The sequence below is a fragment of the Schistocerca gregaria genome, chromosome 8 (genome assembly GCF_023897955.1).
Source record: "Schistocerca gregaria isolate iqSchGreg1 chromosome 8, iqSchGreg1.2, whole genome shotgun sequence".
Classification (NCBI taxonomy): domain Eukaryota; kingdom Metazoa; phylum Arthropoda; class Insecta; order Orthoptera; family Acrididae; genus Schistocerca; species Schistocerca gregaria.
The window spans coordinates 314,059,444-314,347,801 of NC_064927.1; the positions used below are offsets into that span (position 1 = coordinate 314,059,444).

The 288,358-nt window shown below is 42.9% G+C and overlaps 1 non-coding gene across 1 annotated transcript; it reads right to left on the minus strand.

Moving 5' to 3' along the window:
- Window positions 1–19,823: 19,823 nt before the first annotated feature.
- Trnas-cga (transfer RNA serine (anticodon CGA)) lies at window positions 19,824–19,900 on the minus strand. The gene has a single exon. It is a non-coding gene; the product is annotated as a tRNA-Ser (tRNA).
- Window positions 19,901–288,358: the final 268,458 nt, after the last annotated feature.

The window sequence follows — 288,358 nt, forward strand, 5'->3', positions numbered from 1 at the left end:
GGGCACGGGGCGACAGGAGGCAGGTGAGCCGGTGGGAGCCTCGCCAGGCACATCGTCTGCGTCCCTGGCGACGGCGGTCTCACAGGGTGCGCCACGGGGGCCGGCCATGCAAGAGGTCGGTTCGCTCGTGGCTGCTGCCCAGGCGGTCGAGACGACGATGCGCACGAGGGAGCAGCAGCCCTCCACCGGGCCTCCTGCCGTGCAGCACCCTGATAAGGACGGGTTCATCACCCCTCCCAGCGGCACACGGCACGGGCGGCTGTCCTACAGCCTGCGCTGCCGCTGCCGACCGCCAACGCCGTCTGCTGACGTCACGAATGACGCCGGGGTTCCGCCCCGGAAAGCAGCGCAGCGCCCCCTACCGATTGTGGTCCAATGGGACGGCCCTTATAAGCCGTTCGAGCAGAAGATCACTCAGGTGGCGCCCACTGCCAGCGTCAGGACTGCCGGCAATGATCTTTACCGGCTCTCCATGACTAGTGTCGAGGACTACCGTGCAGTCATGGATGTCATCTGCAAAGATGGCCTCCATTGCTACACACACCCGTCGGAGCCGCTCAAGCTTTTGAAGGTGGTGTTCCGCCGCCTCCCACTACAGTTTGGGGCGGATGACCTACATGAAGAACTGGAGAACATGGGCTTCGGCATCCGCCGCACGGGGCTCATGAACTCCCCACGCACCCACCGCCCCATGCCGCTGTACCAGGTCGTTCTTGTCGACAACCTGGAAAATCGCTAGATCTTTCAGGTGCGGCGGGGAGGGGGGGGGGGGCGCCCTCCCCTTCCCCCGCAACGGAACGTCGGGCCACTGATGCCCCACAGCCGCCGCCTCCTGCGGTTCCACTGCCGCCTGCTGTTATTTGCCTTGGAGGCCGCCCCAGGGGCCCCAACGGCTCCTGATGCCGCTGAGCTCCGTACGCTACTGCGTTCGTTGAGCCGGATGCTTGAGCAGCTCCCGGTGCTCGTCACCGCCGTCACGTCCGCCCTCCAGGCCGGCGTTGTTCCTGCTGACCGCCATGGATAATGAGCACGTCCATGGGCTCACGGTGTGCGGTTTCAACCCACGCGGTTTGGTTCCCCAACAAGGGGAATTCCGCCAATTCCTCCGGGATGAGGCGATAGACATTTGTCTCGTCTGCGAGACGTTTTTGAAACCTGGTGTGGCCGTCGGGCTGACGAACTATCGCTGCTACCGTACCGACCGGCCCACCCATGGCGGAGGCACCGCCATCTATGTGAAGACTTCGCTGAAGCACTATGAAGTCCTGGTGCCGCCTCTTGCTGCGGTGGAGGCCAATGGGGTGGCTGTCACCACCACGGCGGGGGTCATTACCTTCGTCGCCGTCTGCAGGCCACCGAGGGACCACCTCCTGGAGGCCCACCTTGATGCCCTGCTGACGCTGCGTGGGAAACTGTTCATTGCAGGTGACTTGAACGCCAAGAGCCCGTAATGGAACTATCGAGTCACCAACGTCAGCGGGCGGCGCCTTCTTTGCATCACTCAACGTCACGGCGCTGTCGTCCTGGGTCCATTTGACCACACCTTCTTCCCCAACAGAGGCCAGTCCGACGTGCTCGACGTCGCAGTCCTGAAGGGCGTCGGGCACTTTACGTCGGCTACCGTCCGCAGTGCCCTGTCCTCCGACCACCTTCCGGTGGTCTACGACATGGACGTCGTCGGCGCCTCCCTTCCGCCTGACCGCCGCACCTTCCGCGGCATTGACGAGGCCCGATTTCGGGCTGAACTGCTCGGTCGCTTCTACGGTGCCCCAGATCCTGCCCTGGAGGGAGCCGATGCTGCGCTGGCCTTTTTTGCGCGGCACACTCTCAGCGCTGCTGCCTCTGCGTCTCCCCGTCAGCCGCGGCGGCCTCACGAGATGTCCCGGCAGCTTCCGCCGCACATCTTGGAGGCTATAACGGCCAAAAACCGTCTCTTCCGTGAGTGGCAGCTCACTCGCCATCCTGCGACCAAGCGCCGCCTCAATCGGACACGGCGCGAAATCCGGGCCGCTATCGACCAACACCGGAACCGTGACTAGGCTGGCCTTTTGGCCACCCTCACCACGACTGATGGGAGTGCCTGGCGGACCGCCAAGCGATTCCTCCGCCGCCATCAGCCAGTTCCTCCGCTCCACGTCGGCGGGGAGGTTGTCTGTGCCCCAGACGCCAAGGCCAACGCCCTCGCCAACGTGTCCGCCAACAACTTCCGCCAGATCGCGGACGTCTTCAATGCCGATCACGTCCGTCTCGAGGAAGACCGCCTCCCGGTTTTCCTCGACGCCTGGGCCTCTGATGATGTGATCGCACCCGTCACCGCCGATGAGGTTGGACTCCAGCTCCGCCGCCTCAACCCCAGGAAGGCGGGTGGCTCCGATGGTGTCACGAACCACCTCCTGCGGTTATTGCCGCCGGCGATCTATCAGTCACTGGCGGACAATTTCAACTGCGTTCTCCACTCCGGGATCTTCCCTTCCGCGTGGAAACACGCGGAAGTGGTGGCTATCCCCAAGGCCGGCAAGGATCTGCGTCGGGCGGAGCACTATCGGCCGATCAGCCTGCTCCCGTCTCTCTCCAAGATCTTTGATAGACTATACGTGGAGCGGCTGTGGCGCCACGTCACTGCCAAAGGGCTCCTTCCGGAGGAGCAGTTCCGGCGGGGCCTCTCGACCACGCAACAGCTACTACGCCTGGTGGAAAAGGCGATGCGGGCCCTGGAGACGCGGGAGTACCTTGGGGCGGTACTCCTCGACGTCTCCAAGGCGTTCGACTGCGTGTGGCACGAGGGCCTCGTGTATACGCTCCTTGTACATGGGGTCCCGACGTCACACGCCCTTCTTCTGCGGTCCTACTTCGCGGGCCGCACCTTCCACGTCCGGGCCGTCGGCGGTACCTCCACCGACCGGCCGATTCGTGCGGGGGTACCGTAGGGGTCGTTTCTCGGCCCCCTGCTGTACACCTTGTACACCGCTGACGCACCGCGGGTGGGGCGCGTGGAGTTGGCTCTTTATGCCGACGACACTGCGCTGTTCCCCCGCAGCATGAACGTGGTCGCGATGTGCCGCCGACTCCAACTGGCGTGCGACGTCCTGGGGGCGTGGTTCACCAAGTGGCGACTCAAGCTTAACGCCACCAAGAGCGTCTCCGGGCGCTCTACCCGCTGCTGAACCCCTCATCCACCCTCCAACCTAGGCACGGGCTGACCGTGTACTTGGCCCTCATCCGGCCGGTACTCGAGTACGCCGCCGTTGTGTGGGGGAATGCCGCTCCGTCGCACGTTGCGATGCTCCAGCGTGTCCAGCATCGGGCGCTGCGACTCGCTCTCCACAAGCCGCCTCGTTACTCCACGAGGCTCCTTCATGAGGAAGCTGGCGCCCCGTTGCTGCGGGATCGCTTCAGGCAGTCCGACAGGGTGTTCTATGCCTCTGCAGAACACTCTGGCAGTCGTCTTATACGCGGACTGGGACACCAAGTCCACCGCAGGCCGACCCCGCGTTGGACTGATCTGCTGCGGAAGTAGTTTCTTCTGCGGCCCTTATGACGCATTTGACGCAGCGTCCGCCCCCACGCGGCCGCTCACATAGGCCAATCCCAACTGTGAGGCCAAACAATAATTCTTGAGGTCCACACAGGAACAGCAGCTTCGCTGCTTAGCCTGTCTCCCTCCTGGTAGATGTAACCAGAGATTTGCAGTGCAGTGCAGTGCAGTGCAGTGCGCTCTCCTTGCAGTTCGCCGAATGTCCTCGGAGGATGCTTTCCGTAGACGAAGGCGAAACGTCAGGGGAGAGTTTTATATATGGATCACGGCATCTCAGCCCGGAAGTGTTGAGTGATGAGAAGAACTTTGTTACCACCTCTAATTGGGCAAACGAGAGCCAGTAACATATGTACGTTGCAATACTTTACCATACTGCTATCAGGCTTTGGAGATACGTTTATTTCTCCTTTCGGTGTCGCGTCACTGCATAGCAATGACCTCTCCAAAATTTCTTGTATGAAGTAAACACCTCAAAAATAGAGAAATTCTCTAGTTCCTTCGACGAATATAAAATCGTAAAACAGGAAGGGTAATGGTACCACTCTTGCTTATGGAGTTCCAACCTGCCGATGGAGAACAAAACTAGCAACTCTGGGTATTAAAATCTTTGTTTTCGGTCAGTATTCGTCAGAGTTGCCACGATAATCATTTCCTTGTGATGACTAGTTTCAGACAATAACGTACATTTTCGAACCATGGCCTACAAGAGATTTCATGATGTTAACAAACGCGAAATTATAATCCATCTCTGTGTTTGCACATACAAGTTTAACGTTACATAAAGCGTTACATTAATTCATCAAATATGCAATACATGTTTTAACATACCAGGTACGTAAGTCTAATCATGCGATTCGCACCAATGTACACTTATGTTCAGAAAAAACAGAACGACTAGAGATAGGACACTAACATTCGCAAGATATGTACATTAGTATGTTCTGCGGAAGTGATAAGCATTTCAGTCACATTACGAGATTTTCACTCTGCAGCGGAGTGAGTGCTGATATGAAACTTCCTAGCATATTAAAACTGTGTGCCGGACCGAGACTCGAACTCGGGACCTTTGCCTTTCGCGGCAAGTGCTCTACCAACTGAGCTACCCAAGCACGACTCACACCCCTTCCTCACAGCTTTACTTCTGCCCGTACCTCGCCTTCTACCTTCCAAACTTTACAGAAGCTCTCCTGAAAGGCAAAGGTCCCGAGTTCGAGTCTCGGTCCGGCACACAGTTTTAATCTGCCAGGAAGTTTCATTTCAATCACATTGATTCAGCGTGTGTCCTGTTGTCCAGCAGGAACAGGGTCCGCCATGGACTTTCATAACTTGTTCCACGCCTGACGGCATTGAAGCATATAAGTCGCGAATGGCTATCTGTGGCTTAGCCACCTATGCTGCAGTTAGCTGGTTCCAAAATTCATCTGTGGTGGTGGGCACTGGGTCACATCGCTGCGCCCGTCGTTTCACCATATCGCACACATTTTCCATTGGCGACAAGTCTGGTGATCTGCCGGGCCAGGGCAAAACGCTAAGATCCTGTGACACACACAAAAAAAGAAAAAATGAACAAAATGCTCCTAGTTTTCTTCATTCGCTTGTCTTGAACATCTCCACAATATCGTTCTTTGTTTTTTGTACTTCATATTTAATTCATATGTCATTGCCAGGAGATCCTGTGGATAGTCTGGCTGCCTGTCATCACTGTTGCTCAGTTATCACCACCCAGGAGGTACATGTAGGGTATTTTAAGGTTAAACCTATGTACTCCAACACACTGTGAGTAAAACATAAGTGTGTTGCTTCCATTTAAATAATCGGTTGGCGAACGTAAAACTGGAAGTAAGTTTCAGAGGCAGAATTCTGCGTTATAATTGGAACCCAAAATATCTTGGTGTTATCCTGGACCGTACACTATTCAGACAATACCGTCTTAACTTAGCTCAAAAGTGGAGGACTCGGAACAACATCCTCCATAAACTATGCGGAACTACCTGGAGATCTTCAGCAACGACTCTGCGATCTTCAGCTCTGGGCTTGGTGTACTCAAGTGCTGAGTATTGTGCACCTGTTTGGATGAACAGTCATCATACAAGTTTGTTGACACCCAGCTGAATACGACAGTATGCATAATATATGGCGCAATCAGATCTACTCCAGTTTACTGGCTCCCACTGTTAACCGGTATAATGCCTCCTGATCTGCGCAGATGTACTGCCCTTATGAGAGAATTCCACAAGATCTCCAGGAATCTTAACCTACCCGTTTATAGCGACCTGGCACTTTTAAATCTGTGAGATGCTGCTGACATGGATGCTAAGGATTTAAAACCTCTTGAAGAATAGAAAGGTCGGAGGGAACAGTGACAGATGTGCACCTGCATGACATCTTCTCAGGTGCTAAACTTCCAAGTGGATTCGACCTGCCATGCAAGACCTGGACCACCCTCAACAAAAGCCGTACCGGCAATGGCCGATGCAGGGATGCTCTCTTTAAGTGGAAGAACCTGCCTAATCCAGCCTGTGGCTGCGGGCCTCTCTACCAGACTGTTCACCACGTTGTCAGCGAATGCAGGATTGGAGCCTACCTCGGTGCCGAAGAGGACTTCCTGCTAGCAACTCCAGATGCAGTGCGCTGGACTGAAGGACTGGATATTGTTAGGGATCCGAGATCCCATGAACATAGATGCTAGTATCCAACGCCCAGGTCGGTAGTAGACAAGAGTCGATTGTCGTGCCCTGCAGGAGGCAGTGAGACGAGTGTCGAGTGCGTAGTGGTACTGGAGAGTGTCGAGTGAAAAGGAGTGCGGGAAAGACGGGCAAGAATGGTGGTCGAGTAAAATTCACCGGAGTATGACGAGTGAGCACGTCCCCCTGATCGTCGTGGGGTTGACCCTCACTAATACCGATTCGCGAGTGATATGAAACAGCAAGTTACAAGTGCCGAATTACGTATTTCGCGTCAACCGCGTCGGCCAGCAACAACCATGAATTGCAGTGAGGATTGTTGTGAATGTTCACCATCAGCATTGCATGTGACGAAGTACTGAAAATCAACAACCAATAAAAAGATATAACTGTGGTTAGACGTGTAAGGCGAAGGTAGCAACTGCCTCGCAACTGCCTCAGCATTTGTGTGTTAGTAGGAAATATATATATCACTCTGTACATCGCAACCTTTGTGGTCCTTAATAATAGACAAACTTTCAATCATGTAACTATTCAGTTGCAAAACAGCCGCACTCGGTTGAAATATCCCCGAAACCACAGCAGAAAAACCGATAGCCTTTCATCCATTAAGCACACGGTCATATAATCATAATAATTAACTGTTTGGCGGCCTTCGATAAATTACACAAAATCTAGTAAAAGAATTTAATCGGGGGCGTGAAAAGGACAGTTGCAATCTTCGGATCCGAACAATGGTTTATTAAGCACTGTTTTTGGTGTCAGTGGAAAGACATTGGCATTTATCGGACGATTTTAGTGCAAAAATAATTTGGTATTGTCGTTACCGTGACTAAAATTACAGTGTAATATAACATGTATGGTGAAATTAGAAATCGCACATTCTTTAGACAATTAAGTGCAAAAGTGACTTAGAAACATTAAACAATTTGTTTTTATGAGTTCAAGTGACAAAAGCAGTGGTAATAAACAATATATTGAGGTATGGACACGAGAACCTGCGTGAATTGCTGTAAAATTCGCATTCTAAGAAAAGGCGCGTTTGTGCATAATCGCGACTGAACCAGCCAAAATTCCATTACAAAAGTATCAGGAAGATGTTTTCAAGTGACTTTGTATCCGAAATTGTTTTTTGAACGGGGTAAATCGGTCAATTTGATGTCGACCCATAAACTGTTACCGCATTCGCGAGCGTTGACTGGCGTAATTGTTGAATGACGTCACCCAGACACTGTGAGCGGCTATCCGAAACATCTGAAGCAGTGAAGAAGTTCCACACGCCGGGGATGTTTCAATCGGGGGTGTTTCAATATTCAGTTGTAAAAACAAACTTACGTTTCTTGTGTGCCAATATGTACATATGTATATGTAATTTAATTTTATAATATGTCTGTATTAGCTATTCGCTAAATAAATAAATGAATGTACTTCATATGGCCTTACTGTTTAGCTGTTTCCACTTATACCATTTCATTCTATTTACTACAGTTTTACTCTAAATTTTAAGTTATAAGTCTCTTTGAAGTTTGCTTTCCTGGTTTTATAACTTTTCAGTAAATAGATAACCACTCGTTTATCATAGTCTTAAGAGAAAATTTCTGTCTGTTGTTGCCAAATGCTTAGTAAGAGCGTGCCGTCGAAAGTTACTCTTCTAGAGGGAAATGAAGCAGAGTGAATTCACGTAGTGCCTGGAGCCACCCCATGTAACCATAATAAATGTATAACAGCAACAATACATCCGAGGGGTGGCCAGCTGCGTTAACTATTACTGGATCCTCCTCCTTGTCACCATATTTATACTCTGAGAAGATCACTTACTGTTACGAGCTGTTAGCAGTCTCCAACGTGACAGTATTGTATGAGGGGCGTTCAATAACAAATGCAACACTTTTTTTATGAAATCAGGTTGGTTTTATTCGGAATTCCAATACACCATACTATTCCCCACTGTTTTCGCTACAAAACCCTATTTTTCAGCATAATCTCCGTTCAATGCGACGGCCTTATGCCACCTTACTGGGAGAGTCCACATGCCCGCATAGTACCACTCCATGGTCGACATCGGAGCCAACATCTCGCTGCATCAATAATATCCCCATCGTTCACGTCCTGCTTCTTCCTCAGAGCAGCCTTCACTGGGCCAAACAGTCGGAAGACGGAAGGAGAGAGATCAGGGCTGTAGGGTGGACGAGGAAGAACAGTACAATGAAGTTTTGTTTGTCACGGGATGTAGATTTGCGTAAGACCTTGCCTTGTCATGAAGAAGGAGTAAGGCCGGCCGCTGTGGCCGAGTGGTTCTAGGCGCTACAGTCGGGAACCACGCAGCTGCTACGCTCGCAGGTTCGAATCCTGCCTCGGGCATGGATGTGTGTGGTGTCCTTAGGTTGGTTAGGTTTAAGTAGTTCTAAGTCTAGGGGACTGATGACCTCAGATGTTACGTTCCATAGTGCTTAGAGCCATTTGAACCATTTGTGAGAAGGAGAAGTTAGTTTTAATTTTTGTGGCAACGAACACGCTGAAGTTGTTTCTTCAATTTTCTGAGGGTAGTACAATACTCTTCAGAGTTTATCGTTACACCATAATGGAGGACATCAAACAGAACAATCGGTTCAGAGTCCCAGAAGACCGTCGTCACGACTTTACCGTCTGAGGCTGCGTCTTTGAATTTTTTCTTCAGAGGAGAGGTTGTGCGGGATCACACCAAGAACTACCGTTTTGTTTCCAGCTCGTAGTGAAGAACCCGAGTTTTTACCCCTGTGCTAATGTTCGACAAAAAAATTGTTACGACTACCCTCGTAACGGGCGAGCAACATCGCACGAAATGTTCTTCGGTGCTCTTTATGGTATTCTGTCAGGCGATGGGGAACCCAATGGGCACACACCTTTCAGTACCGCAACTGGAGTACGAGTGTGTCAGCACTACCAACAGACACCCAGTTGTGCAGCGAGAAGTTTGGTTGCGATCCGCCGATCACCTCCAATGAGTGTGTCCGCACGTTCGAACATTGCAGGAGTCACAGATGTTTGCAGCCGGCCGGCACGCGGGAGATCGGACAGGTTTGCGCGGCTTTGTTGCAATGATGACAGACGCCTCATCCAACGAGTCACCGTGCTTTTGTTCGCTGAAAGGTCTTCAAAGACATTCTGCAAGCGCATATGAATATCTGTGATGCTCTTGTTTCTCGCCAAAAGAAAATCGGTGACAGATCTCTGCTCGGAACACTCCTCCATTATAGGGGCAATTTTGAGGGCTACGTCTAGCGCCTACCATAACTTTATGAAACTATAAGGGATGAATCGGAAATACTGAACGATTTCCCACAGAAAATTCTGCATTCATCAATCGAAACTGGCGGAAAAGGTGTGCTGCCTTACTCACCGAATACCCCTCGTATCTTCACTACTGGAATCTGAATAACGGGAAATATATTCTTTCAGTTTTATGTCGCGTTTGGATCAAATTATATCGTGCCAAAATAAAGTTGTTTGATCCAGCATAGCTTTATGGCACTGAATCACTCAGTCTCTTCTAGTCTAGGCTTGTCTGCAGCTGCGAAGACTCGACAGCACATCAGCACGAACAATGGTATACTACTTCGGTACAACAGCCAAAAGTCTAACTAATTCCTTTCTCTGTCAATAGTATTATAAAATTTTATTAATTCTGCAGCACAAATTGACTTTTCGACAGGTACTGCCTTTTTACGTCCTCAAAAAATTTGTATTGGTCACTGACTTAAAGATGTAACGCTACATGTACGTCGAAGAATTTCTGCTTTTGAAAAGACAATTCTCATTAATTCCAGAGTTGCATTCTGCAATCGAGGCATAACTTCTCCACAACTTACGACGGAATTTTGAGTATACTCGGTAGAAGATTACTCTAATGGTTCCGATACGTGTGTGGAAACTTTAAATCTTATCTTAGTTATTGTTAATCTTTGTAACAATGAGAAATATTTGTTCAACCGTTATTTTGATTACGACTTGGTAAATCTGGTAAGGAAAAATTTACATATTCTCTTCAGAACATTTATCAGTTTTTCACCATTTAGTTACTGTCCTTAGTGTTAGTTAGAGCCGTGTCACTAATAAGATGCTGCGATCTGTTTAAACACATAAGTGATAAGTGATGCCATCGAGAAAGATACGCGTTGGACGAACCTCTGATCTACCTCCACCGTATGTTGGCTCGAATGAGAACTACGGGAGCAGGTTGACTACAAAACACTGTCGGTGTGTCGTGGAGAGGGCGTGTTTAATTCTCACATGTTTATTGTTGCTTGAAAGTACTGAGAGTGTCTTTTCGTAATTCTTTGACTTATTCAAATAAGCTCATCCGATATTTTTACAAAGGAGCTAAACGTATTTAGGAACGACAGATTAAATAAATTTAGCAGAGGCCTGTTTATTGCTGCCACAAGTAGCTTACCTTGTAGGAAAGTGAAGGTGTTAGTTTCTGTGAGTAAATATGGGTAGAGGCTATTCTTGACAGCACGAATAAATTAGCAATTGGTCTCTTTTACTGACCCAGGCTAATATGACACAGATGCTGCACAGCTTAACGAAAACTTCATTATCGTAACAAATAAGTGTCCCACTCAAACATTTATAGTTGGTGGTGACTTCAAACTATCTTCAATATGTTAGCGAAAATACGTGTTCAAGCCAGAAGATGGTATAAAGCATCGTCAGAAATTGTGCTAAATGCTTTCTCCGAAAATTACTCCAAGCAAATAAACTGGTGTCCAGAATAAAGCAACAAACCGCCATTTCACCGTCTTGTGCCTAATTCATGGGATAATCAAACAGTCTGTCAACATATGTTCGTACAATCGTGTTCTTCACGGAAGGTGGCATTTCAGTCAATGGACAACCACGCCAACGATGACGTCTGGGCATCTATCAACCGGGGTAGTGTGTCCTGGGTAGTTCCACATCCAGAGTCGCTGAGTATACAATCACAAAGAATACACTACCAGACTCTCTCGGGAAGAGGACCGTAATAAGAATGGAAGCTGGACAGTCGGAGACTGATGTGGCCCACTGGTTTAACGTGAATCGTTCTGTTGTTTCTCGGATGAGGCGACATTTTAGAGAGACCAAAACAGTATCCCAAAAACTATGTCAGGCCCATCAGAAAGACAGGCGTGTTATTTGGCTGCAAGGGCACGCCAGTACCGCCTTAAAACTCCACGGTAATTGGCATTTGACCTCACAGCATCCACTGGATCTGTTGCATCGAGACAAACGGTGACAGAAGAGAAAGTCTATGTGGAGTCGTCAACATACCATTTGATCTGGAGACTGATTCTCCAAGTATTGGCATCTGTAAAGAACGTGGGAAACGAGGTCGGGACCCAAGCATTGTGGTAAGAGACTGATATCTAGGAGAATCCATAGCGTTGTATGCGGAGATTATGTGGGCCACTGGAACACCTCTTCAAGAAACTGCATGGGTGAATCGGCAGGGTTTTTAACTGCTGTCACGAATAGTAAGGAGATCTTGGGACTCGCTCGCGGTTGTTGCGAGGTGGTGTGGATCCACACTTCGTATTGACGGATAATAATTCTCGACCTCATAGAGAACTGGAGGTTGATGTTTTCTTGTAATCTGAAAATGCTGCAGCCATGGTTTGACCTCCTCACTCTCCCGATTTGAGTCTCATAGAGCATGTCTGGGATGCATTAGAGAGACAGATTGCATCACAGCAGTATCCACCAACCACTCTGCAAGACATGCGAGCATCTCTGCAGGCGGAATGGGCGTAATTGCCTCAACATGAAGTTAATGACATCATTCACAACATGCCCCGTCGTTGGCTGGCCTGTACTGGTGACACAGTTGATCATACCCAATACGGAGCATATTAACCAGTTATCGGAATGTGTGTGCAAATCCGTTCAGTTGGGAGAAACGAGGAACATTATTGTATACCGTTACGCACATAGCAGTTCTTCATGTTCTGTAGTCTTTACATTGTTCTACTTCTTTATCACCTGTTATACTGTTTCGTGGCAAAATAAACGCAACCTCTCAAAATTTCCGTTTGTTACTTTAATTTTGGACACCATTGTAGTTCAGAAACCCACTGAAAGTGTAAATAGTTGCGAAAATATACTTGACCTCTCACGAAAAATAATCCAGAGCGGATAGGGAGCGTCTTAACGGCTACAAGGATTATTGACCAAAAGATCAATGTCGCGAGACTTATTATCGGAACATCCATGTCGACCAAAGATAAACGCATAATATATATATTTAAAAAAGGAGATAAAAATTCGCTGAACGCCTTCGTACGAGACATTTTCCTCTCCGTCCCAACTAACTATGTAAGTGTACACGAGATCTGTAGTATCTGAGGCTATTGAGAGATTTACGTCATACAAATTAATAAACGTTGGTACTGATCCCCCTGGTACTCGAAACAGGTCAGAACGTTCTTCCAGAAGCAACGAAAAAAGGATGGCAAATTTAAAAGGACCCAAAAACCTTAAGACTGGCGATGTCTTACATCGTAAAGAAAGACGCCACTGGAGAGTGGATGGTGGGAAACGACTGATCTGAAGTGATGAATTACGCTATACCCAGCGGCAGTCCGACTGAAGGCTTTAGCTTCGACAAAAGCCTGTCGTCATATGTAGTGTCATAGTGGAATATGTAGGAGGTTGTGTTATGGTACGAGTATATTTCTTGAAGTGTAGTGTCCTCATTACGATTAAAAAAAAAAAACTCTATATGCCGAAGGATATGAAGACATTTTGTAGGACTGTCTATAGTGCACAATAGAGGAACATTTCAGAGAATATGACGGTTTATACCAACATGAAAATGCATGCTATCATAAAGCAGCATCTGTGAGGCGATGGTTTGTCTACAGTAACAATCCCAAAACGGACTGGCCCACCGAGAGTCCCGACCTGAACACAACGGAACATCTTTGAGATGAGTTACACTGAAGCGCCAAAGTATGCGTATTCAAATACAAAGATATGTAATCAGGAAGAATACGGCGCTGCGGTCGGCAGCGCCTTTACAGGCAGTAAGTGTCTGTCGCAGTTGGTAGATCAGTTACTGCTGCTACAATGGCAGGTTATCAAGATTTAAGGGAGTTTGGGACACAGCATCTCCTAGACAGTTTCCCCGCACGACCATTTCACGAGTGTACCATCAGTATCAGGAATCCGGTCAAACATCAAATCTCCGATATCGCTGCGGCCGGAAAAAGACCCTGCAAGAACGGGACCAACGGCGACTGAAGATAATCGTTCAACGTGAAAGAAGTGCAACCCTTCAGCAAATTGCTCCTCTTTTCAGTGCTACACCATCAACAAGTGTCAGCGTGAGAACCATTCAATGAAACAGCGTTGATATGGGCTTTCGGAGCCGAAGGCCCACTCGTGTACCTTTGATGACTCGATGACGCAAAGCTTTACGCCTCGCCTATCCGCGTGAACACCGACACTGGGCTGTTGATGACTGGAAACATGTTGCCTGGTAGGACGAGTCTCGTTTCCAAATGTATCGAGTGGATAGACGTGTAGAGGTACAGAGGCAATCTCATGAATCCACGGACCATGCATGTCAGCAGGCGACTGTTCAAGGTGGTGGAGCCTCTGTAATGGTATGGGGCGCGTGCGGTTGGAGTGATGTGGGACCCCTTTTACGTCTAGATACGACGCTGACAGGTGACGCATACGTAAGCATCCTGTCTGATTACCTGCATCCACTCATGTTCATTGTGCATTCCCATGGACTTGGGCAATTGCAGCATGTCAATGCTACAACCCACATGTTCAGAATTGCCAGAATTGCTACAGAGTGGCTCCAGGAACTCTGAGCTTAAACACTTCCATTGGCCACCAAACTCCTCAGACATGAACATTATTGAGCATATCTGCGATGCCTTACAATGTGCTGTTCAGAAGAGATCTCTACTTCCACGTACTCTTATGGATTTATAGACAGCCCCGCTGGATTCATGGTGTCAATTCCCTCTACTTCTTCAGTCATTAGTCGAGGCATGTGTATCAGTTTCTTTGGCTATTCAATGTACGTTTCAATTATGAAGAATAAATAAATAAAGAATAAATAAACAATGACTACGTTCTTTGTTTTTGGCTTATAAAGGAGAATGATCTGACATTCCTCTACAGACATTTAGACACTTTATTAATATTGTGTTCAAGCCGTCATGAAGTCGAAATGTGGGCACACCCTATATTAACGTCCACTAATAGGTGTCTGGATACTTTTGATCAGGTAATATTTCCTTCCATTTCAGGTGGGCAATGACTGCTTATACGTCTTTGTACGAGTTCTTATTTGCCTGAATTTATCTGCGCTATCTCTATGGCGTCGGTACGCAGCGGGATCAAGAATATCCTATTTCTGTAGCGATGACGGTTCTTGATGTTTGTTAATAATTTTCCCGAGAGATGCATGGCGCCTTTTTCGAGTGTCTACCACTTAATAATACACAACTCTTCTGTACCAGAAGGGTTTAATAATCTGGTCCGCTGTGTACTGTCCTTCGGCTACTCACACCGGTCTTCTTTCTGTAACTGAATCTGAGGCTGGCATTTCTTCTTGTACAACTGTGTGTATGTGATCGTTACTCGTCATATCTCTACACATTGATGCTGCTACATATTCGAATGACGTGAGCGACTCTAATTGTGACTCATGAATCCTGTAGTCAAAAGACACTACGCTATTACTTTTTGTGAATTGAGTAACTTCTCTCTCTTCACAATAATAATTAGTTCCCTGCTTTTGGATCTGGCCGATATCATCAGTCTGCTTGATACCATATGATGAAAATAAATATATGTTCATACCTAACTTTTTAATACTTATTTTAAATCTATTCTCAGTTCCCATCTATCACATATCGTTTTGCTTCATAACGGAAATGAAGTTAATTTTACCTTTAGTAACGGAATAGCATTTATAAAAGCATGTTAAATACACGAAAAAACATGTTGAGTACACGAATATTTTCTGCTTTATATGCGAGTGCAGCAGGCGGGCAAAGGAAAAGCACTGGAGTGTAAACGTTTGGTCATGTTGGAGATATTTTGTGCCGACGTCTAGAAAGATCTGGCATCGACAAATTGCAGACTTCATAAAAATATTGCTTCCGCTACTAGAAATCAAACTGGTATTCTGATGCGGATTGTAAAAGCTAAAAGCTATTCCACAAGAAGGATCCAGCTCTAACTACTTTTGTATGAAATTTCCCTAAACTGTCAATTAATATTGAAAGCTGCAATTCTTATTGGTACTCAGATTCACAAATTCAAAGAGGGTCATAAATTTGAAAATAAAATGAAAGTCGGAGAGGAAAAGGCATGGACTGCCTTCAGTTTAGTTTCTGAAAACTTCATAGCGATTAACAATCATCCACATTACAACACCATTTTCAAAATCAAGTTGAAAGAGGGCAGGGAGTTGGTTTGCAACGTAAGTATAAAAGTCCACGTCCAACACTTATACATTGATTACTTCTCTGAAAATTTGGAACATTAAACTGAAGAGCAAGGAGAAAGCGTCAATGTGGATATTAATGAGGTGGAGCAGAGATACCAGTGAAGATAGAATGATGTACGATGGTGGACTATTGTTGGGTATGGAGATGGAGATGGAGATGGAAGACCTGAGAAGAAAACAAGAAAGGACGTTTGGAAATTAAATGTTGCTTAGAGATATGTAGAATCTTTTGTATGCATCTAAAAATGAAACAACAATTACAAAACTGTAGACCCTGAATTAAATCTTAATATTTTTACCGTTAATATTTGTACTGTGCCTTAAATCTTTAAGATATGATGTCTTGTTTTGTGAAAAACCTGATTTGATAGAACAAACTAACATTAATCTTTAAAATCAGTGTTATGGACTGAATCTTGAACACGTATTATTGAGAAGTAAAGTGATAAAATTTTAAACATTGAGGCTTGTAGATTTTATGATGCCGTTATTGTATGACAAGAACTATTACCAAATAGACTTTCCTCATAGTTAGCTACTTGATACACCAAAACTTGAGATTGCACCCAATAATATTCGATAACTTATTAACGCGTAATATGAACAGCTACGGTGGGCATTACCATCCGCTCGGTCATATCAGCCATTAACTCAGTGTCTGCACACGACGTCCCATTCAACGTGTCGGAAAATGATTGATCTATTTACAAATCTGGTTAGATACCATGTAAGAAACTGTCTTAGGAGGCATACTGAATCAAGTGCACAAACACAGAATTAAATTGTTTGCTCTACTAAGGGTATCTTGTGTGAAGAAGAGGGCCTGTTGAGCATCGCTTGGTAGAAACGTCTAATGTTCCATTTTATCGATTTTATCACGTCAGAAGCAGAAATATGTCCCAGATACTGTCTAGATACGAGATTTGAAATATGTCCCAGATACTCTCTAGATATGCGATTTTTTTTGTCAGTGGAGAGCAAGCGGTGTGATAGGTTTTTAGTTATAAGACTTGTCGAAACGACAGGAAGAAAACAAGGAATGAATACAAACACGAACTGTTGCATTATGATCACATTTGTCGCTGTGCTGTTTCTAGATTCCATCTTAAGCTATAAACAAGTCTTTCCGCTTTACATCGCCAGATAAGTATTCTCCCCAGTTTTATCCCTGCTGGATTAATTTGTCCGATGGGCTCTTGCATAATCCTCTGTTATACTACTGATACTCGATAAATTTTTTGAGTCATCTAACAAGGTACTGCGTCGTGGAATATATCAAGCGAGATAACGTCCTTCACCGTTAATTATAGATGCAGATGAATCCACGAAACATTACATCATTATTAAATTAGATACAGTAGCGAATGTCTTTCTTGATACAGGACTCCTCTAGCAATACAAATGAACTATCACAGAGCACGTGTGGTGAAGTCTTTTCTATCCTGGGGTATTGCCCCCGTCATGGCCGACAGCAATAAAAACACTATTACGGAGATGTCAGTGGTGTGACACTGAGATACAAATATACCGCAGGAATTATGTAGGAATACAATCATGTCGTCGATATTTTGACCGTTTACTTCAATACCTTGATTACACTAATTGAATGCCACTCGTCGAAAGCACATTACTTGAAGTGGGGAAGTAATACACACAAGATAAAGAAGCAACGCACGACGAAGGAATTATCCAAATGGGACGGAAATCTGTAGTGTGATGTACATGTACAGATGAACAAAAAATGATTGCAATTTTAGAAAAAATGGGTTCTTTACTCAAGAGAAAGAGCTTCATAATCTAAGCAAGTCAGCAACGCAATAAATCACCGCTGGCCCCTATGAAAGCATCTATTAGACTTGGCATTCATTGACAGGTTTACTGGATGTCCTCCTGAGTAATATCATGCAAAATTCTGTCCATTTGGTGGTAGGTCAAAGACTCGAGCTATTCGTATGACCCTTCCAGCAGTGCTCCAAATGTTCTCAGTTTGGGAGGGATCCGGTGAACTTGTTAGCCAAAGTAGGTTCTGAAAAGCAGAAAGACAAGCACTAAAAACTCTCGCCGTGTACTGGTGGGCATTATCAAGCTGAAAAGCAAGACCAGGATGGATTGCCATGAACGGCAGCAAAACAGGGAGTAGAATATCGTCGATGTATGGCTGTGCTGTAAGGGTGCCACTGCTGATAACCAAAGGAACCAACTATACGAAAAGAATACGAAAAGAAATGGCACCCCAGATTATCAGTACTCGTTGTGGGGCCATATGGCAGCCGTCACTGGGGCTGGACTTCCATCCCTGGCAAGGGCATCTCCAGACACGTCTTCGTTGGTCATCGGAGCTCAGTCCGATGCGTTACTCATCACTAACCACAATTCTATTCCAGTCAATGAAGCTAAGCGCCGAAGACGTGTCTGGAGATGCCCCAGAAAGCAGTGGGATACCACTAGACGACCCAACAGCCAGGAGTGATGGTTTGTGGTGCCATTTCACTTTATATCAGGACCAATTCGGTTGTCATCCGTGGCACCCTTAGAGCACAGCGGTACTTCGACGGTATTCTACACCTCTTTTATGTCGAACTATCCTGGGCGTGCATTCCAGTAAGATACTGCCAAACCCTACTTTGGACAACAAGGTAGCCAGATCGCTCCCCAGCTGAGAACTTTTGGAGCATTACGGGCGGGACCTTCGAATCAATTCGGGATTATGACGATAAAATGTGACAATTGGACACATTTTGGCAGGACACCCATCAAGAGGAAGTCAAACAGCTGTATCAGTGCCAAGCGAATAACTGCATACATGAGAGCCAGAAGCGGATGAACACGTTTCTGACTTGCTCAATTTATTAAGATCCTCCTCTTGAATAATTAATCATCCAATTTTTCTAAAAATCGTTGGTTTCTCTTTTCATGTTTGTTCATGTACACGACATCCACCGATTTCCGTCCACTTCCGTATAATTCCTTCGTGATGCGTCGCATATAATTTTTTATTCATTTTTTTCTGAGTGTATAAAGCACTCACTGAATCATTCTATCCACATACATCTACGATCCTGCCCATTCGTGACAAGCATCAAATAATATCATAAGACACTACGTCGTTCTTAGGAAATTGTTAATGTATTAATACCATTTAATTCAGTACGTAGTATATTGGGCTATTTGCTTTCAAACTGATGTAACCAAAAATGCCTTGACAGACGGACACAGAGTCCCTCAACGACTTAAAATCGGGGTTAGCTGTCACGCACATTGTCTTCAATGGCCAGACAGCCTGAGCATGCCTCACGAATCGACTTGAAGTTAGAGTCCTCCAGAATATCCTCCCTGATTTTCAAAGAGTCTCTTTGGTATACCTTGAGCACCCTGGCAGAAACAGTACTGCGGAGAATGAGGCAGCCACATCATGAAGGAAGTGTCCAGAATTATTCCCTACGTTGCAGAAAAGTGTTTGCACTATGATGAAGTGAGTATATCCTGTGAGCGAAACAAGAGTGCTGAATTCGAATCCAGGTCTAAAACTCAATATCTCTACTTTAGAAATTTTCATATGTACCCGCCCGAATAGTCTAGTGCTTTAACACATCGCTTCTGAGATTCGGCCGGTGCACCAGCCCCTAATTTCTTATTGGTCTTCAGGTCGTGCGCATACACTAATTTCAATATGGGAATGAAGATACGACAGTTTGTTTCGACACATCGGAATACTTGTTAGCGTGCAGCCTTACCCTGGTACGAAGTTACATAGGCTTAAAACTGCCATGTAACGCAGGTAAGCGATTCTCCTGTCAGTTATGACGATCCGAACATGAGGACAACACAACTCCCAGTCCCTGTACTGAGAAAATTTCCCACTCGGCTGGCAATTGAACCCGGACCCCTCTGGTTAGCAGCCTGCTGGGCAGATCCCCCGGCTACCAGGAGGACTTCTGGCCGCAGATCGAATCCGCCCGGCGGGTGCAATTTTTAGGCGGTTTCCCACATTAGATACATACCAGACTGTTACTCGAGTTCCACATTAGTTAGACAATTTGCCAACCCAGAATGAGATTTTCACTCTGCAGTGGAGTGCGCGCTGATATGAAACTTCCTGGCAGATTAAAACTGCGTGCCCGACCGAGACTCGAACTCGGGACCTTTGCCTTTCGCGGGCAAGTGCTCTACCAACTGAGCTACCGAAGCACGACTCACGTCCGGTACTCACAGCTTTACTTCTACCAGTATCCGTCTCCTACCTTCCAATCTTTACAGAAGCTCTTCGCAGAAGTGCTAGTTCTGTAAGGTTCGCAGAAGAGCTTCTGTAGAGATTGGAAGGTAGGAGACGGATACTGGTAGAAGTAAAGCTGTGAGTACCGGACGTGAGTCGTGCTTCGGTAGCTCAGTTGGTAGAGCACTTGCCCGCGAAAGGCAAAGGTCCCGAATTCGAGTCTCGGTCGGGCACGCAGTTTTAATCTGCCATGAAGTTTCAATTTGCCAACCGTTAGAAAACAAATAATCGTAAACTTTCACATGAATAACACTATACTTACTCAATAGGCGTATACATATTCCTCCGGGTAGAGGTTTGGAGGTGGGGTAATGGGTAGCGACAGGATATCTGGCTAACACTGAAGTTAATCATGCTCATTCCTAAAGCCGACCCCACGTAGGTGTGGGACGAAGGGAAAAGGAAGTGTCATATTTAGGGTTTTAATATCAGCATTATGAATGCCAGATGACTAGTTCGCCTGGTGGTTAATGGTGTGATTCACACAGGCCCCACTTAATCACGGTCTATGGAGGTACACGTACTGGAACTTCACATATCTCGAAAATTTGGTTCGGGCTGGTACTGCCGCAGTATTTGTGGCATGGCTCCAGACCTGTGTTTGCAGCTCCATTTATGAGTGTTCCTTTCTGCGTTGACTACCGATCGTCTGTTAGAAAGAATAAAACTCAGTCAGAAACGCACCAACCTGCTAGTATAGTGACAACGTAGAGGCAGGTGGGGTTCTCGGTTATTACAGCCAAGGTCTCTCCCACGTACAGTAGCTGGTCACAGGTACACACAAACCCTCCGTATGAGACCCTACTGAGGCAATATGTGGTGCTATAACGAACAGAGTGTCAACATAATACCGCAGCGGGTGCAGCTTGGTTGATGCCTGATGAGCTAAGATGTACAAGTAGTGAGTAGTGTGGTGTGGAAGTCTTGCTTGTGAATAGTGAGGGAGGTAGCACAGTGACTTAGACATACTCGTTACTTTAATCATTTTATGCAGCCCCCGCATTGTCAACACACCAGTCTGCAAAGAATACACACATCACAGCCAGCGATGGAGATAGCTTGATACCATAAAGCAACTTGAAATTAGCAGACACTGTAGATGGGCGTGTTAGTAACAATTAACATATATAGGTAGGAGGTAACAGACGCTAGGAACGCATCACTGACATTATATGACATGGTGTTAAAAAAATATTCATCTGTTTCTGAAAAGATAAAATCTTCCACGTGAATTCTATTCTATCTCTTTCACCTTGTCCCACAGTTACGCAGGGTCGGCCATGGTTAATCGGAATTGGCATGGTTAATTTTAAGGGGTGGCTGGATGCCCTTCCTGCTGCCACCCCATACCCCCCAGAACGGAATTAGTGTATCCCAACTATCTGTATCTAGTGGAACCCATGAAATAGTGTGAATGTGTTCAGATGTCTGAGAGCTGTCTAACTAAGGCGGAACGTTGGGACCAGCCCGGTATTCACCTAGCAGGATGTGGAAAATCGCCAAAAAACCACATCCAGGCTGGCCGGCACACCGAATCTCGTCGTTAATCCGTCAGGCGGATTCGATCCGGGGCTGGCGCGCCTACCTGAGTCCAGGAAGCAGTGCGTTAGCGCTCTCAGCTACCCTCACGGGTTAATATCTTCTACGTGAATGAAGGTAGGAAAATAGGGTGCATGCTAACTTATGCATCAAAATGAAAGGTAGATAGGAGTCTTCTTGTGGTATCTGCCTTCCTCCACAGCTGAGAGAGCATTTCAGAAAGGGTCCCAGACGTGAGCGCATGTGTTATGGTCGATCATATTCGTTGGTACATTGGTGTACATTCCTCAAAAACTATTTTTTTTAACGTAAACCAAATTTGAAGGAGCATAAGCTGTCATGTCTTCTTCAAAGTTTTTTACTTATATCCATATTACTGAGAACTTCGTCAGCTGACTGACCCATTGTAAGTCGGCTGTTTAGGTTTTTTTATTGGTAACGCCGCCGCCACGTAGCGCTCTGTATAAAAATCACTGGCTGGGCCGTGCGCAGTCTGTGTTTAGTCTGCATTGTTGTCTGCCATTGTAGTGTTGAGCAGCGGCAGCTGGATGCTAACAGCGCGTAGTGTTGCGCAGTTGGAGGTGAGCCGCCAGCAGTGGTGGACGTGGGGAGAGAGATGGCGGAGTTTCGAAATTTGTAAGAATTGGTGTCATGAACTGATATATATATTATAACTGTTAAGGTAAATACATAGTTTGTTCTCTATCAAAATCTTTCATTTGCTAACTATGCCTGTCAGTAGTTAGTGCCTTCAGTAGTTTGAATATTTTATTTAGCTGGCAGTAGTGGTGCTCACTGTATTGCAGTAGCTCGAGTAACGAAGATTTTTGTGAGGTAAGTGATTTCTGAAAGGTATAGGTTAATGTTAGTCAGGGCCATTCTTTCGTAGGGATTTTTGATAGTCAGATTGCGTTGCGCCAAAAATTATTGTGTGTCAGTTTAAGCACAGTCGTGTAATAATTTTTCTAAGGGGACGTTTCATACCATCATTGAAACCCAACATTGCGTTCATGACACTAGGTTGTACGGTTTCGAGGCTAATGAATACTGTCTTAGGCAAGTATTCCAGCATACAGTTGCTGAAACGTTTGTTAGAATTCTGAGTTCCCTCATGGACGAATTAAGCAAGCAAATTTTTGCTAGCTAAATCTCTACAGAAAGGTTTTACACCATCTCGTGTTGACAGTTGTAAGCGATGATTATGTCTATGTGGCCTCTCAGAAATGTTGCGACAAATTTTGGGGGATTATGGAGGATATCTTGAGGAACAAATCGAGGACGTAAATCCGTGTCTGGGAAAGACATCCGACTACGCTACAGAGCATCGAAGTTACAGGTTCCGACCCTGTCACTAGGGCTCCCATTCGCCAGCAAACGTGTTTTTTTACGCCGACGGACCGCAGGCGGGACGTCTCTCGATGTTGTTTGTTATTCAGTGATCGTGACTGATGGCCATGGTCGTCAGTGGAGAGGATGGAACTAGCTGATGTGAAGACAGGCATTGCCTCCTATGGATGCGATGCTTGTTGCCCTTGTGGTTGTCCGCTTCGTACCTGGGATTTCCATCCACACTTTAATCTTCCTGTATACGGAAAAACATTGGTGATTTTAGAGGATATAACTTTTTAGAAATATTTACTATGTAAATGTTTATATTCACCTCCAATTAGCTTCTTACTGATACCTCCTGAACTTTGACATAAGTAACTTCAAAATCAAGCTGAAATATTAATTAGATTTTATGTAATTTTGTCTGTCACTGGCCAAACAAGCTAATCATAATGGCACCTTGTGCAGGCAGGTGCAAAACGCTGAAGCTAGCTCACTTTCCGCAGGCAGGAGCGAAACGCTGAAGCTAGGTCACTTCCCAGTCCTGGACTAGTTTATGTATGTGATATGAACGGATTTTATTTCTCCGTAAAAGTGAATTAGTGATTAACTGAACGTCGGAAAAAGTTTAATGGCGCTTTAGTGTATGTGCGCACAGCCATTAAAGTCGTGTGAAGATAATTTCGTGAATTGAAATGGGGCTCCATAAGTAAAGATTAGATTCCACGAAGTTAAATTTAAATTTTGCCGTTAGACTGACTTTAAACACAGTTTTTTCCACATTTTTAATAAAACAAGGTGATATCCATTTATTTAAAGACTTTCATTGTAATGGTGTTGAGACTTTCCCACTTGTCATTCCATCAGTCACAGTTGACCGTACGTAGGTGAGAATCTGTGACCGGAAGACGATCGTCAGTGAGGACATCAAGACAGTTTCACAACTCGCGAGGTAATCAGATCTTGTCGTGCTGAGCTATCGAAATTTCAGGAACTCATTACGAGTTGGTCAGTGAAGCCCTCCACATACAAGTATTTGCAGAGAACAACTTGCCGATGTAGTAATGTGTCACTGGAGGAACAGCCCACATCTTATCCAAATCGGGTAATCAGTTAGGGGGGTGTAGAAACCGCTATAGGGTCATTCACTGTAAATCTGCAAAATCGCTTTGCCATTTCAAACGTGTAGTGAAAGAGTTCTTGCTCTTCTCCTTCACTGAAGACATTTCTTAAGTTCCACGTAGTCTTTTTCTCACTTAAACGCTACGTGGCACATTAGTTGCTTTGTTCCTATAGGACAATGCATTGTATCCTTCTTCACCTCCTCAATCGTACTTTGCATTGTAACAGGATCCCATGATTGTTCCTCTGATTTATAGACATGTTATCAAGGCATCTGAATGCTCTACTGCTTAAAACAAAATCAAGCGGCTGCAGCAGACTGTTTCCAATCAGGCTTTTGTACCACGCTAGTTATTATGGAATAGAGATGGTTTTAAATACATTAATTTATTTATAGAAAATTGTCACAAAGGAACAAAACCATAGATGTTAACATTGCTTATAAAAGGATTTAGTAGTCATTCTATAGTATTATGCATGATATAACTGAGGTGACAAAAGTCACTGGATAGCAATATTCACATATACAGATGGCGGTAGAATCACTTACATGAGGTATAAAAGAAGAGTTCATTGGTGGAGCTGTCATTTGTACTCACGTGATTCGTGTGAAAATGTTTCCAAAGCCATTATGGCTGAAGATGGGAATTAATAGGCTTTGAATGTGGAATGTTAGTTGGAGCTAGATGCATGGGGCATTCCATTTCGGAATACGTTAGAAAATGCAATATTCCGAGATCCACAGTGTCAAGACTTGCCAAGAATACCAAATTTCAGGTATTACATCTCACCACAGACAGGCCAACAGCGCTCACTTAACGACCGAGAACAGCGCCGTTTACATCGAATAGTCAGTGCTAAGAGACAAGCAACACTTCGTGAAATAACCTTAGAAATGTATGTGGTATGTACAATGAACGTGTCTGTTTGGACGATGCAGCGGAATTTGGCGTTTATGGGCTATGGCAGCAGGTGACTGACGTCAGTGCCTCTGGTAACAATATGAATCGCCAGCAGTGCCTCTTTGGGCTCATGACCGTATCATTCTGACCATTGACGACTGGAAAATCGTGGCCTGGCCAAATGAGTCTCAATTTCTGTTGGTAAGAGCTGATGGTGGGGTTCTAGTTCGACACAGACTCGTGAAAACCATGGACCCAAGTTGTCAACAAGGCACTGTGCAAGCTGGAGGCGGCTCCACAATGGTGTGGGCTTTGTTCAGAATGGAATGGAATGGTCTCTAGTCCAGAAGAACCGATCATTGACTGGAAATGAATGTGTTTGGCTCTCTGGCGACCATATGGAGTTATTCATGGACTTAACGTTCCCTAACAATATCATTTCATTGGGCAATAGTAGCTCACGACTGTGTTGAAGAATATTCTGAACAGTTTGAGAGAATGATTTAGCAAACTAGATCGGTAAGCATGAATCCCATCGAACATTTATAGGACATAATCGAGAACTCAAGTTTGTGCACTTTTGCCACCTCTGTGTATGTAAGTAACTAACATTCATTAGGGTTAACAGGTTAAAAATTATGTGTTGGGGAAAGCAATGGCCACTTTTCCCGATCGACATTACTTGTTGACAGATGGTGCTATCAAACTCAAAGACGCCACAGGGCACTACATTTGTAAGCCAACTTCAGCTTTTTCTCTGATGAAACGCTTTGAGGATCTTGTTCTGTGATGGAACACCTCATTTACTTCTCAGATTACTAAAATTTTAAAAATGAGAAAAACTTGTATTATTCAGTGATTAATTTAGTTTTAAGTAATAACTAGTAACACAGAAATAATAATAAGATTTAAAAAATAATTAGTATTGTCAGAAAGTCGAAATACAGCGGCATATTATTATTAGTTTTTCACTAAGCACTTCCTATTTCCCAGGAAACAGAGTTTGGGAAGCCCAGCACCACGTACATAAGTGATGTGACGAGAATAATATAATTGACTTACCTTACATCAGATGTCTAAGACTCATAGAAGCTTTTACTAAAAAATTAAGGGAACAAGCTTTCTCTGTGAAACTCACTGACAGCAGTGAAGGTTTGTATTAGCAGTAGTATAACAATCTCTCTGAAAACAGCAGCTTGGTTCAAAACAAAAAATGTGCAATGGCCACTGAAGACCCCCTGCCCCTATAACTTTCTTTGTGTGTGGGGGGGGGGGGGGGGAGGGGGGAGGGGGGAGGGGGGAGTGATACGGGGGAAAGGCTGTGTGAAACACTGCGTCTATGTGACTCTCCATGGATTAATTTACAAACTTTTAGGTGCCTGAATGCACCTTGTCAACGATACCATTAACACCATCCCTTCCCCTTATCCTACAAAAATCACAAGTCTTGATTTTTGAAAACTTGTGATAAAACTTCCAATGAGAAATTATTTCCTACAAAGTATTGTTCTGAAATTCAGGTTTTAAAACACAATTTCGTATAATCAAAGCAATAAAACCACAAGATTTAATTTAAACAAGTGTTACCGTCTGTCCCCGTAACAGTGACACTTTGATTCCTAGTTTTGTTCGATACATACTGGCACATTCGGTACTTTTCTTGACTATGGCATCATGTTTCAGCTTCTGCTAGCCGCAGCATTCAAACAGTCGGTTTGTAGCCGCTCGGTGAAGTAATAAAGCACTGAGTGATAAATGTCCGCAGCTCGTGGTCTCGCGATAGCGTTCTCGCTTACCGAGCACGGGGTCCCGGTTTCGATTCCTGGCGGGGTCAGGGATTTTCACCTGCCTCGAGATGACTGGGTGTTGTGTCGTCTTCATCATCATCATTCATCCCCATTACGGTCGGAGGACAGCAATGGCAAACGACATCCGCTAGGACCTTGCCTAGTACAGCGGTGCGCGTCTCCCGCATCATCCCCTACGCTCTGTCAAGGAGTTTAGGACTTCATCATTAGTGATGAATGACGACAAAGATATTCCTAGCCCGTCAGAGTCATTTACAAAAACAACACACGATGTAACATGAGACGTGGAGTTAGCTGTTTAGTAAATCCTTTAAATGTCATTTGTCCACTGCTTGTTGAGTTGTTTTGCAAGTGGATTGATTTACACTGATCAGGTGGAACATTATGATCACCTTCCTAATAGCCGGTATGTCCACCTTCAGCCGGGGTAACAGTAGCGAAGCATCAGGGCATGGAAGCAATGAGGTCTTAGTAGATCGTTGGAGGGAGTTAGCACCACATATGCACACGCAAGGCACCTAATTTCCGTAAATTCCAGGGAGGGGGGCAATGAGCTCTGACATCTCAGATGCATTCAATCAGATACAGATCTTGCAAATCTGGGGGCCAGCTCATCAACTAAAACTCGCCAATGTGTTCCTTGAACCAATCCATCATACTCCTAGACTTGTGAGATGGTGCATTATCCTGCTGAAAAATTACTTTGCCCTCGGGAAACATGATCGTGATGAAGGTGTGTATGTGGTCTGCAACCAGTGTATGAAATTCCTTGACAGTTATGGTGCCTCACACGAGCTCCACTGGATCTATGGATTCATATGTGACTGTTTCCCAAAGCATAATGGAACCGCCGCTAGCCTGCCTCCGTTCGACAGTACAGGTGTCAAGGAGTCCTTCCCCTGGAATTCGACGGAATCGCACCTTCCTATTCCCATGATGAAAAATGTATCGGAATTAATCAGAGCATGCAATGCTCTGCCATTGTGCCAATGTCTGATGCCGATGGTCACATGCCCATTACAGTCGTAGGTCCCTGTGTTGTGGTGTTAACATTGGAACAAGCACAAAAAGTCGGCTGCAGAGGAACGCTGTTAGTAGTGTTCGGTGCCCTGTGTGTTCGGGTACACTTGTGCTCCTCCCAACATTAAAGTCTTCCACCACAATTCGCCGCTTGTCCAGTTTTATCAGACTGACCAGCCTACGACATCCGACATCTGTAATGATGTGTATCCACCAACTCCACCATGTCTGGACGTGGTTTTACCTTGATTTCGCCACGTGTTGAAGACACTCACCACAACCTTTCGAACATCATCAAGTCACGAAATTTCCGAAATGCTCATGCCGGGCCTCCAGGCCATCCAGACTGCCCTCGGTCGATCTCAGATACATCGCGCGCCTTCCCACAAGCGGACTGCACGCTTACTGATACAACATGAACCGTACGTGTACCTGACTAGCAGACATTCCTCTCAGTGTGACGCTGCTATGGCCTCGGTGTGTTTTTATCGATTGTAGTTCTGTGGTCATAATGTTCTGACTGATCAGTATAAGTTCATGTTCATTGCCATTACATAAGCAGCATATTTAAACGCAAAAATATCTATAATACATCTTCATGAAACGTTAATCTCGTGCGCCATTTGTATCATAGCAGCCGATCGGTGTGTGGCCCCTGAGGTGATAACAATGCAAAATAAAGAGAAAAACGGTTCCCCCTCTCTCCACTCCTCATCCTGCACCAGCCGTGATCTTCCTTCTCTCCAGCTCTCCTCACATGACACTGCTATGAGGACAGTCTCTACGTAACATCTTCCGTCAGATTTTGTCGTTCGTAACTTTCACAATGGTGATTTGTGTTACGATTTAGTAGACGTGTACGATTTTAAATCTCCGGTGTAAGTAGGCTGTTTAGGTTCTTTTATTGGTAACGCCGCCGCCACGTAGCGCTCTGTATGAAAATCACTGGCTGTGCTGTGTGCAGTCTGTGGCTGGTTTGCATTGTTGTCTGCCATTGTAGTGTTGGGCAGCGGCAGCTGGATGCTAACAGCGCGTAGCGTTGCGCAGTTGGAGGTGAGCCGCCAGCAGTGGTGGACGTGGGGAGAGAGATGGCGGAGTTCTGAAATTTGTAAGAATTGGTGTCATGAACTGATATATATATATATATATATATATATATATATATATATATATATATATATATATATATATATATTATTAAGGTAAATACATTGTTTGTTCTCTATTAAAATCTTTCATTTGCTAACTATGCCTATCAGTAGTTAGTGCCTTCCGTAGTTTGAATCTTTTATTTAGCTGGCAGTAGTGGCGCTCGCTATATTGCAGTAGTTCGAGTAACCAAGATTTTTGTGAGGTAAGCGATTTGTGAAACATATAGGTTAATGTTAGTCAGGGCCATTCTCTTGTAGGGATTACTGAAAGTCAGATTGCGTTGCGCTAAAAAATAATGTGTGTCAGTTTAAGCACAGTCGTGTATAATTTTTCTAAGGGGACGTTTCACCGGGATGCCGTTGCGACGCTTTCTGGACGAAATTAAGTCCTATGCTTCCCCTTCCAACGACTGTAGGTGAACTGTGGTACCCCGTGCGAACAGCAGCGAATATAGTAACTCTAGACGTGTTCGAAAAAGTGTGGGACGAATTTGACTATCATCTGGATCTTCGTCGCGCCTTCACTGCACATTTGTGAAAGACAACAGAAAGCTTTCAACCTAAACGTAATTCTGAAAGTTGCACCAAGGTTGCATTTGCATGCATTTAGAAGATATGCAGTTCTAAAACTGATGTTTGTTTTTAAAATAAAGACTTCGTGCTCTTATGCGTAAGTTAAAAATTCACTCGTGCACAAGATGCAGCCTTGTAAAATAGGGTGAATCTTTTGAAACTCCAAGTGCTACCATGCTTAGAACATTCATAAAAATAAGCTCAAATACTTATTGTTGCTAAATTTCCATAAAGAATAGACAGAAACCGTGAGTAATTAATTTAAAAAATCTGTTACCTATTATGTTGATTCAGAGACTGGGCAAGAACTATGGAAACGATAATAGGTAATATAGCGGTTCATGTAGTGAAGTAATTGGTTTAGACAGTAAGTAACTCGCGTGTTATTATTCCACGTTTAGCGCTAATTTAACCGTTCTCCGTTTATTACAATGGTCTTCCCCTTCTGTATGAATAACGACTGCTTAAGAACAGTGACAGTTAGTAAGCTATTAATCACTAATATATTACGCCAACAGCGCCTACACCACGGTCGTCGATAAAACGCATTCCCCTCTGTGTGACTGATTAACGCATTACTGTCAGTGTTTCTAACTGCTGTGTCATAAGTCATAATTTCTTAACTGTAATTTGAATGACTATCACCACTCTCGTTTCAGCCCTATTAGTATACATCATAGATGAGCAGATGCCAACTCGCTAATGGTGTGTGACAACATCCCACACCTTCACTTCTAAATAAAACTAAATATAGGTTCCAGAATGAGATTTTCACTCTGCAGCGGAGTGTGCGCTGATATGAAACTTCCTGGCAGATTAAAACTGTGTGCCCGACCGAGACTCGAACTCGGGACCTGGCAGAAGTAAAGCTGTGAGTACCGGCCGTGAGTCGTGCTTCGGTAGCTCAGTTGGTAGAGCACTTGCCCGCGAAAGGCAAAGGTCCCGAGTTCGAGTCTCGGTCGGGCACACAGTTTTAATCTGCCAGGAAGTTTCATATCAGCGCACACTCTGCTGCAGAGTGAAAATCTCATTCTGGAAACATCCCCCAGGCTGTGGCTAAGCCATGTCTCCGCAATATCCTTTCTTTCAGGAGTGCTAGTTCTGCATGGTTCGCAGTAGAGCTTCTGTAAAGTTTGGAAGGTTGGAGACGGATACTGGCAGAAGTAAAGCTGTGAGTACCGGCCGTGAGTCGTGCTTTGGTAGCTCAGTTGGTAGAGAAAGGCAAAGGTCCCGAGTTCGAGTCTCGGTCGGGCACACAGTTTTAATCTGCCAGGAAGTTTTAAATATAGGTTCTCACACATACCATATAACAGAATATACCGTAAAACCATTCAAATTCTTCACTGAGGTATAACTTTGTAACGAAAGTGCGCTCTAACTTTAATTCTTGTATACTATAACTAGGTCACTAGTCTACATACGGCTCTGCTGCAATGTGTTATTGCATAGTGTTGCCATTAGTGATGAAAACTGTAAATTGACATGGTCTCAATGCCATTTCTTTCGGTGAGAAAAAATGATTGCAGGTTTTCTGCATACTTTCTGATGTTGCCGATGATTTTGAAGAGCTTCTAATATACGCGCCCGGTTTGGTATGACTATCCTTACCACTTACCACGCACGGACAGCTCTTGCAAGTTTAAAGTTTCTGTGAACCCAGGCCCTGACAAGTAAGGGGATCCCAGAGCCAGTGACGTTTAGACCTCAGAATTATAGCTGTTATACTGCCTAAAATATGTCACAGAGAAATTGGTTACCTCTACTTTACATCCAAGAAACGAAATATTGCCTGTACTAACTATTTTTGTTATAATAATCACCGTACAGAGTGTGTTCAGGTAACATATTTGGCGATGAAGGAAAATTATATGTACTAAGGAAGATCCCGTAAAAATTAACACAAGGAAATATTAATGAACCTAACTACAAGCAAGTTAAACACATGAAAATTTACGAAAACAATTCTTACACTAGCCTAATCTGAAGAAAAAAACAAATACTAACGTAACTACAAGCACACTGAACACAAGAAAATTTACTCCAAATATATTACGGCTACAGTGTCACAAAATCACATAAATGACTGTACGCTGACTACTCTATTGTAGCTGGACAATATCGTCTATCTGCCGAATGCCTTCCTAGAATTCAAGCCCCAAGGTCACACGCGCAATATGTGGCTGACATGGACACGGGGGAATGAGAAAAACTACGCAAATCGACACCAATCTAAGCAGATCTGAAGAGAACACACTCTGGTCATTCCCACACTTAGTGCGGTAATTACCTTGTGTAGAGTTCAGCGATGAGGGAGGCTGTGGTTGGCTGTGGCGTGTGTCGGCGATGGATGCCTTGCGAACCTCTTGACGTGACAATTCTATTCCTGCATTGACTGGATGTACAAACGTAAAATGCCCTAAGTTTTCGTGAGGCGAAAAACTATGTTTTTCTCTGACGAAATCAACTGGCTGTATCCACTCGCTAAGGCTGAGCAGTGTGTACACATTTGCCCTCAAATGTTCCGCAGAACTTTACTATCACAACTTGTAGATGGTAATCTCCAATCAGGAGATATTACGAGATATCAAAACCTTGTGAAAAACACAAAATTTCACAACAAAATGTCTCTTCTGGAGCCACAACAGAGTGGGATGCCCTCTGTCCAGCATACGGCCCCGTTAGGAAGTGGGTGCCCTTAGAATAACTCATTGTAATTGCCTATATCATTGCAGCCTTCCCCCACCTTTCTGTGGCTTCACCTCCTGCCACAGCTAGTGTCAACCAGTGTGAGCTATTGCTACAACTGTCTCGTTTCTTTGCCCAGTGCGATTTCAGAAACAAACTGGGTCGAACAATAGTTTCACCCGGTTTAATGAGAATTCACCGTTCTTTCATTCAGTAATAAGCTCCACCCAAACGATTTCTGTCCAAGTGGACTTCATGTGTTGTTCATACCCCTCTCACGTGATATGTGAATGTTTACAAAAACTCCTGGTAACTCAAGCTGTTGTGCTCCTTTCTGCATCCCAAAAGTTACCTTCTGCTGCCTTCCACAGTGCTCTATTAAGTTGAAAGGCTTTTGCAGAACAGATGTGATTCTCACGCCCTACACGTGTGAGTGCCATGTGAATTTTTGTTTATGTCAAGCAGATGAAACACTTTTTGCTACCCTACGTTTCCGCGTAACAGGAAGGGCTGTGTTCTCCTTCGAGACCACCCAAATGAATCTCCTCCTGCGTTAAGATGTTTACTTCAGCGCAGGTGTGCGTCAGAAGACTCGCACAACGGTGACTGATTCTTGTGTAGTTACCTCCGCCGAAAATGCCAGGTGCGGTGCTTGCGTCGAGGCCCTAATTGATCTCCCGCGGCGATGGTTCGCTGGTTTATGGCTTTCCTAAGTTGAATTCTGCGTCATGTGTCCGGGTCGGCTAGGAAGCCTCGATTACACTTCCGTCCACTACTACAGAAATGCTACTTCTCTGTCGACATGCAAAATAGGTGGATTTTGTTAGTAGCCACTTCATCTGAGCCATGCACGAATTAATTATTCTCCATAATAAATGATTCTAAGCAAAGTAAGGCTTGTGGGGTACCAAATCCATCGGTTTGGTGAGTAGAATCGAATTCACGACATGAAAGTTGAATGGCAAAAAATATCCTGCCACTTTAAAAACTGACTACATTCCATGTGCAGACATTCAATGCAAAGGTTATAATTAAAATAGACAAGGTTGTTTCTGTAGACTAGGCACTGAAGAGCCAAAGAAACCGGCACACCAACGTAATATCGTGTAGAGCCCCCGCGGTCACGCGGGAGTGCCGCAACACGACATGGCATGGACTCGACTAATGTCTGAAGTAGTGCCGGAGGAAACTGAACGCCATGAATACTGCAGGGCTGTCCATAAATTCGTAAGAGTACAAGGGGTGGAGACCTTTTCTAAACAATGTGTTGCAAGGCATCCCAGATATGCTCAATAATGTTCACGTCTGGGGAGTTCGGTGACCAGCGGAAGTGTTTAAACCCAGAAGAGTGTTCCTGGAGCCACTTTGTAGCAATTCTGCATGGGTGTGTGTCACATTGTCCTGTTGGAATTCCCCAAGTCCGTCGGAATACATAATGGACGTGAATGGATGGAGGTGATCAGATAGGATGCTTGCGTACGTGTCACCTGTCAGAGTGGTATCGAGACATATCAGGTTTCCCGTATCACTCCAACTGCACACGTCCCACACCGTTACAGAGCCTCCACCATCTTGGACAATTCCTTGCTGACATGCAGGGTCCATGGAGTCATGAGGTTGTCTCCATACCAGTTCACGTCCATCCGCTCAATACAATTTCAAACGAGACTCGTCCGGCCGGGAAACATGTTTCCAATCTTCAACAGTCCAATACCGGTGTCGACGGCCCCGGACGAGGCATACAACTTTCTGTCGTACAGTCATGAGTGGGCCTTCGGCTCCGAAACCCCATATCGATGATGCTTCGTTGAATGGTTTGCAGGCTGTCACTTGTTGATAGCCCAGTATTGAAATCTGCAGCAATTTGCGGAGGTGTTGCTCTTCTGTCACTTTGAGCGATTCTCTCCAGTCGCCTTTGGTGCCGTGCTTGCAGGACCTTTTTCCTGTCATAGCGGTGTCAGAGATTTGATGTTTTACCGGATTCCTGATATTCACGGTAGACTCGTGAATGGCCGACAGGGAAAATCTCCAATTTATCGCTACCTCGAAGATGGTGTGTCCGATCGCTCGTGCGCTGCCGGTAATACCACGTTCAAAGTCACTTAAATATTGATTTCCTGACATTTTAGCAGCAGTTAGCGATCTAACTACTGCGCTAGATGCTTGTTTTCTTATATAGGCGTTGCCGACTGCCCGCCGTATTCTACCTGTTTACATATCTCTGTACTTGAATACGCATGCCTGCCTGTTTACAGATTCTTTATTTGAATACGCAGGCCTATACCAATTTCTTTGGCAATTCAGTGTAGAAGTAATTTTGTAGCAACCCATATGCCTGCAAAAACATGTGTAAAAATTGAAATAGTAGAAAATGAGACTCTTAATTAAATAAGATCATTTGTAAATGATTTAGTAAAGGTGACAAAATTTTATTTCAGTTTATGAGTTTGTTTCTAAATATAAAACACAGTCGCTCAAACTATTGTATTAAATGTCTCATGATTTTGTTTTTTTCTCATATCACTGAACTTGTAAGTAAGTGTCTAACAGTTTGAACAACTAACTTCGAGAATTTTGTGTTAAAGGTACGTAGAGTAGCGGAGAAAGGAAAGGAAAAGAGAAGTAACTAATGATATCAGCTGCTACGGGACTTGATGCGGAATCAACAGCGACGCCTGAAAATGTGTGCTGAATTTGAGCTGGAGTCCGGGTCCTCCAGCTTACTGGGCAGCAGCATTAACCGTTGCACCACTTACAGACAGCATTCATCGCAAATGCTCCAACTATAAACCGCAATGTTCAGTAAGGATGCACATTTACGTCCGACTTCTAGTGGGAATCTAAAATTAGCGAACCTGGAGATACGGACGGTCACTGTGAAAAGGAAGTGCTGGATGGGAATATGGGTCAGCCAGGGAACGTGTTGAGATAATCCGAGTATTTGCGGTAAACAATGTGTCCCGGTGGTGCGGTGATTAAAGCAACTGCCTACTTAGCAGGAGATCCCGGGCTCGAATTCAGTCTGGCACGCATTTTCACTCGTTGTCGCTGATTCTGCATAAAGTCCGGATGCAGTAGATATAATTAGTTCCTTCCCTTTCCTTTACCTCCTTCATCTTCAATTACATAATATGAAGGGTAAAGTGGGGTAAATCAGACCGAGTGGGTAAACCCGACCGCCCTCTATTTGTGAGAAACGGCAAAGCGGAGCGATTTCGCATTAATGTTACCATATAGAGCATTCGAAATAACGAAAATGTCAACTTTACAGCTTTGCCGCATTTGACATTTAGACACTCAAAAGACAAGTGTGTTTTCGATTGTTTCAATATAATTCTGGGACAAATTGCATCACTTGATTGACCATATTAAATAAAACGATCGCAAAACAAACGGTAAGTGATTTTGTAGTGTATTTAGTAACCTATTCAGTGTATGTATAGTTTTTGTTGGAAATTTCGTGTAAATTGTTTCTATATGTGTTAAATGAAAAATGGCATGATGGGGTAAATCCGACCGCTAAATGGTGGGATAAATCCGACCACATATTTTTTATCGTTTATGTGTATAGAATTATTTATTTATGGAAACATAGTGAATTTTTGTTTATTTTTAGGATAATTCTACGAAATACCAAACGAAAAACGACAAAACGCAGTCAAAACGATATTCGCCGAGCAGTTGCTGCACTGCAGCTCGGAATGTCTTTACGAGCCTTCACTCGTGATTTTAACATTCCGAGATCGACATTGCTGTTGCACCGCCGTGGTGCAATGAAATCATCTTTTTTCAGCTAAATCATTCATTTAACTTTCAGTACATTTAGTACTCTAAACATTGTTATTTTTCGAATACATTTTGTGATTTATGTAAGAAACATAATTGCCTATAAGTATTTCCCAAAAAACCGTTCATTTGGAGCTATTTCTGTGCAAAACAAATAGGGGGTCGGATTTACCCCACCATTTTTTCAAATAGCTAAAATGGACGTTTCTTAAAATACGGACATCTCAAAAACTATTGATGGTATAACAAAAATATTTTGCAAATAGTTGCTCCTTTATATTACCTATAACTTAACGTATATAACTTTAAGACCAGACCTCGGATAAGCGTTTTATAGCCCCAAGAGGTTACTAGGCTGAATTTATCCCACCTTCCCCTATCACAGCTGCGGATTCTGTGATGTGTCTCTTGTTTCAGACATGTTAGAAAGAACAGACACTACGCATTCGTATCATTAAAGTCAAATGTCCGTATTTATTTCATACAGTTCTACTGAACAGAGGCATGTACAAGAGTGTAAAATTTTATGTAATTACCTTGCTGAATGTAGCTTAATTTTTTGTTCTTATTTTGTTTCAAAGAGGACAGCCTATAATTATTTGGATTTAAATAAAATTAAAAAATAAATCTCACCAAATTTGCTACTTTGTTATAAATGTTTTTCTGTGTTGGATAAACTAAACTCATAAAACTGGTCAAATGTATAACAAGACTATAACCTAATGTCATAAAGAAACATAGGCCAGCTAATTTTTACGACAGATTAATTTACCCCTGCTTTCATTGTCCTAGAATTTATGTGATAATTTTGTCCTCACCTGGGGTGGGGGGTTACTTTGTGAAAATTAGTATTCCAAGTACTTGATTAAACATAAAAACTTAATTGCGAACAAAATTAAAGGATAAGCTTATAAAATTCTATAATACCGTAACTAAATGACGCATTACATATTTGTAAATGAATATGCTGAAAAAATTGACAAAGTTAATGAGTTTTGTGGCAGGGATACAAATATAAAATTACAATAACGTTTAGTAATCAAATAGTTGAAATGGACTGTGTACCAAGTCACACAGAGCCACTGATTACTAGTGTCGCAAATGTAGATTATCCTAATGTGAAGCTATGGATGTCTGACTTATTATGACTCTCCTAGAACTTTAAGTACTAATTTGCGCATAGTTAATCATACTTAAAACGATATTGTAAGTGTAAAAAATATGAGCGTAGTCTGTTGCTATGTTTACAGTTGCTTGTACGTCAAATGCGAACTTTCATTAGAATATCAATATAAAGGCACTATCGAGCAAATCCCTAAAAAAAATTATTCTATTAAGAATTAAGGAAAGATTTACTCTATTGCTATATTTACAGTCGCTTACTGTATTTCTTTCCAAATTTACAGGGCTTACCTACTCGACATTTCTACAGGAGTGCAGCGTATAAAGCTGCGAGTAATGCCTCGACTTTCTCTGTAATGGACATAACAAAACGTGTTTAGTTTAACTACTGACTGTAGCAGCAGCAGTAACAGAAGATGACTGCTACTCTCTGGTGCAGCAGCTGTTTCGCTGGACCGTAAAGCTGACAATTTTACGATATGTTGCTAGTTTAAGAGTTGAATGTTATAAAAAACTATTCCGTTTCAAATGGGTGCTTCAGTGACAACTTGATGATACAAAAGCATGGAATCACTTCCGTATCACACCAGAGACGAGTTTCAAGAAGATAACAGCTATTTGTTACGACTGAGAGGAAAAGAGAGTCGGCGAAGTAAAACGATAGACGACGGTACAAACAGAAACACGCTGTCAAGCAGTCTTTGCGCTATGAAAATCAGACATCGAATGGCGCTGCAATTGTCAAAGTCATTCATTGTGAGGCCCAGAACTGATTAATTTTGAGAGTGAAGCTATTCGACAAACTGACACCATGTCTACATCTACATCAACAGGGTTACTCTGCAATTTACACTTAAGTGCCTGGCAGAGGATTCATCGAACCATTTTCGTACTACTTCTCCACCATTCCACTCCCGAATGTCGCGTGGAAGAAAGGAACACCTAAACCTTTCCGTTCGGACTCTGATTTCTCTTATTTTGTTATGATGAACATTTCTCTCTACGTAGGTGGGTCTCAACAAAATATTTTCGCATTCGGAAGAGAAAGTTGGTGATTGAAATTTCGTAAACAGATTTCGCCGCAAAGAAAACCAACCGCCTTTGTTTCAGTGACTGCCACCCCAACTCGCGTATCACATCAGTGACACTCTCATCCCTATTGCGCGATAACACAAAACGAGCTGTCCTTCTTTGCAATTTTTTTTATATCCTCCGTCAATCCTACCTGGTAAGGATCCCACATCGCGCAGCAATATTCCAGCAGAGAATGGACAAGTGTAATGTAGGCTGTCTCTTTAGTGGGTTTGTCGCATCTTCTAAGTGTTCTGCCAACAAAGCGCAGTCTTTGTTTCTCCTCCCCCACAATATTATCTATGTGGTCTTTCCAGTTGTTCGTAATTGTAATTCCTAGGTATTCAGTCGAACTGACAGCCCTTTGATTTGTGCGATTTATCGTATACCCAAAATTTATCGGATTTCTTTTAGTATGCATGTGGATGACCTCGCACTTTTATTTGTTTAGTGCCAATTGCTACTTCCCGCACCATACAGAAATTCTCTCTAGATCATTTTGTAATTGGAATTGATCGTCTGATGATTTTACTAGACGGTAAATTACAGCGTCATCTGCAAACAATTTAAGGGGGTTGCTCAGACTATCACCTAGATCATTTATGTAATCAGTAACAGCAGAGGGCCTATGACACTACATTGCGGAACGCCAGATATCACTTCTGTTCAGCTCGATGATCTACCGTCTATCACTATGAACTGTGACTTCTCTGAAAGGAATCACGAATCAAGCCACACAACTGAGACGATATTCCATATGCACGCAATTTGATTAATAGTCGCTTGTAAGAAAGGGCATCAAAAGCCTTCTGGAAATCTAGGAATATGGAATCGATCTGAAATCCCTTGTCGACAGCACTCATTACTTCATGGGAATAAAGAGCTAGCTTTGTTGCACAAGAACGATATTTTCTGAATCCATGTTGGTTATGTATCAATAAGTCATTTTCTTCAAGGTGATTCATAATGCCGTGTAAATAAATGTTCAGAGGGCAACTATTGTTGCACTTACAACCTCGTGTGTACATCTACAAAACAGCGCAGCGTACCCAATATGTATGACGATATTAATACCACAGAAAAGGTTTGGGGCTATTCGGAACAGCAGGTGAAACATAGCAGAGAACGCCCCGCAATTTGGTAGCTCTGTAGGATCCAATTATAAAAGAGAGATTTCAGCTGGTTATGGCATATTTGGAGTATCTTATTGATTATCTTCCTCGGCGAAGTGAGAACATTACCACGGCTAGACGTTGTGTTACATGGTATTAGCGTGACATCTCTTGGGGCGACTAATATTTTGTCCTATGTACTTTCTCATGAGCAACAAGTCAATGGCACATTCAGGGTGTTCGGAAATTCCTTTCATATACTTGTAGAACTTGAAGAGGGGAGTGAGTACATAATATTTTGTATGGAACACACAGGTTATGGCATATTTGGAGTATCTTATTGATTATCTTCCTCGGCGAAGTGAGAACATTACCACGGCTAGACGTTGTGTTACATGGTATTAGCGTGACATCTCTTGGGGCGACTAATATTTTGTCCTATGTACTTTCTCATGAGCAACAAGTCAATGGCACATTCAGGGTGTTCGGAAATTCCTTTCATATACTTGTAGAACTTGAAGAGGGGAGTGAGTACATAATATTTTGTATGGAACACACAGGTCCGGAAACGTCATCCAACGACGCTACAGATCGTCAACGTTTTAAGCGCCGACGCCGGGAATGTATGTACACTGAAGAGACAAACAAACTGGTACACCTGCCTAATATCGTGTAGGGCCCCCGAAGGCACGCAAAATTGCAGCAGCACTACGCGGCATGGACTTGATTAATGTCTGCAGGGAACTGACACCATGAATGCTGCAAGGCTGTCCATAAATCTGTGAGAGTACGAGGGTGTGCATGACTCTTCCGAACAGCACGTTGCAAGGCATCCCAGATAAGTTCAATAATGTTCATGTCTGGGGAGTTTAGTGACAATCAGAAGTGTTTAAACTGAGAAGAGTGTTCCTATAGCCACTATGCAGCAGTTCTGGGCGTATGGGATGTCGCATTGTCCTGCTGGAATTGCCCAAGTACGTCGGAAACCACAATGGACATGAATGGATGCAGCTAACCAGTCAGGATACTTACGCATGTTTCATCTGCCAGAGTCGTATCTAGACGTAACAGCGGTCCCATATCACTCTAAATGCACTTGCCCTTCAGCATTACAGAGTCTCCACCAGCTTGAAAAGTCCCCTGCTAAGATGCATGGTCCATGGATTCATGAGGTTGTCTCCATATGTGTACACGTCTATCCTCTCGAAACAATTTGAAACGAGACTCGTCCGACCAAACAACATGTTTCCAGTGATCAAGAGTCGAATGTCAGTGTTGATGGGCCCAATCGAGACGTAAAGCTTTGTGTCGTGCAGTCAGCAAGGGTACATGAGTACGCTGAAGACCTTATCGATGATGTTTCGTTGAATGGTTTGCAAGCTGACACTTGTTGATGGCCCAGTATTGAAATCTGCAGCAATTCGCCGAAGGGTTGCACATCTGTCAGTTGAACGATTCTCTTCAGATGTGGTTGGTCCCGTTCTTGCAGGCTCTTTCTCTGGCCGCAGTGATGTCAGAGATTTGATATTTTACCGTATTCCTGATATTCACGGTACACTCGTGAAATGGTCGTACGTGAAAATCTCCACTTCATCGCTATCTCGGAGATGCTGTGTTCCATCGCTCGTGCGCCGACTGTCACACACACCACGTTCGAACTCACTTGATAACCTGCCATTGTAGCAGCAGATCTAACAACTGCGCCAGACACTTGTTGTCTTATATAAGCGGACGCGTGCCTATACCAGTTTCTATGGTGCTTCAGTGTATATACAGGGTGATTCCGTGATGATTTTACGAATGTTCTAGGACGATGGAGGAGGATAAATTCGTCAGATTGAGGTAAGAGTATCTCCAACAGAAACTAACTAGTTGAAAGTTATAAGTGGAAACCTTTCTATTACCACTGGCAGTGGAATGCACGTACTGGTACCGTTTTTAGTAAACATGGGCTCTAAAATGCACATCTGGGGAGCTATAAGCACTTTTTTCCTTTCGCTACTGTGAAACGCATCTACTCTATTGAACAAGTGCCTATAACTCTTAAGGTATGCATTTTAGATTCCACGTTCAGTAGATACTTCTTCTTATTTTGATCCATATTTCCACCTCTGAAAGTTGCCTGCCCTACAAATAACAGTATCGCCACATGTATTCCACTATCAAAGAAGAACGGCTTTCGCTTGCAACTTTTATGCTTCTCCATCATCGTAGAAGTTTTGTAACATCATCACGGATCACAATGTAGATACATGCATTTGCAGGCGCCGGCGCCAATAATTTTGCACTGTGGCGTAGTTGAATGGCGTTTCCGGACATGAGTTCCTACACAAAATATTATATAGTCACCTCTACAAGTCTTAGAAGTTTGCAGCGTTAGTTAGGAACACCCTGCAAATATTGCCTTGTGCGAATTCTGAATGACCTTGTCGCTCGCGATCGATTTAGAAAACTTCTCTCCAGTGGTGAGCGAGAAACTGTAAAAATTATACGTTGTGAAATCTTGCTTATGAGTCCGAGACCTTTTGTTAACTTGTAAAGTACCTGCTAGTGAACACGTCATCAGAGGCTATGAGGACAGGTGTCGCGGTATAGATGCTGCGTCTATCGCGGGTTGCTGTTCGTTGTAAACACAGTGAGTCCTGACGATGTTACTAAATTTCAGGAATGATGGATTAGGATACGTGTGTCAATCTGAGATAAGAGCTCCTGCTCCGGAAACGACAGAGTCAAAAGTTACGAGCAAAAATTGCTCTGATACCCCTGACAGTGGAATACACCTACCTTTACTGTTGTTACTTTGTAGGGAATGTAATTCCAGGAAAATGTCCCGTTTGTTATTCACCAACGGATGGGGAACCACCATGATGGAGACCCATCTCACTTTGGACTGAGTGTTCGTGAATTTCCGAACGGACATTTTCCGAAAAGTGGTTATGAATGGATGATCCTCTTTCGTGTCTAGCACCTGCACATTATCTCACCCCCACTTAATTTCTCTCCTAGGAGCCATGTGGTCTTGGGTATGTGACACCTGTCAGTAATGACGATGATCTTCTGGCAAGAAATCTCGCTGCCTACGACACTTTCCAAACGCTAACGGTGATACTAGAACGGATATGGCAGAACTATGTGTGACGATGCCGTGCTTGCATTGAGGCTGCAGGACGCTAGTTTGAACAACTGTCATAAAGTTAGCAGTTTGGGAAACTTGCGCAAGTCAAAAGTACCTCGGAAGTAGGAATTACGGTCTCACTGACATCAAGTTAAGTGTGCCGTTACTAGCCCATCAACAGGGGAAATTATATCAGGCGTATTGGGGAGTATTCAGTGGGAGTGGTATATATCATGATCCGGATTCAGACGTTGGAGCCCTTGGTTGGAGCGCTGCGCGAGGCTAACTAAGATGGATCTAGGCTTATACTTTCGACTCTGTCGTTTCCGGAATAGTGTCCCTTACCTCAAATTGATAAATTGTCCGTTCTCGATCATCCATGAAAGTTTGCAAAGCTGTGGCAGCATAACCCTGTACAACAGTAGTTTGACCCACCCATTGCTTCTGACGTCGATCTTAAGAACTCCATCACCAAAGCTCTATTTATTCTTTTAAACTGAAAACTCTTCTTACCTCACATAAAAAATAAACATTCTGCACCAATTATAGTCTAACACTTGATATTTTCGCTCATGCATTAAGAACATTGACAACTTCTACAAATCTGAAATGATGTTACGTTACGTTGCAATAGACCTTCCTCTCGTAAAAGTTCCTGTAGTTTCCTTTTCAGTATACCTTTACTATTAGAATGTATTTTCTTGGGTTGTCTGGTGTGTTTCACTAAGTTTCTAAATCAGGGATTCACCACCTTTCTGAGACCATTAGCTCTGATGCAATCACATATTAGCTAGTACATATCCCCCAACTTCCAACTCCTGCACCTGCCCCTTCGCCATCAACAACAACTTAGCCCCACGCACTCAGCTAAACTACAGAACGGGAAAGAACTGTCCTTGAACGATTTTAATTTTAAAATGATGATATATTGTTTTGTGGATGTTTTATTAAGCCACGAAAGCAGTTCTCAGTACATCGTGGGTGGTCTTTTGCTCGCTGGACTCGTTACTTGCAAAAAATTGGAAGACTTCAGGCAGTTAATGCTTTGTGTCTGGCGGCTCTAATAATAATAGTAGTAATACCGTTTAGTAGACGTTATGACATTAGTGTTGTTTTGTGCTGAGAATTAGTTCACTTACCTGTTTCCAAGTGAGTAACGAAGCAATTTTTGGTCTGTTGCAGGAAGTATCTGCAACCTGGAGAAGACACTTTCGTGAGATATTCAGCGTTTATTTTGAATGTGTCTCACTTCTACCGTCATCGATATATGATACAAAGCACGAAATATATGAGTAGTGGGTGGACTATGTGAGGAACCTGTGACCTTCACCGCCGGCCGCTGTGGCCGAGCTGTTCTAGGCGCTTCAGTCCGGAACCGCGCTGCTGCTACGGTCGCAGGTTCGTATCCTGCCTCGTGCACGGTTGTGTGTAATATCCTTAGATTAGTTAGGTTTAAGTAGTTGTAAGTCTAGGGGACTGATGACCTCAGACCTTAAGTCCCATAGAGCTTAGAGCCATTTTTTCTGACCTCCTCCGCATAGTGTCTCTGTGACTTTCCAGCATCGGCGCAGGGTCGGTGTGGCTAGAAATGGATTTGCCGTAGTCAGTTAACGATGTGGCCGGGCCCCCTTCATGTCATCACTTCGTTAGCCCCTTCCACCCGGATCGGAATAAGTGCACCCCAACTGTCTACATGTGGTACTAGTCATGTGGACGCGGATCGTGAAACTAAGGTGGGGCTTGGGTAGCAGCCCGGTATTCACGTAGTGGGATGTGAGAATCCACCTAAAAACCACATCCATGCTGACCAGTATACCAACCTTGGTTATTAATATGTATGTGGCATTCGATCCCGTGCCGGTGCACCTACCCGTCCCGAAAGCGACGCCTTAATACGCAGTGCCATTCGGGCGGATCGCACAGTGCCATGCGTTAATTTCAATAATCGAGACAAAAGTAACTGCTGATAGCTTATGTAATTAATATTAGAGTCTTCCAAAAATGTGATGATACACTATTCAAAAGGTTGGGGAATACGTGCTTCACTGTCAGTATATTAAATCTGTTTTGATGCAGCCAGCAGCTGCGGTCTTATTGCATAGCTTGAGGTCTACACTTTCAGTGTATGCAACAATTAAAATCATTCGCCATCTATTGGCACTGTTGCATTAAAGCGAAAGGAGGCCCCTCGAAGCGCTTTTTACTGAGGTCACAGATGATAGTTGCCATTTGCGAACGTCATATTCCACTAAGCATATGCAATGCGACATTTTAATGCAGTGAAAGTTGCGAAGAGAGATCTGTTTGATCCAAGAAGGTTGAACCTTCGGTCGTATTGCTGCAGATGCTAATGTCTCTCTATGTGTCATCCATAGGTTGTGGACACGCTACATGGAAACAGGTCGTGTTGGACAGGTCGTCGACGCATTACAACCCCACGTGAAGATCGATATCTGACCATCTTCCCATTGCGACGCTGTACGGATACCACCAGAGCACTGTAAGACGGTCTCAGAACCGCCACTGGAGCAGCTGTGTCCGATCAGACAGGTTACATGCGAAGGGCTTATTTCAATAGTGATACAAGTCCATTACCTCCACTTTTCTGCCTAGAATGCTTCTGGAATTAATGATCCAAACAAACAGAAAGAAAGGTTCATCTCTAGCAAGAAGCCATATGCTTGAATATTTCTGGTATCTCAACTGCAGATTTTTCAGCTCTCATTTAAATTTAGGACTCTGTATCTCAAAATGAACAAAAATGGACTTGTACGACTACTGAAAAATCCCTTCGTGTAAGGACCTTACGAACCAGACATCCTGTTCATTGTTGACAGCCATATAATCTTGTTGCTGCCCCTCGTCGCCTTACCGCCAGGCCGTACACTGACCAGGTCCTGTTGGACCATATGGTGGCGCCGCGCGGGATTAGCCGAGCGGTCAAGGGCGCTGCAGTCACGGACTGTGCGGCTGGTCCCGGCGGAGGTTCGAGTCCTCCCTCGGGCATGGGTGGGTGTGTGTTTGTCCTTAGGATAACTTAGGTTAAGTAGTGTGTAAGCATAGGGAGTGATCACCTTAGCAGTTAAGTCCCATAAGATTTCACACACATTTTTCACACACACATGTGGTGGCTTCTGCATACGGTGATGGGCCTGCATTCCTCTTAATGCCAGGGCCGATGTGGCGAGCGTCAGCAGGGATGTCTTGCGAAGCTTGGACACCAAAGTAATGGAATGACCGTCGCCAAGTCTGGAGATAAACCTCATCGTGCGTATGTAGGACGTGCTTGACAGAGAGGTTCGTGATCGGCCTGTTCCACCATGGACTCTCGAAGAACTACCACAGACGCTCATTGTAGAATTTGGATGGATGCCACAGTGTGACCTTAGTAGCCTTATATGGAACAGGCGACGTCGGTATCAGGCAGCCATAAACGCTCACAGAGGGCACTGGAGCTCTCGAATGACAATGAAAGCAGCCAGGCTGACGGTACGAATGAGCGTTTACGCTTTGTTTTTCAACACCTGTCGGGCATTTCAGTTGGTTTTATACAAACGATCGAAGACTTAATGATGTTTTATGGTGTACTTGAATTGTGAGGGATAAAGGTACTAGTAAATTGAGCAAGCAGTGAAGTAAACAAAAGGAAAAATTTCAAGTAGGTATTAAAATCCATGGAGAAGAAATAAAAACTTTGAGCTTCGCCGATGACATTGTAATTCTTTCAGAGACAGCAAAGGACGTGGAAGAGCAGTTGAACGGAATGGATAGTGTCTCGAAAGGAGGAAATAAGATGAAGACCAACAAAAGCAAAACGAGAATAATGGAATGTGGTCGAATTAAGTCGGGTGATGCTGAGGGAATTAGAATAGGAAATGAGACACTTAAAGTAGTAAAGGAGTTTTGCTATTTGGGGAGCAAAGTAACTGATGATGGTCGAAGTAGAGAAGAAATAAAATGTAGACTGGCAATGGCAAAGAAACCGTTTCTGAAGAAGAGAAATTTGTTAACATCGAGTATAGATTTAAGTATCAGGAAGTCGTTTCTGAAAGTATCTGTGTGGAGTGTAGCCATGTATGGAAGAGAAACGTGGACGATAAATAGTAGAGAAAATACACTCCTGGAAATGGAAAAAAGAACACATTGACACCGGTGTGTCAGATCCACCATACTTGCTCCGGACACTGCGAGTGGGCTGTACAAGCAATGATCACAAGCACGGCACAGCGGACACACCGGGAACCGCGGTGTTGGCCGTCGAATGGCGCTAGCTGCGCAGCATTTGTGCACCGCCGCCGTCAGTGTCAGCCAGTTTGCCGTGGCATACGGAGCTCCACCGCAGTCTTTAACACTGGGAGCATGCCGCGACAGCGTGCACGTGAACCGTATGTGCAGTTGACGGACTTTGAGCGAGGGCGTATAGTGGGCATGCGGGAGGCCGGGTGGACGTACCGCCGAATTGCTCAACACGTGGGGCTTGAGGTCTCCACAGTACATCGATGTTGTCGCCAGTGGTCGGCGGAAGGTGCACGTGCCCGTCGACCTGGGACCGGACCGCAGCGACGCACGGATGCACGCCAAGACCGTAGGATCGTACCCAGTGCCGTAGAGGACCGCACCGCCACTTCCCAGCAAATTAGGGACACTGTTGCTCCTGGGGTATCGGCGAGGACCATTCGCAACCGTCTCCATGAAGCTGGGCTACGGTCGCGCACACCGTTAGGCCGTCTTCCGCTCACGCCCCAACATCGTGCAGCCCGCCTCCAGTGGTGTCGCGACAGGCGTGAATGGAGGGACGAATGGAGACGTGTCGTCTTCAGCGATGAGAGTCGCTTCTGCCTTGGTGCCAATGATGGTCGTATGCGTGTTTGGCGCCGTGCAGGTGAGCGCCACAATCAGGACTGCATACGACCGAGCCACACAGGGCCAACACCCGGCATCATGGTGTGGGGAGCGATCTCCTACACTGGCCGTACACCTCTGGTGATCGTCGAGGGGACACTGAATAGTGCACGGTACATCCAAACCGTCATCGAACCCATCGTTCTATCATTCCTAGACCGGCAAGAGAACTTGCTGTTCCAACAGGACAATGCACGTCCGCATGTATCCCGTGCCACCCAACGTGCTCTAGAAGGTGTAAGTCAACTACCCTGGCCAGCAAGATCTCCGGATCTGTCCCCCATTGAGCATGTTTGGGACTGGATGAAGCGTCATCTCACGCGGTCTGCACGTCGAGCACGAACGCTGGTCCAACTGAGGCGCCAGGTGGAAATGGCATGGCAAGCCATTCCACGGGACTACGTCCAGCACCTCTACGGTCGTCTCCATGGGAGAATAGCAGCCTGCATTGCTGCGAAAGGTGGATATTCACTGTACTAGTGCCGACATTGTGCATGCTCTGTTGCCTGTGTCTATGTGCCTGTGGTTCTGTCAGTGTGATCATGTGATGTATGTGACCCCAGGAATGTGTCAATAAAGTTTCCCCTTCCTGGGACAATGAATTCACGGTGTTCTTATTTCAATTTCCAGGAGTGTATAAAATGTAGACTGGCAATGGCAAGGAAAGCGTTTCTGAAGAAGAGAAATTTGTTAACATCGAGTGTCAGGAAGTCGTTTCTGGAAGTATATGTATGGAGTGTAGCCATGTACGGAAGTGAAACATGGACGATAAATAGTAGAGAAGATATAAAATGTAGACTGGCAAAGAAAAGGAAAGCGTTTCTGAAGAAGAGGAATTTGTTAATATCGAGTATAGATTTAAGCGTCAGGAAGTCATTTCTGAAAGTATCTGTATGGAGTGTAGCCATGTATGGAAGTGAAACATGGACGATAAATAGTTTGGACAAGAAGAGAATAGAAGCTTTCGAAATGTGGTGCTACAGAAGACTGCTGAAGATTAGATGGGTAGATCACATAACTAATGAGGAAGTATTGAATAGAATTGGGGAGAAGAGAAGTTTGTGGCACAACTGGACTAGAAGAAGGGATCGGTTGGTTGGACATGTTCTGAGGCATCAAGGGATCACCAATTTAGTATTGGAGGTCAGTGCGGTGGGTAAAAATGGCAGAGGGAGACCAAGAGATTAATACACTAAACAGATACAGAAGGATGTAGGTTGTTGTAGGTACTGGGAGATGAAGAAGCTTGCACAGGATAGAGTAACATGGAGAGCTGCATCAAACCAGCCTCAGTACTGAAGACCACAACAACAACAAAGGTACAGTTTGGAAACATACCCACTCCTCAATTACTGCTCAATGGAGTGTGGCACACACATACTGTCATGTTTCTTTGATTCTTTTCAGCAGGGCAGTAGTGATCTTTAAAAAAATAAATAAAAACAAGTTTAATTTCCTGACTGAAACACAATGAAACTCTTTTGTTTTCTACCCCTCGGAAAATTTCATTTTACCCGCCACGGCATAATTACCTCCCAGGTGGGGCACCACTGGCTTAAATCCTCTGACTTTTGAAGCATCGAACACCGAATGTTTCTCATACTGAAAGACGGTGTCAAGCTGTGTAAGACAACGACGTCGCAGCCACTCTCCGGTGTCACTGCCGGCCGTGTGCGTGGCCACTCCGGCACGCATCCGGTAATGACCACACAGCGTCCGGTCAGTCCCAGGCAGCAACGATAATGCGTGGCTGCGAGACTCTAATGGCAGCCGTCGCCTCCGTGTCGCTTCGCGTTGTTTATCACCCTATCTGGCCGGCCAGGTGCGGTGTCGCTTTTTGCTGAGTCGCCTGTGCTGATGATGCCCTGGGCTGCGCAAGTAACTGGCGTGTTCCCCGCGGAGGGGACGTGACGGATGGACGCCGGCGCAAAACCGCGTGCTTTGTTGCAAGGGCGAGGAAGGCTCAGGCGACGGCAAACAGCAATCGCGGAACCCATCACCGCGCTGCAGTAGATTAGCTGCACCCGCCTCGTGTTCAACTGTGATTGCTTCCTTCGCCGGCGACGAAATCGCCACAGCGGACGTAAGAGATTTATTTCTTTATAGCCTGTTGCTCAAAGTGCCAGGAAGACGCCGATTACCTGGTTGCTGCGACGGAAATTTTTTCCGTCTTGGGAGATCGTCTGGAAGACGTGCGGAGAATCTAATTACGACCGACCGGTTTCAGTATCGATCCCTCGACTCTTGATTATAGGTTGTGAAAATTGCAGTCACCAGAACTGACACGTGCCTGCGCACACTCACAATCACTATCGCAGGAAGACACCTGTACCTCAACACTATAAAGCTCTTCAGTACCGCGACGTGAACTTCTAAACGTTTACTTGAATCAAAACAGCAAAAAATTTCCTGTTAACATATCTTCCACAATGCAATACAAGTAATGAACAGCTGTCGCCATCACGCGAGTGGCATTTACACATACATTACACTCACACACGGTGTAACATTTTCACTCTTGCAGTGGCGATTACTGTCATTCAAAGCAAGAACTATGATTGGAATTTTGAAAGAAGTAAATAAGACCTGTGAGGGTTTCTGGATGTGAGTTAATAAGAAAAAGACGAAATGTGTGGTGATAAGTGAAAGAAAAGTAAGAACAACTATGAAGCTAAGACAGAAAGATAAAGAACCAGTTAGTGCTTTCAGATATCTGGGTAGCATAATTACAGAAGACATGAGGTGCTCCTAAGGAGGTGAAAACGAGTACAGCATTTTCCGAGGAAGTAATAACAAGAGGAGGCTTCCATGCGGGTGCCTGGACAGGGACCTGAGGAAGAGACAGGCGAAGTGCTTTATATGGAGTGTGGCGTTATACGGAGCTGAGATATGATCAGTGTGGAAAGAGGAAGAAACAAGAATACGAGCATTTGAGATGTGAATTTGTAGGAGGTTGGGAGGGATAAATGGGTAGTCAAAGTGAGGGATGAGGAGATGCTGAGAGGGGTGGGGGAAGACAGAAATTTTAAAGGTGATCAGGAAGACGAAACATAACTGGCTTGTGGATGTGACAAGATTGTTTACTGATGGATTCTGTGGACGAAACGGTGAATGGAAGAAGAAGATAACGATGCAGAACATACCATATGGTAGACTGCATAAGGATAGAAAACACTTTTAAGAAAACGAAGAGGCTAGTAAATGATAGGACTGCATGGAGAGCAACATGTGGAGACTTGTCCTCTGGCACAATCTGATGATGATGAAAAAAGCATCTTATGTATTGGAGCAGACAGCCGACGCCACAAGAAATGACAACGGCGCCACCTACGCACATCACAAAATTTTCCTGTAAGAGGATTCTATGAATTATGTAATAGTAAACCACCCTCCTGATGGATGAGAACATACTTCAAACTTATAAACTCTGTTGTCAATGGGTCAGTGGAAATGTGACTTTCTGAGGTCCATAGCAGTCGGGAAGGTGGTCTCCAGTTAAGTATAAATGGAATCCTGTTATAGAAAAACTACTTGCTCTCAGTAGCCAGCGTCTTTCTTCGGTTTTACTCTGTGAAGACGCTCGATCTGATATCGATGAGCCTGCGCTGTCTGAGGCATCTCTCCCCCCCCCCCCCCCCCCGCTCCTCCTCCTCCCCCCCCCCTCAGAGGTTCGAGTCATCCCTCGGGTATAGGTGTGTGTGTTGTCCACGTAAGTTAGTTTAAGTTAGATTAAGTAGTGTCTATGTCTAAGCTTAGAGCTTAGGGTTCAATGACCTAAGAACTTTGATCCCGTAAGATCTTGCCACAAATTTACAATATCGATGAGGTTAGTTGTTACTACACAGAGTGCTCACAGCAGCGCACAGACTTGCAGCAAACATGAATGCGCTCTAGCAACCTATTTGTAGTGACAACTGGATATACTACTTACGTACAGACGCGATATTAATCTGGGAGGGCTTAGTGTACATTCGCTGATATACGGCTGAAGATGGCCAGAAAACTGCGTCGAAATATATTCACAAGAAGTTATTGCCACCTGGTATTTTTCCCGAAATTTCATGGAACGATCTATACGCTAGACTGCTTTTAAAATTTCACATTGAAACCTACTGTCCACAGAAGATGGAACTCCATGAAAGGTCTTCGTCTTCTATTTCTATATTACTATGTTTCATTTTCTGCAACACAACTGCTCCCATTTAGTGTCATGGTCATATTAATTCTGGATATGCCGTCTTTCTCTTGCGTATTCTTCTTATAATATTCTTGGAATAGTGTTCCCCATTAGATATGTTCATTAGCATGGATTCCTAAGCGAGTGGTGAATGCTGTTATTTGTCAACCGTAGACATCTGCCCTGTGTATAAGTGGTTCAGTGTTCTCGGATGCCAGATTAGCCACACTTACCTCTTGACTCGCACAATTGTTCAGTCGATGTAAGTCTGCTGGGTAAGGACCATGCCTGGTTAGGAAACGTATCATTCCCCTTCTTGGGTACCATGTTTTACTCCTAATCTTTCACTTATGTTCAGGAAGAAATTACTGACTCTGCGGCACCTATCACTTGTAGCCTATTCCCTTTTCCAAAACCTCCATATTTTAATGGGCGTTTATTGGTGACCATCTGAGTACCCAATGTTGACTGAGTCTATATCAGTTCCAATCTTCCATTAGCTCATCTCCTCCTTCCCCCTCTCGTCATTCATCTCTCACTCCTCCTTCTATCTCCTTCTTCCCCTATTTCCTCCACCACTCTGTTCTCTATATCCATCTCCTTGTCCTTACTCTCTCTGCCACCTCCTCCTCTTTTCTTTCTCTGTCCATTTCCTCCTATCCTTTCTCTGTCGAACTACTCCTCCCCCCTCTCTCTGAGCATCTTTTCCTCCCATCTCCATCTATTCATCTTCCCTTTCTCTGTCCATTTTCTCCTCCCCTCTCTCTGTGTCTCACTCTTCTTCGCCCCTCTCTCTGTCTATATCCTCCTCTTTCCTTTCTCTGACCATTTCCTCATCTCCCCTGGCTTCGTCCATCTCCTCTTCCTCTTATCTATATCTCCTCCTTACTCCTATTTGCTTGTCCATCTCCTCCTCCCCCTTCTCTCTCCACATTATTATCCGTGCTCCAATAGCAATTTCCTAGTTCTTACCCATATAGTATTTTTTTCAGATAGTGAGTAATGTGTGTTCCAAGTTTGGCTGAAATCTAACTACAGGTTTAGGACGAGCATTTGCCCCTTCTTTTTCGACGTACTGACATTTTACATACATGAAAATGACGTATGGCTAGGGCCTGCCGTCGTGTAGACCGTTCGCCTGGTACAAGTCTTTCGAGTTGACGCCACTTCGGTGACTTGCGTGTCGATGGAGATGAAATGATGATGATAAGGACAACACAACACCCAGTCCCTGAGCGGAGAAAATCTCCGACCCAGCCAGGAATCGAACTCGGGCCGTTAGGTATGACATTCCATTGCGCTCACCACTCAACTACCAGGAGCTTACTTTACATACATTTCACATATATTTAGCGTATTTCACACATATTTGTACACATATTTCACCTGTATCTCTGGAAATTTCTTTTTCATGCAGCTCAATGTTTATGATATCATAACTATGACTGACTGAACTATGACTGACCTATGTGCCGAACGATGATATAATGTCGCAAGTACATCATTTGGTGTATGGGGATACTGTCCATGAAATGTGTTGCTAATAGGTCTAGTAGTAAAGAAGAAATAAATTAAAAGATAATGCATGACGCGACAGTCTTGCAAGCATCTCTATGTTTATTACGCCCTGTCTTCTGAGCAGTGGGTCGTATAGATATATTTTTACAAGTACATTCAGTGGTACATGTGAAAACTGTTTGCAGGAGTACTGTAAATCAAGTAGTAGTGAAGGAGTAATAAAGTAAATGGTCATGCCTGATGCCGAAATTTTACACCGTGAACATCGCAAATGTAGTAAGCGCTCAGCTATCTTCCTTTCAACATTTCTTGCGAGGTGAAGTCTCATAAGAATATGAAATTGCGTGTAAAGTTAGTTCCAAGTCTGGCTCTTTGCACATCGTGAGCTGCGCCTCTTATTTAGCCTCAACCCCACTCCATTGGGAGGCAGGTGGTTCTTAACCACGCAGTGGTATTTCGAGACAGTAAGAGATATGAGTTCCAAGTTTGGGTGAAGTGTATTCATTGGATTAGAAGGAAAAATCCAACATACATGCGTATATACAGTGAGGTGACAAAGTCATGTAATACGTCCTAACATCGTATCTGACCTCATTTTGCCCATCATAGTGTAGCATTTCAACGTGATATGGATTCAACAAGCCGTTGGAAGTCCCCTGCAAAAATGTTGAGCTATGCTGGCTCTATAGCCGAGCACAGTCTAGAAAGTATTGCCAGTGCAGGGTTTTACGCACGAACGGATCTCTCCCTTATGCCCCATAAATATTTGATGGGATTCATGTCCCTCGAGGTCGGTGACCAAACTATTTGGTCGAATTGTCCAGAATATTCTTGAAAGCTATCGCGAACGGTTGTGCCTCAGTGACATCGCACATTGTCATCCATAACAATTCCGTCGCTGTTTGGAACATGCCGTCAGTAAACAGCTGCAAATGGTCTCCTAGTAATCGAATGTCTAGAGGACACAGTACACATTCGGAACCATAATGGAACCACCACCAGCTTGCACAGTTCCTCGTCGAAGACTTGGGTCCATGCTTCGTGGGGTCTGCGGCACACTCGTAGCCTACCATCAGCTCTTACCAACTGAAATTGGGACTCATCTGACCAGGCTAGGGTTTTCCAGTCGCCCAGGGTCCAGCCATAGCCCAGATCCTACGAGAGGCGCTGTAGGCGATGTCGTGCTATTACCACATACAATCGATTCGTTCGTCTGCTGCCAAAGCCCATTAACGACATTTTTCGCCGCACTGTCTAAGCTTCTGTAGCAGTTCATTGGTCTTGTATATTGTAGCTTGTATGTGGGTCTTGAAGGAGAATCATTCATCAGTCATAATTCCGAGGTACCTTCAAATGGCGTCTGGCTGGCCATCACTTGTAGGTACACGTTAGCAGGTTAGGTAATACCTTGTTATTGGAAGAATAAGAAAACTATTAGCTCGTCGCTGACTACCTTCATTGGACTATATACAAGCAGAACCAGAGATACCCGCGTTTATATAACTTCGATGTAAGCCAATGTGAAGTTTAGCTGAGGAAAACTGTGATTCTGATGATCCGATTAATATCTAAACTGAACATGAGACAAGTGGATTACATTGAGTAGTAATTCTCTGCGTGGTGAACAAACTAAAGATCTAGAGGTTTCAATGTGAAAAGTTTTTGCGGTACCTTAGTGATACACAGTCCTACACTTTTTGTTAAACTTGGATAGCTCACGATGAAGAGATAAAATGCCGTTCATGATCTTAAATATCACTCCTTTTGTACTGGAACCTTATCTGTACAGGTCATTATGAACTCTTCGCTGTTTTGTGTAAGGAGGTGATGTTACTATGTCATAGAAACAGAATCGTAATTAGCTATATCGAATATATTGGGGTATGCGTATTCAACGAGTGTACAAAGTGGCATGAACAATGTCACATACATTTCCACCGAGCTGTGGTTCGGGATATTTTTCTGCACTGTTTGGAAGTCCTATTATTGGTAACTATAAGTCACTATCATTTTCCCTGGCCGCCTGCTTAGCTGGGTGGTTAGGTGCTCGACTGCCATGTAAGCGGGCCGGGCTCGATTTCTAGGCTGGGTTGAAAATTTTCTATGATCAGGGACTGGGTGTTGTGCTGTCCTCGTCATCATTTCATCCACATCACTGCCACTCAAGTCGCCTGATGTGTCGTCGACTCAAATAAGACTTGCACTTGGCGGTCAAGCGTCTCAGTATGGGGCCTCCTGGCCAACGATGCCATACGCTCATTTTCATTTTACCATCTTCCCTCTATCGGCGGTTTTGTAGCGGCGATGGTATTTTCTTTCAGCCGTAGTGGTTAGGAGTTTACAGGATATGCATACATGATTAGTATTACTATTAATGAACACATTATTATTTTTAGATCTGCACATGCAACTACACGATTTTTTTTGTTTTTTGTTTTTACCGGCTTCCAGTTTTTATGCAGAAATTCCTTAATAGAATAGGAGGAGTTGTCTCGGAGAAATAATTTTAATTTAAACGGAAAATTTGCTTCTCTACCTGCCTGATATTTTATGTTACTGGGGAAATGATTCAAAATTTTTGTTTTTGCACGTTTAATAACTTTATGAGCCTCTGACAGCTTTAATAGTGGATAATAAAGCTCATTTTTTCCCTCTAGTGTTGTAGGCAAGGACATAAGGGTTCTTCTCAAATTGTGATGGGTTGTTTATGACTAATTTAGTTGGCGGATATATGTACTCCGACTACGGAGTTAAAATGCCTAGCTCCTTGAAAAGGTACGTGATGAGCACAATATTTCGATGGTGGGCAATGAATACCTTGTACCTTAACTTTTTTAAATGATACAGCAGTAAAAACAGTTTCTTAAAACATATATAGTCACATATATAATCACATATATAGTCAGCCACAATTATTACAAGATTAGAGAAATGCATCCACTTTCAAATCTAAAAAAAAACTGTTCAAATGTGTGTGAAATCTAATGGGGCTTAACTGATAAGGTCATCAGTCCCTAAGCTTACACACTACTTAACCTAAATTATCCTAAGGACAAACAAACACACCCATGCCCGAGGGATGATTCGAACCTCCGCCGGGACCAGCCGCACAGTCCATGACTGCAGCGCCCTAGACAGCTCGGCCCCTCGCGGCTTTCAAATCTATCTTTGACAATGGAGCTACCGGCTACTAGAGTTACAAGGCATCACAGACACACCACGGATCGAGAATTGCTACAGAGTGGCTCCAGGAACACTCTTCTGAGTTTAAACCATTCCGCTGGCCACCTAATTTCCCAGACCTGAAAATTGTTGAGCATATCTGGGATGCCTTGCAACGTGCTGTTCAGAAGAGATCTCTACCTCCTCGTACTCTTGCGAATTTATGGACAGCCCTGCTTGATCCATGGTGTCAGTTCCCTCCAGCACTACTTCAGATATTAGTCGAGTCCATCCCAAGTCATGTTGAGGCACTTCTGGGTGTTCACCGGAGCTCTACACGTTGTTTGGCACTTATACCAGTTTATTTGGCTCTTCATTGTATAGGGATAAGAGCGGACCCAAAATTGAACTCCATGGGACTCTCTTTGTGATTTTTCTCCCCTAGTCACTAAAACTAACTACCTTTTCTAAAGTGTTTGAATTTATTCCCGGTCGAGAATGACTTTACTGAAGAACTTTGGAACAGCTGCTACGGAGAGTGGTGACTGATATTATTTCACTGCCTAGAAATCACTCGATCGAGACTGGTGCCGGTAGCTCATATCCCACACTGTGTCACTCCGTCAGGATGTATCTCTGCGGAAAAGGGACAGGCAGTAGACGAGCGAAGTGAGTAATTCGGAGGGAGGCGTATGGCGGACGGCTCGGCGCGCCGGCCGGACAGGTGATTAAGGCCGTCCCTGGCGGACACCTCGACGTTAATTAAGCCCTCTGCGCGGCACGCCGCCTCCACACAGACTAATTACGGGTCACACGGCCGCCGGCGCCGCGGTGGGCGCGCCCGTTCCGCTCCGCCACTCCGCAGGCTGTCTCCCTGCTTCGCACTACGAGGCCCGGGTTCACGCCCTGGTCTAGTGGCGGGTTTCAAAACAGTGTGTGGCCAGACGACATGTCAATGTTCTCTACAACCGAACACAGGAGTACAGCGACTGCGGCTATATTACGTTACATCATGTGCAAGGTGGCGCGAAGTAGGTGTTAGAAAGTGTTTGTCTACTGAAACAAGACAGGTACTTGTTTTCATATCTATGTTAAAGCAAACCGCGTGAAATTTAATACAGAAGACTTTCAAAGTGACTTCCTTCTGAAACTTCCTGGCAGATTAAAACTGTGTGCGGGACCGAGACTCGAACTCGGGACCTTTAGCTTGAGAGGCACCCACATGCCTTGCCTCTACCGTGACGTACACAACTCTGACTGTTCACTACGCACTGGCAATACCACATTTTCTTTCTTACCCAACGGCTTTGTTCAACACGTGGCCATCGCACTGAATATGAATAGCGCACACATTATAAATTCTGGGTATCATGAGAACATACTATTCGAAGGAAAAGGCCACCAATCTTTTTCTTTTCACTATCTTATTTATTCCGATAAATTCTATAACCTAAACACACAAATTCTATAACCTACAACAATAATACATGAGAAATTCCGCCCAGTGGGCATGGCTTTACAATGGTGATTCTCTATCTTATGCTGTCGTAATTATTTAACGCTACAGTGCACTTTTTGGATAGGATGGCGGATCTTTTGCTATATCTCACACCTCGACTCTCACACCCATCATTACGAAAATTTCCTCCAGACCCAGCGGTACAAAAAGGAACATGCATAACCCACTGCCTCTGAACCTATCTTGCTACTCTCCCATGCAAACCACACATACTTATATTACATGAAATACATCACACTGGCAACATACAATACAACACCAAGAATAGTCACAACGTTATAATTCCCACTTCAATTAATAATCATCCCAGTTTCACACGACACTGCCCTACTTCGTAACTTTTCTTTCCTACTATGAACCCTGGAGGATATATGCACGTCTTCCTGTGCAATGCAAGCCGAGTGGCGTTGCTGGATAAACGGCTGACTCACCTTGCTTCACTCTCAGAGCATTATAGTTTGGATCAAGCGTCACACGGAAACATAACACGTAAAGTAATATTAAGGACATTTTCATCACACACGCGATTCCTCAACTGATACCATGGACGAGTACTTCTCCTTATGTTTGTCTCATACACAGATTAAGACTCACACAGTACTCACCACGTGGAAGTACTCGTCTCTAATTTCAAGTCCTGCACACGCCATTTCTTAAATATTTCCAACTTATAGTACATACGCCAGTAATTCAGCTTAACTTATGCACTCGGAAGTATTTCAACTTATTGCTAAACGTGGTTTCATTGTGACCGTTGGTCACTTCAGAAGATTACTACGATCCCCTTAATATTACCTGCCTTACATTTAATTCTCCCCACAAAAGTTCCTGAAACAGAGAAATTATTATTCTAAACTACTCTTAAGTATTCCACACACATAACATGTTCTCCAATCTTTTGTCTTTATGAAGCACACCTAAGACAGGTCTTACCAACACAAGATCCTGCGGCAGAGTGCTGAAAACATGGCCGTTCTTCAGGTCAGCTCGCACATCCATCAAGGTGGGGGAAGACCGTGCTACCCATTGGTCAGCCACATTTCAGGCGCTCAAAGCTCAGATAAATTTCAATCTTTGGTTCCAACAAAGGTGACAAACGGACCGTCTCAAAGATGATCATATATTGGACGTTCACTATCTGTGGTTAGCAGACGACCATACATTCATCCATTTCGCAGATCTCACCAAATTGCACATATAATCAATTAAATAAAAAAATTGTCATTCTTTCCTACACTGGTATCCAGCTTCGGTGTATTAAGTGAAATTGAGTTATTATTACAAAAAATATGTTGTTCTCAAAGGAATAACGAAGAATGTTGTACCTATTTTCAATGTCAGGCGGTACTGTACCCTTTCAGCCTTTCGCGGGCAACTGCTCTACCAACTGAGCTACCCGAGCCCGTCCTCACGGCTTTACTTCTGCCAGTAACTCGTCTCCTGCCTTCCAAACTTTACAGAAGCTCTCCTGCGAACCTTACAGAACTAGCACTCCTGAAAGAAAGGATATTGCGGAGACATGGCTTAGCCACAACCTAGGGGATGTTTCCAGAATGAGATTTTCACTCTCCAGCGGAGCGTGTGCTGATATGTAACTTCGTGGCAGATTAAAACTGTGTGCAAAGTTCGCAGGAGACCTTTGTAAAGTTTGGAATGTAGGAGACGAGGCACTGGCAGAAGTAAGGCTGTGAGACCAGGGCATGAGTCATGCTCGGGTAGCTCAGTTGGTAGACCACTTGCCCGCGAAAGCCAAAGGTCCCGAGTTCGAGTCTCGGTCCGGCACACGGTTTTAATCTGTCAGGATGTTTCATATCAGCGCACACTCCACTGCAGAATGAAAATCTCATTCTGGTGACTTCCTTCTGCAGCACTGAGTGTGTAGAGCCTTGAATTGAATTCCTGACTACGTTCTGAAGGACATTGTTTTAGAATGGCTGAATCTCTCTGGAGGGTTGCAGATGCCTCTTTGAAGACTTAATCGTTCAAATAACCCCATTAGAATCAGTTAAACCGGTTCACATCGGAACTAGAATGGGACCATTCCATATCATCTCCAGTGAATGCTAGGATGTCCACAACAACGATCTGATCTCTGAACGTCTCCTGAAAGAAATCGAAGAGATCCGCAGTACGATATGGACGTGCCTCATACAGCATGAACACGTGGTTTCTGAACATTCGGCTACGTCGTCAGTCGTCAGAAATTCGTGTCCCAGGATCTGTCCACTGTGACAGGCCCATCAGTAAAAATGGGTCCAGTAATGAATTGTGCTCATATTGCGAACCAAACAGAGGTGGAGCAGCAGACTGTACACGTGAATTCACAATAGCCCAGTGGCAGCAGTTCTACTTTTTGACATATCCATGGAGAAGAAAGCGCGCTTCATCACTAAACTAGATTTGATCCGTATACACCGTTTTGTTTTAAGAGGCCTCAGTCATCTCATTTCCGCTCCTCATCCCTGTCCTTCAAAGGTTGACACCGTTGAATTTTCTGCGGTAATATGTTAAGTATCTCATTCATTATCCTCTGAAGAGACCGCTCTGGCGTCCTGAGTCGCTCTGCTAAATGTCTGGTCTATGTAATGGGCTCTTCACTGAATAATGTTCGCACTAGTTCCACATTCTCCAGGTTCACAACTGAGGCTGGTAGCCCGCACTGGTTCCTTCTGGAGTCATGTAGGCATATGGTTTTTTGAAACCTGTATTAAAAAGAAGGGAAAACATTACACAAAATCTGTATCAGAGGACGCCTAAATTTTGTCGTCACAATTTGACTTTAGTTCTGAACTGTAATATGACCACGGCGCGGGATTAGCCGTGCGGTCTCAGGCGCTGCAGTCATGGACTGTGCGGCTGGTCCCGGCGGAGGTTCGAGTCCTCCCCCGGGCATGGATGTGTGTCTTTGTCGTTAGGATAGTTTAGGTTAAGTAGTGTGTAAGCTTAGGGACTGATGACCTTAGCAGTTAAGTCCCGTAAGATTTCACACACATTTTTTAGTAATATGACCGAGAAGAGGGCATTGTTGCTCGTACAGTTCTTGGACCAAATGCCCTGCTCAATGCTTGTCTCACCACAATGATACGTCCAGAATTTGAGTAAAATGTCTTTACGATCAACAAACACTGATTCATTGTTAGTGCTTACACATGGGAAAGTGAACTGAAACATGGCTGAGTGAGCCATAGAATTTCCAGCGCTACAGTATAATAATATCACAAGGAGAATCATTTACGGGTTGCAGTTAGACAGCAATAGATAAATACTTTCATACACTTATTTTGCGCCACCCTGTATAACTAGGGGTAAGATAGACTCCTCGTACAGGAAAATTAAATTAGATCTTTGGAGAAAAGATAAGTAGCTATATGAATATCAAGAGTTCAGATTTTAAGCCAGTACTAAGCAAAGGAGGAATTTATACAGGACCTGTGCACAGGAAATGAACTTGAGGGTATCACTGTAGAAAGGGAAGAGAAATTAGTTGAAGCTGAGACTGGAGATATGCTTATGAGAGAAAAATTAGACAGAGCACTGATACAAGTAGACCGAAACAAGGCCGCTGCAGCAGACGACATTCCCTCGTAACCATTAATAACCTTGCGATAGCGAGTCATGAGAAAACTAGTCCACTAGTGTTCAAGATGCAGGAAACAAGTCACATACCCTCAAACTTCATGAAGAATGTAATATCTCCAATTTCAAAGAAAGAAGGTGATGACAGGTGTGAACGTTACAGAACTATTTGTTTAAAATGTCATGGCTCCAAAACACTGACACGAATTATTTACAGAAGAACGGAGTAACCATTGGAAGCTGCTATCGAGGAATATATGTTTGAGTGCCGGAGAAATACAGGAACACGTGAAATAATACTGAACCTACGATTTATCTTAAAACATAGGCTGAAAAATCGAAAACCTACATTTGTAGCGTTTCTGGACATAGATAAAGAGACCTACATTTATATAATTTGTAGGCATAGCGACAGTTCTTGAAAATTTTGGCTGGAGTACCTTTTCAAAATTCTGAAGGTAGCGCCGATGAAATACTGAGAGCGACTGATTTTAGACAACTTATACAGAAACCGGATGTTAATTTAGAATGGATGGACGTGAAAGAGATGCAATTGTTGACAGTGGAGTGAGCGAGGGCTGCAGCCTCTCCCCGATGTCTGTACATTGAGCAGACACTAAAGGAAATCAAAGAAAAATTGGGACACGGAATCAAAGACCAGGAAGAAGAAACAAAATATTTGAGGTCTGCTGATGTCTTTGTAATTCAGCCACAGATAGTAAAGGACTTGTTAGAGCTGTTGAACGAAATGGATAGCGTCTTGAAAGGAGGATGTAAAGCGAATATCAACAAAAACAAAACAACGGCAGTGGAATGTAGTCGTATTAAATCAGACGATACTTAGGCAATTACACTAGGAAATGAAACATTAAAATTAGTAGATGAGTTTTGCTATTTGCGCAGGAAAATAACTGATGATGCTCGAAATAGAGACGGTATAAAATGCAGACTTCTACTGCAAGAAAAGAAAAAATTTCTGAGGAAGTGGAATTCGTTAACGCCTAATATAACTTTAATAGTTAGGAGTCTTTTGTGAAGCTATTTGACTGAAGTATAGTCTTGTACGGAAGTGAAATATGGACGATAACCAGTTAGACAAAAAGATAATAGAAGCTTTTGAAATGTCTCGCTACAGAGGGCTGCTGAAGATTGTATGTGTAGATCGGGTAACTATGGAGGAAGTCATGGATGGAACTAAGACATATTCTGCGACATCAAGGAATCATCAGTTCAGCGTGGCAGGACATGGTAGAGTATAAAAACTGTAGAAGGAGACCAAAACAGTAATACATTAAGGATGCTCAAATGGATTCAGGCGGCAGCAGTTACTTGGAAATGAAGAAGCTTTCGCAGAATACACATGCGAGGAAAATTGCATCAAAGTAGTCATCAACCGTTTTTGCCTCAATTTCTTCCTTTCTTTGTTTTTTTCTTTTAAAAAGAAAAAATCTCCATCTACAGAGATACTCTGCAAAAACCTCACGGCGTGTGGCGAAGAATACTCTGTACCACTATTACTCATTTCATTTCCTATTCAACTGGCAAATAGAGCAAGTAAACAACGACCTTCTATATGCCTCCGCATGAGTCCTAATTTCTCGTATCTTTTCTTCGTGGTCCTTAAGCGATATGTGTGGTGGCGACAGTCAACTGCAAATGTCGGTTCTCTAAATTTCGTCGAAAAGAACGTCACACCAGCGTCGTATATGCAGTCTCCTTTACAGATAACTCATACTTTCTTGAAATTACACGAATAAAACGAAGTCGAACATTCGCCTTCCCTACTACAACTATTACTTACTCGTTCCATCTGACATCACTTTTCAACGTTACGTTCAGATATTTAAACGACGTGAATGTGTAGAGCGACACTACTAATGCTGTATCCGAACATTACGGGTTTATTTTTCTACATTTAGAGCTAGCTGCCATTCATAACACCAAGTAGAAATTTTGTCTAAGTCGTCTTGTATCCTTCTGCAGGCACTCAGTTTGGACATCTTAACGTACACCATGCGTCGTCAGTAAACAGACGCAGACTGGTGCCCCCTCTGTACGCCAAATCATTTATGAATACAGAGAATGACATCATAACCATCACACTTCCCTGGGGTACTCCTGACGATACTCTGTTTCCGAAGAACGCGCGAGTTCTGTAACTTAAAAGGTCTTCGAGCCGCTCACATATCTGTGAACCTATTCCATATGCTCGTACCTTCGTTAGCAGCCTGCAGTGGGGATTTCCGGAAATCTAGAAAAATGGGATCTGCCTGTTGCCCTCTATCCTTAGTTTTTTATACGAGTTTATTATACGAGGAAAGGGCATACTGAATGTAGCGTGTGCGATGCTTTCTGTAACTACGCGATTCGTGGACATAAGCTTTTCGGTCGCAAGAAAATTTATTGTATTCGAACTGACAATATGTTCAAGGGTTCTGCAGGAAACCGAACTTATGGATATATTTGTAATTTTTCAGATACGTTTTCTTGTCCTTCAACTGAGCTTTTTTCCAGCCGCTTGGGACTTTTACGCTGGGATGAAGATTCGTTATAAAAGCAAGGCAATCCACTTAAGTGTTGGGTGAGTCGTTTTGAGAAATGGAGAAATTAGAGCATCGTGTAGCAGTAATATAGTTTTTGGTTTAAAAAGCGTTCTTGGATCTCCTGAGTTTGAGATAGTAGCGTGTGTGTCGTTAGCAACTCCTGCAACATTGCAGCTGTGATGTATTACTGTATCCGAATATGTTAACGCCGTAACACTTTGCCTACGAGAAGTTACTTACGGATGGTTATGCTGTATAAATGGCGGCCATAAATCCTAACAGTTCACACTCGACGATTCGCTAATTACTGCAAGATGGAAGTTAGGTTTGCTTACTTCATATATTCGTAAGATGACTCGTTGTCGCATTCGAATTCCTCTCTGTAGGCTGTAGCCTCTAACATAGCTATTTTCAAAAGTAGAAGCAAGTGTGAAAATGTTGTGAAAATAACTTTCACAGCTTTTGATTGAGGAAAGCGGATGCCAATTTATTCCTTTTTTCATCTGGGCTGAATAACCATAACACTTATATCAGAGAGGCAGCAAATTTCCGGAGTTAATACTACTTTCACGATGTCTAACCACAGTATCGATCACGGCACCTGTCGCAGCTCTTAACACTGTCTCTGTCCTGTTATCAGAAGTTACTTAGCATCGCATCAAACGTTTCGCAAGTTCCTTTTACCACTTTTTTAATCATCTTTAAATACAAATCGAGTGAGGTGGTGCAACGGTTGCAGCTTTCGCGATGACGGTGTTTCAAACATCTATCCGGCTATCAAGATTAGGTTTTCCGTGATTTGCCTCCAGTACTTAACGCAAATGCTGGGGTGGTTCCCCTGAAAGGGCGCGGCCGCTTTCCATCCCCATCCTGCGCCATTCAGAGCTGCTACTCTGCTCTAACGACACTGCTACAGACCCTACTTTAAGTACTAATCTTCCCTTCAGTTAATTTTAAATACAAAATTATAACTCACACATTATATTACTGATTACGTGCTAAATTGACCGAGCGTCGAGCTTGACTGGCTAACTTGCACTTCCAACAGCTTCTCAGTTGTCCAGACAAGGTGCCGATCGTAAAAGGATGGCCCGCTCTTACGATGTTCTTGACGTTGATTTTATTCATTTGTCTTCGGAACGTTTTTTTAACAAATAGTAACATAAATATAAAACGCAAATCTGTTTATAGTTTCCACTATGACCCTTTTGCGTTTTTAATAAGTTATTTTATTGATCACTGACGTTTTAAGTTGCACATACATAGTCTCCCACCAAATGAAGCTTTCCCACGTTCCATATAGACATTTACTGATCCTCTATTATACATGATCAGTGAGTTTGAAGGAAGAGTACTATAGGCATGACAGAATATGATGCATCCATTTGGGAACCTGCTGTTCGGCTGGGATAAAGTGGTTCGGCAGTGCGACAAGTGTGTGCAGAATTGTTCACGGAAGGCCGTAGAACACGACGAGATGGATCAGGTCGCAGCACCCCCGACGAGATCGACACATCATCCGAATGGCACTGCAGGACAGATCTGCATCCCCATCGGCTCTGGTGCAACACTGGAACAGTGTGAAACATCGTACACTATCAGGGGTGTCAGCCCGTCGCCATTTATTACGGTATGGTTACGTGCGCGTCATCCATTTTCCTGCCTACCATTGACGAATGTGCAGACACATTCCAGACAGCAATGGTGTATGGGGCGATTTCACTGGGTACATGAATGACATCAGATACTGTTTCCGTATGAATCCAGGCTCTGTTTGTTTCAAAATGACGGCTGCATTTTTGTTCGCGAAAACAAGGGGAGCGGCATCACAGGAATTGCATTCGCACAAGGCATACAGAGCGAGCTCACGGCATTATGGTGTGAGGCGCTATTGGATACAACCATAAATCACATTTGGCGCATCCAGGGCGCTGTGACCAGTGCGACCTATGTGAATGACTTCCTGTGACCCGCAGCGGTGCCAAATGGTTCAAATGGCTCTGAGCACTATGGGACTTAACATCTGAGGTCATCAGTCCCCTAGACTTAGAACTACTTAAACCTAACTAACCTAAGGACATCACACACATCCACGCCAGAGGCAGGATTCGAACCTGCGACCGTAGCGGTCGCGCGGTTCCAGACTGAAGCGCCTATAACCGCTCGGCCACAGTGGCCGGCGTAGCCGTACCCTTTCTGCACAACACTCCAGACACCATTTTTCATCAAGACAACGCACGACTGCACGTTGCTACATGAACGGGTGCTCCTTTCTGTCACAGGATGTCAGCCTTTTGCCCTGGCCCACCAGATCACCAAACTCGTCGCCAGTCAAAAATGTGTAGGATATGGTCAACGATGGGTGCAGCACTGTGACCCCAAGCCAACCACCACAGATGAACTTTGCAACTAGTTGAATGCAGCATGGATGACTATACAGCAGGACTCCATTCGTGCCTTATATTTGTCGATGCCATCACGCATGGAAAAAGTTATCAGGGCCCATGTGGACCCTGTGCCCACTAGGCAACAGGACAGATGCTGAACCGTGGAGATTGAAATGCTTATCATTTTTGCAGGATATACTAATGCACATACCCAGTGAATATGAACGTCCTGTCTCTGGTCGATCAAGGTTTTCTGATTTTATGAGCATGAGTGTAGATAACTCTCATCTGCATCCACGTCATCTAAAATTATGAAATGATATCACTTTGCTAATGCAGCACTGTGTCGTGAACGAAGCTGATCGCAAGAAGGAAAAGTTAAGAGGTTTGGATCAGGCACTTAGGATTGGGGAAGATTTTAAGGCCACCATTAACTACTAGTCAGTCAGCGACAACTTTTTTTTTTCATTCGCTATGGTACTGACTCGTTTGACGCGACCAGCCACGAATTCCTCTCCTAAGTCAACCTTTTCATCTCAGAGTAGCCCCTGCAACCTACATTCTGAATTACTTTATGGATATATTCCAATTTCCGTCTTTACCTCCAGATTTTACCCTCTGCTATCATGGAAGCTATTCGCCGACGTCTTAGCAAGTGTCGTATCAACCCACCCTTCTTGTTGTCAGTGTTTCCCATATATTTATTTCCTCAACCATTCTGTGGACAACCTCATAATTCCCTCCTGATTTTCTGTATTATTCTGCAGCACCACAGTTCAAATGCTTCTGTTCTGGTTTTCGATCAGCCCAGTTCACTATCATGCAACACTGTGCTCCAAACGTACATTCCCACAAATTTATTCCTTAAATTAAAGCCCATATTTGATACTAGGGATTTCTCTTGGCCAGGAATGCTCTTTTTGCCATTTCTGTTCTGCTTTTTATGTTGTCTTTGCTCTATACATCATGCGTTAGTGTTTGCTGCCTAGATAGCAGAATTTCTTGACTTTCCCATCCCAGAAGTCGAAGTCATCATGACGCACCTTACTGGAGGCAAGATTTTCGCGAAGATTTACCTATTTTATACTCACATTCAGCACCCACTGGGTGAAGCAATGAAACGCATTTTGGTGATCAAACCTCATTTGGGCTCTTCCGTTATAAACTGTGAGTGACCCAACTACTTTTGAAAGCTTCTTAGGAAACTTGACTCGGGAGAGGTCTGGAAAAGCAAACTATACAGACACCATTATTGTTACAGCAAAAAATGCTCATGATGTAGCAACTAATCTAGATGTCAATTTTGCCATGTTCCAACGAACCAATCCCAAATTCCACGAGGACAGGTGCTGTTTTTTTGTGCCCCTAGTAGAATTTTTAGGCCATGTGTTAAGCGCCTCTGGATTATGGCCCACACCACACTACATCCAGATTGTTCAGAAACATCCAGCCCCTAAGAACACTAAACATCTTCAGTCTGTGCTGGTTCAACTAAATTACTATAGAAAAGTCAACTCTCCAGCAGCAGCCATAGTAGAACCGCCTAATCAATTGCTATGAAGATATGGAAAATGAAATTGGACTCCCATATGTGAAAAAAGTTTCAAGGATCTAAAATAAGCCTTTCTTTGGGAACATACCTTATGCCCTAAAACCCGTCCGAGTCATTAATTTTAACTACTGATCCACTGGACTGTGGCTTTGCAATACTCTGTTGCATTTATTTCCAAAACTTTATCACCAGAACAATGCAACTACTGCCAGATAGAAAAGGGGGCTCTAGCTAATGTGTTTGCCCAAAAAATTTCATGACTATGTGTATCGCTGACTGCAGTTCTGACTGATCATACACCTCTCTCAACTTCGTTCAAAACCAACACAAATATTTGATCAGAATGGGGCATCGCCTTCAGTGGTGGGCATTGTTTTTGTCAGGCTACTCCTACAACATCAGGTATCATCCACAGATAACACGTCATTGCTGACATCCTCTCCAGTGTGCCACTGGGACAGGACCCAGAATTTCACAAAGGACCGGATTTTTCTTTCCACATACATACAGAGGCAGGTGAAGCAGTAGACACATTTCCATTAGATGCGAGAGTCATATCCTGACTCTCATCTGAGGACCCAGTCATCCAAAAAGTGCTGTGTCTGTCTGACGAAATGTAGACTCCTGAACCACCTAGAAAATCAGATATTTTAAAGAAAATGCAACGAGTTGTCACCCTTACTACAGAGGGGAATGGTTGTTCCCGCATTGTGGTCTCACACAGCATCTGATGCTGCATATTGTCACTAGTCCACAGAGACACTGGTGAGGGGGAGGGGGTTTTTCTCGACAAAGCAGCTGGTTCGCCAGCATGTATACGATGTGAGGTTGATAACATTGCCAACATCGACGCAGTCTGCTGCATCTGTCAGAGGAAACAGGCAGCACAGCTTAGGAATACTTCTGCTGTCCAGATACGTACACATCTGGATCGTTTGGGCTTTGTGAGCTATTTTTAGGCTGTTCCTGGTTTATTGTTGTTCACACAGGCTCTGGACTCCGATATCTAGTACGTATATCATCGATATTATTAGCTCAGACGATTCAAACATTGGCACGAATTTTCTCTATATGAGGACTCCCACAAACTATAATCATCGATAATCGGGCCCATTTCATGTCTTCCATATTTTCCACATTTTGTGCCACCAGTACACAGAGCGTCATTCCAAATGGCATACAACGGACTGCCATAAAGATTTGGTCATACTTTCAAGTTCCAACTGGCAAAACGGCACACCCATCATGTCTTAGCTCTGATCCTTCATCATGCATCATATCGCTCCACCCTTCAAAATGGAGTCAACCCAGCCGAGAAGAACCATAATCGGCGACAGTGCTTGCAACTTTCCATCTTTCATCAACCCATACCTGCGCTACTACCTCGGCAGTCACGCTGCCACAGTTCCTCAATCACGTATGACGTTTAGGAGGTGGTTTCTTCGAAAGCCTTTGATACTGAACACTGACGGAGGTCAGACATCTGCTGAGTCAGACTATGTCTGATGGTTCCAAGATAGTCCCATATGCTGCAAAAACATGAACCAGGTGCTCCTTTAGAAAACACCAACGCCTGCTTCCAGTGGTCTTTCACAGAGTTTTGTTTGAGAGCCAAACTACCCCTCTCTCAGGTCTATGGATGTCACCAACCAGTTGCTACCACAACAGTTTTTACGGTATACAGCGTTCAGGGAGGTCTACCCTTCCCTGGTCCAGGTATCCACACCTATGAACGTCTAGCCAAGCCGTCGAGGTTCATCAAACCAAGAGCGTCATATGGCGAAAAGAGGAGGAGGGGTTCAGTGTACAGTCCTTTCGCCCTATCGACCAAAAACCCCTCTCATACATCCGGTATGCACGTGGCCTAACCCGGCAGGGGCCACACCAGCAGAACTCACATCAATCATCTTGCAAGCATACGAAGTCAACAGGCAGCAGCCTGAGTGGTACCAGATGACCCTGGACCGATGGAACTGCTTTCTTCCATGGGTCACTTGACTGTAAAAGTTTCTGTTGTATTTTGGCGCCACAATGGTATTTTTGCTGGCGCAGTGCCACTCCAGGCAGACTTTCCCTCGAGTCCTCTGGGACACGCGGCGACTGCACCCTCGGCCAATCCTTCGGAGCTCTTGCAGGAAAGCTTGAGAACTTTCGTGTGTGGGTTGCTAAGGGCCAAACTGATGAGGTCATCGGTCCCTACACTTTCACACTACTTAAATTAATTTATGATGAGAACAACACACACACCCATGCCTGAGGGAGGACTCGAACCTCTGCTGGGAGGGGCTGCGCAATGTATGAGATGGTGCCTCTAACCGTGCAGCCACTCTGCATTGCAGATCCTTCTTCGTTTGTCAGTCACTGCCGACCATGGGGAGAGCCAATGATTACCACAGGTATCGCCAGGGCTCGGCGTCTACATCAGAGACTGAAAGGGGCTTTGGTATCAGTCATCAACCTTATCGTTCATTATGCTTTCAACGTGAGTCTTTGACTTTTGTCTTTGAGATTGCAGACTTGCGAACTTATGTAAATCCAGTGTTCTCCCCAAACTATTGCAGCAGTTCCTGTAACTGACTCTCCATGAAGGACGTTAATTTCATTTACTTTATATCCAACTCAGTCAACAAACCTTAATTTCATTCACATTATAATAAATATGTTCTGCATTGTTTGCTTGGGCTGTGTTCTCATTGCGCCTCAACTGTCACAGGATATGGTTCCAGACAGATTCTCTCAGAGACAGATCTGGGGATCTCACTCTTCCTCAACGTCACACAAACAGTTTAATGAGACAGATGTTATGTGTGGATGAGCAATGTCCTATTGAAAATGGCTCTGTGATACTTTTGGATGAGAAGTAACACATCAGGATGCAGGATGTCAAAGATGTACCATTGTGCTATCATAGTTTTCTCAGTAACTGCCAGCCATGATGTGAAGCCCTCCCCATACTGTCATGCAAGAGCAATTAGATTGTACCTCCGTATAACATTGGAAGAATGGTACCTTTGCTTTGATCTCCACAATATTCGTCAGTGATGGTCATCTAGGATAGTGCAGAACGGCGAGTCATCTCTGAAACAGTGTGAGACAATTAATGAAGAGTCCATCACAGCTCCATCCCAAACGGTGCCGTTTGTGTTGTGTTCACTGTAGCCTACGCGTGGTGTGGCAGTTACCGAGTTTTGCTGTTGCTAGCATACACCGAATGGTATCGTACGACACAGAACGTTGAACGGGATTCTTTGATAGTACTCAGAAGGCAGCCACAGATGGGGTTACTATGTGTTTGCTGCACTATACGGTGACCTCACCAAGTGATATTAGGATAAGGTCGACTGGAACCTCTATGACGAGTACGTCTACGCTCATGCTCCCCTGCAGTCCAGTATCACATCTGTATACTCCGAAAATCTGGATGTTGCACTATTCGACCTGCTGGCCGCATGGGGGCCTGATAACAACACCAAACACGAACAACAGTAATGCACTCTGTCGTTAGTTCTAACTTTCACAGAGAACTTGAAATAGGTCCCTTCCACTGTTTACTTGGCGAATCGAAATTTAATACCACGTTTTATAAGCTCTTCATATGTCATCAGTACAAGCAGGGTGAAAGACCTAAAACTTGCACCGCAAATCTTGTGGAAATTGAAAGGGCTACTGATGAGCAGTTTCCACGGAATGAATTAGTAGCATTAGTAGCTCGTATTGTTAGCAAATCAACCGATTGTAATAAAACTTATAAAGTACATTTTTTGTGCAAACATCCACTTTTTTAAACGGAACAATGGATATTGATATTAACAACCCGAAAGTACGGAAACGATTATGAGAATCGTTGTAACTTCTTTACATGAGCAATAAAACAGGTTACTCCAGGTGTAGGACGTATGGTGAATATTAATAAAGCCACGTTTACCAATAATAGCCAGGTAAACCGCAGAAACATGCACTACCGGTCTGTTGAAAATCCCCATTGGCTTCGTCAGCTGGAATGTCAGCGTCCATGGCGAGTAAATGTGTGGTATGGGATAGTGAACCATCAGCACATAGGCCTATGTTTCACAGAACACTGAACACCAACAAGTATCACAGCCTCCTATCAGACCATCGTCCACGGATGCTAGAAGACGTTCCTTTGCTGACTAGAAGGAACCTGTGGCACATAGATGATGGCTCTCCATGCGATAGTGCTAGAACCACTACGGCATGTCTTCACGAATTCTTTCAAAATAGTTGGATTGGACGCACAGGACCTGTGCCTTGGCCGCTGTCTACAAGGACATACCAACTACACACGATTATATGCAACGACACATTACAGTAGCCTGCTCAGTAGCCTGCTCGGACATCTCCGCTGAAATGCTAGCAAATTTGCAGCTGTCGTTCCATACAAGAACGGAAGCGTGTACTGCCACTGCCGGTGGTCATTTTGAACTCAACTTGTGATGGTCAGTTGTCTCCTTACTGGTCAGAATCCTCAAAACTAGTGTATGCAGTTGTTTTGTTCATTAGTGTGTGCCACCACTGGTACAATATTGCGCAAGTATAGAAGTGGAAACTTTTCAAAACACAGTATTGTACAAAATAGTCACACTATAACCCTGCAACAACAAATACCACTGACTTTCTAATTTATGCTAGGTTTAGTTTCTTAATGTCAATGGGCATCGTTCCATTTAAAAAAGCGCATGTGTGCACAAATAATACGCTTTCTAAGTACAGGGTGTTTCAAAAATGACCGGTATATATGAAACGGCAATAAAAACTACACGAGCAGCGATAGAAATACACCGTTTGTTGCAATATGCTTGGGACAACAGTACATTTTCAGGCTGACAAACTTTCGAAATTACAGTAGTTACAATTTTCAACAACAGATGGCGCTGCAAGTGATGTGAAAGATATAGAAGACAAAGCAGTCTGTGGGTGCGCCATTCTGTACGTCGTCTTTCTGCTGTAAGCGTGTGCTGTTCACAACATGCAAGTGTGCTGTGGACAACATGGTTTATTCTGTAGAACAGAGGATTTTTCTGGTGTTGGAATTCCACCGCCTAGAACACAGTGTTGTTGCAACAAGACGAAGTTTTCAACGGAGGTTTAATGTAACCAAAGGACCGAAAAGCGATACAATAAAGGATCTGTTTGAAAAATTCAACGGACGGGGAACATGATGGATGAACGTGCTGGAAAGGTAGGGCGACCACATACGGCAACCACAGAGGGCAACGCGCAGCTAGTGCAGCAGGTGATCCAACAGCGGTCTCGGGTTTCCGTTCGCCGTGTTGCAGCTGCGGTCCAAATGACGCCAACGTCCACGTATCATCTCATGCGCCAGAGTTTACACCTCTATCCATACAAAATTCAAACGCAGCAACCCCTCAGCGCCGCTACCATTGCTGCACGAGAGACATTCGCTAACGATATAGCGCACAGGATTGATGACGCCGATATGCATGTGGGCAGCATTTGGTTTACTGACGAAGCTCATTTTTACCTGGACGGCTTCGTCAATAGACAGAACTGGCGCATATGGGGAACCGAAAAGCCCCATGTTGCAGTCCCATCGTCCCTGCATCCTCAAAAAGTACTGGTCTGGGCCGCCAATTCTTCCAAAGGAATCATTGGCCCATTTTTCAGATCCGAAACGATTACTGCATCATGCTATCTGGACATTCTTGGTGAATTTGTGGCGGTACAAACTGCCTTAGACGACACTGCGAACACCTCGTGGTTTATGCAAGATGGTGCCCGGCCACATCGCACGGCCGACGTCTTTAATTTCCTGAATGAATATTTCGATGATCGTGTGATTGCTTTGGGCTATCCGAAACATACAGGAGGCGGCGTGGATTGGCCTCCCTATTCGCCAGACATGAACCCCTGTGACTTCTTTCTGTGGGGACACTTGAAAGACCAGTTGTACTGCCAGAATCCAGAAACAATTGAACAGCTGAAGCAGTACATCTCATCTGCATGTGAAGCCATTCCGCCAGACACGTTGTCAAAGGTTTCGGGTAATTTCATTCAGAGACTACGCCATATTATTGCTACGCATAGTGGATACGTGGAAAATATCGTACTATAGAGTTTCCCAGAGCGCAGCGCCATCTGTTGTTGACAATTGTAACTACTGTAATTTCTAAAGTTTGTCTGCCTGAAAATGTACTGTTGTCCCAAGCATATTGCAACAAACGGTGTATTTCTATCGCTGCTCGTTTAGTTTGCATTGCCGTTTCAAATATACCGATCATTTTTGAAACACCCTGTATTATTACAATCTGTTGATTAGCTAACAGCACGAGCCCCTGAGTACCAATCGGTTCTGTAAAAAGCGCACGTCAGTAGCACTTTGCGGTATACGTTTTAGGTGATTCACCCTCTATGCAGTATATTTCAGTATTAAATAATATTTTACTTAATTTTTTCTGCAAATCATAGTCGGTTTCTCGTTGTCTCAGGTTTGATCTGAGGTCCACAGGATATTTATAAAGCGTGAAATAATATAAATTCTGCTTTCAAAATGTGAACAATTTATTCCACTCCAGTCATGTCTAACATATCATACATCATTCCACCATTTCTTCTGTCTTTTTCACATACACCAAACATAACCTTCACAGGGACTCCACTTCTTTGACAAACCCACATCACGTAATTAGCATATATTAGCGCTTACAATGTGTAGACAATACTGAATTGAATCCAACTGGTCTATCGAGAACTATTGGTATTACTATTTATATACCCTCCAGAGATTCTCATACAATTACGTTGTCATCTTGGAGTCGTCAAATAATTAATATTGCAGTTCTGGTCTTTATATATGCTATTACATTTTAGATCAAATAAATTATCGTGAATTAACATAGCTGAGAAGACAGATTTAAGTTACGAAATATATATAGCTTGCAAAAATGACATTCACTGTAAATCACCATTTTGATTTATTATTTTTGTTTACATTTTGTATAGCAGCTAATCTGGAGAGTATTGCATCAACTGGAGTGCGCTCTTTAGTGTTGTGCTGAATAAACGAAAAAAGTGAAACAGTAATTAATAAATCGTTGCCGAAATCGTTGCAAGAACAGAACCGGATATTTCGTGAGTAACAGAATATTTCTACTCATTTATGTTCTAGAACCGATACAAAGTACGCGTTTTGAGAAGGATTTGAATGTCATAAACAAATTAATTAATCATATAATTAGTGTAAATATCATTTGGAATCATTTTATGGTTCGTTCTGTGCTTGTGCTAAACATTACGAAACATTTGTAAACATACCCATTTGTTGTTTATAGCTGGATATTGGTTATGAAATTATGTTTTGAATCAGGTATCGTAGTTTGCAGTAAATTATTCCCTTTGATAGGATCTGTCAGGAACTGTAACTCGCAAAATTTATTTAACCGCCAATGGCGTGTATATGTACGAAGGTACATTGACGTTAGACCAAGTTTTATGGGTACAGCGCTTTCTTTGTCACATAGTGTAACTCCTATAAGCAGAAGGTGCATCATGGCGACTTTACACCTTCACAGTTTCCACCGCACTCTTTCTTCGCAGGAGCAGAAACTGAAAGCCCATGTCGTTCCCTGATTTATTCTTTGTGGGGTTTTCAGAAACTGTAGTGGACGAATATTGGGATAACTGCCTCAAGTAGAAGCTACTGCTTCTTCACTGTAGACCACAATGTCGACGAGATTCTTACCTCAAATCACCTCTTCCTCATTTGCTAGTTTGAAATGTTCCTTATATGGCATAAAATGTCAGAAATGATAACAATAAATCCGTGTTGAACGTATTGTCGACGTAGAGACGAAACTCATGCTCCGATTACACAAAGAAGGTGAAGGAAATTAGTCATGGCCATTTCTAAAGCAACAAACCGTAATTTTCCTAAAGTGGCCTATCGTAATCGTAGTTACCAGACGAAACTACAGTCTCTGTCATTGCATTGTGGATACGGGACAGAGGCTAGTCAAATACTTGCCAAGAAAAATCACCAAAAAGCAGTATGTTTTAACCGGTTGCCTCTAACTCCTCAAAACATACGGCGGTTTGGCGATCATCTTGCCACAACTGTGGGTTCTTCTAACGCTCAGGGAATGGGTTATTTTTAACTACAACAGATGAAATATTAGTGCGCTATATTAGATGAATGAATAAAAAGATTTAGTTAATTTGAAACAATTCTTTGTCATTAGAGAGTGTAAAATACACTCCTGGAAATTGAAATAAAAACACCGTGAATTCATTGTCCCAGGAAGGGGAAACTTTATTGACACATTCCTGGGGTCAGATACACCACATGATCACACTGACAGAACCACAGGCACATAGACAAAGGCAACAGAGCATGCACAATGTCGGCACTAGTACAGTGTATATCCACCTTTCGCAGCAATGCAAGCTGCTATTCTCCCATGGAGACGATTGTAGAGATGCTGGATGTAGTCCTGTGGAACGGCTTGCCATGCCATTTCCACCTGGCGCCTCAGTTGGACCAGCGTTCGTGCTCGACGTGCATACCGCCTGAGACGACGCTTCATCCAGTCCCAAACATGCTCAATGGGGGACAGATCCGGAGATCTTACTGGCCAGGGTAGTTGACTTACACCTTCTAGAGCACGTTGGGTGGCACGGGATACATGCGGACGTGCATTGTCCTGTTGGAACGGCAAGTTCCCTTGCCGGTCTAGGAATGGTAGGACGATGGGTTCGATGACGGTTTGGATGTACCGTGCACTATTCAGTGTCCCCTCGACGATCACCAGAGGTGTACGGCCAGTGTAGGAGATCGCTCCCCATACCATGATGCCGGGTGTTGGCCCTGTGTGCCTCGGTCGTATGCAGTCCTGATTGTGGCGCTCACCTGCACGGCGCCAAACACGCATACGACCATCATTGGCACCAAGGCAGAAGCGACTCTCATCGCTGAAGACGACACGTCTCCATTCGTCCCTCCATTCACGCCTGTCGCGACGCCACTGGAGGCGGGCTGCACGATGTTGGGGCGTGAGCGGAAGACGGCCTAACGGTGTGCGGGACCGTAGCCCAGCTTCATGGAGACGGTTGCGAATGGTCCTCGCCGATACCCCAGGAACAACAGTGTCCATAATTTGCTGGGAAGTGGCGGTGCGGTCCCGTACGGCACTGCGTAGGATCCTACAGTCTTGGCGTGCATCCGTGCGTCGCTGCGGTCCGGTCCCAGGTCGACGGGCACGTGCACCTTCCGCCGACCACTGGCGATAACATCGATGTACTGTGGGGACCTCACGCCCTACGTGTTGAGCAATTCGGCGGTACGTCCACCCGGCCTCCCGCATGCCCACTATACGCCCTCGCTCAAAGTCCGTCAACTGCACATACGGTTCACGTCCACGCTGTCGCGGCATGCTCCCAGTGTTAAGGACTGCGATGGAGCTCCGTATGCCACGGCAAACTGGCTGACACTGACGGCGGCGGTGCACAAATGCTGCGCAGCTAGCGCCATTCGACGGCCAACACCGCGGTTCCTGGTGTGTCCGCTGTGCCGTGCGTGTGATCATTGCTTGTACAGCCCTCTCGCAGTGTCCGGAGCAAGTATGGTGGGCCTGACACACCGGTATCAATGTGTTCTTTTTTCCATTTCCAGGAGTGTATTTACAGCTGTTATTGAGTATGAAGGCATCACATGATACACACGACCACAAACTGTTCTCTTGCTCAACACCAACAGAACTACGTGTTCCACTGAGACTTCTACTAACACTCTCGAATAAGATGATGTTAACTGCTGACGCTCAGGTCATAAACTTGCACAGAGCTCTTAGCAACTCGGCTCTATATTGATCTCAGTGTGGGGACACTGCAGTGCTGAGGAGAGGGGCGTCGTCTTCAGGAACTACTACGATTCGTCGTTGGCGATTGCAGCAAAACCTCGCTAACGTTGTGGTACCGATTCTCGTTTCCGACTTTGATGTCGCAACACGATCCCAATAGTAATCACCGATACATAGCATCAAGACTGGAAGATTGTGAAATAGGTGTTTGAACCTCACTCTCCTCAGACATCAGTCCAGTTAAGACGAAACGTTGTAACAGGTGCAGTGGCGAGCGAGTGTGCCTGGGCTTACCCCAGTTCGCTACTAACAGGACCACGTCATCATAACACACATGTGTTTAACATACAACGGACTGTACCTTAATATAATAGTGAAATTAAAAATTAAAATAATTTCTCCAAAATGGAACGACTCCGGTATTTATGCCTATGTTGTGCTAGGCGCTACCCCTGCAGTTCGCGCCGCGTCCGGCGCTGTGTGCGTCGACCAACACCAGTAGATGTGCCGTTTTCTTCTAGCCGCGGCTGTTCCGAACGCTGTGCGAGTACTTTGTGGCTATTATCCGTTACCAATTAAGTTATGAATGACGTCCCAGCAGTGTTAGACGATTCATCTTACGATTGTCACTATTTAAATATTTCTGGGAATTAGGACGTTCTGTAAACGTGGTGTGCCGTGTTACGTGTTCTGTCCGATGTCCTTGGTCCTCACGAGCTACTGCTGCGTTATTTTCAGGCCGACGGTGTTCAAATTGCCCCTCAGACACGGAAGAACGGTCTCAGATACTGTAACTGTTGTCTGAGGTAGCATTTCACTTGCACGGGCGTCTTTTGTTACATGAATTGGCGTGTCATCTCTAATTCCATCTTCATACTTGTGTCCCTTGGCTTCTTGATGTTGTCTCCGTTGCGCCTTCTGAAAATCGAGACTAGCTCAGCTTGAATCCGACGTTCCGGTTAATGAGATTCTCGGCGACCTTAATCTCAATAGATTCTTTGATGCCGCAGCCCCAGTATCTCGATATTTGTGTTAAAATCTTGGTATCGTTATACTTCATATAATGACAGAGTTCTAAACAATGCTCAATAATCGCTGACTTGGTTGCCAGTCTCAGTCTAGGGTGCGTTCGATACCCTTTGCACCTGACGTCAACGGTCCTGGTCGTCTGGCCGATGTATGCCACGCCACATTCACATGGTACGTGGTAAACGCCAGGTTTCCGTAAACGCAGGTCATCCTTCACACTCCCTTTAATTTTATATCTGAGAAGAATTTTGCTAATTTTGGTAAATATCAACCCGACATATGGCAAATATGCAACCTTCTGCGTTTCTTCTTGTGCCTCTTCAGGAACCTCTGTTGGAGAAATAGGGCATAGTATCTTTTGAATACCCCGAGAAGAATATCCATTTTTGTAGAACACCGATTGTAATCTTCTATCTCCGTCGCAAAATTATCAGGATCAGACAGAGTACATGCCCAGTGATTCAGGATTCTGTACAAGTCGGTGTGAACAGGTTTGCGGTACATACTGTGACTGAAAGTATCATCTGCCTGCATCTTAACGAGTACATCTGGGAAACGGGGTAGTCCATCCTTCACCAGTTCCATGGTGAATTTAATGTTTGGGTGGCTTGAGTATAGGTGGTCCTAAAACCATCGAGCTTTTTTCTCCCGTGGGGCCATATGACAAAGGTGTCATCCATGTACCTAGAAAATCATTCCGGTTGATCTGGGGCACACGTAAGTGCCTCCTTCTCAGAGCTCTACCCCCCCCCCCCCCCTCCCTCGTGAGAGAGGGCTGCCCATTGACACCCCTTCCGTTTGCTCGTATAATTGTTCCCCATGTAGAAGGTATGTCGCGGTCAATATGTGCCTGAATAAGTCCAGGAGAACACCGTCGAACTTTTCTCCAATCAGATTTTAAACATTCATGGTGGTGTCTGTTTGTTCTATATCGTGTGTCCCCACCACTTTCGCGCCACGACGCTCTGAGCGTGTTTTTTAGGGAATTAACTAGTTTGAACCTGGGACCTGTTGCTGGTAAGGAGACGCCAGACCACACATGACATGTAGAATTCAGAAGAGTTTAGTGAGACTAGAGATGATATAACCAAATACTTACTGATCTCAGCGTCAGCTCCACTGCACTCGCTGTAAAAGAATCTTAATACTAACTAAATTTAGTGGAAGGGGTTCAAGTCTTTCCTATTTTTAGTTAGCTGGTAAAATAACGTCGAAAAGCAGTTAAGTTTACCATTGGAAATTTTATTCTACTCACAAAATATTGTTTATAAATTACACTATTGATAAAAGGAAATGTTTTAATACAGGATGGCAAAAACCACCTGCTTTCAACAAAAATGTGAACAAATATTCCCTGAATGGGTTTCCAAGTTCTACAATGGATCGAAGGATGACCTATGCCATATCACATCTGTAATCTACTTTTAAATTAAGTTTCACAAAAGAGAAAAACTATCACAATCGTCTACAGTGACCCTCAATTATCTTTAATAACTTATCTAACTTGTCGTAAATTACAGTGGCTGATGTGGCTTCTCAATAACTATATAACAGAGAAATCATCGCGTTTCAGATCTTTACTTCAAGTGGCAAATGTGAACACCATGAGTTTTAATTAACGATCGACACTAGTATTACGCAAAAAGGGGGTGTAACAGATGAGACTTCTGTGGTTCTGAGTGAAGCCTTATGCACTCAAAAATGCGGCATCGCGTGCGTTCATTACCTTGTCGGTGTTTAGGCAGCGTCAGGGCAGCGGTCAGCACAGCTCCGCTCACCTCGCCGTCTCGGAAGCAACTCTCTCTCACTTCTCCTTATTACAATTTACCGAAGTTGGTTTAAAAAAAACTATCTGGCTGTGTTTTCATCTGACCAATCAGGATCTCAATGTTAACCTTAAGCTCCGCCTACAAAAATTCTGTCTATCCAATGAGAAACGTTATACTTTTCGTGGTGGGGCAATGTTTTTAAAGTTTGCAACGTAACAGAGACGCTAAAAAGTCTCACGCTAAAACCTGCAGCTGGTGTGGTCCTTTTAGCGTTATCGTAAGATCTATACTGTTCTTCTGGAGGGCTCTATCTTTTAACATGGGCTGGGGGGTGGTCCTAATGTAACAGACACGCGAAAAAGTCTCACGCTAAAACTTGCGGGTGGTAGCGGCCATTTTTGTGTTATCGTAAGATCTATACTGTTTTTCTGGAGGGCTCTAGCTTTTAACATGGGCTGGGGGGGGGGGGGGGGTCCTTGACATAACAGAGACGCGAAAAAGTCTCACAATAAAACGTGCGGGTGGAAGTCTTAGAGGTAGGCTTGGTGGCGTGAGTGTCCAGTCCGTCCCTTACCGTAGGGCCTTCTAGCTTAACACGGTTCTGCTCTCGGCTTCTGTTCTCGTTTCTCCCCTCGGAACTGCGTCGGTCTCACGGTGGGAAGGTACGACATGCATTTAGGCATTCTTGTCCTAGTCTGTGGTATTCCATTTGCTCACTCGTTACTTGTATTACTTTGGTTAATTTAATGTCACGATTTATTCGGAGCTACGTGACATACTAATAGATTTGCTTATTATGTCAGGGTTTTCATGGAAGGTGTTGGATTTGCCTGACACCTTACCAGATCAAGCGGATGAGCAGGGAGACCACGTCGAAACTGGCCATAATGTCAGAGTCCGTGATCTGTAACTGTCTGAGGTGTTGTGGGAAATCCTCTGATTTGCGAATGTGATCGACACGCTTCCCCAAATGGCGAGAGGATCTTTGTAAGTTGGACGAGAGCGCCCAGCACAACATAGGCATAAATATCGTACTCTTTCCATACTGGAAACACTATCAGACAGCACTGGAAGAAGACTGGGAGTCACGGATTTGAAAACCGTGCATGAAAGACGCCAATAACCGGCAGGAACGCGATTAATCAACATGACAACGTCTCACCGGGCACGTTTTAAGAATTACAGCTTCTCCAAACTTCGTCTGGGTATGCTTTAGTGTATTAATGTTAACACTGTAAGCTTTCACAAAGGTCTAATGAATGTATTAGGCAAAATATACGTTTTGTAAAGGATGTGGAAAGTGTTACCTGCGGTGTGGAGTGCAGTAAAATTAATATCACTGGAATACATTCATTATGTATTTCGGATCACTGTGTGCACCAACGACCAACCAACGGATGCTAATAACTCTACACGACTGCCATAATGCCCAAACTGTCAATAAATATGTACCATCTGATGATGAATCGCTAGGCGGATGAGAAACAGGTATTTGTGTAATAAAAATTGAGCAAAACCAAAGGCAACTGGTTGCAGTAATTTCAAGAAACCAAACTATACGATCTTAAGAAAGAAATGAGTGGCACTGAATAATAAGACTACAAAATTAAAAGATGATCCGATCATGCAACTGTATGTTACAAGTCTCAACTTGATTATAGCAATATTTTGGTCAAAATCGGCGATTTTACAAAAAATTGAAGATACTTAATATTAGACTCACAAACATCAAAATTCATGTGTAACCGCAGTTACATGTAACAGCGTTGTCTACGTGATACCGATAAGCTACCTCTATTAGTTCTCATGTTATTTACTAAAAACTAAATTGGGAACAAAACGTTCCTTATTCTCAATAGGTAAAATATCATTTGCATTTGAAATCGAATGTTCTAATTACGGTTACATAATAAAGCTGCATCAAGTTTCAAGGCTGTATTTTGAATTAAAATAATTACAAGAAACCTTAAAGAGCTTGTTGAGAGGTCATGTTCTACTATCAGTTCCATTCTAAAAATTGTGGCCAGCAAAGTTTAAATGCAGTCGAGCTAAAACTTTTTCAGTAACTAAAGCAAATTTAACTCTATTTATACAACAATTAATAAGATTGCAAATTGTTCAATGACTAATACGTGTCCAAGAAACGGGCCATTTACATGGTGCTACCTGTGCTTGGAGCTACAGAGGCAATGAGAAGAGACACTTCGTTACGAGATATCAATTTGTTTGCGTAAGTAAATCGCCTGCGTTCATGATGCCTCTGATGACGTCAGAGTTGAGCAGAATTGAAATCGTTTCCGGTAAAATTAGAAAAATAACTCACTAGAAATGCAAGGCGTCCAGGATCGCTTAGATTTCACGGACGTAACTGTTTACGTGCAGCCTGCAATGTTGACAAAAATGCGTGGCGAGTGGTGACATTAATTTTCCACTGTTAAGGCGAGCATTTAACTTTTAGTGAGTATTAGTTAGGGCGATACACCATTTTACTTGCAACTTCCAATAGAGGTCGCTTCTGAGTTGTTCTGTTTCCAAATGGCTCTGAGCACTATGCGACTCAACATCTGTGGTCATCAGTCGCCTAGAACTTAGAACTAATTAAACCTAACTAACCTAAGGACATCACACACATCCATGCCCGAGGCAGGATTCGAACCTGCGACCGTAGCAGTCGCGTGGTTCCGGACTGAGCGCCTAGAACCGCGAGACCACCGCGGTTCTGTTTCCAAAAGGGATATTATTGTTACTATTAAAGATATTATTATGTTTCATGCGTATGTACCTTTAAAGAATATATCAGTCAGTTAGAACTCACAAGTTTTACTTATGGTCATAGTTCCTGATTCTTCTGAGTAAATAGCAAATAGGAATATTTCCTTTCAGTGAGTACGAAGAGCAATGCGGACTTGCAGACTGGAAATTATGGTCCATACGTTCTCCATCACTTTCTAGCTGACCGCAGAAATCGTCTTCAGGCTCTTCTGAGCGATGAATGTACGCATTATGGCATTTCGCTCGCTTGTTGATTGAGAGTACGCATTATGATTTCAGTGAGACCATTGCAGCGTGCATACTGCAGGGCAATGCTACAGCGTGCCGTGTGCAGCGGGCGAGACTAAGCCGAGTCCAGAGCAGCGGCGATGTAGCGGCGGCTTCCCACAGTGTCCGGGTCCCCGCCATATTAATTACCGAGGCGCCCAGATTAATCACCTACGGCGGGCGGAGAGACCGCGCCGTCGAGTCTCTCAACTGTCAGCCAGCGGCGTGGGCCGCGAGCCCCGGCGTCTCGGGAAGCACTTTCCCTCCTCACAATTCCTCCACTCTGTCAGACCCGTCAGGTTTAAATAATAACGGACAATCGCACCTTAACACATATGACAACTTACCGTTTTTTTACATTTGTTATTCTGCTATGGTTCATCAACTAATCGCATTAACGGACTTCACAATCACTACTTAATTATTGTAATCTGCTACTACTACAGTGATGCAGTGCTTCTACATCTATACTCCTCAAGTCACCTTGCGGTATGTGGTTGTTTGTTTTTCTTTCTTTATAGATTTTCGATTCCTCCCCACCTGGGGAAGGGCAGGCTGACAGCAGCTTAATACGCTGCTCTACAACCGAGAGAAAAGGTAAAACAAACAATGGTGAGAGAACAAAGGCGATAAAACGGTGACTTTGTTAGCAACAGTAAAATGGCGGAAAGTTGCGGAACTTTAAATACAAAACACGGCGTTGACGATGCGGATTGAGACACACAGGAAAGAGACATGTACAATTAAAAAACAAGGCAGCAGTCTGGTTTCTGTTTGCACGAGATAAAAACACAACTAAGGACAGTATGGTGGCCGTTAGCAACACCGACAGGGGAAGCAGAACACTGAACACTCACTTAAAACAGCACTGTAGAGGCGACATGGCAGCAGATGCGCGGGGGTGGTAGGGGGGGGGGGATCTGGACCAATGAAGGAGAAAAAGGGGGGAGGAGACGAAAGGAAAAAAGGGGGAGCCAATGGACGGAGGGGGCACAGAAAAAAAGATGGCTGGGCAGACGTGAGAAGGAGTGGGAAAGGCAATGGAGGGGAGAGCAAAAGGACACGGGGGAGAGAAGGGAGGCAGAGAGAGGGTAAGCAGGTAAAAAACAGGATGGAAGGGGGGGAGAGGGAGCATGGGAAAAAGACAAAGGAAGGGAGTGGCAGGTGAGGATCAGAGTTGATAGGAGGGATAAATGGAGGAAGAAAGGGCATCATCTGGGAGGGGGAGCCAATGGAAGCCACCTTGAGAAAGGAGCTGAAGGGTGTAGAGGTGGAGGGCAGGTGGGGCACAATGGTGAAGGTGCAGCAGAGTGCCAGTGTTGGAGAGGAGAGGAGCAACCAGGGGATGATGGAAATCAAGTCGATGGGAGGTGTAGAGGACGTGGATATGTTCGAGGAATAGGAGCAGATGGGGGAAAGGAATCATGTCTAGAGGATCTGGGAGGGGACGGGAGGTGTATATGGAAGGCGAGGCGGAGTGCATGGCACTCGAGGATCTGGAGGGACTTATAGAATTTGGGGAAGAGGGCAGATACCCAGGCGGGACAGGAATAACAGAGGATGGGACGGATTACAGATTTGGTATGTGGTGCACAATACTTTGTATTTTACTACTATTACTTTCCCTTTTCTTGTTCCAGTCGCGAGTGGTTCATGAGCAAAACGAGTGTTCCTAAGTGTAGGTGAATATCTCTAATTTTACTTTCGTGGTCTTTCCATGAGATATGTACGATGTACCAGAAATGTTGCGACGAGCTTCTCAGAGAAGTGAGGCACATCTCAAGGGAGAACTGTATAACGACCCACGGCAGCAAATGTCGTCGTACGCTTATAGGTGGTGCTGTACACAAAAGTGCTGGAGGCATCTGCTGGTAGGTGGTACTGTCAATGGAAGAGCTGGAGAGGAGTCTGAGGATTTTCTTACTGGAGGGCTATCCATCATATGTCTTGGAGATGTGCACTTAATATATGGAATACTGAGTGTAACCGGGCCGGTCATTGTGGCTGTGCGGTTCTAGGCGCTTCAGTCCAGAGCCGCAGTGCTGCTACGGCAGCAGGTTCGAATCCTGCCTCGGGTATGGATATCTGTGATGTCCTTAGGTTAGTAAGGTTTAAGTTCTAGGGGACTGATGACATCAGATGTTAAATCCCATAGTGCTCAGAGTCATTATTTTTTTACTTATTTTTTTAACTGAGTGTAAACACGCGCTGCTGGGCGCATTTATCCCGAACGCTCCCCAGACAGTACAGATCATTAAGAAATTGAAGGGTTAGTGCGGCCGGGCCACTGAGAACAGGTAACACCGGATATCATTTAACAGCCCAGCGTTGGTTCAGCAGAAACGGCGCTCTGTGGGCGAGGAGCGATGCACTGCGGCATCTGTAACGTTCTGGCATATCCGTGAAAATTTGCAAACTACAGGGCCTGGCGCTCTGATTATCAGAGCATGGGAAACTTTCCTATGCCGGTCGGTTGTGCACAGCGGTCACTCGTGCAGGGTTGGAACGTGAGGACACTCTCATTCGAGGTAATGGACAGATCACAATCGAACATCTCTGTGCTCAACCGGACGTCTCTGTTGGTAGTGGTGGCACACTTGTTCACCAGTTGGCCTGCTAGAAAGTGTGTGCCCGCTTGGTTCGTCGTCGCCTAACGGGCATCATAAAGGGAAATGACTTCCATCTGTCTAGCCCAACACAATATGCAGTCCGTGGGAAGTGGTAGGTGGATGATTACAATGTTGTCGATGCAGCAAACCATTAGTTCAAATGGCTCTGAGCACTATGGGACTTAACTTCTGAGGTAATCAGTCCTCCAGAACTTAGAACCACTTAAACCTAACTAACCTAAGGGCATCACACACATCGATGCCCAAGGCAGGATTCGAACCTGCAAGTAAGACATTGGCTCTGACGTCAACCAGTGGAGTAGCACCATGCGAGCATACTGGTCCGCACGTTAAGGTGGTGTAAGGGCATCTAGTTGAATGGGAATTATGTTGAAAAACAGGGTTTTGTACCCCCCCCCCCCCAAAAAAAAACAAAACGGGGAATAATACGGTATTTTGGAATCAGGAATAAAACCAACCAACTTTTAGAAAAGATGTTGAGTTTACTTGTTGAACGCCCCTCATAGATTACAGACGTTCAACGTAACACTCATCATTCTGTTTTCAAGAAAGAAAAAGTAATTTCGATTGGGATCATATTTAGACCCATGTTGTATTGTATGTTAAGCGGAGGCCTAGAAACGACGGAGAGGCTCCGTCCCCGTCATAGCAGCAGTGGTCCACAACCCCACTACGACTACCGCAGTCCACTTCACCCCTCCGCCACCCTACATCAAACCCAGCGTTATTGTGCGGTTCGGCCCCCGGTGGACTCCCCAGGGAACGTCTCACACCAGACGAGAGTAACCCCTATGTTTGCGTGGTAGAGTAATGGTGGTGTACGCGTATGTGGAGAACTTGTTTGCGCAGCAATCGCCAACATAGTGTAACTGAGTCGGAATATGGGGAACCACCCCGCATTCGCCGTGGAAGATGGAAAACCGCTTAAAAATCATCCACAGACTGGCCGGCTCACCGGACACAAGTGCGCCGGACGGATTCGTGCCGGGGATCATGCGCTCCTTCCCGCCCAGAAAGCCGGGCGTTAGACCGCACGGCTAACCGTCGGGTAAGCCCAATGTTACTCAGTGCAAAAAATCATGAATTAATTTTACTGTGGTGTAAATACAAAGCCGGCCGAAGTGGCCGAGCGGTTCTAGGCGCTACAGTCTACAACCGCGCGACCACTATGGTCGCAGGTTCGAATCCTGCCTCGGGCATGGATGTGTGTGATGTCCTTAGGTTAATTAGGTTTAAGTAGTTCTAAGTTCTCAGAGCCATTTCAACCATTTTTGTAAATACAAAACTGAAGAAAACATCATTGGATACAAGTGGTTCACAGGGAGAATGTCATATATTTTAAAAATAATAGCTTTGAAAACAAAGGAGATATACAGAGTGTCTCTCCTCATAGTTGTCAAGCGCATTTTCTATCGTACTTGAGCAGATGTTTAGAATTTTCTTTTTGCATTGTGTAGATGAAGTCAGCCCAAAAGATGTAACGGTCATCACATGTTTCATGCAGTGTCGACGGAAAGCGTCGGTTTGTTTCTCGTTACAAATAAAATGATTTTTAAAGCTTAATTTTACACGCCGATTCGATACATCGGACCCACATTAGTCTAGTGCGACATTTATTGTATCGATATGTATTAACAGGGACAGTAAACCCAATGACTAACCAGTAACCCAGCAGTGACATCATCGCCCTGGCCCGCACTGACTGCCACCGACAAGAACGGACCGATGGCCTTTGCAGTCTGCTCCCTTCAACCCCCCCTCCAAACCAACCAACCGACAAGAAAGCAGCGCTGTTGAGCCGGTGATAGGCTGCTGTTTGCTCTTGACGTTCTACTGTCCGTGTTAAAACATATCGATAAAACGAATATCGGAGTACACTAATATGCAAACGCTCTATCGATTGGACACGTAAAATTCCGACTTATAAATAATGTTGCTTGTGCCGGGAAAGAACCAACTTTTTGTGTTTTATCTGGCCGCTGCATGGTAGACGTAACGAGCAGTTATTGGGCTGACTCATGCTACACAGTGCAAAAACGACATTGCAGATATAAGCCGAATCACTAGAGAAAAGGCGCCTGACGACTAATAAGAGAGACGCACAGTATATCTCAAATGTAGTTATAAGGACGTATTGACCCCAATAATACTAGGAATCACCAAGCTTCAGCTGAGGCAAGAAATCCTGACAATGGGTTCGAAAATGGAGCGTAAAATAAACAGGCGTTTGGTATAGCAGCTGTTCAACGGAGCAGCCGTTCTTCTGTTTTCACAAATGTTACATTTAAGAAACAAACAAATAATTTGTATTGTTGTCATATTGACCCCAGTGGTATTGGCGGAGTTAATTACTGGATTTGGCAATGTTAGCAGTACAGGGTGGCTGGCTATCCTTCCTGTCACCACTTTTCACCCTTCCACTCTTCTGCTCATGCCCTTCCGGGAAGATCTTCTGTGTACCCGGACTGTCTGCGTCTAGTTTCATCCTACACTTGAAAGTGTGCGGACGTTTCATAAATATTTACGAGTCGTGTCATTGAGGCGGGACGTGGGTACTAGACTGTGTAAGTAGGCTGTTTAGGTTTTATGTTGGTAGCGCCATGTAGCGCTCTATATGAAAATCACTGACTGTGCTGTGTGCAGTCTGTGGCTGGTTTGCATTGTTGGAATTTGCTATTGTAGTGTTGGGCGGCTGGCTGTTAATAGCGCGTAGCGTTGTGCAGTTGAAGGTGAGCCACCAGCAGATGTGGGGAGAGAGATGACGGAGTTTTGAGAGCGGATGATCTGGACCTGTGTCCATCAGAGACAGTAAATTTGTAAGGATGGATGTCATGAACTGATATATATAAACCTTTTATTTAGCTGGCAGTAGTGGCACTCGCTGTATTGCAGTAGTTCAAGTAACGAAGATTTTTGTGAGGTAAGTGATTCATGAAAATTATAGGTTATTGTTATTCAGGGCCATTCTCTTGTAGGGATTTTGAAAGTCAGACTGCGTTGCTCTAAAAATATTGTGTCGGTTTAGTGTTGATCAGAATAGGTAAAGAGCGAAATGTCTGAGTACGTTCAGTTCTGCTCAGCTGTTTGAAAATCAAATAATGTAAAGGGTTTATGGGCACAATCATTCATAAATTTTTTCTAATGGGACGTTTCATATGCTATTCGCCTAGCCCAGTAATTTTCAACCTTTCTTAGACCATTGCCCCTGGAGTGCAGTCAGACATTAGCTAGTATCCCCCACTTCCGCGCCATCCGCTGCCACCCCTCCCCGACAATATCATCAACATTAGCACCTAACTAAACATAGAACGAAAGTCTTTTCTTTGAACACTTTTATTTTTAAAATGATGAAAAATGAATGACGTTTAGCTCGCCTGTGTGTTTGTGTGTGTGTGTCTGTGTTAGAACGAGTGATGAAGGAATTCGTGGTGCATCGCAAGTGCTACCCACAACTCCTTCTAAGATAAAAACGCTAACTATCCAGAGTCACTGGTTGCAAAACATATTTCCCCCGCATTACTCCTCTCGACGGTGGCACTCGCTTGACTTGCACACTGCAGTCCAATTTAAATTCAAACAGATTCATATGTGTGCACTATAGTCACTGTTGTAAATCACTTGATTGTGGCATTCCTTAAGTCTGTACTGACAGAAAAGGGAGACTTGAGGCTGGTAATGCTTTGTGTCCAACCACTCCAATAAAATGGTTCAAATGGCTCTAAGCACTGTTGGACTTCACATCTGAGGTCATCAGTTCCCTAGACTTAGAACTACTTAAACCTAAGGACATAAGACGCATCCATGCCCGAAGCAGGATTCGAACCTGCGACCGTATCAGCCGCGTGGTTCCGGACTGAAGCGCCTACAACTGCTAGACCACAGCGGCAGGCCCACTATAATAATAATAATAATAATAATAACACTGTGTACAGCACTATATTAGCTCTTACATGCTGCTGTGTCGTGCTGTCAATTAATTAATTTTCTGTTTTAAAACGAGTAATGAAGCAATTTCTACGCTATTTCGTTACTAGCTGCAAATTGAGAAGACATTTTATTGACATATTTAGCTTTTGTCAGGTATAGGTCTCACTTTCATTATCACCGATAATATGGGACAGAGCACAACATATATGTGTAGTGGGTGGTCTGTGTGAGGAACCTGTAACCTCCACCACATTAAACCTACTAATTTCAAAAAGTAATTATCGATAACTTATATGATCAGTATTAGAGATTTACAAAATCGTGATAATAGTAATGATCTTTTGAAAATGATTTAGTTTCGTGATTCAAACAGAGTCGAATCGTTCTTTTTTTTTCACCCTTAGAAAATTTCATTTTAGCCCTCAGGGAGTAATTGCCCACATGTTGGGAACCACTGGGCTAGCCGAACGTGGGAAACCACCTAAAAACCACATGCAGGTTGGCCGGCACACCGGCGGATTCCACCTGGAGCAGGCGCACCTGCTCAAATCCTGGGAGCGACAAACTACAAGAGGAAAAAGTTATTTTACATACTCTGCATACAATCGTATTGGTATTCCATCAGGTGCAATACGGTTTACTGGGATGAGCGATTCCAGCTGCTCTTTTTTTTATTCTGTAATCATTTATTTCGATATTTGTCATGTTGACAGCCGGCTGGAGTGGCCGAGATGTTCTACGTGCTACAGTCTGGAACCGCGCCACCGCTACGGTCGCAGGTTCGAATCCTGCCTCTGGCATGGATGTGTGTGAAGTTCTTAGGTTAGTTAGGTTTAAGTCCCATAGTGCTCAGAGCCATTTTTTTGTCGTGTTGACAGTCGTCCGATTAGTTTAAAGAGGGAACCGCAGTACAACGTTCCACGGTGTAACAATTTTTTGGAAAAAAAAAGTTTACCATTATCTTCCGTTTCGAAGCAAATGTTATATTGTCATACATAGCCTACTATGTGGTAAAAAATTTGCAGAAGCTGCCATACTTCGCTTCTTTGAGGCAACTCATGAAACCAAGGTTAAAATTTCCAAGTCCAAAAGGTGTAGTACAAATTATTTCTGCTGTGTCCTCAAGATCGTATTGTAGAGTCACTTCCAAGGAACAAGAACACTATCTGATGCTTACCGGTATATCTATTTCTTAATACAAGTTGTCGTAATAATGTATAAGGGAGAGAGTTGCACCTGGAGGGTAGTGTATCTAGGAACACACGACATTCCCTGGTCGGTGTTTCAATGTATTTGTAGTTTAAGTCTTTACAGAATCACATGAATGAAAGTGCAAGAGGAATCGCCTTAAGCTGTGTCAAGCTTTTTCTGCAGTTAAAAGTTATTTTGTGACATGAGGTTATATTTCGTCTAAATATTGCGAGTACTATACGTGTATCCATCGTATAGTATAGAGTGACGCTACTTGGAGCATACTATTAATTCTTCAGTTACAGAGTTTCATGTTGAGTAAAATTCTGTATACTTTCAAAACCAGTTTCACAATGTATGGAAGTTAAGCCGTAAGCAGTCTCAGGTAGCTCGCGATTTTGTTCTTGTGAGACGAGAGGTTGTGTTCCCTTAATTGCGTTTTACGTAGAAATGAGAATTGTCTCTTCTACTGTGAATCCGTTATTATGGAGTCTTACTGTTAATTAGTCCTACAACGGTTGGAAATCCATTTATGCCTACTAATCATTTGTTACAACTGTAATGGGTATAATAAAATTTTATCAGTTACATGACGCACTTCATGTTTTCTGAAATGAGGACTATTAAGCTGTAGAGACTGAATGCTATAAACGAGCTGTTATACCATTTATGCAGAGCATAGGTCTTACATTACAGCTACTCCACAGTTGTATATTTTATTGTCGTACTAATAACCAGTAAGACTCTATAAAAGCAGATTTCAGGAGAATATGCAATTCTCATTAGTATGTAAACACCAAGTTACGAGTTAACACCATTAGAAACGTATTTAGTCTGCTGAGCTGAGCGAGCGACCTAGCTCTGGCCTACCCTCGTGACACACGTGCCGCAGCCTGTCTTTCTCCTAGGCCTCGTCTCCTGAACTATGATAGGAATGTGGCTGTTATCCCCACAGCGATTGTCGCCTGACCGTAAGGGATATTTTTACCAAATTTGCTTGATATCGATTCTTTAGGTTAGGACGAGAACACACACAGATACATACATACATTTTTGTAATGTGTATGGATGGATTTAAAAAAGAGAAATATAGTTTCCTTCAATAGATCATCTGTGAATGGTTATTATAAATGTGCAACAAGTCGAAAATTCTGAAACATACTTTCATTTCAGAAGTAATAACGAAATTGCCAGAAAAATATAAACGTATATACAGTGAGAAGCAAAAGATACAATACTGGCCATTGCTACACCAAGAAGAAACGCAGAAGATAAACGGGTATTCCTTGGAGAAATATATTATACTGGAACTGACATGTGATTACATTTTCACGCAATTTGGGTGCATAGATCCTGAGAATCAGTACCTAGAACAACCACCTCTGGTCGTAATAACGGCCTTGATACACCTGGGCATTGAATTAAACAGACCTTGGATGGCGTGTACATGTACAGCTGCCCATGTAGCTTCAACACGATACCACAGTTCATCAAGAGTAGCGACTGACATATTGTGAAGAGCCAGCTGCTCGGCCACCATAGACAAGACGTTTTCAATTGGTGAGAGATTTGGAGAAAGTGCTGGCCAGGGCAACAATCGAACATTTTCTTTATCCAGAACGGCTCGTACAGGACCTGCAACATGCGGTCGTGCATTATCCTGCTGAAATATAGAGTTTCGCAGGGATCGAATGGAGGGTAGAGCCACGGGTCGTAACACATCTGAAATGTAACGTCCACTGTTGAAAGTGCCGTCAATGCGAACAAGGGGTGACCGAGACGTGTAACCAATGGCAGCCCATACCATTTCGCCTGGTGATACGCCAGTATGGCGATGACGAATACACGCTTCCAATGTGCGTTCACCGCGATGTCGCCAAACACGGATGCGACCATCATGACGCTGTAAACAGAACCTGCATTCATCCGAAAAAATGACGTTCTGCCATTAGTCACCCAGGTTCGTCGTTGATACACCTTCGCAGGCACTCCTGTCTGTGATGCAGCGTCAAGGGTAACCGAGGCCATGGTCTCCGAGCTGATAGTCCATGCTGCTGCAAACGTGTCGTCAAACTGTTCGTGCAGATGGTTGTTGTCTTGCAAACGTTCCCACCTGTTGACTCAGGGATGAGACGTGGCTGCACGGTCCGTTACAGTCATGCGGATAAGATGCCTGTCATCTCGATAGCTAGTGACACGAGGCCGTTGGAATCCAGCACGGCGTTCCGTATTACCCTCCTGAACGCACCGATTCCATATTCTGTTAATAGTCATTGGATCTCGACCAACGCGAGCAGCAATGTTGCTATACGATAAACCGCCATCGCGATAGGCAGTTTGCAACACTTATTTACGTTGATTAGTAGGTAGGCAGATGGCCGATTATACGCTCACATTGTTTGATATTATTATCAACGTAAAATGAGGTGTCAAAAGTCACGGGATAGCCACATGCACTTATAGAGATGGCGGTAGTATCGCGTACACAAGGTATAAAGGGAGAGTCCACTAGCGGAGGTGTCATTTGTACTCAGGTGATTCATGTGAAAAGGTGTCCGACATGATTGTTGCCGCAGTAATTGGCTCTGAGCAGTATGGGACGTAACATCTATGGTCATCAGTCCCCTAGAACTTAGAACTACTTAAACCTAACTAACCTAAGGACATCACGCAAAACTCAGTTATCACGAGGCAGAGCCGCAGTCATTAACAGACTTTGGACGCAGAGTGGTAGTTCGATCTAGACGCATGGGCCATTTCATTTCGGAAATCGTTAGGGAAGTCAATATTCCGAGATACACACTGTCAAGAGTATGCCGAGAATACCAGATTTTAACCATTATCTTTCACCACGTACAATGCAGTGGCCGACGGGCTTCACTTAACCACCGACAGCAGCGGCGTTTGGGTAGAGCTGTCATTCCTAACAGACAAGCAACACATTATGAAATAACCGCAGGAATCAGTGTGGACATACGACGAAAGTATCCGTTAAGAGAGAGCGGCAAAATTGGGCGTTAATTCGCTATGGCAGCAGACAACCGACGAGAATGCATTTGCTACCCGCACGACATCTCCTCTCCTGGGCTCGTGACCACATCGGTTGGACCTTACACGACTGGGAATCCGTGGCATGGTCATATTAGTCCCGATTCCAGTTGGTAACAGCTGATAGTAGGGTTCGAGCGTGGCGCAGACCCACTAAGCCAATGACAGAAGTTGTCAACAAGGCATTATGCAAGCTGTTGGTGGCTCCATAGTGGTGTGGGCTGTGTTTACATGAAGTGAACTGCATCTTTGGTCCAGCTTGTAACGCCGATATGCATATCCTCCTATTTCCATATACACTCCTGGAAATGGAACAAAGAACACATTGACACTGGTGTGTCAGACCCAACATACTTGCTCCGGACACTGCGAGAGGGCTGTACAAGCAATGATCACACGCACGGCACAGCGGACACACCAGGAACCGCGGTGTTGGCCGTCGAATGGCGCTAGCTGCGCAGCATTTGTGCACCGCCGCCGTCAGTGTCAGCCAGTTTGCCGTGGCATACGGAACTCCATCGCAGTCTTTAACACTGGTAACATGCCGCGACAGAGTGGACGTGAACGATATGTGCAGTTGACGGACTTTGAGCGAGGGCGTATAGTGGGCATGCGGGAGGCCTGGTGGACGTACCGCCGAATTGCTCAACACGTGGGGCGTGAGGTCTCCACAGTACATCGATGTTGTCGCCAGTGGTCGGCGGAAGGTGCACGTCGACCTGGGACCGGACCGCAGCGACGCACGGATGCACGCCAAGACCGTAGGATCCTACACAGTGCCGTAGGGGACCGCACCGCCACTTCCCAGCAAATTGGGGACACTGTTGCTCCTGGGGTATCGGCGAGGACCATTCGCAACCGTCTCCATGAAGCTGGGCTACGATCCCGCACACCGTTAGCCTGTCTTCCGCTCACGCCCCAACATCGTGCAGCCCGCCTCCAGTGGTGTCGCGACAGGCGTGAATGGAGGGACGAATGGAGACGTGTCGTCTTCAGCGATGAGAGTCGCTTCTGCCTTGGCACCAATGATGGTCGTATGCGTGTTTGGCGCCGTGCAGGTGAGCGCCACAATCAGGACTGCATACGACCGAGGCACACAGGGCCAACACCCGGCATCATGGTGTGGGGAGCGATCTCCTACACTGGCCGTACACCTCTGGTGATCGTCGAGGGGACACTGAATAGTGCACGGTACATCCAAACCGTCATCGAACCCATCGTTTTACCATTCCTAGACCGGCAAGGGAACTTGCTGTTCCAACAGCACAATGCACGTTCGCATGTATCCCGTGCCACCCAACGTGCTCTAGAAGGTGCAAGTCAACAACCCTGACCAGCAAGATCTCCGGATCTGTCCCCCATTGAGCATGTTTGGGACTGGATGAAGCGTCGTCTCACACGGTCTGCACGTCCAGCACGAACGCTGGTCCAACTGAGGCGCCAGGTGGAAATGGCATGGCAAGCTGTTCCACAGGACTACATCCAGCACCTCTACGATCGTCTCCATGGGAGAATAGCAGCCTGCATTGCTGCGAAATGTGGATATACACTGTACTAGTGCCGACATTGTGGATGCTCTGTTGCCTGTGTCTATGTGCCTGTGGTTCTGTCAGTGTGATCATGTAATTTATCTGACCCCAGGAATGTGTCAATAAAGTTTCCCCTTCCTGGGACAATGAATTCACGGTGTTCTTATTTCAATTTCCAGGAGTGTATTTTACTATATTTTTTTTTCCTTATTTTGTTACCAGAAGATATGACATTTCTGTGTCTTTGTATATTGTAATTGTTTTACTATTTGTATATACATGTTATTACGATGTATAATTGGTTTGATTTGTAAATATTATTTGTATTTTTTTACGCTGGGTCTGGCCTAGGGAAAACCATGCTATCGAACGATTACATCGATAGGTCGTGTGGAGAACCAAAGTGTTTAGGATCTTTGGTAGTGTGAACTCGGCCGTGTGGAGCGCGGGCAGAGAGTCTGGCTGGAGGAGGGCAGTGGAGCAGGTGTCTTGTGTGACGCTCCCGCGAGTTGCCGCGCATTCGGGGTTTTGCAGCATGTAATTGTGCTCGACTTGCTATGTTAGCCTCTGACATGGTGTCGCGGACGGAAGGCGTTAGCTGGCACACATCAAGAGCCCGTTTCGGCTGGAGACAGTGTCGAGTAGAAGGCGCCCCAACATCCAGCTTCTGCAACAGCGACGGTCGACAATGAGTGACTGTCGCCACCTTCTCGATCGACGACTTCAAACCTTCAATCAACCAACAAGGAAGACTGGTAGCACGTAAAGTTTTAGAACTGTAGACAGTTCTCAGCTTTTCAAACTGTTAAATTTTTCTCACTAAATTACAGCAATGTAGCATGAACCTTTGCTGCTCATTGTCCCAACTGCATTACCAAGCACGGTCCCTTCCTTTTCCGGAATGAACCCGAGTGTCGTTGAAATTCAAACGCCAGCATTAAAGTAATATCATTCGATTTCACTGCTTTAATTTCAAAGTTCAGTTAAGGTACTCATAGCTGGCTACAATATTTAGATTACACAAGCACAAATTAAGAGTGCGAGTTTTGTTACCGTATTTAAGCTTATCTGTGACTGCAGCTCAGCTTGGTACGGACTAAATTTTACTATTGTTAATTATTCAGACTCATTTAATTCAAGTTCAAAGTTAAATCTCTTATTTCTAAATTGCGTAGATTCATGTAGCTTTTGAAATGATTGTTGAGGTAGCCCAAGACTAACCGTATTTTACTGAATTTCGATGTGCTTCAGAAACGAAGCTCACTATTAATTTCAGTCAGTAAATTAACTTTCAGTTTTCCGGTTTTATTAATTCTTTTGCTAAATTAACTCAGAGTGTAGCGAAATTATTTCTGACAAACTTTCAGGTTTCACACTACACGTGTCAACCTTCAGTTGCCACGCTTCTAGTGCTAATTATATGTGTAATAACCTTTCTTTTTCAGTTACTACAGTAATTGTCCATAGGACTGACGACCGTAATTTCCCCCAAATCTCAAATATCTCATTACCGCTAGTTAATTGTTAATGTAACGGCCGCATATTTACTTTCTTTATTTACTTTACCCCTTTTCAAAATTAATTTCAACCAGTTTCATTAGCATTTTTCCTTTCATTTAGATGTAACCCTTTCCTCCCTCTTTATCGACATATAAACTTGGGTGACGACTGCTTTTCCCAAATTTCCATTAGGTACACGCGGTTTAATTTTTCACTGTCATTAAGGTCGATAAGTGAGGAGGAGGTTACAAGCTGACCCTACCGTGGCCAGAAATGTTTATTTTTGGCTACTTGGGGTCCACCTAGAACCATTCAAGGATTCCATGTTCCGAAAGAACAATGGAACTTTTACGAATGACAATGCGCGATCTCACTGGGCCAGAAATGTTCGCGATTGGTTTGAATAACATTCTGGACAGTTCAAGCGAATGATTTGGCCATCCAGATTACCCGACATGAATACCATCGAACGTTTATGGGACATATTAGATAAGTTAGTTCTTGCACAAAGTCCTGCAGCGACAACGCTTTCGCAATGGTGGACGGTTGTAGAGGCAGCATGGCGCAGTATTTCTACAGGGGTCTCCCAACCCCTTGTTGAGCCTACGCCACGTCGAGATGCTACAATATGCCGGGCAAAAGCAGATCCAACATGATACTAAGAAATTTGACGTTGGAGTAGAACAGGTTAGCCACTAATAAATCCTTTAGGCTCTTAAGCTCAAAAATACTTGTTACGGAATAATGATCACCCTCTGGAATCGAAGTAAGTGACACAATAGTGATTCCATGAACTCAGCTGTTTTGGAAAAGAGATGTATTGGAGAGTGTTGTACATTGGAACAATATTCAGACTTTCGCCTCTAAACAGCACTGTAAGAGAAGTTTAATATGTTTTCTTATTCTGTTTTGAAATTAGAGCATTCACCGTGTGTGTAGGATCCATTTTCTGAAGTCACAAAAATTACTCTGGGAAAGTAAGGCTTTCTCAAATATGGAAAACGTTCCGAGGTACAACATGTATCTAGGAATAAATACTCAATTCAAATTTTAAAGTGCTCCAGTCGAGGAAATCGTCTCAATTCTGTATGTATTTAATAGTCTGTGTGTTGCATTATTACTCTAGTACAACACCAATAACCAGTAACTGAAATCAAACTGAGAAGAAGTTGCAAAACTAAAAACATTTTGACGTAGAAGGTACTGGCAACTAACACAAATATCCATTGTCTAGGCAACGAATGTCCTTAAGACACTAAAGAAACTCGGTGCATTCAAATATCATGTGAGCCATGGTAGAAGCCCTAGTTCCCTTTCAAGATCCATGATGATGCGTCACAGATGAAATGTGACTTAACAATGCACATGTTAGGGAACTAGTTTTAAAATTATACAGAAATTTACTCAACATAAAATTCTACAAGTGAAGAATGAACAGTATCTTCCAAATGACTTTAATATATTACACAGCATTTAAATATGTAGAAGCTGTGAGTTAACGAGCCTTTAGGTCTGATTTAAGTATATGGCTCAAAGAGTCAGCCTTCAGGAATTGTGAAACGAACCCTGTCGTCCAGGACCGCGTGCCACAAAGGGCGCAGATTCACCACGAGATGGGGAACTCACAGGCGCCTATTGTCTATTGAGACCTAAGCGCTGTAGTGTGTGAGTGAGACAGACGAGAATCTACGTCGTAGGGAAACTCAGTAGAAGCCCTTTGCGGCCAAGGAGACGTAACAGTGTTAAATGTGGCAGATCTAAGATCGGTCAAAAAAGGGAAACATTTATGAAAACTATTTAACTCTTTAGTAATGCAGGGAATCAAGCCACAATAATTTTAATCTGCCATCCTCCATAAAGTTTCATGGTGATCCCAATAAAACATGAATATTGATCATACCTAAAACAGTTTAGGATTTACTGCTAAAGTGGAATTAACAAGGTTTATAACAAAGACCTCAATGCTAAAATCTGAACGGTTTGGTCGATCTTAACGATCGACGTTTCATATAGAAGCGCATCATTAAAATGACAAACGTTGTAAATATCAACTATATAACTATTTTTTTGAAGATATAGTGAATTTAAATTATCAGTATTTAGAGTTAAGCATCAGATCATCATTTCCTCCACACAAAACCCATTGAACGATGACAACATGACACCTCATTGAATCATTAGTTAATAGAATATTTGTTGTTAAGTTTAGTGCATAATAGTTACTGTTGTTGTTTACTTATTTACAAGAAAGCACATTGGTGCAAGCCTACTGGCCGGTAGTTAAGAAGAAAATTGTGTTGATTTTATGCAACAGAATTTAACGTTTCTTATGTAATGGATATTATTGTTACTTTATTTAGAACGTGGAAGTGGTCAAGCTTTGATTATTTAAATATGTTAAAATGAAGGATCATGTAGAATAAGCTGTAGCCAATCAGATGGGCGGCTTCAGGAAAGGGATGTGCCCTAGTCAGTTGAGCAAGGATATTAGTCGCCCGGGTAACGCGGCCGGGGACAGGTAGAGGGATAGTGATGGTGCAGACGCGAAAGTGGACAGTTCGGCTGGAGACACCAAGGGGTACAGTTCGGATTGAGAGGCGAAAGCGGACAGTCGGTCCTAAGGCAGCTAGGAAATGAAACGAATTAGAAAATTTCGCGTTGTGTGGTATCGTGGGACTTAGTCTCTGAGCTGTTAACAGCCACGCGCCTGGTCTGAACTCTTAACTTTACGTGTAAAAATCGAGGTGGAGTATTGGACTCGTGTTTCGCGATGAGATTGACAATGATCGAACTGTGTCAAATGGATATGCGCTCGAGTGTAACAGTAACTCTAAATACGACCGCTTCTGCTATTAGTTTGCTTTCTGAATAAACATTGTCCTAACCATATCGGAACTGTGTGGTCTATATCATTTATGGGTCGTTGATTTAATTCCCGATGTAATTATTGCTGTTCTTATACACTACTGGCCATTAAAATTGCTACACCCACAAGAATGCAGATGATAAACGGGTATTCATTGGACAAATATATTATACTAGAACTAACATGTGATTACATTTTCACGCAATTTGGGTGCATAGATCCAGAACAACCACTTCTGACCGTAATAACGGCCTTGATACGTGTGGGCATTGAGTCAAACAGAGCTTGGATGGCGTGTACTGGTCCAGCTGCCCATGCAACTTCAACACGATACCACTGTTCATCAAGTGTAGTGACTGGCGTATTGTGACGAGCTAGTTGCTCTGCCACCATTTACCAGACGGTTTCAATTGGTGAGAGATCTGGAGAATGTGCTGGCCAGGGCAGCAGTCGAGCATTTTCTGTGTCCAGTAAGGTCTGTACAGGACCTGCGACATGCGGTCGTGCATTACCTGCTGAAATGTAGGGTTTCGCGGGGATCGAATGAAGGATAGAGCCACGGGTCGTAATACATCTGAAATGTAACGTCCACTGTTCAAAGTGCCGTCACTGCGAACAAGAGGTGACCGAGACGTGTAACCAATGGCACCCCATACCATCATGCCGTGTGGTACGCCAGTATCGCGATGACAAATACACGCTTCCAATGTGCGTTCACCGTGATGTCGCCAAACACGGATGCGACCATCATGACGCTGTAAACAGAACCTGGATTCATCCGAAAAAATGACGTTTTGCCAGTCGTGCACCCAGGTTCGTCGTTGAGTACACCGTCGCAGGCGCTCCTGTACGTGATGCAGCGTCAAGGGTAACCGAGGCCATGGTCTCCGAGCTGGTAGTCCATGCTGCTGCTGCAAACGTCGTCGAACTGTTCGTGCAGATGGTTGTTGTCTTGCAAACGTCCCTATCTGTTGACTAAGGGATCGAGACATGGCTCCACGATCCGTTACAGCCATGCGGATAAGATGCCTGTCATCTCGACTGCAAGTGATACGACACGTTTTGATCCAGCACGGCGTTCCGTATTACCCTTCTGAACCCACCGGTTCCATTTTCTGCCAACAGTCATTGGATCTCAACCACGCGACCAGCAGTGTCGCCATACGATAAACCGCAATCGCGATAGGCTACAATCCGACCTTTATCGAAGTCGGAAACGTGATGGTACACATTTCTCCTCCTTACACGAGGCTTCACAACGACGTTTCACCAAGCAACTGCTACTTGTGTATGAGAAATCGGTTGGAAGCTTTCCTCATGTCAGCACGTTGTAGGTGTTGCCACCGGCGCCAACCTTGTGTGAATGCTCAGAAAAGCTAGTCATTTGCATATCACACTATCTTCTTCCTGTCGGTTAAATTTCACGTCTGTAGCACGTCATCTTCGTGGTGCAGCAATTTTAATGGACATTAGTGTATGTTATGTTAACTTTGTATTTCACAAACTTGCCATCACTCAGACAATTTAACCGAAGAGTCACAAATTTCTAATTTAAGGATTGTAATGAGACACGTGCGGTTCATCCCCTAAACGAGTGTGAGCCAAGACATTTCGACGAAGAGGAACCGCATGTGAGCCCGAACATCCATAGGGTGTTAGCTCTCAAAACATAGTTCGTCCGCTGAGCTCAGAGAGCGAGCGAGTCACGCCTACTTCCGTGGCACACGCGTCGTGGCCCGTCTTCTTCGTAAGCCTCGCAGTGAGATGCGTGAAAGCTGTTGCTTAACACATGAGGTTTAAATTTATTGCTTCTGTGCTACTAAGCCTATTCGCAATAAATTACTCATACAATATCCACATACGCATCTAAATACACCTACAAGATTGTATCATGGTACTACACATAATTCATAAACACTGAGAAAACTGCTGCTTTTTGTTTGATAAAATTTATTACTTCTTTGGTACTGACTATTCCCAAATCGTTTTGCGCTCACAATCCGTATACAGGGTGATTTTGTTCAACAGTGTACAAACTCTAGGGACAGCTCGATGAGAGGATACAGAACTAAAAAGGTCTAATGAAGTTACGTCCGGAAATGCACGATTTCCATGCTAGAGATAATTTATTCAGTCATGAAGTGTTACAGAGACAGCGGTGTATTACAAGCTATACCACGCAGGCACACTTACAGTACACATAGTTTCCTCCTAAAGGGTAGTGGTGTTTCTTATATGTCGTGCCCAGTGCCCTCTCCTGTCATAGTAATTAGTAATGTTGTGTCCGATTCACATGTCTTGCTGACTCGCCTTGTAGTGGATGTGGTACAGCGTTGTACACAATGGTTCCGTATCTGAATCTAGAGCTCACCGTCGTGGTGTTTACTTACGGAAAGATAGAAAATGGTTCAAATGGCTCTGAGCACTATGGGACTTAACAGCTATGGTCATCAGTCCCCTAGAACTTAGAACTACTTAAACCTAACTAACCTAAGGACATCACAGAACACCCAGGCATCACGAGGCAGAGAAAATCCCTGACCCCGCCGGGAATCGCACCCGGAACCCGGGCGTGGGAAGCGAGAACGCTACCGCACGACCACGAGATGCGGGCACGGAAAGATAGATGCAACGGGCTGCGGGCAGGAAGATTGTATGAGGAGACATATCCGCGCCGACGACAACGGTAGCATTCAATGTTTGCAACAGTGTTTCGCCTTTTCTCTGAGACAGGGTCGTCCCAGGAAGCAGGAAATCATCAAGGACGTGCCCCAAATCTTCGGACGTCAGACCTGGAGGAAAATGCGATTAACAAAGTGGAAGGCGGCTGCCGCGTCAGTACCAGGAATGTGCCCGCCAGTAGAGGGTAAGTCAGACGACTGTGTGGAACATTCTCCACGACAATTGCTTCCAACCACTTACCGCTTACTAGTGACAGACTTTTGACATCGGGAGCAGTTTTGTCACTGGTTTCGCCACCAGGCAGCCACGATTCCAGGATTTGTATCATCCATCCTAGTCACAAATGAGTACATCTTTACGCCGAGTGGTATCTTTGATTTCGCCGCTCGGCGTAGCGGCCCGATCTACGGCTTCTTGTCACGGTCCGCGCGGCTCCCTCCGTCGGAGCTTCGAGCCCTCCCTCGGTCATGGGTGTGTGTGTTGTCCTTAGCATAAGTTAATTTAAGTTAGATTAAGTAATGCGTAAGCTTAGGGACCGATGACGGCAGCAGTTTGGTCCCATAAGAGCTTACCACAAACTTCCAATTTTTTCAACTTTCGTAACAGTCATCTCTGGGATAGTATGCTGAACCCCCATGACAAGCTGACAGTGAAACATCATCGGTGTATCAACAATGTGTGTGCCGGCATAACTGGTGACCGAACTTTGGGACCAGTCTTCCTTCCACGTTGCCTAAAAGCCCGGAACTATCGGCGTTTCTTGTGGGTGTCTTTGCCTCCACTGCTGGTAGAAGTGTCACTGACGATTCGAAGAGTTATATGGCTGCGACATAATGACGCTCCAGCCCGCTTCGCCGTTACATCCGGACGCATCTCAGTAATGTCTTCCCTGGTCGATGGATCGGACAACGGAGTCCAGTTGCATAGCCTGCTCGCTCACCGGATCTCAAGCCGCGCCATTTCTAGTTATGGGGCCATCTGAAATGTATCGTGTGTGCAGAGCCCATTCCAGATATGGAGACACTGGAGCAGCGTATTCATGCTGCATTTGTCACAGTTCGGATGGAGCCTGGCCGATGTGAACGGGTGCGCAGAACGTACTACCGCGTGTACACGCATGCATTAATGAGGCACGTACTGTTAGTGTGGTTGCATTGCACAGCGTATGTTAGACCGCAGTCTCTATAGTAATGTATGATTGAATAAATGATCTCCAGCATGGAAACCACGTATTTCCGGCCAAAAGTTCATTAGAACCTTTTTGCTCCGTATCCTCTCATCGATCAATCCCTAGAGTTTGTACACGGAGGAAAAAATTACCCTGGACGTCGCTTAATCTACCTACAAATAATATTGTTGTATGACACATGAGTGAAGTGATATGACTTCATAAACACTGAAGTGCGTGAAGAACAGCCGCATCATACATGATATTTAAATTTATTAATTCATTGCTAATAACCGTATTCGCAACATATTTCGCAGAGAATACCAACATATGACGCTGAATATACCTACACAAAAATATCATTGTACGATACACTGCTCAAGGGATATGACGTTATAAACACTGAGATGGGTCAAAGATGTCGCATCATGGATGAAGTTTTAATACATTTATTCTTTATAACGAAATAATAAGTAACCAATCGAATAAAAGAAATTTAATTTGTTTGCCGGTTTCAAGCAGTTAGCGTCCTTCTTCAGAAAGTTACACCTATCACATTAATTGCAAGTGTCAGATAATAACCTGCATACAACAAACTACCTTGATTATGTTTTTAATATTGTCTTTACAAAATCAGTATAAAGTAGAGTAGCTTGTACAGAAACTGTGAACAACATGACTATATCATTTTGCTGTATGCATCTTACTGTTTGACACTCACAAATAATGTGTTAAGTATCAACTTCTGAAGAAGGGTATTAAGTGGCTGAAATCAATAAGGAAATTAAATTTCTTTTATGCAGCTGGTTGCTTATTATTTCATTATATACTATTACAGTTGCTGAGGACAGATAAAATACTGAATTTATTCTTTATTACTAAGATACTCAATCAGTAAAGTTACGGAAATCCATAATACCTGGCAGCGCTTTTGACAGCTTGCAATTGCGAAGCGCTGACGTCTGTAGGGAAAACAATAACTGACTACAAAGTTATGAAGCGTTCCCATTGAGACTTTTACAAAATGGCGTTATTGATACGCGAAACCGCTGCGCCCAGCGTACACAGACTGTGGGTTTCCAGCAGAAAATTCACAAAATGAGTACTCGGACAGTCGCAGGTTTGTTAGTACGTATTATGTATTCTTGCTTTATGACATGGTCTACGTTCTTGAGGATCTCCTCACTAAGGACCTATGGAACGAAAATCATATTTAAACTACTAATAAGAGTGGCGCATGTGCGACAATGATTATCCCAGACAAGTGTAAACTATATGATGGACTGAAATTGCTGCTGAGAGATATGTGAGATGCCTACCGTTCCCAACCATTGCTCTTCTAGTTCCACTATCCAAACGCGAGTCGCGGACGGGCTCAAAGAACTACATCTCATCAGTCATTCCTTTCTATGGCGGTTTCGCAGGGGCTCTTCTGCTATGCTACTGCGCTAGCACATCTGGGGGAGTGGATATGGCGCGAAGCGAAGCACAAATCTCGGTTTGGTTAGTCTTTCTTCTTACTAGGATGAGAAGCAGTGCCACTCTTCACAGTCACGGAAATGTAACACATAATTATTTTCAACCTGTTCCCATAAACGACAACTACCTGGAGAAGAAACAGGGCATGAACTACTCATCACACATAATAACCGGTCACGAAATGGAAGTAGCTGAATATCCTGCCAAAAAAAAGAGGCACATATGTGATTCTATATTTACTTCTTGTTGAATCATAGTCTTTGTTTCTGCGAAGGGGTCTTGTTGTTGGTAACAGAAGAGGAAGAGTGTCAAGTTTCCAGCAAAGTTGACATAATTTTTAATTATAGCATAAGCAGACATGTTTATATACATTTGTGAGACGGAAAGTGTTTTTATGTGTGCCTCCTCATGTTGTGCTTACAAGGGAAATTCCCCATCGCAGTCCCCTCATATGTACTTGTAAAATGGCCCAGCGGACAGTCCATTAGAAACTGAACACAGATTAAAGCATGAAAACGAAAATGAGGTGCACTCAACTGCGCAAAAAGAAGCAAAATAGAAACAGTAAACTGTGCAAACTCAATATGTGTAATGTCGAGAGGATTTGTATAGCCTCGGTGTCGTGGTTGGACACCGAAGAGAGAGATCAATGTCCAAATCTCGCCCGTGCCGAATTTTTTTTTTTTCACAAAGTTATGTACTGTCCGTCCATTCATTGACGTGTCTGTTCGCCGTATTGAAACTTGTGTCTGTGTCGTGGTGCAACGTCCGTCTGCAACAGCGAGGTATACGGAAGGGATCTCGCCTGTGCCGCAACTTTTTTTTTCACAAAATTATGCACTCTCTGTACGCTCATTGACGTGTCTGTGTCGTGGTGCAACGTCCGTTTGCAACAGCGAGGTGTACGGAAGGGATTTCTAGACGTACGTATCCCCTATTTGCACTAAACAAGTACCATATGTTATGACGCTTGCATTCCGTTTCGGAAGCTTTGACTCTTGAAATTCCTTGTTATAATATAGTTTACACCCGTTTATTTATTGTTTTCATTTCTGTGATATGTCCACAGGGTAGTCCATTGATCGTGGCCGGGCCAAATATCTCACGAAATAAGCGTCAAACGAAAAAACTACAAAGAATGAAACTTGTCTAACTCGAAGGGTGAAACCAGATGGCACTATGGTTGGCCCGCTAGATTTCGCTGCCATAGGTCAAACGGATATCAACTGTTTTTTTAAAAATAGGAGCCCCCATTTTTTATTACATATTCGTGTAGCACGTAAAGAAATATTAATGTTGTAGTTGGAAGACTTTTTTCGCTTTGTGATAGATGGCGCTGTAATAGTCACAAACGTATAAGTACGTGGTATCTCGTAACATTCCGCCAGTGCGGACGGTATTTGCTTTGTGGTACATTATCCGTGTTAAAATGGACCGTTTACCATTTGCGGAAAAGGTCGATATCACCAGTATCATATATTTGAAAAAAGCCTAAGAACGAAACCGACCACTAATGTACTATATATGTATGGCTCATTAAAGGAATAAAACTGAAAGCCTATGGTGGTTAAAATGACGTAAAGTGGACATTCGCTCGCCGGAGATCATCGCCATCGTTTCAGTGTGTGTGCCGTCGTGTTTGTGTCTCAGTATTTTCCACCGCCCACGCTCATTCGTTCACGTGTCGTCTCCGTCGTCAGTGTCAGTATGCAGTGCCAACAGTTTCTTTAGGCGTTTTCGCGTGTGAGCGGCTACGTGTTATTTGTTTCTGTGCCTACTGGTTTTTGCCCCTCACTTTGTTCTCTGTGTCTCCATTGTATTTTTCTCTGTAAAACTTGTGGCTGAAGAGCAGCGCAGTGTACTGCTGCCAACCCACCTTATTGTAAGGTGTTAAATAACAATAAAGGAGAAAAAAGTGGTTAAAATGGTTGCATCAACTGGACCCGTACTTAAGAAATTGCATATAGTAGTGAAGGCTAATGGAACACAAATTTATGCGGGGGTTCTTGAAAAGTGTAGCACATCTCTAAAGAAGAACTCATACAAAGTCCTAGTCTCACCAGTTATACTACTTTGTTCAAATATTTCGAATCTTTATCCAGCAGGCATCGGATGGAACTTGGAGATACGTTGCTGGGACGTTAGCAGACCGGAAGACCCCACATCAAATATTAACAGAGGCGCTCGGGGAATTTAAAGAGCAATCTTCGATAGAAAGGCGATGATCATCTCCGAAACTCATTTGAGTAAATTTAAAGAACCGTTATCCTAGTAAGGCTGGAGCAGCTGTTCTGCCCAGTCATATGTCCGGTGTGGAATGTAGAGATCAAAACGGAAGATGAGAGATACTCGGAGAGGTACTAAGGCCTATGGTCAGTTTTCGCTCTCTCGCTCTCTTCATATATTATTGCAGGGGAGTAGGAACTCGTTAATATTGGTGCAAAGAACTATCCGATAAGCACTGAAGTGTTTCTGGTTCTCTTGGGCTGACTGGTGGTTTGGTATACTTCACCTCAAGCACCAAACACTTAAATAAATTGCGACATGTACATTCCTTTTACATACATGAATATTGCTTACTGAATATTCGGTCGCTGTTAGGTATCATTAATCAGGGTACAGCTAGTCTGTGCCCTGAATCTGTGTGCCTTTCTCCTCCAACTTGGCTTAGACTTCGCCTCCTTCAGGCTACAGACAAAGCTGCTTAAAATTAACTTCTCGTTCTCATTCACTCCTCCACATAAATAGGAAGTGAGATTCAATCCCCCTTCTTATATTATCTTCAAAATTATAAATCAATTTATGATAAATGAGGTCAGATACCAACTCGAATGCTGCCTTTCTGTACTACTTACATATCAGAATATTCAAATTTATAATTATTAATTATAATACATTTATTGTCTTTGACCTTTCGCATTCTTATATTTCACGAAGCTCTTTCTTCCCCACCTTCCCCTCCATGGAACTTCTGTCTCTACCTCAGCAGGTAGGGTCGTCTGACTGTCACCCAATTCCATACAGTCACTGATCGTTAGCTCTGGTATCAGCGCCTACGATTTAAGGGACCTCCCGACAGTGGGGTGCTCACCACTTATCCACTACTCTCGGTCACGAACATATTTTCTCTGGCGTATGTATTTATGGTTCAAATGGTTCAAATGGCTCTGATCACTATGGAACTCAACTACTGAGGTCATCAGTCCCCTAGAACTTAGAACCACTTAAACCTAACTAACCTAAGTACAACACACACATCCATGCCCGAGGTAGGATTCGAACCTGCAATCGTAGCGGTCTCGCGGTTCCAGACTGTAGCGCCTAGAACAGCACGGCCACTCCGGTCGGCTGTATTTAAGGACGTGATACCTCTCATTCAAGGAATGGGATGTATTACTACAAGTCCCTCCACTAAGAGAAAAGATATCATGACCACACATTCATCTTCAATTGTCGTACAGGTGTTATATAAATAGACACGATAACTTCGCTACCACTTTCAGTTTTTCTTTGGGTTAATCACTAGAGTAAGCATTTCTTTATATTTGGTTTTACCATTATTACGAAAATCTTTTTCTTTTGTAAGCGGTAAATATTATCTACAATTCTAGGATCAAACGTCAGAACACTCTGGGATTACATTGTGTCCTCGGAAACAGGTAAATTACTTATCTTTAATGGTTCAAATGGCACTGAGCGCTATGCGACTTAACATCTGAGATCATCAGTCCCCTAGAACTTCGAACTACTTAAACCTAACTAACCTAAGGATGTCACACACATCCATGCCCGAGGCAGGTTCAAAAATGGTTCAAATGGCTCTGAGCACTATGGGACTTAACATCTATGGTCATCAGTCCCCTAGAACTTAGAACTACTTAAACCTAACTAACCTAAGGACATCACACAACACCCAGCCTTCACGAGGCAGAGAAAATCCCTGACCCCGCCGGGAATCGAACCCGGGAACCCGGGCGTGGGAAGCGAGAACGCTACGGCACGACCACGAGATGCGGGCAATGTCTGGAAAACATGCTGGCCACTCTAGTTGAGCGATGTCGTTATCCTGAAGGAAGTCTTAGAGGAAGTCATTCACAAGATGTGCACGATGGGAGCGCGAATTGTCGTCCTTGAAGATGAATGCCTCGCCAATATGCTGCCTATATGGATGCACTGTCGGTCGAAGAATGGCATTCACGTATCGTACGGTCTTTACGGCGCCTTCCATGACCACCAGCGGTGTACGTCGTCCCCCTTAATGCCACCCCAAAACAGCAGGGAACCTCCACCTTGCTGCACTCGCTGGCCAACGTGTCTAAGGCGTTCAGCCTAAACAGTTTGCTTCCAAACACGTTTCCGACGATTGCCTGGTTGAAGACATATGCGACACTCATCGGTGAAGAGAACGTGAAGCCTCTCCTGAGCGGTCGATTCTGCATGTTGTTGGGCCTATCTGTACCGCGCTGTATGGTGTCGTGGTTGCAAATATGGACCTCGACTTGGATGTCGGGAGTGAAGTGGCGCATCATGCAGCCTACTGTGCACAGTTTGAGTCGTAACACAACGTCCTGTGGCTGCACGAAAAGCCTTATTCAACATGTTTCCATTGATGTCAGGGTTCCTTCGAACGATAACCCGTAGGTAGCGGTCATCCACTGCAGTAATAGCCCTTGGGCGGCCTGAGTGAGGCATGTCATCGACAGTTACTGTCTGTCTGTATCTCCTCCATGTCCGAACAACATTGCTTTGGTGCGAGATGGCTGGACACTTCCCTTGTTGAGAGCCCTTCCTGGAAGAAATCAACAATACGGACGCGATCGAACCGTAGTATTGACCGTCTAGGCATGTTTGAATTACAGACAACACGAGCCGTGTACCTCCTTCCTGGTGGAATGACTGGAACTGATAGGCTGTCGGAACGGCACCGTCTAACAGGCGCAGCTGATGCATGGTTGTTTACATCTTTCGGCGGTTTTAGTGACATCTCTAAACAGTCAAAGGGACGTTGTCTGTGATACAATATCCACAGTCATCGTCTATCTTCAGGAGTTCTGGGAACCGGGGTGATGCAAAACTTATTTTCAAAAGGTTCAAATGGCTCTGAGCACTATGAGACTCAACTGCTGTGGTCATTAGTCCCCTAGAACTTAGAACTACTTAAACCTAACTAACCTAAGGACGCCACACACGTCCATGCCCGAGGCAGGATTCGAACCTGCGACCGTAGCAGTCGCACGGTTCCGGACTGCGCGCCTAGAACCGCAAGACCACCGCGGCCGGCAAAACTTATTTTGATATGTGTATTATCTAGTGTATTCGTTAAACGCTCCTGCAAATGCTCAAGCTTTTCATCATATCGAGAAAATATTTCGCTATTACTGTTAAGTAACAAGTCGTTGGATGATTGTATTTCATTATTAACCTCTTTGAACTGATTTTGTATCTTATTATTTTCCTCATTAAGAGGTTGTAAGTGCTCAGCACATTCATCAAATTCTTTCAAATATTTTTGTAAATTTATTTCTCCTGACGTGTTCATCTTTCTTGTGGCGACAGGCATAAAAAACCTTTTATTTCTCGTCTCAACACCCTTGTCCTTTGTATTGATGTTCTTAATTGTAAAATTAATTGTATTATAAACGTGTCTTATTGTATCACTCACAGCGCATACATCTTTGTAAATTGACATGTCACAGCTCACACTATATGCTGTATACTGCGTGCTGGCGACGGAGTGCGCATCGACTGCTAGTTGCTCACGGTTGCGTGCTGCCGACGTGCTATTTGTAGGCTGCCGACGAGATCGTGTGCGCTGCAATCGTTTATTGACTGCTTGTAGAATGCGTAATGTCGTTAGGTAAATACGGGTTCTTTTCTCCCCAACAGAGATCTTCTTCCTTTATCACTCAATTTTACTATTCGTTTCAGTTTCAGTTTGACGTCTGTACTATATAGAACGCCTTGTTGTTTTGTTCCCGTTGCCGTTGGCAACGCTTTTCTCCTTGGTGCTTTCCTACGAAATTTTCTTGAGATCTGGCTTTTTCGTTACACTTTATCTGTCCTTTAGCTGCTAAGGTCGCCACTTGAAGGGTTTCAAGTTGGCTTGGCCTCCGTGGTGGTTTGGTATACTTCACCTCAAGCACTAAACACTTAAATATGTTGCCACCTGCACATGCCTTTATAAACAATGAATGCTTCTTGCTGAATATTCGGTTGCCGTTACGTATTATTAATCAGGGTCCAGCTTGTATGTGCCCTGAATCTGTGTGCTTTCTTCCTCCAACTTGTTTCAGACTTCGCCTCTTTACAGGCTACAGATAAAGCTGCTTAAAATTAACTTCTCGTTCTCATTCACTCCTCCACATAAATAAGAAGTGAGATTCAATCCCCCTTCTTATATTATCTTCAAAATTATAAATCAATATATGATAAATGAGGACAGCTGACAACTCACATACTGCTTCTCTGTAGTATGTACATAACAATTATGATATTCAAATTGATAATTAACCATTGTAAGACATTTATTATCTTTGATATTTCGCGTTCTTAGGTGTCATGGAACTCTTTCTCCCGCACCGGTCGCTATCGAACTCCTACCTCCACATCAGCAGGTACGGTCGTCTAACTGGTTACCACTTCCGTACTTCCATGGGATCGTTAGGTTTGATATCAGTAGCTATAATTTAAAACACCTGCCAACAGTGAGATTCTCACCACTTATCGACTACTCTCAGTCACGAACATATTTTCTCTCATTCAAGGAATGGTATGTATCAAAACAAGCTATGTTCTTGTTGAAAAGTAGGATAGCTAAAGCTATTCTAGATCCAAGTACATGGGCAACACAGTAACAGGAATTTAAAAGTACTTGCATTCATGTTGCGAGTGAGAGGTTTTGGCTTGCGTTATTACCAATTATCAAGTTTAACTATAAAAGTTTTAATATAATCTACTGACAAAACTGAATCATATTTCTGGTCTTCACTTGTTCTTACTCGTATGTTCAATAAACACATTAGGAAAATGGAAGGTAGACAAATACACCGAATTAAGAATACGTCTTCTCATTTCAGTGGATTAGGTTGTAGCACGAGTTTAACAGCACATCGCCGCCTTCCAAATAACCACAATCCCTTAAAGGAAGAGTATAATGACAGACTTCACCAAATGATATAAAATACGGAAGGCAGACAACAGAAGTGGAACTATTGTAGCATGATTGCACTCTGTCTTCTGCATTTAACTACCTTATTGCTACCTCCTTAAAAGCTCGAAAACTAGGTTTGTCCGTAGCGAACTTGTGTTTTCTGTTACATTAGCTTTTAGGGTATTTATTTAAATATTATCAGTTATCATGATCACCGGACCTATTTTTGCTCGGGTACAGCGTATGAAGTATCAATATTTAACATATGTACTTATAAGAATAAGGCATTTTGAAATCAGTCAAACTATCTCTTTGGACACCAAACTATGTATGTTGGTCAGTCCATTGTATGAAACGAGCACGTCTGATAATTCTGTAAAATATGTTTAACAATAAATGAAGGGATGTAAAAGTCTGTCAACTATTTTGATCACAAAACATTTTATATTCTGGGCCATGATGTAAGGAATTCCTCTAACAGCTGGTAAGATTTTTATTTTATTAATACACAAGCGGTTTCGCGGCCTAAAGCTACATCATCAGGTGCAACAACGTTGAAAAGGTCACAGATGGACCTGTCTCTCATTGTCGAGATATATTAGTCAGTGAATATCGCCAATTTTTTGTGGACACGTCTTTGTCACCCTTCACTCGCCAATATAACTACATGAAAGTAAAGTACATTTCACTGGGAGAAACTTCAAACTGTGTTGATTGCTGAGTGAAGAGTAGTAGTAACACGTGCTACCTGTCTAGGCATTAAACTTCATGTCACATCTGTGATTACACTAATGAGTGAATCTGCAACTGAAAACAAGACATGAATGTGACATTCTTCTTCACTGCGCATCAAAATTAAAGGATCACTTTTTAGAAACCCCATAACTGAAGCCATTGAGACGCCTAAGTTTGAAATTTGGTTCAAAGGTCTATTTCTGCCCAATCGTCTCTTATAGTGTGCTTAAGAAGCTGTTTTCTCGGATAGCTAGACAACATACAAGCAAATCATATTATTGGAGTTTATTACAGTAATTGAATTGACATTATTTAACTCTGATTTACAAGTCATGTAGAAAGCAATTCGCGACATGCAAATAATCAGTGTCTTCCGCTATATACAATGTCCATGAAAGTATTGGATATGGATCACAGGTCACGGCTCTTCCAGTGCTCTCTTCTGGTCCTGGTCTACCAGTGTCCATCTTCTACTGTGCGTCCGAGGCTGACAGAAGCGGCGCTTACATTCTGTTCGCTCCTGTCGTGGTGCGGTCCTAGACCGCGCACTATTGGCTGACGTCGTCTCAGCCTTGTGTGATTACGTTCTTGATCTTCGTGCCTGCTCTTGTCTTTACGCCGGAAGAAAAGGTGGCTACGATATTTCCTGTGTAACAGTTCTAAAGCATGGTGCCTTGCAGCGTTACTCTCGGATTCGACGACATCAGGAGTCGACAAGTGGGAAAAAAAAGGCCAGAGCTCACAACATGTTACCTGTAAAGTGGGTAAGTAATATCACATTGGTATCAGATTTCAACATGATCTTCCAAACGCTATTGCGCGTAAGTCACATGATGGGAGGGCCGTTATACCTCGTCTTACCCACATTTCAGCCTGTAAGTAGGCTGTTTAGGTTTTTTTGTTGGTAACACCACGAAGCGCTCTGTATGAAAATTACTGACTGTGCTGTGTGAATTCTGTAGCCGATTTGCATTGTTGGAATATTTACTATTGTAGTGTTGGGCAGTTGGATGTGAACAGCGCGTAACGTTGCGCAGTTGGAGGTGAGCCGCCAGCAGTGGTGGATGTGGGGAAAGATGGCAGAATTTTGAGAGCGGACTATCTTGACGTGTGTCCATCAGAAAGAGTAAATTTGTGATACTGGATATCATGAATTTTTAACATTATTAAGGTAAATACATTGTTTGTTCCCTATCAAAATCTTTCATTTGCTAACTATCCTTATCAGTAGTTATCCCTTCAGTAGTTAGATTTTTTTTATTTAGCTGGCAGTATTGGCGCTCGCTGAACTGCAGTAGTTCGAGTAACGAAGATTTTTGTGAGGTAAGTCAATCATGAAAGATATAGGTTATTATAGTCAGGGCCATTCTTTTGTACGAATTATTAAAAGTCAGACTGAGTTACGCTAAAAATATTGTGTGTCAGTTTAGTGATGATCAGAATAAGCAAAGAGGGAAATGTCTGAGTACGTTCAGTTTAGCTCAGTTGTTTGAAAATCAAATTAACGTAAGAGGTTTATCAGCACAGTAATTCACTAATTTTTCTGAGAGGATGTTTCAAGCCCTTCTTTTGACGAGTAATGGAGGTCATAAACGCAACCCTCAGCATTGAAATCACGTAATTTTCGTATCAGTAGCCGAGGAAAACATTTCAGACACACCGCCGCTCAAAATTGACACGAGAAGGTCTCAGTGGGTGGCTTAGCCTGTCAATAAAACCACCGCTTTACTTGTTGATTCCCACACATTTCGCCATCAAGAACGACATTTCGCAGTGTGGTAATCAACAGTAAGACGTTCTTGACGATCTTTGATAGTGCTGACATCTTCTTGCTGCTTCAGTCCTTCTCTAAGATCATCGTGAGCAAGCAGCCCCATGCACATAATCCCCCCCACTTTTGAGCGTAGCGCGACCGCAGGTTTTGCTCTGGTGTACAGGGTGGAAGCGGTAGTGACCAGTCAAAACCATTTGATGAAATCTGAATGTGAGCAGAATCAGCAAAGCTTTCCTATACTTTTTCAGAGCTCCGGTTTCATGTGCTCCTGTAGCGGGCTATGGACAGGCGCGACAGTGACACAGGCCTGATAAAACGGCGAAGATTACCTCCAATACCCATCAGTTCGACAGTAACCTCAGTAACACCTGCCCCCATTTATTGAAATTTTTAAAATACTCCGTAACAGAGGAAACATTCGAGGTAGTGTCAGGTGACTGTAGAAAGGCTGCTGGCTCCGGAGGTGTATCAAATGATTGACTGTCTGCACACTCCTAACACTGTTTCGAGGGTTTTCTCTGCGCAGGCACATTTCTAAAAATCTCAGTAAACGAGGGGCAGGTATCATCAAGGTTGTTGCCGAACAGGGGGGCCTTCGAGGGACTCTTTGTGGTTTTGTTGACGCATGTGTCAATGTTCCACTCCTAAATGATCACGCCACAGAAGGGCGTGGAACAGCATCACTGGAAAAGCATAAAAACCCTTTGCTGAGTCTGTTCGCGCTCGAAATTCGGCGAATGGTTTTGATCCGTCACACACCCTTTACACCAGAACACTCAATGTGGTCGCATTGCCCTCAAATGGAGTTAGATCACATCCATCCAATTAGAGACGGTGATGACTTTAATCTACCCTCTATATGCTGGAAACATTATACGTGTAAAGCCGGCGGCAGGCATAGAACGTCATACGAAATTGTACTGAATGCTTTCTCAAAAAAATTATTTTGAACAATTAGTTCATGAGCCCACTCGAAGCGTAAATAGTTGCGAAAGCATACGTGATCTCTTAGCAACAAATAATCCTAGACAAATAGTGAGTATTGTGACGAATACAGGAATTAGCGACCACATGGCAGTTGCTGCTAGTCTGAAAACCGTAGCCGGTCGCGGTGGCCGAGCGGTTGTAGCCGCGTCAGTCCGGAACCACGCGGCTGCTACGGTCGCAGGTTCGAATCCTGCCTCGGGCATGGATGTGTGTGATGTCCCTAGGTTAGTTAGGTTTAAGTAGTTCTAAGTCTAGGGGACTGATGACCTCAGATGTTAACTCCCATAGTGCTTAGAGCCATTTGAACCATTTTTTAAATACCGTAACACTTACAACCACCAAAAAGAAACTCAAAGTATATCTATTTAAAACAAAGCTAATAGAAATGCTCTTAACGCCTTTTTAAGAGACAGTCTTCCCTCCTTCCGATCTGATCATGTAAGTGTAGAAAAGTAGTGGAATGTTTTCAAAGAGATAGTCTCGACAGCAATTCAGAGATATATACCACACAAATTAATAAGTGACAGTACTGATCCTTCACGGTACACAAAACGGATCAGATAGCTGTTGCAGAAGCAACGAAAAAGCATGCAAAATTTAAAAGAACGCTAAATCCACAAGATTGAAAAAGTTTTACAGAAGTTCGTAATAGGGCGCGTACTTCAAAGCGAGATGCTTTTAATAATCTCCACAACGAAATTCTGTCTCGAAATCTGGCAGAAAACTCAAAGAGATTCTCGTCATGCATGAAGCACACCAGTGACAAGAAGCAATTAATACCCTCACCTACCCAATAACTAAGGTGAAGTCACTGATGACAGTACCACTAAAGCAGAATTATTAAACACGGTTTTCCGAAACTCCTTCACCAAAGAAGATGAAGTAAATTTTCCTGAATCCCAATCAAGAACAAATGCCAAAATGAGTAACATAGAAGTAGACATCCTCGGAGTAACGAAGCAGGTTAAATCACTTAATAAAGGCAAGGCCTCCGGTCCAGATTGTATACCAGTCAGGTTCCTTTCGGAGCATGCTGATAAAGTAGCTCCATATGTAGCAATTATATGCAACCACTCGCTCACAGAAATGTCCGTACCTAATGACTGGAAAATTGCTCAAGTCACACCAATACACAAAAAGGGAAGTAGGAGTAATCCGCTGAATTACAGGCCTGTATTACTAACGTCGATTTGCAATAGGGTTTTGGAACGTATACTGTATACGAACATTATGAAGTACCTCCAAGAAAACGATTTATTGACACATAGCACGGTTTCAGAACATATCGTTCTTGTGGAAGGCAACTAGCTCTTTATACTCATGAAGTAATAAGTGCTACCTACAGGGGATGTCAAATTGATTCCATATTTTTAGATTTCTAGAAGGCTTTCGACACGCGTTCCTCACAAACATCTTCTAATCAAACTGCGTGCCTACGGGGTGCCGTCTCAGTTGTGAGACTGGATTCGTGATTTCCTGTCAGAAAGGTCACAGTTCGTAGTAATAGACGGAAAGTCATCGAGTAAAACAGAAGTAATAATCGGCGTTCCCCAAGGAAGTGTTACAGGCCCTCTATTGTTCCTGATCTATATTAACGACATAGGAGACAATCTGACTAGCTGTCTTAGATTGTTTGCATATGATGCTGTCATTTACCGTCTTGTAAAGTCATCAGATGATCAAAATGACTTGCAAAATGATTTAGATAAGATATCTGTATGGCGCGAAAAGTGGCAAATGAACCCTCCATAAAGAAAAGTATGATGTTATGCACATAAATACTAAAAGAAATTAGCTAAATTTCGATTACGCGATAAGTCACACAAATGTGAGGGCTGTAAATTCAACTAAATTCTTAGGGATTACTATTACAAATAACCGAAATAGGAACGATCACATGGATAATATTGTGGGTAGAGCAAACCAAAGACTGCCATTCAGTGGCAGAACACTTAGTAGGTGCAACAGGTCAACTAAAGAGACTGCTTAGACCACGCTTGTCCGCCATACTCTGGAGTACTGCTGTGCGGTGTTGGATCCACATGAAGTGGGACTGACGGATGACATCGAAAAAGTGCAAAGAAGAGCAACTCGTTTTGTATTATCGCGAAATAGGGGAGATAGTGTCTCAGGCATGATACTTGAATTGGAGTGGCAATCATCAAAACAAAGGTGTTTTCCGCTGCGACAGGATCTTCTCATGAAATTTCAATCACCAGTTTTCTCCTCCGATTGCGAAAATATTCTGTTGGCACTCACCTACACAGGGAGAAATGATCATCACGATAAGGTAAGAGAAATCAGGGCTCACACAGAGAAATTAAGTGCTCGTTTTTCCCGCGTGCAGTTCGAGAGACAGCTTGAGGGTGGTTCACTGAGCCCTCTGCCAGGCAGTTTATTGTGAATAGCAGAGTAATCACGCAGCCAAAAGAAACTGATCGGCAGCGGAGCACTCCTTGGATTAGTTCGTCAGTACACCAGCTACATTTGCCAAAGTGGCGCGATTTACCAGATTCATTGACGACCAGTGCCTACAAGCCCACCTAGTAAAAAACGGCTTTCGGCTTTTTTTAGTGTCCGGGGCCGCAATATTAGCTATGCGCGAAGTGATGGTGTGCTCGTTTTATCACGTGTTTCTGTTTGAAATTTACTTACCTTTTTGGGTGCTACCAATTCTTTAGAGTTTGTCACGTATTTGGTTTCATCTTATACTGAAATGTGGATAGCAAGTGTATTTATTGTGTGTTGTTGCAGGCATAGTTGGCCATAGTCTACAAACAGGAAAGGTTAGCGTCTCTCAGGCTACTGTTCTGCAGTTACTCTTGGGTTGGGTCACTCTAAGGACAGCAGTGCGGTCTCTCTTGCACCGCCAAAGATCACTGACTCTTCTGCGTACTCCGACAGACTTGACGTGCTGGTGCACGTTTGTGAACGGTGGACATCAGCGTGTTGGTGGATCTCTGGGCTGAAGGCGACTGTCGGAGTTTCCTGCACTGCAGTCCCTGTGGGCCTTAGTAGCAGGTGCAGAGTGCTGACTGTTGCCGAGTATACGGACGAGGTCAGCACAGTCCGTGTCATCTTTTGAGTGTCCAATCTATATATGAGGGCTACTCGTAAGGTAAGGTCCGATCAATCTACTGTGAAAGTCCGAGGAAGATTTGTATAGCTGTGTGGGACAGTGTCTCCAGTATGCCCGTCGATCGCGTCACATCTCTCCTTTCGGTTCTGGGAGCATAGTGAACATGCAAAGATGCCTAGAAAATAATGTTTCGCGCCTTCTAAGAGTGCGTGTGAGAGATGTCGCCTGATTTCACGCAGCATTAAAAACGTAACTGTCACGCATTTCCATCTTCATGACAATTCTCGGCCGCTCACTACAGGGGCAAAGAGGACGCTCCTGCAGAATTTCCGATGGCAATGTTTGTTCACCCAGCTCAGACACGGCTCCCTGTGATTTTCATCCCTGCTCACATTTCGTGCTGACTATGAAGACAACATTTCGGCATAGACACGCTGCAGATTTGCGTAGAGAATTAGCAGAAATCACAGGTGGCTGTCTTCTATGTCGATGATACTGTAAAACTGTTAAAATTCTACCACGAAAGTCTGTCAGACTATGTAGAGAAGTACTTAACAGTTACAAATAAACCATATCTGATTTTCATTGTGGTTCCCGTTCCATGACCAGTAGCAGCTGAATAGCCCTTGTATATTTGCAAGATCCGAAGTTTTCCAGGAGGGGAGAAAACGCCATTTGGAATTCCAGCGGTCGACATGTGTTAGAGAATGTTCACACCCCGGAAGACAAATGACTCATTCAGGTCCTTTATAGTCTTCTATTAAGCAATGACACAATGTCATCATGTGAAATAAAGACTTTGACAACTCATGAACATGACTTCAAATTGATCAACATATTTGCAGACTGAATTCGCATTCGGGAAGAATGGCCATCCGAACTTAGGCTTTCAGTGATTTCCCTAAAACCGCAACATTATAATACCGGGGTGTTTCCTTCGAAAGGGCGCGACCGGTTTCCTTCGCCATCGTTGACACAATCAGAGCTTGTGCTCCGTTTATGATTACCTCGATGCCGATTGGACGTTAAACCCAATCTTCCATCCTCTCCATCATTAATATATTTGCTTTGGTCTTTCACTGAAGACATTGTGCTGCTTTGGAAAAGGATTCAAATTCCCGATCCAGCACTCACATTTCTGTTTCGTGTAGTTTTGACAAATTGCAAAATGGAGTTGTAACGACAGTTCGTTTGAAAAGGACTCGGCCAATTTCTTTCTCCACCGTTGACCTATCTGATATTGCGCTCGTCCTTAATGACTGCGTTTTGAAGGGACGTAAATATATAACCTTTCTTCCAACTTCCTTCGTTTCGTGTATTTGATATACAAAAGATATAAACATTTTTGGACGACAGGAATGATATTTATTTGTTAATTCTTCGTAAGAATGAGAATTTGTTTCCTGAAAGACCAAACATAAATACAACTTCGAACATGGACATGTTAAAAAAATTTAGATTTTCTGTCCATCTTGATACCTTGACGCAATAATGACGGCGTTACAACGTTAGCCCAATTACTGCCGACGGTATGGGAAACAGTATTCTACAAATCAACGTTGTGTTAAGGTTTTTGGTACCTTCACATGTCTATCGAGCGTGTTTCTGTTTTAAATGAAAAAGAAAACGATATCTCAAGCCTTCACCAGTAGGCAATTTTGACAGGTTGCCATGTTGATGGTACGCTACCTAGATCTGGGTTCTCCTAATGTATTGTGCGTATATATATTGATATTAAACAGTACAACACAAGGAGTGCTTACAAAGTTGTTATCAGTTATATTCTTTGCCATCTGAACATAATCCTGCTTTATGTGATTTACTGCCTACAGCTCTCGCTTTCTGAACGTTGCATCGTTCTACATGTTGTAATAACCTTTATATCGACGTCTTAATTTTCCGGAAAACATTAGTCTATAAGTGTTGGCAGGTACCGTCCACATTAAAATGTCACAGATTATCCCAGGAAATTAAGATGAAATTGCAAGCCTCTGTTTGGTAACAAGCGTTTTATTGACGTCGTAATTGCCGAGAAATTGTACGTACCCTCGCAACAGCCACTATCGAAGAGCGTGCCGCAAAAACTACGGAGCTGGCGTTCCCACGGCTCGTCTTCAGGTCTACAGACGAATAATTACACTCGCCAGGCGCGTATCTGACGTATCTCCTGGACAGGAGGGGACTCGAACGACGAGCCGAGGTTAGGAGGCCGTGGGACGACGTCTCAGGACGCAGTGGGGGCGGGTGATCAACGAACTACACGCCTCTGAAGAGCACGTCCTGAGGACAGAGCGTATAAGCCTCTGGTCTCTGCGATTCGCTTCAGATGTCGAGGTTTTTCTCACTACATACACCTCACCTTTCACGTCACTTTCAAGCTAAAACCTGTGGTTTGATCACAAGTTGCCGTTGTAGCAAGGAAAACGTAAATAAAAAACCTGTACGGTGCTAAATAGGCTGAGTAAGATGGAAATTTAAGAATCGTCACGTTTCACTTGGCAAAAACTGCTTTAATGACAAAAGTTAATAGCGGACCCATTATCCTAATGCAAGACCACTGCTCCACAACTAACAACACGTTCACATAACTCTTCCAAACTTTGGCAAATTTTCGGTTAATTGTTTGAGTGCACCCATTCTACCATTATGATGCCCCGGATATAGAAAAAGGCGACTAATATTTTTGTCTCTCGTCGGGACCATACAATGAAGACTTTCACGACCGGATGTTTCTGATGCTGAGAATTTTCTGGGTTGTATGGCCGTGGTCCATGGAACTCTTCAGTCTCTGACGTTTCGTCCAAGGCTACGTTGGACACCTTCGGATGTGTTCCTGGTTGTGCTGAGTCTTGCTGACTGACGAGTCGGACGTCGAAGAGGAGCCTAAATACTGTGGAAAGTGGACGTGGTCTGGATTTCACGTGAAAGTACAGATAAACATTGTCAAAGATAAAAAATTTTAACTGTCGATTATAGTATGTCAAAGATAAAAACTTCTCATCGATTATGTAGCGCCACAGTCCATGTATCACTGAATTTCATGGCTTCTTCTTTTCTGTTAAAATTATCCCCATGTTTATATATTTCGGTGGCTTTTCTATATAGCCGTGGATTGTATTTCGTCATAGTACATAAAACTTCAGCTTCCGAAAATTTCACTACGTTATCACTTGATTGAAGAGCATTTTCAGCCACGGCTGATTTGTCTGTTTTCCCTAGTCGGCAAAGAATTTTATGTTCCTTCAACCGTGTATTCACACTTCTCTTTGTAGTTCCAATGTAGACCTTACCACACGTACACGGAATCTTATGTACACCACTTGCGGACAGAGGGGGACGTTTATCCTCAACAGAAGGAAGTGCTTGTCTTATTTTTTAGTTGTTTTCTTATTTTCTTAGTTGGTCTGGAAATCGGTCGAACGTCATGTTTCCTTAGAATCTTGCCGATTTGATCTGTTACTTTTTTGATGAAGGGTAGAGAAACCATGTCCTTCCATCGCTGTGTCCTATCGCTGTGTCCTATCGCTGGCCTTAGGCCTCCTGTTATTCGGTGGCAAAACCCTATTTATTTCCTTACTAGAGTACGCATTCTTCTCAAAAGCCTGCTTTAGATTGTTTTAACTCAGCGTCAAGGTGTTCCGGTTCACAAATATTTTTAGCTCTGTCCACTAGACTTTTAATTACACCTTTTTTCTGTTGAGGATGATGATCGGAATCCCTACGCAAGTATCTGTCGGTATTTGTACCCTTCCGAAATACTTTATGTTTCAAGCTGCCATCAGTCTGTCTCATGACGAAAACATCCAAGAAGGATACTGCATTGTCTTTCTCCACTTACATGGTAAACTGGATTTTTTATTTATACTACTTAAATAACAAAAGAATTCCTCTAAAGCTTTTTTGCCAGGTGGCCAAGCAACAAATTTTTCATCCACGTATCGATACCATCGACATGGTTTCTTACTCCCTTTTTCCATAGCTAATTGTTTGAATTTTTCTATGTAAATATTAGCAATCGTAGGACTCAATGTGTTACCCATGGCCACACCATCAACCTGCTCACAAAACTCATCCTCCCACTGAATCTGACAAGAGGTAAGGCAGTGTCTGAGAAGAGCATCCGCTATGTAGACCATAACTTCGTTAAGCGGAATCATAGTAAATAAAGATACTATGTTAAAACTGACAAGAATATCCTCAGCAGCCAAAGTTAGTCCGTCCAGTTTCTTGATAAAATGACGTGAGTGCTTTACATAAGAATCAGTTTTGCCAATGTGTGGTTGTAAATAAGTTGCCAGATATCTTGCTATTTGGTACGTTGGGGAATTAAAAGCACTGACAATGGGTCTCAGAGAAAGGTTAATCTTGTGAACTTTGGGTAGGCTATAATGTCTGGGACACATCTTCACTTTTCAACTAAACCTTCTTATCTTCCTTTTGAATTGAAGGAGATGACTTTATCAGCGTATTTGTTTTCCTCAATATGCTAGCTGTAGGGTCTTTCCTAAGTTTATTGCATTGTCCTGACGTTAAAAGATCCAAAATGTTACTTCTATAATCCCCTATATCCATAACAACAGTAGCATTACCTTTGTCAGAAGGAAGAACCACTATACCTTCGTCTGCATTTAAGGTATTGGCAAGAGTGCACGGACATGTCTCTAATACACTGATTGTCCAGTGCGAGGTGGTGCAGTGGACACACGATAGGCTTGCGTTTGGAAGGGCGGCTGTTAAAATCCCCATCCGCAAGTTCAGGTAAGGTTTTCTTAAATCTCTTAAGGTAGTTGAGGGGATGATTCTTTTACGAAGGACACGGTCGAATTCCCATTTCATTGTTCCCCAGTCAGAGCCTGTGCTTTCCCTGTAATGAAGAAGGTTAAGCCCTATTCTTCCTCTCTTTCATCCTACACTGTTTTTTTTTCTTTTTCTTTTTTCATTCACTGTGCCCTAAGTTGATTGAGCAGGTTAAAATTTGTAAAAGTATTGTAAATAGGGTGTTTAGGTATCTATGTTGGTGACGCCACGTAGCGCTCCGTGTGAAAATCGTTGACTGCGCTGTGTGCAGTCTGTGGCTGGTTGGACTCACTGTTGGATTATTCGCCAGTGTAGTGTTGGGCAGTTGGATGTGAACAGCGCGTAGCGTTGGGCAGTTGGAGGTGAGCTGCCAGCAGCGGTGGATGTGGGGAGAGAGATGCCAGAGTTTTGAAAATTTACTATGAGCGGCGGACGTGTGTCCGTCAGAAAAAAGAAATTTGTTAAGACTGGATGTCATATGTGTGTATGTGTGTGTGTGTGTGTGTGTGTGTGTGTGTGTGTGTGTGTATAATGATTTTTGAACACTATTAAGGTAAATACATTATTTGTTTTTTATCAAAATCTTTCATTTGATAACTATGCCTATCAGTAGTTAGTGCCTTCAGTAGTCAGAATCTTTTATTTAGCTGGCAGTATTGGCGCTCGCTGTGTTGCAGTAGTTCCAGTAACGAAGATTTTTGTGAGGTAAGTGATTCAGGAAAGGTATAGGTTAATTGTTAGTCAGGGTCATTCTTTTGTAGGGATTATTGAAAGTCAGATTGCGTTGCGCTAAAAATATTGTGTGTCAGTTTAGTGATGATCAGAATAAGTAAAGAGAGAACTGTCCGAGTACGTTCAGTTTCGCTCAGCTGTTTGAAAAACAAATAACGTAAGAGGTTTTCCAGCACTGTCATTCTTTACATACAAAGGGGAAGTTTCAGTATAGATACGCGGTTCAGCGACGAAAAAAGGTTTTAGGCTTTGTTTCTACGACAAACAATTATTTCGTTATGCGAACAGTCTTGTTCCTTTCGTATCGTACCTCGTGTACTTCGTGGCGGCATGGCAGGAGAAGTTTAACAAGTGAGAAACGAAGCTACTTGACAGAGGGCTTGAGACAGTGGGCACTGGACGCATATACGGTCCAGCCACATTAATGTGACTACCGCCCATGTTTGACGTCACCGTGTAGTAACCAGTAGAGGGTATATGAGGCTTGCCGAGGGGACGCGGAAAGCAGTGCAGTCGTTCTCGTAATACGGAAACTGCGATTTATCTGATATCCAGAAGGGAAGGATAATTGACCCTCGGGCCAACAGTGGAAGCATTCCCGAAACGACTGAGTTTGTCAACTGTTAATGTGCCGTTGTAGTTTAAGTATACCGTGAGTGACAAACTGGCGCTATTCAAAAACGACGCCGACACAGCTGTGGTGCGCCATGGGCCATAGATGACAGAGGTGAACGACGCGTGCGGAGATGTGTACGAGCGAACAGATGTGCAACTGTTGACCAGCTGACCGCCCAGGTGAACCAAGGTGCAACCAGCAGTGTCTCCTCAACAACCGTTTAGCGAACGTTGTTGTGTATGGGCCTCCGCTGCAGGCGCTTGTTTAATGCCCCCATGCTGACGGTTGTTCATTGGCTACGAAGGCTGCTATTTGCATGCCAATACAGCAGCTAGACGTGAAATGAGTGCAACAGGTAGACTTCTCAGATGCATCACGCTTTATGTTCCACCGAGAGGATGACAGAGTGTAAGGCATGAAACATCTGAAAGCAAACACCCAGCAGCAGTCGTCGCAACGGACTAGGGCGGAGGAGCGTCATGTTCTGTGGAATGTTTTCGTGACATTCATTCTGGAAAGCACAATGGATCAACACAAGTATGCCTCTATTCTTTGGGCCATGTTCATCCCTAAATACAATTTGTTTTTCTTCGGCAGGATGGCATCTACCAGAAGGACAATACAACGTGTACAGCAGCTCGCAGTGAAGATGCGTGGTTCGAAGAGCTCGAGGATGAGTTTATCGTAGACCGCTGTCCACCAAACTCCCCCATATACACCCAACCGTGAAACCTGCATCGGCTTGTTCGCTCCATGGATTCTCAACCGAGAAATCTAGCACAGCTGGCCACAGCGCCTTAGTCGGCATGTCTCCACAACCCTGTTGGTATTCTCTCTGCCTGAACGTCTCGCAGAGGTTTGCACTTCACAAAGCATTTATTAAGGGTTTTGACAGGTGGTCACATTAATGTCACTGGATAGTGTATTTGGGAATAGCGGAATTGAAATACTCACCAGACTATCCTCATTTAGGGCTTTTGTGCACGTCGGCAGTGCGAAAGCTGGCAACGTTTCTCAAGGAAGATAACGAACTGTTCACTTCCCCTTTCTTCACCAATCCACACTTAGGATACGACAACAATTACGAGGTCGTAAAGGGGATATTGAACGATAACCTGCTTTTCTTTCCCTCATAAAATGGCCTATTATCTCTAAGGTCTAACTGTTTTTATAACATCTGGCATACTGCTCTGCAGCTTCTATCGTTCTGTTGTGTGTATATCCAATATTGTAGACGTACGTTGTTAATAACTGTCCTGAGATTAATTTGAATTTTTTTGTCACTTTATAACTTTTACTTTTTTTTCTTTTTAAGGCAGTAATGTTCTTATGCTCTTCCTCCCCTTGATTTACGTACTATCGCCTGCATTACAAACAGTCTCTTCCTTTAAAAGGGGCTTTACATAGTGCATGACTGATTCTTAAATATTTGTGGGGTTCATATGCGCCACACAGTTGTCACGTTACCGGGATACTGTTTCTGTGAACTTCTTATAATTACGTTAAACAGTAGCCAGTGTTCAGATTGGCGAACAGCATAAGTGGCCTTAAAGCACTGTTTAGGAAGTAAACACTGTATTCAAACCTTGCTTAATGCTGTGAGCGAAACGAAAGGTTGATTTACGAGCTCTATCAAGAATGTACTGAGTCCGGATCATCACACTGTTGTTCACAGTTAAAGATAAAAAATATATCGGATGTGGATAACTTTTTAAAGTCCACAAACCAACGCTGAAATTTTACAACTCTCCAAACACTATGTTTCAGTTCAAAGATAAAATCTCGAGCCTATACAGGAATTTTCCATCTCTTGCGTCGCTTTGCTGTTCAGAGTTGAAGTCCGCAGTCACAACTAATTATCTCTATGATCCCAAATTCCGGTAGAGATTCCGCAGGTCCGAAGAATTGTATCCCAAAGAATTTGTAACACCTTAATCGCCACTGACTCGTAGCTTATCACCACGCATGTTCATTAACGATGGCGAACAGGTAACTGACGTAGAAAAGCATGGCCACGGGCCTTATACAGGCTCAATCTGCCATTGCTAAATTCTACGAATTTACAGAAACCGTACAAATTACTACACAAACTACGTATCTAATAACTGTATATGACTTGAGATGACTCTTTGAGCTGTTAAAAATTGTAGTTTCTTTGTCTTTTCCTTAGAAAGTGTAGCATAATATCCTTCAATGATTGCAAATGAATTTTATATAGAATAAAAATTACATTATTCTTACTACTTTTGTATGTTAATTAGGATTAAAATCTCACCATCTTTCCCATAGTATCATGATTTTTTAGCCGGGGTCCTTGGTTTTTTGTTTAAATTTTTTTTCAACTTTCAGAATCAACATTCGGGCTCATAACTAAACTTTTACTGCTTTAATAGAAATTCTGAATCTCTTTTCCGAAAGTACCATTCAAGGACTATCAGTTGACACTTATGCTGAGTAAAAGACACCACTGCGGCCGTAAGTTGACTTTATTTAAAAACCAGCACCTGTTTCTTGCCGTTAGTTGCATCATCAGGGGAAATTCTGAATATAAAGAAACCTTGAAATATTACCCAGAAGTGACTACTTCGAACAAAAAGATCCTCAGATCATTGCCAAAAGTGGACGAATACAAGTAATACAAAATGTGGCAATGACCAATACTCACAGTTACAACATCATACTGGAGTACAACTGAAATTAAACTTTCTCCCCGATTCCTAGCATTCTACTTTTTAGAATGGAGTGAAATATTAGAAATCAGGAAAAAATTTAATATTAGCTGTACTCCAGCACCATGGTTTAATTGTAAGTATCGGTCATTGTCACAATTTATATTACTTGTGTTCAGCCACTCTTCACAATGGTCTGAAGACCTTTCACAATGATCTGAAGACCTTTCTATACAAGGTTGTCATTTCTTGGTATTATTTACAGTTCCTTCTATTCAGAACTTCACCTATTGAAGTAACATCAACATCTACGTGATTACTCTGCTATTCACAATAAAGTACCTGGCAGAAGGTTCAATGAACCACCTTCAAGCTGTCTCTCTACCGTTCCATTCTCGAACGGCGCGCGGGAAAACGAGCACTTAAATTTTTCTGTGCGAGCCCTGATTTCTCTTATTTTATAGTGATGATCATTTTGCCCTATGTAGGTGGGTGCCAACAGACTTTTTTTCACAATCGGAGGAGAAAACTGGTGATTGAAATTTCATGAGAAGATCCCGTCCAACGAAAAAGGCCTCTGTTTTAATGATTGCCACTCCAATTCACGTATCATGTCTGTGGCACTATCTCTCTTACTACGAGAAAATACAAAACGAGCTGCCCTTTCTTTGTACTTTTTCGATGTCATCCGTCAGTCCCATCCGATGCGGATCCCACACCTCACAGCAATACTCACAGCAATACTCCAGAAGAGCGCTGACAAGCGTGGCGTAAACAGTCTCTTTAGTACACCTGTTGCACTTTCTAAGTGTTCTGCCTATGAATCGCAGTCTTTGGTTGGCTGTACCCACAACATTGTCGTTCCAATTTAGGGTATTTGTGATTGTAATCCCTATGTATTAAGTTGAATTTACAGCCTTTAGGTTTGTGTGACTTATCGCGTAATCGAACTTCAGCGGATTTCTTTTAGTACTCATGTGAATAACTTCACAATTTTCTTTATTTAGGGACAGTTGCCACTTTTCGCACCATACATATATCTTATCTAAATCATTTTGCAATTCGTTTTGGTCATCTGATGACTTTACAAGACGGTAAATGATAGCATCATCTGCAAACAATCTAAGACGGCTACTGACATCTTCTCCTATAGATCAGGAACAATAGAGGGCCTATGAAATTTCCTTGGGGAACGCTGGATAGTTTTCCGTCTATTATTACGAACTGTGACCTTTCTGACAGGAAAACGCGAATGCAGTTGCACACAGTATGGTTAGAAGACGCTTGTGAGGAACAGTGTCGAAAGCCTCCTGGAAATCTAAAAATTTGACATCCCCTGTAAATAGCACTCATTACTTCACGAGTGTAAAGAGGTAATTGTTCTCCGTAAGAACGATATTTTCTGAGTCCGTGCTATGTGTCAATAAATCATTTTCTTCAAGGTACTTCATAATGTTCGAATACAGTATATGTTCCAAAACCCTACTTCAAATCGACGTTAGTGATACGGGCCTGTAATTCAACGGATTACTCCCACTTCCCCTTTTGGGTATTGGTGTAACTAACGTTACGAAACCAGTCGTGCTTTTTAAATAAATTAATCATATTGCTGTGATGGTGCTTTTGGTCAACATGAAATTTATGGCTGCGAGTGCCCGTTAAATAAACTTTTAAGTTTGCAATTAGTTCATTAAGATCGCCTTAGACGCCCGAATGCTGATAATTTTTTAAGCATTTATATCTTACAACGACAATATCTAAAAGACTGTTTATATCTACTTAGTAATCGTTCAGATATCCTCTGACAGCTTCGTTTGTCTTTCATATGGTGTGACTGTGAATCCATTACTAGTGTGAATTTTGATTTTGCGGCAGCTGTGAAATAAACTGCGGCCTCCGAGTCTTCCCCATCGTGGCACTCTCATTCTACGCCCAGTTAAGTAACGGCAACACTGCTGGGCATACAAGTTACACAGAAAGAGCGATCAACGCCGATGTTACTGCAGCCACGTTTCGTCTAAACTGCGGCGGAACGTACGAACGGACAACGGTAGAAGATCCCTATTGTACTTATGTCGCTGAGATAAAACGTAAGATCGAATTGTGGAAAATACGCTAGTAAACGTTTTTTCATCTATTAGGTGCTTGCTATATCCATAATACGAGGGAGAGTCAAATGAAAACCTTAAATATTTTTTTAAAATATTATTTATTGTGCAGATGTGGTACAAAGCTGTATCACTTTTCAAGATAATCTCCCCCACGCTCATTGTAAGTCCTCCAGCGCTTACAAAGTACATAAATTCCTTTAGAAAAAAAGTTCTTTTGGTGTCCTCGCATCCACTCACGCACCGCGTGGCGTACCTCTTCATTAGAACGGAACTTCTTTCTTCCCATTGCGTCTTTGAGTGGTCCAAACATTTGGAAATCACTTGGGGCAAGGTCTTGTGAGTATGGTGGATCAGGAAGACACTCAAAATGCAGGTCTGTGATTGTTGCAACTGTTGTACGGATAGTGTGGGGCCTTGCATTGTCATGTTGCAAAAGGACTCCTGCTGACAGCAATCCACGTCGCTTTGATTTGATTGCAGGCCGCAGATGATTTTTAGGAGATCTGTGCATGATGCACTGGTGACAGTGGTCCCTCTGGGCATGTAATGACGCCTTTTTCGTCCCAAAAGAGAGTCAGTATAACTTTTCCTGCTGATGGTTCTGTTCGAAACTTCTTTGGCTTTCGTGATGAGGAATGGCGCCATTCCTTCCTCTCTCTCTTTATTTCCGTTTGGTGGAAATGAACCCAGGTTTCGTCCCCAGTAACGATTCTTGCAAGGAAGTCATCACCTTCTCGTTCAAAGCGCAGAAGAAGTTCTTCACAAGCATCAACACGTCGTTCTCTCATTTCAGGAGTCAGCTAACGTGGCACCCATCTTGCAGACACTTTGTGAAACTGTAGCACATCATGCAAAATGTGGTATGCTAACCCATGCCTAATCTGTAAACATGGTGCAATGACATTCAGTGTCACTCGGCGCTTTTCCATCACTGTGGCTTCAACTGCTGCAATGTTCTGTGGAGTCACAACTCGTTGTGCCTGACCTGGACGAGGATCATCTTCCCATTGAAGTCACACCATTTGCGAACTTCCTACTCCATTCGTAGACTTGCTGCTGTGGCAAACATGCATCACCGTACTGAACCTTCGTTCGTCGATGAATTTCAATGGGTTTCACGCCTTCACTAAGCAAAAACCGAATAACAGAACGCTGTTCTTCCATGGTGCAAGGCGCAAGTGGGGCCGCCATGTTTATACTGAAACTGCGACGATATGTGTGCATCTGAACTATGCTGGCACCTATAGGCCATTCTGTACGCTGTTTGTAGCACGCTTACCAACTTACAGGATAACGGCGCGAAATTTCGATTTGTTATTAGAAAATTAAGGTTTTCATTTGACTCACCCTCGTATATTTCCTTAGATCTGTTCGTGCTTGTAGTAAATGAAGTTCATACAGTGACTAAAAAACTACACACTGGGACAAAAAACCACGCGCCACGAAGGAATTAGCTGAGTGGGATGGAAGTAGGTAGATATAATGTTCATGTACAGACGAACAGCTGGTTACAATCTCAGAACAAATGGATAATTTATACAAGAGAAAAACGTTTCCAAATTGAGCAAGCCAATAATGCGTTGGTCCACCTCTGGCCCTTAGGCAAACAATTATTCGACTTGGCATTCATTGTTAGAGTTGTTAGATGTCTTCTGAACGATGTCGTGACAAATTCTGTTCAATTGGCGAATTAAATCATCGAAATCTGGAGCTGGTTGGAAGGCCCTGCCCATAATGCCCAATAAGTAGGCTGGTTAGGTTTTTATATTGGTAACACCACGTAGCGCTCTGCATGAAAATCACTGACTGTGCCGTGTGCAGTCTGTAGCTGGTTGGCATTGCTGGAATATTCGCTATTGTAGTGTTGGGCAGTTGGATGTGAACAGCGCGTAGTGTTGGGCAGCTGGAGGAGAGCCGCCAGCAGTGGTGGATCTGGAGAGAGAGATGCCAGAGTTTTGAGAGGTTGCTATAAGCGGATGATCTGGACGTGTGTCCGCCAGAAAAAAGAACTTTGTACAAATGGATGTCATGAATTGATAGATATAATGGTTTAAATGACTCTGAGCACTATGGGACTGAACATCTGAGGTGATGAGTTATTATAACTACTTAAACCTAACTAACCTAAGGACATCACACACATCCATGCCCGAGGCAAGATTCGAACCTGCAACCGTAGCTGTCGAGCGGTTCCAGACAGAAGCGTCTAGAACCGCTCTGTCACAACGGCCGGCGCGATAGATATATGTATATTACGACTTTTTAACGCTGTTAACGTAAATGCATTGTCTGTTCTCTATCAAAATCTTTCATTTGCTAACTGTATGAAACGTCCCCTTAGAAAAATTTTACACGACTGGTCTATGTGAAACGTCCTCTTTGAACAATTATACACGACTGTGCTTAAACTGACACACAATATCTTTAGCGCAACGCAATCTGACTTCCAAAAATCCCTACGAAAGAATGGCCCTGACTAGCATTAACCTATACGTTTCACAAATCACTTACCTCACAAAAATCTTCGTTACTCAAGCTACTGCAATACAGCGAACGCCACTACTGCCAGCTAAATAAAAGATTCAAACTACTGAAGGCACTTACTACTGATAGGCATAGTTAGCAAATGAAAGATTTTAATAGAGAACAAACAATATATTTACCTCACTAGTCATAATATATATAGCAGATCATGACACCAATTCTTACAAATTTCAAAACTCCGCCATCTCTCTCCCCACGTCCACCACTGCTGGCGGCTCACTTCCAACTGCGCAACGCTACGCGCTGTTAGCATCCAGCTGCCGCTGCCCAACACTACAATGGCAGACAACAATGCAAACCAGCCACAGACTGCACACGGCACAGCCAGTGATTTTTATACAGAGCGCTACGTGGCGGCGGCGTTACCAATTAAAAAAAACCTAAACATCCTACTTACATAGCCCCCATGCTCCCCACAAAAACATTTACAAATTGTTTTGGGCAGTGGCCAATACAGATTTGAAAAATGTTTTCATAATTACAATGACAAAGAAATGAAATGCACACACTTATCGATACAATGTTGGTCAAAAGCTAAAATTTTCTCACAGTCCATAAAGACAGTCCTGATCATTCATCAAAGTAAAATTGCAGTGTTTTCTCAAAGTCTGAGTAGTAAAAGAAAATGCACTTGGAAGTAGTGGATTTCTAAGCAGTCTTGAAGAAGTGGTGTTGTCCTTCCAACGGACAGACAGTGCTGACTCTTGACATGCAGACAGTTAATGGGCCACAACAGAGCAAACCCACTGTAGTCCTGGTAGAGATTAGGGTATTGGTGGGCCACCAGAGGTGCAGACCCACTGCAGTCCTTGTAGAAATAATGGTATTGGTGGGTCATCAAAGGTGCAGACCCACTGTAGTCCTTGTAGAGATGGCCAGCAGCCATCTGTTGCAACTGTGCAGGTGCACAATCACCATTGAAGAGGCTTGCAGAGAATATAGCAAGTCCATAAACCACCACTTGTGCACTCACAAAAATTGTTTTTGAAATGTCCTTAGAACCAGCAATGCTGTTATCCAGTCTCTTACTGAATTATTAACACACGTGCAAACACTATCAGTCCCTACTTCTCACATATTGTCCATATACTATGACCAACAGAAATGTGTGCAGTGAAATGTAATTTACAAGTTACTTAATTTGATGAACTGGTGTCAATTACAATTTTATAACATAAGAATACAATAACAAAGGTACAAAATATATCATTAAAGAACATAATAGTACTGAATACATTTGCACTAATACAGGCTTTACAAAAGAATCGAAATAACAAATACATCAGTGTTACAAAAATTACGACATAAGTACATACATAAAAGATCAGAATAACTTTTGAAACATCAACTTCACACATGAGCATTAAAACAAAACGCAATAAATAATGTCTGAACATATTTACAAAGAAAATAACATAGTATTTGAAAAATTCCACAACATAAATCTTATTAGCTAAACACACAAAGACAGGAAAAAGACAAATACACAAGGGTACATAAACACATAGAGGGATAATACGAATGGAAAGGACAGGGTTTGTTTTACTGCAGTATTTTGCATAGAGATCTCCCTTAGTTCATCATTATTCCCAAAGAGTCCTATCTATACCTGATTTCTGTACTTTTTTCGTATAACTTCTCAATGCATTTCTTCCAATATATCGCAAATCATTCTCTTATATAGGCTACCCCCTCTTAAGCTAACTTAAATCTACTGAGCTCAGATGCTTAACTAAGGGATGAGGCAATGCAGCAGCACAAAACAATTTACAGAAACAGCAATGTTAAAAAATGGAAATTGGCAAAAAAGGCAGCAATATTACAGCTAATATAAGGCAATGCACAGCAAACAGAAAAAATAAATCAGTAGTAAAACTGGCTTAACAGAGTAATGCAAAGTGAAATTTAGTAGGACTATGCCTAGCAAACAGCAGCAGAAAATGCAATAACTTATATCTAAACATGACATAGCTCAGGCAGAAAAAATGTTACACTAAAGACAACAATGCAGATAAGGACAATGTCTATTCACATCTCAATGTCTATGCAATTATAGTGGTGCACCACAAAAATTTATTGCAAAAAAATATTACCATGTACTTGAAAAGACAATTCTGGATGTAATTTCTGTGAAGGGAAATGTCTTTTTGTGCTACTTCGTTTTTTTTTTAAGGACATCATAAAGTTATTATTTACTGGATCTGTAGGCATAAAATATTTATATTAGTACATCCATAAAATTTATTTTAACCAATGCTTCAGTGCAGTTAGAAACTAGATATTAAACAAAATGAGTAAATAAATGCATAAAGCAAGCCACATGGCATTTCTCTCAACTAGCAGGACAATAGCCATGAAATGTTTCTCGTCGTTTCATTAGGCATTTTAGTAAATATCATAAATTAAGAGCTCCACAGTGTAAGCATATGTTTTCAAGTTTGGGCGTGTAGTATTTGCGATGCTTTCTACAAAGGAATCTCAATAGCGAGGATAATGACCTCTTTTTTTCTCCACCTGTGCCTCTGACAGGCACACACTAATGGCTTTCTTTTGTTAGGTGGTTGTCGCGCAGCTGGGTGCCAACGACGCATTACATGCAGGTGGTCACTTAACTGTCTTATCGAAATATTTACGACACCAGTTTCCGCTACAGTGGCAGTCTCATATAAAAAAATTCACGGGTCAAGAATTTGCGTTACAAATATGTAGAAACAAAATCCTTTAAATAGAATAGTGTCCAAATAATTTTCGCCAGCATAGTGATACATTCACGCATATACACTCATTTCATAACACTTAAAGTACGATTCTCGGTTTCCAACATCCTTTTTCACAAACCAGAGTCACTAACCACTACTCATTTTTCCTTGCTTTATTACACATATACATATTCGTAGACACTTCTTCAATGTTTCATCATAATAAATAAGTAGCATAATCAAAATCCTCATATAGCATCAGCTTATTGATCATAAACATACCTCAACAGCATAATACACATAGTCATCGTAATAATAATATCATAACACCTCAGTCAACTTTCAAAATCGTCGTGGCTTCCTCCAATAATTTCAAAACCTAAAAAAAATTCTCTGGTCATGTCAAAAGTGTCATCTACCTCAAACGTACTTTAAAAATCATGATCCCATACGAAATACATCATTCAGAGCTCTCATAGTATCACAATGGTTCCGAAAAATATGAAGGGTTCACACAGTATAGACAAATACAATTTCATAAGTGTGAAGTTATCCAACTGTGTAATTACGTAAACATCTGTCACTGATGTAGTAAAATAAATCTTTGTCTCTCTCAGTTAAATAACCAGATAGCTGTGTAATTTATGTGTTAGAGAAATATGGTACCGATGTGTAAAGTTGTATAAGCAAACACCATATTAGCTAGGGCTCCTTGTGCTTGCCAAACACATGGTACAAAAAGTAGACGTGTACCCCCTGAGGATAATGTAATTATATCCTCAGGTGTTACAGATTATAGCAATGGAATGAAATGTATCACGGAAAACTTTCTTTGTAATTCAAATATGTTGAAAAATAAATAGTTTAATGCGTGTCCTGTAGCGCTAAATGTGCGTCTTGCTGTAAGACAATCTCTGTGGAAGTGTCGTAGTTGTTGTCCTCCGAAAGCTAAGTTCTGCAGAAGTCAATGTACTTACCTCATGATAAACGAAATTGAAATGCTTTGCGTATAGATATCTTAGTTATTACGCTTATTGCCGTGATGCAGTAAGTACTGTACTGTACGTATTGTTGTGCTACAGAAAAGGCTGTCTCATTGTAGCTATACCACAAACGTTACTACTAAAACATGTTTTACTTTCCAGAAAAATTCAGAAAAACTGTGCAGATATAAAACAGATAAACTGCAAAAGCAACATTGTAAATTCTCACTCATTAGTAGCGTCGTGATAAAATCGTGTAGCTGTCACATAAACTAACCACAGTATCATCTGGTATCTCACAGAAAGTACTTTAAATCCAGAATGTATTTTCAAGTAAACCAAAATGTTGCATTAAAATCCCATTAGCAATACTGGTAAATGTTCTAAGTATGTGAGCCTTATGGTCGTTAAGTAATCGTGCAACTAACAAGCAAGAATGTACACGCACAATAACACTGTGACGTCTGTTCACTATAACAATGCATTCGTAATTTCTGTTTAAATATGTTCCGTAGGTTCTAGACTGGATAGTAAACTTCAAACATTGTTGCATGTTAACAGTTTCTCAGTGTGACAAAGCATATTATAAATGTGAAGTGAAATGTTTTATGGCAAAGACAAAGTTAAAAAGCAGATTATCTTTCAATAAACGGTTTTACATGTGAAATGTGGTGTAAACCTTTACTCTTCCTAGTACGCAGAGTTTCAACTTCAACGCAATTATCATGTGGTATACGTCGGATTCTGTAAGGTCCATTGTAAACTAGAAAGAATTTGTGACTCAAGTGTTTCTTCTTATGTGACAATGGATGAGCTTTAATGAGAACTTTCTGACCAGTATATAATTTCTTTGCATTTGCTTTACCGTGTAATTTTTTCCTTTTGTCTGCAGCAGAATTTATATTTTTAATAGCCAAATCAATTATGTCTTTGTGTCGAAGTTTACGTGTATTCGGAAAAGGTACAAGCTCTCTGATTCTGTTTGGTGGTTCTTTATTCTTCAGTACAAGAACAGGTGGTAAAGCAGTGGAGTCATGAGGCATTTCATTCAGCACGTTTTGAAACAAGTGTAAATATCTGTCCCAATGCTGATGCTTTCTGTGACAATAAAGTCTGCAAAGCTTATTGATTTCTTTCATAATCCGTTCAGACGGGTTACAATGTGGTGAGTACAATGAAATAAAAACAGATTTGATTTTATGGTTACGAAGCATGCGTGACCAAACAGCAGATCTGAATTGCGGTCCGTTATCTGAAATTACTTTACTAACGTGTCCAACTTCACGTAAGAAATTTCTAACAAAGGCGTTGGATACAGACCGTCCAGTGGCTTTACGTAACGGAGTGAAAGAAACAAATTTTGAAGTAAGTTCAACAGCGACTAGAACGTACGAAAATCTGTTAGATGTTCTGACAAGCGGTCCCAAGAGATCAACAGCAGCAAATTCTTTTAATTTAGAAGGAATGATAGGAAACAATGGAGCACGATGAGTGACAGTAGATGGTTTCGCCTTTTGACAAAGTTTACAAATAGACAAGACTCTTCGAATTCTCTTTTCCATATTGTTAAAATAACAAGTCGTTCGAAGAATATGATAACATTTTCGTGGACCAAAATGTGCATAGCTGAAATGAATGTACCAAATGAGCTTATAAACAAAATCGTCTGGAATGCAAAGTACCCATAGCTTGTCATCAACAGTGCATCGTTTGAACAGTATGTTGTTTCTAACCAGATAATAATGCCGAATCTATGTGTGTGTCTTTTCATGCCATTTACTTTTGATGTCTTTCCAAATCGGATCTTTACCTTGTTCATGAGCAATGTCCTTTAAAGATGTGGTGATGAAGTTTTCAAAGGCGACTTTCTGGATGTAAAGAATACTGAAATTTCTCTCGAGGTTGCTTTCTGTGTTACTTTTCTCGAGCCCAGCCGGTGCGCGTGACAGTGCGTCCGCAACAATGTTCTCCTTGCCGGGAATGTAGACTATTGTGAAGTGGAATTCTTGCAGAAACAATGCCCAACGTTTTAACCTGTCATGATTTAATTTTGAAGACATAAGAAATTGTAATGCACGATGGTCACTGTATACTTTTACGTGCTTACCATAAAGAAAGAAACGGAATTTGTTAAATGCCCAAACGATAGCTAAAGCTTCTAATTCAGTAACGGAATAATTTTTTTCAGATTTTGTTAGCACTCGGCTAGCAAAAGCAATGGTTTTCTGAACAGTAATGTCATTTTCTGTAGCTTCTTGAAATAAATGGGCACCAAGACCCACTTTAGAAGAATCCGTGCTAAGGCAAAAATCTTGTGAGAGATCTGGATGAGCTAGTATTGGCGCGTTAAGTAACGATTCTTTAAAAGAATTGAATTCCAACTGTGCTTGTTCGTCCCAGTTCCAAATAGTATTTTTTCCAGTGAGAGAACAAAGTTTTGGTGTAACTAGAATTTGCATATTTAGAAAACGACGGTAAAAATTTTCGAGACCTAGAAAACTGCGGACTTGTTTTTTTGTGGATGGAACTGGAATGGCTCTGATTGCTTCTAACTTTTCAGGATCCGGCTGGATGCCTTCAGAATAAATAATATGTCCCAAAAACTTCACTTTTGTCCTACCGCATTCAGACTTTTCCAAGTTAACTGTAATTCATGATTCTGCAAAAATATGTAACACGCTGTTGAGGATGCGATTATGTTGTTCCCATGACGATTCTGCTATCAGAATATCGTCCACATATAAGGTGATGTGACGTTTTAAGAGCTCAGGTAATATGGAATTTAGCCCGCGAATAAATGCTGCCGAGGAAATGTTCAAACCAAAAGGAAGTTTCCGAAACTGATACCAAACGCCGAAACAAAGGCAAGCTGTATATTTTCTACATTCTGGATGAAGTTCGATCTGATAAAAGCTGGATCTGAGATCAATGGAAGACAACACTTTTACACCATTAAAATTTTGAAGAAGTTCTTCCAACGTTTGCGGCCTGTCTGTTTCAGGAATAATGATAGTATTGATTTGTCTCGAATCTAAGACAAGCCTGATCGATCCATTTTGCTTCTCAACATGTAATGGATTGTTGTATGAGCTTACTGCAGGCTCAATAATGCCGTCGTCAAGCATAGATTGTATTTCTGTTCTAACACGGTCCCTATAATGTGCTGGAATTACGTATGGTCTAACACAAAATTTAGTATGCTCACGAACACGAAATTGGTATTGAAATCCCTTGATTGTTCCTGTTTTGTGAGTAAAAACTGTGGAATGTGCTTGTAAAATCTGAAAAAGGTCCTGCCTATCAGTGTCATTACAATTCTCAATTGTTTGAATTTTACTCTGAATCAACTCATTAGTTTCAAATGTGCCGTCGATATCATCCCTGTCAGTACTTGCAGAGCGATTGTTAGTGTCTAGTTCCGTAGAAAATTCCGAATTCCGAACAGAAGGTAAAGCCGATTAATTTCCTCGTCATGGTTTGAGAGCCAATCTTCAAATTGCAAAGTTATTGACTTACCTTCTTTTTCTAAACTTATTTCAGCATTGTGAAAGTTTAAGATTGCTTTGTATTCATTCAAAAAGTCTACTCCCAGTATAATTTCCGTCGACAACAATGGAACAATAAGAAAGTTCATAGAGAAGCTGTGGCTCTGACAAAAGAATTCTAAGTTGGTTTGTTGGCGTACATCTACACTTTTTCCAATGACTGCACCTTGTAATTTAATCTTGCGCAACGGAAGTGTGGGGCAATCGTTCGATTTGTTGCATTTGCTAAAAGCTGTTTCACTAATTACTGAAATGGGACTGCCTGAGTCAAGTACTGCTGTAAATTTTACGTCATTTACAGTAATGTGAATCACAGGATATGCAATGTTGTTATGTTTTACGTCGTGTCCCTGGAGTAATATATCCCTAATGTCTTCCATTTTAACGTAATTACTAGCTACGGCAGCTGCGTCGTCAGTTTCATAAGTACGTTTTGAGGCTGCCAGCGGTATGAGTCATTGCCTATTGTGTCTTTGTTGGCGCGCGTCGTTATTGGGATTTAGAGACCTAACTTCTACAAATTCACCTTGTCGAGAGGGCCCTGCTCTGTTTGATTCCCGCCAGTTCTGCTGCAATTCATGTCTGTCGTTACGATCATATCGTCTGTCGTCATGTCGGTAGATTCCATAGTTTCTTTCTTGTCGGTCACGTGGTGGAGAATTTCTCTCTGAATCGTAACTGCGCGCTGGACCGTTGCGTCTAAAGTTATTCTGTCTCCCTTGATAGTAATTATTTTGGTTCCCATATTGTCTGTTTCTCTGATTGTCTCTGTGATAGTTATTACCGCGGAGAGGTGACCTTTCCCTGTAATTATTACTACTCTGCCAACGGTTGTCATACGGGTGGTGTCTGTTTTGGTCACGATTTGTATTGTGAGAATAGCCTTGTCGTGTCCAGTTATTATTTCTTTCATCGCGGAATTGCGACGGATGTGACCTGTAATTGTTGTGTTCCTGTTTTCGCGTTCTAATTCTTGTAAGAGTCCCTGAAAAGCTTCAATGTCGTCTTTGCAACGGCCTGCCAAAATAATATGCCGTAAATGTTCAGGCAATTTGATTAAGCAAATGCGGATGAGTTCTGACGGGCTGTATGGGTTTGACAGGTACTGATTCTTATGTAACATGTCTTCAAAATATTTCACAAGACTGGAAAATTCAGATTGTTCGAAATGTTTCATCATCATGATGCCATGTTTTACTCGGTCTTGTGTGGCTTGGGACCAATATGCTGAGAGGGAGGCATGGTAAAATTCTCCTTCACTGTGGCAATCGTGAATGACCGATCGCATTCTTACAGCTGGTTCATTCTCTAAGTAGCCACACATAAATTCTAATCTGTGCTCTAGTGACCAGTTGGGAGGAAAACAATGAGAGACTTGATGGAGCCACGCTTGTGGATGAATGTCGTTGCCAGAATTTCTTAAATGTTTTGAATTTACGTGTAGTAATGAACAGCTTATAGTCAAAATCATCGTCTCGGCGGGTAGCATATGGGTCATTGTTACGTCGTTCCATCTCAGAATTCGGTGTACCTTGCTAATTTCTTTCATAATTTCCGAAGTGCCCTGTGTTATTATTTTGTGGCTGTTCCGTATTTCTATGTCCCTCTTCCCGTATTGGAGCGCGAGTGTCCTCTGAAATACGTAATTGTTGTATTACCTGTGTCAGCTGATCTTGTACTTCCCGGATTTCTCTTTGGTGTTGCGTACTAATTTGATTCAGACTTTGTTTGAATTTCCTAATTTGTTCGCACTCTTCTGTGTCATTAAAGACTACCGGTTTTGTGTCATTCAAATTATCATCTACCTTCATAGATAAATTAGTGAACTGATCTGAAAGTTCGGCTACTTTCTCCGATAGTGAACACATTTCCTCAGTGTGTTTTTCTGAACCAAGTTTCAGAGTGTCCATTTGTGTTGAAATCGAATCTACTGTGTCCTTTAAGTTTTCCTGAGTTCTTGCAAGTTGCGTAACCGAATCGGTTGTTGCAACTGAGTCCATTTTAGCTTGCAAGGTGTCTTGAGTTTCACGAACAATAGTTTGCAGTTCTTTTATGGCTGCTTCGTGATTCTGTAATGAGTTTTCATGCCGCGAAAAAATAGGCTGAAAATGCTCACAAATTTCTGTTTTTACGTCATTACAGATCTTTTGACATTTAGATTCAATGTTATGTAGCTCAGTAGTTAAATCTTCACGTGTTTGTTCAAGTGTGATGTCTAACTTCCGAAGATTATGTTCCATTGTGTCCAACTGTTGCTGTGTTTGTCTCTGATTTTGTTCCATTGTGTCTAACTTTTGAAGATTATGTTCCATTGTGTCCAACTGTTGCTGTGTTTGTCTCTGATTTTGTTCCATTGTGTCTAACTTTTGAAGCTTTTGTTGTGTTTGTCTCTGATTTTGTTCCATTGTGTCTAACTGTTGCTGTGTTTGTCTCTGGTTTTGTTTCATTTGTTGCATTAATTGCAATAATAATGTATTAGTGTCTGGAATCTGATCATCTATGCTTTTCGGCAGTGCATTTGCACCGGCAACATTCACAGTTTGACAAGCAGAAAATGTGTCTCGGCTTATTTGAGAAACCGGTGAGGACGCAAAACCTGAATCTACATTATTTGCAAGAATGTGTCCTGTCATTTCGGACTCCTGAGGCGAGCGGTTGCCAACCGATCGATCGATAATGCTTCCCTGTTCACTAATTGTTTCACTGTCCAAACCATTGTTTGCAGGCCACTCCATTTCCCTATGTACAATTACCAAATTACTACTTTGAACATTAGTTAATTCATTACATGGTGGCGCTAACACCCTGCTTTCGTCTTCACTGTCATTTCTCAGTTTACTTTGGAGCCTAGTATTACGTTTTTCACACGCCATTATTGTCACAATATTTCACACGACAACGCAAAAAAGCACAGTTTGAAAAGCAAAAATAAGAGAACACATTAACATAGCACTGAAAATAATATCTAGTTAATTGCAAGCGCAGCAGCGAAATACTTCGTGCAAAACTACATGCATGCCACAACTGTTTTACTGTTCAACAATGAAAGACTGCAACTACAAAGGAAATTCTCTCTATGATTACGCGCTAGCAATAAACAAAAGCTACACTAATTACACAAACTACAAGAAAAAATCAGAAGATTCCAGTGAGGTATCCTTGGCTAAGGGTCGACATATGAAACGTCCCCTTAGAAAAATTTTACACGGCTGGTCTATGTGAAACGTCCTCTTTGAACAATTATACACGACTGTGCTTAAACTGACACACAATATCTTTAGCGCAACGCAATCTGACTTCCAAAAATCCCTACGAAAGAATGGCCCTGACTAGCATTAACCTATACGTTTCACAAATCACTTACCTCACAAAAATCTTCGTTACTCAAGCTACTGCAATACTAGTTATAATATATATAGCAGATCATGACGCCAATTCTTACAAATTTCAAAACTCCGCCATCTCTCTCCCCACGTCCACCACTACTGGCGGCTCACTTCCAACTGCGCAACGCTACGCGCTGTTAGCATCCAGCTGCCGCTGCCCAACACTACAATGGCAGACAACAATGCAAACCAGCCACAGACTGCACACGGCACAGCCAGTGATTTTTATACAGAGCGCTACGTGGCGGCGGCGTTACCAATTAAAAAAAACCTAAACGTCCTACTTACAACTGTGCCTATCAATAGTAAGTGCTTTCAGTAGTTAGAATCTTTTATTTACCTGGCGGCATTGGCGCTCGCTGTTATTGTAGTGTCCACAGCTCCTGGTCGTGCGGTAGCGTTCTCGCTTCCCGCACCCGAGTTCCCGGGTTCGATTCCCGGCGGGGTTAGGGATTTTCTCTACCTCATGATGACTGGGTGTTGTGTGCTGTCCTTAGGTTAGTTAGGTTTAAGTAGTTCTAAGTCCTAGGGGACTGATGACCATAGCTGTTAAGTCCCATAGTGCTCAGAGTCATTTGAACCATTTTTTGCTCCTGTTTAGTAACTGAACATAAATTTGGCTTGTGTCAAAACTTTATAAGCAAACAGATGGCAACAGAAAATGGTGTCCACGCCAGAACAAAACGGTGTTTTTTCTACGCAGCTAAGTGATTCATGAAAGGTATAGCTTATTGTTAGTCAGGGTCATTCTTTTGTAGGGATTATTGAAAGTCATATCTAAGAATATTGTTTCAGTTTGATGATGATTAGAATAAGTAAAGAAAATACTGTCTGAGTGCGTCGAGTTTTGCTCAGCTATTCGAAAATCAGATACTGTAGAAGTTTTGCAGCACGGTCATTCATAATTTTTCAAACGGACGTTTCAAGGATAACGAACACAGTCCATATTTTCACTTACTAGAAACCTTGTTTTGATATACTGATTTGTGGAACAATGAGAGTTACCGTAAACGTTCCATATTTTGCGTTCAGCCTGTGCAAATCTTCTCCACAAAATGTGAAATGTTTCGCGTAGTCAGGGTTGAAACGCACCAGGCGCCTAGTTTCTCGACCACAGACGAACATCCCGGGAATTTCATCGTCCAACTTTTCACACGCGTCATAATGTGTAGAGGAGTTACTGTGAAAATACGACTAAAAAGAATACCGCTGCACTTGAGCGAAATGGCCCTTTCGCCCGTAGGGATATAATGCGTGTCGACGTGCAGAAGGTTCGGTACTAGAGCAGAACTAGTGGCGGTGTGCGCTCCCCTGGCAAAGTGGCCGCAATTACCGGCGATGACTTTACGCGACTGGCCGAGCGACGATTCCCAATTACGGCTGCCTGCCTGCCCGCTGCCCGCTGCTCCACAAGGCACTGTGCACGCCAGCCTGCGAGACAGCTGGCCACCTGTTGCAACACGGCAAAGCCTCGGGCGAGGCGGGCCGCAGAACGCATCCATGCGTGGGGGCAACGTCTCGAGTAGGGCTCCAAAAGTGACGACCACACTTCGTAGCGTATGTATTCCGTGTTGTAGAAACACATACCCGTTACAGAGTACTCATTAATGTTACTTTTGCTACGAAGTCTCATTACAATTATTATTATTATTTGTCGCAACGCTCCCAGAGTGGAGTACGCTATGTAAAGATGGTTCATTTTCTGTTCTTCTTGTTCTTATGGTTCTTTTTATTTGCCCACCAATTTTTCATTGTTTGTGAGAATTTGCTCCATTTTGTTTCGGTTCTTCGGGCTTTTGTCTCTGGTTTAACCTCCAATTTTTCTACTTTTATTCTAAAATTGTTCCTTACACCTATTTATTCTTTGGTGACTTTCGCTAATTCCAAATCTTTTTTAACATTTTGCATCCATTCTCCTCCATTAGCGACGGAATCTACGATCTTACTATTCTTTTTTTTAGTCTGTGTTTCGGAAACCTCATTATGTGGCCATAGAATTTGAGGCGTCTTTTCCTCATGTCTGTTAGAATATTCTTAAATTTTGGACTTTTTCTGTAGTCTGCTGGGTGATCAAAAAGTCAGTACAAATTTGAAAACTGAATAAATAACGGAATAATGTGGATAGAGAGGTACAAATTGACACAAATGCTTGGAATGAAATGGGGTTTTATTAGAAGCCGGCCGCGGTGGCCGTGTGGTTCTAGGCGCTCCAGTCCGGAGCCGCGCTGCTGGTACGGTAACAGGTTCGAATCCTGCCTCGGGCATGGGTGTGTGTGATATCTTTACGTTATTTAGGTTTAAGTAGTTCTAAGTTTAGGGGACTAATGACTTCACCTGGTAAGTCCCATAGTGCTTAGAGCCATTTGAATCATTTTTTTATTAGAACCAAAAAATGCAAAAGTTCAAAAAATGTCCGACAGATGGCGATTCATCTGGTCAGAATAGCAATAATTAGCAGAACGAAGTAAGACAAAGCAAAGATGATGTTAAGTTTCATATCAGCGCACACTCCGCTGCAGAGTGAAAATCTCATTCTGAAAACATCCCCCAGGCTGTGGCTAAGCCATGTCTCCGCAATATCCTTTCTTTCAGGAGTGCTAGTTCTGCAAGGTTCGCAGAAGAGCTTCTGTAAAGATTGGAAGGTAGGAGACGGATACTGGCAGAAGTAAAGCTGTGAGTACCAGGCGTGAGTCGTGCTTCGGTAGCTCAGTTGGTAGAGCACTTGCCCGCGAAAGGCAAAGGTCCCGAGTTCGAGTCTCGGACGGGCACACAGTTTTAATCTGCCAGGAAGTTTCATATCAGCGCACACTCCGCTGCAGAGTGAATATCTCATTCTGGAAACATCCCCCAGGCTGTGGCTAAGCCATGTCTCCGCAATATCCTTTCTTTCAGGAGTGCTAGTTCTGCAAGGTTCGCAGAAGAGCTTCTGTAAAGTTTGGAAGGTAGGAGACGGATACTGGCAGAAGTAAAGCTGTGAGTACCGGGCGTGAGTCGTGCTTCGGTAGCTCAGTTGGTAGAGCACTTGCCCGCGAAAGGCAAAGGTCCCGAGTTCGAGTCTCGGTCGGGCACACAGTTTTAATCTGCCAGGAAGTTTCATATCAGCGCACACTCCGCTGCAGAGTGAAAATCTCATTCTGAAAGATGATGTTCTTTACAGGAAATGCTCAATATGTCCACCATCATTCCTGAACAATAGCTGTAGTCGAGGAATAATGTTGTGAACAGCACTGTAAAGCATGTCCGGAGTTATGGTGCGGCATTGGTGTCGGATGTTGTCTTTCACCATCCCTAGAGATGTCGGTCGATCACGATACACTTTCGACTTTAAGTAACCCCAAAGTCAATAATCTCACGGACTGAGGTCTGGGGACCTGGGAGGCCTAGCATGACGAAAGTGGCGGCTGAGCACACGATCATCACCAAACGACGCGCACAAGAGATCTTCCACGCGTCTAGCAATATGGGGTGGAGCGCCATCCTGCATAAACATCGTACGTTCCAGCAGGTGTTTATCAGCCAGGCTGGGGATGATGCGATTCTGTAACATATCGGCGTACCTCTCACCCGACACGGTAGCAGTTAAAAACGAGAATCACGCATTTCCTCGAAGAAAAAAGGCCCGATAACGGTAGATGTGGTAAATTCACCCCATACCGTGACTTTCTCGTCGATTTTCAGTAGCCCAAATTCTACAGACCCTCGGAGCGTGAAATGAGCTTCGGCGATCCACAACACGTTACTCAACCAATCTTCATCTTCCGCCATCTTCTGAAACGCCCACACCGCAAATGCCCTCCGCTTCACTAAATCGCCAGGTAACAGTTCATGATGCAGATGGATTTTGTACGGATAGCAACGGAGTGTACGGCTAAGTGCCAACCAAACAGTGGTGTATGGAATGCCGACGGAGTGTACGGCTAAGTGCCAACCAAACAGTAGTGTATGGAATGCCGACGGAGTGTACGGCTAAGTGCCAACCAAACAGTAGTGTATGGAATGCCGACGGAGTGTACGGCTAAGTGCCAACCAAACAGTAGTGTATGGAATGCCGACGGAGTGTACAGCTAAGTGCCAACCAAACAGTAGTGTATGGAATGCCGACGGAGTGTACGGCTAAGTGCCAACCAAACAGTAGTGTATGGAATGCCGACGGAGTGTACGGCTAAGTGCCAACCAAACAGTAGTGTATGGAATGCCGACGGAGTGTACGGCTAAGTGCCAACCAGACAGTAGTGTATGGAATGCTGACGGAGTGTACGGCTAAGTGCCAACCAAACAGTAGTGTATGGAATGCCGACGGAGTGTACGGCTAAGTGCCAACCAAACAGTAGTGTATGGAATGCCGACGGAGTGTACGGCTAAGTGCCAACCAAACAGTAGTGTATGGAATGCCGACGGAGTGTACGGCTAATTGCCAACCAAACAGTAGTGTATGGAATGCCGGTGCGAAATGCGTCTGCACGAGCGCTGACTTCCCCGTGCACAGACGAACCCGCTACAGTCTCCATTTCTTCCTGAACTGTCTCAGCAGCATTAGCCTTGTGCTCGGTCGGCCACTACAGGGTCTATCGTCTAAATAACCAGTGGCTTCGAACTTCGAAATCATTCTCGCCATAGCTGCATTTGTCAACGGACCTTTATCTGTTCGAATCCCCTTCCTATATCGATAGGATCGTAACGCTGAACTAGCACATTCCCCATTCTGATAATACAACTTCACTAAAAGCGCTGCGACTGCTGGCGCATCTGATTCTCTCTCACTCATTACAGCTCCTTTTATACACGATTGTCATGCGCAGTCACGGACGTTTTGCTGCCCACCGCCATCTGTCGGATATTTTGTGAACTTTGTTTTTTTTTGTTCTAATAAAACCTCATGTCATTCCAAGCATGTGTGTCAATTTTTACCTCTCTATCTACATTATTCCATGGTTTATTAAGTTTTCAAATTTATACTGACTTTTTGATCACCCGTTATATTATTATTATTAGTTGCAACGCTCCCAGAGTGGAAGACGCTATGTAAAGATGGTTCTGTTCTTCTTGTTCTTATGGTTCTTTTTATTTGTCCACCAGTTGTTTGTGAGAATTGAGCTCTTCTTTCTCCGCTCCATTTTGTTCCGGTTCTTCGGGCTTTTGTCTCTGGTTTAGCCTCCCATTTTTCTACTTTTATTCTAAAATTGTTCCTTACAGCTATTTATTCTTTGGTGATTTTTGCTAATTACAAATCTTTTTTAAAATTTTGCATCCATTCTGCTCCATTAGCAAGGGAATCTACGATTTTACTATTCTTTTTGTTAGTCTGTGTTAGGGAAGCCTCAATATGTGGCCATAGAATTTGAGGCGTCTTTAAGTCTGTCTCTATGTAAGAATATTCTTCAATTTTGGATTTTTTCTGTAGTCTGTATCCATTCTCGGTCCATCTTGGCCCCAAAATTTTGCTAATAATTTTCTTTCTTCTTTCTTTAGATTTTCTTTATCATTTTTCCTGTTTAGTGCCAAGGTTTCGCTGGCATGTAACATTGATGGTTTAAGTATTGTTTGTAATGTCTGATTTTGGAATTTAAAGATAAGCATTTTTTCTTACAGAGGTTTTGCACCAATCCTAAACCTTTACGAGCTTTTTGTATTCTTTCTTGTTGTACGTATTTTTCAGAGATAATTTCTCCTAGATATTTAAAGCGTGATACTCTGTTAATTTCCCCATATTTGGATTGTAATGTCAAAATTTTCAAAATTTGTTGTTGTGAACACTGTGTTTTCAAAAGATATCTGCAGGCTACTTTTTCTGCGCATTCTTTTAGAATTTCTATCTGTTTTATAGCCACCTCACAAGAATCTGCCATTATTGTGAGACCGTCCACAAGGACCGAGTAGGGGATTCGTATGTTCATGTTTTTTGGTTCCTAATGAAATTTGTTTCCAGCAATTTTCTTCTTCAAGTTCCTTTTTCCATTCTTCCATGACTCTGTCTAGAACTACATTGAACAACAGAGGCGCTAACCCATCACGTTGTCTAAGCCCAGTTTTTATCTCGAATGGTTTTGAACGTTTTCCCATAAATTTCACTTTAGATGTTGTATTTGTTAATGTCTGCTGAGTGATTTTCTTTATTTTCCAACCCAATCCTTTTTCTTCAAGAACCCTGAATAGTGTGGGTCTGTGGACTGAGTAACAGCCGAAAGTACTCAAGAATAGGTCACACCGTCGTCCTATAAGCGGTCTCTTTTATAGGTGAAACCCTATTTCCTAAAATTCTCCAAATGAACCGAAGTCGATCATTCGGCTTCCCTACCGCGGCTCTCCCATGCTTGTTCCATTTCATATCGCTTTACTAGGTTACGCCCAGATATTTAAACGACTTGGCTATGTCGAGCAGGACAGTAGTAACACTGTAAGCAAATATTACAGGTTTGTTCTTCCTCCTCATCCTCATACACTTACATTTTTACACATTTAGAGCTAGCTGCCATTCATGACACCAACTAGAAATTTTGTCTGAGTCGTATCTTCCTACAGTCACTCAACTTCGACTCCTTACCGCACACCAGGGCGTCATCAGCAAACAACCGCAGACTGCTGCACACCCTGTCTACCAAACCATCGATGAATGTAGAGAACAACATCGGTTCTATCACATTTCGCTGGAGCACTCGTGACGATACCGTAGTCTATGATGACCACTCGCCGGCGAGGCCAGCATACTCAATCCTGTTACTTAAGAAGTCTCCGAGCCATTCATACGTCTGTGATCTTAATCTACATCTACATCTACATATATACTCCGCTAGCCACCAAGCGGTGCGTGACGGAGGGCACAATTCGAGCCAAAGTCATATTTCCCCCTCTGTTCCACTCGCCGATCGCGCGAGGGAAAAAAGACTGTCTGAACGCAAAAGTACGATCTCTAATTTCCCTTATTTTTGAATGGTGATCATTGCGTGATTTCAAAGTTGATGGTAATAATATATGCTATACATCCTCGTTGAAGATCAGATTTCGTTAAAACGCTGAAATTGGGCAACATGTCAAATACTTTCTGGAAATATATAAATATGGAATCTACCTATTTCTGTCCTCCCATATTTCGCAGCATGTGGAGGAATACGGAGATATGCCATAAGGATTTTCAGATTTACGAACCGACGCTATTTTTACGTCTGCGTCCCGTGTTTTTTTTTCGTAGGTCGTATTATATAATTATCGTATATTCTGTATTAACCTGTCAAGCGTTGCACGAAAAGACTTCGAAGAACAACAACATTCATGGTAAAGCGGGATCAAATGAGAAATATTAATATTTAGCAACGGATTATTGTTATTTCTTAGAAGTCTAACTGAAATGACCAAAGTCACTGAATATCTTTCCATCACAGAACGACAGACAAATTTTTGTTTTGTTTAACGAAGAACTTTTGTTTCGGTCATAAAGTTTTCTTAGGAAGAAGACTGAGCAGTTAGTTTCTAACATAACTGACAAACTATAAAGCTGTTTACTAATTATTTCTTTAGCGTAAGCAGATTTAGGGTTCATCTCACCAGTCCGCAGCGGTAGCGTTCTCGCTTCCCACGCCCGGGTTCCCGGGTTCGATTCCCGGCGGGGTCTGGGATTTTCTCTGCTTCGTGATGACTGGGTGTTGTGTGCTGTCCTTAGGTTAGTTAGATTTAAGTAGTTCTAAGTTCTAGGGGACTGATGACCAAAGATGTTAAGTCCCATAGTGCTCAGAGCCATTTGAACCGTTTTTTTTTTTTTTCTTCATTTCACCAAAAACTGACAGTAACTGATTATTTGTAAGAGACTGAAAACACCCAAGCGATTCTTTTTCTGTTTATAACAGGTGGTCTGCTTTTAAGAGAAAACTGTCCGGCTAAATATAACTCCGAGTCTGGCGCTTCTGTTTTTGGACGTGGCAACTTGAGCTCTGGATCACGTGTGGGCAACCAGGGTAGGATTGCCAGGTCCAGAAACTGAAGCGACAGACTCGGCGCTATGTTTAAACCGATTTTTACCCTAAAAGTCGGACTACACGTTTTAAAAAGATAATGAGCTACAACCAGTTTTTGTGAGATCAATAATAATTATGCTTAAACTATAAGTCAGTCAACAGCCTTATTGTTAGGCAATAATGGTGGCAACCAACTGCTCAGTCTTCTTAATTTTTCAGTATTCTTTTTCTGATAATGTAATCTCAAAGTAAACTGAAAGTTCTTCATTAAACAAACGAAACAATTTTCTATTCTTCTGGGATAGAAAACGAAAAGATATTCAATAACTTTCGTCATTCTAATTACGCTCATAAATAAAACCAATGATCTGCAGTTAAGAAGTAGTGTTAATTATTTGAACGCACAAAGTCTAACAAAAGACGCACAGACCGCTCTTGCATATACTTGGCCGTAAAAAGTGGGTTCAAATAATTAATATTAATTCTTCACTACAGGTCATCGTTTTTCTTTATGAATATAACTCAGACGACGAAGTTATTGAATATCTTTTCGTTTTCTAGAAAGAATAGAAAATTGTTTGGTTTGTTTAATGATGAACGTTTACTTTATTTTGACATAACATTATGTTAGTATGAAGGTAGAAAAACTAAGAAGACTGAGCAGCCCTGATACGGCCCGGGGAAGAAATTCGTGCGAGAGAGAGCGAAGTGTTCGCTTTGTTCTCCGCCCCGGACGGATTTTCGGATATTTCAGCCGACGCTCGGCTCCATCCGGGTTTTCACTCATGACACAGAACAGTGAACGCTAACATTTTTTCCATTTCGCCTTCTGTATAATATAGCGGATTTGTGCTAAGTTGAAGCGATTTAGATTTTTAAGCTTCCTAAAATCAACAAAGAAATTACGCCATAATTTATTTAGTGTTACGGCGACAACCGATGCCTATGAAAGGTGGCGTCCTATATGAGCCATGCGCTGCAAGTGCAAGGCCTACGTTATCCGCCAGTGTCCATTCTTATTACAGAATGGATAGTTGCCGTGGCAACCAGCAGTGTGCGAAGACCAAGCTAAGGGTTCCGCATGCATAATTATAACTACCGCAGGTCTATTAAAACGTTTAATGCATTGCAGTAAAAATCACATATTATGAAGAACTTCCCCTTGGCAGAATTCTTTGCCGAAAACCACTGCAAGTGGGCTCGGTACTGAGCAGTCGGAGGGAGACTTTATAACACCCACACAGAGGGCCTTCCAAGTTAGCATCCTGTGTCGAAGCGTCCCTTTGCTCTTACACTAGACCGGTCGCCCGTACCGAACAATGGCGAATTGTGAAAACGGCGTCGGTGTGGCGCTCGGAAGCCGACTGGACAGCCCTGGCGTCCAGACAGCGAATGGGAGTGATGGTGATTGGGTAGTGCATAACAAAATTGTTACTATTGGACGGACCTTGCCGCGAAGCGCCAGTCCGTCTGCTAGCGACGGAAATTAATGCTCGCATTTTGGCTTCGAAGGGAAGCGGTCGCTTTAACTCACGTTCGTGCGACGCAGTGACAGCGAAGGATTGTATTTCGTCCGGCAACAATGAAATTAGATCTGCAAATACGCGATCGCGTGGAACGGCCACAGCTGCAAGAAGACGCTGATTCACATCTCGACACCAAGAGGGAGCCGCCTGCTGTGGTTTCGACGTTGCAGAGATCACCACTGGGAAAATATCTTCAGCTCCGGCCATATTCAGATGGCCCATATTTTCTAACAAGTGTCTATCTTCGATGGAGACAGCTTTTCTTTCTGAGAAGAGCTGTGATCGGGACTGATGACGCACTGAAAATTGCCTCTTTACTCTGCAAGTAAGGTTGTTAGAAATAAGCAGAACCCATTGTCTCTTTGACTCATTGGTTCGTGGTGTAATATGTAATCTACACACACTAAATATAATTTATCTTCCATCATTTTAAAAATAAAAGTGTTCAAAGAAAATTGTTTTTCATTCTAAAGTTTAGTTAGGCGCTAATTACAACCATGGGGACGGGATCCTGGGCTGGGAGGATTCTAGCTGACATCTGATACCAGGGGTAGGGTCCGCTACGGACAAGATGGGCGATGTGCAGTGACCCATTTTCATCGGAAGCGCTGGCCGAGTTCGTTCTCTTGTTCAGAAGGGGGTGCCGACAGTGTCTGCACCTTTACCCGGTCGGCCATGACTGACTCGGGGCGCACGCCCTGCAGTCTTTTTCAAATGATTTTACAGAAACTATTCGGTAAATAAATTTGTCAGTTTCATAATGATGCGTTCATCATTTCGTTAACCGTCATAAGTATTGTCATATTTACGGGGAAATAAGATACTGCGAGAAATTCCAAAAAAATTACAATGAAAAATAGGGATCGCTATGATTTTGCATTTGCTGCATATTACATAATACACTCCTGGAAATTGAAATAAGAAAACTGTGAATTCATTGTCCCAGGAAGGGGAAACTATATTGACACATTCCTGGGGTCAGATACATCACATGATCACACTGACAGAACCACAGGCACATAGACACAGGCAACAGAGCATGCACAATGTCGGCACTAGTACAGTGTATATCCACCTTTTGCAGCAATGCAGGCTGCTATTCTCCCATGGAGACGATCGTAGAGATGCTGGATGTAGTCCTGTGGAACGGCATGCCATGCCATTTCCACCTGGCGCCTCAGTTGGACCAGCGTTCGTGCTGGACGTGCAGACCGCCTGAGACGAAGCTTCAAACATGCTCAATGGGGGACAGATCCGGAGATCTTGCTGGCCAGGGTAGTTGACTTACACCTTCTAGAGCACGTTGTGTGGCACGGGATACATGCGGACGTGCATTGTCCTGTTGGAACAGCAAGTTCCCTTGGTGGTCTAGGAATGGTAGAACGATGGGTTCGATGACGGTTTGGATGTACCGTGCACTATTCAGTGTCCCCTCGACGATCACCAGAGGTGTACGGCCAGTGTAGGAGGTCGCTCCCCACACCATGATGCCGGGTGTTGGCCCTGTATGCCTCGGTCGTATGCAGTCCTGATTGTGGCGCTCACCTGCACGGCGCCAAACACGCATACGACCATCATTGGCACCAAGGCAGAAGCGACTCTCATCGCTGAAGACGACACGTCTCCATTCGTCCCTCCATTCACGCCTGTCGCGACACCACTGGAGGCGGGCTGCACGATGTTGGGGCGTGAGCGGAAGACGGCCTAACGGTGTGCGGGACCGTAGCCCAGCTTCATGGAGACGGTTGCGAATGGTCCTCGCCGATACCCCAGGAGCAACAGTGTCCCTAATTTGCTGGGAAGTGGCGGTGCGGTCCCCTAAGCACTGCGTAGGATCCTACGGTCTTGGCGTGCATCCGTGCGTCGCTGCGGTCCGGTCCCAGGTCGACGGGCACGTGCACCTTCCGCCGACCACTGGCGACAACATCGATGTACTGTGGAGACCTCACGCCCCACGTGTTGAGCAATTCGGCGGTACGTCCACCCGGCCTCCCGCATGCCCACTATACGCCCTCGCTCAAAGTCCGTCAACTGCACATACGGTTCACGTCCACGCTGTCGCGGCATGCTACCAGTGTTAAAGACTGCGATGGAGCTCCGTATGCCACGGCAAACTGGCTGACACTGACGGCGGCGGTGCAAGAATGCTGCGCAGCTAGCGCCATTCGACGGCCAACACCGCGGTTCCTGGTGTGTCCGCTGTGCCGTGCGTGTGATCATTGCTTGTACAGCCCTCTCGCAGTGTCCGGAGCAAGTATGGTGGGTCTGACACACCGGTGTCAATGTGTTCTTTTTTCCATTTCCAGGAGTGTATGTGTCCGCCCGGTTGGCCGTGCGGTCTAACGACCGACTTTCCGGGTGGGAAGGATCGCCGCTCTCCGACGCGAATCCGCCCAGCTCATTTCTGTCAAGGTCCGGTGATCGGGCCAGTCTTTGAATGGTTTTTTAGGCGGTTTTCCATCCGCCTCGGCGAATGCGGGTTGGTTTCCCCTTATTCCGCCTCAGCTCCACTATGTCGGCGATTGCTGCGCAACCAAGTTGTCCACGTACGCGTACACCATCATTACTCTACCACGCAAACATAGCGGTTACACTCGTCTGGTGTGAGACGTTCCCTGGGGGGTCCACCGGGGGCCGAACAGCACAATAAGCCTGGATTGGGTGTGGGGCGACGGAGGGGTGCAGTGGGGTTGCGGACCACTGCGGCTGCGTCTGCAGCGGGGACGGAGCCTCTCCGTCGTTTCTGGGTCGCCGGTTAGCATTACGTACCATAATATGTTGTTGTATTTGAAATTTAGTTTGCATATTCAATTTTTCTTTAGACTTGGGTGGAGGTCTCTATCTGTCGCCAATCTCGAGAAAATTTATGTGACGCAGCTCAGTCATTTGCGATCGCGCTGCGCCAGCAATAAAGCTAGAGTGAAATGCACACAACATTCATATTCTATAAACGGTTTAAGAGATCGAAATGAAATCTTGGCAAATGATAGCACGCATGAGAAGAGTATTTTCCCATATGGTTATTATGTGAAACTTCATAATATACCCCGTTATTCCACTACATACAGACTTTTTCGATGAAAGAACGTCCTTTTTAAGGGCCATAGTAAGCTGGAGCAATGGAAGTGCTATGGGTTTTAGAACAAATTAAGTGAGTACATTACACATTTATGTTGTACCGAGAATGTGCTTTATCATAAGGTACTCACCTTACTTTTCCTCAGTTCCACATTTAATAAACCACCGTTTCAGAACGCTCTCGCAACTGCATCTGCGTAACATATTACTGACGTGAGATTGTATAAACTCCCCTCTGTTTTTGCAAAAGAAGCAAATTTTAAAATGGAAACAAGAGAAATATGTAAATTTTGCTCAAAATCCGTCACTCATGACGCTTATGTGAAACTTTGTCTCTGCATTTTCGGCGGAATTCTTTTTAGATACTGAGCAAAACAGGTGTGACAGAAGATCGTTCTGAATGGTAGTCATGCAACTGTGGGCGCGGAGGCATCACAGTCATCATTTACAAAAAATGTCAGTGTAGGCTTCAGTTCAGAACGGCGCTTCCCCTCCACCACTGGGTATTTCCCCTACAGCACCTCCCCGCAGCCTCCACCACTACCACTCGCCCCACGCCCTGCCCTCTACACATCTACCATACACAGTATTCTGCTCGTACTCTAATGGTCTCAGAAATGTTGGGAACCAGTGCTCTAGTACCATAGAGAAGGTATTACAAGATGGCTTAACACACATCGTATCATCATGTCGCTTCTTTCTGACAGTATTTCCCACATTCATTTCTTCTCCAGTTCTAAGGAGAACCTCTCGATTCCATTATCAATCCACTTCGTATCCTACTGTAGTAACTCGTCACAAACGCTTCGTTTATCTTCTTTTCCGATTTTCCCACAGTACCTGATTTACTAACATACAATGTTGTGCTCTAAACATAATTTCTTCCATGGATTAAAATCGATGTTTAATACCAGCACACTTCTCGTTGCCAGAAATGACTATTTTGCCTGTGTTTCTTATAACCTCCTTTCTTCGTCCATCATATGTCATTTTGCTCCCAATGTGACACAGTTCACTAACTTTGTGTCTTTTGTGGTTCCCAAATTTTGTGTTAAGTCTATCGTTAATCTATTTCTACTAATCCTCAGTACTTTGATCTTTCTTCGATTTACTCTCAAACTATATCCTGTACTCCTTAAACTCTTCATTCCATTCAGCAAATCCTTTAACTTATCTTCACTTTCACTGTCATCAGCTGATCCTGTCATTTATATTCTTTCACCCTGAATTTTAATTCCACTCTTGAACCTTTCTTCTAACCACTGCTACTTCGATGTATTAACTCAACAATAGTACCAAGAATCTATATCCCTGTTACACATTCTTTTTTATCCGAGCCCTTCCTTCTCGGTCTTCCATTCTCATTGCTCTCTCTTAATTCTTGTACGTATTGTCTATTATCAGTCTTTCCCTACAGGTTACTCCTATTTTTCTCTGAATTTCGAACATCTCGCACGACTTTACACTGACACACGCTTTTTCCAGGTCGACAAATTATATGAACATACCGTGATTTTTCTTCAATCTTCCTTTAGCAAGCGTAAAATCAGGACAGCCTGTCTTACACCCTTAACTTTCTGAAAGCACTATGCAATGAAAAAATTTGCTACGCAATCGTTTATTTAAGCGCAAAAAAGAGTATAACGAGACATTATTATACTGAACTAATGAGTTTTTGCAATCAGTTGTAAATGATGTTTATTGCATATCTGTATTTCGGTCACTAAGCGGCCATCAATTTCATAAATGATAGAAACGACAACGTACTTGAACGAGCATTTGAAAGGAATGGATAGGCATTTAGGAAGATACTGCCTAATGATTGTCAACTAGAGCGATGTAATAGAGTCAAATTAAATAAGGAGATGCTCAGGGAATTATATTAGTGAATGAGACACTAAAAGTGGTAAATGATTTTTGCTACTTGGGCACCAAAAAAACTGATTATGTCCTTAGCAAAAGTAACACAAAATGGAGATCGTCAACAGTAAGAAGAGAATTTAGAAAAAAGAAAAATTTGATAACATCGAATTTAAATTTAAAATTTTGGAGATCATTTTTGAAGGTATTAGTTGGACTGCAACGTTTTACGATACTAATACGTGCGTGATAAGCAGATCATGCAACAAGAAGATAGAAACTTACGAAATATGATGCTACAGGAGTTTGTTGCAGGTTAGAAGGGCAGATAGAATAATAAACAAAGGGGTAATGAATGGAATTGGCGAAAAAAGGATTTTCTAGCACAAGGAATCAGTTCATGGGGCACATCTTGAGGCATTAAGGAATAGCCAGTTTGGTAATGAGATTGTCGTGGGGGGGGGGGGGGGGGAAGAGGGAAAGGGGGTCTGTAACGATTACACTATTTGTCGAATGTTAAATTTTTGTGCTCTGAATGACGCAGTGTAGTGTCTCTGGTCCCCATATAAGAGAGAGCGGAGAGGTGGAGATGGGCAGAGAGAAGTGGGAGGATAAGATTGACAGATAGAGATGTGGAAGAAGTGGATGAACAGATAGAAAGGAGGAGAGAGTGGGAAGAGATAGACACAAACAGTTAATAACAGTAGATGGGCAGAGAGAGTGGGTAGGAAGGAGTTGATTGAGAGAGGCTGAAGGATCAGGTGGACAGAGAGAGAGAGGGAGGGAAGGAGAGAGAAAGAAAGAGAGAGAGAGAGAGAGATGGTGGGAGGCTATGAACAGGCAGTAAGGATGGTAATTAGATGGTCAGAGAGACAGAGATATGGGGTAGGAACAGATGGGGAGAGAGAGTAGTGAGGAGGAGATGGACAGAGAGAGGGGGAGGATGCGATGGACAAAGAAAGGGCGACAAGGAGACTCAAAGGCGTAGCAGGGAGGAGAAGATGGACGCAAAGATGGGGGAAGTAAGTAATGGAAAGAGATCGGGAGGAGATGTACAGAGACAGGGGGCAGGAGGAAATGTGTGCAATAAATCTATTACATATGTGCATGGGCGAGGTGCCAGGTAAAAGGCTAGTAATAATAAACAGAAATGTTGACTGCATAGTGTGTGTGTGTGTGTGTGTGTGTGTGTGTGTGTGTGTGTGTGAGAGAGAGAGAGAGAGAGAGAGAGAGAGAGAGAGATGGCATTAGAGATTTCACAATGTTGATAGGAATACACTTCTTGAAGTTCTTAAGATGTCATGGATAAACCACAGGGACCAGAAAATTTGCTAAAACTTCTACAGAAACTGGACTACAGTACTAAGAGTTGAAGGATACGAAAGTGAGGCAGTAATTAGAAGTGAGGTGCAGCAGGGTTGTATTGTAGCCTGTCCGCAATGTATCTCAATCTGTACAATGAACATACAGCAAAGTAAAAGGAGAAAATCTGAAAACTGGATTAAAGTTCACGGAGAAGAAATAAAAACGGAACTGAATGGATAATTTCCCAAAAATAAGTTAAAAGATGAAAAATAAAATAAAACGAGGGCATCGGGGCGTAGCTGAATCAAGGCTCTAAATTTAGTAGACGAAATTTTCTGTTTAGGCACCAAAGTCAAATAATAAGACATCCGACACCTGTTCCGCACTATTGCCTAATGAACGAATTACGAACGTATGAATATCAGACCGAGTATGTGACGGGACTGAAGAGTTTCTTGCAAACACAATACAGCGTGTCATTCTGAACGGAGAGAAGTCTTCAGACGTGACAGTATCTTAGGTCACGCCCAAGGGAAGCGTTACATAACCAATTACTTTTCGCAGTATATTTGACTGACGTAGAAGATAACGTTGGAAGTACCATGCGACTCTTCGCGGATGATTCTGTTGTGTACAGACAAGTCGCGATGCTAGAAACTTGTAGCGAAATGCAGGAAAGACCTACAGATGCTCGACGCTTGTTGCAGGAAGTGACAATCGACACTCAACGTAATGAAATGAAACGTACTGCAAATATATAGACAGAGATACCATTTACTGTATGATTACAAAACTACTTCCACATCTATGAGTATGCGTACGGTCGATTTTAGTGGAACCACCACATAAATTAACTGTGGGTAAGGCAGATGCCAGACTGAGATTCATGTGAAGAATTTTGAGAGAATGTAGTCCATCAACAAAGGAAATAGTTTACAAAACTCTCCTCCGACCAACACTTGAATATTGCTCCTTCAGTATGGGTTTCCGTACTAGATAGAAATGATTGAGGAAATATAGAAGAACAAGTTAAGAGCAGCACGTTTCGTTTCGTGTTCATTTAGAAAGATGCTCACCAACTTAAAGATGTGAGAGAGCACTGTAACGGTACCACCGACCACATTAAACGGCAATCGATGCTAACGTTAAACCTCTGCGAGGAATTTTTGAGAAGTTATGACAGTGAAATAATGTAATCGAAACAGGAGAATCAAAATAGGAATCGTTTCCGAAACTCTCCACCAGAGTATAAACAATAGTGAACCGTTGGGGCAGGAATAGACGTTCTCCAAGCGCAAAAGCAAATTGTAACATTACGTATTAAAACAGGTCGCCAGCCTAATTACGCATTCTTGTGTCAAGCAAAATGGTACAGCAGAAGGCAGTGCTAAGGCTAACCTAACCTTCCTTGACACACACACTGAATTTATTCCTTATATCTGTTCACCCTACAACACAGTGACCTAATCTTGCAGATAAATGTGCCACTAACAAACAAATGGACAATGAGATAGTAAACAGTATCATATGCCACTCAACAACATGTACCTTAAATGAACTAGATGTGACATTTATAAACCCAGTTACCAACACACATGAAATTAGTGGCAATACTGAACAGGGAAAAGCGTGAAATGATTCTCAATTTAAATCTGGGGGTCTGCTAACGATCATAACCTATAACTTCTTTGCTTAGTACAGGGTCTCTATGCCTGTACGTTAACCGCCCGCATCTCGTGGTCGTGGGGTAGCGTTCTCGCTTCCCATACCCGGGTTCCCGGGTTCGATTCCCGGCGGGATCAGGGACTTTCTCTGCCTCGTGATGGCTGGGTGTTGTGTGATGTCCTTAGGTTAGTTAGGTTTAAGTAGTTCTAAGTTCTAGAGGACTGATGACCTAAGATGTTAAGTCCCATAGTGCTCAGAGCGTGTACGTTAACCAACGTGCATTCGAATAGATAACATTGTAAACAGTTGTTTCTTAAACTCGGTTTGAAGCAAGTAAACAAAATGCAGATCTAACTACACTGGCACTGAAGGCACCTTTACATTGCTTCATTAACTAACTAACTTAGTACATGAGGACCCTTAAACTTTCATGTTTTGAAGAACCATGCTCATTAACAAAGCTATACCAGTATGTATGAGAAATGGTAAATATTCCTATAATTAATTATGAATTAAGGAAAGCACAACAAACTATAGCTGTTTAAATAACTAATGTACCCTCATAAGCAGTCTTTTGACCTACTCAAAATTATAATTGGCTGTTCAAATAACAACTCAACATTAAATTTAAGTTCAACCACTTTCTCATAATAAATTAGGGCAATCGGAATTAAATTTACTAGGATAGGATACCTGTCCAGGTTTGTGATTTAGGTTAATTACGGGTATAAGTTAGAGTTTTTCACAACACGACGATTATTTTTAAAGTCAACGAAATTTCACGAATACCTGGTCCATTTACAGAAGGCCAAATATAAAAGGTTTTTTGTAAGGCTGGTGCCACCAGTGGCGCAATTTGCGGTGGCTATTAACCTGGCGGCGATGCAATCATACCAATACTGCTTGCCTCGTCCTGTTACATGTCTTCTCGGCGTCGGAATTATATTTAAAGGGCCAAAAACCATGCTTTGATAATGGTATTACCAAATGCAGCATCCGAGGCTCTTAAACACTGCCCTTAAGCTCTTCTGGCCTTAAAACTCCAGGAATATGAGCCACAACGATCCGATACTGTTAGCGAGGAGTTAACCACAGCACTGCCCAGCCCAGACTCCTTACCCTTCACAAAGGACGATTTGCCACTTGCGCGCCAACCACAACGTTTCCACTCCACCGGACTACTTCCGTAGCTGCGGGGCTTGGCCACATCTTTTACATTCAGCACTACATTCCCTAACTATGGACCAAGTCGTTTACAGTACATTATATTACAATCGTTCCATTACTTGTTTAAATGCACAAGAATAATTTCAACAATATCGTTCTAAAGTTCCACATAACTGAAACATGAACACATAGACAAAGAATTTCCATGACAGATACAACAGTATTCATAAGCAATACTACAAACTGACCTTCAAATATCCACACAGATACAAAATAGGTCAAAATTAGGTGCTACAATGCGTTCTTAAGAGAGTCAACCAATATAATATTTCCTTGGCTTATTTCTCGTGAAAATACCATAAAGATAAAACAAGAGAGATTCGAGCCCACACGGAAGTTTGCCAGCAGTCGTTCTTCTGCAGAACCGTATATGACTGGAACAGGAAAGGGGGAAGTGATATGGTACTAAGGTACCCTCAGCCACACACCTTAACGCGGCTAGCGGAGTATAGACGTAGATGTGGCTACATTATAATGAAAATGTCATCTGTCCCGGCAATGCTTTTGAGGCGTAGCGCCATATACCGATCTTGCCTTGGAGGCGGTTAAGTGGGAGATGTGTCTCAGAGCTGGATAGTGACTGATGGTGACGCGAGACTGGACACGCACGTAGTTTATGTATCAGCCGATAGAGGACAATATTGGATAGGCGGACTGTGATTTTAGTTTCGATTGTGCCCACTAGATTGCACTAAAGTGATAGAATGTTCTGCATAAACTGTTCTAGTATTTTCATAAAGTGTTATTATGTCTTCTTGTGTATGTAAAATGTTATAAATGTGTTTTAGCAGTGTGAAAGATGCGTGAGTGTGGTTTAAGGTTAATATGAAGATAATTGTTTAACAAGATATGTAGTAGGATTTAGTGTAGGTATGGATATGGACAAAGGGGATTTTTGTAGAATAGATTAGTAAAGTAAGTTTATGGTAAAGGGAAAGTTAATTCAGATATAAATAACAATAGTAAATAACTTTATGCATAAGAAAAACTTGAGCATATTAGATGATTACGTCCGTAAAAGGTGCAGTCGTTAAGTTTACTATTTTGCGATTGGTTATTGATGAAAAGCGCGGATTGATGCCTCAGAATGTTGTTTTGCTATTGGCTGTTGAGTAAGCCGACCAATGGTAAAGCAATATTCTTCGCGCGCCTTTCTCTGCTCGTAGAAAAGACTTAGAGTATTCTAGAGGAGAGCCATGAAACAGTTCGGACGTGTGTAGTAGTAGTTCCGATGGAAACGATAAGTTGCCGGATCTAGCAGTGTTTCATACGTCAAAAGTGTGGTAGAGTGACGGCATAATTATTTCGATGGGCGTGTAGAAATTTCGTAATCTTTAAGCGCATTTTGTGACGAGAAAAGACATACATTCCGCGTGGCGTATTGAGCAGGTCGGTGGCTAAAAACTTTGACTGCATTTGGTACCGACAGACTCAATATTTGGCGAGCATTATCAATCAAAAAAAAAATCAGTATTTCTGTAGCTATTACGTTTTCGGGAAACGCAACACCATAAACTTACTAACGTGAGTGAAAGGGGTTGTGAGTGACTGTGTTAAGACTAGCACGGGCTTGGCAGTGATAGTTGTTCACCTAAGTTTCAGAGTATATCATTTAAGGACAAAATTTCCAACCTTTCATTTCGTGTGGAAAACTTCCTCAAAATGGTTCAAAAGGCTCTGAGTACTATGGGAGTAAACATCTGAGGTCATCAGTCCCCTACAACTTAGAAGTACTTAAACCTAACTAACCTAAGGACACCACACACACCCGTGCCCGAGGCAGGATTCGAACCTACGACCGTAGTGGTCGAGCGGTTCCAGACTGAAGCGCCTAGGACCGCTGGGCCACAGTGGCCGGCAAAACTTCTTCCCGAAACGTAGATTAGTGACTTTAATTGCAGCCTGGTTCACGTTGAAGTACAGTGGGTTTCACACGGCTTCCCTACTGTTGATATGCTGAGACAAGGTTCACAGGTAGGTGCAGGTTCGTCGTAAGGGACGGAAAGAACCTCGCCGCCGCAGTTTGAAGCATTGTCTCTGTTGTATCAATATATAAATCAAACATGGCTTAGCCACGGGTGGGGAGGGGGGATCGGAAAAGGGGGGGGGGGGGTGTAGCTGCTAGGTCTAAGGCGTCTTGTCACGGTCCTCGCGGCTCTCCCCGTGGGACGTTAGAGTCCTCGCTCGGGCATGGGTGTGTGTGTATCGTCCTTAGCGTGAGTTAGATTAAGTAGTGTGTAAGCTTGGGGACCGATGATTTCAGTTGTTAGGTCCCATAAGACCTTACCACAAATTTCCAAACGTTTCCAAACAGGGCTTAATTTTATTGTTAGTTCCTGGTTAACACCACTCGTTGAAGTGCCATATTGGCGTGTAGGGAGTGGAGCAGGCGATGAGTAGTTGGGGGATCGCAGACTGCCCATCGAGACATAATCGCTTCTGGAAGCAACTATATCATCGGTACTTACTTGCCGGTTTTCCGTTCTTGCGTTAAGCCTTCGGTCTACAGCGAGCCACTCGGTGACATATTAATGCCGCCTTAGGTAGTGAATCAGAATAACGTCGTACCTGTTTACGAGATAAGTAAAGCCGTGTAATACGTTACAGGTGTCTGTAGGCAGGCTTCCTGAGAGAGCTGAATTTGTGGCGTCTTGTGTGGCAACGTAACGAAGAGGTCATTATTGCACCGGTTCTGACGATTATTTACTCAACGTGTTTTTCTTAATACTGTTTTATGGATATACAGATTGGGCATTAGTCCAAGATTTCAGAAGTGAGTGCGGAAAGACCTCCGAGAAACCAGTTAAAATCAACTGCAGACAGTTTCAATGGAGAAAGAAATAGAAATTATGCGTGTAGCATGTGCTATAATTAATCAAACTTAAATTCATATAATCCAGAGTACTTTTCTTAATGGTATTTTGACATGCTCTTATGGCTGCCTCACTCTACTATCTTCTAAAGCGCTTGCAGTAATAGTTGGTGAAAATAAAAGAAGTTCGCCCCAATTTGCGGACGTGGTAAATGTTAACACGACGATGATATTTTAAATTGATTATCTATCCAATATTCGATCGAGTAAGACATCGGCAACTTTCCTACTTGCAGGGTCTCTCCGATTTGTTGGATACGGGGAGGATGTCACAATGCTTATATGAATGAAATAATTTGTAAAAAAAATTACTTTTTCTGAAATTAGAATTAGAGAAAACACCATATTTAGACGGGAGCAGCGTACACCGGCGTAATGCAACGGTAAACGACACAGAGCACGTATACTGGAGGAGGTGATTAGTTTTTAATGCCCAGTCGGCACTGAGATCATTAGAGAAGGGAGCAAGCTTGGATTATGGAAGGATGGAGAAGGAAACCGGCTGTACCCTTTTGAAGGAATGATCCCGGCATTTGCCTTAAGCGATTTAGGAAAATCACCTAATAACTAAATCAGGATTGCCGGACGCAGATTTGAACTGTCGTCCTCCAGAATGTGAGTGTAGTGTCCTAACTACTGCGCCACATTGCTCGGTCATGTACTGAACCTATAGCTATAAGCTCAGTCCTATGACAAGCTGGTGAGAGAGTACGGAACCATAAGAGCAGATGTAGGTGACGTAGTCTCTGTAGTGAGGGAACAGTAATGGAAACAAAGGAGAAATTTGGAAAGGAAATAAAACTTCATTGAGGAGAAACGAAAGGTTTGCAGAAGACATCTTAATGTTTTTCATAGGCTGAAAACGACTTCGAAGAGCTATTGAAAGCAATAGAACGTCTCTCGAAAAGAGTTTCTAAGACGAACAAAATTAAAACATGGGTAATTGAATAAACTCCAAATAAACCAGACGACGCTGAGGGAATTAGATTAGGAAATGAGATCCTAGACATAGTCAATGAGTTTTTCTGTTGGGACAGGAAAATAAATTATGTTGGTGGAAGTAGAGCGAATATCAAATGCAGAGTGGCAACAGCGAGAAAAGGAGTTCCGGAAAAAAGGAGTTCCCAATGTCTAATGTCAATTTAAGTGATAGAGAATCCTTTATGAAGGTAATTTTCTAGAGTGTAGCCATGTACGGAAGCGTAACGTTGAAGATAAGTAGTTCAGGAGAGTACAGTGAAACGTCCCCTTAGAAAAATTTATACAGGACTGGGCTTAAACTGACACACAATATTTTTAGCGCAACGCAATCTGACTTCCAAAAATCCCTACGAAAGAATGGCCCTGACTAACATTAACCTACACGTTTCACAAATCACTTACCTCACAAAAATCTTGGTTACTCGAACTACTGCAATACAGCGAGCACCACTACTGCCAGCTAAATAAAAGATTCAAACTACGGAAGGCACTAACTACTGATAAGCATAGTTAGCGAACGAAAGATTTTAATAGAGAACAAACAATGTATTTACCTTAGTAGTCATAATATATATAGCAGTTCATGACATCCAATCTTACAAATTTCAAAACTCCGCCATCTCACTCCCCACATCCACCACTGCTGGCGGCTCACCTCCAACTGCGCAACGCTAAGGGCTGTTAACAGCCAACTGCCCTACACTACAATGGCAGACAACAATCCAAACTAGCCACAGACTGCACACAGCACAGCCAATGATTTTCAAACAAAGTGCTACATGGCGTTACCAATAAAAAACCTAAAACGCCTACTTACACAGAATAGAAGCTTTTGAAATATGGAGTTATACAAGAAAGTTGAAGATCAGATGAGCAGATCGAATAACTAAAGATGTATTGGTGGAATTACAACTGTGAGCAGGTGTTGTGAGTCGTGCTTGGGTATCCCAGTCCGTAGAGCACATGCCCGCGAAAGGCAAAGGTCTGGAGTTCGAGTCTCGAGCCGGTACACAGTTTTAATTTACCAGGAAGTTTCATATCAGCGCACACATTGCTACAGAGTGAAAATTTCATTCTGGAAACATCCCCCACGCTGTGGCTAAGCGATGTCTCCGTTATATTCTTTTTTCCAGGAATGCTAGTTATGCAGGTTTCGCAGGAAAGCGTGTATGAAGTTTGAAACGCAGAAGACGAGATAATTGCGGAATAAAAGTTGTCAGGGAGGGTTGTGAGTCGTGCTTGGGTAGCTCAGTCGGAAGAGCACTTGCTCTTGTGTAACCAGTCGTTTATCAGTGAAATATTTCCTGAATGGTTGAAATATGCTGAAGTTAAGCCACTTTTTAAGAAGGGGCATAAAGAAATAGCGTCAAATTTCTGTACAACTTCAATTTTATCAGCATTCTCAAAAATTTTAGAAAAGGTAATGTACAATCGTCTTTATAAACATCTCATCACAAATAACATAGTGTCAAAGCCGCAGTTCGGATTTCTAAAGAGTTCTGATATTGAGAAGGCTATCCACAATTACAATGAAAATGTACTCAATTCATTAGTCAAAAAACTGCAGGCAATTGGTACATTTTGTGATCTGTCAAAGGCATTTGACTGTGTAAATCACAATATCCATTTAATTAAATTAGAATATTATGGTGTAGCAGGAAATGATGCAAAATGGTTCAAATCTTATATCTCTGGCAGGAAACAAAGGGTTTTATTAGGAATGAGAAATGTATTAAGCTAAAAGGCATCATCCAGCTGGGAATTAATTATATGTGGGGTCCCACAATGTTCCATCTTAGGGCCCTTACTTCTTCTTGTGTAATAACGATGACCTTTCATCAGTAACATTACCAGATGCCTAGTTTGTTTTGTTTGTCGATGATACAAACATTGCAATAAATTGTAAATCAAGTGTAGTCTTAGAAACATGGGCTAAATAAATGTTTGTAGACATTAATCACTGGTTCATAGCCAATTCTTTGGCACTAAATTTTGAAAAAACACACTACATGCAGTTCAGAACTTGTAAGGGGTGTCCCACGAGTATATGCCTAACATATGATGACAAGCAGATAGAAGAAGTGGACAGTGTTAAATTCTTCGGATTACAGCTTGATAATAAATTCAACTGGGAGGAGCACACCACAGAACTGCTGAAGCGTGTAAACAAATCTCTATTTGCAATTCGAATTCTGTCAGACATAGGGGATATAAAAATGAAGAAGCTACCTGATTATGCTTCCTTTCACACCATAATTTCATGTGGGATTATTTTTTTGGGGTAATTCATCAAACCAAGCTGAAGTTTTCCGGGTACAAAAAAGTGCAATAAGAGTTACATGTAGTGTGAACTGACGAACATCCTGTAGAGGCCTGTTTAGGGATCTAGCGATACGAACTACCGATTCTCAATATATTTATTCGTTAATAAAATCTGTCTTTAAAAATATATCACTTTTTCAAACCAATAGTTCAGTTCATGGAATCAATACAAGAAATAAGAATAATCTTCTCAATGAGTTAAAGTCACTTACTCTTGTACAAAACGGTGTGCATTTTTCAGGAACATACATTTTCAGTAACTTGACAGCAGCCATAAGAAGCTTAACAGCCAATGAAATTCAGTTTAAGAGAAGTCTAAATGATTTATTGCTGGCCACCTCGTTCCACTCCATTGATGAAATTCTCACTAGAACCAAGTGGTTTTATATATAAAATACAATCTAACTTCTGCACCACTTCCGTGCAGTAATATGTTCATTGTAAATAAGTATTGTAGTAGTTCTATTATATGTTATATGTTTACTACCTTATAAATAAAAAAATATTTTTGTAATTTTAAATTCAGTCCATTAAAGCGATCTTAGTAAATGAGTGTTGTAAAATGATCTTTTCATCTAGTGTTCACTAAAAAAAATTTCGATCAATCCACTTGGGACTTGTGGAAGCTTATTTGTTTTATTTGTAAATATTTGTCATGTATTACTGTTTTTCTGGCATGTTCTACATCCTGGAGGACCTCTTCACTATGGACCGATTGGAATGAAAGTAAATGTAATCTAATATAGTTATGGGAATTGGAGAAGTCATGTATGATGAGCATTAAAGTAAAAAGTATGTTCTTTGACTTTTTCAGACATTGTTGAGCTTCTCTCGGAAATGCTTAGTTACCAGTACGATTTTTTATAATGAAATATAGAATAAAAGTATAATGGCAGTTCAAATCTTTAGAGTTTCTAAATTCGAATCCGAGTGTGCAGTTGCTAGTGTTGGTCATGGCTGAATTGATAGAATGTCGGGTAATGAAAGTGCTGATTTGCTGCTTTATATATATCGCTTTTCTAAAAGATTATGGGACTTTATACTAATTTAAGGAAATTTTGTTCAACAAGAGTACTCTCTGCCAGTAGTGCCTTGTCATTGTCAATAAATTACATATTAAGCATGAAACACGCAAATGTCAGTAAATGTTTGGAAAATGTTGATCATCTGGTAAGAAAAAGTATCACTCAAAATAAAAAAAACATAGAAAAGACTGATACATCTGCAAAAGAATTAAATTAGAAAATAAAATAAAAGAAAATTTTTATGCATATGCAGACGAAATGTACTCAGGCAGCGGTACAAGAATGTACCTACTGCTGTTTTCTTCACTGTTTCAGTTGCTTTCAAGTGCAAAGGAAGACGTTTATTATTGTCCAAGTGAGGTGTAATGTTTCGGACAAATGAGAACATGCTTCAATCAACCAGCACACTCTTACCATTGGCGAAGCTTATTTTTAAGTAATTTTCGTAACACACAGTTAAGTGAATAACGATTATGAAGAAAGAAAATGCAACAATTGTTTACAAAATTGCAGTCAATGTACCAAATGAAGATATGAATTGTTGTTTTAATTCGTGAGCGACGATGGTTGCCACAGTTACAATGGTACTCCGTATTTGCAACCTTTTTACGGATTCGGAAAAGTCTTATGCTAATACAACATTTATTATTCTGGTGTGTGAAGCACGTATAATTTTGCATATGTAACTACACAAAATCACGTTACGCTTATGGTCCTCGAACGGATAAACAGATCAATTACAACAACGTCAATAAACATGTCAACACGAAAGATATGAGGGAAGATGTGACTTATCAACTGTTGCACAACCGATAAATCTGTTTCAGTATTTCAATAGTAATGAGGCACACATGATAACTCGGTTTTTGAAGATAATTTCTTGAAAGAACATGACCTTGTTACTCGCACGTTACTTTAATGCTTGGAAATAATTAGATATGGATTTCAAAGCAACAACCAGTTTATTTCAGATCGGTATACTGCCATTACGAAATGTTACCAAGGTAGTGGTCTGTATCGATAAGATGATGGCGCCACCTCCAATGTGAAACCTTGAGACCGTAGGCTCGCCGCAGTGATACCTCCCAGTAAACACAAGATGGGTGACCGCTACACGGGAGGCTCACGCGCTCAGACTCGGTATGACTAAAGTCTACAGACGCCCCTGACGGGCGAAACTATGCATCTCCACTTCACATTGCGGTCACGGAGAAGAGTCAGCGAGGTGACTCTCGCGTCTCCCCTCAGTGTTCTGCGGCGGCCTGTTCGTATAGGGTCTTTGGCGGACGCCATTTTCGAACTCGAATGGTCCACGACACTGCTTAAGGTGGCTTTGGTCTCCACAACATTGTCGTTGTGAGATATAACGGAAATACCGAATCGCACCGGGGGCCACAACTTGAGTAAGAGAATGGATCAGTGGACAGGGCACATTCTGAGGAATCAAGCAATAGTTAGTTTGGTAATGGTGGGAAGTGGGGGTTCGGGGGAGGGGCACAAAAACTGTACGGAAAGGCCTAGGCATTGATGCAGTAAGCTGATTCAAACCGCTGTAGATTGCAGTGGAGTTGAAGAGGCTTGCACAGGACAGAACACCTTGGAGAACAGCATCAATTCAGTCTTTGGAGCGAAGAAAAGAAGAATAAAAACAGTTACACAAATTTGTGTTTTTATTAAGTATTGGTAACAGCATCAAGACTTCCAGCAGAAACAATTTCAGCAGCAACAACAGTATTAAAAGGAACAGTTGTTGCAACAGCAGTACCTTCAGTGGCAGCTGGAACAGCAACAACTACAGCAAAACATAGCTTTTTAAGTTTCTACAAAAGCACTGAAAGAAAAACATTTTTTGTTGTTTATCGTTTTCTTGTTTCACAATATACTGGCCTTTAAAACGTGTACTTTTTTTCAGGTGATCAAACCAGTTCTGGAGACGTTTCTCCACTCTGATGTTGGAACCTCCAAAACATGTTTTAGAAGGGTTCCACACCTTCCTCCTTTGATGAGAACAGCAGCCAACAATTTTTTTTTGACGTAATGGGGACAAAGAAGTCAGTAGGTGACAATCGGGTGAATACTGCCAGTGGGATATAAATTTGATGCTTTTGCCCGTCATATCATCATTTGTTTGATCATGAATTGTGACGATCAAGAACGATTTTTAGTTGTTTCTTCCATCGTCGATGGATTTTGGTACAAATTTATGAACCATAAATAATTAACCGCTCTTAAAACTAAAAAGCAATAATTATAAATGAAAGCCTCAATACATTGTATATTGCGATGTGATCAAGCCCGATACACATTATGAAATCCGCTATACCACCGGTCTCGATCGATCCCTTCACATAAATTTGGGTAGGAAATTTATATAAAAGTCGATCCTTATATAACTTGTTAATTACTATTTCACCTAATACGTATTTAATATTTGTTTAACGAAATTAACTGAAACATAAATACAGAGCGTTTATTAATTAGTTACACGAAAGTAACGTTAACTGTGAAAAAGGTAGCTAACCTACAAAAATGTTTGAGACAACATTGAATGCAGTATATCTCCAAGATTTATTTATAAATATTCAATGTGGTTACCTTTTGTAAGACGACAAATGTCCTATCTCTAATCAGTTTCTTACGAAATTCTATGAAGCGAGTATTACTCTATGATGGCAACTGCTCATGTTATTCGTTGTTGCAGCTGGTCGACGTTTCCCGGAAGCGAAGGAACAAACACTCTTTCTCTATTGTAACCACATACACAGAAGACGATTGGGGTTAGATCAGGTGGTAGTAGTGGTCAAGACATTGTTCCACCACGTCCACTGCAAGTCGGTACATCCCTACGGAGATAAGCGACAACTTCACAATGATAATGTGGTGGCGCGCAGTCTTGCTGGAAAGTAAATTCTGTGCTATATCCCGTTGTAACTGATGCACTAGATAATGTTTAAGGATATTCAGGTAATACACGTGAGTTACAGTTGACTGGGAAAGAAAGAAAGGACTGTAAATCTTGTTATAGCCTACAGCGCAAAACTCATTTACCTTAGGCGAGCCCCGTTGTTGTTCTGTCACGTGACGTTGTTTCTGCTCACCCTATATCCGAACATTATGCAGATTCACTTTACCGCAGGCATGGAATGACATTCGTCATTGAACGCAATCTTATTGAGAAAATCATCTTAAGCCTGAACTTTTTTTAGCATTTGTACACAAAACTCAGATCGTTTCTCTTTGTTACTTTTTCTTAAAACTTACGGCAGTTCGTTTTTAGGGTAGATTCTGAGTGATAGGCGTTTGTGTAATACCTGCTATTCAATTATGAGCTGGCACGTGTCGTTGATATACCCAGGCTACGAATGCAAGCCTGCCGAACTTGTTCAACCGCTGCACCAGGGACAACTATCAGAGCCTGACCGGTAGTCCTAGTGATGCAGAGCCGTGAAACGATTGAACTAATTAGTAGCAGTTAAAGCTGATGGTTGGGGATTATTAGTCCTGAATTGTAGCTGAACTGTACTACCGGATTTAGATTCATGAAACCATAAAGAATACTTCGCAAGCTCTGCATCATTACATGACTTCAAGGTGACTATTCGAACACGAAAACGTCCAAAAGTAATAGTGTTAGGCGGGAATAAAACATAGAGATATACTGCATTTAGTGCTGTATCAAACATTTCTGTAAGTTATTTACCCTCTTCATAATTACGGTTACTTTTGTGTCACTAATATATAAACACCCAATATATTTGTATTTATTATTTTATATATTTGCACAAATATTTACACAAAATTTTAAAACATTTAATACTCAATTTATACACAATCAATTTTGAACATATCCACCTACTATTATTTGTATTTATTATTTTATATATTTGCACAAATATTTACACAAAATTATAAAACATTTAATAGTCAATTTATACACAATCAATTTTGAACATATCCACCTACTTTTTTGGCGTCTATTAAATTCTTTGTGTTACATGTACAATTCAATCTTTGTGCTTCTGGTTACTTGTACTTGGCGGGAAGAGTTGTTGTATGATGGAGTGTTCGAAAGACAATTGTAAATAGTAGTCTTGTTTAACTGTTGAAAGAACGGTCTTGTAGAACCTTTTGTAAGACACGTTTTCTGAACCAATCGTCTACGAATTTATAAATACGCATCTATAGGATTCAATGGAGGAACTCTTTTGTTTAAAGTTAGTAAAACCTCACCTCGACAAACCACGAAACAGTTTATTTCTTCGCATAGAAAATATCGACCCTCAAAGTTCCGAAAACAGGATAACAAAGACAACTTCAAGACAGTCAGCTAAGTAAAGGTTTATATTTTAGTAAAGTTGACACGCCTGTCAATTACGCTTATATCAGAAAAATGACGGAAGAGCGTTTAGTGGACACATCATAGCGGTACTGAAGAGGTGTGTTACAATGCTAATATTTGTTAGTTGGTTTTCGGCTTACAGCGTCATCATCAGACTTAAACTATCACAGTGTAAGAAGGTACAATATTCGTGACCAGCACTGAAGAAAGTTACATATCAAGAATGACTACAAACACAAAGTAAATGTCATCTTTGACTCTGCAGTGGTAATCCGAATACAAATATTATACAGTAAATAAATATAAATGGAGCAAACCAGGAAAGCTCCAACCTAAACCCAAGTAAACAGAATCTATACAACAACTGAAATTGAATTAACAATCCCAATAAAGCAAAATTAGTGACTGACAAGAGTACTGATTAACAGCTTGAATTGGTTTTACATAATTATGAAAGGTGGTAGAGAAATAAATTAAACGTCAGAGGTGACAAATATAACGACGTAATAAAGGAATACTTAGCAAATCACAGTAAAATAAAAAGTTGCAGGAAATAATGGCGGAATGTAATGGAACTCATTGTTGGAAGCATTGGCAAACTGTGAAGGGAAGTTTAGGAGATGAGAAGTACTGAGCTGCGTTTGGCCATTTAATATCAAATCGGGACTATGGACCAGATGTTTGTCGATTTTCTAGACTGCCAACAGACTGCGTTCGTGGCCTTGGTAAGTGGCGTGGGATAGTCACTGGTAGCTGCGACGTTCGTTTCTACACGAGATCAGCAAACGTGGAGTCATTATTTTGCTACATCCAGCCGAGTTCATGTTTAGCTGACCTAGCAGCGATCTCTGTGCCTGACTGAGAAATATAAAACTTATTGCAATTAGAAAGACTCATTTTATTTACCAATATCTTGACTAGTCATTTGGTCATTATATTTACTATTGTAAAATAAATTCTGCAATGGTGTGCCTCACGCAGTAGTAAATCTGATAGCTGTATGATATGTGTGAGTCAGCCACACCCTAAGATTTCACACCTAATATGGAGTGGTACACCACAACTTGCAACCAATGGAAGGAACATCAGAGGGGGCATAGAAGAAGGATACATATTTAAATTTTTGTATTTAATGCAAAATGTGGTCAGTCATGACAGGGCTATAGCCATTATTTGATGCAATAAATTTTACTGCGTTTCAGCCTGCTTTGAAATCTTCTTTGGAAATGCGAACATTGAATGAAAGGCTGCATGTCAGAGTGTTTGTGGCTGTTGTGAGCAAGAAGGTATTACTGAGCCTGTAGCTGTAGTTTTTCTTTAATTTTTGAAATAATGTGTTTGTGCACTAACGTTACAGCTTGGATCGAGGAAGTTTATGAAATTATTGCCAGTATCTGCTGTGAAATGAGTGTTTTGATCTTGAGTGCTTAATTTATGAAACACATGTGTTAAGCGTTTCTGTAGTGCCCGTCCACAAACACACCACGTCACCTACATACGAGGGACGTTGAGAAAGTAAGTTTCGTCACTGTTTTTCACACAGAAACTTTATTGTTAAAAATAAATGCATCGTGTCGTCATGAACTACACACTTTGCACTGTTTTACGACATTGTCACCACCGACATTGAGATATTTGTCGTAGCGCGCAATCAGTTTGAAGAAACCACTCTGGCAAAACTCGGTGCCCCAGGATACAAGGAATTTCCTCAAACCTTCACCACCTGAGCATTGGTGTGGAAGAGACGTCCCGAGAGTGCGGCTTTCATTGCAGGGGCAGGCGCAGGTCCTTCTCTGATCATGGAACACCAACGATGAAGCATTTGGCGTGACTTGACCTCTTCACTACGCACAGTCTGTAGGCTTTCTTGGCTGACGGACACACAATTCAAAAGTTCCTGTTCATACTGTATGGCAGCACTTTGTCGCTAAACGTCTGTCAACCATCGCTATGCATATTCGAATAACCTTGGGCATGCAGGTCTGCAGGTACTCTATTCTCTTCAGCGCTCTGCCCAGGCGTCCATTCCTCCTCCTACGACGCCCCTTCTGTCACTGCACTATTTGAAACCGAGCTAATGTTGCACACAACAGCCTTTACTACCAAGATAGTGTCATCAGCAAACAGAAATAATTTGTAGTTACCTTTAATATTAGAGGGCATATCATCTATATAAAAAAGGAACACGAGTGGCCCCAACACTGATCCCTGAGGTAACCCCCCCCCCCCCCCCATTTGACTTTACCCTACTAAGAATCCACATCACAGCCGTTCTCAACACTATGAATCATGACGTTTTGCAGTCTGATGTTAAAGTAAGAGGTGAACCAATTGTGAGCTACTCCATGTATTCTGTAAAGGTCCTACTTCTTGACCAATATTTTGTGATCAACAGAATCAAAAAATATGCTTAGCTTTGTAAACCTTTTGGTTAACTCATCGTGTACCTCACGGAGAGAAGGGAATATAGCGTTTTCAGTTGTTAAACGACTTTTAAAGCCGAACTGTATCTTTGATAGCAAGTTATGTGATATAAAATGATGAATTGTCCTCACATACACGGCCTTTTCAATAACTTTAGTAAACACTAATGGCATAGAAATAGTCTTCAATTATCTACATGATCCCTTTCTCCCTTTTTATAGAGCGGCTTTAGCACTGAGTACTTTAATCGTTCAAGAAACCGACCATTTCTAAAGGAAATACGGATAAGAACAGGGCTAACACGTGCAGCAAAATACTTTAATATTCTGCTAGGGTCCTTAGTCTTCAGTCATATAATTATTGGCTCAATCTCCCCCTTGTCTGAATCACAGAGGAGTATTTCAGGCATCAATCTCGGAAAGCCATTTGCCAAGACAGTTATATGATTCCCTGTAGAAACAAAATTTTTATTTAATTCACCAGCGATGCTCAGAAAATTATTGTTAAAATACATCTGTTTTATCAGTAACACACATATTTTTACTACGAACGACTTTATATCGTCGACATTGTGCTGCTGACCACACACTTCCTGCACAACTGACCATATGGTTTTCATTTTATCCTGTGAATTAGCTATTCTATTTGTGTACCACATACTCTTTGTCTTTCTAATAACATTTTTCACCACCTTGCTGTTTGTAATGGGCTACTGTAGCTTGATTGTGACTACTTCTGACACTTTGATATAATTTTCACTTTGTTCTACATGATATCCTTATCCCACTAGCCAGCCACGGCTAGTACGCTAGTACTGCTAGAACGTTCTAATTTTCAAAGAGCAATTTTCAAAGAGCATGAGAAATGTGTTATAGAAATCATTATATTTGTCGTCTATGTATCGGCACTATAAACATTCTGCCACTCTTCTCCCGTGACGTGGTTTATAAAACTCGCTAGTGCCGTTGGATTAACTTTCTTGTATAGTCTATAATTATATGTGACATTTGTTTGCGTACAGAAGCCTGTTAGTGTTAAAATCTGTGCAATATAGTCTGAAAGGCCATTCACGCTTTTATTAACAGAAAGAATGAATAAAAAGATTGTATATGGTTGTGCTACTGTTACCCTGCACCCTAGTTGGAAAAAACACAGACTGCATCAGATCATATGAATTTAGGAGATCTACCAACATACTTTTTCGTGCACAGTCATACACAAAATTAATTTTGAAGTCAACACGTATAACTAATTTCTGGTACTTCCTATAAAGTGAATCAAAATTCTCTCTAGTTTGAGCAGAAATGCTGTGAAGGCAGAATTAGGAGACCTATAAACAACAACAACTAGAAGTTCCGTTTCACTAAATTCAACTGCCCCTGCACAATACTCAAATACGTGTTCAGTGCAGTGCCGTGAGACCTCTATGGACCCAAACGGAATACTGTTTTTTACATGCATGGACACTCCCCCCACGCAAGGAACTCCTTGTAAAACAGCCAGCTAATCTGTATCCCAGTACAGGAAGCATCTGAAGTGTCGAATTATTTACGTGGTGCTCCGATATACCAATAACGTCAGAGAAAACATCTATAAGCAGTTCACTATCTTTATCTGTAACACCTTTTATATTTTGATGAAACATACTAATTTCTTCTCTACTTGGAAACATGACGCTCTCTGAAGGTGTTTTCTTAGAGTGGCTTCCTTTAAACAGGTATACCTATCAGCTGACTTCAGTCTAAAAAAAGCTGCAGCTTTAACACCAACTACTACAGGAATTTTTCCGTAAGTGATCCCACCACCACCCGCTACATTGGTAGCACCTCTACTGTGCGAACTACCTAGCAGCCGAACCTCCATCTATCTGTTGGGACAAGTAACTAACTAAAAAACTGGATTTGTCGTGATGCTGAGAACGATACGTTAAATTTATTTCGTTACCTTGAATCGGTGAGACCACTTAAATGAGACAATATAGAGCACGGAGCGACGTGGAGCAATGGTGAGGTAGTGCACGCGCAATCAGGGGGAGGATGGTAAAAATCTTCGTCCAGAGATCCAAGCATCGACTTTCCGAGGTTTTCCTAAATATATTAAAGCAACTGATGAGATGGTCGCTTTGAAAAGGGCACAGCCTATTTCGTTCCCCTTCCTCCTCCCATCCATATTCGTGATGTGTCTCTAAAGACGTGGGCATTGACTGGATGTTGAAACTAATAGTCCTGTCTTTCTTCCTTCAATATACTATAGTGAGTATCATTAACATATATTTTGGGCGGATTCCTCTCACCGATATAAGAAAAAAAGAAATACATTTCTCATAAAATGTGATCAGAAATCCCTAGATTTCGAGTTCCTAACAAAAGTTTTATTTACAAGTGCGTTTAGATTTGAAATCCAGTAACTGACGTTTGTAACAAAAATCTAAAATTCATTTTACCAGGCTGGTGCCTAAGTTTCTAAAGTTTTTATTTTGCATGTCAGTATTCCAGTTGCTGTGGGCTTATTTATTGACTGCCATTTTTTGTTTGTAGTTCACTGTTGCTATTTGAGTTCACATAATGTCATTTTGTCATTTGGTGAGTGGTGACGTGGACGTTAGAAAATGGAGTGGCAAGTGGAGAAATCGTAACATTTACGACGTATCTTTTGTTTGCATTCAGTAAAGGGGTCAGAGCAGCAGAACAGTCACAAACATTTGCGCTGTGTATGGCGATAATGCCATTCGACAGAGCGTGGGAAGTAAATGATTTTCTCGTTTAAAGGAGTATGTTTTTGACATTAGTGTCTCCCCACGTTCAAAAACACCTTCAGGGTTTGATACAAATCATTTAAAATCATTAATCTACAATGATCCACGTAAGTGTACTAGAGAACTGGCAACTGTCATGAACAGTGATCATTCCAACATCGTGAGACATTTGCATGCAATGGGTTGCATCTCTGCTTGCTCGTCATCAGTTGGCTCGTCAACAACACCGACCATTCCTATCCCGTATAGTTACTAGTCACAAGAAATAGTGTTTCTCCCAACAAAAGAAAAAGAAAGAAATGGTTCATCGTCAATAAAGCAGCGACACCCAGTACAAAGACCTGGGCTCATCCAGAAATAATCTTATGCGTGTGATGGAACAGCGACGGTGTAACGTATTACGAACTGCTTCCCCGAGATATAATCATCACTGCTGACATTCACTGTCGACAACTGAGACATCTTGCAGACGCAATCCAAGAATAACGATCAGACGACTGCGTGAAGAGATGCTACTGCACTATAACGCCAGCCCGCATTGTGCTGGAGTGGCAAAGAACACTATACATGAGTTGGGTTGGGAAGTCATTGCGCACCCACACCCACATTACGCACCTGATCTTGCGTCCTCAGAGTTTCACCTTTTTCGCTCTCTATCGAACAAGGAACTTCCTTTCCGGATCGAAATGTGCTCCGAATAGGACTCGACGAGTTCTTCGCCTCAAAACCACATGATTTCTAGGAATCGAAAAATTACCTCAGAGTTAGACTGTTATAAAGAAGTGAAAGAGAATATATTATTGGTGACTAAAGTCTACGTTATGTGCATCTGTTGTCTTTCTTAAACTTACGAAAAAATGCTACGAACTTATGCGCTAACCTAATATTATGTATCTGGATGATACTGTTGATAAAATTCACGTTACACATCAGGAACAGTCTGAGAAGTGAGAACTGTAACAGGTCACCGTTTGGTAGGTCAGTATACTCTCCCACCACGTCTTGGGCTTGCTGTTCACAAGGATTTTACTGAGGACACTCATTCTGGTTTTCCAATGAATGTATCTCTTCAACTAACAGAAGCATGTCGTTAACGTTTATTGGGAGGAGGAGGACATTAGTGTTTTAACGTCCCGTCGACAACGAGGTCATTAGAGACGGAGCGCAAGCTCGGGTGAGGGAAGGATGGGGAAGGAAATCGGCCGTGCCCTTTCGAAGGAGCCATCCCGGCATTTGCCTGAAGCGATTTAGGGAAATCACGGAAAACCTAAATCAGGATGGCCGGAGACGGGATTGAACCGTCGTCCTCCCGAATGCGAGTCCAGTGTGCTAATCACTGCGCCACCTCGCTCGGTAACGTTTATTGGGACTCCAGCAAATTTCAGTAATAGTTTTCGAAGGCACAGTCCTCTGATCCCAGTTCTTTGGATTACTTATTTCTGAATGCCAACTAAAGCAGACGGATTAACAAGCAGACATTGCTAGTGCAAAGATGCTTCATAAACAATTCGTGGAAGTCCACGATACCACATCTGAACAACGGTCAGGCGTCTCTGACATGAGAACCTTGAAGAGGTATTTACATTAATAATTGAAAAAGAATGCATATCGTACTGGCTTTACATGGACTGTTTTTGTTGTTTTCGGGTGACGAATTTACCCCAAAACTGGAAACAGTTATAGACACGGCAACAGGCACAGAGCTTTCGACGTAGCTGCGTTTAAGACACCTCCCAGTCGGAGATATGCAGATCACTAAAGATCTCATTGGGATGGCTGTAACGCTTTTGCCTGATTGGCATTGTGCTGAGATCTACCAAATCTCAAACGTGAGGTTGTGTTATTGCGAAACGGTTATTACAACCATTTAGTGCGGTGAATGGAAACTTTGATATCGTGCAGTATGGGGTAAACTCAACTTGACAACTCATAGTGCGTCGTGATCATGCTCTCGGTGAGGTCAGTCAAGTGAAATGATTGTCATATACGTTTTCTCGTCTCCCACTGGACGTCCAGAACAAGCCCTTATATGGAAGCATTGCCCTTTGTGGCCTCTTTCTGGCTAGTTTCTGAGAACATAAAGTGATTCCATTTTGACTGACGCAAAGGGGGTGGCTTCAGGGCCAGATGTGGCCCAAAGCATTACTGGCTTGCTCAATTCCTCAAGCTCTCTCTCTCTTGAATTAATCATCCAAATTTTCTGTAACTGTAATCATGTGGTTGTCCGAGCATGTACGTCACATCTACCGATTTCCGTTCCATTGGGTAATTCCGTTTGGTCCTCCGTCTTTTTTTCTGTGTTTGATATATGTCATTGGATACCGAGTTGAGTAAAATAAGTTTATCGAGTGCTATTTTCTTGGCTTTACAGTATAGTTAGTGTGTATACCTGTGGTCGTAAATGAGGTTTACCACTTGATTTACTACAGAGAACAGATTTTATTGTTGTTATTGTGTTGTCAATAACTTATCCGGTAAGTGTGAATACAATTTTTATATTTCTAAGTTTGTTGGCTGAGATATCAACGATCAAATGAGTAATGGTGTGAGTATTTACCGATGGCCATTGAGGCATTCGTCTATAGAGATGGTTTCTTGTTCATCTGGCATTCGTCAACTGTGAATTTACTGTTCATATGATATAAACGATGACAAGTTCAATTCACAGTAACATCACACAGTAAATGAATACCGTAGTCGTTCGTAAACTAATTTACAGCTAGATTTATTCCGCGCCGTACATGTAACCAAATAGGTTGTCGTGAATTCAGTTCCTAATTACATCCGATTTTACTTATAATATCCTGTGAAATTCTTCTTAGAATGAAGAACGACATTTATAGATAACTTTTTTTGCAAATTTATGAGTAAAATGTTAGCTGCTGAGATAACATAAATTATTTCAGTTGACAGTCCACTTGTAGGATGATTACTGAAAATGTGCAACTCAATGAAAACACATTATGTACACGTTCTAATGTAACAGGTGTACTGTTTACTCATTTTTGCTGGTTTTTGTTGTCACAGGGATCATACTGAGGTGAGTGAGTGTTCATTCTAGATCTACAAGAATGAGTTCATGTAGGTGTCGTAGTTCCATGATCGTACATTGAACTGCTGGGAAGAGGATAGAGAGGAGCACGCACAAGATTCAGAATTTGGAGAAGCCGTGATGCAGACTATATAGCTGCTTGTTCCTCTGTGTTAGGAACTACTTCAGTAACTGATGGTAGTCCGGGTAAAATAGATCAAAGTGGAAAAAAGGAGTGACATGCAGCAGGTGGGATAGATTGTTTAGCTGTGCTTGAAGAAGCATTTCATGAAGTTGCGAAACTGGCCCTGATGGTGAAGTGGCTGCAAATGTGGATTTATATGTATGATCTAAAATTGGAAAATGCCTGAGAGAGGACGAATCAGTCTCTACCTACTCTCTATATTTGAGGGTACAATTTAATGTCGATTTCTCACCCAAACCATCGCGTTTTTGAGATGACAGGAAGTTATCAACAAGAGCAGGCATTTATGAAAGTGTGTACATTTTTAATGCATTTGGGGTCTTTACGGTGGTTCTACTTTGAATATCTGAGATCAAGCAGGCAATTTGGTCATTTAACACTTAATCTTGCAATGGACATTTAGGGTTTGAAAGCCACGTGCAACTATTAGGGAAAGAAACGCTTTGAAGCGCTTAGTGGGGACAAAATGCAGGGCCCAAGAATTTCTTCTACAGTGTGCAGACTATGCATTTGGTCGATGAGGCGGAAAAATGGCTTACATAGACCAACACGTTAGGTGCTTCTTGTCACAGCAGAGGCCGGGGACGCGAGAGAAATCCATGTCACCCAACAAACGCATTACGATAACGTCGTAAACACCATTTGTGAACATGGATGGCGATCTTAAAAATTTGCGAAATTCCATGTTCCTGGACGTTACCGGGGGAGCCACCAGGTGGTGCCGTCCCTCGCCCTGCAGAGTTTTTTAGGAAGCTTCAGGCTTTCAAAACACTTTTAGAGGAACACAACATTTATCTCCGAAATGAAATATGTTGGGACACAAAATCACTTCTCTTGGTTTGGCTGCGGCCCCTGGTTGGAGGAGCGGCACCTTTCAGACTGTCAAGATAATGATCTCCATGATAAATTTGTTGTTCACTTTAGAGCTTTATGGAAACTCAAAATGACATGCTGCCTAAAGTGGCCATAGAAAAAGAAACAAGTCAGGAGCACAACATCTTCTCCTGTCTGCATGTGAATTTACGTGTCAGGGATGGGCCGCTTCCCCTGTAAAGAGAAGAATATTGTTAACTTTATTTAGAATTGGCTGATGATTAGAGCAGACGAGACATGGAGCTCATGGTGTCCTGTGATTGAGACGAAACCCTCACGGGGACAGCTGCAGGAGTGCTTTTGTGGAGTTAGCTGAGGTTTGATGGAAAGTGAGGAGAGGAGATACTTGGTCCTTCGATTCAGACTGCTGTCTGTGGTGGTCCTTGGATTCAGGCTCTGGTATGGAATGGATACTGGTCTTGACTTTTGTTATGAGCAGGGTGCACGTAGAACACTTATCCACAGCATGACTCTGCACTAGCGCTGGTCTTCAGTGGGCAGCCCACCGTCAGCCCTTAGCTGTACTGACAGTTTAGAGCTCACTTATCTCAGACAACTCGCCGTGCCAAAGGAAATATTCATGACAGGTCTGCCGCTCTGAAGTTTGATATCCTTGTGCACACGCCTGTATAAGTGAGTCAAATTGGTCCATGGTATTACCGGCGAACAGGAGTGGCACACTCTGGAATCTGCCGAGATTTCAGGGCTCCGTTTAGAGAGTAATTACGATCCGTCTAACAGATTTCCAGCCGCGACTCCGCATATTTCGTGCCCGCAGTAGGGAACTACAGGCGCCGCCCATCACTGCTCTGCAGGCGCATGAACCACGACCATCATCTGCGACAACACTGCACATAGAGATAAGGGCTGTTGTCTTGCTGCAGTGTCTCCAAACAAGATCACAATCTGACAACTTGTTCTCAGCTACACCAACGTTGTATAACTTCTGTGTAAAAGAAAGCCATCAGGGTCTAATCAGTGTTAGATAATTTCAGGTTGCGTTATCAGTATTTTGAGTGAGAGTAAATAGCTCAATCAGACAAACCTTAGTCTTTGCCAACCAGCAGCCATACAGATTGTTAACAGTTCATTGCAATATTTGTGCTGCCATCAGATAATGATTTATTTTTTGTGATTACGCTTAACATGTATATTTGTCCAATTTTTAATCAATAAAGTTGTGCCATTGCTTTTATAAAAGATCAGTCTCATGTTGATATATTTATCACCCATCAACAATCAACAAAAACAGTGACAGGGTCACCATTTCATTTATACTATTTCAGCATTTAGATTCTGATTACTGCGATAGCCTCTAATGCAGCCTACCAACAATAGACACAGGTAAAGGGCAAAATCAGTTTAGCAGACGCATTGGGCACGTAGTCAAGTGGAAGGTTTACTAGTTAAAGTGATTGCTTTCGGGGCGGTAACACAGAGTCGCCTGTCACCTTCCAAAACATACTGCAAGTCCAGCGTAGTCTGCATGCCTTCCTCCTCAAGGCACGGGTCAACTAACAGACTCTGACTGTCCTGATTTCTTGCAAACGTTTACAAACTTTTTCAGCACGGATTTTGTGCTCCTGATTCATTGAAACGAATTGGTGAACTTTAAAATAATTAATTAACTGATCAGTTTTATTGATTACAATTCCCAAAGGGTACATATTGTCATGGATTCTTTATAAATTTATTTTGTCATTTAAAGGGTTATAGTGATTGTGATTATGAGTGGCACATAATCGCCGGGGTTAGTTCTTGTGATGAATAAGACGTATCATGCAATCCCTAAAAATTATTCAAATACACATTCCCAATAGTCTATAAGCTTGTAGAAATCTCCAGTGGTATCATCAGACCAACGTTGTGGTATCTCCTGGGTGCAACGTACCGTGGGAGTAGCGTGTACTAATTAACACCTGTCGTGCCTACAAAACTGCCAGAAGACAGAGGAAAGAACGCTACTTTCCCATAGAAGTGGCGAGTCAACAACCTAAACGTTAGCAGATGCTCGTCTATTGAGCAGAGCTATTGTCTACAGTTGCTTGTATGTCCTTATGTGCAAGTTTTAACATTAAACAAGCGGCCAATGAAAATCAGACAGTGAATAAAATGAAAAATGTATTAAATGATGTATTTAACAGCTGGAATCAGGACGATTCTGACGAATGTAAACCACACATTTGAAACACTTAGTTTGTTCACAATAGTTCAGATATCGAGAGCTGTCTCAACACAGGAATCACCGATACAAATATAAAATGAAAGATGAAATTTTACAATATCAAGAAGCTGAAATCTGTTCAATACTATACTAAGAACATATTAGATTGGTCATATATCCAGCAGTGCATGTAGAGCAGTAGTCAGGCAAATTATATGTACACGAATACAAAAAACACATGTTGTGCACAAAAGTAAACCGGCTATTGATGTCTCAGAACCACTGAAAGAAACACTCAAATGTCTCTCCATTTGGACGTTAAAATGTTCAGTCTCAAAATGCCTTACTCAGCTCACATACACGAGTGGCATTGTATCAATATCAAAACCGCAAGATCCATACGAAAAAATTTGATATGTATATATACTCATTTCCGTTTGTAAATGGGTAATAAACAGAAAAATAAAAATTACGTTTCGCTGTTTGAGATGTGAAGTTGTAAACTGTGTAGAAGAATAGCTACCAAAACAAATGTCCAATAGTATCATGTGAGGTTTGTCAAGTAATGCATACATGCACTCAATTAAGTTATAAATAGAACTTTGGCATAATGTTATAAGCAACTCATAGTGCATCTGGTCGTTAGTACCTAACTCAACTGTGAGCTATGAACAAATGGAGTATAATATTACACAACAATTATTCATTCACAATTGTAAATATTATGTACCAAATGTTTCGCTAAATGTTAATATGTAACAGCAATTTTACAGTCAAAAATAAAAAAAATAAACCACTGTAGATAGCACAAAAAGTGCTGAAACATGTCTGGGTGAAATACAACAGAAAAAAAGATTTCTTGCATATGGCGGACTTCCCCTTCCCATTTCGTAGCAAGTACGGACATAACAAAAAGAACTGCAGCACCACAGGGTTATGTTTGCTTTGTCAGAGAAGAGTGAGAGAGTGCTAGTAGCAAGCACGTGGTAATGTACTTGGTTGCAAAGGCACAGAAGCTGGCCTGCCCTGGCGTGGAGGCAGTATTATTTGGAGCAACGTTCGCAATATGATGTTTGAAGAGAGATATTAAGCAGAAGGATTACAATATTGTACGATGAAACAAGGTAATATTTAAAAGTAACTTTGTTTATTGTAATTGTAATTACTTGGTATGCTGGTCGTTAGAACAGTGCTTATGGTTTAGATTATCTCTAAAAGTTTTTCGTAATAAAGTCATATAGTTATGTCTTTCACAACACTGAAATATGCGAAAGGGACATTTTGCGAATTAGTTCATGTGTGTTAAATGTGTGTAGTTGTACTGTTGCTATGACTTAATGAAGCTTATTTCAAACTTAAAAGTGTCGAATCTGTTATATCTTTGTCGGTGAGATTAGTACCCGATTTTTCATTTGCATTCATGGTTGTATTTGGCTGCACACTCGCATTGCCCATCGTTAGTAGTGGGCTGAGTAATATTTTTTAGTAAAATTGCGTCTCACATCACACATCGCGAGTATGGTGAGCAAACCTTAATTTTGACTGTCAGATCATGGTTGCAGAGCAGATGAGCGGTCCATTGCACACAGCTAAAGCATAAATTTCATTATCGTTGTACTTCATATACAAAATCACGCACAGTGACTGACAGAGTGCATTTACGAGAATAATACCAGTATGCGTTCAGAGGTCTAATGCGCGTGGAATGTTTTTTGAAAGTGCTCCATTGTGATTTCAGACAGATTTAAAAGACAAAATCGGATATGTTTTATGCAGCAATTATTTCTTATGTAATTACAGGAATTGTTTTCTTAGCTAACAAAGATACGCAACATTCACGGCCAACATGTAACACGAAGTCATTTTGTTAGTCAGATAGTGCACGCAAATTTTTTGAGAACAGACATCTTTGTCGCATTCCTATTGTCCGATAGAACGGTTACTGTGGATGTCAGGCGTGCGCTACACTTAACTTCCATCTCTAATAAACTTCAGACATTCACAGTCAACACTTCTCGAAACACTCCCTTCCATCTCAAACAAACTTCAGATATTTACAGTCGACACTTCTCAGTTACTCAGCTTTGCAAGTTTTACGACTGACTTCAATTACACGAGCATTAAAAAGTTTTTAAGGATACTTTCATATTTACTCCTGCCGCTCCAGACTGCGCTTCTCAACTGTCTTATTTTTTTAAATACTAATTACCATCTTCTCATTCAATAACTATACAGTCAAGTATTATATGGATGAATGCAGAACCTTGACTGTTTATATGCGGGTGACTTGTCTTGTAGTTGTATTTGCAAATCAGTTTTCTCACCTCCTGTCACAAAATTCTCGGTAAGATTCCCTAGAGTATACATGTTCAGCAGACACACCTGTGATATGTGTTATTATGCTACACTGCCGCATGTTGTCTTACAGGTGTAAAGCAGAAGGATTATAATATTGTACGAATGAGGAAAGTTAGAATTAAAAGTCACTTTATTTTTTGTAATTTTAATTGCTTGGTCTGCTGGTTGTCATACATTGAAGCGCCAAATAAACTGGTATAGGCGTGTGTAGTCAAATACAGGGATATGTAAACAGGCAGTATATTGCGCTGCGGTCGGCAACATCTGTATGAGACAACAAATGTCTGGTACAGCTGTTAGATTGTTTATTGCTGCTACAATTATAAGTTATCAAGATTTAAGTGACTTTGAGCGTGGTGCTATAGTCGGCCCACGAGCGACGGGACACAGCATCTCCGAGGTAGCAATGAAGTGGCGATTTTCCGCTACAACCATTTCACGAGAGTACCGTGAATGTCGGGAATCCAGTAAAACATCAAATCTGCGACATCGTTTCCGCCGGAAAATGATCCTACAAGAACGGGAGCAACGACGACCGAAGAGGACCGTTAAAAGTGATAGAAGTGAAACCTTTCCGCGAAATGCTCTAGATTTCGAAACTGGACCATCAATTAGTCAGTGTGCAAACCATTCAACCAAACACGATCGATATGTTCTTTGGAGCCAAAGGGCCACTCGTGCACTGTTGATGACTGCACAACACAAAGCTTTTCACGTCGCGTGGACTCGTCAACACCGGCATTGGACGGTTAATGACTGGAAGCATGTTGCCTGGTCGGACGAGTCGATCCATCGAGAGGATGGACGTGTACGGGTATGGAGACAACCTCATGAATCCATGCACCCTGCATGTCAGCAGGAGGGTGTTCAAGCTGATGGAAGTTCTGTAATGGTGCGGGTTGTGTGCAGGTGGAGTGATATGGGACCCCTGATACGTCTAAATACGACTCTGACAATTGGCACGTACTTAAGCATCCTGCCTTATCACCTGCATCCATTCATGTCCATTGCGCGCTCATACCGACTTCGAAGATTCCAGCAGGACAGTGCGACGCCCCACACGCCCAGAATTGCTACACAGTGGCACCAGGATCACTCTTCTGAGTTTAAACACTTCCACTGGCCACTCCCCAGACGTGAACATTGCTGAGCATATGAGGGATGTCTTGCAACGTGATGTTCAGAAGAGAGGTCCATCCACTCATACTCTTACTGATTTATGGACAGCCCTGCGGGACTCATGGTGTCAGTTCCCTCCAGCACTACTCCAGACATTAGTGGAGTCCATGCCACGTCGTGCTGCGGCACTTCTGCGTGCTCGGAGGGCCCTACATGATACTAGGCAGATATACCAGTTTCTTTGGCTCTTCAGTATAATAGCGCTTACAGTTTTGATTAACTGTAAGATTTATTGTAATAGAGTTATATGGTGACGTGTTTCACTGCACTGAAAAATGCTACAGAGAAATTTTCCGTATTAGTTTATGTGTGAGAATTGTGGAAAGTTTACTGACTTAATGTAGCTGATTTAAAACGTAGAAGTGTCGGAGAGATTAATACCCCGCAGAAGCCGCAAGGTGAGCGGAGGGACCAAGTGTGTGTTGTGTACATGTCCACCTGCAAAGCCTGCTTGAAATGTCTACTAGAACCAGCACACATCTTCACGTTTTCGGCATTAATGGCAGGTGGTACTGTTGCTGGGCGTTGCCTATAAGAGGCACTAATCCCTTCGATGCTGCAACCTGATGGTGATGAAACGCGTGTTGTACCTCGCTGGATGTTTGTATTGGCCCGGGCGCCACTTTGGGCGCGATTTATGGCGGTATGGCGTCGGTAGTGGAGGGAGGGAGGGTGTGGCGAGGCGGAGGGCGGCCAGGTGATGCCGGGCTGCGCCAGGCTCATTAGCCGCCGGCCGTAACTCACGCCAGCGGCCGTCGCGTGAGGCTGCCGTCTCGCCCGCTGGTCTGCTCGACCACCATTTATCCAGACACGGCCGCGTTCGGTCGCGGCCCCGGCTCCGGCGCCCATTTTTCGCCTGAGAATCCGCCAGCGCTGCCGTCCCGAGCGCCAAATAAATCGCCGCTGTTTCGCATCGCGATATTTGCACGGCCACGGGTTCGACCGGTCTACTCGGCCCGGACAGTGATGGAGCAAACAGGTGGCCAGGGGTCAAGGAACAACTGTCTTCCACCCTGCTCGCCCGGTGAACGATGAGGCGCTAATGGGCACTCTGTGGAAACATATCGCCACTGCCCCTACCCGCTCCTACTTTTTTTCCCTGCAGGATATTTGTTTTAGAGTTTTTCAGTGCTCCTAGTAGGTTACACCGTGTACATACACGGAAGTGTCTCATCACCTCTATTGACATAAATTAGACACTCATAGAGCGCTGAAGGGGCAGCACTGGAAGGATTAATCACTGACTCCAGCAGAAAAGTTGTGAATTTAAGCGCGCCGAATGACGTTTCCAGTGCTTATTTGCTTACCTATTTACACGTTTGACATTACTAATCATGAAATACATGATATAAAATTTGTGATTTTCTTCTTCTATAATAATAGCGGTTATTTACTTAGCTATTTACACCTTTGCCGGCCGTGGTGGCCGAGCGGTTCTAGGCGCTTCAGACCGGAACCGCGCGACTGCTACGGTCGCAAGTTCGAATCCTGCCTCGGGCATGGATGTGTGTGATGTCCTTAGGTTAGTTGGTTTGAGTAGTTCTAAGTTCTAGGGGACTGATGACCTCAGCTGTTAAGTCCCATAGTGCTCAGAGCCATTTGAACCATTTGATGTTATGTAAAATTCGTTATCTTCTTGTTCGATATTACAACACTAACTACCGCAGACTGTACATCACTCTGCTTGGGAAACTGACTAATTCTGTCACGTCTGTCTCGAGTTCATCGTAGGAAATACACTCTAAAACATAAGAAAATGACGCACTTCTAAGGAATTATCCGTATTTATCCGTATGGGATGGAAATCGGTCGATTTCTTCAAGAGAAAGAGCTTCACAAACTGGAAGCAGTTATTCGGCTTGATATTGATTGAGAGAGCTTTTAGATATCCTCCTGAGGGATATCATGCCAAATTCATTCCAATCAATGCGCTAGATCGTCAAAACACCGAGATGGTTAGAGAGCCCTACCACAATGCCCTAAACCTCCGCAGCTGGGGAGAGATGCGGAGATGTTGCTGGCCAAGGTAAAGTTTGGCAAGCACGAAGAGAAGCAATAGAAACTCTCACCATGTGCAGGCAGGCATTAACTTGCTGAAATGTATGCTCTGGATGGCAACAAAAAGGGCCAAGATCAATGTGCTGTGAGGGTATCGCAGATACTAAACAAAGGGGTCTTGCTATGAAAAAAAAAATCCCAGACTATATTGTCACTCCTGGCTGTCGGTCCGATCACGTTGATAGCTCACCGCTGTCGGCGGGACGTTGATAGCTCACCGCTGTCGGCGGGGTGACCAGCCACGTCTTCGGCTTGGAACTCATTGACAGTAGTATAATTGTCTTCATAGATGAGTCCACCTTTGAACTGAGTCTCGATAACCAGCGAAGATGTGTCTAGAGACGCCCCAGATAGCGGTAGGATACCAAGCTGACTGTCGCTCTACTGCTGCGAAAACAAACTCGGACCGTGGAATGTTCAGTTCAAGTGACAGCCGGTGAACTGCTTGGAAATCGCACGTCACTGCGTCCAGCATTCTCAACCATGGCAACAGTAACCTCAACAATTTGTGACGTCATTAGCAGTCGGCGTCTTCAAGGATCAATTCCCATATTGCTAGTTAACGCTGGAGCACTAAAGTGTGTGTGGGTGTGGGGTCACATTGTTATTACACCATTGTACACTGTACTGTTCCAAATTTTGTTCAAAGCAAGTCGTAATTTCTGCTTTTGCAATAGTTACAATTAATAGATCTCCAGTTGTATGTTACATCTACATCTACATTCATACTCCGCAAGCCACCCAACGGTGTGTGGCGGAGGGCACTTTACGTGCCACTGTCATTACCTCCCTTTTCTGTTCCAGTCGCGTATGGTTCGTGGGAAGTACGACTGCCTGAAAGACCCCGTGAGCGCTCGAATCTCTCTAATTTTACATTCGTGATCTCCACGGGAGGTATAAGTAGGGGGAAGCAGTACATTCGATACCTCATCCAGAAACGGACCCTCTCGAAACCTGGCGAGCAAGCTACACCGCGATGCAGAGCGCCTCTCTTGCAGAGTCTGCCACTTGAGTTTGCTAAACATCTCCGTAACGCTATCACGGTTACCAAATAACCCTGTGACGAAACGCGCCGCTCTTCTTTGGATCTTCTCTATCTCCTCCGTCAACCCCATCTGGCACGGATCCCACACTGATGAGCAATACTCAAGTATAGGTTGAACGAGTGTTTTGTAAGCCACCTCCTTTGTTGATGGACTACATTTTCTAAGGACTCTCCCAATGAATCTCAACCTGGTACCCGCCTTACCAACAATTAATTTTATATGATCATTCCATTTCAAATCGTTCCGCACGCATACTCCCAGATATTTTACAGAAGTAACTGCTACCAGTGTTTGTTCCGCTATCATATAATCATACAATAAAGTATCCTTCTTTCTATGTATTCGCAATACATTACATTTGTCTATGTTAAGGGTCAGTTGCCACTCCCTACACGAAGTGCCTATCCGCTGCAGATCTTCCTGCATTTCGCTACAATTTTTTAATGCTGCAACTTCTCTGTATACTACAGCATCATCCGCGAAAAGCCGCATGGAACTTCCGACACTATCTACTATGTCATTTACATATATTGTGAAAAGCAGTGGTCCCATAACACTCCCCTGTGGCACGCCGGAGTTTACTTTAACGTCTGTAGACGTCTCTCCATTGATAACAACATGCTGTGTTCTGTTTGCTAAAATCTCTTCAATCCAGCCACACAGCTGGTCTGATATTCCGTATGCTCTTACTTTGTTTATCAGACGACAGTGCGGAACTGTATCGAACGCCTTCCGTAAGTCAAGGAAAATAGCATCTACCTGGGAGCCTGTATCTAATAATTTCTGGGTCTCATGAACAAATAAAGCGAGTTGGGTCTCACACGATCGCTGTTTCCGGAATCCATGTTGATTCCTACAGAGTAGATTTTGCGTTTCCAAAAACGACGTGATACTCGAGCAGAAAACATGCTCTAAAATTCTACAACAGATCGACGTCAGAGATATAGGTCTATAGTTTTGCGCATCTGCTCGACGACCCTTTTTGAAGACTGGGACTACCTGTGCTCTTTTCCAATCATTTGGAACCTTCCGTTCCTCTAGAGACTTGCGGTACACGGCTGTTAGAAGGGGGCAAGTACTTTCCCGAACTCTGTGTAGAATCGAATTGGTATTCCGTCAGTTCCAGTGGACATTCCTATGTTGAGTGTTTTCAGTTGCTTTTCTATTCCTTGGACACTTATTTCGATGTCAGCCATTTTTTCATACATACAGTATGTCCTGTTTTATACCACACAACGACAATTTTATTACTCAAAGCGTTATTGGAAAGGAAGCCACTACTTACGGTGTACACTTGTTACAAATTCTTATAACGCCAGGAGTATTTTACACCCAGGCATTCCTCTTCCAGTTCCTAGTTATTCTCATATATCGTTTCAAAGTGTTGGTATATATCACTGCCATCTGAAAAGACAACATTATCTTCTTAAAGACTGTTTTATACTTTACTAAACTGTCCATCATTTGTGTCTTTATTAGCTTCATGAAACAAATCAGGCGGTACGTCAGTTCAAAAATCAAACTCAGCACCATCCATTCTATTCTCGATTCAGTTGCAAAAGACGAGATTACACTGCAGAAGGCCAATGTAATATAAACTAACAGCCTCATAACGATAGCAGCACTCCGTCTTCAGCCACAAGTGACCCATCGGGACAATCCGTCCACCGTGTCAGCCTCAGCTGAAGATGCGGATAGGAGGAGTGTGTGGTCAACACACCGCTCTCCCGGTCGTTATGATGGTTTCATTTGACCGCAGCCGCTGTTATTCGGTCGAGTAGCTCCTCAGTTAGCATCACGAGGCTGAGTGCACCCCGTCTGCTAACAATTGAAACGACCCCTTAGAAAAATTTATATATGACTGTGCTTAAACTGACACACAATATTTTTAGCGCAACGCAATCTGACTTCCAAAAATCCCTACGAAAGAATGGCCCTGACTAGCATTAACCTATACGTTTCACATATAACTTACCTCACAAAAATCTTCGTTACTGAAGCTACTGCAATACAGCGAGCGCCACTACTGCCAGCTAAATAAAAGATTCAAACTATGGAAGGCACTAACTACTGATAGGTATAGTTAGCAAATGAAAGATTTTAATAGAGAACAAACAATGTATTTACCTTAATAGTCATAATATATATGGTAGTTCATGACATCCAGTCTTACAAATTACAAAACTCCGCCGTCTCTCTCCCCACGTCCACCACTGCTGGCGGCTCACCTCCAACTGCGCAACGCTACGCGCTGTTAGCATCCAGCTGCCGCAGCTCAACACTACTATGGCAGACAACAATGCAAACTAAACAGAGACTGCGCACAGCACAGCCAGTGATTTTCATACAGAGCGCTACGTGGCGGCGGCGTTACCAATAAGAAAATGTAAACAGCCTACTTACACAATGACTGCTTGATATTTCACTTATGATGCCACATTAAGGTAAACTCTAAGCGATGAAACGTACATTCTGACTATGGGAACAAAGGCACACCGTTACTAAACATACGTAATACCTAGGACGAGAGCACCAGTATCGGCAAACCGCTGGAGGCAGCCAATAAATAATTCACCCATTGTTAACAACCATGTCTGCCATGAAGGTACTCAGAAGCACGCGTCGTTCATGTGTCCAGATGGCGAGAACGGCGAAGAGGAACCAACTGCAGTTGTAACGTTTGCGCGGATTTAGTAATCTTGGGTTAATTCGCACTTCCGAATCATGTACTTCAACCCCCGGAAGAGTATTTCTCCGTATTCCTTTAACGAGTCGATACTCGAGTATAGTAGGAGCAATATTTCTGTTGTTTTGATGAAAGGGCGTTGCGAGTACAGTCCTGTCCATCTTGTCCAAACCCACGTCGACTGTCTGCATCTGTAATGCACACTGACTGTTGTGTCTCAACCCTACGTGCCGTACCACTACTGGCGCCTAACGGCAGGTCATGACACTAACACTACGAGCAACGTAAATTCTGCAGCGCACAGGCTGTACATCATTCCTATACAGTTGCGTACCTGTACGGTAGGTAATTTTCCTTCTACTTTGGCTCAACTAGCGAAAGTTTAATTATAGCCATCCTGTATGATGTCATTGTGCAGAATGTAGGATTCATAGTTTCGTAATATCCTTCAGTACAATAACATGTGACTTTCTGAAATATTAAAATTTCTTAACAGAAAATAGCTGAACTAGTTGCTTAGTCTAAATTCAATTTATTAATTGTATACCAGGGGAAAAATGTTCCTGCCTGACCACTAAAAAGTCGAATTTTAGTCTTTAATAAACACAGACACAGAAGTGGAAAAAGAACTACCTCAATCATCATTCCGCCTTCCTCACCAAAAAGTTTTTCATGCTAACGTATTCGCGCTCTTTTAACGCAGAACATTCTAAATCCGTATACCCAGTCTGTCAACTTTCACTTTCAGCATCTCCCTCTCACTGCCACTGTCTACATACACTGAAGAGCCAAAGAGAATGGTACACCTGCAGGGCCACCGCGAGCACGCAGAAGTGCCGCAACACAACGTGGCATGCACCCCACTAATGTATGAAATTACTCTCGAGAGAATTGACACCATGAATCCCGCAAGGCAGTCCATAAATCCGTAACAGTATGACGGGATGGAGATCTCTTCTGAACAGCACGATGCAAGGCATCCGAGAAATGCTCAATAATGTTCATGTCTGGGGAGTTTGGTGGCCAGCGGGAGTGTTTAAACTCAGAAGATTGTCCTGGAGCAACTCTTGTGGAAACTCAGAAGAATGTTCCTGGAGCCACTCTGTAGCTATTCTGGACGTGTGACGTGTCGCATTATCCTGCTGGAATCATCCAAGTCTGTCGGAATGCACAGTGGACATGAATGGATGCAGGTGATCAGACAGGATGCTTACGTACGTGTCACCTCTCAGAGCCGTATCTTAATGTATCACGGGTCCCATATCACTCCAACTGTACACGCCCCCACCATTGCAGAGCCTCCGTCAGATTGAACATTATCCTGCTGACCTGCATGGTCCATGGATTCATGAGGTTTTTTCCATACCCGTACACGTCCATCCGCTCGATGCAATTTGAAACGAGACTCCTCCGAGCAGGCAACATGTTTCCAGTCGTCAACAGTCCAATGTCGCTGTTGACGGGCCCAGAGACGAGGCGTAAAGCTTTGTGACGTGAAGTCATTAATGGCAAACGAATGGGCCTTGGGCTCCGAAAGCACATATTGATAATGTTTCGTTGAATCGTTCGCACGCTCACATTTGTTGATAGCCCAGCACTGAAATCTGCCCCAATTTGCGGAAGGTTTGCACTTCTGTCTCGCTGAATGATTCTTTTCAGTCGCCGTTGGTCCCCTACTTGCAGGATCTTTTGCCGGCCGCAACGATCTCGATGATTCGATGTTTTAGCGAATTACTGATATTCACGGTACACTCGTGAAATGATCGCACGGGAAAATCCCCGCTTCATCGCTGCCACGGAGGTGATTCCCCTATCGTTCGAGCGCCGACTGAAACACCTCGTTCATACTCACTTAAATCTTGATAAACTGCTATTGTAGCAGGAGTAACAGTTCTTACAATTGCACCAGGCACTTATTTCTCTCACAGCCGTTGCCGATTGCAGTGGCGTATTCTACCAGTCTACATATCTCTGTATTTGAATACGCATGCCTACATCAGTTTATTTGCCGCTTCAACGTATATCTCCGACTGTATCCTTTTTCTATCACTGATTTACAGTATACCCCACTGCTACTGTCTCCTCTCTCACTGTGTTGTTTTATTTTGTCTTTTTTTCTCACTATAACTGTCTCCCTTATCTCTTGACAGCTCAAAAATTATGGAGGTCCACCTACTTTCTTCCCTAAACCGACTAATATAAAATTTCGGTCTCTATTGTGCCCTCCACTATGTCTACTTGTTAAAGTTCGCTTTTTAAACAGAAACATATCCGCCTTTCTTGTTCTTAGGCAAAACCATGTTTCCTCTGCTTTACTTCGTTTCCCTAGTAAGCATGGCATGGTGTTTTATATGAAACGAGTTCTGTAGGCAAGTAAAGTTTTGACAGTTTATTTACATACTTCTACACATTTATATTCTTTGAGACACATAAACAATAAATAATTAAGCATAATATAAGTTTAACACAGAAATCATTTACTTTACATTTTTTATTGATGGGTTGTTCATAGATCGCAGTTTATCGAAAGCGCCCAGCTTATGATCTATAGTACATAAAAGAGCAAAAACGTTATTAGTAATACATTACTGGATTTGCGATCTTTCCAGTTGTACACGGATCTCGGCAGTGTCTTAAAGTTCTTCTCAGGCATGTTAAGACGCTTTTCATCCCATTGTTTTGTCACTGTAGTACCACTTTGAGCATATTTGTGTAGGCGTGATGTGTCCATTATACGCAGAACAGCTCGTCATGAAGTTTTAGTAGTAAAAAAAATGTTGACTACAAACACAATTTGGTGACCACAGATCCCTTGCGATAACGCTAGCCCCTTGCCATGTGTTTATCATATCAGTTCAAACTACATTTACGCGTCAGACCGATATAAAGTGCATATTTTACGTGCACAAGTACGGCAGTATGGAACCTCATTGAACCTCTGGTTCTCGGTAACGGATAATGATATCGAAAACAATTTCGATTTTCCCCGAGAACATCATCTTAGGAACCCATGGCACAATGTCTCACTATCTGCCGTGAATATAAATTATAGAAGTTGCCATCCCCACAACTGGTACTTTTGGCATCCAAAAAATCGTAGTTTTTCAGGTGTCTCTTAATAACGAATACAGATTTTCGGAAAAGGGGAAATGCGGTTTCTAGATGAATGGCTAAGAAATGTATAGTTATAATTCGAGCCATTTCCGATGTTTGGTAGTTTAGAACGGCCAACGGTGTTACAACGGTTAAAAACCAGTTTTTGCAGTAACTTGGAACATCTAGATCCCAGTAACGGATAATCATGTGCAAAAACGCTTCTAAGTTTCACTACAATGTCATCTTATGAACATACGGTAAAAATTTCGGCGGTCTGACATGAATGAGTATTATAGAAGGGGCCATCTCCACAATTGGTGCTTTTCGTATATACAAATCATAGATTTTTGGGGTTTTGTTAGGTACCGCACATGAACAAATGGTGCTTTAATAAGCCGCCTAAGGTCCACCCTAGACCACACCTAATGTAAAAGAATCAATCGATCTGTTAAATGCTCTAGGGCTGGAGGAAGTGAACAATTTTTTTAAAAATTTTGACCCTGTATTGTAGGATAGGTAGCTACAGTATGCCAGATCTTCCGATAAGTATACAAATTGTGGTTAGGCCCAGGGCTAGCCGAAACACTTGAACTGTTACCTCTGTAATCAATAGAATCAAAGATACGACCACGTGAAAAGTCGAATCTTCGTGCTCTTTACCGTACATGGAGAGATTAACTACCACGGAATCTTATTTCTGTAAACTAAACCAACCACCAAATGTAATTACGTTATCTAAATTTGTCTACGTGGACTATAACTGCAAAATCTATCACGCTCTTCTCAAAACTCGGTATACGTCTTACACGTCAGATCGAAACGAGCGTATCTAACGCTCTTCTCGCCACTGCACCTGCAGTTACGACTGTTTTTATTTGACATACCGTCTTCCGTGATTTCCGAAGCGGTCGCTCCTGGGTAACCAGCAATGGCAGCGGCAGCACGTTCACTGGCCGTCATCTCACGTCGAGAGGAGTGCTGGTTTGGATCCGAGCAATGAATCTGCATCAGCGGTGGGCCAGGACTGTTGCTAGGCAACTATCTGAGAACCAAAGAGAAGCACATAGACAGCGTTATTGTTACATGAGTCGACCGTCGACTATCACCGCTGATAGACCATATGAAGCAATTCCTCGCGTCCCACTGATCGTAATAAAATCGACCGTAGTCTATGTGTGATTCTCAGGGAAACTTTAATATAGGGCTGCAGTAAACAAACGGTCTGATATTCGGTCACCAAGGGATGCATTCGAATATAACGAACATCTGCACGCTGCGTCTAGCTGCACTGGTACGTTGCAGTGCGGGGCATGCACGTGTAACTTCTCGCAGTCCCAAAATGTAGCAAGCAGGAAAAAAAATCTGCGGAACATCTTAGCAGCCATGTCGTGATAGTTAACTGAAAGTCTTAAATTAACTAATTAATTAATTAATTCACTCGTCATGCTCTGTAAATCTTATCTCGAGGAAACCGCTGTAGGTGAAACAGTTGAAATTATGCATTGACTTGGCAACTGAAGGCTATGTCCTTTAAGCGTACTAACAACCAGTTACTAGTACTGCACTGCTAATCCACTCACATTGTTAATCACAGGTATAGCGCCTAGACTACTATCACGTTAGCAGAAAAGTAGATACTTTGGAAAGAGTTATTGTGTATTGGCTTACACTACTCAGGGAGTTCAGAAATCACTTACGGCTGTATATACTCTGGGAAAGATAAAACCAATTTAATATGAACAGAAGTGTTATCCGGAAATGACTCTTGCGAGTCTGGACATTCTGAAATTACGGAAACAGGTACTTTTTATATGTTTTAATGATGAAGGATTCCAATTTGCTACATGATGTCCGCTGTTACCTGCTACAGAATTTAGCAACAGGGAATAAAATTAGATTTCGAAAAATCTACTGGAACGCACACTCTATATGCAAATCAGGTTTGCTTCTAGTATTGTTCGGCACACTGGTGGGGAGGCTTGCGTGCCTCAGCGATAGAGATAGTCGTACCATAGGTGCAACCACAAAGGAGGGGTATCTGTTGAGAGGCCAGAAAAACGTATGGTTCCTGAAGAGGGCCAGCAGCCTTTTCAGTAGTTGCAGGGGCAACATGTAACGTGCCTAGCTGAATCTTTGCATCAGTGCCACTTAAAGTTCACGTCACAACCGAATGTAATGAAACATTTCCTCACCCAGCCGGTAGTGGCAGTGTTCCTGACCTACCGTGCTTTGCTTATTCAATATTGTCTTCTCGGTAGCTGCGTCCGTCTCACCCAAATTACACTGCAGTTAAGAAACCAGGATCCTAGATAATGTTTTCCAAAATCAAAAGTCAAGACCGTATTCATTGTTGAACACTTACGACAACCACAGTGCGATTTATTTGTTATCACTCACACACACAATATTCATGTGACCAGGCCTCTTACTCTTAATAATCGTCACATCAGGTAGGTCAAAAAGTTCCAGTCTTTAACAGTGTTCACAATGCGCGTTAAATGTTCAAAGTCGAATACAATTACACTTTTTTGGTACAGACCGGAAAAGTTAAGCTTCTGTTTCAAGTATTATCACATCACATTCCGGCACCGACTTGCCGCACTTTTGCTCCATGAGAATCTGACCGGGAACTAACTGAGAACTGCACCAGCTCGTACCTTATATAGACGAGTGCTTGAATATTTGACTATTCCAGTTAATATATTATAGTTCATGATTTCTCAGAGTTAAAATGATCCTTTCTAATTGGTTTTGAACTTAACTATTGGGTTTTATTACTTAAATAACATGAGTGAGCTGTATCAATTTAAATAGGCGGAACTAACTTATGCATCCGCAGTGGGAATTCCCGACTTATAACCATGGCAGCCCTCTTAAACAATAATTTTACTTATTCAAATTTACTTAATTCTTAATTAATTCACTTACAAAGTTGAGACTGGAGTCATTTTACGTAGAAAAATATAGGTAGCAAAGTAATCAAAAGAGATCTCGGAATTATTCAGTAGTTTGGTCACAATTGGCACTGAAAATCATACAGGCTACAGATTTCAAGTCTTAATATCTATTTAACTAATAGACTTTAGGTTAATTTAAACACTTTGCTGGAATCAATAAAATTTAGGCTTTCTTTTGGATGCAGTCTGACAGCTGAATTCGATCTTAACTCATTACTTTCAGAATAGACATTAGAATGTACTGAAATAATAGATTTTACTAGGGGAATTGTATTTAAACTATTTCTGAATTCTGTGCTATGAGACTGAAGGCCACAGAATCTGAGTAGTGAAAATGAAAAAAAAAGTTCATTGCTTAACTAAGTTACAGAAGGAGTGTAAAACCAAAACAGGATAGCAGTGGGTAACCCTGCTTCGCTACAAACAGTCTGGATGATTGACTGATCTGGTCTTGTAACACTAACCAAAACGGCCTTGCTGTGCTGGTATTGCGAACGGCTGAAAGCAAGGGGAAACTACAGCCGTAATTTTTCCCGAGGGCATGCAGCTTTACTGTATGGTTAAATGATGAGGGCGTCCTCTTGGGTAAAATATTCCGGAGGTAAAATTGTCCTCCATTCGGATCTCCGGACGATGACTACTCAGGAGGACGTTGTTGTCAGGAGAAAGAAAACTGGCGTCCTACGGATTGGGGGGTGGAATGTCAGATCCTTTAATCAGGCAGGTAGGTTAGAAAATTTAAACAGGGAAATGGATAGGTTAAAGTTAGATATAATGGGACTTAGTGAAGTTGGATGGCAGGAGGAACAAGACTTCTTGCCAGGTGAATACAGGGTTATAAATACAAAATCAAATAAGGGTAATGCAGAAGCAGGTTTAATAATGAATAGGAAAATAGGAGCGCGGGTAAGCTGCCTCGAATAGCATACTGAACGCGTTATTGTGGCCAAGATAGATACGAAGCCCAGCCTACCACAGTAGTACAAGTTTATATGCCAACTAGCTCCGCAGATGGCGAAGAGATTGATGAAATGTATGATGAGATAAAAGAAATTATTGAGATAGTGAAGGGAGATGATAATTTAATAGTCAAGGGTGACTGGAGTTCGACAGTAAAAAAAAAATGGAGAGAAGGAAACGTAGTAGGTGAATATGGATTGGGGGGAAGAAATGAAAGAGGAAGCCGCCTGATAGAATTTTGCACAGAGCATAACTTAATCATAGCTAACACTTGGTTCAAGAATCATAAAAGAAGGTTGTAAACATGGAAGAAGCCTGGAGATACTGACAGGTTTCAGATAGATTATATAATGGCAAGACAGAGATTCAGGAACCATGTTTTACATTGTAAGACTTTACCAGGGGCAGATGTGAACCCTGACCACAATCTATTGGTTATGAACTGTAGATTAAAACTGAAGAAATTGAAAAAAGGTGTGAATTTGAGGAGTTGGGACCTGGATAAACTGAAAGAACCAGAGGTTGTACACAGCTTCAGGGAGAGCATTAGGGAACAATTGACAAGAATGGGGGAAAGAAATATAGTAGAAGAAGGATGGGTAGCTTTGAGAGACGAAATAGTAAAGGTTGCAGAGGATCAAGTAGTTAAAAAGACGGAGGCTAATAGAAATCCTTGGGTAACAGAAGAGATACTGAATTTAATTGATAAAAGGAGAAAATATAAAATTGCAGCAGATGAAGCAGGCGAAAAGCAATACAAACGACTCAAAAATGAGATCGACAAGAAGTGCAAAATGGCTAAGCAGGGATGGCTAGAGGACAAATGTAAGAATGTAGAGCATTATATCACTAGGGTAAGATAGATATTGCCAACAGGAAAATTAAAGAGACGTTTGGAGAAAGAGAACCATTTTCATGAATATCAAGAGCTCAGATGGAAGCCCAGTTCTAAGCAAAGAAGGGAAAGCAGAAAGGTGGAATGAGTATATAGAGGGTCTATACAAAGGCGATGTACTTGAGGACAATATTATGGAAATGGAAGAGGCTGTAGATGAAGATGACATGGGAGATACGATACTGCGTGAAAAGTTTGACAGAGCACTGAAAGACCTGACTCGATATAAAGCCCCGGGAATAGAGAATATTCCATTAGAACTACTGACGGCCTTGGGAGAACCAGTCCTGACAAAATCTACAATCTGGTGAGCAAGATGTACGAGACAGGCGAAATACCCTCAGACGTCAAGAAGAATATAATAATTCCAATCCCAAAGAAAACAGGTGTTGGCAGATGTGAAAATTACCGAACTATCAGTTTAATAAGTTACAGCTGCAAAATACTAACGCGAATTCTTTACAGACGAATGGAAAAACTGATGGAAGCCGACCTCAGGGATGATCAGTTAGGATTCCTTAGAAATATTGGAACATGTGAGGCAATATTGACCTTACGACTTATCTTAGAAGAAAGATTAAGGAAAGGCAAAGCTACGTTTCTAGCATTTGTAGACTTAGAGAGAGATTTTGACAATGTTGAATACTCTCTTTCAAATTCTGAAGGTGGCAGGGGTAAAATACAGGGAGCGAAAGGCTATTTACAACTTGTACAGAAAGCAGATGGCAGATATAAGAGTCGAGAGACATGAAATGGAAGCAGTGGTTGGGTAGGGAGTGAGACAGGGTTGTAGCCTCTCCCCGATGTTATTCAATCTGTATATTCAGAAAGCAGTAAAGGAAACAAAAGAAAAATTTGGGGTAGGAATTAACAATCATGGAGAAGAAATAAAACTCTTGTGGTTGGCCGATGACATTGTAATTCTGTCAGAGACAGCAAAGGACCTGGAAGAGCAGCTGAACGGAATGGACATGGTCTTGAAAGGAGGAATGAAGGTAAACATCAACAATAGCAAAACGAGAATAATGGAATGTAGTCGAATTAAATCGGATGAAGCTGCTGGAATTAGATTAGGAAATTAGGAAATGAGACTCTTAAAGTAGTAAATGAGTATTGCTATTTAGGGAGCAAAATAACTGATGATGGTCATAGTAGAGAGGATAAAAATGTAGACTGACAATGACAAGGAAAGCATTTCTGAAGAAGAGAAATTTGTTAACATCGACTATAGATTTAAGTGTCAGGAAGTCGTTTCTGAAAGTATTTGTATGGAGTGTAGCCATGGAGTGTATGGAAGTGAAACATGGACGATAAATAGGTTAGACAAGAAGAGAATAGAAGCTTTCGTAATGTGGTGCTACAGAAGAATGCTGAAGATTACGTAACTAACGAGGATCACGTAATTAACGAGGAGGTACTGAGTAAAATTGGAGAGAAGAGAAATTTGTGGCACAACTTGACTAGAAGAAGGGATCGGTTGGTAGGGCATATTCTGAGGCATAAGGGATCACCAATTTAGTATTGGAGGGCAGCGTGGAGGGTAAAAATCGTAGAGGGAGATCCAGAGATGAATACACTAAACAGAGTAAGCGAAATAACTTGCCCCCCTTCTAACAGCCGTGTACCGCAAGTCTCTAGAGGAACGGAAGGTTCCAAATGATTGGAAAAGAGCACAGGTAGTCCCAGTCTTCAAAAAGGGTCGTCGAGCAGATGCGCAAAACTATAGACCTATATCTCTGACGTCGATCTGTTGTAGAATTTTAGAGCATGTTTTCTGCTCGAGTATCACGTCATTTTTGGAAACCCAGAATCTACTCTGTAGGAATCAACATGGATTCCGGAAACAGCGATCGTGTGAGACCCAACTCGCTTTATTTGTTCATGAGACCCAGAAATTATTAGATACAGATACATGCTATTTTCCTAGACTTCCGGAAGGCGTTCGATACAGTTCCGCACTGTCGCCTGATAAACAAAGTAAGAGCCTACGGAATATCAGACCAGCTGTGTGGCTGGATTGGAGAGTTTTTAGCAAACAGAACACAACATGTTGTTATCAATGGAGAGACGTCTTGAGACGTTAAAGTAACCTCCGGCGTGCCACAGGGGAGTGTTATGGGACCATTGCTTTTCACAATATATAGTAGATAGTGTCGGAAGTTCCATGCGGCTTTTCGCGGATGATGCTGTAGTATACAGAGGAGTTGCAGCATTAGAAAATTGTAATGAAATGCAGGAAGATCTGCAGCGGATAGGCACTTGGTGTAGGGAGTGGCAACTGACCCTTAACATAGACAAATGTAATGTATTGCGAATACATAGAAAGAAGGATCCTTTATTGTATCATTATGTGATAGCGGAACAAACACTGGTAGCATTACTTCTGTTAAATATCTGGGAGTATGCGTGTGGAACGATTTGAAATGGAAAGATCATATAAAATTAATTGTTGGTAAGGCGGGTACCAGGTTGAGATTCATTGGGAGAGTCCTTAGAAAATGTAGTCCATCAAGAAAGGAGGTGGCTTACAAAACACTCGTTCGACCTATACTTGAGTATTGCTCTTCAGTGTGGGATCCGTACCAGATGGGGTTGACGGAGGAGATGGAGAAGATCCAAAGAAGAGCGGCGCGTTTCGTCACAGGGTTATTTGGTAACCGTGATAGCGTTACGGAGATGTTTAGCAAACTCAAGTGGCAGACTCTGCAAGAGAGGCGCTCTGCATCGCGGTTTCGAGAGGGTGAGTTTCTGGATGAGGTATCGAATATACTGCTTCCCCTACTTATACCTCCCGTGTAGATCACGAATGTAAAATTAGAAAGATTCGAGCGCTCACGGAGGCTTTCAGACAGTCGTTCTTCCCGCGAACCATACGCGACTGGAACAGAAAAGGGAGGTTATGACAATGGCACGTAAAGTGTCCTCCGCCACACACCGTTGGGTGGCTTGCGGCGTATGAATGTAGATGTAGATGTAGATGTAGATGTAGATGTAGATGTAGATGTAGATTCAGAAGGATATAAGTTGCAGTAGGTAGTAGGAGATGAAGAACCTTGTACAGGACAGAGTAGCATGGATAGCTCATCGAACCAGTCTCTGGACTGAAGACCACTACAACAACAACATTGTTCGGCTCAAATTCACCCTAGATATTAACAGTTTTACTAAAGTATATATACGAAGGCTATTCGGAAGGTAAGGTCCGATCGCTAGCGAAATGGAAACCACAGTGAACACCAAAAATGTATTATTTGCAACGGTTTGATAAACTTTTCAGCTACTTCTCAACACAGTTGCCGCTCCGACTTAGGCATTTATCAAATTCCCAATAACCTCGTCATAGAAGGCTCTCTGTCACTTCTCTACGCGGGTCTACAGTTTGTTGTCTCTGTCAAAATGTTGTCTTCATAAGCAGTGGTTCAAGTTAGCAGAGATGAACATCAAAGGAAGCCAAGTCTGGGCTGAATGGTGTGATCACTTCTCATGCAAAACGCTGCAGTGGCGTCCTTAGTGACCCTAGGACATACGGAGCAGTATTGTCATGAAGGAGCAAATGCGTGACATGCGCGTTAGACGAGGTTGCATGAAATCAGGCGAAACATCACAGTGGGCTCTCATACTTGGTGGGAGACACAATTTCCTAGGCATCTTTGTGTGTTCACTGTTTGTACCGAACTGTTGAGAGCGACGTGCCACAATCACAGGCGCACTAGAGAAACTGCCCAACAAGTCAGTGGAAAGCTTCATCGGATTTTCAGTGTCGTTTCCGTTCTGCGACAAATCGAACCTTACTCTCTGAGCAACCATCGTACACTGGAACGCCAGAGAAACTGGTAAAGGCATGAGCATTGAAATACAAATATATGTAAACAGGCAGAATAGAGCGCTGCGGTCCGAAATGACTATACTGTATAAGAGAACACTTGTCTGGTTGTTAGATCGCTACAATTGCAGGTTATCAAGATTTAAGTGAGTTTGAACGTGGAGTTACAGGATGGGACACAGCATCTCCGACGTAGCGATGAAGTGGGGATTTTCCTATGCTATCATTTCACGAGCGTGACGTGAACATCACAAATCCAGTAGAACATCAAATCTCCAACATCGTTACAGCCGGAAAAAGACACTGCAAGAACGGGACCAAAGACGACAGAAGAAAATCATTCATTATGACAGAAGTGCAACTTTTCCGCAAATTGCTGCAGATTTCAATGCTGTTCCATCAACAAGTGTGAGCGCGCGAACCATTCATCAAAACATCATCGATATAGACTTTCGGAGCCGAAGGACCGCTCAGGTACCCATACTGACTGCACAACACAAAGCTCGACGCCACGCGTGGGGCCGTCAACGCCGACATTGGACTGTTGTTGACTGAAAACATGTTCTCTGGTCGGACGAGTCTCGTTTCAAAATGAACAGAGCGGATGGACATGTACAGGTATGGAGACAACCTCATCAATTCATGCACCCTGCGTGTCAACAGCGGACTGTTGAAACTGGTGGAAACTCTGTAATAGTGTGGGGCGTCTGCAGTTGGAATGATGTACGGAGCCTGATACGTCTAGATACCACTCTGACAGGTGACCCGTACGTAAGGATCCTGTCTGATCACCTGCGCCCATTCAAGTCCCTTGATTTGGGCAATTACAGTACGACAATGCGACACCACACATGCCCAGAATTGCTAGAGAATGGCTCCGAACTCTTCCGAGTTTCAACTCTTGTGCTGACCACCAGATTCCCTAGACATGAATATTACTTAGCATATCTGGGATGTCTTGCAACGTGTTGTTCAGTTGAGATCTCCACCCCCTCGTACTCTTACGGATTTATGGACAGCCCTGCAGGATTCATGGTGTGAGTTCTCCCCGCACTACTTCAGACGTTAGTCGAGTCCATGGCACGTCGTGCTTCGGCACTTCTGCGTGCTAGCGGGAGCCCTACGTGATATGAGGCAGATGTACCAGTTTCTTTGGCTCTTCAGTGTAGTACCGTTAAGGGGTAAATGAGTCTGCAAGTGAGTTAGAGATTCTCGAGTTCATTGAATATGATCCTTAATGGGTTCAATTACTGACTTCGTGTAATTTCTCAACACTTATTTCTGCAATATGTATATTTTTTCACCTTTGCGACATTGCCACTGATGGTCATGCTACAGGTACAATCCCGATTCAGTTATGGCATTCCAGTCTGCAGATCGGCGCAGTGAGGGAAATGGGATATTTCCAACAGCAAAGCAGACAGAACTGAGCTTTTTATTTTGTTTCAGCTGATTCCACCCCAGCTTCTTATCCATGCAGACGCCAAGTTTCATAAATTTGGATTTGTGCTTAGTGATATCTGTGTCTTGTACCTCTAAATGGTTTTCGATTGTTGGTTTTTGTAAGTTTAAAAGTAAAGTTATTTATTGCGAATCAGTTGTAGGTTTGTTCCACGATTCTCCTCGCTGTGTTTGGGGTGGACACGTTTGGTTGTTTACGCTAGGGATTTAACTTAGGGCTTACAGTGTGAAAGACAGGAACGGGCAGCTGCCTTCACATCGTCTAGAGAATAAAACCACATTGTGATCGTCGCAAACATGAATTCACAAAATTGACAACATTCCCGTCAATTAGATAGACGCATCAGATTTGAGAAAGACAGGACATGTAATGTATACTGACAAATACGAAGTGCACCCGGAGTCACATGTCGTGAAATTTCAGAACGGTTCCGTCGTTCATCGCTACTCTCCTTGAAACTGAAAGCATCAGGTTCCTCTGAGTTCCAAACGCTTCCACTAGCGTTGTACCTTCAGTACGTGAAGGCTAATCGACTGAAATTTACCATAACGTGCTGATCCTATCAACTCGTGGTCTCAAAACTTTATACTCCATGTTTTAAGTGTGTTCAATGATCAGTATACAGCCATTACAAGCGTAGAAATGCCTGTGAAAATCTTGATTTAATCCCGAGATTCCCGACATATTCGCAATAATATCTGGCTTTTGATCTTGAGAAACTTTACCTTATCGATATATATAATTTTTATCGAAGATAAATTATTATCAAATTTCGTGTAACTTATTCCACATCTCCCGTATATAATGGCCATACTCTATGAAATTACTGCCAGGCGATATGCTCCAACTCAACCAAACCCTTTTCTACTTTAGACACAAGACAATGACCAACTCATTCTAGTCGTTCGGCAGCTCAGAGGCAACCACCGGTGGAAGAAAATGACCATCGCCTCGGATACGGCTCTCTGTACTCGGTCGTTTACGCACTGAAAATCGTGTACCCATAGCGTAAGTTAGTTTGAGTTGGATTAAGTAGTGTGTAAGCTTAGGGAACGATGACCTAAGCAGTCTGGTCCCATAACACCTTACCACAAAATTTATTCACGTTACCTGCCTGAAAGTAGGGATTAAGAATCCCTGTACAAATTATACACCTCTCTTAAGTTCATTGTAGGTTGTGTGTATCTGTTATAAAGAGATAGCATTAGTGCGTTTGGTGATCGATCTCCACAGTTTTTCAATAATTCGTTGTTTTAGTGTATAACAACTTCTCCTTCGTTTGATCCATCTCATCCACTACAAAAAAAAGAAAAAAGAAAAAAAAAAAACGTATTCCCTTCACCACCCCTTGTAGCTCAGATCCTGAGCACGCTCTTCAATTTATCAATATGTTGGCATCATTCGAAAAAAAAGGTATAGTTTTTAAAGAGTTCTCCAATGTGCTAAGTTGAGGCTACAAGTTTAACGATCGCGTATCTCTAAACGCAGCACGTCAACAATACTAATGTTTAATAAATCTCCGTGCCCATAGAACCATCTCAAGAGTAGTATGTCATTTAAGGCTACACGGACGTGAAGACAACACAGAACCCAGGCCCCCAGTGGAGAACATCTCCGATCCGCCCGGTAATCGAACCCGTGACCCTTCGGTTAGCAATTCCCAGCCCTGACCGCGCAGCTATCGAAGTGGACATTTCCCAGACTTGTTGACCATCGTCATACGTCATTCTCGCAGTCACAAGTTGTTAGGAAGGTTATTAAAACAGGAGAAACGAAACAAAAGAAGTTGAATCAAAATAATTACATACAGCAGCATTAATAGAAATTGTTTTACTTGATTATAATTTGCTTTGCCCCATTGGCACTATTTTCATACTCCTACATTGATAGTCAAATTAACATCCATTAGACAACAAATTTGATATACTGAAACTGATAGTGAAACAGAAAGCTTGTAAAATTGCGGTTGCCGGTATTTATTTTTTCATGTTTTTGACCAGTAGCATTAGAAGTCTCTTTGCACAAGATGGAACTACAGGAACTTGATTTAGTATTGTAAGTCTGAGACGGTGACTAATTTGTTAATGCTGTGTTATCCTTCTTCTGTTTAACAAAACCAGGTAACTTTTAGTAATAATCCCCCATGGAGAATAACATTACAGACTGGTAATTTTTGAGAATAGTTCTCGTGGAGAACAGTGGTATAGCAAACAGTACTTCAAAAACGCACACAGACAGTCTCGACCGCAAGAACGTTTAATTTTGTGGTAACCAGTTTCGGTTAGTTTTTGACCATCCTCAGAATCTCATAGCATGACGGGAGGCAGTGGCTGTAAATGAACTCCCGCTCCGTTCACCGCCACCTCCTACCCGTCGAGTCTGCTTGTGTCCAGCTACATCAACATCTACATCTACATCTGCATGGGAACTCTGAAATCACACTTAAGTGCCTAGCAAACGGTTCATCGAACCACCTCCACAACAATTCTCTATTATTCCAATCTCGAACACCGCGCGGAAAAACGAATACCTATATCTATCCGTGCTAGCTCTGACTTCCCTTATGTAGGTCGGTGCCAACAAATTATTTTCGCATTCGGAGGAGAAATTTGGTGATACGAACTTCATGAGAAGATTCCACCGCAGTGAAAAACGCCTTTGTTTTAATGACGTTCACCCCACATCCTGTATCATGTCAGTCACAATCTCTGCCCTATTTCGCCATAATACAAGACAACTTTGTCGACGTACTTCGTCAATCCAATCTGTTAAGGATACCACACCGCACGGCAGACTCCAAAAGAAAAAGGACAAGATTGGTGTAGGCAGTCACTTTGGTAAATCTGTTACATTTTCTGTGTTCTGCCAATAAAACGCAGTCTTTGGTTTTCCTTCCCCTCAACATTATATGTGTTCTTTAAATTTAAGTTATTCAGAAACGTAATTCCTAGGTGTTTAGTTGAATTTACTGCCCTTAGATCTGACTGATTTATCGTGTAACCGAAGCTTTACATAATTTTTTTCAGGATTCGTGTGGATGACTTCACACTTTTCATTATTAAGAGTCAATTGCCCGTTTGTGCACCATACATGTATCTTTTCTAAATTTTTTTCCAGTTTGTTTTGACCTTCTGATGACTTTACTAGGCGATAAACGACAGTATCATCTGCACACAACTTAAGGCGATTGCTCAGATTGTCTCCAAAATCGTTTGTATAGATAAGAAACAGAGGAAAGCCTGTAACACTACCTTGGGAAACGCCAGAAATCACTTCTGCTTTACTCGATGACTGTCCGTCAGTTACTACGAGCTGTGACCTCCCTGACAGGAAATCACGAATCCAGTGCTAAGTGATATCTATCCATTTTTTCGATTTTTTGTTGGTATTTTTAAGTTTAAAATTAAAGTTAATTACTGAGAATCAGTTGTAGGCCTGTTCCACGATTCTGCTCGCTGTGTTTGAGGTAGACACGTTTTGGTTGTTTACCCTAGGGATTTAACATAGGGCGTACCGTGTGAAAGATAGGAAAGAGCAGCTACCTTCACATCGTGTAGAGATTAAAACCACATTGTGATCGCTGCAAGCTTTTCTACTTTAGACCCATGTTTGTCGTTGCGTGACGACAATGGCTAAATCGGATAAGCCCCAGCATATTCGGACGTTTACGCTCTGAAAACCGTGTGCAGTATTTATTCAACTAAACACGTAGAAATTACGATTCTGAATAACTTAAATTTAAAGAACATATAAAATGTTGTGGGGAAGGAAAACCAAAGACTGCGTTTTATTGGCAGAACACTTAGAAAATGTAACAGATCTACCAAAGTAATTGCCTGCACCAATCTCGTCCTTCTTCTTTTGGAGTACGGCTGCGCCGTGTTGGATCCTTACCAGATAGGACTAACGGTGTACATCGAGAAAGTTGACAGAAGAGCAGCATGTTTTGTATTATCGCAAAATAGGGGGGTTATTGTCACTGACATGATACAATATCTGGGGTGAACGTCATTAAAACAAAGGCAGTTTTCACTGCGGTGGAGTCTTCCCATGAAGTTTCTATCACCAACTTTCTCCTCCGAATGCGAAGGTATTTTGTAGACGCCGACCTATTTAGGGAGAAACATCATCATAATGAAATAAGGGAAGTGAGAGCTAGCACAGAAAGATACAAGTGTTCGTTTCTTCTTCGCGGTGTTCGAGATTGAAATAATAGAAAATTGTTATGGAGGTGGTTCGATGAACGCTCTGCCAGGCATTTCAGTGTGATTTGCAGTTCCCATGTAGATGTAGATGTAGATGGACACAGACTCGACGGGTAGACGGCGGCGGTGAACGGAGCGGGAGTTGTAACTCCATTCACAGGCACCCGCTATCATCATGGTACGAGAGTCTGAGTTTGGTCAAAAACCAACCACAAAATTAAGCGTTTTTGCGGTCGAGACGGTCTGTGTGCGGGTTTGAAGTACTTGTTGCCAGACCACTGTTCTCCACAATAAATATTGCCTGCTCGGATGTGTCTCGTTTCATCGAGCGGTTGGACCTGTACGGGTATGGAGACGACGTCATGAATCCATGCTCCCTGCATGTCAGCATCGGACTGTTCACGCTGGTGGAGGTTCTGTAATGGTGAGGGGTTTGTACAGTTGGAGTGATATGGGAACCGTGCTATGGGACTCCGACAGGTGATACTACATAAGCATTCTGTCTGATTACCTGCATCCATTCATGTCCAGTGGGCATTCCGACGGAAGTGGCTAAGTCCAGCACGAGGATAGACACTCGACATGTCCAGAATTGATACAGATTGGCAACAGGAACACTCTTCCCTAGTTTAAACATTTCTGGTGGCCAACGAACTCCCCAGACATTAACATTACTGAGTACAGCTGGGATGCCATGGAACGTGCTGCTCAGAAGAGATACCCACCCTCTCGTACTTTTAAGGAGTGCATACCACGTTGTGTTGCGGCACTTCTGCATGCTCGCGTTTGCCTTACACGATATTAGCAGGTGGACCAGTTTCTTTGGCTGTTCGGTGTATAAGACAGCGGACGCACAGAGAAAGGGGGGAAGCTGCGTACTCTACGTAAAAGTAAGAATCAAGTGGAACGCCGACTCTGATTAAAAGAAACGTTCTTTCGAGGCGTTATAGTGAAGGTTCACACAGTCCTCTGATAGCCGACACTTGGCTAGAGATCTCTTATCTTCCTAAAAGGCTTATGAAAGGAAATCTTTGTTTTCTCGACAGAGGGCGACCGTCAGAAATCCTGCCTGGAGAGTGTCGAGTGAGGCAACTGAATGTTTATTCCTCTACTTGAGGCTGCATTTCTGCCCCCTGCCTCGGCTTGGGAATAGTTTTGTGGTAGCCAGCTCCTCTTCAAAGGATTCTTATCTGTCGCTAGCCAGCCCGTAGGCTCCCATCTGAGTATTCCCTCCACCGTACTAAATAGAGAAGTGAGCAGAAAGCAATAAAAGGAACAGTCAGAGGACGTATAGAAGCTCGATAGCAGTTATTATATGCACCGTCCTAATCCACTATTTGATCAAGAGAAAAGAGAATAAAATATTCCAAAATGTGTTGTGGTACAGTTCCTGAGGACACGCCCCATGTAACAACAATGAAATTAATGTTTAATTTTCAGCTACTTTCGTGTCAAATTTTCTTAAATTTAGCTACTTAATGTTACGTTTTCTTCACATCTGAGATATAATTTACAGAGTTAAACAGCTTCTTATGTTGAGCACAATATAAAATTAAATTATTTTTTGTGTTCTGTCCCAGTTTTTCGTATGGAAACTGAAATAACTTGTAAACCACATAATAAAAATTTTCCATTAATAATCCGCTACATTTGTTAAGCATGACAGTTACAGGGGATCACCCAGAACATATGGTCGGATGTCAATGTAACTTCGTACAGGTACACACTATTGATGGCTTCGTGAATGATTGGATTTGCAGTTCTGTGTCACATGTATAACAGCATCCAAATAAAATTAGTGTGATTTGTGTTTAGTTCTTTTGCCAGTATGGTGGATATGTGATGGACGAGAAAAGCGTCAGACGATGAGTGATCGCTGAGCGCGGCACGCAGATGATGTGTAGTCGTGTGAGACAGCTTTGTCTGAACCTGAAAGCGTTCGAAAGGAATCCCATTGTTGTTCTTCATTTGACCGGCTGGCGGAACTGTGCTGTATGCTGATTTATGGGGCATTCGGATGTGACAGTCCCCTATGTCGCGATAATGCAGACTGAGCTGGTGTTCTTTGATGTGAATATTTTACGCGAACTATAGTAGCAATCCTTAAAATAAAGACGGTTGTCTTTACGGTAATGTCTTCTCTTGAAATATCAATCACCAACTTTCTCTTCCAAATGCGAAAACATTTTGTTGGCATCCACGAACTTAGGGAGAAGTGATCATCATACTAATGTAAAAGAAATGTAGATGTAGGTTTAGACAGTGGCCTAGTGTTGCACTGAGTGGGACGTAAGAGCGGGCGTACTCGTTGCCAAGGCTAGGGTTAACCACGTGTGTCCTCGACAAGGGAGGATCGCCATGCTGTGCACCAAGCACATCGTAAAACTTTGATATCTGCAATCCAACAACAAGTAACGGACTCGCTGCAACATTCTGCGTCATACCACACCAATGGACGGAGGCTGGCACCAACCAGACTAGGAAATTACCGACCCGTGTGCAGGCTGCCGTTAACACCACAACGGCTGAGTCTGAAGTTGTGCCGTGACTGGGAAGCATGGATAGCTCATTCATGGCGTCGCATTGTCCTCAACAATGAATCGCGGTTCTGCGCTATCCTGGTTGACCCTAGTTGGCGACCTGGAGAATTATCGCGTATGACCTCAGGTCGTGGCTGGTAATGGTTGAATTCACTCTGGAATCATAACGGTACATCACGGACTTCCAGCATCTAGGGTTCAGCGAAGACTGGAGAGCAGCATCTCTCTAGGGAAACTGGCCTCTGTATTCCAAGCCGAAATTACTGCAATCAGGGCATGCGTGGAGGAGAATATGAGTAGCTGCTACAATGACCATAGCATCTACATCTATTCAGACAGCCAGGCAGCCCTGAAATCATTGGCACCTCCTGCGACAAGATCTAAGATTGTTGCAGATTACCACAGGGCTCTGGTAGAGCTAGGGGGAAGCAATAGGGTGTACCTAGTGTTGGTCCCTGGCTACTCAGGGATCTGTGGCAATGAAAAAGCCGATAGAATGGCAAGGAGGGGGGCAACAACTCCATTTATTGGACCGGAACCTGTCTTGACAATCACCAAGGCTATGATCAAATTAGGACTACGGAACTGACTTACGAAACAGCAAGTAGAATTTTGGACCAAGGTCCCTAAACAAAAACATGGTAAGGTAATGATGCCCAAGCAAGTTTAAAAGAAGCTCTGTAATCCTGGGATTGAACAGGAAAGAGATCAAACTCATGACTGGACCGATGACCGGCCATGAGAACTTCAAAAAACACCTACACACAATGGGTATAATGGAAGAGGACCCTAAATGTAGGATCTGTGATGAGGCTGAAGAAACTGCATCACACCTAATTTTTGAATGCATAGCATTGGAGAGTAAAAGATACAGAATCTTCGGGACAATTAGATCTGAAGAAATTGTGTCTAACAAAAACCGGTTGAGGGACTCCTTGCACTACTTAAGGACACTGGTTGGCTTTACTAGATATTCAGCGAGCGATACCGCACAATAAACCTACTTTCGGTGCGTGCCTCTCATGCAACGATATAGTGGTGTCATTTTTCAAGGTAACAATACTCGTCCACACATGTCACACAGATCTGTCCGTTTAATGCTGAGGTACTTCTGTAGATCCGCAATCTGTCCCCAATACACCACTTCGGACAGCTCTATCTCTGTGCCAGTACCGAGTATATCAAGGACCAGTTGTGTGTCACTTTCCCTCAGGAGAGGAGGCAACGCTTTTATGATATCCTTCCAAGGCTAATCAGAACAGGCATCAAAGCCTGAGGGGAGACTACTCCCAAGAGACAAGTGCGCGCGTACAGCCAAGTTCTTTCTAAATTTGACTCTACATCTACATCTAAATCTACATTTATACTCCGCAAGCCACCCAACGGTGTGTAGCGGAGGGCACATTACGTGCCACTGTCATTACCTCCCTTTTCTGTTCCAGTCGCGTATGGTTCGCGGGAAGAACGACTGTCTGAAATCCTCCGTACGCGCTCAAATCTCTCTAATTTTACATTCGTGATCTCCTCGGGAGGTGTAAGTAGGGGGAAGCAATATATTCGATACCTCATCCAGAAACGCACCCTCTCGAAACCGAGATGTAGAGCGCCACTCTTGCAGAGTCTGCCAATTTGAGTTTGCTAAACATCTCCGTAACACTATCACGGTTACCAAATAACCCTGTGACGAAACGCGCCGCTCTTCTTTGGATCTTCTCTATCTCCTCCGTCAACCCCATCTGGTACGGATCCCACACTTATGAGCAATACTCAAGTATAGGTCGAACGAGTGCTTTGTAAGCCACCTCCTTTCTTGATGGGCTACTTTTTCTAAGAACTCTCCCAATGAATCTCAACTTGGTACCCACCTTACAAACAATTAATTTTATATGATCATTCCATTTCAAATCATTCCGCACGCATACTCCCAGATATTTTACAGAAGTAGCTGCTACCAGCGATTGTTCCGCTATCATATAATGGTACAGTAAAGGATCCTTCTTTCTACGTATTCGCAATACATTACATTTGACTATGTTAAGGGTCAGTTGCCACTCCCTGCACCAAGTGCCTATCCACTCCAGATCTTCCTGCATTTCGCTACAATTTTCTAATGCTGCAACTTCTCTGTATACTACAGCATCATCCGCGAAAAGCCGCATGGAACTTCCGACTCTATCTACTATATATTGTGAAAAGCAATGGTCCCATAACACTCCCCTGTGGCACGCCGGAGGTTACTTTAACGTCTCAAGACGTCTCTCCATTGATAACAACATGCTGTGTTCTGTTTGCTAAAAACTCTTCAATCCAGCCACACAGCTGGTCTGATATTCCGTAGGCTCTTACTTTGTTTATCAGACGACTGTGCGGAACTGTATCGAACGCCTTCCGGAAGTCTAGGAAAATAGCATGTATCTGTATCTAATAATTTCTGGGTCTCATGAACAAATAAAGCGAGTTGGGTCTCACACGATCGCTGTTTCCGGAATCCATGTTGATTCCTACAGAGTAGATTCTGGGTTTCCAAAAATGACGTGATACTCGAGCAGAAAACATGCTCTAAAATTCTACAACAGATCGACGTCAGAGATATAGGTCTATAGTTTTGCGCATCTGCTCGACGACCCTTCTTGAAGACTGGGACTACCTGTGCTCTTTTCAAATCATTTGGAACATTCCGTTCCTCTAGAGACTTGTGGTACACGGCTGTTAGAATGGGGGCAAGTTCTTTCGCGTACTCTGTGTAGAATCGAATAGGTATTCCGTCAGGTCCAGTGGACTTCCCTCTGTTGAGTGGTTCCCAGTTGCTCCATTTTGTAATCGCTGAAATGACATCACATACCTTTTCAATACGTGATGTTTCATTTCGTTTCCTCCTCCCCTTCCGAGTGCTCGAGGCTTTTAATTACGGGAGTGTAAAAGAAAAGTAAGTAAATTATATTTTCAGTCTTTCCATTCACTGTCATAACCAACAAATTTTTATTGGAGCTAGAACAGTACAATAGGTCTAGTTCTCTCTCTTTTTACTAAAAGCTTTCAAAATAATTCACTAAATCACAGAACCAAATCGTTAACGTTCCGGAAGGCTTTTGACACTCTCCCACACAAGCGGCTCACATTGAAATTGTGTGCTTATGGAATATCGTCTCAGTTATGTGACTGGATTTGTGATTTCCTGTCAGAGAGGTCACAGTTCCTAGTAAGTGACGGAAAGTTATCGAGTAAAACAGAAGTGATTTCTGGCGTTCGCCAAAGATAGTGTTGTAGGTCCTTTGCTGTTCCTTATCTATAAAAACGATTTGGGAGACAATTTGAGGAGCCGTCTTCGGTTGTTTGCAGATGACGCTATGTTTATCGACTAATAAAGTCATCAGAATATCAAAATAAATTTCAAAACGAGTAAGAAGAAATGTCTGAATGGTGCGGAAAGTAGCAGTTGACCTTGAATACGTGAAGTGTGAGATCATCCACAAGAGTGCTGAAAGGAACTGGTTAAACTTGGGTTACACGATAAATAAGACTAATCTAAAAGCTGACGGCTGTTGTAGTCCACTATCTCGGCTCGTCGTACAAGATTATTATTCTGAGAGAATATACTTTCCAAAACGACAAACATGTTTGTCATAGTCGTCTTGAATTGTGATTAACCCATTGGTACTATGACAATGAGGTGCTTATGGTAATTGAAATGTTTGTCGACTTAAAGTTATAGGTCATGATGCCCTACTGACAGTCCCTGATCTCTTTCCATCGTACAAGCTAGGACAAACATTCCGACGGCAGAACACACGAGGAAATGTCAATAGATGACGTACCACAATTTTATAATTGTTATTTCACTTTGTTCGGTTCATTTTCAAAATTGTTTTCGCTTCATTCAGTCAAGTACCCTTATCCCAACTACTACAGTTATTCCAGGTATTGTCATTATTTAAAATTATGAAATCCCCTAGCTTATTGTTAAAGGTATTGCCGATTTCAGGCGTTCCCCAAGGTAGTGTTATAGGCCCTTTGCTGTTCCTTGTCTACACTCCTGGAAATTGAAATAAGAACACCGTGAATTCATTGTCGCAGGAAGGGGAAACTTTATTGACACATTCCTGGGGTCCGATACATCACATGATCACACTGACAGAACCACAGGCACATAGACACAGGCAACAGATGTAGTCCTGTGGAACGGCTTGCCATGCCATTTCCACCTGGCGCCTCAGTTGGACCAGCGTTCGTGCTGGACGTGCAGACCGCGTGAGACGACGCTTCATCCAGTCCCAAACATGCTCAATGGGGGACAGATCCGGAGATCTTGCTTACACCTTCTAGAGCACGTTGGGTGGCACGGGATACATGCGGACGTGCATTGTCCTGTTGGAACAGCAAGTTCCCTTGCCGGTCTAGGAATGGTAGAACGATGGCTTCGATGACGGTTTGGATGTACCGTGCACTATTCAGTGTCCCCTCGACGATCACCACAGGTGTGCGGCCAGTGTAGGAGATCGCTCCCCACACCATGATGGCGGGTGTTGGCCCTGTGTGCCTCGGTCGTATGCAGTCCTGATTGTGGCGATCACCTGCACGGCGCCAAACACGCATACGACCATCATTGGCACCAAGGCAGAAGCGACTCTCATCGCTGAAGACGACACGTCTCCATTCGTCCCTCCATTCACGCCTGTCGCGACACCACTGGAGGCGGGCTGCACGATGTTGGGGCGTGAGCGGAAGACGGTCTAACGGTGTGCGGGACCGTAGCCCAGCTTCATGGAGACGGTTGTGAATGGTCCTCGCCGATACCCCAGGAGCAACAGTGTCCCTAATTTGCTGGGAAGTGGCGGTGCGGTCCCCTACGGCACTGCGTAGGATCCTACGGTCTTGGCGTGCATCCGTGCGTCGTTGCGGTCCGGTCCCAGGTCTACGGGCACGTGCACCTTCCGCCGACCACTGGCGACAACATCGATGTACTGTGGAGACCTCACGCCCCACGTGTTGAGCAATTCGGCGGTACGTCCACCCGGCCTCCCGCACGCCCACCATACGCCCTCGCTCAAAGTCCGTCAACTGCACATACGGTTCACGTCCACGCTGTCGCGGCATGCTACCAGTGTTAAAGACTGCGATGGAGCTCCGTATGCCACGGCAAACTGGCTGACACTGACGGCGGCGGGGCACAAATGCTGCGCAGCTAGCGCCATTCGACGGCCAACACCGCGGTTCCTGGTGTGTCTGCTGTACCGTGCGTGTGATCATTGCTTGTACAGCCCTCTCGCAGTGTCCGGAGCAAGTATGGTGGGTCTGACACACCGGTGTCAATGTGTTCTTTTTTCCATTTCCAGGAGTGTATATGAAAGATATGGGAGACAATCTGAGCAGCCGTCTTCGGTAGTCTGCAGATGATGCTGTCGTTTATCGACTAATAAAGTCATCAGAAGATCAAAACATACTGTAGAAAGATTTAGAAAAAAATTTTGAATGGTGCGAAAAGTGGCAGTTGACCCTAAATAACGAAAAGTGTGAGGTCATCCACATGAGTGCTAAAAGGAAATCGTTAAACTTCGGTTATACGATACATGAATCTAATCAAAAAGCCGTAAATTCAATGAAATACCTAGGTATTACAATTGCGAACAACTTAAATTGGAAGGTTCAAATTAAATGGTTCAAATAGCTCGGAGCACTATAGGACTTAACATCTCAGGTCATCAGTCCCCTTGAACGTAGAACTACTTAAACCTAACTAACCTAAGGACATCACACACATCCATGCCCGAGGCAGGATTCGTACCTGCGACCGTAGCGGTCGCGCAGTTCCAGACTGAAGCGCCTAGAACCGCTCGGCCACTCCGGCAGGTAAGTTGGAAGGAACACATAGAAAATGTTGTGGGGAAGCCTAACCGAAGACTGCGTTTTATTGCCAGGACACTTAGAAAATGTAACAGACCTGCTAAGGAGGCTGCCTACACTACGCTTGTCCGTCCTCTTTTAGAATACTGCTGCGCGGGATCCTTACCAGGTAGGACTGACGGTGTACATCGAAAAGTTCAAAGAAAGGCAGCACGTTTTGTATTATCGCGAAATATGGCAGAGAGTGTCACAAAAATGATACAGGATTTGAGCTGGAAATCATTAAAAGAAAGAAGTTTTTCGTTGTTACGAAATCTTCTTGTGGTGTCACCACCGTACACCACACTTGCTAGGTGGTAGCCTTTAAATCGGCCGCGGTCCGTTAGTATATGTCGGACCCGCGTGTCGCCACTATCAGTGATTGCAGACCGAGCGCCGCCACAAGGCAGGTCTAGTCTATAGAGACTCCCTAGCACTCGCCCCAGTTGTACAGCCGACTTTGCTAGCGATTGTTCACTGACTACTTACGCTCTCATTTGCCGAGACGACAGTTTAGCATAGCCTTCAGCAAGGCGCCGTATTCAGTTACTGTCTTCTGAACAGATAATATTGTGACTCATATACCGTCAAGAGCGACGTGCATCATTAATGGATTAAACTTACGTATCCAGCTAATTACGTCCCGCTTTCTAAATTCTAATTCCTCGTCATGTTCCAGACCTCATGTCAGTATAGTCCTTCCCTCCTAACGCCAGCCTGCGAGAGCTAAAACGCGTGCATTTCGGCCTCCTCTAGTAACACGGTGTTGGCTCTTCTGCCAACACTACACTTCTCACGAAATTCCAATCGCCAACTTTCTCCTCCGAAAGCGAAAATATTTTGTTGACACCGACCTACATAGGGCGGAACGATCACCACGGTAAAATAAGGCAAATCAGATGTAGGTGCTCCTTCTTTCCACGCGCTATACGAGATTGGAATAATGGAGAATTGTGAAGATGGTTCGATTAACCTTCTGCCAGGCATTTAAATGTGATTTACAGAGTATCCATGTAGATGTAGATGTAGAGAGTCTGTTGGGAAAAGGAGAGAGGGGGAACTTCATTACGTGTAGCTAGCCCTGACGCTACTGGTGCGTAAGACACTGGAGATGCTGCAAGAAGAGCCAGAACTGTAACCAATGTGATACGACGACACAAAAGAAGAAGCGTGGCGAGTACGGGAGGGGAATAACGGCCGGCGGTCTCGGCGGCGCGTGGTGTGCGGCCTGTGGTGCCTGTCACGGGGCCTCCTCCAGATCCGTCGCGCACGACCGTCGCGTCATTACGGATAATTTGCAGCGCCGCGACCCGCTAACACACATGAGGCGCTCGCCTGCGCATGCGCCGTCGCAGAGCCGGCCTCTCACACACCTTTCTCCGCCCACGGCGGCCGCTGCTCCCGACACAACGCCGCCTTCCCGCGCTCCCTGAGCCCGTGCGAGTGCCGCCTCCATACGTCATTGTCCGAGCGCCTCACCCTGCCGCAGTAAAAGCAGCCGGTCGCATTCAGAGATCGCACGGTTATGTACACGTCCTGAATTCCCTTTGGGACTTTCACTCGGCGCCACCTACAGCATATTTAGCAGGGACATGTAGCGTCGTGTTGATGTTTCCTGGACGTTGCGTTACTATTCCCACACCCTGTGCCGCCTGATTAACGTGACTCGGCATTGTTTACCGACGCCTTTGAAAGTCAAAATATATTGTTCTATCCTTTACTATGAATTGCGCCCTCCCCACTTACCTTGTTTCACAAGTGAAGAGCAGTACACTGAAGTGACAAAAGTTGTGTGTCCCAATCCGACGTGGCATGGACCCAATAAATTGTAGAAAGGGCCCTGCAGAAACATGAGCCATGTTGCCACTACTGCCGTCCATACAGTAATTGCACAAGAACAAGGTTCTGTGCTCGAAGTGACCTCTCAATTATGTCGCCATATGTATGACCAAATCTTTTGCTCGAATTGTCCAGATTGTCCATCAAAGCAATTGTGAACAATTGCGGCCCGATGACATGGAGCAGTGTCATCCATAAAAATTCCACCGTTATTTCGGAATATGACGTCCACGAATCTTTGCAAATGGTCTGCAGGTAGTCGAATATCCAGCAGACACAGTTCATTCCATGCAAACACAGCGCACCCCGTTATAGAGCCACCACTAGCTTGCACCATGCCTTGTTGACGACTTGGGTCTAAGGCTTCGTGCGGTTTGCGCCATGCTCGAATCCTACCAACAGCTCCCACCAACTGAAATAGGGACCCATCTGAGGCGGTCACGGTTTTCTAGTCGTCTAGGCTCCATCCAATACTGTCTTGGGCGTAGAAGAGGCGGTGCAACTGATGTGCTATTAGCAAAGGCACTCACGTCGGCTGCCTCCTCCCATAGCTCATTAACGCCAAATTTCGCCTCACTGTCCTAATGGATAAGTACGTTCCACATTGATTTCTGTGGTTATTTCAGCCAATGTTGCTCGGCTGTTAGCACTGAGTACTCTACGGAAACGCCGCAGCTCCCGGTCGTTAAGTGAAACCCATCGCGCACTGCGTTGTAATGTCTGAAATGTGGTAGTCTCGGCACACTCTTGACTGAGGATCGCGGAACATTGAATTCCCTAACGTTGTCGAAATGGAATGTCCCATCTGTCTTGCTCCAACTACTATTCAGGGTTCATAGTCTGTTAATTCCCGTCGTGTGACAAAAATGGCGTCGGAAACCTTTTCGCACGTATGACCTGAGTCCAAATGAAAGTTTTGCCAAAGGACTGCCCTGTTAAACCTTGTGTGCGCGATACTACCGCCATCTATATATGTGTAAATGTGGCTTTCATCGCGTCAGTGTAGATTTCACAAAAGTGGTACCATAAGCTCTTACCAAAGATGAATGTGTTACGGGCGTGAATTTAGATCTTTCTAAGTCTTTTGATACTGTTGATCAGAAGGTTCTACTAAATAAGCAGCAATAATTGTGAATAAGAGGCACAGCTAATGATTACTTCCAGTCATTCGTAACTACAGAATACGATAAGTACAGGTAACACATATCTCAGGTAAGACTGAACTTCTAGTGAAATACTTATCAAAACCAAAACACACTAATATAGGAGTTCCTCCTCGACCTTGTTCTACCTGATTACTCTGCAGTTCACAGTCAGCTGCCTAGCAGAGGGTATATCGAACCACTTTCAAGCTATTTCTTTTCCGTCTCAATCTGGAACAACACGTGAGAAAAACGAGCACTTAAATCTTTCCGTGTGAGCTCTGAATCCTCTCATTTTATTATGATCATTTCACCCTATGCAGGTGGGCGCCAGTGAGATATTTTCGCATCTGGAGGAGAAATTTGGTGACTGAAATTTCACGACGAGATATTGGCGCAAAGAAAAACGTGTTCGTCTTAATGATTACCTCCACAATTAACGTATCATATCCGTGGGATTCCCTCTCCCATTTCGCGACTATACAAAATGAGCTGCCCTTCTTTGAACTTTTTCGATGTCCTCCCTCAGTCCTATCTGATGTGGGTCTCAAACCGCGCAGCAGTGCTCAAAAATGGTTAAACTAAGTACTGTGGGACTTAACATCTGAGGTCATCAGTCCCCTAGACTTAGAACTACTTAAACCTAACTAACTTAAGGACATCACAACATCCACGCCCGAGGCAGGATTCCAACATGTGGCCATAGCGGCAGCGCGGTTCCGGACTGAAACACCTAGAACCGCTCGACCACAGCGGTCGGCTGTGTACAATAAATAGGCCAAGGATAGTTCAAATTGCTCTGAGCACTATAGGACTTAACTTCTAAGGTCATCAGTCCCATAGAACTTACAACTACTAAAACCTAACTAACCTAAGGACATCACAAACATCCATGCCCGAGGCAGGATTCGAACCTGCGCCTATAGCAGTCACGCGGTTCCAGACTGTAGCGCCTAGAACCGCTCGGCCACCCTGGTCGGCTAGGCCAAGGAGATTAACAAAACAAACTTATTTAAAAGCTCAATTTGAAAATATCTGGTTACCGATACATTCTGTACAATGAAGGATAACTTAGACAAATCGCAGCTGAGGTTTGGTAAAAAGCGTAACACAGAAAGTATTAGTAACAATGATAAATTACCTATCATTTCATTTAACACTTTTACGCGCTATTATTTCCTTCGTTTTTCCTTTCCACAAAACAGTGCTCCTGAAGTATCCAATATATAATACTAACACCTTACTGTCTTCCTACCAACGGCCTTGCCGTAGTGATAACACAGGTTCCCGTCATATCACCGAAGTTACGCCCTGCCGGGCTTGGCTAGAGTTTGGATGAGTGACCGTCCGTGTCTGTCGAGAGATGTTGGCAACCGGGGTGCACTCAGTCCTTTGCGAGCTAACATCCCAAAGACGTTAGGGCTCACATGCGGTTCCTCTTCGTCGAAATGTCTTGGCTCAAACTCGTCTAGGGGTTTGACCGCACCTACCACATTACACGCCCTAAGTTAGGCACTTGCAACCCTTTGGTTATTTTGTCTGCTGATGGCAAACTTGCGAAATTGTGTAAAACATACAACCTTAATATAGCATATATCGACATTAATAATAATTATCAGGGGTTAAATTAACGACCTATAAATGATGTAGGCCACACATTTGCGATTTGGTTAGAATAATGTTTGAACCCGCGCGACCGCTACGGCCGCAGGTTCAAATCCTGCCTCGGGCATGGATGTGTGTGACGTCCTTAGGCCTTAGGTTAGTTAGGTTTAAGTAGTTCTAAGTTCTTGGGGACTGATGACCTTAGCAGTTAAGTCCCATAGTGCTTAAAAAAATTAAAAAAGGATAATTTCTATTCAGAAAGCAAACTAATAGCGAAAGTGGCCGTATTTAGAATTATTACTATCACACTATAGGATATACCTACACTCCTGGAAATTGAAATAAGAACACCGTGAATTCATTGTCCCAGGAAGGGGAAACTTTATTAACACATTCCTGGGGTCAGATACATCACATGATCACAATGACAGAACCACAGCCACATAGACACAGGCCACAGAGCATGCACAATGTCGGCACTAGTACAGTGTATATCCACCTTTCGCAGGAATACAGGCTGCTATTCTCCCATGGAGACGATCGTAGAGATGCTGGATGTAGTCCTGTGGAACGGCTTGCCATGCCATTTCCACCTGGCGCCTCAGTTGGACCAGGGTTCGTGCTGGACGTGCAGACCGCGTGAGACGACGCTTTATCCAGTCCAAACATGCTCAATGGGGGACAGATCCGGAGATCTTGCTGGCCAGGGTAGTTGACTTACACCTTCTAGAGCACGTTGGGTGGCACGGGATACATGCGGACGTGCATTGTCCTGTTGGAAGCGCAAGTTCCCTTGCCGGTCTAGGAATGGTAGAACGATGGGTTCGATGACGGTTTGGATGTACCGTGCACTATTCAGTCTCCCCTCAACGATCACCAGAGGTGTACGGCCAGTGTAGGAGATCGCTCCCCACACCATGATGCCGGGTGTTGGCTCTGTGTGCCTCGGTCGTATGCAGTCCTGATTGTGGCGCTCACCTGCACGGCGCCAAAAACGCATACGACCATCATTGGCACCAAGGCAGAAGCGACTCTCATCGCCGAAGACGACACGTCTCCATTCGTCCCTCCATTCACGCCTGTCGCGACACCACTGGAGGCGGGCTGCACGATGTTGGGGCGTGAGCGGAAGGCGGCCTAACGGTGTGCGGGACCGTAGCCCAGCTTCAGGGACACGGTTGCGAATGGTCCTCGCCGATACCCCAGGAGCAACAGTGTCCCTAATTTGCTGGGAAGTGGCGGTGCGATCCCCTACGGCACTGCGTAGGATCCTACGGTCTAGGCGTGCATCCGTGCGTCGCTGCCGTATGGCCCCAGGTCGACGGGCTCGTGCACCTTCCGCCGACCACTGGCGACAACATCGATGTACTGTGGAGACCTCACGCCGCACGTGTTGAGCAATTCGGCGGTACGTCCACCCGGCCTCCCGCATGCCCACTATACGCCCTCGCTCAAAGTCCGTCAACTGCACATACGGTTCACGTCCACGCTGTCGCGGCATGCTACCAGTGTTAAACACTGCGATGGAGCTCCGTATGCCACGGCAAAGTGGCTGACACTGACGGCGGCGGTGCACAAATGCTGCGCAGCTAGCGCCATTCGACGGCCAACACCGCGGTTCCTGGTGTGTCCGCTGTGCCGTGCGTGTGATCATTGCTTGTACAGCCCTCTCGCAGTGTCCGGAGCAAGTGTGGTGGGTCTGACACACCGGTGTCAATGTGTTCTTTTTTCCATTTCCAGGAGTGTATTTGATACAGTTCGAGCACTCAAAATCGCATCGTGATAAGTCCCGCGACACCACACAACGCGAAAATTTCTAAGTCGTTTCACTTCGTAGCTGCCTAAAGACCGACCGCCCGCTTCCGCGTCTGCCCCAGCACTGTCTCTCCGCCCGTCCCCTGCTGCGTTTCCCGCGCCGAACATCCTCGCTCAACTGACTAGTGCAGTTCCCTTTCCTGAAGCCGTCCATCTGATTGGCTACAGCTTATTCTACATTATTCTACATTTTAACATATTAAATAATCAAAGCTTGACCCTTTCACGTTCTAAATAAAGTAACAAGGATATCCATTACATAATGAATGTTAAAGTCTTTTACATAAAACCAGTACAATTTCCTTCTTAGCTTTGAATGTCACGGCCAATGTCCTTGCACCAATGTGCTTTCTGATAAATAAATAAAGAACACAAGTAACTATTATGTAATAAACTTTACAAGAAACATTCTATTACCTAATGATTCAATAAGCTGTCATACTGTCATCGTTCAATGTGTTTTGTGTGGAAGGAATCATGATCTGATGCTTAACTGAAAGTACTGATAATTTAAATTTACTATAACTTTTAAACAAATAAAGTTACAGAGTTGACATGTACAACATTAATCATTTTAATGATGCACTTCTATATGAAATGTAGGTAGTTAAAATCGACCAAATCGTTCAGATTTTAGCATTCATGTCTTTGCTACAAAACTTGTTTATTTCTCTTTAACAGTAAATCGTAAACTATTATAGATATGATCAATATTCAAGTTTTATTGGCTTCAAAATGAAAATTTATGAACGATTGTCGATTAAAGTTATTGTATCTTTATTGCCTAAATTACTACAGAATTAAATAGTTTTCATAAATTTTTCCCTTTATGACCTACCGTAGGTCCGCCATATTCAACACTGCCATGTCTCCAATGGCTCCAAACAGCTACTATGAGGTTTCCCTATAAGGTAACTTCTCGCCTGTCTCACCCACACCCTGCAGTGTTTAGACCTAATTCAGCACAAATGACGCCTGTAAATGTCCCCATCTCGTAGCGAATCTGCGCTCTTTGTGGCACACGGTCCTGGGCGACAGGGTTCGTTTCACAATTCCTAAAGCCTGATTGTTTCAGCCATATACTTAAATGAGAGCGAAATTCTTGTTAACTCGCACCTTGTGATGCCAATTGAATAGCTACTTGCTTCAGAAGTAGCAGTTCCAGTCACGGAAACTGAAAACGGCCAGGATAGCAGTGTGCTGACTACATGCTCCTCCATGTCTGCATCCAGTGGCGCCTATCGTCTGAGGACGACGCGGTGGTCGGTCGGTACCGTTGCGCCTTCCTACCCCTGTTCGGACTGAAACTTTGAGTTATCCCCTTTCTAAGCGTAACAGTCCACTCATTATGAAGGCATAATTACTCTGATTTTTAGGCTAGTAAATGGGAAACAAATGTTTACAACATGGAATCCAAACGTAGTTACTATGGTACGGACGTCAATTGATAGTGTGTGCAATGTCATAGGATGAAATAAGTGGACACAGTGTGACTAGAAGTCTGGCAGTGAATCAATAGTGTAGCAGCAGCGTTTTACATTATTAAATGTGTTGTTTGCAAAACAGTGTTGTACACCAGGGATCATTTGAATGAGGTAGCACTGTTTTAAACAGACTGGCCTATTCAAATCTTAATTCAGGCATCCTTATTTAAGTTTCCTGTGGTTCAAGCAAGCGCTGGGATGGTTCCTATTACAATGCCATGGCTGACTACCTGTCCAATCCTTGTCAAACCAAATCTGTGAGCATTTAAGTATATTAAACTACGTTATTTTTGCTATTTTTAAAAATTTAAGTGCACGATGAGTCCAATAGCTTTGTAAAATGACTTAAGGGGAGTAAAACGACATGATTCCAACGGCCAATAACAGGCCGCTTCGCTTCGGGCACCATCTTTATAGAATAATCTTTGACAAACCCAAAATTTTATTACTCTAAATTAATTAATTTTGGGGTATATTAACAAAAACAAGAAAAATAGAAACTTGTTAACAAAGAATTTAAATTTAAGCTTTATGAAGTCCTTTCGGAAGGTATTTGTCTCGAATGCAGACTTGTATGGAACTCAAAAGTGGACACCAAACACGTAAAACAAGAAGACAATAGCAAATTCTTAAATGTTGTGCTACAGAACAATGCTGAAGGTTAGGTGCACTTATCAAGTAACTAATGAGGAGGCAATGAATCGAGTTCTACGGAAAAAAATTGCACATCTTCACTAAAAGAAGAGATCGGTTGACAGGATCGAGTAATCAAGGAGTAGTCATTTTGGTAGTGGAGTGAAGTGTGAGGGCTAAAATTGGAAAAGGACACCAAGCTTGACTTCAGTCAGCAAGTTCTAATGGATGTTTGGTAGCGGAAGTTATTCTGAGATGAGGAGCCTTTTACAGCATAGACTATCAGGGAGAGGTGAAGACCACAACAACAACAGCATATAGTATTCAGAAAATCGCTCCTTCAGTGTACTTGAGGTTGTGAAAGACGGCCACTGCAGTGCGAGCTCCCTTCATAAAGCTCACACCCGCGCATCTCGCCGGCCGCGGTGGTCTCGCGGTTCTAGGCGCGCAGTCCGGAACCGTGCGACTGCTGCGGTCGCAGGTTCGAATCCTGCCTCGGGCATGGATGTGTGTGATGTCCTTAGGTTAGTTAGGTTTAAGTAGCTCTAAGTTCTAGGGGACTAATGACCACAGCAGTTGAGTCTCATAGTGCTCAGAGGCGCGCATCTCACGTTTTCTTTCACTTGCACTAAATCACAGATGGTCAGTCACTAATCAGCTATGTCTATGGTGATAATGCGTATTTTTATACAAGAACGGTCAGATGTCTCTTGTGGAGAAGGCAAAGCTTTGACCGGCGCTGGCCAACCAGAGAATTTGCGGCATACTTTTCATTTGGCCTTTCGTGCAGTTTTAAGCACAAATCGCCCTCTTCCTCAGGCAGTACATTGAGCAGAAGTGAGTTCCACGCTTCTCTTGCTATTTGATATGGTGTCTTCGAACAGCAACTTGCAACACTATGGTGAGATTGCTGCAAACTTCCAGCGTTCGTGTTGAACTCGCACGATTCAAAAACATGAGTGCACTCTGGTTACCCATACATGTCCTTTCCACAAAGGATTTCCATTTGGAATTGCCTTCGATCCTGATATCATCAGGAAACGAATGATCGGTATGGATTTTCTCAGTTAACTACCTGTAAATTCGAGTGTTTGACAGATTCCCTCACTCGCAAGGTCATTTTTCAGAAGTCTGTAAATTTTTTAATGATTCCTGTGACTAGATATTCGGAATGGATATTAAACGACTTAATTCGACGTTTGTGCTTATCTATCACGATTAAGTATGTGTACATTACTTACTCAAAAATTATGTTGAGTTTGGTGTTCGTGAATTTGTGTCTTACCTCCACGTGTGTATACTTACCATTTGAATTATAGAAAATGCGATCCATACGCTTACAGTGCAATTTACTCACGGCTACCACACTGAAGAGCAAAAGAAACTGCTAATGTCGTGCAAGGCCCCCGCGAGCACGCAGAAGTGCCGAAACACGACGTAGCATGCTCGACTAATGTCAGGAGTAGTACTAGAAGGAACTGACACCATGAATCCTGCAGGGCTCTCCGTAAATCCGTAAGAGTACGAGGGGTAGAGATCTCTTCTGAACAGCACGTTACAAGACATCCGAGATATACTCAATAATGTTCATGTCTCGGGAGTTTAGGGGCCAGGGGGAGTGATTAAACTCAGAAGAGTGTTCCCGGAGCAACTCTGTAGCAATTGTGGACGCGTGGGGTGTCGCATTGTCCTGCTGGAATTGTCCAAGTCTGACTAAATGCACAAAGGATGCAGGTAATCAGACAGGATGCTTACGTTTGTGTCACCTGTCAGAGACGTATCTAGTTGTATCAGTACAACTGCACTCGCCCCACATCATTACAGAGACTCCACCAGCTTGAACAGTCCCCTGCTGACATGCAGGGCCCATGGATTCGTGAGGTTGTCCCATACCCTTACACGTTCATCCACTCTGTACCATTTTAAACGAGACTTGTGCGACCAGGCAACATGGTTTCGGTCGTCGACAGTCGAATGTCGATGTTGATGGGTTCATGCGGGCGTAAAGCTTTGTGTCTCTCAGTCAATAAGGGTACATGAGTGGGCCTTCTGCTCCGAAAGCCCATATCGATTATGTTTCGTTGAATGGTTTGCACGCTGACATTTGTTGATGACCCAGCATTGAAATCTGCAGCAATTTGTGGTATGATTGCACTCCTATCACGTTGAGCGATTCTCTTCTATCGTCGTTGGTCCCGTTATTGCAGGATCTTTTTCCGGCAGCAGGGATGTCGGAGATATGATGCTTTACCGGATTCCTGATGTTCACGGTACACTCGTGAAATGGTCGTAAGGAAAAATCCCCACTTCGTCTCCAGCTTGGAGATGCTGTGTCCCATCGCTCGTTCACCGACTACAACGCCATTTTCCAACTCACTTGAATCCTGATAACCTGCCATTGTAGGAGCAGTAACCGATCTTACAACTGCGCGAGACACTTGTCTTATATAGGCGTTGCCGACCACAGCGCCGTACTCTGACTGTTTACGTTTCTCTTTATCTACAGAAGCAGCGCTTGCACTTATATTCGGGAAGAACGACAATTGAGGTAACTTGACGTGAATCTTCCGCCACACAAGCTCTTGGTTTTCTTGTTATTAGCCAATGTAGGCCACAAATAGCGCATACATTTGTCCTATGCAAATTGAGCCTATAAGTATTACTATTACACTTGTCCGAAGGAACAATCATCACATATTCTTGATTCGTTGGCCATGAAGTAGAATTACTGACGTTCGCTGCATAAGGCCACTGAAATAATTTCAGGGCAACAAATGAAACTTCGTGCTGGACCGGGACTCTAAACCTTATTCCCTGATTTAGACGAGCAGTCGCCTTTATAGCTTCTGCTATCTGAGTACGCTTCACATTCAATCCAAATTCCCTACTTGTCGCACAGTACTTTCCTGGCGACTCTGCCCAACATTTTCATTGCTCATAGCATTTAGCATGATTCCTCCAAGAAGTCGGACTTATGGTGCATCGACACTGAAGACATACCTTGAAATGCCATTAAGACGTTTGGGTATTACCATGATACGTGTGGTGTCTGTTCCTTCGGACATATCTGGTAATTTGGGTTAGACGTGAAGCGTGCTCTGACAAAAGAAGCGATGAGGAGAAGTGCTCTCGTAAATCGGGAAATTTGGGTCCGAGTCTCGCTTCGGGGCAATATGGAACGGTGTTTGCAGTCAGTACTCTAATTCAAATCTCATCTGTGTTACCTCCGACTAAAGCACCCCTTTCGTTGCGATTTGAGTAAGTTTTGACATCTCCGGAACTTAATGATTGTAGCCAGAATGCTTTCTTAACGCGTGATATTCAGTGTCTGCGGGTGTATTTCAGGGCAGAAAACAGGTTCATAATCTCATAATGAACACTGCCTCAAGTTCAGATTCAAAAGGAGTGCCAGGCTTACAACTGTTTTCTTTCCTGCGTTGTTCCCAAATGTGCGACGAACTACCCTAGCCTAATTGGGAAAGCATGTTTCTTGGATAGGTGAATCGATAAAGGTAAAGCATTTTCAGAACGAGTCTTTCACTCTGCAGTGGATTGTGGGCTGTTGTGAGTCTTCCTGGCACTAACTATGGCTGAGCTACACTGGGTCTGGAATCAGAACCTTGTCCTTCGCAGTCAGTGTTCTTTTCGACTGATCTATCCAGTCTGAGAAACCGCCTTCACAGTCCCATTCTACAAACAAATCCCTAGGCTGTGGCTATGAGGAGTCTCGGCAGTGTCCTTTCACCTAGGAATGTCAAAATGTTAAAAGGTGTGTGAATTCCTAAGGGACCAAACTGCTAACGTCATCGGTCCCTAGACTTACACACTATTTAAACTAACTTATGCTAAGAACGACACACACACACCCATGGCTGAGGGAGGAATCGAACCTCCGGCGGGAGGGGTCGCGCAGTTCGTGACATGGCGCTCAAACCGCACGGCCACTCCGCGTGGATAGGAATGTCAATCCAGTGGGGTATGCACGAGGGCATCTGCTGTATTTGAAAAGTAGGAGAGCTGCCAGAATTGAAGCTGGGAGGGCGGGTACTGAGTTGTCAGAGGATAGCTCACAAATGCAAGGTAATGGCTTGAAATTCCAATCCGGCACGCAGGTTCAGTGTGCCGCTAGCTTACACGGTAGGCCTAAACGTTATTCCTTTGATATTTGGTACACACGAGTTTCAAAAGATGTAATTAGAAAAGTTCTACAACATAATAGACAGATGCAACGATTCTCAAGATCGCGTCAAGTGGTTTGAGCCCCCAGAACTTTTGGCCGAGTGTTCCACCGCCGTTGTCAGACGATGACTGTTATGTGGTTGCTGTTGCTGTCCTTATTATAATAGTACTACAGCCTGTGACGTCACTGGAGCTAAGTCTAGTGCCAGAAGAAGTGACGTTTTGATCATAAGTTCAGAAACAAATGAAACAACTAAGCCTTTTCTAAACCACTATGAGTCAGAATGGGCAATAGAAATGGTGAGGTAGAGGGCAGATTCAAGCCAGTGCATGCACTTAAACAGTGGAAGTACTGACAGTTGTTTACTCGAGAAGCCTTGTACAACATTCCGGCTGGTCTCAGGCCCGCACTGTGTGCGGGAACGCAGGCCAATTACGGAATGCCGTAAGACTCCAATCAGCCGGTCACGTCCCTTGTCGTGGGTCACGGGCGACTGTTGCCGTGTGGATCGCCAGCGGTCTGGGTTACAAAATGTTACTTCACCCCTGACCACACCGTGTCGCAGCGTTAGTGGTTCCGTGCGCCTCTGCCGTGACCGGTGTCGCTAACCCCGCTCCAGAGGGTTTTCTTGGAATGTCAAAAAATACTGCCCAGTGACTTACTTAATTAGCACATCTACCCCGCTGGCCCCAACTGCCTGGTCGTGGCTGAAAACATCTGTAAAACATTTGCGATACACACATGGAACTTTTTCAGTGGGCATCAAAAGTAAGAAGATCAGAAATCCCCTTCGTAAAAATAAATGCAATACCAAAGGGTGTGGCTATCTCTGCTTGCTCAGCACACTTCGCAGAGATGGTGTTCTATGAGAGGATTGTAGAGCTGGATTGGTGTCTAGAAGAAATCTTTATGGGGATGTAATACTGTAGTGCGCCTTTACAGAACAGCCCACGTACGCCATAAAGGGTTGAAATATACAGGGTGTTACAAAAAGGTACGGCCAAACTTTCAGGAAACATTCCTCACACACAAAGAAAGAAAATATGTTATGTGGACATGTGTCTGGAAACGCTTACTTTCCATGTTAAAGCTCATTTTATTACTTCTCTTCAAATCACATTAATCGTGGAATGGAAACACACAGCAACAGAACGTACCAGCGTGACCTCAAACACTTTGTTACAGGAAATGTTCAAAATGTCCTCCGTTAGCGAGGATACATGCATCCACCCTCCGTCGCATGGAATCCCTGATGCGCTGATGCAGCCCTGGAGAATGGTGTATTGTATCACAGCCGTCCACAATACGAGCACCAAGAGTCTCTACATTTGGTACCGGGGTTGCGTAGACAAGAGCTTTCAAATGCCCCCATAAATGAAAGTCAAGAGGGTTGAGGTCAGGAGAGCGTGGAGGCCATGGAATTGGTCCGCCTCTACCAATCCATCGGTCACCGAATCTGTTGTTGAGAAGCGTACGAACACTTCGACTGAAATGTGTAGTAGCTCCATCGTGCATGAACCACATGTTGTGTCGTACTTGTAAAGGCACATGTTCCAGCAGCACAGGTAGACTATCCCGTATAAAATCATGATAACGGGCTCCACTGAGCGTAGGTGGAAGAACATGGGGCCCAATCAAGACATCACCAACAATGCCTCTCCAAACGTTCTCAGAAAATCTGTGTTTATGACGTGATTGTACAACTGCGTGCGGATTCTCGTGAGCCCACACATGTTGATTGTGAAAATTTACAATTTGATCACTTTGGAATGGAGCCTCATCCGTAAAGAGAACATTTGCACTGAAATGAGGATTGACACATTGTTGGATGAACCATTCGCAGAAGTGTACTCGTGGAGGCCAATCAGCTGCTGATAGTGCCTGCACACGCTGTACATGGTACGGAAACAACTGGTTCTCCCGTAGCACTCTCCATACAGTGACGTGGTCAACGTTACCTTGTTCAGCAGCAACTTCTCTGACGCTGACGTTAGGGTTATCGTCAACTGCACGAAGAATTGCCTCGTCCATTGCAGGTGTCTTCGTCGTTCTAGGTCTTCCCCAGTCGCGAGTCATAGGCTGGAATGTTCCGTGCTCCCTAAGACGCCGATCAATTGCTTCGAACGTCTTCCTGTCTGGACACCTTCGTTCTGGAAATCTGTCTCGATACAAACGTATCCCGTCACGGCTATTGCCCCGTGCTAATCCACACATCAAATGGGCATCTGCCAACTCCGCATTTGTAAACATTGCACTGATTGCAAAACCACGTTCGTGATGAACACTAACCTGTTGGTGCTACGTACTGATGTGCTTGATGCTAGTACTGTAGAGCAATGAGTCGCATGTCAACACAAGCACCGAAGTGAGCGTTACCTTCTTTCATTTGGGCCAACTGGCGGTGAATCGAGGAAGTACAGTACATACTGACGAAACTAAAATCAGCTGTAAGATGGAAATTAAGCGTTTCCGGACACATGTCCACATAACATCTTTTCTTTTTTGTGTGTGAGGAATGTTTCCTGAAAGTTTGGCCGTCCTTTTTGTAACACCCTGTAGATATCTCCCAGGTCAGAGTTTAATGCGGAGAATGCATCCGCCAGTGCAGCTCAATAAAAACGTTCACCATCTCCAATGAAGAGAACATCATGATTAGTTGCACCTCTTAAAATCTGCATGGTTTACTTCAGTCCCTATTTCTCTACTTCTTACTTTAGGCAACATTTCTCTGGCTTTGCAGGAAGATATCAAGCTCTGCACATTCGTCTAACAACTTTGCCTCCCACACCAGCAACTGCCATTACCAAACGTTTGCACTTCAACGACTTTTCTGCGGTTGTAACGGCTACCACGTTACTTTCAGAGGAATATGCACTAGAAACATTGAGCAGACGTCAGGCAAAATCATCTGCATACAGTGAATTTTGCAACTGATTTATAGTTCAATGTCGATGTCGCTGACTACACAATGAACGAGATCGTCTCCACATTTCCGTCAATACAACATTGCTGAACAGCTAGCGTACAGACGCAGTAATCTGAAACTTCAGTACTCTGTTTGAGTTTGCAAATTCCACATGAACCTATTAACTCTTGAGACAACTATGTTGCAGATATCGCTGGATTTTGCAGCGCTGTTAATGCGAGAAATCGATTTAGTCGTGGAGTAATTATCCTTGATCGATCTCTCGATGATTTATAGAGAGAATTTACTATTTTCAAGGTTTGTATTCTGTGACAAGGAGTTCAGCTTGAATTTTTGAGACAATAACGTTTAGCTCTTAACTGTTTTGCAGGCACCGTTGGATTTCGTCATGCTGATAGTGTCAGAAATTAATTCAGTTGTGGAGTAATTATCCTTGTCGACCTCTCGCTGATTTACAGAGAGAAGTTCGAATTCCCAAAGTCAGTTCTTTGCAACACAGAATCCTTATTGAATTTTTGAGTAAATAGCGTTCCAGATATAACCGAGTTACAGTATTCTGTTTACTGTGCATCTGCATAACCGCATGACACTCTATGGGTCTAATCTACTGCTCTCCGTTACCTATGAGTCCCTTGTCTACCCAGAGTGCTTATTACATCTTCACTGTACAGAGAGTACAATTTTTGGCTGGTAATGAACTCCTTACGGTGATTTACAGTGATGGCTCACATTTTCTCCTCCAATTTTTCTGTCTGTCATTTATAATCAACTTTATAAAACTAATGGATACATATAAAGTGCCAAAAATGTAACTGTGCAGCTTGGTGAGGCTATAATTTAGAACTGAAGTGATAGTTGGCTTTTGCACGTGATCTTGTGTTGAAGGCCGATAAGAAACTTGGTTGTCTACAGATGAGTCTAGTCCCACACGCGTTTCCCACGAATCCAATGATGCAAACTGATGCTCAAAATCAAGGTCTTTACGTTTACTGTACAACTACTATGTTGACATATTCCATCATTTCAGTACCGGTAATGACCAGTTACTTTTATGCTTAACCTGTTGAGACATTTTTTTCTTGTTGGTCGCATACTACTTTTCGTTTGTTAACTCAGCCAAAGTTACCTTTGAAACAGTCTGCTTTCCAAAAAAAGATCTTACACCTGCCATGCCGTCATCACAAAATGGCCACAACACTCTTTCTCAACGTACTTTATTGCAGTACAATGAAGTAAACGTAAATAACCAAGTTGTAATTCACGTTGACCACAATGACTTTAAAAATTCATGTGATATCAACCATCAAAGTCTACACAATAAATACGGTATTACTATACACGTGGGAACAACCGTATAACATTGAAAAAGCGATACACAAACTTATGTTCCCTGCTCTATGCTAAGTTCCGGTGAAAAGAAAAAGTAGAGTCATATCAGTATAGGTTTTAATTTCTTGTAATAATTATCAAGACGTCCCATTGTAAAAGAACTCGTCCTTTCTGCTGTGGTGAGATTACCCACGCCCACTTTCTGTGTCTGTCTACTCGCCTTTCCTCAAGTTCTACAGCGCTGTCAGTAAAACTTGCTCTTTTTTTCAGAATTTAGTCGTCTTTCGCATTTTTCCCCTTGTGTAATTTGTGCATCAGCGAATTACCATCTTACATACATCTGTATTTTGTTAAAGAACTTGTCCCTTCTTCTTACGAAGAAATTCTGTAGCCTCCCTTTATGTACTTTGTATGGTCGCTCTGCAGATGGTACTTCATCTGCTATGTCTACATGTTCATACGTCCTTCGGAAGTCAGCGTATGGTCATGGCTGTGAGCACATTGTATCACTACTGGTCATTCCTTTTCCTGTTCCACTCGCAAGCAGAACCAGAACGAACGGCTGCCTATATGCCCTGTACGAGACCTAATTTCTCATACCCTGTCTTATCTTTGTGCACCTCACGCAGAATGTACATTGGCAGCAAAAGAATCACTCTGCAGTCATGTTCATTTGCCGGCTCTCTAAATTTTCTGAGGCATCTACATAATACTTGCGTGTTGATCGAAACTATCGGTAAACATTCAAGCAACCTGTCTCTGAACCGATTCAATATCTCCCTTTAATCCAAATCGGTAGGGATCCCAAACACTCGAGCAGTACTCAATAACGGGTAGCAGTACTGTTCTATACGTGTTATCGTTTGGAAATGAACCATACTTCCTTAAAATTTTCCCAATAACCAGACGCCCATCATTCCCCTTGCCTATTACAATCCTTACTGGTGTGATGCAGCTCTCCATGCTACTCAATCCTGCACGAGCCTCTGAGAGACTGTAGTGCACTCTCATTTCTGAAACAGTTATTCTTCTAAGTGTTCTTAGGGGAGTTGATCTTTATTACTTGGTTGCTATACTGGATATGATCTGACTTCAGTCATATGATGAAATTGTTGGCAGAAGTTAACGCTCTTGCTTGTGTGCTCTAGTGAAGGAATAGCGGTAAGCTTTACCAGCGTTCATAGGAAGAGGGTGCTGATTTAAACAACTGCAGAAAACGTGAACGGTGGCTGAGGGCCGAGGAGAGCGTTTCTTCTGCGAAACCTGGGTGAAAACATTTGTGGACTGCCCTGCTCCTCAGTCTCATTGTGCGGACGCGTTGGATGGCGCCGGTCGGTCGGCCACCGCATCCAGGTATGCTGACTTGTGCCGAGGAGCCACTACAACTGTGTACAGACCACTGAAAACCGGGGATAACGGGGATGGGCCTTTCTTAGGCAGGAAGTCGATGAGATGACTGCGTGTTTCTGCAAATTTCAGTGAGACAGGTCAGGGCCCCCAGACGTCCAGACCGCTACAAAAACATAGTTGTGAAGGAACAAGGCTTTTAGCAAGTTTATGGCCGTTGTTTGGAAAGTTAGAAATGGACGCAACAGGGGAGATCACGATCTTTTTATGGACAGCTGTGGTTCCATCTAGGTCACGCTTTAGCAAAGACATGCCATAAACGCGTGGGAAAGAGGTCACAAAGCTGAATCTTTTTTTCCTTTTCTCCCAATTAATTTTTAAAGTCTATGGTTGGTCAAATATGTGGATGCAGAGCAAGAGGCGCTCTCCCAGCTTCGAATGCTGCGCTCCAGCTCGTGATTGGCGTGTGCTAGTGGGAGTGGCCTAAGATGTAAATGTGCTATGCTACCGATCTGGTGAGCAAAGCTGAGAGAAAGAAAATTGGACACTTTTGTATTGGCGCTTCGCTAGTAAAGAATTATAGGTCTTTACCTAAATGGTTAGACATGTGTCGTTTGCAAGTGTGCCATTAGAGCCTGTGCCAGTCACCATATGAACTGTCAGAGGTAGTGCTTCTAGCAACATGCACACAACAGGTGATGCGTGGGTGTATTGATTTGTATTGAGTCGGGTGTCTAAGCATTTAACACATTCCATCATGCATAATCATGGCACGTAGTCAAATTGGTTTGGCAAACCAGCAGATGGGTCTACCTGCACATTGCAATCCACCGGGGTTTCAGAGGCTCATGGGAAGTACCTGTGTTCCGAACTAGACAAATGCGAGACTGCGTACTTGCATTTTTCCGGTTGTGCGCCATTAATAACAGACTACTGCCATCCGTGACTCAAGCTGCTGAATGCCTCTTGGTGTGCCTTCTTGACCAGCAGGATGCTTCTCAGTAGCCTGTTCTTTGGAACCATATTTTTCTTTATGGAGTAGTATAGACGCTTGATTGTAGTGTAGTTTTTGGGCAATACCACGGATTCACGTGTATGAAGTCATTTAAAGTGATTAGTGTTCTGGTTAGTGTCGTGTATCGATCCCCAGCTGATCACTTTGTTCACATAGACCGTATATCGTTGAAAGCGTTTGTCCAAATAAACAAAACAAACATGTTTGTGTGCTGTTTATTAAGTCATTTGTCTTTGCTTTTGTTTTGTGATGTTAAGAAAGAATAAATCTGTTGTTATATAGTCCATAACTTCTCCCAGTGTTATGATTAACATTACCTTTGCCATTTTTATTAAAATATTGATTACAATCGAAAGTTGGAAGCTTGCACCTCTTCATCACCAAATAACTACTGCAACCTACATCCTTCCAAATCTGCTTGCTGTATTCATCTCTTGACCTCCCTATACGATTTTTACCTCCCTCCCGCCCCCCCCCCCCCCACTTCCCCACAATTCTTAATTGGTGACTCCTTTGGTTTAGCGCTTTTGGCGCGTCAGTCCGGAACCACGTGGGTGCTACAGTCACAGGTTCGAATCCTCCCTCGGGCATGGATGTGTGTGATGTCCTTAGGTTAGTTAGTCCCATAGTGCTTAGAGCCATTTGAACCATTTGGTGATCCCCTGATGTGTCAGAATGTGTCGTATCAACCCGTCCCTTCTTTTGGTCAACTTGTGCCACAAACTTCTTGTCTCCCCAATTCTGTTCAGCGCCTTTTCATTAGTTACCTGATCTACCCATCTAATATTCTTCTGTAGCACCACATTTCGACAGCTTCTATTCTGTTTTTGACTAAACTGTTTATCGTCTACAAAAAAATGGTTTTGAGCATTATGGGACTTGACTTCTGAGGTCATCAGTGCCCTAGAACTTAGAACTACTCAAACCTAACTAGCCTAAGGACATCACACACATCCATGTCCGAGGCAGGATTCGAAGCGGCGACCGTAGCGGTCACGCAGTTCCAGACTGTAGCGTCTAGAACCGCTCGGCCACCACGGCCGACCTATCGTCTACATTTCACTTCCATACATGGTTACACTCCAGGCAAATACTTTCAGGAAAGACTTCCTAACACACCAGTCTACATTCAATGTCAACAAATTTCTCTTCTTCATAAATGCTTTTCTTGCCATTGCCAGTCTACATTTTATATTCTCTCTACTTCGGTCATCATCAGTTATTTTGCACCTCAAATAGCAAAACTCGCCTACTACTTTCAGTACTTCACTTCCTAATCTAATTTCCCTGGCATCACTTCATTTAATTCGTCTACATTCCATTTACCTTGTTTTGCTTTTGTTGATATTCATCGTATATCCTTCTTTCAAGACAACGTCTATTCCGGTCAGCTCCTCTTTCAAGTACTTTGCATCTCTTACAGAACTACGATGTCATCAGCAAACCATACGGTCTTTTTTTCCACTGAACTTTAATTCCTACTCCAAATTTTCCTTTCATTCCTTTCACTGCTTGTTCCGTGTATAGACCGGACAACATCAAGGATAAGCCACAACGCTGTCTCATTTTTTTCAATAATTTATATCCTTCTTGAGACTGATGTAACGACATGCTCTACTTGTTACTTGGGAAACATCCTCGATTATTAATCTTAGGTATTTTAATTTCTGTGCGCCTTACATTTTTCCTACCTATTGATTCTTCGGGTGGGAAGATGAAAGTTCCTGGATCCCTTAACAAAAAACGCCGACTATTCCGGTAAAGAGGTGTAACAAATTTCTTCCATCACTTAATCATTGTAGCAAGTATTTTTTGCTTTCGTTTTTCCGCTTCTGACTTTGTATTACTCCACCTTTTACTTGAATAAAATTCCATACTCCGAACATACAGTTCCTGTAGGATTATGATAAAAGGAGCACCAAAACATTATTTAGAAATACGTTCTTTTGTTTTCTCATCTCATCTCCCGTATTCCGTAGCTGTCTCTGAATTTACTGCTGGTCGCTACACCCACCTCGTCTGACTGGCTCTCGCCCACAGTCTGAGATAAGTAATGACCACGGGTTCAAACAGCCACGGACGTCAGAGCATCTTTAGGAACTCAACAAGGCGCGCAACCTCTGACAGAACGGATTAAACCTAGGCGTAATGAGCAACACCTCTCAAGAGTTCCCCCAGCTCTTCTCGACTCTTTCAACTGGCTAGGGAGGAAAAATGTTTTCGAATAGTTATTGAAACTTTACAGTGCTTTTCTAAGTTGCGCTGCATCAGATGAGCTGAACTCAGTAACCATGTATCAGATTCCTAAGTGGGCAGACAAAATTAATAATAAGCCTAGACTTCTCCCAGGCCAATCTGTTATCTGTAAAGGCGCACTTTCTGAAAGACTGTGCTCCAATATTTAGTGGGATCGTACAAGGGAACATTCCCAAGTATAAAGAAACGATATTGATGAAACTCGGTAGATACGTAGACGGGTCGAAATAATGAAATACATATTTTTTAGATTTTTCCCAATTTTATTTTTGAGGGGTAAAACACACCTCAAAATTTGGAATATAAAGTTGAGAGAATAACATCTTCGAAACCATGATGTATAAAAGATGTGTTCCACGTAAAAACTAAAATGTAATTAACTTTCTGGAAAACTTGCAAACCTTTTGCAACAATTCGTAATTTTTCAAAATATCCCACCATCACTAATTAATTATGAGAAATGAATACTCTTGTTACAACATAAATTAAATAAGCTTTTATGCCACATACATATACGTGTAATAAAGGTAATTTCCTGAAATACCATTTCGGAAAATAGGCTGTACACAACGTGATGTTGGAGTTTATTCAATGCACCTAATTAAGTATCCAAACATTTATTACTATTGTAATTATTTAATTTGCTTATTTTTATTTTATATTTTAAAGTTTTGTATTATATTCAGGTCTTTCTTTACTTTACCATTTCATATAAGTGTATTTTGTTAATTGAAAGTAATAAGTAATTCACTATTACGATATAAAATCATTACAATAATGACACTCTGTAAAGAAAGGCTTAAAACCTTACTGCTTTACACCATGCCCATACAGTAAACTAAATTTCTTCACTTAATACACTCGACGGACAACACAATAAAGAACAAAATTCAGCAGGATTTCGAATTGTGGCTGATGATCCTCTACATATCCTCATTTTTGCTGGGCGTATTTTAATACAAGGAACTTGTTCACCTCCTGATCCCAAAAGACTCGAAGGAGCAGGTACAGGCGTGGAACGTATACGCTTTCGGTGCTGAAAGGGCTTCCTGAAAGAATTTTCAGATCTAGTTCTACTGAATGTCTATGATGTCAGTCTCAACTAGAGAAACAATACAATCAAGCTGCTGTCTACTAAACAATCAGTTCTCTTCTGCAAGATTTCCAGTATACTGAAATACGTCTGACACAAATTATGATATTTATCATTGTCATCATTTATTAGGTGGTGGTAGGGTGTTCCTCGAAACTTCAGATTATTAGGAAAGTTGATTATATAGGTGTCAAGAACCTTAATTGCATTGCAATTTTTGTGTGAAACACGTTTCTGTATATCATGGTTTCGAAAATATATCCTCCAAAACTAATAAGCAAAATTACCTTTCCCTTAAAAATGAAACTAGCCAGAAAGGAAGAAAGTATGTATTGCATAATTTGACCCTCTACATACCCGCCAAGTTTCATCAAGATCGTTTGTACATTCATGGGTACATTACCTTGATAGCAAGATTTCTAAGTGGTACAAAGATTGGCAAGTCCCTTTAAATGTTCATAATTGTAATGCCGTTCACTACAAAAAATGAAAAACAAAACGTTGCACCTTATGGCTCAAGTATGACTCATTTATAATTGGAGTGTCATCTCACACGAACTTCTGAGTGTAACAGTTTGTATAAAATGAAATTATAGCACGGACTCTGTAGTGGGTAAAGCAGGACTTCGATTCATCGGTAGGACAGAGGGAAAATACAATCGATTTTACATAACAGTAGTTGAGCCCATGTCTAAATGTGTGAGACCCATACCAAATAGGACACCCGGGGGATACTGAGCGTGGGATATTAATATGTAGGAATGGCCACGGAGATACTAAAAACCTAAACTGGCCGATGCTTTAAAATCGTCACGACATCAACCATCCACGGAAAGTTTACGTAAAAAGGTTCAAGAAGTACCATTAAGTCAGCATTGTAGGAGTATACCACAAATCGCTACTCATCGCACACGTACGTGCGGCAAAGACGAGATTAGACTAATTATGGCGTGAAGAGAGGCAATTAAGCAATCACTCTTCCTCCGCTCCATATGCGAATGGAGGTGCAAGAAGTCTTAATACATTATACAACGAGAAGTACCCCTTGCTATACACTTCACAGTAGTTTTCAGAGTACACATGTACATGAATACAATGGTGCAGTGGTTAATATACGATATGACGCGATTGCCGTAAATTACGTTTGATGTAACAGATATGATGTACAGCAAGCATGTGCTATTCTGACAGAAGAAAACAGAGACTGCTCACATTAGCAAATGGACTATTCTGAGTTGACCGGTGTTAGCTTGTGACTTGTTTTAGATCTTGAGCTGTGTCTTAATCCTTCACCGCATGACCTCTTATCTTTTGTACATTTGCACATCCTGAGTCCATTGGACCCAGTTACTCTAACGCAAGATTCTAAATGAAAACAAGTACAGTATGTTGTGGATATTATCATGCACGAATATGTTTTAAAGGTTTATCAGTATAATTCAAGACAGCTGGCATGATTGTTAATAGTTTTATTGAGTTCAAAAGATCATTTACTTTGAATATATTACATTATGAAAACTGAAATATAAACCATTAAAAGTTGTTCAAAGACTGTCCACTGTGGTATTGACAAGCAACAAATCATGAAGCGAAAAATCATCATATTAACTTTTACAGTTGTTACACAACACTGATAAGGTCCGGCCACAGATGCTTTTTCGCATTTACCGCACGATGTCTTTTCTTTCTGTCCTTTGAAGAGGGACACAATGAACACCTCTTCTAGCGACCAACTGTAGTGTTACTGTTGTTACTGCTGTTCTGTGTTTGAGGAAGCTCCAGGTGTATGGATTTCTGAAGAAAGGAATTAGAAGGTGTATCGATCATAAATGGTTGGATCAACTCCATTGATAGTTCCTTGGTGAAAAGTTTCCTCTTCCGCAAAACTCTTCGTGCATTGCTGGAAACCGTGTTGAGTAACGAATAAATGCATGTATAGTTAATGGTCTTTCCCCATGAACCGTAGACCTTAGTGGGGAGGCTTGCGTGCCTGAGCGATACAGATAGCCGTATCGCAGGTGCAACCACAACGGTGGGGCGCCTTTTGAGAGGCCAGACAAACGTGTGGTTACTGAAGAGGAGATAGAAGTGGTCAACAACTATTAAAGGGTAGCGGTTGTAAGGGCACAGGAAAAAAAGTGCCAAGGCAAGAGCCGAGGGAAAAAAAACCTCTGCGACAATAGGACGGGTAGTAAGGGCAGTAGCGGCTTGCTATCTGCGACAGTGCGTGCAAGGTGTGGTTATGTTAGTGCGAGGTATCGTGCACCGTTACCTTTGTCATTGTTGGAGCTTGTTGCGGCGCTTGCTGCAGTTGCTGCGTCCCTGCAACAGTTCAAGGTCGTTGTAGATTAGTGGGCGATCGGTCATAGATCGGCTCACAGACGGTGTAGGGGGTGTGTGTGGCTGGTTTGCGTGCTGTGTACAGTACGGTTTCCCTGCGGTTGCCTGTTTTTCGGCTCGTCGCACATCTGGGTTTCCAGTAATAACTGTGTTGCAGGGGCTCGCCAGTACTGTCGTGTTAGCGTTCTATGGACCATAGATGTTTAGTTATGTTTAGTTCCTAGCCAGTAATGTCTTTGGTCTGTTATGCTTCCATCTATGGTTGTGGCCGTAGTTACCCAGAGAAAGGATAAACGGGTTGCGCGAGTGTCTCGTGTTATTGTACAGTCGTGTGGAGAGTTTTTGGAATACGTGCAAGATAGAATCTAGCCGGTATTCCCGGTGAAGGTCCGCGATGCGCGTGTAGCGCGGAGCGTTGCTTATGATTTTGAGTACTTTGTTCTGTATGAGCTGCAGACGGAGCAGGCGAGTTGGCGCAGCGTATCCCCAGACAGGGGCTGCGTACGTCATCAGGGATCTAATAAGTGTCATGTACATGGACCTAGACACCCTCTTGTTCAGTGTGCTACGCCTGTTAAGCATAGGGTAGAGTTGTTTGAGCCTCGCGTTAGCTTTGTTGGTTACGTGTTGAATGTGGTCCCCCCAGAGTAGTTTCCTGTCCAGCCAGACACCGAGGTATTTGACCTTCTCGCGGAAACGTATTGGGCGTGTGTGTAGTGTTATTGGGTTGCAGTGCAGATGTTTGCGCAGTTGCTTCGGTCTTCTAGTGAACAGAACGGCCTCGCACTTGTCGACGTTTACTCTAACACGCCATTTCACCAGCCAAGGCTCCGCCGTTCTGAGTGCAGTCTGTAGTCGTGAGTTAATGTTAGACGGCTTCCAATCTTGCGCGAGGATGGCAGTGTGTGTAGCTGGGAGATCGTTAATGTAGAGGTTAAACAGTAAGGGCCCTAGGATACTTCCTTGGGGTACTCCTGCCTGTATACCATTTCGTGTCGACTGTTTGCCCTGACGTCGGCGTTGAAACTCTTGTCCGTGAGATATGAGTGTATGAGACGTACGAGCCCGTCGGGGAACCCTGAGTCACTAAGTTTGCGCATTAGACCGTTGTGCCATAGACGATTGAAAGCCTTTTCGATGTCCAGGAACACCGTCCCAGTTGCCTTGTTTGTGTTGTATCTGTGTGTTCTGTATTCAACGACGCGGAGGAGTTGTGTTGTTGAGTGGTGATTCCTGAAACCGAATTGCTCCGGTCTCAGGGTGTCATTTGTGATGCAGTGCCTGGTGAGTCGTTTAAGTATTACCTTCTCAATGATCTTCCTGAGCGCGCTCAGCAGACTGATGGGTCGGTAATTTTGTGGGAGGGAGTGGTCTTTCCCCGGCTTCCTGAACATCAGGACCTTGGCCGTCTTCCAAAAGGCGGGGAAGTGTTGGTGCTTGAGTATGGCATTCGTGATGTGTGTTAGGTAGTCTACAGCTTTGTCCGTGAGCTCCTGGAGGAGACGGTTTTGAATGCCATCGTGACCAGGGGCCTTCCTAGCGGTGGTATGCATGATGGCCCATTTGACTTCTGCTGTATAGCTTGTCGGATGTTGTTGCGCGCTGGTTGGGCCAAGATGCGTGTGACCTCCTGGTCCGTAGTAAGTTTGAACGCTGGGTCTGAGGGATCCAGGTTCGATGTGAATGACGCCGCGGGTGTGAGGGCCATCAGTTCCGCTTTTTCGTCCGCAGAATATGCTGGTCCGTCGGGTCCTTGTAACGTGGGGGTGTACAGTTTCTCCCTGGTGAAGTGTCGGGCCATCTGCCACACACCAGGTCGCGTGGTGTCCAGCCCTTCGAGTTTCTGGTCCCACTGTTGTGTCTTGAATGTTTGTATTTTTTCCCGGATTATACCATGGAGTCTGTTAGTGTGCTGTTTGAAGTGCTGGCGCCTGGTACGCTGCCATTGTCTCCTGAGGCGGTTCCTCATTGAGATTAGGGCCAGGATTTCCTGGGGCAGGGCTGCACTGTGTTGTTGTGGTGTGCGGATTGGTATGGTGTCGGCTATTGCTTCCTGGACGGCGCCGGTGAGGGTTTCAACTGCCTCGTCAGTTTGGGCTCTCTTTTTAATCGCGTGGGTGGGTGGGATGCGACTGTCAAGCGTTTCCTTGAACTGGGTCCAATTCACGCGCCTGTAGTCTAACATCCTGCGTTGTTCCATGTGCTGCAGTGTTTCTTCAATGTACAGTATAATGGGTTGGTGATCTGAGGGCAGATCGTTTTCAACGGCAACGTTGAGTGTCGTTGTTACGCCCTTGATGAGGGCCATGTGTAACACGTCACGTCTGGCTTGTGTCCCCTCCGGTAGGGAATGTGCATCGGTTCGGTCGGCGCTAGTGTGATGTAGTTTCGTCCTAGTGCGTGTTCGTATAGTTTCTTGCCGTTGGAGTTTCGTATTCGTGAGTTTCAGTCCGGGTGTTTTGCGTTAAGAACTCCAGCAGCTATTACCCGCGTGATATGTTGAGTCTTGTCTGATGTCGCGTGTTATAATGTTTTTAGGGCTGTTGTATACTGACACCAGTTTAGTGTAGGCTCCGTTGAACTTGACCCTGACGGCGGTTGCCTCTAGTTTTTCAAGTTCAGGGAGTACTCTGTTTGTGTGTTCTATGTCTTTGTGTATGATGATGGCTGTTCTGCCGTGACCTGAGCCGTCCGGTCGGTCGGTGCGATAGACGCAGTAGCCGGTGAAGCTTAGTTGGTTGCGTGGTTTGAGCTTAGTTTCGCTCAATAGTGCGACAAGAATACCCTTACGTCCCATGAGCGCGGCAAATTCCGCCCTTTTGTTGTTGATCCCGTCTATATTCCAGAACAGGTTCCGTGTTAGTGTTCGGTTGTTTGCGTTGGGGGCGGGGTGTGGCGTGTTATCCATGTATGGGTGTAAACTGTGTGGTGAACGCTGTTTTTATGGTGGCCCAGTATTGCCCAGGTTGAGCAGTCAAGAGCTGTGTGAACAGTGTGGCGACGGCCGCCAAGATCTTGTTAAATATCTGAGCAGTCGTGTGATGGGGGAATATTGTTTCCAGTAAACCCTCAAATGTTGTGTTGGTGTTGTGTGTGTCGGCCTGTGGCTCAGTTGTGGTGTTGGCGGCCGCTGGTGCGGGTGTTGGCGTTATGTGTGGGATGGCGCTTGTGTTGTTGTTATGTGGAACGTTTTGAGGTGCCTGTGTGTCAGACGTGGTGGGGGGCGGAGTAGTGTGTGGTGTCGCTGGCTTGCTGACTGTGTGTCTGTGTGTCATTGTTTTGTTGTCGCTGGGTATTTTGTTGTGGTGCACGTGTGTTCCCGCTCCTGTTTCCGCGTGTACGCCTACGCCTTCTCTGGGTTTTTGGTTCCAGGGTTCCTTTTCTGTGTGTGTATACCTGTGTGTCGTGTATAGGTTCGCAGGCAATGGCTTCAGGGGGCGGGGTTGTGTGGTTTTTGGGGGCTGGTGTTGGTACCGGTGTGATTGCAGTGTCGTGCGTTGGCTGAGACGACTGTGTTGTTGTCGCAGCAGTTGTTTTAGGTGCGTGTGCTGGGCGCAGAGGCTCCGCGGCCTGCTCCGCTCCTCCAGGGCGTGTAGCCATGGCGAACGACACTCCGTTCCTGACAGGGTTAGGTGCGGGCTTGGACGTGTTATGACGGTGGGTGGCTTCGCCTGTTGATTTTTGCGCCTCTGCGCCTCTCTGTATACGTTGCAGCCCCTGTAGTTGGCCGTATGGCCCTGGCCACAGTTGGCGCAACGGCGTATGTTTTCGTGGATCAGAGTACATGCGTTGGATGCGTGTTTGCCAGCGCATCCGCGGCAACGGGGTGCCAGGCCGCAGAGGTGGGCCGAATGACCGAACCGCTGGCAGTTGTTACATTGTTGCGGGACCTGTGGCGGTTGGTATATTTCTACCCTTACGTCCATCCGCAGAAGGCTTTTTATCTGCAGAAGGCTGCGGGAGGCGGCCGTGTCGGCCATCACGACCAGGTAGTGTAGTAGACGGTGGTGGGAGCGGAAGCCTGTCATCCTGGAAGCACTTTTACAGTCGAATTCTAGGAAGTTGAGCGCCGCTTGTACTGTGCTGTTTGGGGTACTGGGATCCACTCCCTTTACCACGTACTGCTGTGTCCGTTCTTCTGCGGTCCTGTACATATAATGTTCGATCCCCTTTATTTGAGGAAGATAAGGAGATCTTTATATTCAGTGTTAGTTGATACGTACAAGTGAGGCCCTATCCCTAGAGTACTTCGTGTGTAGCGTGCAAGGCGAGTGCCTTTCCGCAAATGTTGTGTTGAGGACGCTGAGGTCCCCGTAGTTCTGTATTACGACAGGGGGAAAACCAGTCTTCTGCTGTGCGGGCGTAGCTGTGGTTGGTACTTGTGTGGTGTTGCTGACCGCAGGTCGGGTCGTGTTTGTCGTTCTGTTGGTGTTTCTAACCGGAAGTGCGGGTTTTGGTGCTCGCTTCGTCCCTTCATACTGTTGTACCGCGCCTCCTTCACTATCGAGTCCCAAAGCGATGATGAAGATGCCAAAATTAAAATTCGCTTCACGACGAATTTAATAAATAGAGACAGTGGTTTCAATCTTGATAAATCATGGAATCCGGGACTTGCTGTAATAAACTCGCAAAGATGTCGTCACAATGCAGCTCACAATGATACATCGATATGCCAACACAGATCGACTGCGAAGTCGTAGATGCAACTTGCGCATTATGCACGTTTCTGCCGCCGACCAACGTCTCTGGCGCATTTGCATCTGTGGACACATGCGCAGTCGCGCGGTACAACAGTATGAAGGGTCGAAGCGAGCACTGGAACGGCAGTCCTGTGGCTCACTCTGAAGATGGCTGAACGTTTTACGGCCGAAATATTAGAAGAAGAAGGAGATTTCTTGCGGCTGCACACCCGGAACTTAATCGAACAACTTAATAAAGGTTCTTTCGTTCAGTGCAACCGATGGCCTAAGATTGTTATTGTTGCGTAGCTGATTTGTACTTAATGGCTTATTGAATTCTTACTTTGATATGTAATTGTTTTCATAAATACAAACTGAAAGTATACTGATCAGCCGAAACATTATGATCACTGTCCACCGCGAGGCTGTATGCTGCCTGGTGGACCTGAGGCCACGCGACGCGGTAAGAGAAGTATCAGCGCAGCAGAGTCGAATGAGGGAATCTTTTTAGTGGCGATAAGTGGCACAAAAGCGGAAATCTGCCGACTTAAGCGATTTTCATCTACATCTACGTGATATCTCTGCTATTCACAATTAAGTGCCTGGCAGAGGGTTCAATGAACCACCAAAAAGCTAGACTGTTCTGGCCCAGTGCGTGGAAGCGAGCATCTCGGAAACGGCAAAGCTGGTGGAGTGCTCGTGTGCCACTGTCGTAAGCATCCGTGGAAAGTGGTTGAAGAACGCTGAAGCCACGAGTAGGTGACAAGACGTTGGACGTCCGTAACTCATCAGAGAACGTAGAGATCGGAGGCTTGTCCACTCTCTGGCGATCTGTGGCAGATCTTATGACAGAGTACAATGCTGGTGGAGGTACAAGTGTTTTGGAGCACACCATTCAGCGCACAGCGTTGAACATGGTGTTCCGCAGCAGAGGACCCCTAGGTGTACCCATGTTGACATAACTACATCGTCAATTGTGATTACAGTGGGTACGGGATCATCGATATTGGACCGCGGATCAGTGGAATCGTCTCACCTGGTGGGATGAATCCCATTTACTGTTAAAATAGATTTATGGTTGCGCCCAGATACGCCGTCATCCAGGCCAACGGCCACTCGCAACATGCAGTGTTCAGTGGGAGCAGTATTGTGTTACGCGGGACACTCGCCTGGGATTCGATCCGACCCGCAGTACTAATCCATCACGACAGCTGTGGACTACATGACCATTATTAGTGACCATCTGTAACCCCCTACGCTTGATGTCTTCCTCAACAGTGGTGGCATCATCCAGCAGGATAACTGTCTGTGTCACAAGGCCAGAATAGTGCAGCAGTGCTTTCAGGAGGTTGATAGTGAAGTCATGTTGATGTCTTCACAGTTCCATTCTAGAAACAAATCCCTAGGCTGTGGCTATGAGGATTCTCGGCAGTATCCTTTCACCTAGGAACGTCAAAATGTACAAAGGTGTGTGAATTTTTAGGGACCAAACTGATAACGCCGTCGGTCCCTAGACTTTCACACTACTTAAACTAACTTATGCTAAGAACAACACACACAACCATGGCTGAGGGAGGACTCGAACCTCCGGCGGGAGGGGCCGCGCAGTCGGTGACATGACCCCTCAAACCGCATGGCCATCCCCAATGGGATATGCACGAGGGCATCTGCGATATTTGAAAAGTAGTAGAGCTTAAATGATTCAAATGGCTCTAAGCATTATGGGACTTAACACCTGAGGTCATCAGTCCTCTAAACTTAAAACTAACCTAAGGACATCACACACATCCATGTCCGAGGCAGGATTCGAACCTGCGACCGTAGTAGCTGCGCGATTCCGGAGTGAAGAGCTTAGAACTGGTCGGCCACAGCGGCCGGCTGGCTCATCAGTCTATATGTCCCCCTGCAGAAGAAAGAATAATTAATTGTAAATAAATTTGCGGTCATCAACCACGAATTTGAGGAGCTACTGCACAATTTAACCCGTAGCAAGTTGGGTGATATAAACTGTACTCTCCGATGCAGGATATTTGCGGTAGACAATATTGCCAGATCTGTCTATCTGTATATACTGGTTCGAAAAACTTAAGGACGAAACTAACTTTCGCATGATGTGTCATTGCCAAGTAACATAGCTAGGTGAAACATGGACCATACATAGAAAGAACTGCTACAGTATAGTACAGAAGGTAAGTGAAAGAAATGCACAATGAAATGAATAGAAATGGCACTTTTATTCAAAGACCTCAGACACCGGGATTCTTGGTGGCCTCTGGGCATTAAGAAAGACGGGATTTGGTTTTTAATAGTGTTTATGATGACAATGGACAGCAATGCATGATCTGTATCGCGCTCCCATGCCTCTCCACAAAGTTGGTTAGGAGTTCTTCTCAAAGGGCGTTCCATTTCTCCATCAGTGCAGGTGACAAGAACTGGAAGGTCGTAGTGCATGTTGTTTTTGTAGCCATTACCTGTTATGCAGGTGGAATTCTCTAGGTGGAGTCTATTATTCAATGGATTAATTTGCGCCAATAATATCTGGCATGAGTAAATCATCCCCCATCACATCAGTGTTAAAGGAATTCATCTGACTACCAAATTAAACAAAGATCTCAGTAAACTCAGTTTGCTATACGTACATAACAAAATTTCCGAGAAACAGTTTTAACGATCATAGAAATCAATAAGCAAGTGCCTTGGCAAACTCGCATAGGTGATGTGGAAATATAATTCAAATGAACCCGTATCTGCACAAAACATTTAAATTCGTGGGAGTCAATACCGCAGTTGCAGTATGTCAGTGCATCAAAATGGTTCAAATAGCTCTGAGCACTATGGGACTTAACATCTGAGGTCATCAGTCCCCTAGAACTTAGAACTACTTAAACCTAACACACCTAAGGACATCACACACATCCATGCCCGAGGCAGGATTCGAACCTGCGACAGTAGCAGTCGCGCGGTTCCGGACTGAAGCGCCTAGAACCGCTCGGTCACAACGGCCGGCTGTCAGTGCATTATCATCATCATCATATTCAGAAGTCGTTGTGCTCATTGCTGAGTGTCGTGACCCCATGAGCCAACAGTATCCATCCTGGACGGTGAGATGTGGTGCTTGTTACGACGTTGCTGTGAATGTGGCGGAGTGGCGCTCAGCAGTGGAAAATGCCTGCCACACTTATCTGCTCTACACTCAAACGATATGTCAAGTGGTATAAGCCATACATTCGCTTTATCCAGCTAAACACAGTAATTGAAAATCCTCTGTGCTTCCAAAACTGTTAGTTATAGATGAGAGCAGTAATCATCAATCATTTGCCATGTAAAATTAATTAAATAGCCTACAATACATATATTGTTCCGTTTAGGGACATCTGATTTACGATAGAACGCCGCAACAGTGAGTATACAATTTAGTTTCGTAGAAGAATTCGGCTATATTTATTGTTTGTCCGTGATCTGACCTAATTTGTTGTACAACTAAAGAAAAGCGAATTAAGATTTATGTTTCTAAACCATGCGTTTATTTTCTTCAAATTTTATGATAATTAGATAAATATTTTCTCGGAATGATTCGGTTGACAATTACTAATTTGACGCTTCAATAAGAAACAAATCGTCTCTGCAATGAAATCTAACAAATCAAATTTCTCAACGGATTGCATGCTGATGTGCTCAAAAGTATAATGGATGATAGCTTCAGCGTAGCTCACTTGGTGAAGAAGGTTCTGCTAACAAGTGGTGGATACCTCTAATTGAACAGACGGTTTCTATGGAACCACGGCTGGCTTTTCAAAATCTGTGCAGCTCGCATATACAAGTTTCGAGATCCAAATAAGTAAAGACAGTGAAAGGCAAGACAAATTGCAGAACTGAACTCCCAACTTGTGAGCTTCTCAGAGCGAAAACGACACTTACTCCATTGATCCAGGGACAAAATGCGACAGGCAGCAACCAGGCGCCTCTCTCTCTCTCTCTCTCTCTCTCTCTCTCTCTCTCTGTCTTTCAGTGTGACTTCTCTGCCACACGGCTGCGACTGACTTGTGTTCCTCTCCGCTCACAGAAAACTATTGCTTGGTTTGGAGGATTCGTAATTTTAGCCGCAATGGCGATCGAGAATTCCCTCATCACGCTGAAATGCTGGGCAAAATTTCTCCCCTATCACTTACAGTATGCCCATTAACTGGCCAGAGGTTGGTACACTGTACAAGTGGTGTCGCGACTCATTGGATTAGACATCCTTACTACAGCGCCTATGATGACCCTTCTGATTGGCTGACATCATCCAGACGAGTAGATTTAGGGATTTCCTCACACTGAACACAGCAAAAATTTGGTGTCGCGTATTAGCATCTTCTAACAGGAAACGCAGATTCGTCACACCAGAAGTGCTATAACTTCCAAGACCTGTGCTGCCTCGTGGGCAACAGAAAATGTCCAGCTTGTGACCAACACGTCTGCGAACCAGCAGTCCAGTAGGAGGGGGTTTGGTGAGGGGGGAGGAGGGGATGAGGCCTGAACCATCCTTTATTCATAGTGGCTGTGACCAACCCAGTCCTGTCACCGCAGTCTCTCAGACCTGCTTCAGTCAAGGGGAATTGACGAATCTTTCTCCAGAACCCACTAATCATGTACCCCCACCACCAGCAATAGAGATATATGAGATGATAGCGCCACACCATCTCATCACCTCCTGTCCCTAAAAGTCCCATGATTCTGATCCTCGATACTAACTGCCAGATGGCTCCACAACAGAAAAGAATTCTTTTCCAGATTAACGGCTGGAAATCAAAAAGTCCCAAAATTCCCAGCAGTCTTCCATCTAATGATAAGAGAGAATGTAAAAATATAAACTATGGGATACCACATTCCTGAATCAATGAAAAATTGATACAACTGCATCTTTAGCCTGGATTTTACATGGCAGGCTTATAACGACATTTAAAAGTATTTAGTAACATTATCTAACTATATCCACCAAAACTGTTCCAAATTATTTGAACATGTGTACCTTTATAAAAAGTAAACTAATACTTACCCAATTAATCAGTAATGCAATAAGCTTGTAATGGCTTTTGCATTCCCACAGACACAAGCGTAAAGCCAATAAAAGTAATATTTAAGCTATAAATTACCTGAGTTACCTGAGCATGATCAGCTCCAAAAAGCGTCTTACATATTATTCTAAAGTCTCAGTGTGTAGTGTTGTGGCTGTCCAGTGGTTAATAAAACAATAAAAACATAAATTTATGCATAAGTGCCTCTACAAAATTTGGCATCTCAGTGTGGCTACATTATTCGCAAGGCGAGAACGCCGGAGGGGCATCACAGGTGGTATACAGACCGCGTTTACTGAAGCATTCTCAGCTGGCTGAGGCACGCCGGAGAGGAGGCTCGCGACCTGCTGCCTTTTGAGGAATTTGTGTCAGGTAGGCACCGTGGTAGTCCCGTTTCTCTGTTCTTCTCAACGTTAGCTTCTTTAGACGGCTATTGCCTACAGGACCGGCAGTACCGCCATTTCTGAAATAATCAGAAACTCTTGTGAGCCCAACAAATCTTGTTTTTATTTTTCTTTACAACCCCGTGGGTCGATCCTATCATTTAATATTTAGTGATAGAGGATCTGTGGTATTACTTTTACTATCTGAAATGATCTCCGTTCCACAAAACGAACACGGTTTCCACTGCCAGAAACAATGTGCAAAAATAGAATGTCAAATTACTTTGTGTAATAAAAGCTCCCAAACATCCCAAAGGTGTTCTATAGGATTCAGGTAAGGACTCTGTGCAAGCCAATCCATTACAGGGATGTTATTGTCGCGTAGCCACTCCGTCACAGGCCGTGCATTATGAACAGCTGCTCGATCGTGTTGAAAGATGCAGTTGCCATTTCCGAATTAGTCTTCAAATGTGGAAAGCAAGAAGGTGCTTAAAACATCAGTGTAGGTCTGTGCTCTGATAGTGCCTCGCAAAACAACAAGGGGAGCAAGCACCCTCCTTGAAAAGTGCGACCACACCATAACATAACCGCCTCCGAATTTTACTGTTGGCATTACACACGCTGGCAGATGGCATTCACCGGGCGTTCACCATACCTGCCATCGGATCGCCACATTGTGCACCCTGATTCGTCACTCCACACGACCCTGAAGCTGTCTGTGGATACAACAAGTCATTTGATAAAAAACAATCCTTATCCTTACACATAATTTTGATGTCCATCGCAGGCGAGGACCTAAGTTTTGAAACTTGGATGGTCCAATTTAAAATTAGTCTAACAAGCTACTGATGTACCCGAGTGCAACTAAAGTTTATTAGTAACCACTTCAGTAGCCAAGTTATTGCTTGGATGTTGTCCGTAGACAGTCCCTGAAGCCGTGTAAGCCTGCTCAGCAGAGTGGTAACGTCCTTGCTTCCCCTCGGTGTTTGATACCCTGCTGCGTTGGAGATTTTATCCTCTCGTGGAGACAGTTTCAAAATGGCGTCTGTAGGTGATATACGTTACAGGCAACGTGCCGTCATTGGATTTTTCTCTGTACAGAAAGGAACTGTGTGGAACATTCACAAACGCTTGTGCAAAGTCTAGGCAGCATCTGCCAAGTACAGTTAGTCGCTGGGCACAGAGGGTCAGGTCATCACAAGGTGTTTCGGCGGAGCTCCAAGATTTGCGGCTGTCACACCTCACATGCTGCGGCGACCTGACGTTGTCATTAGTGAGGGCAGACACATTACGATTCAGCATTTCGAGGTCGATGAGGAGGTGAGTCACACAGTAAAGCACTGGCGCCGCCACCGGGGCAAGGATTGGTACAGACAAGGCATACACACCCTTGTTCCCCGGTGCAGGAAGGCCATAGAATGGAATGGAGATTGCGTGGAAAATAGGGAGTGTAGGTAAAACACCATTCTTTCGTATGTGTAATTCTCATTATGTTTTATGTTCAGTAAAGAATTTTTGAAGATCAAATATGCGATGCATTACTTTTTGGGCATTTCAATGAAATGCACTAAATCGGACATTTCCAAAACTGGCCATTTATCCAGATTTCGCACTCCTATTCATTTGGGCTTTCTAGTATTTCCGCACCTGATACTGATGCTGTATTAAGCTATGAATCCTCGCCCACAATATTCCCACTATCAGACACTTTTAAAAGCGGCTCCACCACTACTGGTCGTTCAATTTCTCTTTTCCGACTTTATGTATCATGTTTTATCGAAACAAACTCAAAGAATCACACTGTCTCAGTCGCATCTGAAACTGTTCGTTCCTCCGGATTTTGCAAAAAACGGTTCAATGGCTCTGAGCATTATGAGACTTAACATCTGAGGTCATCAGTCCCCTAGTCTTAGAACTACTTAAACCTAACTAACCTAAAGACATCACACACATCCATGCCCGAGGCACGATTCGAACCTTCGACCGTAGCAGCAACGCGGTTCCGGAATGAAGTGCCTAGAACCGCTCGGCCACAGCGGCCGGCTGGATTTTGCACTCTTTGTACAGGAGCTTGTTTAGCGTCTTCCGACGTTTCCACATCTTCTGTATCGGCCAGGAGTAGCCTGTTAACCCTGCGTTTTACTCTTTTCAAGCATTCTCACTTTGCTCTTTAACAATCTACAGACAAGATTTTCTTCTGTTTTTTAGTTCGGCTATCACATCTCAAAACCCCTCTCTTCACTATCCTCCATTTCCTTTAACTACTGTTTAGCTCTTAGTGGCTTGTCTCCCATAGCTCTATAAATCGAACTGCTCGGCGCAAATTTCGTTTTTCTTTCGTCAACCTGTTCACTGCCACACAGCTCATAATCCTGTTCGCTTCCCTGGGTTCCAGACATGGCAACTGTTGGTACTGGCTGTCCCTCATGAAGTTCAACAATAGTTTATTCCATCCGCACTGGGTTTTTGTCCTACATATTTTGCACAGTCTTTCTAAAATTAGCACTATTTGCTCTTTCAATACCCTAGAAGAATGCAAAACTTACTGTTCAATAAACAGATACCACTTAAAACACAATAAGCAAATAAACACCCGATTCACATTAAATACCTTCACACAAACTATCTTCAGAGGCAAAATCATTAAGAAAACAAAAATCCCAAATTACAAATAAAACATATATTTCTCGATAGCAAAGCTGTCGCTGCAGAAAAACAATGCAAGTGAGTGAATCGGTGAGTGCAAAATAGTTGCTACAACAATATTCTGCACATTAAGTTGCATTCCACTGCGCAGTTGTCAGACCATTCCAGAAGTAGGAGTCTTGGCAGGGTCGCCTTCAGATGCGATGCTTCAGTAAAATCTTCTTGGTTTAGAAGCTGCCACATTTCGAATAAAATACTCGATGTTTCGATAACTGTCTCCTGTCAGGAGTTAAAATCACCGACTGCTGGGGCTGACACGGTGTTCTGCTTAGTACTGTCTGCCTCCCAAGCTTATCTGCTCAATACACAAAAGATGAGCAGATTAGGGTAATCCTTAGATTGGCTTAACATAGCAGATTGCTGATCACTGTAAATGAAAATCCTCTGTGATTCCAAACCTGTACATGGTAGTATAGATAATCTTAAGTATAAATAGTATAACAATATATGGTAGTATAGATACTATCCGCTCCTACCCTAAAGTTTCGCACCTACTCTTCTGAAAATGTTAAAATTTTGGATCATTTGAAAAGTTTGGATCATTTCAATCTGTCAGATGGTTTCTCTAGTCGACTGACCCTATCAAGTGGTCATAATTTTGGTTGTCTTGCCTTCACTGTGAAACGCAACGCCAGATCTGCCACTATAATTGTTTGTACATGGAAACAAGTATTCTGTGCTCAGAATCTTATCTGCATCACACCTTTGAGGAGTCTCGAATTCGATCTGTGAACACCGGTGAGTGCAGAGAACTTGTGCTGTGAGAGAGAAAGCCTCGCACCCTCCCTTCCCCTTTGCTCCCGCGGCCAACGCTGTCGTGTGGCGCTCACCTAGCGCGCCCCAGACGAAGCGCGGCCCGTCTCGCCAGCACCCGCTTTGTTTGAGCGCGATAAATTAGCGCGGCGGCCGCCAGGCAGCGCTGGCATCGCCGTTTAATCGGTTTCGCACGGTCGTCTCCATTCGTTCCGCTCCCTCGCCTCTTGAGTTGTCTCGCTACGCCTCGCCGTGTGTGGACGTGTGTGTGTGTGTGTGTGTGTGTGTGTGTGTGTGTGTGTTTGCGCAGCTGGAGAAAGCTGCAGCGTACTCGCAGTGCCTGGACGCGGGAAGCGCAACCCACTGACACGGCAATCGCTCGCTGTTGAGGCCACTGAACTTCACAGAACGCGCCTCGGCGTGAGGACTGCCGTGAGAACCAGGGAAGGTGTGCGAATCATATGTCTCTCCAGAACAAATGAGCGGTGGGAGCAGAAAAAAATACCAAATCAATAAAGTTAATTTAATTTCTACATTGCAAAGAGGAATTTAAAAAAAATTGAAAAGTGCGAGAGGGAGAGATAACAATTTCCGGGTGGTTGTTATCATTAACGCTTAAAAGAATAGCTCAGCTGATGCGACGGCATACTTTTTACATAACATAGGTACAGACTAGAGCAGCTAACCTGAAAAAATAAAATGGACTGAAGGAAAAAGAATGGAGACTGCTTATTTTTCTGAATCTTCTTGTTCTTTGTGATCAGGCGCAGGGGAACCTAGGATGTAAAGACTAAGGCTCTCCATCCCAATATGTTTCCTGCAAAACCTCCTCCAGTTCCCACAGACTCCAAGTGTTTGCAGTTCTTCTTTTATTCCCTCTACTCACTGCTCCTCAGCTCTTAACACGGATGTTACACCATCAGTAGGACACGAATAGCTGTATGTCGCCATTGTTGGTACCAAGCGAGAAGACGCAATGGTAACAAACTAGACTAGTAACTGGGAGGGCAATACTTCAAATTAAAGTCTGGCCATACAGAATTACGTGTTCCATGGCATCCCTAAATCGATTAAAGGAGATGCCATGATGATTCCTTCGAAAAGGTACTGCCAATTCCTGTCCTCATTCTTCTTAAACGCTGCATTCGCAGTGGACCGACAATAGTCGCTAAACGCCATCACCAGCGGTCGTCCGGTAACATTGGCTGACAGCTTGGTCACAGTGCGTCCCATTTTCTTCGGAATTTTTTGTCGAGATGAAAAAGGTCAAGTTCGGTTAGAAAGTATTTTATCGAGAACATTATAAGACATTTTAACCTCACTGGATTGGATGGATGCCACGATTACACGTTCTTGGAGACGAGTGCTTCACTGTGGCTATTACTTTTAAAGAAATGCTGAAGTCATGTGTGTAGTCTGGAAACAGAGGCATCAGGGCGTTTTGTTAGTGTGGAATGCTTACATTCAGGGGCAAACCTATTGTTCTCTTCTGACTGACAGGTGTTACCTGTTCTGTTAAGAGAATTATGACCCTCTCGGGATAATTCGACCTTTTGACTGACAAGTCCTTAACCTCTTGTCCAGTTAAAGTGGTTTTCTATCTCACCCTTTCTTCTCCTTCTAATTCTCCCCCCCCCCCTCTCCTCCCCACCACCTGAAAACTGGTGGGAAAAATATTCAGTTGATTGGCCATTTGGTGGGAAATAGATTGCAGTATAATGAATATTGTGTAAACAATTTAGAGAATATGAGGAATATTGTTTATTTACACAATTTATGGTATATGAAAAGGTGTATAGAGTACAGTTTATTTACTTATGTAAAGAGTTTGGCAGGAAACCGTTTGTGACATATGGAAAATTGTTTAAACAATTTAGACAGTGTGAGACCTTAATTTTTCTCGGCGAATTGAATGTTCAAATAATTTACGGATTTGCTGCCGAATGACATCGTCGACCACCGCCAATATTTCGACAGGAGCCCACCCTGCCATTCTCAAGGCACAACTGCAACGAGGAAGCAATGTGCCAGGGAATTTAATACCTCGATTCTCAGAGGAGAAACAAGGAAGATACCAGACACAGAACAAGCAACCGCAGAGTCAACACACAACCAAAGATAACCAAAAACAGAAATATCGATAGTGACTATTAATCAGCAGGTGTTCTGTCCCTCTGTTTTTTGTTGAGAGACTGTCGGATTCCAAGCAAAATTAAAACAAAATCCACCATCTCTGCTTATAAGGTTGTTTGATAGTTTGATTTCAACAGCTCTCTTAATAACACTATCCCAAAAGCTGTATGTGCAAGCCAGAATCTCCGTGTTTTTGTATTCCATAGGATGACCGATGTCAAGGCAATGTTCTGCAAAAGCGGATTTGCTCGGCTGTTGTAAGAGTGTGTGACGCTTATGTTCAATACACCGGGTCTTCCACAGTCCTGATTGTCTGACCAATACATGACATGCCACAACTGCAAAGAATACGATAGACACCAGCCTTACGCCAACCAAGATCATCTTTTACGGTCGCCAACAGGGCCTTAATCTTAGAAGGTGGTCACAAAACACATTTCACATCATATTTCCGCAAAATATGGCCAGTCTTGTTGATAATGCTTCCTGCGTAAGGCAAAAAGGCCATAGACATAGGTACCACTTCGTTGCTATCGTCGCTCACCCGTTGCACAGAGGGTTGATAGTGCAACGCATGTTTGACCTGCCTCTCACTATAACCATTCTGACGAAAGGTGACTGTGAAACATGATAGCTCAGCAGCCAAACTTTTAGGGTCTGATATAACGTGTTCCCTGTGAACCAAGTACGAAGTACTCCTTCACGCTGAGCTGGATGGTGACAACTGGGAAAGATCAGACAGATTTGTGCATTCATTCCACGTGTCATAGGCTGAGCTAATCTGCAACGTCAGGGCCCCAAAGCTTTGTGACTGCCCTTGCAGTCAGCTGCAGTACACAGTGAAACAAGCAGCTACAGCTTGGACATATGCAGTAGTTCTAAACATTCCACGTAACATTTTGTTGTTGTTGTTGTTGTGTTGTTGTTGTTGTCTTCAGTCCTGAGACTGGTTTGATGCAGCTCTCCATGCTACTCTATCCTGTGCAAGCTTCTTCACCTCCCAGTACCTACTGCAACCTACATCCTTCTGAATCTGCTTAGTGTATTCATCTCTCGGTCTCCCTCTACGGTTTTTACCCTCCACTCTGCCCTCCAATGCTAAATTTGTGATTCCTTGATGCCTCAAAACATGTCCTACCAACCGATCCCTTCTTCTAGTCAAGTTGTGCCACAAACTTCTCTTCTCCCCAATCCTATTCAATACCTCCTCATTAGTTACGTGATCTATCCACCTTATCTTCAGTATTCTTCTGTAGCACCACATTTCGAAAGGTTCTATTCTCTTCTTGTCCAAACTAGTTATCGTCCATGTTTCACTTCCATACATGGCTACACTCCAAACAAATACTTTCAGAAACGACTTCCTTATACATAAATCTATATTCGATGTTAACAAATTTCTCTTCTTCAGAAATGCTTTCCTTGCCATTGCCAGTCTACATTTTATATCCTCTCTACTTCGACCATCATCAGTTATTTTACTTCCTAAATAGCAAAACTCCTTTACTACTTTAAGTGTCTCATTTCCTAATCTAATTCCCTCAGCATCACCCGATTTAATTTGACTACATTCCATTGTCCTCGTTTTGCTTTTGTTGATGTTCATCTGATATCCTCCTTTCAAGACACTGTCCATTCCGTTCAACTGCTCTTCCAAGTCCTTTGCCGTCTCTGACAGAATTACAATGTCATCGGCGAACCTCAAAGTTTTTACTTCTTTTCCATGAATTTTAATACCTATTCCAAATTTTTCTTTTGTTTCCTGTACTGCTATCTCAATATACAGATTGAATAACATCAGAGACAGGCTACAACCCTGTCTCACTCCTTTCCCAACCACTGCTTCCCTTTCATGCCCCTCGACTCTTAGGACCGCCATTTGGTTTCTGTACAAATTGTAAATAGCGTTTCGCTCCCTTTATTTTACCCCTGCCACCTTCAGAATTTGAAAAAGAGTATTCCAGTCAACATTGTCAAAGGCTTTCTCTAAGTCTACAAATGCTAGAAACGTAGGTTTGCCTTTTCTTAATCTTTCTTCTAAGATAAGTCGTAAGGTCAGTATTGCCTCACGTGTTCCAACATTTCTACGGAATCCAAACTGATCATCCCAGAGGTCGGCTTCCATCAGTTTTTCCATTCGTCTGTAAAGAATTCGCGTTAGTATTTTGCAGCTGTGACTTATTAAACTGATAGTTCGGTAATTTTCACATCTGTCAACACCTGCTTTCTTTGGGATTGGAATTATTATATTCTTCTTGAAGTCTGAGGGTATTTCGCCTGTCTCATACATCTTACTCACCAGCTGGTAGAGTTTTGTCATGACTGGCTCTCCCAAGGCCGTCAGTAGTTCTAATGGAAAGACTCAGGTCTTTCAGTGCTCTGTCAAACTCTTCACGCAGTATCGTATCTCCCATTTCGTCTTCATCTACATCCTCTTCCATTTCCATAATATTGTCCTCAAGTACATCGCCCTTGTATAAACCTTCTATATACTCCTTCCACCTTTCTGCCTTCCCTTCTTTGCTTAGAACTGGGTTGCCATCTGAGCTCTTGATATTCATACACGTGGTTCTCTTCTCTCCAAAGGTCTCTTTAATTTTCCCGTAGGCAGTATCTGTCTTACCCCTAGTGAGATAACCTTCTACATCCTTACATTTGTCCTCTAGCCATCCCTGCTTAGCCATTTTGCGCTTCCTGTCGATCTCAGACAAACCAATTTTAAAAAAATTTACCCATCTGAGGCAGCAATGTTGAACATACATCATAAATTTCCCACGTGAATGTAGATTTCTCCCATTTATACAAGTTATTTTAGAAGATAGAAGAAATCATGGCATACAAGAGTTCTCACATCGCAAAAATATTGTTACTTGTTGTGAAAATTCTGTGGCAGTATCGCATAAGCTACTTTTTCTCTTTGTATTTTCTCATCAGGCAGGAAAAAAAAATTATCTGTTATGTCATACATCACAGGACTAGAATATTAAATTCATTTTTGGCTCATGCATGAGTGCTAAGATCTGCCTCTCTCACAGGATGCCTCCTTACTTTCGAACTCCCTTAAATTAACCAAATCTCTCACCACATACGAAGTCTCTTAAGGTAACAGCTTAGAGAAGTTGTAAATACCAGGTTTATACTGCGTATCCCTTTATTAACTCGTTGATACATATGATCGTCTCTCCTTATGTAACTGAAAGATTGAAATTTCTTTAAAAGATATCGCCGCAACGAAAAAAATGCCTGTTTACTGACTAAGTCAGGTATCATGTCTGGCGAGTAATTTTTCCCGGCAGTCTGATTATACTCATCAGGTATCAAGTGAAGACTTAGGCATCACTGGGCAAGATGAAGTCGAGTGTTTATTCAGTCTGACATGACTTGGTGACACTTTACACTCTTAAGGGGCAAATCCTCACAGGAGCATACTTCTGGAATCGCTTTATAACGGTTACGACAACGTTGGGCACTCAATAAGTGATACCTTAGATTACACAAGATTACGGAATATTTTGCCACTAGATTGTGACAGAGTGTAACGCCGGAAAAGCATATCCTCCTATTTGCATCAATTGTACTATAATTTTTTTCCTTATTTTGTTACCTGAAGCTTTGACATTTCTGTGTCTTTATATAATATATTTGTTTTAAAATTTGTATATATATGTTTATGCATTTATGTCGATGTATAATTGGTTTCTTTTCTAAATATTATTTGTATTTTTACGCTGGGTCTTGCTAGGGAAAACTATGCTATCGAACGATTATATCGATAGGTCGTGTGGAGGACCAAAGTGTTTACGATCTTTGGTAGTGTTAACTCTGTCGCATGGAGCGCGGGCAGAGAGAGAGTCTGGCTGGGTTAATGCAGTTGAGCAGGTGTGTTGTGTGACGCTCCCGCGAGTTGCCGCGCTTTCAAGGTTTGGCAGCTCGATTGTGCTCGACTTGCTATGATAGTTTCTGACACGGTGTCGCGGACGGGAAGCATTAGCTGGCGCACATCAAGAGCCCGTTTCGCCGGGTGATCGTGTCGAGAAGAAGGCGCGCCAACATCCAGCTTCTGCAACAGCGACGGTCGACAATGAGTGACTGTCGCCACCTCCTCGATCGACGACTTCAAACCTTCAATCAACCAACAAGGAAGACTGGAAGCACGTAAAGTTTTAGAACTGTATGGCAGACCTCAGCTTTTAAAATTGTTCCATTTGCCTCTTTAAATTACAGCAACGTAGCATGGACCCTTGTTGCTCATTGTCCCAACTGCATTACCAAGCAGTGTCCCTTCCTTTTCCCGAATGAACCCGAGTGTCGTTGAAATTGAAACGCCAGCATTGAAGTAATATCATTCGGTTTCACTGCTTTAATTTCAAAGTTCAGTTAAGGTGTTCATAGCTGGCTACAATATTTAGATTACACAAGCGCAAATTAAGAGTGCGAGTTTTGTTACCATATTTTAGCTTACCTGTGACTCCAGCTCAGCTTGGAACGTACTAAATTTTATTATTGTTAATTGTTCAGAATCATTTAATTGAAGCTCAAAGTTAAATCTCTTGTTTCTAAATTGCGTAGACTCAAGTAGCTTTTGAAATGATTGTTGATGTGGCCCAAGACTAACCTTATTATCCTGAGTTTCGTAGTGCTTCAGAAACAAATTTCACTATTAATTTCAGTCACTAAATTAACTTTCAATTTTCCGGTTTTATTAATTTCTTTGCTAAATTAAGTCAGAGTGTATCGAAATTTATTACTTCTGACAAACTTTCAGTTTTCACACAACACGTGTCAACCTTCAGTTGCCACGCTTTTAGTGATAATTATATGTGCATTAATCTTTCATTTTCAGTTATTAGAGTAGTTGTCCACAGGACTGGCGAGCGTAATTTCCCCCAAATCTCAAATATCTAATTAACGCCAATTAGATGTTAACGTAACGACCGCACATTTACTTTCTTCATTAATTTTACCCTTTTCTCAAAATTAATGTCCACCAATTTCATTTGCATTTTTCCTTTCATTTAGATGTAACCCTTTCCTCCCTCTTTACCGACAGATTAACTTCGGTGACGATTGCTTTTCCCAAATTTCCATTAGGTGCACGCGGTTTAATTTTTCACGGTCATTAAGGTAGATAAGTGAGGGGGAGGTTACAAGAGGGAAGGTAAATATACTAGGGCACAGAGAGCATCCTGTGTAGTGACTTGGTGACATAGCATTACGTCAGCCACGTAAGTAGATGGCCATTGGTCGACCCGAGAAGGCAACGTACGTAAAGACAACAAAGCGGAAGGCTCGGATTGGTCCAAAACATAAGGAGTCACTTATGTTAAGCTAACAAAGCGCCAATAGAGAAGGGACGGCGGAGGTGAGCAGCTGCCTGTCGGTCGTAGGTCCTGCTGATCATGTCAATAAATGCCTCATAAGTTAAATTGTGGCACTATTTAGAGTTTGTTAAATGTGGCAATCATTCTTTTGGTGCGATATGAAAGTGTAAGACCATTGTAATCCGCGTGCAGCACATGCAAATAATAACTGATTGTGTAAACGTGTTTTGTAAACTACCACAAAGGAAAAACACTAGAATTAAAAATGGCATCCCTTTAAACAACATGCGTGCTATTATTCGACCAGTAATTCCTGTTAGACTTTACATCATCTACACCGTAATAGTCATTCATCTTGATCCTGTGCTCAACGAATTCAAGACTAATGCTTCTACTGGACAGAAGGGACATCATAATCTGAAAGACAGAGTTCAACGTATTTCAGGTACCTACAGCGAAACACGACGAACGTGCATGTCTCCACCAGTAACCTCACGGAGTACATACGATCTGTCACCAACTGATTCTGTGACCATCTTGTAACGTAAGTGGAATAGTGAAATGTGGTGACATTACCGCAGCATGCCAAGATGAAGAAGCATCGCTGGAAGCTGTCCAAGGATGTGTTTTTGTTCCACGACAGCGTCCAGCTCGATCTGCACATGTCGCAGTCAGCCGTCCTGCTTCTTCAGGCTATTAAAAATTGCCACACCCTCCTATTTTCCTGGTATGTTACCTGGTGATTTTTCCCCCTTCCTTGGGTGAAGAAACCATTGTATGACAGTCACTTCCAGAATGACTACGAGGTGATTTTGGAAATGGAATGTTTCAAAACACTCATAATGCAGATGTTAAAATTTGTGTCTCTGCCAAGTCGTACATCACTGGGGAAAATGCCAGGTCTAGCTAGATTCCGTCAGCGAGAAGTCGATTTGACCACCGTACAATTTAGCACACAGCAGCTACATCTACATTTACATCTACATCCATACTCCGCAAGCCACTTGACAGTGTGTGGCGGAGGGTACCTTGAGTACCTCTATCGGTTCTCCCTTCTATTCCAGTCTCGTATTGTTCGTGGAAAGAAGGGTTGTCGGTATGCATCTGTGTGGGCTCTAATCTCTCTGATTTTATCGTCATGGTCTCTTCGCGAGATATACGTAAGAGGGAGCAATATACTGCTTGACTCCTCGGTGGAGGTATGTTCTCGAAGCTTCAACAAAAGCGCGTACCGAGCTACTGAGCGTCTTCCACTGGAGTTTATCTATCATCTCCGTAACGCTTTCGCAATTACTAAATGATCCTGTAACGAAGCGCGCTGCTCTCCGCTCTCTATCTCTTCTATCAACCCTACCTGGTACGGATCCCACACTGCTGAGCAGTATTCAAGTAGTGGGCGAACAAGCATACTGTAACCTACTTCCTTTGTTTTCGGATTGCATTTCCTTAGGATTCTTAAAATGAATCTCAGTCTGGCATCTGCTTTACCGACGATCAACTTTATATGATCATTCCATTTTAAATTTCTCCTAATGCGTACTCCCAGATAATTTATGGAATTAACTTCTTCCAGTTGCTAATATGCTTTATTGTAGCTAAATAATAAGGGATCTATCTTTCTATGTATTCGCAGCACATTACACTTGTCTACATTGAGATTCAATTGCCATTCTCTGCACCATGCGTCAGTTCGCTGCAGACCCTCCTACATTTCAGTACAACATTGTTACAACCTCTCGATATACCAAAGCATCATCCGCCAAAAAGCCTCAGTGAACTTCCGATTCCGTCCACAAGGTCATTTATGTATATTGTGAATAGCAACGGTCCTACGATACTCCCCTGCGGCACACCTGAAATCTCTCTTACTTCGGAAGACTTCTCTCCATTGAGAATGACATGCTGTGTTCTGTTATCTAGGAACTCTTCAATCCAATCACACAATCTAACTACGACAGAAGTCATATTGCAAGTGACAATCACTTACATACCCGCATCGCTGAATTATTCAAGAAAGGAAAACTATTATAACCTTAAAAAGTGATTGTGAATCACTTACATATCCCATCACTGAGTAATTTTAAAAAAAGGAAAACGATTATATTCTAAAAAGTGATTAACTTAAAACATAAAATGCAAGTCTTCGTAATCTTATCAGGAGTTAGGATTTCAGTGTCGATATTCAGACTGTTTTATTATGTTATTTGATTAACCTGCTGGAAATATTAGTTTTAAAGATTTAGATTATTTAGTTTGAAGACTAAACTAAACAGAAAGTTTACTCAAGCCAGCTGTCACCAGATAAGATAGGTGTAATTACGTCATATTGAATACAATACTCGCTACTCACGTGCTGTTATAAACTGGTGACCATGACAGGATGAATATTTGATGTAATCATCTGGTGTTTGATCACATACGTCTGTATTTTCTGTTCATTATACAATAACTATTAATAATACAGTCAGAAACCAAGAGGAGAACGGAATTCGCCAGTGGAAAACAAAAACTGCAAGCTTAAATGTAAACGTTTCATATAGACTTAACTTGCCACCGGATGAGTACTTAGGGCAACTTAAATTTCAGCTCTGTGGGTATTTGTAAGAAGAATTTAACGTTTCATTCAGTGCCGAAATTACTGTAACTTTTGTTGAAAATTTATGCACTTTGACAACAGAAGTTCATGTGTGATCAGAAAAGTTAACTACGGAACCAAATGAGAACAATACTGATAATTGGAATCTGCTGCGGAGGAATCCACGTGGCAAAGAAATCAGTCAGCTGATCTGATCACAGTACTTATGAAAAAGTGAGAAGCTGTGTCATTAATGATAACAAAGTGCCACAAAATCAGGGTACAGCGTCACAGCATCAGCAGAACATGTCATCTCATTTGACAAAATTGCCAAAAATCAGAAGACTAAGGCCCTAGAACAGGATACTATTGCGTGCAAAATTGAAGAACTTGCAGGAAAAGAAGTTGCTAAATTAAGTGGATGCAGACAGACTGATTTGTCCAGAACCATCCACAGATTATCCACGAGGAAGGCTAACATAGAGCAGAAAAAGAGAAATCTCTGAAAGAACAATATAAACATCAAGGGAAACAATTTTAGATAAGTGCCTGGATACACAAATGAATACGCAGATAGAGCAAGTCATAGAAGCAAAGTTTGAGGAGGTAGTTGTTAAAATTACGGACAACGTGGTGGAACGTGACTTCATGGAGAATCAGATGGAGACTGAAATGTGTAACACGAAGAAATGGCTAGACTAATATTTTTCAATGCTACAGGAAGCTCTCCACGAACAAGTCGGAGATGTAATGACAGAACTAGCCAAAGCGAGGGATATCATACAAGATAATCAATGGTAGTACAAAGGTCAGAGGATAGGAACATTTATGAACCTGTGTTAAATCAGCAACAATGCAGATAATAAGAGTCATCTACAGCATTGTTGCACAAGACACAATGCAGTGCCAGCACTGCGACAGTGATATTATGAACATGTCAGAAGAAAACTTGGTACGCGACAGGCAATTTCAAATTTTTGCACCAAATGAAAGAACAGTGCACCTACGTCCACATCTATATTTACATGGATACTCTGCAAATCATATTTAAATGCCTGGCAGAGTGTTCATCGAACCACCTTCACAATAACACTCTATTGCCGTATTTCAATCTTGTACAGCCTGCGGAGAAAACGAACACATATATCTGTCCTTGCGAGCTCTGATTTCCCTTATTTTATTATGATGATCGTTTCTCCCCATGTAGGTCGTCGTCAACAAAAGATTTTCACATTCGGAGGAGAATGTTGGTGACTGAAATTTCGTGAGAAGATTCTGCCGCAATGGAAAACACCTATGTTTAAATGGTGTCCATCCCAGATCTTGTACCGGTATCATTTCAATGACACTTCTCCCCTATTTCGCGATAATACAAAACGTGCTGCCTTTCGTTGAACTTTCTCGATATACTCCATCAAACATATCTGGTATGGTTCCCATACTGCGCAGCAGTATTCTAAAAGAGAACGGGCAAGTGTAGTGTAAACAATTTGTTTAGTAGATCTGTTGTATCTTCTAAATGTTCTGCCAGTAAAACGCAGTCTTTGATTCTCATTCCTCACAAGATTCTATATGAGTTCTTTGCAATTTAAGCTGTTCGTAATTGTAGTATCTAGGTACTTAGTTGAATTTACGGCCTTTAACTTTGACCGACTTATCGTGTAATTGACGTTTAGCAGATTTCCTTTAGTACCCATTGAATGACCTCACACTTTCATTATTTAGGGTCAACTGCCAATTTTTGCACCATATTGGTATCTTTTCTAAAAGCGATTTTTTTTATCGACTGCTGACTTTACTAGTCGTTAAACGACAGCACCATCTGCAAACAACCTAAGACAGCTGCTCAGATTGTCTCCTACATCGTTTATATAGGTAAGGAACACCACAGGGCCTATAGCACTACTTTGGGGAACGCCAGAAATCACATGTTTTACTCGATGACTTTCCGTTAGTTACTACGGACTGTGACCTCTCTGACAGTAAATCACGAATCCAGTCACATAACTGAGGCGACATGCCATAAACACGGAGTTTCACTACAAGCCACTTGCGTGGTACAGTGTCAAAAGCCTTGTGAAAATCTAGAAATACCGAATCAATTTGAAATACCTTGTCAATAGCACTCATCACTTGATGAGCTTGTTGTGTTTCACAAGAACGATGTTTTCTAAATCCGTGTTGACTGTGTGTCAACAAAGCGTTCTCTTCGAGGTAATTCATTATGTTCGAAAATCCTAGTGCATATCGACGTTAATGATATGGGCCTGCAATTTAGTAGATTACTCCTACTACGTTTCTTGAATATTGGTGTGACCTGTGCAACTTGGGGCTTTGGGTAGGGAGCGTTTGTCGAGAGAACAGTTGTGTGTGATTGCTAAGTATGGAGGTATTGTATCAGCATACTCTGAAAGGAACCTAACTAGTACACAATCTGGAACGGAAGACTTGCTCTTTGTTATGTGATTTAAGTTACTTGACTACTTGGAGGATATTTACTTCTACGTTTCTCATGTTGACGGCTTTTCGTGATTCGAATTCTGGAATATTTACTTCGTCTTCTTTGGCGAAGGAATTAAGGAAGGCTACATTTAGTAACTGTGCTTTAGCTGCACTGTCGTCTATAACATTTCCAATGCTACCGCGCAGAGAAGGCATTGATTTTGTCTTCACGTACTACAAGAATCTCTTTGGATTTTCTGCCAGGTTTTGAGACAAAGTTCCGTTGTGGAAACTATTATAAACATTTTGAAGTCCGTGCTATATTTCCGCTCCCTAAAAGATCGCCAATCTTGGAGATTTTGCGTCCGTTTAAATTTGACATGTTTTTTCGTTGTTTCTGCAACAGTGTTCTGACCCGTTTTGTGTACCAGGGCGGAACAGCTCCGTCGTTTGTTAATTTATTTGTTATAAATGTCTGAATTGGTGCCAATACTATGTCTTTGAATTCAAGCCACATCTGGTTTAAGGTTACATTGTTAATTTGGAAGGAGTGGAGATTATCTCTCACGAATGCAAAAGTGAATTTTTATGTGCTTTTTTGAATAGGTATATTTTTAATTTATTTTTGGGGGATTTGGGGGTTACAATATTCAGTTTTACTACGACAATCCTGTTTTCACTAATCCCTCTATCCGTTTTGATGCTTATTATTAGCTCAGCATTATTTTTTGCTAAGAGTTCAGGTGTGTTTTTACATCCGTGTACTATTCGCATGGGCTCATGAACTAACTGCTCCAAATAATTTTCAGAGAATGCAAGTAGCACAATTTCGGATGATGTTTTATGCATACCTCCGGATTTAAACATGTATTTACTCCAACATTTTGAGGATAAATTAAAGTCAACACCCACTATAACTGTGTGAGTCAGGTAAATGTTTGAAATTAAAGTCAAGTTTTCTTTGAACCATTCAGCAATCGTATCATCTGAATTTGGAGGCCGGTAAAAGTTCTATTTGCGAGTGGAACTGGAGGGGACCCTCCACCACGCACCTAAGGGTGGCATTGTTCTTGGTACAATTTGTTGTAATTAAATTTCAGTTAAAATACATACAGGATTTCAATTAAGGATTTCAGCAGATGGTAGCTCGCTGAGTATAGGCAACAAACATTCAAGGTCGGTGTAGCGCAATGACTTGTATTCCAACCAGTCATTTGCTACTGATTCGCATCCTACTGAATTCTAATATTTTTTTACTAACCTTAGCGTTTCCTAATAGATTCCAACACTTTCTTATTAGTTTAATGTAAGTATGTTCCGTAATATTCGGTGTTACGTAAATATAAAGGCGGTCTTTCTGAGGATCGTGTTTCTTCGACGCAAGAGAGGGTACATAAATTGCAATAAGGTATTTCACAAGTTGTCAAGTTTCTGCTACTGTACAGGAACAGTCATCAAGTGAGAATGACCTTTGAGTTTTATTAAAAACTGAAAATGATGGAATAATTTTTCTCTTATGTGGAGAACTGTAAATTTGTATCGCACTACTTGTAATACAAAATTGACAAGCCTGTGTCTTTACTGTCTGGACATGGTACTTCCCTTTTTGCCTTACAGAACGGCCATGGGTATTGAAGTTTTTATTTATGTATACTACAAACAGAATAACATGACTATCATATGGAAAAGAGAAGAAATGTGCGTTTTAATAGGTCTAATGTAGAAATTTTACGCCCGTTAATTTCGTGATTTACAAGCCAGAGACAGCCGACAGCTGCCGTTGGAGAGCGCTGGGATCGCGTATACCAAGTTGAGAGCAGTCATCGTACGCACAAATCGCCTCGTTTCTGAACGTTCAGCATCACTTTGAACTCGGCGCACTCAACGTTGACGTTGGAAAGCGAGGCCCGTGTGCCGACGATTTAGCAGCTGCTTCAGCGTGAATCACTTTTACGCCTTGGCTCCTGTCCTTACTTCCGGCACCTCCCCAGCACGCGGCAGTTAGTGAGACAGACGCCTACAGCCTACCGCGGATGCGCGCCCATGTTGCCAATCCCTCTGTATGGAGGCGTGCATTAACAACTAGCAGGCGAACGTCGCGCGACCGCAAGGTAGCCACGCATTATGATAAGAAATACTGGCCTGCTCAGACGTTTCGCAGGTGTCAGAGCGCACTGCCGACGAAACACTGCCTTCCTAATACACTTCAGATGCGCACAGACTTCTACTTTTATCTTTACACTTTAATGCTGTCTGACTGTGATACCACACGGTTCAGCCTAATCCGCTCTTAGAGCGGGAAGTCATTTGCTAATGGGCCGTATAAATCGTAGCAGAACCCTCCGTCGTGTTATTCTGTTTTACGTGAGGTGCGTCTCAGGCGGAAGAGATAAAGCGGTTGAGTAGATGGCTGGATGGAAATGTGAAGATGGGATTCTCCCGTTTTGCCCCGTTCTTTCTTGCTGAATAAATTATGTCTATTTGCACCGGCACTTTGCCTGGACACCATTCTAAGAGTTACACTGGCAACAACATTGTGCATTAACTTTATTATTACTATAGGAATAAAAAAAGGGAAGGTTGGAAAAGAAGACAACCAAAGAACTGCAACCACATAATGGCGAACATCGTCTCCATGACATGTATTTAAAATGTAGATACATGTTTCGTGTTGGGGTCTACCAATTCTACGATCGGTTGTATTGGTACAATGTATAAATGACTTAATATAAGGTGGCACTATGGGCAGTATTGGTTACATTGGCAGAGAAAAACGTAAAAGAGTATGAAGAAAACAGGAATTTTATACCCTTTCAAATATATTCCTTACTTAATTTTATCTTTTTTGAGGAATCTGTGTTTCCTATTGCAACATGAAAAATATTTATTGTTTTTTTTTCTTTATTTTTACTGTCACATTGTTCTGTTTCACGTTACAAATCAACAATTTTCGAGTAAAATCTGAATAAATTATTGACAGTTCCAAATTTGTTGTAAATACTGTTTATTTTTAAGTAAGAGACAGCACGATAAATACGTAGAACAAAAATGTTTGGTAAGTCATGCAGCCCTTTATATGTCTTCAGTTTCTAGACTTTACTTTTTCTCCCTTCTAGAGGAATCTAGTAAGACAGTGATCGTATACGCAAATATAGTGATCGAAATTACATAAGGCCCGATAGGTACGCAACACACCTAACATACAGCTAACGCTGTCCAAGGACAGAACGAAAACTATCGTAGTCTACAATACATGTGATAGTCTTTGGTAGTTTTAGAACTTTACGTATGGTAATGTTGGCTACGTAGACTTGTGTGTATTCACGGTCTACATCGGGGAGGTTTCTTCTGGAAATTATCTTTGTGGTGTATTATGTCAGTTAGTAGAACGAGCGCATGTGTTGTGAAATACTGATGAAGTAAATGATAAGGGAGAGGGTGAAATCTGGAGCAATGACATAGCCTCTTCCTTCCAAACGAAATGTATCACATCTCCTAACGTAAGGCAAACATCGAACACATCCATCGCCATCTATAGTGTCACATACTTCCCTTCCCCTTTTCCTATGCCACCATGACACACTGAAAAGAGATTTAGCATTTAACGTAGAATACTGTGAAAAGTTGGGGTGAAAAACAGTACGCCACGACTTGTCCCTTGGCTAGAATGATGCCCGTGAGGAAAATTTCTCCATTTCTAGGATTTGAATAAGATACCATCGCGCATAGTCAGAAACAATAAATACAAATGGTCTGAGACAAAAATAATAATAAAAATGAATAAAAATTTTTTATTCTCTGTAGTTAGGTATCTCTCGTCTAAGTGCTATCATCTTATGCAATAGTTACAAGGAATATCACTGTCAAGAAAGTAACAAAGAGACACGAAATACGAAGTTAAAAAACATGACAGTTTTACATCAATATTATAAAACCAAACCCATGTCAACACGCCAGCTAACTCATGATTACCAAAACCCATCTTTTTACGCGGTTACAAACAGAAACTGGAAATGATTGTTTGAGTACAGAACAAATGGAAAACATACTGGAATTTTGAATTTTCATGGAACGCCATCTATATATCTGACCACAGAAGGAAATGTTTGCGTTCTTTATCAGTCTTACCCATTTCTGCTATTAATAGGTTCAGGAATTAACGTACAAGCAAGACAATAAAATATAGGTGGCACACATACATGTAACTGATACACATTAATGACACCAGAAAAATATAGATATTTGATAGAACATACTAAGCTACAGCATTGGTGTCTGAATGAACACAACATCTCATAGGTAAGACGGGGAAGGCGGGAAGGAGATGATGATCAATGTCGTAAACTATAAATGTACAGGGGTTGGACAAAAATGTGGAAAGACTGCCAGAAAGCAATGCTTGAACATAAATACAAATGGTTCAAATGGCTCTGAGCACTATGCGACTTAACTTCCAAGGTCATCAGTCGCCTAGAACTTAGAACTAATTAAACCTAACTAACCTAAGGACATCACACACATCCATGCCTTAGGCATGATTCGAGCCTGCGACCGTAGCGGTCGCTCGGATCCAGACTGTAGCGTCTAGAACCGCACGGCCAGAACATAAATACAGATGCTAGCCAAGCCTTCAGGTTGTGCTGTTGTATCCGACCGCGAGCGGCACCTCTGCAGTATCCTCAAAACGGTACAACTGTCAGTCATCGTCAGAACAGAGTTCTGCATAGTTGTGAGTAAATTATGTCGGAGCTAAATGATTTAGAATGTGGGAAATTTGTTGGTGGTCGTATTGTATGAGATTCCGAAGCCAAGGCAGCTGAAGTGTTTGGTGTTTCAAGAGGCAGTGTACCGAAGACTAATACCGCTTACAGCGAAAGCGGAAAAACATTCCCCGCTAAGTCACAGTGCGGAGGAAAAGATGTGCTGAGTAATTGTGACGGACGAGGCTTATGGCGAAAGATAAGAGGACGACAGCTACAAAAGTCACTGCAGAACTAAATGTCGCCCTCGTGAATCCTCTTAGCGCAAAAACAACAAGAAACAGTGCTTCATAAGCTGGGTACTACAGGGCGATCTGGAATTTTAACACCTCATCTTTGATGTAAATGTCCGTAAATAGAAAACGTGGTGTCTAGACCACAAAACGTGGTCTATGAAGCCATGGAAGAATGTAATTTGGTAGGATGACTCTTGTTCACGCTGTTTCCAGTTTCTAAACAAGTTTATGTCCCATGAAAAATAACACGGCGGCAGGTCGTTGTTGATTTGGGCAGAAATATTGTGGTATTCCATGGTCACCTTAGTTACTTCAGAATCTTGTATTGTGGTATGTCCGACCTTTGTATACGCACAGTGAGTGTATTAAAGTGTGCAAACTTAGCTTACCACTTAGCGTGCAAATGGACAAAGCATCTGAACTGTCTTCTCAAGCCCAGGATGACAAACAGACATTCTGAATAAATATGACCCTGGTCCTGTAAGGCAGCTAATATCAGGCGTGGATGGTAACAAAAATCATTAGAAATGCTGCTGTCACGTACCTATAATGCATGAATTAATAAAAGTGAAAGTTTGACGTCTATTCTAGGAAGAAAACACAGCTATTCCCTTTTTTTATTCTACATATAATTTATCAGCTGTTGCTTTCAGTGCTCAAGTGATAAACAGCAATCATGTTCAAGTACTTTTGACACTAAATAACAAAATATTTAAGTCTTGGACGTATTGAAATGACGATTATTAAAATCGTCATCTGTATACATGAAAATTTTTATCACAGGAAAGAATGATTATTAAAAATCCTCATTAGCTCATTTAAATCTACATTGTCATAGTTGGTCAATGCACTGAGTTGGTGGAGGATAAATTTACTTTTTGAACCAATGAAACAAACTCTCATGTACTCAATGTGAGGGTAGGTTAGTATCCTAACTTTTGATATTCAGTGGTCAAAGCGTATGGAAGTTGGAGTGAGCAAAATATAGACCCAACTTTTACTGTGGCCTAATGCACACTGGTAGTTTACCACGCAGCATCTGCAATGGCGTTGTTTCCGTGCTGGGTCTGAAACCCTAATTCCCTATTCTGGCCTTGACTTCATTCCATAGAATGTTAATCTTTCCCTAGTCGAAATAATTGCTACTGCACACTCACTATGGGTTGGAGCGATGTGCATAATTTCTTTGCGTGCAAAAATTCCAGCAGGAATAATTAACTACCGCTTTGCTATCTGTCGCCACGATACGTGAAGCGTATCGTCCTCACTCCGCACAAAGCAAAGCTCTTAAAGCCCTCGTTTATTGCTTGTGCGGTCCGCCGCGAGAAGAGAGAGAGAGAGAGAGAGAGAGAGAGAGAGAGAGAGAGAACATTAATTTTAGGTCTCAAAATGCTTTTATGTAATGGTGATCTCGCCATTGTGCCCCGTCTGCCACGCCATGTATGGCTTCAGCCAATAACCATCTCGCTAGAAGTGAATGAACATTTTTATTTTCCTTGCTGGATCGCAGCCTAGCCCTGTTAATGACGTGCAGCCACTTACCTTTGGTCCAGACCTTATTTACGTTAAAAGGAATAATGTATTGTTCTGGCTTTAACCCTTCCTACACTGAAGCTCGCCGTTCTCTTGCTAAATACGAGTTTTACGATATCATTGACGACCTGCTCGGTTTGTCTCCAAAATGTGTTTCACCTTAACTTGTTTGATCATGCCAGTCCATGTATTGGTAGGAATCGTTTTGTTAGTTTTCAGTACATGAGATTAACTGCAATTGCCATTTGTTGATATTATATAATTATTATTTTCTGAGGATCTCATGCTGTATTGTCCTATCGTTATGGATCAATTTCATGAAAGGTCCGAAAAATCCAGATGCCTTACAGTATTACTGCCAAGGACTGTTCTGGCTAATCAGAAGAATTCCACGGTATAATATGTGTTCTCCAGTGGTGATGCTGTGTTCCAAGACTACAACGTCCCTGTTCAGACAGCTCTCATTGTCCAAGACTGGTTTTGTGAGCACGAGGATGAATTGTCGCATCTCCCCTGGTCGCCAGAGTCACCAGATCTCATTGCTAATGAGTCGTTATGGGCGACTTTGCAGAAAGGGTGCGTGATCGTAATTCTCTTCTGTCATCGTTATCTGAACTTGCCACTACTTTGGGGGAACAATGGTGTCAGATTATCTTGAAAAACATACCCGACTATTATTTATCCATTTCGTGATGCCTGGAAACCGTTTTGAACGTCAACTGTTTTTCTGTACCTTACAGGGAATGGTAATGTGTTCTGTTTTTGGTGTTTCCATATTTTTGTCCATCCCTTGTGCATTACCATACAAAATAGGAAATCTTTACCTGCTTTTTTGATCCTAATCATATTTGCTCTTCACAGGTTCAGAAATTAATGTAAAGGTAAACTCCTTCCACAGGCCATGGCGGGACCATCGATACCAACAGACCATGGTATCATCTTCCACTTCCACCACATCAATGGTGTTTGGTAGTTGATGGTTGGAGACACAACACCATTGTTAGAGACAATCTGCGAAAACCAGTTCACAGACATTGGCCACTGATTAATCGTGTAGACGAATGGAGTTAACCCCTTCAGCATCAGTTGAAACGTACCCTTAGAAAAATTATACACGACTGTGCTTAAACTGAATATTTTTGGCGCAACACAATCTGACTTCCAAAAATCCCTACGAAAGAATGGCCCTAACTAACATTAACCTATACGTTTCACAAATCACTTACCTCACAAAAATCTTCGTTACTCAAGCTACTGCAATACAGCGAGCGCCACTACTACCAGCTAAATAAAAGATTCAAACTACTGAAGGCACTAACTACCGATAGGCATAGTTAGCAAATGAAAGATTTTAATACAGAACAAACAACGTATTTACCTTAATAGTCATAATATATATAGCAGTTCATGACATCCAGTCTTATAAATTTCAAAACTCCGCCATCTCTCTCCCCACGTCCACCACTGCTGGCAGCTCACCTCCAACTGCGCAACGCTACGCGCTGTTAGCATCCAGCTGCCGCTGTCCAGCACTACAATGGCAGACAACAATGCAAACCAGCCACAGACTGCACATGGCACAGCCAGTGATTTTCATACAGAGCGCTACGTGGCGGCGGCGTTACCAATAAAAAAACCTAAACAGCCTACTTACATAGCCCCCATGCACCCCACAAAAAATTTACAAATTGTTTTGGGCAGTGGCCAATACAGATTTGAAATTTTTTTTCATAATTACAATAACAAAGAAATCAAATGCACACACTTATCGATACAATGTTGGTCAAAAGCTAAAATTTTCTCACAGTCCATAAAGGTAGTCCTGATCGTTCATCACAGTAAAATAGCAGTGTTTTTGCTCAATGTGTGAGCAGTAAAAGAAAATGCACAAGGAAGTAGTGGATTTCCATGCAGTCTTAAAGAAGTAGTGTTGTCCTTCCAACGGAAAGACAGTGCTGACTCTTGACATGCTGACAGGTAACGGGGCACAACAGAGCAAACCCACCACAGAGTCAGTCGAAGTTTTGAAGAATATTGGTAGTTAGGTCAACACAGAGTAGACCCATTGTAGTCCTGGTAGAGATTACGGTACTGTTGGGCCACCAGAGGTGCAGACCCACTGCAGTCCTTGTAGAAAAAATGGTATTGGTGAGTTATCAAAGGTGTGGACCCACTTCAGTCCTTGTAGAGATAGCCAGCAGCCATCTGTTGCGACTGTGCAGGTGCACAATCACCATAGAAGAGTCTTGCGGAGAATATAGCAAGTTCATCAACCACCACTTGTGCACGCACAAAGTTTTTGGAATTGTCCTTAGAACCAGCAATGCTGTTGTCCAGTCCCTTGCTGAATTATTAACACACTTGCAAACACTATCAGTTCTTCTTCTCACATATTGTCTATATACTATGAGCAACAGAAACATGTGCAGTGAAATGTAATTTACAAAATACTTAATTTGATGAACTGGTGTAAAATTACAATTTTATAACACGAGAATACAATATCAAAGGTACAAAATATATCATTAAAGAACATAATAGTACAGATAACATTTGCACTAATACAGGCTTTACAAAAGAATCGAAATAACAACTACATCAGTGTTACAAAAATTATGACATAAGTACATACATAAAAGATCAGAATAACTTTTGAAACATCAACTTCACACATGAGCATTAGAACAAAACAGAATAAATAATGTGTAAACATCTTTATGAAGTAAATAACATGTTATTAACGCAAATTATATTTGAGGATAACAGTATTCCTCGTCATAGTGAATGTAACTTAGTATTAGAAGAGAAAAAATTCTATGAAACAGTACACAGAGACAGGAAGAAAATAAATCCACAAGGGTACAGAAACACATAGTGGGATAACACAAAAGGAAAGTACAGGGTTTGTTTTCAGGATAACATTTGGTACTGCAGTCCAACCCAAAACTTCATTCCATAGATCTTTCGTCTTATTTCAAAATTTGTTTCCACCAAAAAAATCCTATCCAAGCATGCTTTTTGTAGTTATATGTTCACATATTTCTTACCTCATTATTTATTTTCCATTATCTTACCTCATCATTTATTTCCAAGAAAATCCGACCTAAAGCTGTTGTCTCTAAACCCTACTGTTTTGTTCATATCCTATTTCGAAATACGTTTCTTGGCCAAACCATTTTCTTATGGCTTCTCAATGCATTCCTTCCAATTCGTCGCAACTCATTCTCTTATATAGTCTACCCCCTCTTAAGCTAACTTAAATCTACTGAGCTCAGATGCTAAACTAAGGGACGAGGTAATGCAGCAGCACAAAACAATTAACACAAACAGCAATGACAAAATATTGAAATTGGCAAAGTAAGCTACAGTAAATCTAAATTACCAAGCAATGCAACATTACAACTAATATGAGCCAATGTACAGCAACAAGAAAAATAAATCAGTAATAAAATTGGCTTAACCTAGTAATACAAAGTGACATTCAGTAGCACTATGCATGGCAAACAGCAGCAGCAAATGCTATAACTTATACCTAAACATGACAAAGCTCAAGCAGAAAAAATATTGCAGTAAAGACAACAATGCAGATAGGGACAATGTCTATTCACATCTTAATGTGTATGTCATTAAAATGGTGCACCACAAAAACTTACTGTAAAAAAAATATTACCATGTACTTGAAAAGAAAATTATGTATTCAGTTACTGTTATTAATCGCTTCTTATTGTACTTTCTATTCAAAGTGCTCCTTTTTCGAAGAATATGGATCATAAAATTATTATTTAATAGATCTGTTGGCAGAAAGTGTTCACATTAGCAAATGCATTTAATTTTATTTTATAAAATCAATAATGCAACACAGCTGGAAAACAAATATTAAATGAAATAAGCAACCATGAAAAGCAAAGCACAAAAATATCATTCAATAGTCATGTGACATTTCATAAGTTAGTAGAAATTCTCTCAACTCTCGTAGAAAGACGCTTGTCATAATCAAGTGTGCAGATGTAAGTATCTTCCCAAGTAATGAGCGTGTCGTCAATAGCGAGGATAATGGCCTCTTTTTTTTCACCTAATGGCTTTCTTTTGTCAAGTGGCTGTCGGGCAGCTGGGTGCCCATGACGTATTACGTGTAGGTGGTCACTTAACTGTCTTACCGAAATATTTACGACACCAGTTTCCGCTAGAGTGGCAGTCTCATATAAAAAATTTCACAGGTCAAGAATTTGCGTTACACATCTGTAGAAACAAAATCCTATTGATATAAGTGTCCAAAAACTTTTCGTCGGCATTGTAATACATTCACGGATTTACATACATTTCATAGCTCTTAAAGTACGATTCTAGGTTTACAACAACCTTTTTCACAAACCAGGGTCCCTAACCACTACTAATTATTCGTTGCTTTATTACACATATACATATTCGTAGACACTTCTTCAATATTTCATCATAATAAATATGTAGCATAATTAAAGTCCTCATATAGCAACAGCTTATTGATCATAAACATACCGCAACAGCGTAATACCCATCGTCATCATTACATCATGAAACCTCAGCCAAATCTCAAAATCGTCGTAGCTTCCTGCAATAATTTCAAAACCTAAAAAAATTCTCTGCTCATGTCAAAAGTATCATCTACCTTAAACGTACTTTAAAACCATGATCCCATACCAAATACATCATTCAAAGCTCTCATAGTATCACACTGGTTCTGAAAAAATGTGAACAGTTCTCAAAGTACAGACAAAATACAATTTCATAAGTCTGAAGTCATCTTAATGTAATTATATTCGCAGGTGTTACAGATTACAGCAATGGAATGAAATGTATCATGGAATATCTTTGTATCATTGTACTTCAAATATCTTTAAAAATAAATGTTTAAGTACAAAATTAATCACTAAAATACGTGTACAATAGCGCTAAACTATGCGTCTTGTTGTAGGATAATCTCTGTGGTAGTGTCGTAGTTATCGTCCTCCGAAAGCTAAGTTCTGCAGAACTCAATGTACTTACCTCATGATAAACAAAAATGAAATGGTTTGCGTATAGATATCGTAGTTACTACGCTTATTGCCGTGATGAAGTAAGTACTGTACTGTAACGTATTGTTGTGCTACAGAAAAGGCTGTCTCATTGTAGCTATACTACAAAGTTACTACTAAAACATGTTTTCCTTTCCAGAAGAATTCAGAAAAACTGTGCAGATATAAAACAGATACAGCGCAAAAGCACAATGTAAATTGTGTCACACATTAGTAACGTCGTGATATAATCGTGTAGCTATCAAAGAAACCAAATACTAAGTCATCTTTAATCTCACAGAAAGTACTTCAAATGAAGAATGTCTTTTCAACTAAACCAAAATGTTGCACTAAAATCTCATTAACAGTATATGTTCTAAGTATGTAAGCCTTATAGTCGTTAAGTAATCGTGCAACTAACAAGCAAGAATGTACTAATAACAACAATGTGTCGTCTATTCACTATAACAATGCATTCGTAATTTCTGTTTAAAAATGTTCTCTAGGTTCTAGACTGGATAGTTAACTTCAAAACATTGTTGCATGCTAACAGTTTCTCAGTGTGACAAAGCATACTAGAAATGTGAAGTGAAATGTTTTATGGCAAAGACAAACTTAAACAGCAGATTATCTTTCAATAAACGGTTTTATATGTGAAATGTAGTGTAAACCTTTACTCTTCCTAGTACGTAGAGTTTCAACTTCAACGCAATTATCATGTGGTATACGTAAGATTCTGTAAGGTCCATTGTAAACTAGAAAGAATTTGTGACTCAAATGTTTCTTCTTATGTGACAATGAATTACCTTTAATGAGAACTTTCTGACCAAAATATAATTTCTTTGCATTTGCTATACCGTGTAATTTTCTCCTTTTGTCTGCAGCAGAATTTATATTTTTAATAGCCAAGTCAATTATGTCTTTGTGTAGAAGTTTACGCGTATTTGGAAAACGTACAAGCTCTCTGATACTGTTCGGTGGTAATTTATTGTTCAGTAGAAGAACAGGTGGTAAAGCAGTGGAGTCATGAGGCATTTCATTCAGCACGTTTTGAAATAAGTGTGAATATCTGTCCCAATGCTGATGCTTTCTGTGACAATAAAGTGTGCAAAGCTTATTGATATCTTTCATAATCCGTTCAGACGGGTTACAATGTGGTGAGTACAATGAAATAAAAACAGATTTGATTTTATGGTTACGAAGCATGCGTGACCAAACAGCAGATCTGAATTGCGGTCCGTTATCTGAAATGACTTTACTAACGTGTCCAACTTCACGTAAGAAATTTCTAACAAAGGCGTTGGATACAGACCGTCCAGTGGCTTTACGTAACGGAGTGAAAGAAACAAATTTTGAAGTAAGTTCAACAGCGACTAGAACGTACGAAAATCCATTAGATGTTCTGACCTGCGGTCCCAAGAGATCAACAGCAGCAAATTCTTTTAATTTAGAAGGAATGATAGGAAACAATGGAGCACGATGAGAGACAGTAGATGGTTTCGCCTTTTGACAAAGTTTACAAATAGACAAGACTCTTCCAATTCTCTTTTCCATATTGTTAAAATAACAAGTCGTTCGAAGAATATGATAACATTTCCGTGGACCAAAATGTACATAGCTGAAATGAATGTACCAAATGAGCTTATTAACAAAATCGTCTGGAATGCAAAGTACCCATAGCTTGTCATCAACAGTGCATCGTTTGAACAGTATGTTGTTTCTAACCAGATAATAATGCCGAATCTGTGTGTGTGTCTTTTCATGCCATTTACTTTTGATGTCTTTCCAAATCGGATCTTTATCTTGTTCATGAGCAATGTCCTTTAAAGATGTGGTGATAAAGTTTTCAAAGGCGACTTTCTGAATGTAAAGAATACTGAAATTTTTCTCGAGGTTGTCTTCTATGTTACTTTTCTCAAGCCCAGCCGATGCGCGTGACAGTGCGTCCGCGACAATGTTCTCCTTGCCGGGAATGTAGACTATTGTGAAGTGGAACTCTTGCAGAAACAATGCCCAACGTTTTAACCTGTCATGATTTAATTTTGAAGACGTAAGAAATTGTAATGCACGATGATCACTGTATACTTTTACGTGCTTACCATAAGGAAAGAAACGGAATTTGTTAAATGCCCAAACGATAGCTAAAGCTTCCAATTCAGTAACGGAATAATCTTTTTCAGATTTTGTTAGCACTCGGCTAGCAAAAGCAATGGTTTTCTGAACGGTAGTGTCATTTTCTATGGCTTCTTGAAATAAATGGGCACCAAGACCGAGTTTAGAAGAATCCCTGCTAAGGCAGAAATCTTGTGACAGATCTGGATGAACTAGTATTGGCGCGTTAAGTAGCGATTCTTTCAAAGATTGGATTCCAACTCTGTTTGTTCGTCCCAGTTCCAAATAGTATTTTTTCCAGTGAGAGAACAAAGTTTTGACGTAACTAGAATTTGCATATTCAGAAAACGACGGTAAAAATTTTCGAGACCTAGAAAACTGCGGACTTGTTTTTTTGTGGATGGAACTGGAATGGCTCCGATTGCTTCTAACTTTTCAGGATCCGGCTGGATGCCTTCAGAAGAAATAATATGTCCCAAAAACTTCACTTTTCTCCTACAGAATTCAGACTTTTCCAAGTTAACTGTAATTCCAGATTGTGCAAAAATATGTAACACGCTGTTGAGGATGCGATTATGTTGTTCCCATGACGCTTCTGCTATCAGAATATCGTCCACATATAAGGTGATGTGACGTTTTAAGAGCTCATGTAATATGGAATTCAGCCTGCGAATGAATGCTGCCGAGGAAATTTTCAAACCAAAAGGAAGTTTCCGAAACTGATAACAAACGCCGAAACAATGGAAAGCTGTGTATTTTGTACATTCTGGATTAAGTTCGATCTGATAAAAGCTGGATCTGAGATCAATGGAAGACCACAATTTTACACCCTTAAAATTTTGAAGAAGTTCTTCCAACGTTTGCGGCCTGTCTGTTGCAGGAATAATGATAGTATTGATTTGTCTCGAATCTAAGACAAGCCTGATCGATCCATTTTTCTTCTCAACAACATGTAATGGATTGTTGTATGAGCTTACTGCAGGCTCAATAATGCCCTCGTCAAGCATAGATTGTATTTCTGTTCTAACACGATCCCTATAATGCGCTGGAATTACGTATGGTCTAACACAAAAATTAGTATGCTCACGAACACGAAATTGGTATTGAAATCCCTTGATTGTTCCTGTTTTGTGAGTAAAAACTGTGGAATGTGCTTGTAAAATCTCAAAAAAGTCCTGCCTATCAGTGTCATTACAATTCCCAATTGTTTGAATTTTATTCTGAATTAACTCATTAGTTTCAATTATGCCGTCGATGTCATCCTTGTCAGTACTTGTAGAGCGATTGTTAGTGTCTACTTCCGTAGAAAATTCTGAACTGTTGTCTAACAGAAGGTAAAGCCGATTAATTTCCTCGTCATGGTTTGAGAGCCAATCTTCAAATTGCAAAGCTATTGACTTACCTTCTTTCTCTAAACTTATTTCAGCATCGTGAAAGTTTAAGATTGCTTTGTATTCATTCAAAAATTCTACTTCCAGTATAATTTCCGTCGGCAATAATGGAACAATAAGAAAGTTCATAGAGAAGCTGTGGCTTTGACAAAAGAATTCTAAGTTGGTTTGTTGGCGTACATCTACACTTTTTCCAATGACTGCACCTTGTAATTTAATCTTGCGTAACGGAAGTGTGCGGCAATCGTTCGATTTGTTGCATTTGCTAAAAGCTGTTTCACTAATTACTGAAATGGGACTGTCTGAGTCAAGTACTGCTGTAAATTTTACGTTATTTACAGTAATGTGAATCACAGGATATGCAATGCTATTATGTTTTACGTCGTGTTCCTGGAGTAATATGTCCCTAATGTCTTCCATTTTAACGTAATTACTAGCTACGGCAGCTGCGTCGTCAGTTTCATGCGTACGTTTTGTGGCTGCCAGCGGTATGAGTCATTGCCTATTGTGTCTTTGTTGGTGCGCGTCGTTATTGGGATTTGGAGACCTAACTTCTACAAATTCACCTTGTGGAGAGGGCGCTGCTCTGTTTGAATCCCGCCAGTTCTGCTGCAATTCAGGTCTGTCGTTACGATCATATCGTCTGTCGTCATGTCGGTAGTTTCCATAGTTTCTTTCTTGTCGGTCACGTGGTGGAGAATTTCTCTCTGAATCGTAACTGCGCGCTAGACCGTTGCGTCTTAAGTTATTCTGTCTCCCTTGATAATAATTATTTTGGTTCCCACATTGTCTGTTTCTCTGATTGTCTCTGTGGTAGTCACTACTGCGGAGAGGTGATCTTTCCCTGTAATTATTACTACTCTACCAACGGTTGTCATACAGGTGGTGTCTGTTTTGGTCACGATTTGTGTTGTGCGAATAGCCTTGTCGTGTCCAGTCATTATTTATTTCATCGTAGAATTGCGATGGATGTGACCTGTAATTGTTGTGTTCCTGTTTTCGCGTTCCGCGATTGTCAGTGTCAATTTCTAATTCTTGTAAGAGTCACTGAAAAGTTCAATGTCGTCTTTCCAACGGCCGGCCAAAATAATATGCCGTAAATTTTTCAGGCAATTTGATTAAGCAAATGCGTATGAGTTCTGATAGGCTGTATGTGTTTGAAAGATACTGATTCTTATGTAACATGTCTTCAAAATGTTTCACAAGACTTGAAAATTCAGATTGTTCGAAATGTTTCATCATTATGATGCCATGTTTTACTCCGTCTTGTGTGGCTTGAGACCAATATGCTGAGAGGAAGGCATGGGAAAATTCTCCTTCACTGTGGCAATCGTGAATGACCGATCGCATTCTTACAGCTGGTTCATTCTCTAAGTAGACACACATAAATTCTAATCTGTGCTCTAATGACCAGTTGGGGGGGGGGGGGGGGGGGGGGGGAACAATGAGAGAATTGACGAAGCCACGCTTGTGGATGAATGTCGTTGCCAGAATTTTTAAATGTTTTGAATTTACGTGTAGTAATGAACAGCTTATAGTCAAAATCGTCATGTCGGCGAGTCGCATGTCGGTCATTGTTACGTCGTTTCGGCGGTTCCATCTCAAAATTCGGTGTACTTTGCCAATTTCTTTCATAATCTTCGAAGTGCCCTGTGTTATTATTTTGTGGCAATTCCGTATTTTTATGTCCCTCTTCCCATATTGGAGCGCGAGTGTCTTCTGAAATACGTAATTCTTGTATTACCTGTGTCAGCTGATCTTGTACTTCCCGGATTTCTCTTTGGTGTTGCGTATTAATATGATTCTGATTTTGTTTGAATTTCCTAATTTGTTCGAACTCTTCTGTGTCATTAAAGACTACCGGTTTTGTGTCATTCCGATTATCATCTGCCTTCGTAGATAAATTATTTAACTGATCTGAAAGTTCAACTACTTTCTCTGATAATGAACTAATGTCCTCCATGTGTCTTTCTGAACCAATTTTCAGAGTATCTACTGTGTCCTTTAAGTTTTCTTGAGTTTTTGCAAGTTGCGTAACCGAATCGGTAGATGCAACTGAGTCAATTTTGCTTGCAATGTCTCATGATTTTCATGAACAATAGTTTGCAGTTCTTTTATGGCTGCTTCGTGATTCTGTAATGCATTTTCATGCCGCGAAAAAATAGGTTGGAAATGCTCACAAATTTGTGTTTTTACATCATTACAGACTTTTTGGCATTTCGATTCGATTTTATGTAATTCAGTAGTTAAATCTTCACGTGTTTGTTCAAGCGTATGTTCCACTGAGTCTAACTTTTGAAGCTTTTGTTCCATTGCGTCTAACTTCTGCTGTGTTTGTCTCTGATTT